This window comes from Tetrao urogallus (assembly GCF_951394365.1).
Source record: "Tetrao urogallus genome assembly, chromosome: 18".
In the NCBI taxonomy this organism is placed as follows: domain Eukaryota; kingdom Metazoa; phylum Chordata; class Aves; order Galliformes; family Phasianidae; genus Tetrao; species Tetrao urogallus.
In genome coordinates this window covers 9,267,783-9,522,726 of record NC_136831.1, presented here as the reverse complement: position 1 = coordinate 9,522,726, position 254,944 = coordinate 9,267,783, and the positions used below count along the sequence as shown (strand labels likewise).

The 254,944-nt window shown below is 46.3% G+C and overlaps 1 protein-coding gene across 1 annotated transcript; it reads right to left on the bottom strand.

Annotated features, from left to right (window-relative positions):
- Window positions 1–21,606: 21,606 nt before the first annotated feature.
- Window positions 21,607–235,981, bottom strand: SHISA6 (shisa family member 6; the record flags this gene model as incomplete). Its single annotated transcript, XM_079544487.1, has 5 exons — window positions 21,607–22,157; window positions 29,845–29,997; window positions 188,437–188,532; window positions 222,848–223,008; window positions 235,305–235,981. The coding sequence occupies 5 exons, from the start codon at window positions 235,979–235,981 to the stop codon at window positions 21,607–21,609; spliced, it is 1,638 nt and encodes a 545-aa protein (XP_079400613.1).
- Between the last annotated feature and the right edge of the window lie 18,963 nt (window positions 235,982–254,944).

Sequence of the window (254,944 nt, the reverse complement as noted above, 5' to 3'; positions counted from 1 at the left end):
TTAGAGGTTTTGCAGCCCACTTACCTATATACAGATTTTATAAGGTTTTCTTTTAGGATACTTGTACGTGATTCATTGTGACTGGAGTCAAAAGCCATATGGAGAAAGCCCACATCTGCCTTCAGTATCTTGGCCCCAAGAGTTTGGCAGGAGCTGGGAAATGGGGAACTGGGTGCTTTTGTATCTCCAGTGACTGCAACATCTCCAGTTTCTGGGAAGAGCTATTTCAGAGTCCGTAGAAATAATAATCTTAGTAGTATTGTGTAAGCTTTGATGAAGTAAAAGTAACTCCACGATGGCAGTTTGGTCCTGGCCAGCACATACGCCCCATAGCCCTGTAAACCCTGGCCCTTAGAGTGATTCACATGGGAGTCTGTCCTGAGACATTGCACTGGGCTGAAATGTGAATTTGAGATTTGGTCTCCAAGCTCATAGACACTTAGGAGAGGAAGGTGTATGTGGGGACATCTCCGTGAGAGCAGTCCAAGCAGTGGACTTGCCAGGAACACACTTGAACGATGCTCCATCCTGCAAAACTCTTGCTCCCATTTCTCATACAAATTGGATAATCCAGATTTAGACTGGGAATAAATTCCAGGATCCATCTGACTCACTGTTCACTGTCACCTGATGAATCTGCAGGAAGTTCTTGCAGCCCAGAAACCACCCGGCCCAGCATGATGCAGGAGAGCACTGCCATGAGCCCTCCAAGAAGAAAGCTCCTTCTTTGGCTGCATCTGCTGCCATGTTTACATGGGTGCAGGCCAAAGATTTCTTCAACATGGCCCTTCCCACAAGCAAACTCAGACTCTTGGAGCTGATTAGGACTGCAAAGAGAGCAGAAAGCCCCAGAAAGTCAGAATGGACCTTCCTTGTCCCATCAGAAGCCAAGAGATGAACATTGCGTAAAAGGGGAGAATTGGTATCGCCTTCTGCTCCGCTCAGACCTCCAGGTATGGCCTCGGGCAAAGGGCTGGGGAAGACTGGGGCATGCAGGATCTCAGTAGAGCACTCTCTTTCCAGCCCAGGACATAGGTGAGAGCAATGATCCAAACCGATGAACTCACAGCACCACCTGCCCTGGGCTCCGTGAGAGAGACAGATCCCTTATTCCTGATAATTGCACATCAACACTCACAGTTCCTGAACTCAGTGGCCCTAAACCTGTGTGAGTTCTGCACCCACCTTTGTTGGCACCTGGAGCACACCCCAGAATGGAACCTGTGGGGCATCCGGCTCTGCTGCTGGAGACAAAGCCGAGCCGTGAGGCACGGTATCAGCTTTGCTGAACAGAGATTTCCGCTGCAGTCTCATGCTGGAGAGTCATCAAAACACCTGGTATGTGTGGGACTGGAGAAATGGGGAAATGATGATAAGAGACAGGCAGAGTTCAAAGCGCCTTAGCAAATTACACAACGAATGCATAATTGTTGAAGTGAAATAAGAGTTCAGTTAGCTGCTGCCTGGCGGATGAGTTGGCTGGATGTGTGTGCTCTGTCTCTCACAATGGAGACAGGATAAATCTGAACAAAACAATCTTTGGAAACCCTGCCCTGGTTTCCCATCTGCCATTGCCGTGTGCTATTTGCGGAACTGGATTGTTATGACACTGCCTACACGTTGACTGTGCTGTCTATTTAATAAGCATTTCAATTAATTACTGTACTGTTATTATTGGGAAGAAGCAGCAGATAAGAGGAAAAGGATTAGATAATGAGAAATACATGGCTATCAGAGGTGTCTCACTGAACACAGCCTGGCTTACCTTCCTCCAGAAAGAGTTTGAAACATGGTTGCAGGGCTGGGGGTGCCAGGGAAATCACCCCCTATGCCAATGGGGTCAGAGGTACTTCTGGGCAGCAATGGCTGTGTGATGCTTTCAGGCTAGGACCAGTGCACATACCCTAAAGTAAAGACTGGAGCCACCAGCTGAGCTCTCATTAATTTTCTGCGATGCTTGGAGAGGCAGCTATGCTTTCCTCAGCCAGCTGTACAGCTCTATCACCACCTCTCTGCTGGGAAATCAGGGACAGATCACACAGTCCACATCTGCTCTCCAGCATTGCTGGTCTCTCCCTTCCCACACCAGGTCCTGAAAACAAAACAAGACAATCTTTAAGCAATGGTGTTTGGAAACAAAAACCTACAAGCAGAAAGGTGGTTGTAAAAGCTTGGTGGATGGATGGCATTTGCAACTAATTTTGCAAATAAATCTGAATGCAAAAGAAGTGAAACAGAGAAAAAAGATCTTCATAAACCAGACTGTGGGATGTGGAAATTGGTAAGGGAAAATGAAGACACTGGGAGAAAGTGTGTAGCTAGCAAAATAACAGTCACAAATGGGATCCTTTCCCAGCAGGTCAGATCCCACATCTAGCAGAAGTGAACACTTCTAATGGAAACGCAGGAAGGGCAGAAGTCAGGAAGATGAAGCCTGCAGTCCTTGGTGTCTGGACTGTGCAGACATGAGCCCCCTTTGGGCATAGTTTGTCCTTTGGCTCTACCCAAACAACGACACTTGGGATGCTTTGCAGGCCCAGGTCTGGATATGCACCCTGGCCATCTCTTGAGGGAAGACCAAGTTAGACACACATCATCTCCTTCTACCTGTTCCCATTTCTCCCATGCTGTGATTTCCTTTGGAAGAAGCCTACAGAGAGCCATAATGTGTGGTCACATCCATTCTTTGGATGGATGGGAGCCAAAGTCTTGTTGTTCTGATGCAATTTTGAGACTGGGAGGTGAATCCCTCCATGTTAAAACCCAGATGCTAGTACTGGGCTCAACACATTCCACTGCCCTTCCCATGGTCCTCTGTAGAGCTGAGGATGTTGCTCACCCAGGCAGTGCTCACATTCAAGCTCTTCTGAAATACTGGGGAATTTTCAAGGGTCCTAAGGCATGTGAATGTCATAAAAAAGCCACCTGGGGTGACCCAGCTAGATAAGGTGCTTAGAAAGAGAATATGAATACAGTGCATGTAATGCTGAATGAAATGCTAGCAATATAATTACTGTGAGTCATCAAAGCTTTTTAGGACATAGGTCTTGTCAAACAAATAAATGATGCAATTACTGGTTGGGCTGACAAAGGTAACTGCACAGATATAACAGTTAGTCCACAGGAGGCATTTAATTTCATAATGCATCATATGGTAATAAAATTTCGTTCAGAAAATGCAGAACAAGGGGGTGGGGATGGCGACTTGGCAGGTTTGGGAGGAAGGACTCCACGAGGAGTTGTTCTCTCAGCATGCCCTGGCAGTGGAAGGAGAGCTGATCAATGCTGGCAACACATCTAAATGGCAGGATGGGAAAAGAAGACATTTGGAGCACAGCAGTTAACTGAGAGCATGTTTGGTTCGGACAAAAATCCCTGAGTGCTGACCCATTTATATTAAATGTGCTTGGATGAGAGTTAAGCAATAATCCCAGGCAAAGAGATAAGGAGATCCTGTCCCTGTAGGGTTAAGAAGAGCACAGACTCCTGTGTGCAGTTTAACCTTAATCCTAACCCTAAAACTAAGTCTAAAACTAACCATCAGCCTCAGTCCTAACCCCAGCCCTAACCCTAAACATAATTCTAATCCTCAGCCTAAGCCTCAAAACTAAAAACAAGCCTAACCACAAACTTAAAGCATAACCCTAACTGTAAATAAGATTAATCCCTAACTTCTAACACCTAACCCCTAAAAGCTAACCCTAACACTAACCCTAACGCTGATCCTGATGCTAACCCTAATGCTAACCCTCAAGCTATTCCTAACTCTAACACTACTAACACTACTCTGAATGTAACTGTGTCATAATGCTAAACCTAATCCTAAAGCCAACACAAACCCTATCCTGAAAGTTACCCTAACTGTAACACTAAACTTAAGCCTAAACCTAAACCTAGCCCTACCCCTATCCAACCTTTATCCCTACTCCTACCCTTAGCCCCCTGCCCCCTACTCCATCCCTATCCCCATCCCTATCCCTATTCCTATCCCTCAAACAAATCCTATCTCTAAGTCTAGCCCTATCCTAACCATATCCTAACACTAAACTCCAACTGCAATACAAATCCTATCCTAACCTTAACAAGGATAACCCTAATCTTAACCCTTAACACTAAACATAAATCTAGCCCTAACCCTTAACTCTATCTGTAATCCTATGCCTAATCCCTAAACCTAACTCCAACTGTAACCCTAACTGTTAACCCTAACCCTGAGAACTAAGCCCTTATCCTAACCCCTAACCCTAGCTTAATCTTAATCCTAACCCTGAGCCTACAATAGCCCTCGCAGGGCTGTTTCCAGAGATGAAACCACCATGCTCTGCACTGTGTGCATACGGACAGTCCTCTGTCTCCTTGTGCATTAGCCTTGAGGGTAATTGGCTTCTTGCAGATGTTTCAACATTCTGCAGAAGTACTGGTCCTGGCTCTGCTTGGAATCACGCTGGAGCTTTTGACCTTGTGGCCAGCAGCTTGCTTTGCCTACCTGCACATCTGATCCGACCCCTCTCTTTCCATACTAGTCAGGCTCTCTTCCCTATCAGTTTGTTCTTTGGAATCATTTGGTCCCAGCTTGTTTGGTTTAGGAACATCTGGTCTGGTCAATGATAGCACCTGGTGTCAACCCAGGCTGGGCCAGTGGGACAGGAGGAACAGGGTAAGGAACAAGAGAGGGAACAAGAGGTATCTCCACAAATTAATGAGACGTTTGATTGCCAGCTGGGATATACTTGACTTCAGAGGACCTCTGCATCTGGGAGCAATGCCAGTAGGGTGAAGAACAGAATAATTGGCATGGATTAGTGTGGGTAAGCAAAAAAAAGAAAAATAAAAAGCTCTTTTAACACTGACAGGGAGTGGAAGTAGAGAAGAGCTTTGTTGAAGGCAATCTCTTGCCCTTCAGTCTCTGTGTGCACAGTGGATTATCTGATTTAAGGTTAAATCTGCATGTAAAGAATAGGCCAGGGCTGCTGTTATGTGGGAGGCATCGAGACAGCTGCCTCCCTGCCCTGGTCATCACACATCACCCAACTGCACTTATTCATTCACGGGCTTACGACGAGCTCATCCTAATGTCAAGTAGCAGGAGTTTCTCCAAATAGTCTTTGCAGCCCCATCCTCACGTGCCTGCTAACCCCTTCTGTCATTGTGTTCATGCACATGTTATATGTACACAAATCCTTTTTTTTGATAGATGATTTCATGACATAAGGGTTGTGTTGAGAAAGCATCCTGTCCATCTTGAAAGAAGACAACAAGCAAATGCTCTCAGTCTTCCAGGAAGATTGTTTTGTCAGTGTAACATGGACAACTGAAGAATCACGGAAGATGAACTCATCTTTTAACTTTCCCTTGTGGAGACTGGACTGGAAAATGTGTGCGTGTATGGATGGACCCCTGGTGGTGAGTTAGTTAGAGGTGGAAGAGCAAACAGCTCTCTCTCTCTGCAAAGGCCATTTGGGAGCTGGAGGTGCTTTCACAATGCCACAGGGGCTGGTTACCATAGGGGTGGTAGCTGGGATCACTCTGGAGAGCAGTGTGATGGATGAAATCACACCAGGCTAAGTTTTTCTAAAAGTGGCAGCTTGAAAAAGCTGAGAGGTAGTTCACTAGTTCTGTACTTCATTGGTCCTCCCCAGTAGATCTGCACGTTTTTCCCAGTCTGACAGCAACTTGCTTCAGCTTCCAGACATCTGTCAGATTGTTGTCTTTCCCAGTACATTGCAGAGCCTTTCAGAACTCGGAGCTTTTCCCCATTAAGTTACCTGTGTCTTGCGAGCACGTTGCCTTTCAAGTCTCTTTAATTAACTAAACAGATTAAGCTTTTAAATCCTTTGCTTCAAAGTGTCCTATGCTGTCCTCAGCACAGTCATCCCAAGGTTAAAGTCACTTCCCTGCCTCTGTCCCTCTCCTCTGTTCCTACGTCTAAGAACAGTATCAGCTTTCTTGTTGCTGAGTCATATGGAGCTGCAGTGCTCCCTAAACCCAGGTCAGTGTTGGGGCTTTTGGGGTCAGCTGCAGTCATGGCTGCATCAGCTGCAAAGCCATGTCAGAACTCTCTGAAACGACACCAGGTAGCTTCACTTAATAACAAATAAAAGAATAGATGTGTATATATATGTATAGTATGAAATGTAGTTTGCATCTTGCCTGTTCATCAGCTTTAAAACCAGTGTGTTTGAGTCCGATCCAGCCTGCTGTTACCCCTCTGTCTTGTGGGGCAGAGGAGCTGGCAGCTCGCCTGTAGCCATGACTGAGGAGCAGCCCTTGCTGTGTCATGCAGGATGTCCAGCTCCCAGTGCCCCATCCTGTGGTTCTCTCTCTGATGCCAAGTCACCCTCACTTCACAGCACACAAAAGGCCTCCTCATCCCAACCCAAACTGGCTGGTGTGCTGCGGTGGAAGATGCTGGGAGGAAAGGATGAGAAGCAGGGTGCATGGTCCTCCCCAGGCACTTTCTTTAGCTCTATTGATCTATACATTCCTGAGCTGATTTTGCTAGAAGACCAGAGCAGGATGTAGACTTGAGAGAAGGTGGCTTCCCCAAAGCTTTGTCCCACTTGTTCATCACCTCAGCCTGCAATGCACACAGGTGATCATAGAATCATAGAATTACTAAGGCTGGAAAAACATCCAACATCATTCAATCCAACTATCCACATACCACCACTATTGCCCACTAAATCATGTCCCTACGTACTACACCTACCCTTTCCTTAGCCTCTGGGGGCAGTGATTCCTCCACTTCCATGAACAGCAGAAATGCATTAACACTCTTTCCGAGAAGAAATTCTTCGAAACATTCAGCCTGAATCTCTCCCAGAACAACTCAAGGCCATTCCCTCTTCTCCTATCACTGTTACCTTGGAACAGAGGCTGACCCCCACCTCACCACAGTCTCCTGTCAGAGAGTTTGAGAGAGCTGTGAGCTCTGCCCTGAGCCTCCTCTTCTGCAGGCTGCCCATCACACCTGTGCTCCAGCCCCACTGCCCTTCTCTGGACACACTCCAGGCCTCCATGTCTTTCTTGCAGAGAGGGGCTCAGAACTGAACACAGCACTCCAGGTGCAGCCTCACCAGTGCTGAGCACAGGGGACGATCACCTCCTGCTCTGCTGGCTGCTCTGTTGCTAACACAAGGCAGGATGCCATTGGGCTTCTTGGCCACCTGGCACACTGTGGGCTCCCATAGCACATCCTCCTTCCTGCTGTCCTGCAGACTTTGTGCACATCGAGTTGAGCATCTTTCCTCAGACCCTTCCCCACCTTCACAGCCCACCTTTGGACAGTCTCTAGCTGTTTATGTCCTTATACTGTGGTGCCCAATACTCAAGGCAAGGCTGCACTAGCACAGGGCAGCGTGGATGTCCGTGCCTGAATCTGGAAAAATTGTGTGCTGTGGTTGTATAGGGGTTTTGTTAATTAACAACAAACAAGATGGCTGCTGGCTCCTTAGACAATGAGAAATTGCCTCCCGCTAAATGGAAAGCCTTTGAATTCCAATGCACTAGAGCCCAGACATTGACTAATAGGCTTTCCAACAGGTGCTAATTTGAATTTACCTTGGGGAAAATACGTGATGTGGAAGGCAGATGAATCACATAATCCAACATTTGACTAAATCCATTTCTTGAGCTCTTTGATCTGTCCAATTATCTGCTACCAAGCTGCCTTGGGAAAATATATTCAAAACTTAACAGGAATGGGTGAAAATCATGAATTGTCACCCTCGGTGCTCATGGTTAGGGCAATAAAGAGGGCAGCAGGCCCAACACAGCCTGACATGTCTTGGAGATGAATGATTGCCGTTGCTGACCATATTCCATCAATGCCATGTCCTAACCAGCATGCTGCAGGCTGCAGCAGCCCCCAGATCTCGCTGTTCTTCAAATACTCCTGAGATTACTCACAGCTTGGGATGACCTGTTGGGAAGGCAAAAATGAGCCCTTAACTGGTGCTGGAGCCAGTGCAAAGCCGTGCCTTCTGCAGGCAGGGCCATCTCTGAGTGCACACACTTTGCTGGAGACAAATGGCTGTAGCAAGTTATTAGGGTTAGGGTTAACTTTTTGGGTAGGTTTATGGTGTTAGGATTAGGATGAGAGGTTAGAATTAGAACAGAGGCCCTGCAGCAACAGCCATGTGTGACCAGTATGCTGCAGGGCTCCTGAACAAGCTGTCCAGCCTCCCTGCAGCCAAATCTCCAGCAAGTGTCCTCTGCCAGCAGACACCTAGTCTCCTTCCTCCATTTCAGTATGCGCTGTCATGTGATTGACAGTCAAATGCCTCCAGCAGTTTCTCCTGGGTGAAAAGTTGTTCTGTGCTGCTGTGGGAGAGAAGGTGCAGTAGAGAAACACTCCATAGGATGTGTTGAAATCTGGGCAGCAAAGTCATCTGAGTGCCAAGAATAATCTGGAGATCTCCAGGGAATTGTGCTGGAATGAGACTGACTTCCCAGCATGCAGGAGGGACAGGACCTCTACTGGTGTGTGGGGCAGCAATCAGCAAACCAGGACTCCAGCTTTGTCCAGCGTCTGCCTTGCAAAGTCGGCAGCAGCAAGCTGCCCAAGGAGCAGATAGGAAATGTATTCTGCCAAGCAGCTGAACTCAGCCTCGTCCTGAGATAGTTGTTGGTTCTTTGTTGGTTCCTCTTCTCCATCCAAATCAGAGCTGTAATGTTTTCCCATCCACTCACCTGCACATAAAGGCAGCAGTGAGACGGCTGTGCTTTGTGGATGGGGAAACAGCCCAGCCCAGAGAGGCAGACACGACCTACCTGCAGTAACCTGGTTCCAGCCAATAGCAGCCTGGCAGGGCTGAGCCAGTGAAGGACATTACACCAAAGTCTGAGCTGCCTGCCAGATTCCCCTGTTGGTAAAGATTTTCTGGCATGGCTGGCTAATTGTTGAAGCTAGCTATCCAGGTCTCCAGGCTCTGCTTCCTGAAATGTGCTCCACCCATATTCCACCTCCCCATACAGTCCTGGTTTCCCACCTGGTCCTCACAGATTAGAATATGAGCATCTCTTCAGATCCTACAGGCAGGGGATGTTTCTGTGTAAACACAGGCACTAAGAAAGCCTGCGTAAATGCATCTATTTTGCTCACAGCAGGCAGCTCAATTTGTCTTTAATGAGCACTAGCATGCTCTCCTGCTATCAGTCATAGCAATTACTCTGGACTCACCAGTTACATACAGAAAGCTTGGATAACCAGCTAATAGCCACACAGCAAAGCACATGGTGGCAACAAATGACACTGTGCCAAGGCCCTCATGCACACAGGAAGAGGTCGGTCAATGACTTCATCTGAACACTTAGGGCAAGGCGTGGGGACCCTGGGTTTCCTGCTGCAGGTGAAGGGCACTTTGCAGCTGGCTGCCCACCTGCAATAGTGGGTTAGAACAGGCTGCTGCCACTCAGTGAAAGGGCAAGTGGGGTCCCTGCCATGCCGGCAGCTTTGAGGTGCATTCTACTGATGCACAGCAGGCTTTGCGGAGCTGCTGCCATCCCTGGGCTTGCACGCAGAGGCATGGTTTTGTGGCAAGAGAAATCAATGGCCCTGCATGCACAGGAACAGGAGAATTTGTCCTTGTCTGTTTTGAAACTTCCTCCCTTGAGAACTTCTCTGCATCTTTGTGCTTCTTAGCACTACATAATAGACTTTCTGTGGATCGCCTGGATCTGCAGAGGAGTGGTGAGGGCAGACTCTCACAGAGCACCTGGGGCAAGAAATTTGCTGCCAGTGGTCTGCTGACAACAGGAGAGCTGTGGCTGCTTTAGATCAAATGGGCAGAGCTGAGAGCAAATCTCTGGCATAGGTCTGCATTGTGTGGTCTCATGGGGCCTGTCTGTCTGAAAACACAGCAAATCCTCACTGAGCTGCTGCCGAGAGGTCTCTGGGGAACTGCTAATGAACATTTTCAGTCTTACACTGGTCTCTCTGCAAGTCCTGTATGGTACCTCTCAATTCTCCCACAGACACTGGGGGATTGCAGCACCATCAGCCTCCCAGGGAGTACAGGGATGAGCTGAGCAGGGGTTTGAGCCATTGCGGATATCAGAAAAATCCTCAGGAGTGAACACTGGGTTTATTTCAGAAGTGTTCCTATTCTGATCATCAGCAGGTCTAAAGGGCAGCCTCACCAAAACCAAAATAATATTCTACTCAAAATATTAAGAAAAAATGTGAATAGTATGTGTGAAGCCAGCAGGGAACATGCCTTCAGCCCTGACCAAAGACACGTGAGCACACACAGCATGTTAAGCACCAGCCCACCTGCTTCAGCTTGTCCCTATTAGAGTGTTACAGCCAACGAGCCAAAGAATCCTGAATAAATCTTAATAATGGGATTCAAAGGAGATGGAGAAGAGCAGCCACATATCAAAGATGGAGGTTATAACAGGAAGGCTTCTTGCAGAAGATATCATAATTGACAGCACAGTAATTGGAACAGAGCAATGGCTTATTGATAGGATAGCTGCTGGGTAAGTGATGTGGATTTTTTGTTATAATTAGATTGTGTTTTGCAGCAGAGATAGCCCAGGTTTTAAAACTACCTCAGTGCCTTTGGGGTAGTGCTTTTTGGCTTCGTGCTCTGCATCAGCATGGCAGACAGAGCAGGTAGGAGATACGATGCTGGTGCTCAGCGTTTCCTACAAGCTCCACTCAGGGTGGCATTTTTCAGGAAAGATTCAACATCAGACTGAACAAATCCTGGACAAAATTTGGCTGAAAGCTATTCAAAAAAGTTTAAGTGAACACTGAGTGTGGGAGCTAATGGGGACAGGGAAGGAGCTCTGTCCAAATGACAGCTCCAGAGCCAAAGATTCTCTGATCTTACACAGAAAACACCTACATTCAGATGACTTTATATGCCTGCATAAAGGAAGTATGGCTTCCTGTTTCTCAGGATGCTCTGGCTGCCTCCCAGCACCTGTTCCAGCCCAGCACCTGCTCCAGAAACAAGCAGGGGTTTCCTATCAATCCCGTGCCTTCATAGAACCACTGCTGAGCCTATGGAACACAGTGGGAGGAAAACTTTGCACCTGCAGCTTCTGAACTTGCTTGGCTTGCAGGGAACAGTGAGAAGCATGTTCAGACTGGGACAGGAGAGGGACTGGGAGGAGCTGGTAGGTATCTATGCTGGGAAATGACATGTGAAAGATAGAGGAGGAGTAAAAGATGAAGCTGGGATGGTATTTCAGTAAGTATTTATTGAGCAAAACTGAGGTGATTCAAGATTGCATGAGATGTCCTCACACCAAATGCAAAGTCAAACTCTAAATCAATTAGTAAACATCAACACAGAAGCAGCTGTGCAGTCCATTGCATACTGTGCCCTGACAGAACAGAACTTCTCTGTAGGGGGGTGCTAAAGGGACACTGCTGCCTGCAGAGTGCATCAACACAGTACTACAACCTTTCCTGGAGTCTTTCCTTTTTCAGTGGAGGATGTGAAATGTGGGCAGTGAAGAAAGCAACAAGAGATGAAATTTGCTCCACTGTTCAGGACAGCAGTGAAATCAAGAGGCCCAGGATCTGGGCATTAGGATCAGAAAATCACCAAGGTAGGAAAAGACCTCCAAGATCATCTACTCCAACCATCTACCCACCACCTACCGCCAATATTTCCCACTAAACCCCAGTACAGCATCTAAATGTTTCCTGAACACCTTCAGGGACAGTTATTCCACCACTTCCCTGGTGGTGCCATTCCATTTCCTGACCACTCTTTTGAAGAAGAAATTCTTCCTCATCTCCAACCTGAACCTCCTGGCACAACTTAAGGTTTTTTTTCTTTCATCAGTGAGCTTCTTTCCTTCTCAGACATTCCATAACTAGCAGTGGAAGTGCCACTCCAGTCAGCACACAGGTGAAGTCGCTGAGAAGGGCTGGGTAACTGAAGTCCCAGTGGTTTGAAGGAAGTTTGATGGAGCAGGTGTGGCAGGTGAAGTAGCAGAAAGATTTCCTTGATAGGAAATCCTTTGGGATCTACAGAGGGCCTGAGTAAACAATTTGCTGCCTGGAGAACTTTGCCAGAGGGAGCATGAACAGTGCAGTTGGTGTCCACTTTTTGAATAGATCAGAATTTGATGCCTCAATCTAAAATAATCCTTGTGTGAGCAGCCTCAGAAGGCAGCTGGGTTAGACATCTATTTTATCTTGCACTAAGAGATGAAACTTTCAGCTGTTCAGTTACTTTCAGTAGGGACAGATGAATGTTGGTCTGAAAGGACTGAGATGGCTCCTGCACTTTCCTGCAGCCAAACAGTTTTGATCACTGCAGGCACCTCTGTCCAACATAAAACTCTACAAAATCTCTGAGCAGATCCAGCTCCAAAGGAGTTCTGAGACAGCAGTTTGGCAGTAAATCTTCTGAAAGACAACGAAGTCATCACTGAGGTTATTCCTACCTTGATGCAGTCTTGTGCCAAGCAAGGGGAGACACTGAGAAGGTGAGAGAAAAAGATTTCTTCCTCTCCTACAGCAAACGTGAGTATTTACTGCAGGGCTCAGGTGTGCTGCTGCTTTGGCAGATGCTGAGCTTGGTCAGCAGCCTGAAATCTAAGTTAAACTCAGAGTGCATCCCAAAGCTTGAGGCAGAAGGGAAGAGCTGGCATTTTGACGAGGAGGGAGAAGGGGAACCAGGTCGTATTCCCAGTCTGCTCCTGACTCACTGCGTGACTGGGGTGAGCCACTTCCAAAAGTCTCTCCTTCCGATGTCCTCTCTGCTCTGCAGGGAATGACAGTGCTCCTGGAGGCTCCTGCAAAGCTCCATTCATTATTAAATGCCTTTAAGTGTGCCATTAAATGCCTTGCAGGAAGGGCCCTGCGGAAGCAAAGCCCTCCTTCAAGGGCAGAAAACACATCCGTGTTTGAAGTGAGCTTCTGCTCACAGAAGAGCTCAACAAATTGTGGGTTTTGCCTATGAAAATAGCTGAGAGAAAGGTGATATTTTCTTCAAAGGCTTACTGAAGCAATAAGGCTTGGCAATAGCAACCACATCACATTTATTACAACAAGAGACATCTCCGATCTAGTCTGAATGTAATATAATCCACAACTGTACCTGGTTCCCAACCAAAGAAATGGGGTTTGCTGAAGCAGACTCGCTTTTCAGAAGAGAAACCACTCAGCTGTTGAAATTGTCTGTACTCCAAAGCTTCACTTTTCGTTGATAATTTGTTTCAGCACCAGCACCTCTAGCTTTAGGTTTCACCAGCTGGTTCTTCTGATGCTGGATTAAAGAGCTCTTTAATACCCTTCATTTCCGCTTTCTGCAGGTGCTTGCACCTCTTAGCCTCTTGCTATGAATTAAAATACCCAGCTTTGTAAAAACCTCACTGAAGAGCATTTCTACTACTCAGCTGTGGGTTGGACTGCTTCTCCATCTCTGTCTGCCCTAGAAGCCCTGCTCCAGTTCCTGGAGGTCTGGTTTCCTTTATTGCATTATGGCATTTTTTTGTTCGAAGGGACCCGAGTGCCCTTGGCTCACAACTTCCCTCTTTTGTTGCTCTTTGCTTGCAAAACCCTCTCTGTCTCCTGTAACTTCTAGGAGCAACAATTTCACTTCCGGATTGCCAAGCTTTGTGTTGAAAAGCGTGTTGTCTTTACCACTGGCAATAGCACTTCAGAGGCAAAACCCACGGAAGCTCCCACTTTGAGATCTGCTGCTGCACCCCTTTAACATCAGCTTTCTCAATAACGTGCAGTGATAAAAGCTTAATTGGGTATCAAGCAGCACATGATCCAATACTGTAGAAAAGGCTAAATTTACTGTGTCTCTGACAGCTCAAATTTTAGTAATATTAAAGAATGAATTCAAGTTTGTTTGACAAGATCTGTTTTCCCTAAATGAATGTTGTCAGGTGTTAATTATCCTGAACTCCTTTAATTCTTCATTTTTCAACATCTTTCCAAAGCAACTGAGACCAGGGCTAATGCTTAGGTTTGGCAGTCACATTTGTGGGGCTGGAGCTAGGGACAGTGGGACAGCCGCTGGGCTGGGTGATGACACCTGTGGGCTGGCCACCTCTCTCACTTGGACTCGTCCTCCTTTAGATTTCAGCAGCATTTCTGGATTTTCCCTTTCAAGAAGTGGACGGAGCCCTGACCCTTTTGCCTTGTGGATCTTACCTTTCCATAGGGAAGGTCGCTGCTTCGCTTTGGAGAGTTTTACCTCCCTGCATCTCTGTGCCAGCAGCCATGTGAGGAGGAAGCAGCAGAACCTTGCTGTGGGAGTGACTCATGACCAAGCTGTTTCCATGAAAGAAAAGAGACAGTTGGAAAATCCAGCCCTATTGATCCCCAGGTGACTCCACACCCATGCCATCATATCCATCCTCAAGTCCTACCAGACAAAGACCTTTGTTCGGTGGTTCCCCTGCCAATCGCTGGCCTTTCTCTTCCCATGTTCTGCTGCCTCAGAGCGTGGATCTCTACTGTGTGATGGGGACCATTTTGTCCTGCCCTTGGGACAGATCCTATCTATCTGTCCCTGTGGGACAGATCTGCCATAACAGCTCTCTGTGCTGTTCCCTGGAGGGAAGACGGGTCTTCACTGCCTAACTTTACCCAGGCAACATGGGAACGGAATGGGCCTGAGCTCTTCACCACAGTACTGAACTCAGTTGTTACTGGAACTGGAAGCAGCAGGATTTATTGCTTTTTTGAGGTAAGAATTGGCTCTGGCTTCATCTCAGTCATCATTGGCTCTCAGCACAATAAATCCTGCTGTTCTCCTCAATGCCTTTTATGGGAAGTGGAAAAATTAGCTAATTCCCCATTGCGTCCTCCCCACTTATTTGTGCTACAAAGGATTGGGTAATTATGAATGGAACCGCCAGGCAAAATGAAGCTTTGCCATTAAAAATGCTTTTTAATTAACTCTGCTGGGTTCATGTGTTTCTTAGGAACTGCTGATCATTCCTTGTTGATTTTGAGCTCTGCTCTTAGAGCAATAGAAGACCCCAAGCACCAACCCAGCCAGAGGCAAAGGAAAAGACACATCTTCCCCCTGGACCTGCCCTGGAAAATGATTATCTTCTCTTAGTGGGGTATTGCATCTCAGAACTTCGTTAATCTATTTAAGCTGAGCAGCAAAGGAAACAGAAAGCGATGAGGAGAGACAGAAGATCTAGGTGGGTGAGGGAAGGTGATGTGGTCATCTCTGCACCAAGGAGGTGGAGGGGAAGGATCTCCAGAACAAAGAACTCCTCTAGAGCTTCATGCCTCAGCCTGTCTGAGCTGTGAGTTCGCAGAGGAGGGACAAGGGCAGAGAGGGACAAGGGACAGAGGTGTGACATCAGCATGAGGAGAGTTTCTCCCAGAGCCCAGCACCATGGGGACTGGCTGCCAGCAGCTCCGTGCTGGGAGGGGAGCACCTGCCTTCCATCATCCTGTCCCCACAGCGTACTCTGAAAGCCTTCTGATGCCTCAACAGTGTTCATTTCCAGAAATCCTTCCCAATTACCAATGATCCTATTTTTGTAATGCAAGAAAATTTGCATAATGCTGAAAGCAAATTAATACGAACATCGAAATACAAATTCCTACGTTTCCTGCACTAAAAAAAAAAGAAATACTCTTCCACTTTCATCCTTGGTGGTAGTGGTGAGGGATGCTTAGTGAGGAACATGCTCTGGCTTCATTGGCTAGCATCTCAGAGGAGTGATGAGGAAATTCCTGCATCAGTCCTGCCAACGGCAGAAGCCAAGCCCCAGCTGAAGCCTCCAGCACCATGGGGCATTTCATGAGTTACGGTTTTGCAGAACGAGGCTTTCTAGATGGAGAGTGAATCATGGCTTGCCAATGTAAAGTTAAAGGAGGCCGATTTGAAAATAAAAACTTACAGGCTGGCATGACAAAATTTTACAGCATATAATAACATCTTGCTCCTTCCCCCTGCTATTTTCTGGCATGATGATGAAATGCAATAAATACATACATAAAAATAATGACTCTTCCAGACCTTGTAGCTTTCATTTTAATAGATGCTATTTAAGTACACACAGAAATATAGGTATCTATCTACCTTTCAAACGCTGGTTACAAAGGTTGGGAAGGCTGCCAGGAAAATGGCCTTTTATTTTTCCCCAATAGATATCAAAAGGAAACAATTTGTATGTTGAAATTGCCTTTATTTTTGAATCCATAAATATTTGTTACTGACAAAAGTGGAAAAATCCTTAAGACTAAATTTTACTAAACTGATAATATTTTTGTTTACAGTACATACAGAATGTGCTTTTACGGGTAAGTATAACAACAAGAATAATACAGAGAAAAACAGTCAAATACTGCTCATCTTGAAGCCTCTTTAATGGTTAACCAAGAGTCTGTGCAAAGTTATAGATACAAATGTACTTCCTCTTCAGTACTACCGTATAATAAACATGGAATCCATAAACTGGGCTAAAGCACAAAAATATCCACTTAACCCCTCTTAGGAAATATTGTCCCCCAAACTAAAAATATTACAGTAAGAAGTGTCATTTCTCAGAGCCAAGAAATTCTTGCTACAAAAATGCCTAACAGGTTTACAGACAGAAGGTTGGGAGTGGATACGAAGCACAGGGCAGAGGGTGGGGATGGGGCAACGCACGTCTCCTCCGGCCGAGACCTCCTGGACATCACAGGTCACGGTGGAGACATGAGACGTTGCCTTGCTCGCTGCTGAGATTTCATTTCCAGATTTATTCCGTGCTCGTGTCGTTGGCCTGACTCTCCCCTCGTTCCCGAAAGGTGAAGTGTAGGTTGGTGTCCCCACGTGGGATCTGGGCTCGTTGAGGGCATCTCTTTGGCAGCCTTCAGCTGGTCAGGAGAGGCCGTGAGCAGCACCTTCCACCATCCGCTCACAGGCACACAACACACGAGCGGCCGTTCCCTAAGAAGCAGCCCCAGCACTGGCTTATTGCTAGCAGCACTTTTTAGGAAAAATATTTCAGCCTCCTTCTCACATATTCCCCCTACAAACTTCTTACTTGACTGAAATATACTTGAATGTGAAATCTGTGTGGGTTAAATATATTTCAGCTGAGTTCGAAACAAAACTAAGCTACTTCTCCATCAGGTGAACTGCAGATGGCAAACTGTTAACAAACCAGAACGCTTACTTCAAACACAATTAAAGTCACCCTGTTTCATGGTGATTTTGTTTGATGTGGAGGAAGAAGATGAAGAAATCTTCCCAGCTATTAGGACCTACGCCTCTCTTAGAAAAATGACGCCAGGCTCTCACAGACTCCTGGTGAGAAAGCTTCTGATAGACAAAAGCACAGAAATATGCATGCTTGAAGCCCAGATTTATGGGATTAGCATTGCAGCCAGCTAGGTTAGCAGAACGTAAATCTAGGCCAGGAAAGGAGGGCTTAATTCCGCATAACTTTTCCTCCCACCCACCCTATCCCCAAGAAAGAGAAAGAGAATATCATTTATAAAAGGAACATTAAGACACTGAAAAATATTTTGTTTTTCCTTAAAATGCAATTCACTGTCATTAGAAGTCTTCTTTGACAAAATTTCTGTTCCATACGGTGATCTGCACGGTTCATTAAAAACAGTTTTCCACATTTCAAAGAGTGGGTCAATACATTTTGGAAGCTTAGATTGATACAGGGTCAATTAGCACTTTACGACTGCGTTTTACAGCATACACATATATATGTGTGTTTATGTGTATACTCATAAACATACACGTATCTGTATCAATGAGATATTTGTATGTAATCATATAAAACCCAGCGCAGCTCACTATTAAGTGTTGCTGCTTGGGGAATGCAAATAATTATCAGTTTGTAGGAAAGAATATAAACCTTTCTACATCACTCTCCCCCAGTCCCTGCACATGCACACTTGGAACTGGATGCTCCACAGATGTGTTTCCACCTGTGAGTTGGAGAAAAAGACAGAATCAATTCTTCAGAGTACACTAGATTAATCAAGGCAGATCATATTTTACTGTACAGAGGAATGTGACTGCTTCCTGCTTTTGTCCTGAGTGCAGAATGAAATGGGGACTCAGACAAGAGGAGAAAGCAGAAAAATCACAGTGCAGGTAACAGTGTTCCTCAGAGCTGCTGCCTGCTAGCGGGACCACGACCAGAAGGAAAGCAGTGTGAAGTCTGGGGGCTGCATCCCCCACCCCAGCACTCTCATTCTGGACGGACTGGATTGCAACACATCAGACACGATGTGGCAGGAGAATGGCGACAAAAGACAGTAATAAAAATGTTTCTCTCTTCTACAGTGCCTGTTGTGAGAGAGACTCAAAGCACTTCAAAGACGTTATGGTACGAACACTCACAATGCCTCTGTGGAATAGGAAAGTGCTGCTGTTATTGACCACAGAAAACAGAAATGCTGGGGACCAGACCGTGTACCACGACTCCCAGTCTTGGACCAAGTGCCATTTTGGTGACACACTCAGAAAAAGGAATAAAATCATGTAAGAACACCTGTACATGCTGAAATGCCACTACTCTAGCCACCAACCCATTCCAACACACAGCACAAGCCAGGGGAACACACAGTGCCCAGAAGAAGTTGCAGCCATTTGGCCTTGGTGCCTTTGAAAGAAATTTGCTGAAAATTTTCTGTGGTAGTGGCAGAGTCCCAGGAGAAATTTGGCCTAGAAAGGCTGTTCAATGGTTCTAATGGGACACATGTGCTTGAAACTGTTGTGTGGGTGGAAGAGGCGAGGAGATGGGGACAAGATTTCTTTGGAGGATTATTGACAAGTTAGCAGAAGGCCTGTGATGTTGGTCAGTCAGAATAAGAGACGGCTCTGAGGTCAAAAGGCCTGGGGCACAGCATCTGCGTGGGCTACTTGGATCGAGAACTTCCATGTTTGCATCTGGTCCAGCAGCTTCTTACTTGATGAACTGAACACTTAGACAAAGATGAGAGCTTGGGACAAACAGCTAAGGAAATGGAAAGAGTGCTGACCTACCCACAGCCTCACACGGTCCCCTCTGCTCCTCCAGCTCTGCCACCTCAGCTCCTGCAGACTTTAGGGTGGGCTCTCCTCACCCACAGCATTCATCTCTCTGCTTGCAGAGGGGAAGATCCTGGCTTTGTCTGGGATAAAAATGAATGGAAGAGCCCCAGAAAATTAGCATGGACTGCCTCCCTGCCAGTTGTGTACATTCCTCTTCTCTCCAAATCAGTCACAAACTTCTGGCTGCAAGGAATTAAGTCACCAGGGCGATGTTTGCACAGAGATGTGCACTCTGTGAAGAAATATCCCGTGACTGAACTGAGGAGCTTGGAGGTAGTCAGGGAGAGGAGTGTCCATCAAAGCAAAGGGTCAGAAGATGAGGCCTTTTCTCACTTGTCCCTCCCACACCACTGAACTTCCACCCTGATCCATGCACAATTCTGTTTTTTGCCCAGAACGGCTTTGCCCAAGGCTGCGTGGTAACGGCCACTTAGATCACATAGGCTCTTATTTGTTCCTTTTCAGCTCAGTTTCCGTCAAACAAAGCCCCAGTACTTCTCTCAGATGGAGTCTATTCTAAACGCAGTCTCCATCAGCTGAGGAAGAAAGCCCATGAACCAGGAGCAGCAAACCCAGCATGGTCTGGGAAAGTGAAGGCCTTGGTTCTCTTTTGAAAACTATCACAGTGAAAGCCAGCACGGCCACCCCATTGAAGCCTGTTTCTGAAATCACCTGAAATAGACAGCATGCTCCTCCTGCCTGTCCTGCACCAGAAGAACTCGGTGCTGCATCATGAGCCCCTGCATGAACTCAAGCTCACAACCTACAATCAGTGTATGCAGTATTGAGCTGGGAACATCACTAAGGCCAAGAGGCAGGAGGTATTTGTGGGGAAGAGGAGAACAGAGCTAATTTAGAGTTTGCTGAGGAGAAAGTAGAAAATGACTCAGGGTGAGGATGTGAGAGATGCGCCATGTGGAAACTTGTTTACAATGACAAAAGTCAGTCATCTTTTTACCCCAAGGAGGGGTCATGCCTGTCTTTTGGATTGGTGCATGGGTGCGTGCATGTGCTGGGGCTTTGCGTTCACACCATGGACAGGAATTGCTGGACTGTAGTGCCCAGCACCACTGCAGTTACAGCACTGGGGCTGCGTGGCCTTCAGAACCACAGACCCTTTCCTGGCCAAAGAAAGTTCTAGTGTGAGTTGGTTCTGCAGGATTTGAAAGGAGAACAAATAAAAGGAAAACAATAATAACAAAAAGGAACAACAAAGAAATCCAGAGCAGATCCTAATCTGTGTAGAAAGCCAGAGATAAAACCCTCGCAAATTCTGGGCCCACGAGTCTATCCTTAAAAGATTTTACAAATATACATTATCTAATTACCATTATATCAGATATACAACATGCCCGTTTACTATAATTATGCTGGATATATAATTTATATGCATGAAATGGAACTGTCTGCATGGTTAGAACTGGGACTTGGTGGAATTGGAATTTTGAAGGTTTCTTTTTGGGCCATTATATGGTAAGACAACCGTGGAAAATTACCAGCTTGCTTTTCTGTAGACAGACACTCTCAGCTTTGAGCTTCTGCTAAGTCTGGAAAGAGATTTGCTGCATACAGAGTTCTAGGTCGCAACTGAAAGAAAGAAACATGTTGGGAAATGCGAATTGGAGTGGTGGAAAATGCTATCAGGAAAAGAAACTCATGGGGAGAAATTCAAATGAAACCCACGGTAGACTTTCCTGGCAGGGGTGTTGGTGGAGTCAGCACTTCCCCCAGCACAGGTCAGCAGAGCGAAGCTGAACAAATTCTGGCACTAGAGCCTCAGCAGTGGCAAGAAGCTGGAGGAGAGATAAGCTGTTCCTCCTTCCTATTTACATGTTGGAGACAGTAAGATACTAGAATGAGTGGAGAAGGGGTCTAACAAGCATTTCAGTATATTTGTGCTTATTGAACACATCAACCCCACTACTTCCTACACTGAGAGAGCAGGCGATTTGTAGGCACTAGTATATTTTTATCTTATGAGTATATTTAATATAAACTAAATCTTTATTTCTCAGCCAGGCTATTCTTGTCCCTAGATCTGCCAGTCCCTTAGGAAAGCCTGCCCTTGAATTTGTTCCAAGGGTGAGGAAGAACAGATGGATGGGTGCTGGCTGGTACTGAGTGGTCTGGAGGTGATCCCCAGCCAGAAGCTGACCTACTTGCTACCAAAGGTCAACCATGAGGACTGGCATGAGGGATGAGAACAGGGCCCCTTCCTGCCAGGATGGAGCGCTGCATTTTCTCCTCCCTGTCACGGGCTGCATGAGACTGGTTCTGCTTGTAGCAACTGAAAAGTCTAAAATTGATGAAAATAATCAGATAATGTAGGTGAGCCCTTGGAAGGAGCCATCTACTTACTATGGCTTTCTTTGACAGAAACTGATGCATGTCAGGAAGTTTCCTTCATTATCCCTCACTGTTTTCAGTTTGGTTGGGTTCTTCTTATGTAATCGATGTAGAGGTGGCTTTAAAAACAATGGGATGGGACTGTCAGAGAAATCTTTTCAGACACTGAGTTATTAGAGGTTATCTTGGCCTATAAGGCCACTGCAGTACGGGGTGCCGTGGCCACCCCAGTCCTTAATGAATATCTACAATGCTCGAGGTCATATCAAACAGTCACCTCTGTTTTGCTCGCTGTGCGGTAGTGGTGGTGGTGTCCTGGAATATAATGCAGTTGTTCTACCGTGTTGTGCCGTCGGGAGGCGAACGCTTGGCGCTTGGCAGATGTTGGGTTCATCCCTAAGGTATTGTACAAGTTATTTGAGGCACTAGGATGGGAGTGCATTTTTGTCATCCTGTAGCGATCCAAGACAGGTGTTGAAACAAAGACGTCTGTGTGTGACAGTGCCCGTGACATGGACTGCTCGGGGTATCCCGACCGCTCCGGGGAGAGCAGAGGGTCCTGCGAGTGGAGACGCTCCGCAGACAGAAGCTGTTCATCTGAGAGGATCCGTTCATAGGACATGCTGAACTCCTCAGGCATGATCCTCTCAGGAGACAGCACCCTGTCCTGGGACATGGCCCTGATGGGGCGGCGGGGCCTGTCCCTCTGGTTGGTCTGTTGAGACATTTTGATGACGTTGATGGGGAGCGTGCCCCGGGCTGCCAGGTCAGGCAGGTGTCTCCTCCTCATGTAGTACTCATCAGCCTCTTTGTCAGCTGTGGGAAAAGAAAGGGAACGGTTAGAAATGTCAGAGTGCTCTCCCACAGGGTGAGAACGGGCGGCGTATCACACAGCCGTGTAGAAGCCTCCCAGTAAGACCTAAGGGCTGTCTGCTAGCAGCTGGCCCTGGGCATGGACGTCCATGTCCGGATGCTGCCTGTTGGAGGGACACCAGCCCCACATGGGTTGTGTGGCCATGGGTTTATCAGCAATAGTTGTGTGCAGACAGGTGTAATTCCTTTCATGATACATCACACCTTCTTGCACAACAGACACAACAGACTCTGTGTGCTGCTGGGTCCAGACCATGGTATCACACAATTCGCAGAAACAGCAAGTTATGGAGAAATGATCCAACATCACCTTCACAATGCACTTACAAAGAAAACACAGAGGAAGCAGGGTGAGGAAGGCAACTTCCCCATTCGGGGGAACTCATACCTCTGGCCTCAAATATGGATGTGCCGTGAAACCCCTAAGCTACCTCAAAACACTGTTAATTACTATTCTTGAATATTTGTAAATGTGCTTACAAGGTATCTCTGGTGAATATGGGATGTTCTCTCTGAGATGTTGAATCATATGCCTGAGGTTTTATTTACCAGTGTTTCTATACACTGCTTGATATTGTGGAGTTTATCTCATGGAAAGTTGCTTGCTCAGTTTGCTTCTTCTCTGCCTTAAATGATCTCTTTGTTGCAGAGTTCTTTTTGGATTTCAAACAAATGCTTCAGCCTCAGGGAGGATTTTACCTGCTGCAGATACGTCCCAGCATACTACTTAAATCCCAGAGCAGATGGAATGACCTGATTCAAACAACCTGTGGGTTGAAGATGAAGGAAAAACCCAGTTTTCCGGTAAAAAACTTTGATGTTCATATGCCTTATGCTGGGGGAGTAGGACTGCCTAGCTGGAAGGAGGATCATAAGCCTTTGGTTTCAAGACAGCACAGCTTGTGGACCATCATGATGTGCCTGTGACTGCAGGCGTAAAGCATGGAGCACCAACCCCTTATCAGAAATACGCTATCATTAAATGGAAGTTCCCAACAGTGTCTCCATGGGGTGGGTGGAGGGGGTGGAGGTGTGTCTAGAGCTCAGCACTAAGAATCTGTATGTGTCTTTCTCCTCCATTTCCTTTTCTGAGATGTCTTCTTGATGCGCCCCGTCTTTTCTGGCTCATCAGTGGCTCCAGAAGACCCCAGAGAAAGACTCATCCCAGACACGTGGCAAACAGCCTTCATCTCCATGGAGAAGACAACAGAACATCCTCTGGTGTGCAAGAAGTGTCTTCCTCATTCAAAAACGAAGTGAAATTCTCCACCTTACAGAGAGAACGAGGTTTCTTGCAACTAATCTGATGGGAGCAGGCTGGTGCAGGGACCACAGAGTTGGGAACACACGCATAACCCAGCATGCACTTATCATCTCAAGCCAAGTGCTGGTGGTGCCACTCCTACGGCCTGCCATACAAATTCCTTTGCAAAATCTTTTGCCTGTAAGACACCTACGATAAAGATCGTAAGAAAAGGAAGGCCTCTCATTTTCTCAGCTGCAGTATTTCACTCTACTGATACAGATGATGTTAGATGGGAAAGATGGAAGAGCAACAATGCACATGTAGTTTCTGAGGATGTTCAAGTGATAAAAATCACAAAGATCTGATTCAGAACTGTTAGGCAATCATGAAGTGGGTGAAGTAGATGGTCCTCTTATGGGACAGCATCCTGTTCTGGGACATGGCCCTGATGATATGGTGGGGTCTATACCCTTGTTCTACAATGCTTGGATTCTATGTAGACATTAAATATATATAGCAGTTAAGCAGAAACTTGGTGAGATGTACTTAAGCAGAAACTGTTTATTCTGACACAGACATAAATCTGTAGTTTTTACACAACACATCAGGGGAGGAATTGGCTGGCTGTCCCATGAGGCGTAGTGTTAGCTGAGGAAATGTCAGCACTTTATGATACTTAATTGGGTGCTGACAGCACCCAAATCCCAGAAGTTTGTTCACAAGAGAGCATTTAAAATTAGTGCCTTGGGCTCTTCAGAAAGAACTCATGGTGCTGCAAGCAGCCTGTGCTGGGTGACCTCACTCGCTGATTTCCTCCTCTCCCGCGCGTTCAGTGCTCTTTGATTCCCCCTGGGTGTTGTTTCTCATGTTCCTGCAAACAGTCCACACAACCCAGTGGGTCCATGAGGAAGATGGCTGGTCCTTCTGCATCCAAAAATCCAAGCTGGGAATGCATGTTCTGAAATGCACGCTCTGATGGCACCATCTCTGGTGCTGAGCTCTTCTTGACAGCCCACACTCTGCCAGGACGTGAGGATTACCCAGAGCTCTCCTCTGTTGGCGTGCTCACTGTGGACAGGATTTGCTCAGCAGAGTATTTATTGTAGGAATGGGTCCTTTTTTTGGTAATAAAAAACTTCTAGGAAGAATCTTGTTGCAAATGTCAGAGAGCAACTCTCTTGTCATCCAACCCTCGTGCCTTTAAAACCACCTTTTAGGAAGCCTTGGAAGAACTAGGGAATTTTGATATGGCCACAGCAATGTTAGATATTTGTATTCTATCCTGTGGCCACAGATAGACTTGCACACACTTAGTGTGCATGGACTTGATAATGATGTGTGAGGCTGGTTGCAGAATAGGAGCTGAGCAATTAGCACTCTGGCACTTGGCCTCTGCTCTCTGGATGAGAGAATTGCTGCTGGATTTGCCCAAGTGACTCTAAATAGATGTAATTAAAGCAGAGAACATCCCAAATGGAGATGTGCTTGGATGCTCACACCTGGCCATGGTAATTGCCAGAGGAGCTAAACCAGCTTAAGTGAGGTTTGCAGTGGTTTGAGCCTCCTACTGAGGCAGAAGAATCAGCTGATTAAAAGTGGTTCAAAGTTGCTCCTTGCTAATTTAGGTGAACAATGCAGCAAGGCCTACACCCCAAAAAGTTTTACTAATTAGAAACATTAAAAATATCCTTTCATTAAAAATATCCCTTCTGCACTGTTTTAAGAGATGGAAGTCTGCATGGCCTTCTGCTGGCAGTTGCTAACCCATTCAGGTCCTGATTGCACTTTAAAGGTGTTCCTAATCTCACGTTGTCTGTCTCCTCTGCTGCTAAGAGACACAGGTAGATGTTGGCACAGCTATTCCAGGAATATTTTCAGGTGTGGACAAACTTCATATCTTCTCAAAGGAATCAAAATTGTAAAATGTCAACAATGTGCTGGTTTAATTAGGCAGCAGGCTGCTGACTCTGGAAGGTGATGTCGGTTGAGTGTTACTGGAGCAGCAATGGAGGACATGGCTCCACGAGAGGCCAAGTATCACAGCAGTGCCTTTGTGTGTGAAGGGAAAGCTCTACAGCAGCATTTCCATACCAAAGAAGAACAGTGAAACATACATGGCTTCAGGCTTCAGAGCTTCGAGGCTTCAAGTGCATCACCAAGCGCTGGTGGTGCTGGAACTGCTGATGTCTGGTCACCTTAGTTTGCTAAAACCAAAATCATAGAATGGTTTGAGTAGGAAGGGACCCTTCAAGGCCACCTGGTTCAACTCCCTGCAATGAGCAGGGACAGCTACAGCTCGATCAGATCTCAGAGCCCTGTCCATCCTAACCTTGGATGTCTCCAGGGATGGGTCGCCCACCGCCTCCCTGGGCATATCCACGTGCCCAGGACCTGAAACCTTCCAGTCTGTTTCATCCCATCCTCGCTGCATCAGCAAGTTCACAGGGATGACGAGACACTGATACTGCTACTCCTTATTGTTTTATTGATGCTCACATGATAACTGGCATTTTTTAATTTAGCCAAAATAAATGTTTCTCTCTTATAGATTTTATATATAAAATTCAAAAAGCTGTCCTGAGTGGATTTCTAAGGGCCAGAAATGATGAGCAGATAGGAGGATATCACTGGTCTGTTGATTAATGGAGATTTCTCTTTTTTAAAAAAAAAGCCACCCTCATATTTATGGGGCTTTGCTCATGTTTTTCAAATGCTTAGCGGTGGAATTAAGGGAAATCACACTTTTCTGGATAATTTCTTTTTCTTTTCTTCCCATTCTTTCCCCTCACGTTAGTTCCTGGGACATTGCCAGGGCTTGTCTCCCCAAACATCCAGACTGCTGATTGCTTTAGGACAAGCTGACCTGCACAGGAGATTTTTGTTTCTCTCATTTGCAGGGAAAGCCCAAATGAGTATTTCCTCACATCTCACCTCAGCCTGCCTAAGATGAGTGAGACAAAGCCACTGCAGGAAGGCAGAGCACAGCTCCTCCAATGTGTGATTAGAGAAATGAGGTACATGGGTGGGTTTCTGAGAAAAGAGAGTGGAAAAGACAAGGATGATTTGTCTCCCTGTGGTTAGTATGATTAAAACATATGCACGTTCATCTGTATGTAAGGTCATCAGAGCAATTTATTTGCTTTTCTTTCTCAGCAGTTCCAGTGTATTCCCTCGTTGGCCTTGTCTTTCCTCTTTAACATTTTCAAGCTGCCAAGTCATTTGTGATGATCCAATACCAAGTGGTTTAATATGCCTGAAAATATTAGCTTTCTTTCTGACTGACCTTTCTCACTCAGCTGGGACAGCAGTTCCCTGGGGTGCTGGGCAGGGCAGAATTAACACAGATGCTTTTGCTCAGCTGCATGTTCCCACACTCCACACACTGCTGCTCTTCCCATGCACAAGCCCAGCATCAAAGGTGGCTTGTTATCCAGCAATGGGTTTGATAGTTTGCCAAAGCAATTCGGGGGTCAGTGAGAGACTGGCACCTTGATGTGACAGAGATGGCTGCCCTTTGTTGCTGATTAAGAAGATGCCTGGATGAAATGGAGGCCAGAGGAACTGCTGAGGAGAATTTAGAAGTCCTGGTTGACAGAGAACTTAACAAGAGCCAGCAGTGTGCGCTTGGAGCCTGGAAGGTCAACAGTATCCTGGGTTCCAGCAGAAGAGGGCGGCCAGCAGGGCAAGGGAGGGGATTGCCCCTTTCTGTTCTGCCCTTATGAGGCCTCATCTGGAGTACTGCATCCAACTCTGGGGACCTCAACACAGAAAAGATGTTGAGCTTTTGGAGAGGGTCCAGAGGAGGACCACAGAGATGCTCAGAGGGCTGGAGCACCTCTTCTATGAAGATTGGCTGAAGGAACTGGGCTTGTTCAGTCTGGAGAAGAGCAGGCTGTGGGGAGACATCATTGGGCCTTCCATTATTTAAAGAGAGTTTAGAAACATGAGGGAAATCAACATTTTACTTGGGTAGATAGTGATAGGGCAAGGGGGAACGGTTTTAAACTAAAGGAAGGGGGATTTAGATTAGACATCAGGGGAAGTTTTTAACAAAGAGAGTGATGAGATGCTGGAACAGCCTGCCCAGAGAGGCTGTGGATGCCCCATCCCTGGAGGTGTTCAAGGCCAGGCCGGATGGGGCCCTGGGCAATGTAATGTAGTACATGAGATAGCAGTTGGCAATCCTGCCTGTGGGGAGGAAATGGGGGCTGGAACTTAACGATCCCTGAAGTCTCTTCCAACCCAAGTCATTCTATGATTCTATGAAGAGGAAGGTTGACTCTGCTCAGCACGTTCTTGAGGCATTTGAGCTTGACCCCTTAACACAAATCTATTTTTGCCTCTTTAAACAAATATCTAGGAAACAATGCAGGAAGTCAACCATACTCCCTCCTGTGACCTGCTGAGGGGCACGTTGGACACGTAAGGAGATGTCTTTTCTTCAGCTGCAAAACAAGTTTTTTGAGACCCCATGGATCAGACACCTGGTAAGGTAATGACCAGTGCATGGATGGAGTTGCTTGGTCAGAGAGTTCATATTCAGTGTGAGCTGGGTAAGGATTGCAGGAGTAGATACAGAAGAGTTCAGATCTGATGTACATTTCCAGATGTTGGCTGTGGAAGATGTGGGAGGTTCAGTTAGCATTCGTTTGTTGTTTTTTAATGTTCCAGTGAGATACATCAATATCCTTAGCAGGAAGCTCAAGGCATTTTCAGTGAGCATCTATGCACAATATATAAAACAATAGATGAATCTCAGGCTGGAAGAGGTCTGGACCATCTCCTTCACACAGTAAGAGCCACAGTAAGAGTCCTTGGTGCAATTCCTGGTGGATGCTTCCCTAACGTGTTCCCAATAATGTCAAGACAGACATCCCCCAGCCTCTGAGCTGGAAGTACTTATCCCAGGTAATCCTGAGCATTGGAAATCAATTAGAAATGAAAGAGCAATCTGGGGGCTATCCAGTTGATCCATTTTTACACTATTTAATCTGAAAAAAATGAAAATAAATCATCACCTTGAAATGAGGACATTTTAAAGCAGTTATGTTTCAGTGTCATGATTTCAAGGGTTTCCCAGTATTGAACAACATCATCAAAGCTACTCAAGAACATGGACAGCTAGTCACAGGGATGCAGGGAAAGGGAAATGCTTCTGGTTAGGAGAGTGACTCCAAATGTTATCAGGAGGCAAAAGTCACATACATGGCAGTATCCAGTCCCTAAATACCTTATCTCTGCTCTGCAACATGGTTAAGCACATGCTTACTTTTCAGCATGTCAAATATACTTGCCTAAATGTTAAACACATTTAAATTCCACAGTGAAGTGCCAAGGAGTGGGCAGAGATTTTTATGTGCTACATTTCTGTTGCATTTTCTCTTCTGGAAAATCCTCTGCATGAGGATGTGCTATGGACAGTCCAAGGGCTCCTCTGCCACTTCGTTTTGTACGTCTCTCTTAGCAGGCTAACTTGGGAATGCAGCTTTTAGACAGAGCAAGGATGTAGCATCTGCTCTTTGTCCCGATCTGCTTTCAGTGAAGCTATTGCAAATATAGACACTGAAGTTATTTTTCCAACTGAGGCAGCATGTATACCTGGCTGCACCCAGAAAATGCCCATGTTAACACACTGCAGACTTGACATCTCAGTCTAGAGAGAGCACTTTTCATCACAAATCTCACTTATTTCTAAATCTCATTGAAGCTGAAGATATTTCCATGTGAATATTCGCCATCAGGAGCAGCAGTGAGTTGGAGCATTGCAGAAAAGTTGACAGAACAATGCAATATGTAAAACAGCAAGAAAGAATAGATACTAACTGGCATGAACAGGTCAGAGAGCAACACATAAAGACATCAGCAATGCACCAAAGACCAGGGTAAGGTGCTGTTCAGGACCATGAAACATGGTGGACTGCAGCACTGCTGGGGACAGGCAGATGTGCTCCTACTGAAATGGAGGTTCCCAGCCAATTCAGCACCTTTTTATCAGCCTGGGTTTGTCATCTGGTTCCAGCTGCTCCTGCAGATGGTGAGATATCTGCTCTGGGTGCATCGGGCTGAGCTCGGCTGATGTGAACAGCCAGAAAGCAAAAAAGGATTCTCAGATGACTCTATCAGGAGCAGAGAGAGGCGGAGCCGGGGGAGGCAGCACAGGATGGAGGTCAGTAAGCAAATAACCACATGTGCTCTCACAGTAATGAAGTGACTCTTTCTCTCTGCTCTTCCTTGATGGGAAGCGACATCCAGGAGAATCATTACCGGAGATGCCAACTTGGGCAGTACAACAACAGAGGGAAGAAGATTATTGCCTTAACGTTGTGCCCGCTGTGGCTTACAAGCAAATGAGATACAAAGGAAATGAAATGAGCTGACACCTACTTAGTCTCTTCAGAGAAGAATATTTACTTGGGTTTGTCTTGACGGCAGACTCGTAGGATGGTGGGAGGTGAGAGAGGTTCTGGAAGGACCGGGAGAAGGACAGATCGTAAGGTTCGGTGGCAGAAGTAAGGATGTTGTTCATCCGTGGCGTGTCTGCAAAAAAGAAAAAAGAAAAATAAGACATGTCCAGAGCGTGCATGAAAACCAGCTGAGAGGGGTGAGCTGTTCCCACAGCTCTGGACAGGGAGAAGTGCTGTAACTGAGCCAGCCTCAGCGACAGTTCCTGGACAGGATTTGAAGTGGCTCCAACAGGTTGATATAAAATGGATGTGGCTTTGCTTCCTTGTCCCCAGTGATCATGGAGAGAGGCAAACTGGTGCCTTGGAAGCCTCCAGACAGACCAGCCTTCATTTCATGGTTCTGGTGGAAAGAGTCAGCTCACTTACCATGGAGGTCTCCATCATGATGTGGTGAACTGACCCTACTGCATCCCGCACAAGCTCATGCACCATCACCTACCTTTGCCTTGCAAGCTACACTTTTCCATTCGCCATAGCCATTGAAAAGTGTCTGTGAGTTCATTTTAATAATCAGATTGCTCTTTCATCATGCCAGAATTCGGGTCACTGCTCCAAACCTGGAAGCTCCATACAAAACCCAGTCCATGGCCCCAGTGTTCTAGTGGGCGCTGGGGGTGGCCATACATCCCTTGTTTGCGGTGAAGCATGAAGTGCAGCTGTGCAGTTTGCATCTGGCTGCAGTCAGAAGATGAGGCAAGGCTTGGAGGGGTTCCTGAAGCACAGAAGCAGGGCTGGAGGATACTGCCCTCTGCTTGTCTTCACTTTGCTGGTCACTTAAGGAGCCCCTGGTCAGCTTAAAACTCCCTCTGCTGGGATGCTAATGCTGAGGGTGCTGTCAGTAAAGATTAGCACTGAGCTGGGATGTTAGAAGTCAAGTCCAAGCAATCTGCAGAGTTTGCTGTGTAACTGAAATCACATCCTTTTGCCACAAACTGGATGGAAAATGGTCTTTCATCAGTTCAGCTGAGGGACAGAGGCCTGCTGAATTACAGCATTTTTGACTCCTGGTGTTCAAGTATTAACATAGGGATAAGAGTATTGAAAATAGCAAGGACTGCAATTGTTGGGAGCAAAGCTATAACAGGCTACAAGGTCATGGAAAGGGGCTCTGTGGGGGATTGAATCAATGTTGGAATGCATTAGCTGGGTCAGTAGGCCAAGGAGCTGGCCACTTGTGATATGATCTGACAGGGAAATGAGAGGGCAAAATGTTCTGATGTAGCTGAGGAGCAGCAGAATGCCTAGGTTCACCCTTCCCTGTCATGCAGTCCTCCAGAGGGTACTCATGAAGAGCAAGGCAATATAAGCTCAGCTCTTATTCATGTGCCTTTAGACTCTCATAGACCCCCCCTGGTCTATGGGCTGCTGTGAGTTAAGTCACAGCTTCTGCCCAAAACTGGAGCAAGTGTGCTAGCCTTGCACAACATTTTCCAGCTTCTCTCATCTCCCAGAGAAAAATTAAATGAGAACTACCCGAGTGCAGATATTTCAGCAGATATTTTCTAGACTTGATTCTGAAATTCAGCAGTTTCAGTGTGTGGGTTTTGCATGGAGTCCTGTTTGCACTGGAGAACAGGATATCTTCTGAGAGCACCCACATTTAGCAAACTTCCTTGGTGTTCCCTGTTGCCTAAGGATGGTGTTGCAGTTCCCATGTGTGTGGGGAAGCAGAGCTGCTTCCACAACCTTCCTCCCACTGAGACTCCTGATAGATATTTTAGAACTTCTATCCCCTATCCTTTGCATGCTTCTCAGCCAAGGAGAGGCCAACAGTCCTGTCTTCCTGAAGAAGGCTACTCAGGGCTTCCTAAAGCCAGCTTCCTCAGAGTGCTCCTCTGCAGCTCCCACAGGGCTCAGTCCAGAGGCCATGTGGGTCTCAGTCCACTGAACCATGTGGGCGATGCCAGAGCATCTGTGATGTACACAGAGTTGGAAGAACTATCAGGCACTTGAATAACAACCACCATGTCAAACAAACCCCAAGTCATTCCTTCCTGCCCCTCTTGTCACTGACACCGTGCACTCTTCCACATGAGGAAGCCTCCTGCAGAGCATCATATCAGGGCCTTCTTCCTCAATATCTATCTGTGAGGTTTGACAGCAAATAAAGGAGCAACTTTTTCCCCCCTGACCCAGCATGGGGCACCACATCCTGTGCGGGGAGCACCAAAAGATGAGGGTTAAGGAGATGTCTCTGCTGTGGCACTTATCAAACACATGCATGCTCTCTTCTGGGCTCGACAGCCGGCAGCCAGTGACAGGCACCTGAACGAAAAGGAAAAGCCCAGTTCTCTGCCAGAGCATCATTTTGATCCTCGCTCTGAGAAAATATGAGGCACTTTCCGGCAGAATTTAGCAAAGGCGAAAATTTCCTCTTTAAAATGCAATAACCATCTTGGTTAATAAAAGCTTCCTCCCTATTGGTTACGTATGTCTCTACACTCCTGGAATTGTTATTGCTTGGCAAAAGGAACATAACCCTAAGTGAGTATATAGCTAATGTATCATTTCTCTGAGAGCATTATTTTCCTGCTGATGACTTCAACCCATGTCTAATAGACTGACTGCAGGATTAGGAAGTGCATCACATCATCAGAGAGGTGGAAACAATTGATTAGATATTATCCAGTAAACAGAGACTCTATCAGCATTGAAACAATATGCCCACTCCTACTTGTGCTTGTAGGGCAAGGACCCTGGGGTAACATCTCTTTGCAAATTTCTCAGCTAGAACCTGTATCTAATCTTCATTCTGCATGGAGGTTTGGATGAGCTGAAATAAGCCCAGTTATATGCATGGAGCCGTGTTCAGAGCTGAAGGAGCATGAACTGACTACTTGCACGGAGAGTGTGAAATAAACTGCCACACGTTTATCCAACGGGCTTCTGCAGAATCACTGCATCTTCATATTGCTTTTTCCATCCAGCCAGTCAGGAACAGACCATCAGTATTTTGGCAAACGAGAAGTCACCTTGAAATTCACTCCCTACTGTTCAGCAAAATAAGGGATACCTGAAATGACCAAGATGGCTTCAGCTGTCTTGTGTGTAATGTCATCTGAGGGCAACGCTGGAGAACTGAGAGGTGCTGGGAAGGAGAAACCTCTTTTGCAATTTAAATTCTGAGACTAATTCAGCAGGAACTCTTTGCTTCTACACCAAATTTGAATCACACCTTTCCCTGGTCTCCCTTTTTCCTTTGTGGTGTTCACAGGCTTCTACGGAAGGTGCTAGACCTAATTAATTAACAAGATATAAATAAAAAGATCCCTCCATTTCCTGCATGGCAGCTGAGGTTGCTCCGTTCCCCAGCACTGCCACTCATTCCAGTTCAATTCAACATTATGGGCAATGGCAAATGTTCACTGGAAAACAGAGGATGTCCTATGCTTACTGGAATTGCCTTTGAAAGTCAGTATTTGATCATGTTTGCCTCACCTCCATCCTGCAGCCACGTGCCAGTTTGTGCCCTCTGACACACCATGCTTTCTGAGCACAATTTGCAAAGCTATCTGCAGAGAAGCACGGAGGAAATTAAGCTATCCCAGTGCATAGCATACACTACAGAGATGGGAACATCACCCAGCAGTTCTTTTCTTCTGGTTTCCAAATTCTCCTTGCTATAGCATTGAATATCAATAATACCTCTTTACAACCAATGCAACATCTTAAGATTCTGAAAGCATCTCTCTGACTAATTCAGCAGGAGAGGGCTCAGCCCTGCAGCACTTCCTCTTTGCTAAGCATGGATCCACCTGTGAGGATTTAGGGGCTGCAGAACCTCCCTCTGCAATTATAGGTTCGTTCCTCTGTGTTATGCACACACCCAATGGCTTTATGATCTACAAAGGAGGGAAAAGCACTCTCTGTTGAGTGAGAGCCTTGTTCCACTTCCAGCACTCAGGGCTGAGAAGCAGACTCAGGGTTTTTAAAGCTGGAAGCTTGTGTTGTGGAAAGCAGACCTGAAGTCCCTGCAAATCAGCTTGTTCTTTAGCAGCAGTTTCTGTCTCTAAGTGTGTTTACACAAGGCGCAGAGCCTTCTGACAACAAGGAGAGGAGCAAATGATAACCAGGAGGAAGAAAACCCAAAACAAAACAACACAAAAAGTGAATTTATGGCAAAGTTTTAAACAAAGCTCAAGTGGCAAAAAGGATGTGCTCCATATTTGCATATGAGCCTGCACATATGTTGTGCGAATTTTGCAGCATATTTCAACAGATGCCTTTTAAAACATTCACCCGGGGAAAGCAAACAATGTCACCTAGAAGAAGCTGATACAACCAAAGCCTTCTGCTGCTCAGCTTCAGCTCGTCACAGCCTCAGCCCTCTGTCACAGCACGCAATTCTCCCCCAGCACCGCCTTCTGCTCAGCCACTTGAAGGCTGAGACAAAAAGTCTTCTCCAATTCTGATGCAAGCTCATACAGAAGGGCACATTCCCTAGGAAAATCTGCCTGTATCAGTTGGTGTTTGGTACCTCCTGTGCCATCCTGAGCCATCCTGGGAATGCCATGCTGCTACAGCAGGCACAGAACTGGTGTGCACTATGGAAGGGGTGGGTGGGAGGGGTGGAACTATCTGTGTTTTCAAACATCTTTCTTTTTTTTTCTTGTTAAAAACACCGTTATTAATCATGTTTTACATCTCTCACAAAGAATCTCACAGAGGTTCATACATTTCCAGCTCAGCTGCTGTGGTGTAAATCAGCAGCTCCCCAGAGGGTAGCTGCCCTCCTTTGTAGGAGTTGGAGATGTGGTGTTTCAAATTCAATTAGTGGAGAATGAAATACATCTGCATATCAGGATGGCTTTTGGAGGTGGTCTTTTAGGCCTCATTGCAGAGTAACGAGGTGTTAAAGAAACCAAGTGAACTACACCAGCACATTGCAAGATGATGCCCCTACAATAAATGCACAAATGGCATAGCTGAATCCTGTCAGTAATGGCATGAAGATGCTTCTGAGCACACGTAGCCCTGTGCTTACAATGGTGTTGACAAAGAGAGGAGCTTCCCAGGTTCTTCCCATAGGGAAGAGTGGAGACACGGTGCTTATCTGGGTGCTGGGCCATGGTGGGCCATGGAATTGGTGTCCTAACAGCTTTCACCTGCAAGCTGAGGCCTCCATGCTCAGCCCCTCCATGCCAAGGCCATGAAAACAGTGGTTCTTTGGAGCACTGAGTATTTAGACTAGACTAAATAGAAAGACCAGTTGCTTCAATGCTAAATACAAAGACAGTTGCCATTGGAGCCCCTGCAGCTCAGCACACACTAACAGAGGCTGCTTGCACCCCTTACGTGCACTCATGGCCCCAGCAAACCAGTGTGTTCCCTATGGAGGGCGTAGGACATCCCTGTAGGATATGATTATTAGCAACATTTTGGGTAAAGATAAGTAGATGACATTCCAAATTCACTAAAGGGCTTCAATCTGCCCTTGTATTTGTGTAGTGCACCAATCTCTGTGCAATTTGATTAGCAGGATTTGTGCATAAGGTGGTTGAATCACAGATTGCCTCTGACATCTCCATTACATGTGGTGACTGGAATGCATCAGAAAGTTGGCACTGTGCTGTCTGGTCCTCCCAGATCACCTGGCTCATCTCTACTCCCACTTTCATTAAAGATCTGCTGCTCTGCAGAAGGAACGTTGTAACATAATGTGTCTACTTGTTCTGCAGGTTATATTCCAGAGATCTGATTATCTTCTAATTTCCTCACATATATTACCATTGGGGATAAATCTAATTTAAACAGTCCTTAATTGTTATGATTTTGTAAACAGTGTCTTAAACACAATAGATACAGAACTCTCAACAAATTGTTGGAGGAGATGTGACAGTACAGGGAATCATTTTCATATCCTCTGGGATTGTCCCACATTGAAGCTTTGGGTCTGATGTTAGAAAATGAATTATTTTAGCAATATATCCCCCAAAGTCTTGTTACTGTGTGGGAAGGAATGCCCTGAATATCTAAATGAAGAAAAGGAAGGGAGGAAGGAAGGAAGAGAGGAGGGAAGGAGGGAAGGAGGGAAGGAGGGAAGGAGGGAAGGAAGGGAGGGAGGAAGGAAGGGAGGGAGGAAGGAAGGAAGGAAGGGAGGGAGGAAGGAAGGAAGGAAGGAAGGAAGGAAGGAAGGGAGGGAGGAAGGAAGGAAGGAAGGAAGGAAGGAAGGAAGGAAGGAAGGAAGGAAGGAAGGAAGGAAGGAAGGAAGGAAGGAAGGAAGGAAGGAAGGAAGGAAGGAAGGAAGGAAGGAAGGAAGGAAGGAAGGAAGGAAGGAAGGAAGGAAGGAAGGAAGGAAGGAAGGAAGGAAGGAAGGAAGGAAGGAAGGAAGGAAGGAAGGAAGGAAGGAAGGAAGGAAGGAAGGAAGGAAGGAAGGAAGGAAGGAAGGAAGGAAGGAAGGAAGGAAGGAAGGAAGGAAGGAAGGAAGGAAGGAAGGAAGGAAGGAAGGAAGGAAGGAAGGAAGGGATATAAAAAAAAGATGCTCACATACATTTAAACTCGTTTGAAATTCGCTTGGGTATGGCTACAACTGAATTTACCTCCCCAAGAGCAAACTCAGACATTATCTGGAAAAACACTTGACCAACTTCAAAATTTGAAGTGAAACCATTTGTTCCTTATGTTTTACCAAGTATTTTTTGAGATGATCATCAAAGGCAATGAACTAACATAAAAATTATGATATGAACTTCCTACTAACTATATTATTTAGCAATTTCCTTGTTATTTATGTGGAAATAAAAAAATGTTTATACAAGGCTCTTAGTGGTTTAGCATAATTAAATATGCAGTAAATATAATGAAATTAAACTTAAGTAGCAGCAAAAAATAAAGTAATAAGCTTTACAGAAACTGAGCCTGAGCAGTCAGCACGTATTTGTTATTGCTTCAGTTCTGTACTTTAGCTTCTATTTTTTTCATATTTTAAGATTTTTTCAGAAGAATCTTTTTTGTCTGCTTATTTTGTATAAAAACTGAGTAGCTAAATGAGATATATGAGTGCATCAAAAGGTGTTTTTGCATTTCACATGGAGAACTTAGTTGCACATTGTAGAAAGAAGTACTTGAGCACTCACATTCAGCTTTTACATACAAAATCTTTACATTTCCACAAACGTGTTGTTGTTTTCTTTGTTGTAGAATTCTTCATCTGGAGCTAAAATCTGTAAAATCAGAGCTAAGGAAACCACGATCAAACTTCTGATTTCAGAGGAACTGAGGTCTGAAGGTTACTGAAAGCAGAATGTGGGACTGTAGGTCCTGTCCTGTAATGGGGCGTTCAGTGCCCTAGGAGTGAATTAGGTACACAGACAGGCCCTCATCATAAGAAAATCAACAGCCTTCTTACAGAGGCAGGACACTGGAAGACATGCTGCTGAACCCTGGGCCCTCAACAGCCCTGCGGTCATTTCTCTTGATCTTCCCTTGAAATTGCCATGTCCTGTTATCCACAACAGGATAAATATGTGCCACCTCTCTGTACACCCTCCATTCCAGCCAGGCAGCAGGAAAAGGAAGACGTTCTTCTCACCCAGTGTTGGCTGTGCTACCAGCACTAGGCTAATTAAATGATAGCAGCCTGACAGAGCAGATTATACACAATCTCATCATTAATCAGTAGTTATTCTTTCCTGCATCGGAAGTATTCAGTGTAATCTCATGGCCACACAGCCCACTGCGATGGGCACTGAGGAAATGTGTGCTGTAACCCAAGGCAAGTTAAACCAGAGACTCCTGGTTTTTCAGCTCTGGGAACCTGATGAATGAACCTGAGCATCTCACAAAACCCAAGTCCAGTCTGTTTTGTTGTCATCTTTTTTCTTCTTGATCCCTGTGGCCATGGGTTGACTTTATCGTCTTTCAATTTGTTTCTTTACAGGAAAAAAATCTGCCATAGTAATAAAACAGAGTGATTGGATATGGAACTGACAGACATTACCTGTAATCACAGAGGGCTCATCACAGTGGCATCTGCAGGCAGCAGGACATAGGCCACCAGGTAATATCAGCTCATGGAAATGGATGTTGGCCATCTTCTTACCGTGCCAGCTGAACAAAAGTGTGTTGCTAATGGAGGTACTGTGGGTTGCTTCCAAAATGCTGATTGGCAGAACGGCTGCTCCGGTGCAACAGCACATCTGGGTCACTCCTGCATGCTGAGAACTTGTTATGATTCCCAAAACTTTTGGGGATACTGATGATCTGGTGCTGTTTGCTTTGCATTTACTAAGGACTAGCTGTACAATGCAGGGAAAGCATTGGCTTGGCTGTCATCCCTCCTCAGTGAGGAGGACCCCTGCAGAGCCCTGGGCCCCATATCTACCACAGCTGGGTTGTGGAGAACCTCCTCTGCATACTCCCACAGTTACATGACTTTGGACACTTGCTAAAATAGGAATAGGAGGAGAAAGTAAAGAATGATAACATTGCTAGGAAGATGGGAGATGGGAAGATCATCAGCCTCTGAGCTTTAGTCCTTACAGGCATCTCCACTTTGCAACAACTCCCCTCCCCTTCACATAAACCAGATGAAGTGCATCCTTGCTGGGTGAGGCAGCCCCTGGGGGGCTGTGAGGATTTCCTCCACACAGGAGGGATTTTCTGACTGCTCAGGTTGAAATGTCTTCCTGTGTTAACAGCACTGATTGTTAAGTGGCATGTTGCCTACATCCTCTGCCCTGCTTGCAGTCTGCTGGTAGCATGAGAACTGTTCTCTGTCTTTTTGCTTCAGCAGAGAGTGAACTTGCTCCATGTGTGATGCAGGGCACGTCCTGAACCTTGCACTGGTTTCCTTCCCTTCTTCTGCTTGTTGCAGGTGTCCCTTTGTGGTAGGTGTGAGGCAGGCTGAGGGGCAGAGCTCACAAACAGTGCTCAAAGAGACAGCTCATGTCCAGCTACAGATCTGCACAATCACACAGAAAAATGTATGCCATGTCTTACCCGGGAAGAGAATTAAATTAGATCTGTGGCTTTGCTGAACTATCTCAGAATTTCAGCAATAAATTATGAATACTGAATGCTCTTTTGATCCCTTATTTGAAAAGTCCGAATACCTCTTTAAAGTCACCGAGCAATGGCTCAGCAGAGCAGCACTCCTGTATCTCAAACGGAAGTGGCCGTGACCACACAGATAACTCAGGAACAAAAGAGAACTCCAAATCATGCTGTTATTTGTAGCCAGATCATCCGAGTTGCTTTGTACAACCAAAATCCTCAGATAACAGTAGTGGAGAACAAAAGCAAAAGTTTCTACGCCAAGAGCACAAATATGTCTGTTCTGATTTTCTCTCTCAAGCCGATAAAAAACAAAGGCATCTGTCAGGCCCAGAGCAAAGTTTAACTGTTTGAGCACATGCTGTTAGTTTGAATTACTGACTGCAGTAGGGTTCTAGAGATGGAACTACATTAACACTCCTGCACACATATGCAGGCAATCTGGGCTCACCTGGGTCAGGAGGGGCAGCTCTGGGAACCTGGCATGTTGGGGATGTGGGGAGCAAGTAGCAGGAGGCAGAGAGGCAGACAGAAGGAAATACAATTCCAATCCTATTAGGATTCTTATGAAAGTAGTACATTATTGAAAGAAAAAACAGCGTTTTGGACAGTGTTTGAGGCTGGCAATTCACATTCAATCAACACTCCTATGTGGCCACTGAGTTCTTCGGGAGATGGAAAAAAAAAATGCATCCTTACAGCAGAAAGTAAGTTGCAGGCTGAGCAGCAGCATGACCCAGCCCGTAGGAAGGGGAAACAGCAAAGCTTGGAGACTTCTTCAAGGGCAAATTGCTCTCCCACCATTTTTTATAACAAAATTTGGAAGTTCTTATAGGAGTACACACACCTTTCCCAATAAATCAGTTCCAGAATATTTGTCAAAGTGAAGTTACAGAGTTAAAAACAAACACCAGAACAAAAAGAGTAACAAACACATCAGTTTAGAGCTACAAGAAGAGAGAACCGATATGTGTTAGGATGAGATGTCATCACTTATTGGTTCCTCAGCAAGGGGGGGTTCCCACCATGAGTGCTGGAGAAATAGCTCACATTCAAAGGTAAAGGGAGGAACAAGGAGGAGATTGAGACAAGGCACCAGATGAAGAGGGAAGAAAGCACAGCAAATAGGGGTACATTCGGAGGTTGGGCTGATTGCACAGAGGCAGAGGGTCAGTGACTGGTTTGGGTCTGGTTGGAGCCAGGAAGATGCAGGGGGTTCTGCTGGTGGTCTGTGATTGCTGCAGTGCAGGGAGGGACATGCTGCCAAGGGGACTGCTCATCTTGGGCTGAGGTCAAAGCAAGGAAGGAGCTCAGGCAGAGGAGGAAGAAGGGCAGGGCTTCTGGCCACAGGGGAAGCAAAGGCACAGCTCCAGGTTAAAATATTTCCAGTGGAAAGTAGGAGGACAGTGAAGGAATATCTCTGAGGTGCAGCAGAACTCTTGAAAGTGGCTGAAGGTTGATGAAGGGCGTTCGTAAGTTTACTTGGTCAAGAGGACAGGGGCTGGAGAGAAAGGTGTCACTAAATATGTTAAACCATGTACAGAGGTAATACATGAAAATCGTCGTTTTATGGAGCTCAGCAAGAGCAGTGTTGGAAGGAGACTTAACACATTTGAAGCTGTTGGTGCTGAGAACCAAAGCAAGGGGAGCTTTGGAGGATGGACAGGATATATGGCGGAGATAGGCTGCCCCAGACAACTCCTGAGGTGTCACTTCTGAGGCCATGAGGATAGCTCAGTGACAGTCCCCCTTGCTGTGGGTGTAGTGACATGACAAATGGGTATCATAAGTTCCTAGGGGTGGGGAAACGTCTACATTCCCACAGTAAAATAAAGGGGTGGAAAGCAAACATCAGAAATTGTTCAGTAAGGGGTATTTCTGGTTATGAAAAGTGAGCAGGGGGAGTCCCAGGTCTCTTCACAGTCCTTATCTACCTTGCATACAAGAAACTCAAACTCTGAGTGTATTGTGCCACCGCACATCAGGGCCTTCAGTACATTATCCCAGCCAGACCCATGCAAGTGTGGGTTGGATAGCTTGGAGGATCCCAAACACTGGTCACATACTGGCCATTAATGCCAAAATCACGTCAGCTTAAGGGCCCTTACTCCATGTTCAGTGTCCTTCTAACCTATCTGAAAAAAATTTACAGTCAGCACTATGAGTTGAGTGGCTCGGTCAACAAGATGGACTTTTCTTTGGGTGTCATTTTGTGTGTTTAAATCTGACAGCACTTTGCTGATGTGGAAGTGAGAAGGGAGCAACCAGACAGGGGGAAACACAAAGATGATGATTAAAGTTATACAAGATTGGGCCATATTTAATTGTGTGCACTAATGAAAAATATGGTCCTATGTTTAATGCTAATGGAATCCATCATTCATGCATCACTGCCATGGGAACCATTCAATTAACATTAAACATACTTTGATACCAGTAAATGTTACTGGCTGGCAGAGGAAAGTTACAACATGTGTAATTTTGCTCTGTTTTCTCTTACCATGTGTAGGTGTCTGGGTGGCACTGTTTAGTATCAGGTGATTATAATTTTGTTCTTGGTCATCTGAAATTCACAGAGAAAAAAAAAAAAGATCCCTTTAAGAAACAGCTTAGCAAACCCACTGATCTGCAGATGATAATTACAGCTCACAGCATTCACAGGAAATCTCAGCATGATTAAAGAAAGGAGAAGAAAATGCTTAAGAAAGCAGAAGAGTCTGTTACACAGTTCACTTAAAATTCCAGAAGCAAGAAGAACATGATAATAAGAAACTGCTCCCCTTCTGCTGAGCCTGCAAATTAAAGTAATCTGCAAAGGTAAGAAGCATGTCCAGACAGGGACTAGCAGGCATCAGTGATACCTTCCTGGGAGGGATGGAACCTCAGAGCCCAGCTCCATGCCTTCTCCATCCAACATGAAGCTTTCAGGACATCAGCCCCCACTACGTGGAAAACAGATTCTCCCATTGTGACCACAGCCATCCACAGCAACATCACATGAGTACAGGGAAGGATCAAATTAATAGCTTCATAAATGCAGGCAGAAGGGCTCAACAGCTGCACCTGGGTGGAGCTCTGCCTCTCTGAGAGGATCCCACAGGACCTGATGCATTCTCAGATAAACGCACTGAGCTGAAAAGGAGGAGGGACGGTCGATGGCAGCAGTGCTGGCATGGTCAGTGGTCAATGGCAGCAGTAATTTGCTGCCATCCTTTGGGGTGGAAAACACTGTTCTCTTTTCTTACTGTAACAAAAAACCATTAAGCAAGTGACTGCTGATTAACTTTGGTCATCCTTAGCTTCCAGAAAGCCTTTGATAAGGAATGAAATGTCTTTGTCCAGATCTGTTGGCCTGGTTAGGGTATGTATTAAAGTGTGGTGAGGTGATTTCAAGAAACTTACACCTCATGCTTGATGTTAAGTCTGCTATTCTGAAAAACCTCTCGTTGATATTTCGTTTCTTCCCCAGGAGGTCTGTTCCGTAAGACCTTGCTTTTAAGGACAATTCCTTCTTCCTGTCTGCCAGGGACACGGAAAAAAACCCTGTTCTTTCTGCAATGGTACTTTGTGACAAAGTTGTTACTGTATGTTCCCTTATTTCTCAAGCTGAATGATGTAATTTCCTTCATGTTTCTCTGTAATGGTGTAATGTTTGCTTTATCTTTGACTGCTTTCAGTCCAGTGTCCTTCTTGCTCCACTGTTGACCTCGGTCCCTCTCAAGTACACAACCTGGGCCATATTTCTGGGTTCAGAGCAAGCTTATGATCCTTCATGATTCCTCACTGCTTTTCAAACGGACTGCTTCTTGTTCACATGCTTAGTGTACAAAAGGCATTTTAGTATTTGTTTCAGTCCAATACCTAGCATTTTTCTCCATTTAATCAATTTATTTTCAGTCTATTTCTGCAATTTGTAAAGAATATTTTAAATTCTAATACCATTCTCTAATAGACTCACAGCCATCCAAGCTTCACACCATCTGCAAATTTAATAAGGAAATCTCTTTTCCACCACGAACAAAAAGACAAAATGCAGAACCACATCCGTTCATCTCTCAGCTGATATTTACTCACCTTCTGTGGTTAGGCAGCCAGGATGACATCTACCTTATAGAAGTTCAGTAGGACCATATTTTTCCCATTTGTCTCACATTACTTTTCCTGAAAGTACTGAAAACCTAGCAAAAGCCATCATCCCTGATACAACCTATTTCTCCCTTACCGCAGAACATGGTAAATAATAACAGTAATTAAAAGAATATCCTGACATGATGTGTTTCTGAGAAATCCACACTGGCTGCTACTTTATTCCTGTTGGAAACTCATTTCTCTGCACAATATGTTCAGCTCTGTGCACCCTTAAGACTAAAATCAGAGGTTATTTATTCAGATTTCAACCAACTGGGAAGCTTAACTTACATCTCCATCTAGAATACAGGCACTCACTGAATACACCACCAAAGAAGGTCAGAAAAGTTATTAGCCTGGCTACCAATATACAAAGAACAAATCTTGATATGAAGCCAGGGTCACATAGGCACCGAAGTGCCCTCCACTAAGTGGCATGCAGCTCTACCAGGGCGGAATTTCCCTTTTGATCTTCCACTGCTCACTGCTTTTAGCAAGCAAAAAATCCTGCAAGCAAAAAATCCTGCTTTTATTCCAGTTTCTGTTCTCTCAGTTGCCTCATTGCCCTCTAATGTGAAAAATCTTGAATTTTTCTGGAATCCTAACAATCGGACCGTCAGAGGTTTAGGATCACCTTGGATTCTTCTTGCCCAGTATTCAGCGAGCACAGCACAGAATTCCATTCGTAATTTCTGCAGTAGGTTTTAATGTGTTCTGGAGTTCAGACATTTTTAATAACATAATTTTGAAAGACTTTATGTGATGGTGATTCTGACAAATACTTAAAAGAAATAACTGCAGTATATACTTTAGTTCTCAACTGAATCATTTCTCTGTTTTCAACAACTATTAGGTCTTTCAAACTTCTTGGCCAGCGTAAGAAAACAATTTATTATTAGAAAACTCCTCCAAAGGAAGATATTTCTAGCTCATGAGGCTTGTCAATCAGCAACCTGACTATTGTCTTAAAAAATCTAAACAGTTTGTGCTTCTGAAAAAGCTATGGAGAAAGGTCTGGGCCATTATCCGTAGACTTCAGTCATAATCATAGAATGGCCTGGGTTGAAAAGGACCACAGTGATCATCAGTTCCAACCCCCTGCTATGTGCAGGGTTGCCAACCAGCAGACCAGGCTGTCCAGAGCCACATCCAGCCTGGCCTTGAATGCCTGCAGGCATCCACAGCCTCCTTGGGCAGATAATCGGTTCATGATGCTCTCAGGCAGAAACGTATTTTGGGTATTAACCATCTGAGTGGTGTGCAGTCATTACAGCCAGCAGCTGGGGTGCTGAGACAGTCAGATACACAACTTTGGGGCAGTCTCCTCTATGCAGAATTTGTAAGGTCACAAAGGCAGCTGTTTTACACAGTGTAAATCAGGGCTGTCTGTGCCCTGAGAACCACTGCTTTTCTCTTACAGCTTGTTTTCTGCCACTGTGTTCACAGAATCACAGGACTGCAAAGCTGGAGGCACCCCTGGAGGTCATCCAGCCCAACTCCCTTCTCAAAGCTGGATCAAGTTGCCCAACATCTGGACTCTGAGGATCTCCAAGGATGGAGACTTCTTCCAGTGTTCAACCACCCTCACATTAAGAAAGCTTTTTCTTAAGTTTAATCAACACTTTCTGTTTTTCAGTTCGTTATTATTGCCTCTTGTACTATCACCAGGCAACCCTGAAAAATATCTGACTGTTTTTATTTCCCCCATCAGCTATTATACATTGATCAGATCTCTCTGAGCCCTATCTTCTGCAGGCTGAGCAGTTGAGTCTCTCAGTCTCTTTCCATATAACAGATGTTTCAGTCTCTCCAACAACTTTGTGATCCTTCTCTGGGGCCTCCCAAGGATATCCCTCCCTCTTGTACTGGAGAACCCAGCATCCCAGATGTGTCTCACCACACATCTAGCTAGAGGGGCAGGGTCTCCCACCTCAACCTACTGTCAGTGCTTCTTCTAATGCAGCCCAGGGTGCTGGTGGACTTCTATGCCACAAGAGCTGGATCACATTGCTGGATCATGTTCAGCTTTGTGTCTATTCTGTATTTTATCCATTATGTTATCCATTGTTTATATATTATTTTAATTATATATTTTTTTAATTTTTATAGATATAATTTTTATATATATAATGTTTTTAATTATATATATAACTTTATTTATAAGATACTTACTCTATTTCTGAGAGGTGCAAACTAGGTAGTGAGTAACGAGCCTGCTCTATTTTTGCTGCCCTCTCATGATGTTTGCAGGTGGTAACTTCCTTGAGCATGGCTGAATATCTACACAGCCATTTCCCTTCCAAAAGCCTTTCAAAGGGAGATGTTTCCCCAGGAGGTCTCCACACTTCCATCTGCTTTGTACAGTAGCCAGTGGTATGTATGCTGGTTCCTGTGGGTTTCAGCCAGGTGTGGTAGGGTTGCAGTCATGCAGGGCAGCTAAGCACAGCAAGGACTTCCAGCTTGGCTATAGCAGAGACAATTTTCAAATCAAGTTGCTGAAAACCCAAAGATACAGATTCTTTGTTCTCTTTGCAGCTCTCACACTGCAGGAGCCGACAGATGAAAGGTTACACGGTGCTGATGGAGATGCTTGTGGGTGTGAAATGTAAGCACGTAAAGCAGTAGCTGACAAAACCTTAGCAAGTAACTGTTCCAGAAGGGAAACAACATTTTTTTTCTTCTCTAGGCACAGGGTGCTCAAGCAGTGACTTGGTCTGGCAACTCCCAGAGCAAGTTGTGTCTTCACTGAGGGCAGTGATTAGAATAGTGAATAGTGATTAGAAATGTGAATAGGAATGACAGCCTTGTGATACAGCTTTCCATCTCACCCCAAATCTCATCCTACTTCTTATTTTTTGCCTTCCCTCCATTTTTTTTTCTTCAAAAATCCCAGGTGCTTTCAGGTTACAGCTTAAGAAATGATGTCCAAAATAGAACCCTGAATTATTGGCATTTTCACATGGCTGAGCTAATCAGGCATCTGAATGCAGTGCTGGTCCACATTTACAACTTCTGTAGCCTATTGTAAACAGTTTCTAAGCAATAAAATGCTTTAAAATGATGGGTGAGCCTTCCTACACCTCTCCAGGTTTAACAAGATAATGCTGTTAATTGTGAAGTGCCAGCTAGGCAGAAGCATAGCTATTGTAGAGACAAGGATCTGAGTTCAAAGCTATTTACTAGGAAACTGCATTAGAGAAATAAAGAATTCATAGAGCTCTGAATTGCCAGACCACAATGCAAAATTTCTGAGCACAGCTGGAGTAGTTATCAGATACAATAACCAGCGGAAAGAAAGCTGCATTCTACGGGGAGAAAGAAACCTGTGCTCCCACGCGGGGATGTTAAGGGCTTCATGTCTCTTTGTAAAGGAAATGGATTTGAGTAGTTAGGACAGAGTGAAATGCTGCATCCCGTCAGGTTGTGCCCGTAGTCTACATGTGAATCCCCCAACTGCTGCTCTGGGAAGTGCAACCCACGTGGGGCTGAGGGTTAACTTATGGCAGGAGAAGGGAACGTGGGGTTGGAGGGGTGGGATGCTGGGTCTGTATGGGGGTGGTGAATGTGTGAGGGGTGGCACAGGCCAAAGGGGGGGCTGGAAGGGCTGAGTCCCTCTGAGAGGGGAAGGAGATGGAGCATTTAGGGGGAAGAAGAAATCTGCTGGTACTGGCAAGTGCTAGGGGACAAGGACCTTTCTAGGTAGCTGTGCTGCCTTTCTCAAGTGATCCTTGTGCTGCAGTTGTAGACTCATAGAATGGTTTGGGTTGGAAGGGACCTGTAAGCTATAAGCTCCCCCAGTCCACCCCTTGCCTTGGGCTGGTTGCCCCCCAGCAGGTCAGGCTGCCCAGGGCTCCATCCAGCCTGGCCTCAGGCACCTCCATGGACGGGCCATCCACCAGATAGGCTGTCAGTCTGTCTGAGAACCCCAAAAGCTCTAATGCTTCTGTATAGGATTTACCTCTAAGAAACTGCATTAACAGACCTCCCCAAAATCCTTTTCTTCAGTGTCTCCAGCCAGTGTTTGCAGATGGAGAGGAGGGATCACTCATTTAATAATCCCTCAGATTTCACTGAAAGTGCAAGTGCATTTTTGAAAAGACAGTCTGGTGTCAGCTGTGGCATCCAGTGATTGATTTGAAGAAACACAAACAACTTTTCTGCTGTGGATAATAAAACACGAGGCCAGTTTTCCCACCGAATGTGCATAGGGCTTCATGGTCCTGATATTGCAGCTGAGCAACCCTGGCATCTGGACATGGATCTGGACATGGACTGTCTCTGATGCTTCTGGGCAACGTGCTTGGAGCTAATCAGGTGGGCAGTGAGATCAGAGCACCTGGGCCAGTTCTGGGGTGGATGGATGGATGGAAACCATTCTTCTCTTCTCTGAGCTGGCTCTCTCCATCTGCTGAGGTATCACTGAAGGGATCTCCCTGTGGTCAGGGGACACAAAACAAACTGTGCTTCAAGGCACAAAACTCTGAGTCAGTGATGAAAAAAACTTTAAATATCCACTAGAGAGTTCCCTTTGCTCTTCTTATCCAGGAGATCTTCTGAAGTAAGGATCTTCTTTGTGCCAGGACTTAACCTTTCCTTTTATACTTTGTTTTAGCTTACTCTAGGGTATATTTTTTCAGTCTCAGGGATTTTGTATGTGTTTATTATTAATAAAAACTAGATTTATTGTGATCTATAATGGAAAAAATAGCAAGTGTCAGAATATGGAAAGAAAACGCTGTATTTTCCAGCCTGTCTTCCCTAATAAAAACTGCAAAGGAAGGATATTTTTAATATATGCCAGCTATAGTGCAGATATACGATGGTTCTGAAAGTCATGCAATATTTTGTGTTAGTTTTGCAGTACTTATTAAGGCATTGGGAACTGCTCTACCACCTTTATTTTACAGGACAAAAGGAATGGGCTCAACAGGAGCTATTCCCTCAGGAAATACACTTTGCCTTCTGCCCCTCTGGTCTTTTCAGCAACTTCAGCATTTGCCTACCTTCAACCCTTTTTTTCCAGCTGAGATTTTCAGCAAAAGAAAGACTAGCAAGCAGTTTATTTTTCAGATGACAAGATAACTGCTCCACGTCTGCATTAATGAAATGAAAATCCCCTTCAAGCCTAATCTTCCAGAGTACTTAAATACTACAAAAGACTTCAGGCTTCAGGAACTGAACGAGATGCAGGCCTCCAAGGCAAGGAAAGAAGCAGACCAAGAGGTGATGATATGAATGTAAATACCTGTGGCACAAAGCTACCAGTTTTTCACCTGCCTGTCCCCACTGGGCACAGTCTGTTCACAATTTGGTGTCTGGAGGAGAACCTTTGAGCCAACGTCCTTTAACTGCTGCCATGCTGGTCAGGCAAATCCGAGCTGGTCGCCTGTGAGAGGAGAGGAGGCATTGACCCTTTAGTCCAGATCAGACAGGGATGCAGGAGGAAGGCATCTCCCAGCACTGGGGACCAACACATTGAACTGGGGAGGCTGAGCCCTTGGTGAGGTTCCAGCCAGCCAGAACTCTGTGGTGCCTTAGCAAGGTGCTGAGCATATGAATGCTAAGCCTAATGATCATTAAATCCCAGTGTCTTTCACATACCTTAGCCAATAACTAATTACTTGATACCTTTATGCTATGGTTATCCAGCAGGCAGTGTTCTGCACCTGGCTGACAATCCCCAAACAAACTGACACCCAAAAAAGGGACTGTAACAAGGAACACACAAGTCAAAAACCAAAAACAAGCTATGAATAAAGTCAGAATGTCAGTCTGTAAAGGGGGTGGAGGTGCCAGATTAAAGGCTGCCCCCAAATCCTTAATTTGATATTCATTATGTCAGGTCTTTGTTCCACCGTTCCAGCCTATTTTTCAACTGTAATCCTGTGACTCATTCATTGAACAGGATGCTCGGGGAATAAGGCAGCTATTCAAGAGTTATTTTAATCCTCATTAAGCAGTGAATGGCCCTGTTCTTTAATATCCCACACCATCCATATACTGCACTGATTACGGAACTGTTATTTTCCGTGCAGGCTTTCCTTTAGAGCTCATCTGAATCTCACAAACAGTTTCCAGGCTCCCACTGAAGGTAGGGTGGGCTCTGTTTAAGCTGAGCAAGACAGCAATTGTACCTGTGTCTGCAAGGTTTTATTACTTGGAGGAACTGGCAGGTCAGATTTTGCAGATTACGCTGGGGATTTTGTAATAGGATTTAGCAAGCATATATCAGATGCTAATTAATCATACCACTTTTGTGGGGCAGGTGCAATCATTTCTGATTTACAGGTGAGGAGAGCAGGGAAGGCAGGTGGAAGCACTTCCATGCGACCATGCAGCAGCACAGGGAGGATGGGAATGCTGGGAATGCCCCCTGCCCCCCAGCACAGCACTAGGCTGGAAGCACATCCTGCAAGTTGTAGCTGGAGCAGCTTGCAGGTGCTCAGCACTACTGAATATCACGTTGCAGGTGCTGGAGCCTTAAGCAGCAAAAAACCAAGGTAGTGTTGTAAGGCTGTGATTAACTGACTCAGCTTCCTCCAGGCCACAGGGCAGAGTCACACCGGCAGAACCCAGCATCCCCTCCTGCCACCCTTCTTGCCTCAGGCAGCATCAGGGCACCAGCTGCCTTAGCAAGGTGAGCACTACATGGCAGAGGCTAACGCCCAGAGCTACCCTGTCCTAGCAGTGCTCAATACAGATATTGCATTTGGGAAAATGAAGACTGTATGAGCTAAGGAATACAGGAAACCTCAACTCCGACATTAGCTACTCGCTGACTTCTTGGTTTTCCACCTTCAGTGGAAGTCTTTCTAAACTTCTCTTTACTGCCCACATGCACATAGAAGGAATGCATACAAGCGCTGGTCCTCCCAGATGGATCTTATTTTGGCATGATGATGGCACTGTAGTTTCAATTCTTTCTGTCTGAATTTCTGCAGACACTTATAGAATCATAGTATCATAGAATGGTTTGGCTTGGAAGGGATCTTTAGGATCACCCAGTTCCAACACCCTACTATAGGCAGGGACGCCTCCCTCTAGACCAGGCTGCTCACAGCCTCGTCCAGCCTGGTCTTGAATGTTTCCAGGAAGGGGGCATCCACAACCTCGCTGGGCAACCTGTTCCAATGTCTCACCAACCTCACAGTAAATCATTTCTTCCTAATATCTAATCTACACCAACCCTCTTCCAGTTTAAAGCCATTTCCCTTTGTCCTGTCACTACGTGCCCCTCACTATTTGGGTTGTATGAGGGATATTGTGGGGAGGATGTGTTGGAAGTGGGTAATTCAAAGGCTGGATGTGGCTGTCCAGTCTGGAGGCTGAAGTGCTTGGACTACCACAGTGAGAAGTGATCCTCATGCAGAAAAACAAAGCACATATGGTGATGGTGGCCATCTCAGTTCCTTCAAAGTGAAACGTTCCCCATCACTCAGCTTTGCAACAGGTTGGTTTGTGCATGGCAGCCATAACTGCTTCACTGCAATGGGTTTTGGTCATTCATTATTTTAATGCTCCTGGAAGTGGAGACTGAAATGAACAGGAATGAAATCAAGGCAGAGGCAAGCGTGCAGCTGCAGATGGAAAACACTCAGCTGCAATAGGCTTTGAAGTTGACCAGCCCAACTGCTTCAGGAAATGTACGTGACTTACTGGGCTGCCCAAGAACACAACAACAACACAACACAACAAAAGCTCGAACAAAAACAAGGCCTCGAGAAGGATATTTCCCAATCTTGGCTAAAATGATATTTAAAAAGAACAATGCTATGGTGAAGATAAAGGTTATTCCAAGATCCTAATTTAGAAAACAATAGAGACAATGATACCCCAAAATGGGGAAGTCTGAACTTACTGTTGACCCAGAGTTTCAAATTTCCCTATAGCATTTCACACTTTATTTGCACCGATTTTCTTTGATTTTTGTATATTTGGGGCTGCCTTTTCTTGCATGTTCCAGCATAGATCAGGAGAACAAAGTGAAATGAAAGTGAAGAAACTCAGAGAAAAAGAAAGAGAGCAGGGAGCATCTTTCTGGGACAGAAAACTGCACAGCTGGAGGCAAATCCTCTTGGACTAACTTAGCTGGTGTTGGCAATCAGTGCCTGGGATCTCCTCTGTGTTTGAGAACTTCCCACCAACCCTCTGAACGCAAAGTAATTAGATAAATATGGAGTGGGATTCTCAGAAATCAAGCAGCTGAGCAGGCTGCATGACTAACGTACGGCAGCGATGCACAAACAGCATCTGGGGGAGCAGTCCTGGATGCCAACCTTTGGAAGTATGCAGATCACAGTGAAAACATATGGTCAGAACAGAACAAAATGTGTCCTTTAAAGGGCATTTCTGAAGATGAAGTTGATTTTAGAAGGTATAAATAGTGTGAGTCTCTAAAGCAGGATTAGTTAAATGCAGTCTTATGTGGAATACAGCCAGCTATTACACATTCAGAGTGGAGAGATAATTATGCTAATGCCTTGGGAAGAAACACGTGGTTGTTTTTAACCCCATGGTATTGGCAGGAAGGAGAAGGAATGGGAACACAAAGTCTTCCCCCTGTTTATCCCTCGTTCATGAAGTATCAAGAGAAACAAAAAGTAAGGATGAAATCCCTGCAGGAAGGGGTGTCCACGTGTCAGTGTTTCTGCTGTGTGAGCAGGGAGCTGAGCCTCAGGAAACAGCCCAAAAGAGCCTGGCTGTCCCATCCTCCTCTCTTTACACAGAAAATACAGAGGATTGAGCAGAAAGCTAAACTCGAGGCCACCTTACTTCTTACACTCCAGGCACAAAAAGAACCGTATATGATTTCCCCTGCAACCAAATGGGGTTTCCTGAGAATGTGTATAGAATCAGGATGGCCTGGGTTGAAATGATCAGTGATCAGTGATCATCTGATTTCAACTGCTATGTGCAGGGTCGCCAACCAGCAGACCAGGCTGCCCAGAGCCACATCCAGCCTGGCCTTGAATGCCTCCAGGGATGGGGCATCCAATGTATGACGTGGTCCACTGACACTGTGTCCAGTGGTTTGGGGTCTTCTGTGACTGGGTGGAAAAACAGAAAACCCAAGAGATGGTCTGATACATCCTAGTGCTCTAACTCCCTTGGTTAGGCAGAAGAACAAAGAGCAGTTTGGGGTTATCTCACAGGAGAAGGAAGGTGAGGAGCAGGGGAGTGCAGGTCTGCAGCACCAGGAGGCTGCTGGAGCTCAGCTGCAGCTCTGTGGGGCAGAGAAAGGAGCCTGTGTGGGGGCTGGAAATTCTCAGCACACCTAACTGATGTACGGTAACACTCATGGAATGCAAGGAAAAGGAACTTCCAGCCCCAGAAGCAAAAATCCACTGCATATGAGATTGTCTCCTGATTGTCCAGGCACAGCTGGGACACTAATTAATTCACTTCTGCTATACTTCTAACATATAGAAACCTTACATATAGAAGTTCTATCCATAAGTGAATATGATATTCATACTGCCGACGAGGGAGGAAAACATATCTCTACAGATTGCAAGCAGGGAGCTCCCACTATGCAACCACTTGTTTGTCCAGCCAGCCAGGTGGAAAAGCAGAAGAAAGCTCCTTGAGAAAGGTGCTCTTGCTCCAATTGCAGGTGTAAAGTAAGCTCCTTTCCAGCACCTATTACATATATTATATATAAATATATTTTATATGTATGTATGTGTAAAACAACCCACTGATTTTAAACACAGAAATTCCCTTGCTGCTCATCTGCCAGCACCTGGACAGCCTCAGGGGGATTCCTTGTGACATGGCACAGCTCTCTGCTATGGGCCAGGAGCAGCAACTGGTGGGTCAGGATTTCTTGAAGCCTCTTTCCTCCTTTTGCTGATTTCTGGCATTTTCTGTTCCATGCTGCGGGACTTGTTTGCATGCTTGTTAACTGCTGAGCATTGCTTGGGGCAGCACTGCACAGACAATTAAGATCCTGATGCAGTCTAACACTGATCATGTTCTTAACTTTAAGCACACAAGTGAAGTCACGAGCACTAATGAAGTGCTTAAAATGAACCATAGACAGAAGTGCTTCACTGGGGCAAAAAGAGAGTGGCACTGTGTTGAAGAAGAACTAAAAGCTCTCTTTAAATCCATCCCTAACCTAGCAGCAATTAAGCAGGTGATTAACTTTAAGCATCTGCTTAAGTCTAACTGAAGTCACATTAAACGGTGGCTTTCAAAACAGAACTCTGGTAGTACTATCTCTATATGCCAGCATCAAAATCTCATTTTTTGCTGTTAATCATCTGCTCTATTCTTGCAGTCTTTCCATTCCACCTGATCTGATGTGGGAGAAAGCAATGCGTGCTCTCTAAATAGCTGAGGACAGCTGCATTAGCTCTGACCAGCAGTGCTGTGCTCCCCCCATGAACGCAGACCTTTGGATACATTCTGCACGCCTCTTATTTTAACTTCTTAAAAATAACTGTTCAATTAAATAGCCCTTTTCCATATGTTCTAATTAGAAATTTTCTGCTTGGCCGACTCAAAACCAGCTGAAGTGATGATGAACTACTAATTTTTTTTATTTTTAATTATTATTTTTGGTGTACTTGTAAGTCGCAGGGCGGTTTAGATGTAGGGAAAACTGGAAGATTAATGTTAAAGGAAAAAGAAATTGTCATGAAAAATGAGAAGATCTGGATGTGCTTCGAGGAACTTGCCTTCCTCTTTGCAGGAAGGAGATGTAATAAAGCACGTTGTGGCTGACACTGATCTCAAAGAGTGTTGAGTCCACGCAGTGCAGAAAACCTGCCTGCGTTCCAGTGCACCAACGTGGCACCAGCTTGGCAACTCGAAAGCTCTTTAAACAATTAATTTGTCTCTATTGACAGTAAGTTACAATACAATCATGGAATCATAGAATTGGCTCAGGTAGGAAAAGACCTTAGGGATCATCAAGTCCAACTGCAACTTGACCATACTTCCCAAACTCGAGCAACCCTCCACACAGAATCATAGAATTGCTCAGGAATATTCACTGTGTATTTAGTTTTGCTCAAATAGGTTTCTTGTCTGGAAATCCTCTGCTGACCACTAAAGGAATACTTTAATACCATTGTTAATGTTACGATGAAATCATTAGTTTGTCTTTCCACAACGTTTCTGGGGCACCCCAGTATATCTTTGCATAGAAAATGAGCATTACCTGACACAAAAGCTTTTTTTTTTTTTTTTTTGGACTATCTCAATTTTAGCAAAAGTGTGGTGCTTTATCACAAGTCCTTAAAGATCCCCAGGTCCTTGAATCATTTCACTAGGTAGGAATGTCATCTGTCCTTTTCAGGGACAGGGAGCTTCCCACCTCCTCATTTGTTAGTGCAGAGGCAGCAGCAGCAAACTGCACCTCCAAGGCCCTGAAGGCAAAAAGATAAAGAAAATAACTCAACACTTATTTATTTTGAGCCTGTTGTTTTTTTGTGTTTTTTCTTTTTAATACAATCTCAGGTTTGTTTTCAGACCTCGTTTGTGGTTTCAGGAGGGGTCAGCTCTTGGAAAGGATAGATAACAGCAGGAGAAGGGGAAATGGTTTTAAGTTGAGGGAGGGAAGATTTAGGCTGGATGTCAGGGGGAAGTTCTTAACAGAGAGAGTGGTGAGGAGCTGGAACAGCTGCCCAGAGAGGCTGTGGATGCCCCATCCTTGGAGGTGTCCAAGGCCAGGCTGGATGGAGAACTGGGCAGCCTGGGCTGCTGGTATTAAATGGAGAGGTTGGTGGCCCTGCCTGTGGCAGGGGGTTGGAGATTCGTGATCCTTGAGGTCCCTTCCTACCCAAGCCATTCTACGATTCTATGATTCTATGTTTTCTTTAACACGTGTGGTTGTAATACTGAAGCTTCCTCAATAACTTGTGCAGTATTTCCTATACTGAATCCTGGCAATATGACCAAGCATAGTATTCATAGCTCTCTCCTGTAGGTAAAGCAATTTCTACCTCTTTACTCACTCGCTGCCTTCCATGGGAATACTTACATTAGCAAATTTGATGCTTAGCTATGTTTGTTGGAACGTAGTTTTATTGCTGTTTAATTTTATATCTGCACCATGCTCACCAAGGCCAAGCAAAGCAGTTCTGTAGCCTTATCAACTGGATGTGAGTACACTAACAAGATGGTCTTGCTCCTCCCTCAGCGCTCCCCAATGTACTTCTGCATCTCCTGTGCCTGTGTACAGATGTATCATGGCAGTGTCTAGATGATCTTGCAGGAAATCCTCTACGCTTTTTATGACCAGATCGTTTTCCTGATCTCCGTTTCCTCTCAAAGGATGGAGGTAGTGCTGAGCAGCTGGAGGTGGGAATGAGGGTGCAGCTGCCCCTCACAGAGACAAATGTTATTCGTGTCAGACTGAAGGCACTGGGGCATCACGCCAAGTGACTGGCTTGCTTCAGCAGTTCTGGATCAAATGTGAAGCTGCTACAGGAACCAAACTTGCATGAGCAAGTGGCCTGTGTGGTCAGAGTAAAGATCACAACCATATTTCAATAAGAAAAATGATGTTTGTCCAAGCTAGACTGTCTTTTCAAGCCTCCCAACCCCATTCTCTGCAAGAGCTGCAAAATCCTGTAGTTCCGAAGCTGCTCAAGGACTATGCTGTAGCTGGAGGAAATCTGGGCTCAGCTGGACCAAGGCATTTCAGATAAATTAGCACAGCCTGACTGCATCCTTCTGAATGTGGCAAGCTGTCCCGTCTGCAGCCCTTGGGTAAAACAACCCTGAGACGTGGGATGCCAAGTAATTAATTACATTGCTTGTTGTGAGGGCTGTCTTTGTAAAGGGTGGGCAGCAAAGGTGTGAGAAAGGAGTCAAAGAAAATGGGAGGAGAGCTGGAAATATAACTGAAGTCAAGCAAGGTGTGCTGGGATGGTAGGACAGGGAAAGCCCTGCTCTGTGGTTGCAAAAGCATGACGACCACATTGCCTTCATCCTACAGCACTCACCTAAGAAATGAGCATGCTGAAAGTTAAGGGCTGAATGTAAGTGAAAGCACACCAGGGCAGAGTGATGTGGGCAGACCGGAGTGATGTTTCTGTCCCAATGTCTGTCTCCCCTGTGCTGGTTTGGGATCCTTTCACAGTCTGTGGATGCTTCTCATCTGAGATCCAAAGCAGATTGCCAAGCTGTAGACATGCAGACATCTCTCTTTTCCCTTGTTAAATCCAAAAAGCCTCCAGCACTGTGGGGAAATCCCTTACCTGTTTTTCAGACTGAGAATCTGGGAGAAGGAAGAGGAGAAGACCCCAGATAGCACAATGCTTCTTGCAGGATGCTATTACAGTGTGCAGGACATTTCCCAATGCAGAACATCTCTTTTCTCTGTTTTACTCTCTATCTGCTTTCCCCCTATGATGCTGTGCTGCTGTCCAGATGGACAGCTAAGTTGGAGACAACTTTCCTGCTGGTGGTCTCCTTTCCCAGACCCTTTTCTGGAGCATTTTGGAAGAAGAGATACATTCTCCAAAATCTAACTGGGAAAATTCTACCAAATGCAAACTCAGCTTCATTTCACATGAGCATTTTGCTGTTTCAGATACGGGCTCTCCTCTCCTCACACAGTATTTTTACTTGGTGTTTTATTTACTCATTCTGCTTTCTTTCACCCAGGCCACCTCCACCTGTAGCTTCTAAATTCAGGAGAACCAGCTCCACTGGAGAAACGCCTCACTTTTGAAGAAGTACTGGAGATCCTTCAGCACATAAAGGAATGAGGGAGCAGAAGGCAAGGCTGAAGCTGCACATGTTGCAGTAAGCATTGTAAACCCATAGGCTTGGAAAAGCCAGGCTGAGTGGAAGCTGAAATCAGGCATTCCTCAACAACGTGCCTATTTGCAGTTGGCTGCCATAAAACTCACACCTCAGCTGTGATCAGGTGACACATCCTCCCAAGGATTACACAGCTGGAAATGTTTGGGCAGAAATGCAGGATCAGCATCTTTGCAGGGAAAGGGCTGCCCTAGGGATGAGCCAACATCTGCTCCAGGCCTTCCCAAGCTGTGAGTCTCCCTGAGACTCTGTAGGCTGAGCAGCCCCATATCTTCTCTGAGGCCCCCAGCAGCTGGGAAGGGGCTGGGCATCCTGCAAAAAAGCACAGGGGACTCTGCGGGCCACCTTCCCCCCGCAACCCTGCAGAAAGGCAGCTCTGCACCAGGCGTCTGCATCTAGAGGAGAGCAGCCTGTGCCCTGCTGGGCAGGACTGCAGTTTGCAAGGGCTGATGTCACTGCTTTGCCTTTTCCATGGGGACAGTTCGCTGAAAGTCTGATCTCATCTCTCACTGTCCTGCTCAGCCCAGGGACCCCTGTGCCCCCCATCCACTGCCTGTCTGCACTGAGGGGCACTGTGGATGATGGTGTCGGATCACACATCCCTCTATTTTATTAGCTATTTTATACCTCGTATCATTAATGACTATTAATTAACGGAAAGAGCCTGGATTCTTGTTGATAATATTAATCTCTTTCTAAGAAAAGCCTCAATTAACTTTTGGCTTCAAAACTTGGCTTGAGTAAATAGATTTATAGATAATACATAAATTTGTCTCTTCACATGCTAATGAGTGTCTCTTGTTTCCTGATGAGCAATAGGGGAGGAGCCGATACAAGATCAAGTGGATCTGATCTGATCCACAGCATGAGGCTCTGAAACTCAATGAGTGAGAGGAAAAAAAGGAGAAAAGTGTGGTGCCTTTAAAGTGAAAGATGGCAGAAAGGAAAGAGTCCAAGTGGCCCAGCACAGATAGGTGCCTCAGGGGTGGCATCCCCCTGGTGCACATGGTGAACGCCAGCACTTCTCTGTGCTGCTTGCAGAGGCAGGCTGAGAGGAATCCTGTGTGCTGGCCTTGGGATTTTTCCTATTTCTTCTTCCTTGGATATTTTGCATTCTGCAAGTGAAGCAATGTATCGTGATTCATTAGCTCCTGACCAGAATGCAAAGGCTGGCTCTGGCAGTAATAAAAGCAGGTGATGAAAACACTATGCTTTTGCTGAGATGCTCCCTCCCGTACCATAGCAGTGCAGTGCCAGGCTGCGATGCCGCACTGCCTCCCAGCACTGTGCAGCTCTGCATGGCCAGCCCCTCACAACGCATCAGCACGGCGATGGGCACTGCGTGAACATGGCATCTTACAAAGAATTTTAGCACACTTGAAAAAAAATTGCTTTAAATCTTTAACACCCACCACCAAACACAGCTGTGCTGGGGTAGAACACCGCAGCCATTCAACAATTCATGGCAATGCTAAAAATGGATGAATGGGATTGTAGTAAGCACGAGTACAATTTGCTCCAGGATGCAACTGCTGAGATGTCAATGCAGACAGCAGCTCTGCAGGCTCTTGGGGGCATGACAGGGACTACAAGAAGCACTTTCAAGTCATACTCTCTATGAATGATGCTCAGGACAAGAGTTTCTAATGCAGAAACACAACTTGGGTGCATAAAAAGGTCTGGATAATCTCATCTCTCCTCCCCCTGCTCTCATCTCTCTCTCACTTTGCAGAAATGCTCCTTTCTCCAGAAGCATGCAGACAGAAAAATGTGGACTGCAGGCAATAGAGAGAAGAGCATTAAAGGCGGGCATCAGGCTGTGCAATACAGGATGGGCTGAGATGGGATCTGGTCCATGGCAGCAGTTATCAGGACTTGTCATCTTCCTACCACCATACAGCACAGGAGGAGAGAATATGGCACAGAGTTGTAGAAATGGTTAGGGGCAAAATCATATCTCTCCAGAGACTGCTCCACTGTGCAGAGCTGGGCTGCAGGGTGGAGTGAGAGGTGATGTACCCTGGAGGGGGATGCAAAGGTGGGATAATACAAGCAACCCCCAGCACTCACCAGGCGCTGGAGAGGCTGTGGGTTTGGGCTGGGATGCCTTAATGAAAAGTGGAGTGCAGAGTTAACAACACCATGGCAGTTTTACTGACTGAAGGATTAATAGCTGCTTTTGAGATGGGATTTGGAACCAGAGCTCAGTATTCTTTCAGGACAGAGGTCTGTGGATTCGGATTCAGCATGCTGTGGAGGTTCAAGAAGCACTTGTGGGCAAGGCAAGGGAAGGTGCTCATCCTCGGAGAGCACCCTGTGGTGCTGAGCTCATCAGAGCCAGCCTGGGAAAGCACTGCAGCCACAACATCTGGCTTTGATGCTGCTGTAAATGGCACAAGTCCAGCCTGCTGCAATGTGAGCAACATGCAGCCTGTGAACACAGCATCAAGCCAGGTCAGGGGCTGTTTTTAATGGAAATAACTCAAAATAATAATAATAATTAAATAGTAATAACAAAACAAACAAACTTTTGAATGAGGCTCGGAGTGGTCTCTGTATCATGTGAGCTTTGTGTGCCCTCAGCCATCCATCCCAGCCCTCTGCCTGAAGTGCCAGCCAGATCAGCACAGCAGACATTTTGTGAGAATGACCTAGTGAGAATGCATCCCTTTCCCTGCAATTCCAGATCTCCCCTTCCCCACATCACTTGAGTCCATCCTTTCACCAGCTCCTAGTCCTCGTGCTCCATCTCTATGTATGGGGTTAGATGCTTGTCACGTGCTGCCTTCTCCATCCGGCTCAGCCACCTCCATCTAAAAGCAGGCACAAGGATGAGACGCTTCCTTGTGCACTCTGTGGTCTTACAGATAAGGCCACCATCCAGCGTCATCAGCTGTGTTTCCACTGGAGACTGAAACACTGCCTGCCCCTGGGGCCAGGGATGAGTTAACCCAGCTATTCTACCTGGATGTCCTTCAAAATGCTGTTATGGTGTGGCTGGATCTGAGGACTCTGCAGCTGCCGTGTCCCATCTGCCATTGCAGATGTGCCAGCAGGTAAAAAAATGGACCCTGGGGAGCAGAAAGGCTTTGGCAGTGCCTGCAGTGGGGGCAGATGAGACAATCTGGAACAGATGACATCCCACTGGGGAATCTGGAATAATCCTGGAGGCTCAGTGGAGATGCAACCACTGGCCCAGGAGGGCTCTGCCGTGGTCTCAGGTTTCCAGAGTTAAAGCATGAACTGTGATTTTCCCACTGAATGACAACATGGTGGCTGTGGCTGCACCCCTGCATCGTCAGCAGGATGAGAGAGAGCACTGAAGAGGGGAGGCAGCCCACAGAGACCACCAGTAGCACCCTGTGCCAACAAGAGTGGGGTGTAGGAGTGGTCTCTTCTTGACTGAAGGGAGCTGCTAAAGTCTTTTGGGCAACCCCTGTACTCCTCCCTACTCGACTGGTGGCTCTTCCTCCTGTTACAAGCTCAGGGCAGTTCCACCATTTTGCCGCATTTGGCACATGGGTGTACACAGGGGCAACCATGTTCAACCATTCCTCGCTCAGGGATGGCCTCAGGGTGCTGAGGGGAAGCATCAGGGGAGCCCTGGACCTGAACAATCAGGGAGTCTTGAATACCTCCCCATTCACTTTGTTTTCTTCCTGCAGCAACCACACCAGAGAGCTGTGCTTGAGCAAGAGCTCTGCTGTGCACGGAAGGTCTCTAGGGTTGGCTTCCTGGAGAGCAGTAAGTCTTCTCTGCAGCAAAGCCTGCTCTTGCTGAAACATGGCCCAAAGCCATGAGGACCCATTCCAGCAGATTCTGAGCAGTCACATCAGGTTCCTTGGGCCTGATCCAGAGTCTTTGATGCAGGAGAAAGGTCTCACCATTTCATAAAGGGAATCATAAGACTGCAGACCCACTAAACATTTGCTTTAAGTCTCTGAAGGTCTGAACTTCATCCTGTGAAAGGCTCCTGAGATAGCACGCTATTTCTAATAGAACTTGCTCTCCCTGTCTTTTCAGACTGGAGTTTGATGAGGGTTTGGAGAACTGGTTGGTGAAGCTTCTCGCTGAGTCAAGACACAGATAGCTGTGTCCCAGGAGTGTCAACCTGTCTCTGGGCTCAGTGCACGGGATGAAGGCAGTAAGGACCATTTCAGTGCTTGCCATACAGTCACAAGACAGTCCTGTGTGTGGCTCGTCTACCTTTGCACATCATTTCATGGGGTTCGGAGCAACCTTTTTGTACCAAGCCGAACTCCTAGCAGGCCCAGGGGGACTTTGCTGGTGGTGCTGGGGTTTCCACAGGTGTAGTTCGCACTGGGTTAGAACTCACATAACCATTGTGGCACAGACACACCTCCCTGCGCTGACAGCCTTTTCTGTGTCAAAGGCAGCTGCTTGCACAGAGAAGCCTCTTTGGGCACGTTTCATCTGTTTTCCCTCATCATTGCTAACATGAGCTCATTGCCACTGACATGAAGCAGCAGAGCCCTGCTGCATGTCCCCTCACTGTGGCGACAAAGCAGTGCTGGGAAAGCCCTGGTCAGCAGCCCTGCCTTGGAGAAGCAGGTGCCTGACAAGCATCATGCTTCAAAGTCCCGTGACATTTCCCATTTGTCATCCACAGATTTGCTCTGCTCCTGCCTGCCTCTCCAGAACTAAAAGCCCTTTCTGTGCTTTGAGCACTGCAACCCAGTGCACTGCATCTCCTGATTTCCAGCACTGAGAAGGCTTCTGCTCACGAACAACCCCCCACAGCCACATTTCCCCTCCTGGGGGTGGAGGAGGGTGGTTTACGCAGAGCATGGAGGCATCAATATTTCAAAGCTCTTAATGCAGTCTCTCCATGAAGCCTCTGTACCACTCCTCTATGCATCCCCCTTGCTAGATGAATTATTAGCAGGGAAAATAGACAGGGCTGTGCAGCACTCAGGCTGACAGCAGAGCCCAGCGGCATCGCTTGGTCTCCATCAGGAAGCCAGCATCATTGCAAACTGCTATTGCCTAACAAAATCTTTACCTGCTTTTTACTGTGGGCTTCCCAGAGCCATGAGACCAGCATCTTCCCTCTGTTTTCCTTATATATTTAGTACCAGATTATTTTTACTACTGCTATTTACTGTACTATTACTATGGTGCCCCATAGACACCCTTCATAGTCTATGCACGTCCTTTTCCACAATACTTACAACCCTTCCCACACAGTATATACAAGGCTCCTCTCCTTGATGCATGCACCCACCCTGCACACATTTTCTTATCTGTCACCCATGGCACACTGCTCTCACCACCATCCCCTGCATGTCTGTGGCCTTGGATGCCTCCTAGAATCACAGAATGACAGTAACAGAGAGAAGGGACCTCAGGAGATTATCTAGTCAGAAAGGAGAGAGGAACAAAATGTTCTTGCAGCTGGGTGGTTTGTAGCTCAATTACAAATGGCAGCAGGCAACTTTCCTGCAGGAGCATGGATGATGGACAACTTGTTCTGTGGATAATGGACACAGGGTAACTGGGCTCAGTGCGGCATGGCCAAAGTCTGCCTCCAGCACTTCAAAAGCAACCAAGGCATTGGGTCCTGCCTTGCACATGCAAAGGACTCTGCGCAGCATGGATGAGGAGGTCCAAGCTGGACCTAATCTGTTGGTATGGGTAAGGTATGTGCTAAACTTCTCCCTAGACTCAGTACTGCCCTGGTGGACAATGAAGGGAGGATCTTGCGAGGGCAACCCTAGCGCTCCTATCAACCCAATTAGCTTTGCAATCAGCTAGCCAGCAGGGCTGCTTTCCCTGTGGACAACAGACCTCAGAGACATAATTTCATGCTCTTGCTGTCAGCTGCCTTGCACAATTTATCTTCTCATTACCTCTTTAACAGCAGTGCTAATCACTGAACTGATCGAGGAAAATAACTCTTGTGATGGAGAAACTGGCTCTTGAAATAAAGCAGTAAGTAATGTTACTATGCTACAATATAAGCTGTTTCTGTAGCAAGCATGCGAAAGAGTTTGGGAAGGTGGATGACAATTGGTTCCAGTATCCAGTGGCTTCTCTAGTGCCATCATAAGTGGCTTATCATGGAAACAAATGCTGGTTGACTGAGACAATGGCTGATGGGAAACAACAGGCAAGCTGCATATTGAAGACTACCATGCTGCAGAAGACCTTTCTTAGATGATTCTGGTGTTTTTGAAACACTGTAGATGCCTTTGTCCCTCTAAGAGAATTGGAGGCCCCACTGTTACTCCAGGGAAGAAATCAGAAGAAAGAACCCTAAGAGAAGAACGTAAAGCAAAATGATGGCTGCCACTCATGACTTGGCAAAAGCAGCAAGCACTTAGCTCATGGTGCATGCACAAAGACAACTGTAGGTGTCTTCCCATGTTCATGTAGGTGACTTTCCCATGTTCATCAGTTTCTCCCTCTAACTGAGCAAGATTGCATATCATAGGGATCCATGACTATGTGACTTGGCAAGGAATCAGAAACGCTTTGATTCTGGAGGCATTCCTTTTTCAGGAAAAAAACACTCAACCCTGGGCAGCAGACGCTTTTTATGGTAAATTTCATTTTGCTATGAATTCAGTTTCCAAAAAAAGTTGTTCAAAAAATTTTTCAAACAGCTCAGTATACAGCCAAGCCACTGGAACTGTAAAAACATAAGAAGAATCCTGATTCCAGGCATGGCAGATGGGCCACCGGTTCCACTGCTAACTGCCCCACAAGGACACCGACATTCTCAGCACTGTCAACTCAAGCTACATGCAAGGAAAAATAAAAACGACTTATATCCTAGCTTCAAGCTTCCAACTAAGTAAAGTTCTTCACCTCATCTGTTTCCTGTCTTGAAGAGCAAGCAGACACATCCAAGAAATCCATCACACCCGGATCGCGGCCGTTGAGGTGTCATCTCATGATCAGCAGGCAATCTTTGTTGCAAGAGGAATGCCTCAGGGCTCACACAACCAGCAAAGTCCTTGTGAGGTGGAAGGTGGAGAGGAAGTCCTCCCAGGTTCTTGTAGGCAGGAGGCAGCTGCTGGTGGTCTCTGAAATTCTACTCAGTGGCATCATGAGACACCCAAGATGGCTTGCTTTGACAGTGATGTTTTCCATCAGCAGTACCAGCAGCAAAATAATCAGCTCTCTAGCTGCTTCTTTTTCAGATGAGTGGTCATCTGTGGGATATACAACTGGTTTCTTTGTGCAGTGAAATAACTATTTGTCAGTATGTTTGCATGGCATTTGTACCATTTGGAAACAAGCACCGGAGGGCGTCCTAAGCAAGCAGTGTGCAATAGCAAACTTCCAGTCTAATTAGGTGAGATAGAAGATGGACAGGTCAGTGATGAACACATAAACATCCCAGAAACTGAGTCCAGAAGGTGCTTTGTTTGATCAACGTCCTTTGCTTGATGAATTCATCAACAGAATCATAAACAGAGGAGAGGTTGACTTTTGACACAGGGAATGGTTTTAAACTAAAAGAGGGGAGATTTATATTAGACACAACGAGGAAATTCTTTACTCAAAGGACAGTGAGGCCCTGGCACTGCTGCCCAAAGAGCTGTGGGTGCTCCATCCCTGGGAGGTGCTCAAGGCCATGGATGAGCCCTGGGCAGCCTGAGCTAGTGGGGGTCAACCCCAGATTCTGTGATTCTGTGATTCTATGATTCTATGATTCTATGATTCTATGATTCTATGATCAAGTCTGCAGCAGGGAGAGTTTGAATGGCACTCATGCTAGCAAGGATCAGCCCTGCAGTTATATTGTCCTGTCTCTGAACATAGCTTTGTCTCTGTCCCTCCAGCTTCTTTCTCTTTTTTTTTTTTTTTTTTTTTTTCTTGAGAAAAAAGCATACTAAATAAAATATAGACAAATCAGCCAGGAAAAATGCTGTTGGCACAGGAGTTCCCCTAGCTCCCTTTGGTCCCAACTCTCTGAGCTTGTTTTGCTGTATTTGCTTCCACATGGTCCCCACACGCTGGTGTGTTCCATTCCCTTAAGTAAGAAGGGAGATGTCACAAATCATTACAGCATGAATATCTCCATATCTCCCTGCATCCCTCGCAGGGCTCTTGGCGTTGCTTGTCACTGTGCAGGAGTTTACCCAGGCAGACCCTGTGGATTACCCTGCCCTGCGCCGCTGTGCAGCTGCTGAAGGCAGTAGGTGGTGCAGGGAGCTTGGGAGTGTTCACTGGAGTGGAAAAGGCTGGTGCAGTGAAAATGTCTCTCCTTCCCCAGACGGCTGTAACAACAGCAAAGGTCTGATCTGAACACATTCACTGGCCCTACCAGCTTCATGCTCCGTTTCTAGCTGTTACGCAGCAGCCTGCAAGAGCAGATTCTGAGTGAGTTGCACATGGACAGGCCAAAGGTCTCTTCTAACCTGCAGTTGTTCTCGAAGTTGATTATTCTAAAGCACCCTGTGTCTGCTTTCACCCCATCTGAGCAGTGGGCTGCACCCAGTGAGATGGAAGGGCAATGTCCCCATGCACTGCTCGCTTCACAGCAATGCTGAGCTTCCAGGCATTCAAGCCTGGCTGGGGAGGCAACTTGAGCACCCTCCCCACATAGCACATCTGATCCTGAGATGGACTTATTGCTGCTCTACTCTTTGCCCAGCAGATCTTGAAAACAAGGTCTGCAGCTCGTGCTGGAGAGCCTGAAGTGTCCTCCTGTGCCTGGTGCTCCAGCTCAGCATGCTGCCGATGCAGACACAAGGCCTGAATCCTTGGCCAGCACCTCCAGAATGATCTTGCCCATTAACGGTGCATAAACAAACAATCACTTATAAACTCACGGAAAATAATCTCAGACATAATCACTGATTAGAAATGTTTGCTTATAGCTGGATATTTATAGCCTGTGAGAGGTGCAATGCCTGCATTGCATGGGAAATATTGTTTAATTAGCAATCACAGCCTCTGGGCTGCTGCTGTTTGGAACAGGAGATGAGTGCTGCTGTGCTTTATTTACCTTTCCCTCTTCTCCTGTTCCTGTTTAGGAGTGGGATGTGGCCAGATCTTCCTTACCTGCAGTTACTGTCAGACCCACAGAGCAAGCAGGACACTGAGGGATCTGCAAGCTTTGTACAGCACCACCACAACCAGTGGTGGTTCCTTAGTCTCCAGCTGTGTTCTATACAGCATTTCCTGGCCACTGTGCTGAAGCCCTCACATTCCTCAGCTATACCAGCAATGTTGTTCTCCCTTGAAGGGAGTACAGTTCAAATATTGGAGGTTCTTGAGGCCATTGCACATCCAAAGAGTTCGGCAGGACCTACAAGAGCAAAGCGCTGCTGAGACCTCAGAATTTCCTAAATTTGCTAGGAGATCAAACAGACACCTGCACTTTGCTCTTCAGCCTTGAGTGGGATCTGCAGTGAGGAATTGCCCGTGAGCCTCTTCCAGCATCCCAGCTCTGCTGTCCTTGCTGTTTGCTGAGCACACTCAGAGCTACTCGAACCCCCTGACAGGCTCTAAAGACACAGCCCCTGATTATCTTGTCTGTACAGACGGGAGGTTTGTACATGCTCTGACAAACCAAACTCTGAAGCAATAATTTGTCAGCAGGGGTTTGTTTCTCTCAATTCGATCATGGCAGGGACACACTTCTTGCTTCTATTGCTGGGGGAATTTATTGCAGAAAAGCAAAAAGACAAAGCCTGTAAAAAACTACTGTTTCTCATTTTTCTCAAGAGCATCCAAAAATGTTGTCTTCTCGTGATTTTTACACCCAGATGGGGTGCTAGTGACAGAAATATATTCACAGTATCCCTGTCTCTGGGGGAGTATCTCATATCAGATAGACCTAGAAAGACCACAGTATGTGGCAGTGAGATAGGGGAGTTCAGGCCATGGTTAGCCATCAGGACAAGAGTCATAGGCACCAAAAAGAGCATCTGTGCTCCTCCATTGTTGCAGCAGAACAATGAGCTGTTTTGCAGAGGTGCACAAGGATTTTCTGCTGTCAGACAGGATCTTAAGGGAGGAGCACAACGTTTGGTTCATCATTTGTGCAGCACAAGCAGCTCACCCTCCAACACACCCATACAGCTGAAGCCTACATCTGGGCAACATGGGACTCCCATCCAACAACCAGAGGCTCTGCTCCACCACATTTGCTAATGTGGACAGCACTCCCACAGCCCAAGGAGCACAGAGCTGTTTCATGATCTGGGCCAGAGATATAGAGGCAGGGTGCCAGCCATACTGACACCATTTCTGTGGGACATCTCCTGCCCGCACAGGCTGGGTGCAGAGACTTTCTATTTAGGTTCTGAGCTACAAGTGCAGCCCTTTTGTTGTGCATTATGTGCTGAGAGAAGCCTCTCTTGTATTCGATCAATGTGCAACCCTCCATAAGTAGCTGCTTTCAGTACAGCTTTGGCCACTGCCTCGTTCTCTTTACATTCCCAGATTATCCCAGGAGAATGAGAAGGATCTATTTGAAAGTTCTTACACTGGACAGAGTTTTACTAGGAACTCTTATGGAGCTGGAGCAAACCTCCCAGCCGCCCTCAGCTTACACACACTCTCCTATCAAAGCACACGGCTTTCCTCTGTTCGGATCAAGACCTAACACAGCTCCTCAAAAATAATCTGCCCTCAGGCTGATTTAACTCACCCAGACCAAAACATCTGGGGATAAGCAGAGTTTCCTTAAAAGCAGTCACACTCACAGCTGTAATGCACAGAGGTTATGTGATACAGAAGTCCCAGGACCTTTGTGGCAGAGATGTCTGCCATCAGTTCTTTTAGGAATGGCCTGTTGCACCTTTGCAGCTGTAAAACGTTATCTAAGGCCATGCAGGAGCATGTGACAAATCCTGGACAGGGATCTTTTTTTTACTTGAGTTAGCCCCACTGGCTGCCTGGCTCCTGCACAAACACTGCACACCCCAGACCGAGCGGGATGCAGACTGGATGCCCCAGGGAAAGATCTTACAGCAAAGAGAGAGCTTGAGAGAGAAGCATTACTGACTGCTTCGTGCTGCCAGGGTGGTGAGGCCAAGGACTGGAGGCGGGTGGGAGACGGTGTCGTCCTGGCCAAGCAGGCAGGCTGTCACTGCTTTGTGGGAGGGGAGAAGTATAACTTCCCCAGGCACTGGGATGGGCTGTGCAGGGAGGTGGTGGAGTCAACATCTCTGGAGGTGTTGAAAAAACATTTGGGTGTTGTACTGAGAGACAACATGGTTTAGTTGGGAAATGGTGGTAGTGGGTAGATGGTTGGACTGAGTGATCTTAGAGGTCTGTTCCAAACTTGGTGATTCACCAGTTCTATGGTTCTATGAACGATGAGCCCAGCTGCACACTGGGCTGATGAATGCACATCATTCCAGCTGTTTACAAATGGGGCAATTGCAAAGCTGAGCACAGGAGAATATAACTTTCTGCAGGTGGACTGAGGGCTTATCCTGCCAGTCTGTGCACTGGGGCAAGGCTCGCTTATTTTTCGTTAAGGCAATTAATTACAGCTGATCGGAATAGTACAGATCAACACACACACACCCTGCTCTAGTATGCATCACATATGCTTGACACAGTGTGAAGTGCTGGTGAGTTTGGGTGTAATTGGCAGCTCCATGTCTAGACGTGTCATTAGCAGGCTTCAGGGTGAGAAGCAGCATGGAAATGTGCAGCAGATGCCCTATGAGGTGGAGCACCAGAGAGGTTAGGGCTAAAAGCTGCTGAGAGGTTCTGAGTGAGCTAGCCCTGAGAATGGGAATGCCACTTCCCTCTATTTACTAATGCACGTGGGTGTCTCTGGGTAGAAAACAGTTGCCATGTGTCTCTTAAGTGTGTTCTATTAATTGCCATCACGTTTTATCACTTCTCTGGCAATAGCCAGCAATACCTCTATAATTTATTGTCATTAGTTTTATTCATGACCATCACAGAGGTCACAGCATGGGGGGAGAAGAGCACTTCATTGATTTCACCACTAAACATTCTGGAATAATGGCTTTTCAAGTAGCTGATGTTAAATAGATATGAAAAGATAATGAGTAATGAGGGATAAGGGAACTGACCTTTTTTCCAATGGGAGGCTCTTTCAGCATCACAACACTTGAAAGTTGGGTGAAATGAACCTTGATTTCCAGGTCTGTGCTTTCTGATACCTCTGATGCAGACATCTTCCCCTGAGCTGATCCACTCAGGCTCCCTTTGGAGGCAGGAGGAGAAATGGGAAGTGCTGCATTCAGATGTGAGATGAATTGTACCATAGAAATGCCTGTTTCTTTCCGACTACTCTGAAGAGAGTCTGTTGAGATTGACCTGCAGTGCCAGATGTTCCTATACAAACAACTTGTGCTTAGTGGCCTATGATCTCAGAGAAATGGAGATGGGCTTTGCCCACTTCCCAGTGGTTTGTTGTTGCAGATGACTATATGGAACCTGCAAAGGAGACCTGCAGAACTGCCTCCAAACACAGGGGCTGGGGGTTTGCTGTAAGCATCCTTCCAGATCAAAGACTTTGCTTCCAAATAGAAAACAGCACAAACAGGGAGATATGTGCCAAAGTGGCTCTGCAAAACGTAGTCAGGATGAAGTTGGATTCACACTCAGACTTAACATCCAGGACCCAGTGCTGAAATGATTCTCCTGAATGTGAAGGGAACAGAAATGAAGCTCTACTGGCGATTCCCAGTATGGCCGAGGCTCCCACACCAAACCTAGCATGCTTGCAGGGTAAAAAAAGACTGACATAAAGTGAAGAATTCACTCAATATAATTATGATTTTCCCCTGCTGGAAGTCCGTTTGTGTCTCTCTGTAAGTGAGAAGCAGAAGGGGCTAAAGATGTATAAACTTAAAGTGCTTTAACCTTGGTCAGTCCCCAGAACTACAGAAATTCAGATCAGCAGGAAGATTTTCTAAAGAACAAAAGAAAAAGAGAAGGAATTGCCCTAGGTACTGCATACTTTTGATCATGCAGTGGATTTCTGAGGTTTGTACAGCCTCACACTATCTCCCTTGCCCTGCTGGCCCCGCTGCTTTTGATGCAGCCCAGGATACAGCTGGCTCTCTGGCCATACAGTTGGCCTCCAGCAAACCAGGCTAGGTGCTGCAGTGGAAAATTGAGAAGTAGGAGTAAGCAGCTAAGGAAGGGCTTAGGCACAGACAGCTGGGTCACCAAGGCTCCTTCATTTCTGCTACAAGCAGTGCATACCACCATTCCTTTCATTGGCTTGGAAAGATGCAGCACAGTAGTGACTTTCCCATTTACTGTTCCTATGCAAATATTTTTCACTGCTTCAGTGGCTAGGAACAGCTTATTCTCACCTTAGATATAGCCACAACCAGGTTCTGTTCCAATTATATATTTTTGTAATGTTTCTTCCAATTTTGATTTCCCTCATCCTGTGGCTCTTCCTACAGTGTCCAGATGGTGGCTGGACTGACAGAACTCCTCAGCCATTTGCAATTAGCACTTTGCATATTTGCAGTGAGCTCTTCAATGAATATATAAAATAGGATTGGCCTTCCACCTAGCCCTTGATGAGCTCTGCAACCTCCTTCCAGCCTCACTCCTCCCTTTCAATGCAACCTCTTGCTCTTGTCTGTGCAGCTCCTCCCTTCCCCTATAATTCTTCTGTAATCCTCATTATCTCCAGCATCACTAATCAGCTCCTCATGTGACACCATATCAAATGCCTTCTTAGAGTCCACAAAGACGGTATCTAATAAGTTTCTTTGTCTGAAAACTCCATTACTTTATCAGAGACAGATATCGGATTAGTCTGCCACAATCTCCTTCCGATAAACCCATGCTTCATGCTAGCCTGCTTCCCACTTACATCCATGCCTTTAATTACTTCTGCCCTTAAAATGTTTCAAATCTTGCATTTTTCAGGCTCCAGATCAGGTTCTTCACTGTTTTGCATTGTGACCTTCTGTTTGGGCTTTGTCCCCAGAGGAGTCAGGCTGCAGCTGTGGGGCTCCCAGTAGAAGAGGGACCAGAGCTCCCTGAGGACAGCTGTGAGGCACAGCCTGGAGGGACTCTGGGTGGCAGAAGCTGCTCAGAAAGCTGGAAATGGGCTCCCAGAAAGACCGCAGAGGTGGCACCAAGGTACATGCCCAGGAGGGACTGTGTTAAGTTTGATATTTCTTTCAGGCAGTGGGACTTCACTGGGTCTGCCAGAAGGGACCCAGCTGTCCCAGTTGCTGTTCAGATAAAACCCAGCTGGTTTTGTCTGTTTTGGACAGGTTCTTTTAAGGAAAACGTATAGGGAGATTTCACCTTGGAGCAGGGGATGGGTAGGGACCCAGTAACAAATTCCTATTTTCCAGATGTAGTATTTAACCTAGTGTGGAAGATTAACAAACCTTGAAGCCTTCTATGCTTCAAACGTGAGTTTGTTTCAGAACCTATGGAGAAACCTCTGGTGCCTCTTGGAGGTGTGCACTGACTGCTGGAGTATGACCTTGGCTTGGTCACACTGCTATAGCTCTGTCCTCATGTTCTCTCTGTCCATCCTGCCTCTGATGCCCTTGTCAACATCCACATCATTAAAAAAGGAAGATAGGTCCTCCTTTTGTTTTGGAGCCATACTGAGGATGGCTTTAATTTGGCCTCCCCTTCATTTCATGATGGCCTCACTTATTACTTCCTCATCCTTATTTCATTCACATAACCAAAGAGCTTTTTTTCTCTGGCCTAATATGTAGCTCACTTTGACACTTGACAGTTCAGCCTTCATCACTATGCTTCTGGACCTCTAAGATGTTTTTGCTGAGAAATCTTTTTTTTTAGCTTAGTTTCCTAAGTTTGAACTCAACGGCCAATTTCATCCCTACCTGAAAGGACAGCAGAAGCACCTATGCAATCATTAAGACCCTGAAAGCTTTACCAAAAAAAAAAAAAAAAAAAGTGGAATAGATGAGAGATATTCAAATTAGCATCTCCATCTAGGGAAAAGGAAGCATCTATCAGCTATTATATATTCCATTTGGCAGCTGCCTTCTTGCCAGTTTGCGCAAGCTGCTTTGCCATGCTCTGCAGGCACGTACCCTCAGGTGATTTGCAGCCAGTGCAGAGCTTCACCCAGTGGGGAAAAGTGGCACGGGAGAATACACTTAAAGTTTCAAGGTTGGGGTGTCTGTTGTATCAGCTGTTTTCTGGTCTTCTTCAGTACATGGAATACAGGGAACAGAGCACATATCTGTAAGCATTCACGCTTTCCGCAGTGGCTCTGCTTGCAGAATGTTACTCTCTTCCCTTGCAGGTTCTGCTTACTTCCCATCTGCCCTTTTAAAATCCAGTTTATCGTGGATCCCCATTCCCTGCAAACTCTACTGGGTACAGTCTCCTAATTGTTTTACACCTGCAATTTGATTTGCTGCTTTCAAACTCCTCAAGCTCTTAAGGCCTTGCTCAGCACTTCCCTGGGTTTATGAGAAGTTTCCCCTTTGAAAGGAACACTTTACCCCCAGGTTCATCCTTTTTGCTGTGATTTAATTTCAGCTGAAACCTTTTGTGATCATTTTGCCTATGGTTATTTTGTTCAACCACCCACCTGTAAAGGCTCACAACCCCAAGCATACTACAAGTGTAGGCACTGCCTCCTGCTTGGTATAGAAACGTGTTGGCTGCCTTGTCCCAGACACCAGACCTTTACCTCTGTGAGTTCTGATTCTGCAAATCTGTGAAATTAAAACCACCCCATTTTACCACCACACTTTATTTGCTGAGATTCCTGGTGTCTTTGGTTGCCCAAATTTCCTTCTCCTGTGTGCTCCTGCTACCTGTGGAAAACGCATGAGCCTCTCCCAGCTTTCTCCCTCCCGCTTTCTCTCAGTCATACCAACTTTCTCCTCAGGTGGAGCCCATCCTGAGTTCCTTCCAGAGAATGAACACCTCAGAACCTTCCTCTTGGCATTGATATCGAAGCTGTCTTTTACTAATTACTTTGTCTTCCGCTCCTCTCCCCTCCAGCCCCATCCTGTAAATCCCACAGAACCCATCATGTATACATCATATGCCCTCTGTTCTAATTCCTTCTGGTCAAAGTCCTACAAGAAGCTTTTCTTTTTGTTTTTCTCCTCAACCACACAGATCTTTCTGCTATTCTTTGTGTCTTTCAAGTCCTCTTCCCTCGTCTTCTTTCTGAGAACATTCTCTTTCCTGCTTTCCTATTTCATTCTCCATACACTGTTCTGTTTTGCTTGGATTCCAATCCGTGCCATTTCTGCTCTCCCCTTTTACTTTTCTAGGATGGGATGCTTCTTCCCTCTATACAGGGACCTCATCTGCATTTGTCCTGATTTTTTTCTTTTTGCATACTAATTGCTGCAGCTAATCTATTCCTCAGAGCTGTTTCTTTACCCGCATCTGTCTTCTTCTTATGCTTTGTGGCCGTCAAGTTCTCCTGATCAGCTGAAAAGTTTCAGTCTATGTCTTCCTCCAGCTCAGAACATATTTAGCCTTTCAGGGCAATCATGAAGAAGGATTGTGTGCCCAGTCCTTCCCTCCAGTTTTTAGCATTCCTTTGAACACTAATATTACTTCAGATCATTACCACCTCCCCAGGTCTACAAATTGTAAGCAACACGTAGAAGGATGTGAGAACACAAACCGTAGTTCAGCCTTCGATCTCCTGCACTCTGAAGGTTATGGAGAAAAGCTGAAAGCTCAGCTTCTAGCAAAAGACAACACATCATGGCAATTCTGGCATCTGGGAACTTCATGTAACTGGATTAGCCTCACTCTGAGAAACTGACTGGACTTGATGCTGGCAATTAAACTGGAATAGACTTCCACACTGTACAGAAAATTCCATAGGCCTTTAAGGCCTTCCCTCTTCAGTCACCAAATAAAGATACTCTTCCACAGTCCTACTGAGGACAACTCTGTGCAAACTGTAAGTCTCAAAAGAAATGCTTTTAAGACTTTAGCAGTGTAACTTGCATATCAAAGAGGAAAGAAATCTGCTGTGCAAAGGTCCTCATTTCTGCAGCTGCTCCCTGCAAAGGACTTTTCCAGCCTCCCTGGCAGTCTGGGCTTGTTAACACAGGGACACGTACAAGAAAAGCCCAGTGCTCTCAGGAGGGTTAAAAGCCCCAAGATACAAGCAACTGCCAGATATTTACACCCTTAACTGTGGGGCTAATGAAGTCCTCAGCTTGGGAACAGAGCACTGATCTGAGTAAGGCCTTGCTAATCATTCCATTATCAGAGCACAGATCAGAAGCTGCTCTCTCCACCTCCCTTTTGATATACAGCCAGCTATTAGAGAGGCTTCAACACAATGAAATCAGCTCTGTTGTACTGCTGTGGGATGAGCTGAACACCCCTCAAGAGATGCTTTGGGTGTGATTCTGCAGAGCTGAATGCCTGATGCTCACAGCGGTGCTGGTAGGGAGGGAGCACAGTTGGCAGCATTTGCTGCCAGGCTGAAAGAAAGGTAAGGCAAAGACAAAGCAACGGAGCCCATTTTTTAATCAGTATTCACGTAAATTAAACCCAGGCTTTTCAGCCTATGGGCAGATGTGAACGGGTCTTTTGCGCAGAGGACGTGGAGCTGCAAACTGTGGGGTGAAACTCATGTCCCAGTGGGTCCTGCTGCAGCCAACAAGCTTCCCTTCTTCGTTTCAGATTTTGAAGTAGGTGCTAAAATTCCTGGGAACAGCGAACAGGAGCTGGGCGTGCAACGCCTTGCCTTCTCTCAGCTTCAAACGCTCACTCAAGCGGTAAGTAGCAACAAATGCTGGTGAAATGCCTCTGGCTAATACAAGAGAAGCCCTCCAGAATAAATCTCCCTATTTACTCTTTCAACAAATGTTTTCTTGATCTTTGGTGCATTTCAGCAACTGAAGAAGGTAACAGATTCATCAGCACCTGCTGCAGTGCTGCAGTTAGTGACAAATTGGGAAGTTATGCAGATTCGAGAGGGAAGCTGAGGCCCTTGTGATGGGGACTTGTGGGCTGTAATTATTTCCCAATTGGTAATTTCGATGTGTTGCCTTGGAAAGCAGCAGATGGTAATTACTTTCCATTAGATGTTTGTATTTACTGTGGAACTGTTTCAGTCCTTTCAGCACCGGGTGTAGCTGGGGCCTTGCTGAATGTCCTGACTGACATGCTTACCAGCTCCAGAACTGCCACAGTGGCTGGTGTTTGTTGGGGAAGTGCATGGATGCTTCCACAAAGCATGACAGGCAGGGACAGGAGGTACCCTTGTGGCTGGGGATCAGTCCCTGGGAGCAAAAGCAGCACAGTGGAGCAAAGCATGGGAAGGCTGAAGCAGGAGGAGCCATTCCCTCTGGATGGGGTCTCACTGTCTCCAAGAGTTTGTTCATGTTGGCCCCCATATTAGCATGCACTTCTCATTCTTCATCACTACAAACATTTGCATTCTCACCAACTTGGTTACATGAACCAGTGCAAGATAAAATCTTATTGTATTTTTTCTATCTCCATGGTGTCAACATGAGGTTCCTGGCACTTTCCTGGCCGCTCTCGGTCCTTTCCTGGCCGCTCTCGGTCCTTTCCTGTGCTCTACAAGCGGACCATCTTGCTATCGTGGCAGAAGTTTTGCAGAGTTTCTGTTATGAATATATAAACAATATATAAACTATTTTAGAGGATTTCTCACTGCTGGAAGCCTAATGCAGTAAAGTAGCTTTCCAGATACCTTCTCAAAGACCAGGGACTCTCCAAAGGAGCTCTTCTCAATGTGGAAGGCTCTGCTTCAGCCAGATTTGTTAAAGTCTACATTTAAGGACCTGTAATTTCCTTTTCAACAAGACTTCCTTAACTTTCACATTCTTTCTTTTCCATCTTAGCCAGAAAATTTCAACCAAGATGAATTAGATAACCGCTTATCTTTTTTCTGTAAGATGCTTCACTTCCCATTTATCAGCAGAATGGCCAGAAGGGGTACGTCTAGACTGACGGCAGCTTTGTCCAAAAGGTTCATTGCAAAAGGCTTAGGTTTTTATAAGCTACATTTTTGTAACTGAATGAGGCTGTTGCTCACCCCTTATACAAAGGGTGAACAAAATACAAAGGAGCAAGGGCAGCTTGTAAGAGAGAGTAAGCTTGGAAAAATATCTCAAGAACTTCGGAAGAAATGGAATAAAATCCTTGCTATGAAGCAAAAAACATGCAGTAATTATGGGTAAGAAGATCTTGGAGTAGAAGAGATAACAAACTTGGCACAAATCTGCATAGAGGCCACATGAAAGAGCAATGCTATACTGACAGCAGGAGAGCTGGGTGTGTTGGCAGCACAAGGTCACAGCCAACGCAGAGGGCATTCTGAACAGCCGCAAAATGATTGAGTGACAAGCTAAATAGGAAAGATTAAAGGAACTAAATTATGCATGGCTTGGCCAAACAGTGATTAAATAGCCAGGCGAGGAGCAAAATTGTTTAGTGAAGTCTGATGAGGGACAGCCTTAAGTTAAAAGGTGAGATTGACAGTGAAACATGGAAACTGCTCAACAGGAAAAGATTTCTAAGGAAAGCTCTTTGGCTAGGCAAATCAATAACACACTCAATCTTCACCAAAGTTGTTTCTTTTTGCTACAGTGTCAGTAATAATAAAATGCCTTGGCACAAGTCGGAACTGCATGTTGAAGACCTCTCCTCTCTTGATTTGCCTAGCCAAGCCTTGAACACCTCCAAGGAAGATGGTGGAGCACCTCCACCGGGGAGGTGGTGGATGTGCCTTCCCTGGAGACATTCAAGGTCAGACTGGACCAAGCTCTGAGCACTTGATGGAGCTGTAGGTGTCCTTGCTCACTGCAGGAGAGTTGGACCAGGTGACGTGCAAACATCCAAACACCCCACAGATACGCTCAGACTGCAGGGAGAATGTGAGACGGACACACCATTTTATGATGATTTCCAATGATCACTGCTTTCTTAAAAAGCAACAACAACAGAACAAAATAACAACAGAAGGTCTTTTCCATATGGAGGCCTTTAAAGGGTTGCTGGACAACTGCAGTATCCTGAGGTCCATGAGCTCTAGCAGCATGCAGCAGGCAGCCTGCATGGCTGAATCATTGAGCTTTTTAGGTTGTACTGCAGAAATGAAGAGGATTGGGATGCTTAGGAGGATCCTTTAAGAATAACTTTTCTGTCTGAAGGTAAAATATTACTCATGTCCATGATAATTATTAGAATAATAAAGATCTCATTACTGAACCAGCATGACTATTCTCAGGTATTCATAGAGCCTTCTTTGGGAAATGCATCAGTATAAGATATGCTGATATTGCCTTTTAGCAGATACATTTGAACAACTTGTGCTAATTAACATTAATAAATATATGCTAAAAGCATAACTAGAAATTGGGCTACAGCACACAGTTTGGCTACTGATTAAAAATTACACCACTAGGTAAAATTTTCTGCTCACTATCATTGTAGATCTTCATTATTTATGTCTGTAATCAATACAACATTCGGCTTCTGCTGTGGGCCATATCTTCTCAGCTCACACAGTTGTTGGTATCCATTAAGGCAGCATCCAGATATCTCACAGCCTGTTGTGTATTTAACAACACAACTGACCTATGGGATGTTTTCCTCATAGAAACAGAGCCCTAAATTTTCCAGTGCATTCAGGTATTCCTTCCTCAGTGGAAATTAAGGCCATATAGCAGAGGACCACTGTTCACACAGAGATAATCCTGAGGGTTGCCTGGTTTCCACTGTGATCCCATTGCACATCACAGATAATGAACAACTCAGACCTCATTTGTGCCAAAGCTATCAGCATCTCCCTCCAGGAGAGCGCTCATGGCAGAGGACCAAAGCACAAATGTGGCCAGGGACAGGCACGTTTCTAACCATACAGAATGTTGATAGGATGATTGCACACCTTCTCATCCCTCTCCCTCTGTATTTCAACCCAAGCAGCCTACTCAGTCTGTAAGAGTTCCCTTTGAGGTGCTAATGGGTCCCCTCTCCTGGGCTTTAGATACCATCGGCGATCTGGAATTGCTCAGTCTGGAGAGGAGGAGACTCAGGTGAGACCTTATCACTCTCTACCTGCCTGAGAGCAGGTTGTGATGAGGTGGGGGTTGGCCTTTGCTCACATGTAACTAAAGGGAATGCTTCAAGTTACACCAGGGGGGATTTAGGTTGAACATAAGGAAAAAATCATTCTCTGAAAGAGTGGTCAGGCACTGGAACAGCTGCCCAGCAAGGTGGTGGAGTCACTGTTGCTGGAGGTGTTCAAGAAACATTCAGATGTACTGAAGGACATGGTTTAGTGGGGAAATATTGGTGGTAGATGGACAGTTGGATTGGATGGTCTTTAAGGTCTTTTCCAACCTTGGTGATTCTATGATTCTATGGTTCTGTGTTCAACCCTGCAGCATCCAAACCTGAGTCAACCATGGCACCTCCCACCTACTTGATGGGATGGTTGCTTTTATACAAATAAAGTAGAGGCATTCTTCTTTATTAAATAAGCTAAGAGTTGGAAAAAAAAACGTGCCCCACTGCCACACAAATGAGGACAATGAAATTGCACTGGTATAAGTCAGTAAATCCAAAAAAGAGACTTAATTTCAGAGGTAGGATACATCTGAAAGCACCAGCGCTCCTCCTGAGAGTGACTATCCCCAGTAAGAACAACTACATTTAGTAGGCTGAGAGTGAAGGTCACCTTCAGCCCAGATGGTGTGCTGCTGCCAAGTGTCAGAGCAGAGCTGGCCATCCTGCATCAGCACACAAAGCAGCTGCTCTGCACCAAGGGTGCTCCCGGCCACGTGGTGCCGGGCTGACACACATCCCCATCACGTCGTGATCACAAGAACATATTTCCTATCCAAGCCAAACAACCCCATCAGGCCTTTGGGCAGTTTCAAGGCTTCAAGTAAGCATCAGGATCCCTCCACAAAGCAATCTGCAAAATTATCCTGGGAAATGATATTTCAGTAGTGCATAAAACGATCTGGCTATTCCTACCTGTAGTCCTGTAAATTCCCAATTAAAATATATTCTTTTTCCTTCCCAGCTACTTCTAGTTGTGCTTAGCAGCGGTATCCCCAAAATACCAACCTAAGTGGCCCTTTGTACCTTTGGATTTCTGCTTGGGCCGAGATTGACAGAAACCTGCCGATGCAATTCATCATTCTCCTGGAAGTGCCAATTTCTTGTCACTGACTAAAGAGGGAGCTTATGGACCTCACATCACACAACGCAATCCTAAGCGAGGCACTTCAAGTAAATGCTCAGAATTAGCCTAGACGGAACTTCCCCCTCTCTGTGTGACGGATCTGTTGGACTTAGACCAAAGAAGTGAAGGAGCAGAGGAAAGCATCGGGGCAGCAATGAGTATCTGTGAGGCACTGAGCACCCAGAGAAGGGCCTCCAATAAGCCAGCTGAGAAGACCAGCCAAGCAATGACCAGGCGACACTTCCTCCAGCTGTCCTATGTTGCCTTTTGTTACAGACATGGGTGATGTAATGATGGGGAAGGAGACTATTCAAATTGCACAGTCCTCTGAATAGGTTTCAGAGGTGACTTTAAGTAAGCAGGAGGTTACACCAACCCTCCTTTCATGAGAGCACAACTGGGCGCTCGCTGCAGTGCAGGAAATCCTGTAAGCACGCTCTGCCTCGTGTCTGCTGCTGAGCAAGGCAAACATTTCAGTGCCAGGGAGCACTCAGAGCTATTTTACATCACAAATATCAAAAGAGAAATGCATTTTTCCTGTTAGAATAAAATATTTTTGACATATTCACACTTTCTGACACCGATATTAAATGAGATATGCATGCCTAATAACACAAAGAGCAATATTTTTTCTCTGAAACTGTTCTCTCTGACGTACTTTGGTTAAGAAATTAGAGGCAGCCCTGTTTGGGGAACAGTATGTCTCCTCTCTGATACAGTATCTCACTAGGAAAGCTGCTTTGAAGCGCTTTGGTATCAAACACAGAGAAAGGAAGATGGAAACTTCGCTGTGGAAACTAATGATGAACTAATTTATCCAAGTTAGAGGAGAAGACTGGAAACAACTCTAAGTAGTTTAATGACAAAATGCTCTAATCCAATCCTGGTGTTAAGAGTTTCATTTGTGGCATCTTTTATTACAGAAACAGTTCCCATGGGAGCATGGATGTGAATAAAACATTTCATTTTATGGCTGCAGAAAGAAAAAAAAGAAAAAAAAACAACACAGAGGGGTTTAAAAGCTCTTTCTCATTATGCAATTGTTCTGCAGAGCTCGGGAAACCCTCTCCATTTAGAACAGTACTCCAGTTGTGTGTCATACATCTGCTGTTCTCTTTGGAAATGTGTGCCAGTGGAGTTTGACACAGGGCCCACGTTCAGTGCCCTGGAAAACAACCCGAGGGGGGCATTCAGAGTCCCAAGAAACCCATCTCTGCAGTTAATTTTCTAATGACTGCGTGAAATTAATGTTTATTGGCATCTGGAATGGAATCAGCACCTGCAGTGGTGTCCTTGTCTTTACAAGTACCTGCAGTGGCATTCCTGTGTGCAGTGGTTGACAAGGCTGGCCCTTACAGCCCCCAAACCTCTCCTGGTTGTGTCCTGGCAGCTGACAGCACATGAATGGGGCAGGCAGATTAATCCCTCCATGGATTCAGCATCTGCTTTGGTAAATCTGCAAGGTGTGGATTCAAGGAACCAGCAAAGCCCGTTGGCATGTGTGTGATAGCTGACACATGATACTGAATCCAGAGGATTTCAGAGGTAAGCAGATATGGCTACCTGTCAATTGCCTTCCCAGGGAAAAGAACAGAACAGAAGCAGCGAGTCAACATTTCTCAAAGTCTTTTTGAACATCAGAGGGGAGTTGTTTCAGAGGAGCTTAAGGATGCTTAGTCTGCGCTCAGACACTGAGAGTTCACAACCAGCTGAAGCCCAGCCAGATTCCCTCAAAGAGGAGAGATGGGTGGGGAGAGGCAGCTCTTCCAACATGTTTTCAGACTTCGTTTTCATGCAACAGCAGGAAATGCAACAGTAAGGAAAATATGAGTATAACTGGTCAGGGAAGGGAAAGGCCTTCTCTCACTCTGATTTGATCTTTAGAAACCCAGGAAGAGTAGGGAAAGTGGTTTGAGTAGAGAGGGAGCTCTAAGAATGCACTTTTTTTCCTAATTATTCTGCTCTTTTACAACCGTATTTTCAATTCTGCAAGCAGGAACTAAATCTTTGTAATATAGGTAATCATGCAGATTTCATGTTAAACTTGCTTGCTGTTATGAGCAACTACAGCTGGAAATTGCATACTTGTCTGAAAGCTACTAACACCCACTTACAGGTAAATTCTTGGGTTGTTAGAATCCAAAAGAAGTTAGAAAATTAACTACATTGGCATATATCTTTTCCTTCTGGTAAAAGTGATGGAGAACTGGAACAGGTTGCCCAGAGAGGGGGTGGAGTCTCCTATGGAGATATTCAAGGCCCATCTGGATGCCTACCTGTGCATCCTATTGTAGGGAACTGCTCTAGCAGAGGGGTTGGACTCAATGATCTCTTGAGGTCCCAGCTGCTGTTGTGCAGCAGCTTTCGCTTTCTTCAGTCTGCTCATCCAGAGCACAACCAGCATCCTTCATGGATCAGCTCTGGTCCCTTTTGGGGCACTTGGAGCAGCTCTGATCTGACATGGGACAGTGCTGGACTCTGCTCACAGAGCTCCCCTGCAGTCCCTTGCTACTAAATTCAGTCATCTTATCCTTCGTGAGAAACTGAAACAGACCGAGGCCAGAGGAGGCATGAAGTGAGGAAGAAGAGAAGCTCTCTTCTCTGTAAATATCTATTGAGAAGACTTAAGCCCTTCTCAAACCATCTCTAAAGATTTCTGAGATGAGAAAGGCTGGGCTGAGTCCCTGAGGCTCCAGACTGAGGGCATTTCTAAGATGGTATTAATACTTTCCCCATAACCTCTGTTTAATGAGCAATGACTGAACTCCCACACTGTAAAATAAGTTTGTTTGCCCCATGCTTTTAACTGCCATACTTCTCCTTCAGCAGTGCTTTGCATGATCTCTTATGGAGGATTCAGACTGTAATGCTGACCTGACATTGCTCTCACAACTCTGTGCAGTGGCAATGGCAGTGGCCATTTTCCACTCAGTGGGATGAAGGCTAATACCTGCCTAACATCTGTTCCATAGCACAGCACCCACAGCAGACAGCAATGGTCTGCTCACCACAACCCTGCTGGCCTCAAGCAGCAAGCCTTCAGCCCTCAGAAGCCTTGCTCCCAAAGGGAAGCAGTAGGTGAAGTCGTGCAGCTGGAGATGCCACATGCAGAGTTATCACGGCATAGATTTTGTTCCACCTGTTTAAAACAGAACCAGGTCTGCAAGATATTTTGCATGACATTGCCCAGCTGTGCAGTGGCTGTTGACGTGTCCACACTGATTTGGTCAAAGCAGATGTGTTTAATGGGGGAAAAAATTCCATTGCTTCCCTCTGTGCCTCACTGCCATTTCCCCAAGGGACACAGCAACAGCCTTCCATCTTCTGCTGAGTGTCCCAGACAAGCAACCTTGGGAAGCTTTCTCTTGCAGGTTATCCCTTTCCTCTCTCTGCCTATTCTCACTGCTAACTCAAAATGAAGGTGAAAGATTAAGTCAGCCTCTACCTCCTTCTCCATGCGACTGGTTTAGCACAAGGGCAATACCTGTGACAATCCCTAGTGCAGATGTTGCAAGCCCTGGATGCTCTGGTGCCCTCATAGGTTTACTCCACCTTTCACCCCTGGGAACTCAGAATGCAGCTGATTGCTCAACAGCCTGAAATCATCTACTTTTACATCAGGCATTCAGGCATACATTTCAGCTGGTACAAGTCAGCTGAGATCAGGAAGCACCCCCGAATCAGTCCCCTCAATGCTGAGCCATTTATTTCACTCTGCAGAAGGCAACAGAAGAGCTGTCTGGAGGTGGGTGGGGTTTCTTTGAAGTTATTCCCTGCTGTAGGCAAGATAAACTCTGAGTAAGTGGAGTTAGCAAGCAGGGACCTTGCTGTAGCCCCAGAGGGAGGAACAGGTTGATGACAACTCACTCTGTTTGGGAGGAGATGCCAGGCTGCAGGCTGGGATGAGGGATCTGAGCCCTTCTCCTTCCAGCCAGATGAGGGAACCAGCCCCTGGGTCAGGATCCTTCCCTCCCTCCCCACGTAGTGTGACACCTCCTGCTGTTTGGAGGAAGCATTTGTAAGCTTCATGCTGTCTTCAGAAAGGTTTGGTTGGTCCACTTCCATATTGGTACCCAACAGGTTCCAAGTAATTGCGATTTCCTTAAGGCTTGAGACAGCAGCTTCTCATTTGTGAGTGAAAAGACAGCATTTGAATTTGACAGAGACTAACAGATGCACAGTGAGACAGAAAACAAAACACAGAGCTGAGGTCCAGAAATTCTTGATCACAACAAAATGATCTGGTATGTGAGGCTTCAGGAAGAGCAGCCACGAGGCCATGACTTGCACTTCACAGGAAGTGCTGTTTCTCTGAAATTTGGTTTCTGATTGAACTAACATCTTGAAAATGAGGAATACACAGAAAAAAAATCATTTTGGCAACAATAATATGCAGTGTTAACAAAACAATATCTGTTCCTGGTAGCTGCTCAGTGTGATTGCTATGAGTTGCAGTGAAGCAGACAGAGATGCCTATTCCTCGCTTGGGGTTTGTGCTCAGCACTTCATTAGACTCAGGCTCCTGGAATTTCATGTCCTTATTTGCAGACACTCTTGGAGCTCCCTTATCACTGCTTATTCTGGAGAAAAAGATTCAGAGATACAGTCCTGAGGGCTTTGAGACTCCAGAGACAGACACTGAAATACAGTCTTCCAACACAAGACTGGTTTCCTCATGGATTCATTCAGAATTATAACTGGGATGACTACTGCAGAGAGAAGTATTTTCTGAATTCTTCCTATGAAATATTTTCCCTTCCTTTCCCTTCACTTCTCTTTCCATTTCAGTGGACAGCTATACTGTACTGGACAGTCAAATTTCCCAAGTTCCCCACTCAACTTCCAACTTCCTGCAGAAGTTTATGCAGAACTTAAGTGTCAAATAAAATCTTGTTGGATCAGCTCTTTGCATTCTTCTGCAAGGCTTTATTTTAGGGAGATATTTGCAACAGAGCCTGAGTTACCCAGATCCAATTTGGATTGACTGGCTTGGCTTCCAAGTTTCTTCCTTGGACTCCTTTAGTCAGACTCAGAAACAATTATTACCATTGCCTTTCTATTTCTTTTTGATGTGTATGAATATCTGCTGTAAGATGGACCCTATGAACTAGAGACTGGGGGTAAGCACTGTAAACTCATCAATACTTTGCTATTCCTGCTGTTACATGTGTCTTCTGACTTCTACTGCCTTCTCTATGACCTTTGCCTGTCTACTCACCAACCTGTCACTGAATGGAAGGTGCTGGACATAGCTCAACCCAATTAAAATCTTCTGACTTCTGGTCAACAAGCAACATGTGCAATACAGTGCTTCAGTGGGAATCTGTTACTTTCCATTATCTTTGACATCTAGTCCAACTGAAGCCTGGACTGATGGCTCTGGGTTGGGTCTCCAGGTTTTCACTTTCTCACAGTTCTATAGACCTTTTCTGTTTTTTGTTTTGTTTTGTTTTTCTTTAATATCCTTCTTTAATCTAAGAGATTGGTCTTAGATAAGGAATGATATTGTCCAGGTCAGATCAGTTTGGCTAGAGAGAGATGTTCCAGGTGCTTGGCTTTTGCAGCATACAGTTATGACTTCTCATGGCCATCTACAAAGCAGATGATTTAGGAATTCCAAGTAGTGCCATTTTGAGTCATTGGTTCTACATTGTCCATGTCCTTAAGATGCCTTTCCCTCCTGTTTGTTTCCTTCACTGCTTAAAAATTGCTGTCCATGAGCAAAGGATATATCAGGACTTCCTGAGTCTTTTCTCTCTCTAGCAATATCATTCAAAAGAGTTTATGCCAAATTAACAGGTAACCCTTACTCAGAGAGTGACTGGAAGGGTGTGCTGTCCTAGGATGCTCTCTGGGGGTATTCATTTGACTTCAGCTTGATAATTATTAATCAGTGCTCAGTGGCAAATCCTCCATATATCCTTTATGCTCGCTGGCTATCAGTGCACATCATATACAGCACCATCATTTCTGTGGATGCATCACAGCTTGTTAAAGCAGCTGAATAAGAAATAGTGTGAGAAAGGGAAAACATGCTGGGATGATCAATAGAATCCAATCAACCCTTGTCAAATGGTCGTGCTCAAAAGCAGGACTGAGGAGGGACCCGATGTACAGCAGGTGGATCAGTTATTTGCACTACCATTATCTACATGGCACTCTGAAGTTTGATACTGCTCTGTTGGAGCCATCTAAGCTTGCACTATTAATTGATGCATTTTTGCACCCAGTTTCCAGCGATTTTTCCCACCCACAGTCCACACGGATAATTGCAAATATAGATATTCACTCACAGCAGTCTGTTTGGTTGAAATTGCCGGCTTGTGAGCTTGGCATTCTCCCACAGCCTAGAACTAGCAGCTCTATTTATTCAAAGATATTTTTCTGTCAATCTCTATTTATACTACTTCAGTATTTTTCAAAACACTTGATTAAGTTTGCAATAAAGTTTTGACCATGAAAGAGGTCCAAAAGAGGCCAATATTGTTTTCTGCAAAACAGCCATAATCTGTTATTGGTACTCTTCACATAGCTTCTCGTGAGAATCATAGCCACCTGAAATACTGTATTTATTTGGACATGAGGTTACAGTGGAAACAGTTAAGAAAACAGAAATAAATTTGATGGAGTAGGAGATGGGAGATGAAGAAAGTGATGAGAAAAGTAAGCAGTGTGTCCCACAGCTCACGTGCATCTTGCAGCCTGACTGATAAGAACAACAAATAGCCTGCAGGTGTTTTTATGAGCACTTGACAAAGGGTGAAAGCATATGCAGTTAGCATAAAGATCACCTTATCTCACAATGGATTTATATCACAAAGAATCCAATCAAAGAAATAAGAAAATAGCAAGCAGCAGCTTAAATATAAGTACATCCAAACTCATTGAAAAGTGGAAATGAATAATTAGTGCATGGTGTGGCAATGATGTTAGTATAGCTGCAGGACACATTTCTCTGAAAACAACACTGTAATGCTGTCCATTTCCTAAAATCCCCATTTCATAATGACTTAGGAAGAAGGACAACAGGTCAGTGCTTGAAGTTACTCTCCTGAAAGACACCATTCAGGATTTCACCTAATTCTTGGTGTGCTCACAGCTCAGTGCTTGTAATTTCTGTGCAAATTCATCTGAGAGCTGGCACCTTCTACCTGGGCTCAAGATAAGCATCTCATATCTCATATCACATCTCGTGCCTAAAAATGCATATAAACAGAGCTGGGTCAAGCCCATGCCCAAGCCCTGTAAAAACTCCATGCAACAAGTATTTCAGAACAAGAGGCCGATGTCTCCTCCTGCTTGGTCACCTGGATCCACCATAACCATCAGATCACACACAACATCCAGTTGCCTACAGTCTACACGCCTCTTGCAAACGCTGCTGCATAAAAATTCAAGTTGTGCTGTGGAAGTGGAAGAAGGTAAGAAATACTATGGATCCTAGTGGGAATAGCCCAGTCCTAGGAAAGAGAAGCCTTGACTTCAGTCTCTTTTTCCAAGAGACATTTTTCTCTTATCAGCAGCTCAGCAGTGCGAAGCATATTCCAACTAAGGCATTGATTTTCTGTGGCATTAGACAATAGCTTCCCTAGGTGTTATTGTAAATTATATTTTGCTTCTCTATGCACTTTACCACTCTAAGTGCCCTTGAAAATCCAGATTAGTTCTTGCTGTGACTCTCCAATCTGTTTAGCCCCCAAACTTACTTTCCTCCTCAGCAAAGCCGATTTCCAGAGTTTCCCAAAAAGAAGTAAAAGTAGAAAAAGTCACCCAGCTGTAGTAAGCAGGAATAAACCCCTGCCAAATTATAGACTATGGGAAGAGTTGGCTCCAGGGTGAGATTGGGTTTTGCAGGATCACCATGCAAAGTGATGCATCTGCATCAGAGACTCTTGGGCCATGCAGTAAATCTACCAGGCTACTCAGCACTTTCTGTGACCGAATGACTGTGAAAAAGTGACTTCACGTGTCTTAAATCCCCCCAGCACTATTTACTAATGAAATTTTTTTATCAGAATACTGTGATAGCGGGTAGGGGAGCTTTATATTATCTAAGTGGCTTCAAATACACTCTCACCATCAACTGTTCCTTTGACATGAGTCATGCAGGAAACACCATGAGATGAGTGCACAGCCTGTTGAAGCAGGTGGCCTTGGGTAAAAATATGGTTTGGTCCCTATCCTGCCAAGAAACATTCATCACCAGTTAGTATATGTAAGGCAAACTTCCTGGAAGAAGTGGGCAAGAAGAGTTATGAAATTGAAAATGCCCACAGAGCCACATGGTAATGTGTTGTAAGCATAGAAATCTACAGCAGATCTTTTTCTCCTGCAAAATGGTTTGAGGTGAGGAAGTACAGAAAGACAGTGAGAGTTTTGTGGTGTTGGTGAAGTAGGTCTACTTTGTGCAGACCTATATAGTAACAGTGGCTACAGTGAGTGTCTCTTATGTGAAAAGCTGTCATGAATGAAGTGGAAAAAAATACAGTTCTAGAGAAAAGATTGTTAGTATTGAGGAGGAATGGAATAACTCCAGGAAATCCCCATGTGGATTTGTATAGAACGGTGAAGACCAGCCATGTTGGTGGTGCCTAGGAGGACTGCTCTGCAGAGAATGGCCAGAAAAGATGGTTTTGTTTAATGAGACTCCTTGGTGAGGACAGGAGGCAGAACTGTGAGTAGGGAAGGCTAAGTAAATTAATCAACAGATAAATAAATAAGTAAGAAAATAAAACCCCACTGCCATTTGGTGAGGCACATGTTGTGGAAGCAATGAAATGCAGCAAGACAAGAATGTGCACAATGTCTAAAGAGAAGCATCTAGGTAGAACTGTAGAGGAAGAGGAGATTATGAATGAAGGGACTATAAGGCACAGCACTGCTCACACTAGGTATGACCTGGACAGACGGACTTCTGCTGTAGCAGGGCACGTAAAAATATCTGGTCTGCTGAAAGTAATCCCCAGAGACCAAAAGCACGACAAACTACGGGTAGTACGGGCATCTTCAGTGTTTACCATGCATACATGCTGAGGAGTTATTGACCATCCAGACCTCTCTATTAATAGATTTCTTTTGTTCAGTGTTAATGGCATCTTGATGCACCATGCTGTTACACAAATTGAAAGCACTGCAAGGCAACTTATCCATCAGAGCACTACTTGGATGCAAGCAGATAAACAAACAATATTGCAACAGCAAACAGCAGTCATCTTCAATGACAGCCATTCCAGGAGACTGATCCTCAGCAGACCATAGATGATAAACTGGGTAAATACAGCCTCTCAATACCAAGAAAAAAAAAAAAGAAAAAAAAAAAAAAGTAATCCATTTTGATTCACAATAAGGGATTTTCCTTAATTCTTGGTAACCGCTAAATAATTTCCAACCATTTTTGTCTTGATTTCCGTTCCTGTTGTATTTAAAAAAAAAAAGAAAAAATCAATTCTAGCTTAAGGCTTATTAAAGTATTATTCCATCTGAAGATGTGATTAGACTGAAGCACACAAGGCTGGGTTTAATGGTCTTGCTCTAGTAATGACACTGGCTAATTAGAATCCCTTTTGATACCATGGCTGTGCTATCCTTCTCTCCCACCAGGAGATGCCCCTATAGCAGGCTCCAACAGGCAACTCGCCTATCAGCAATGTGTCCTCCACACTTTAAACTGCCACCTGACTCTGTTCACTCTGGCACGATGTCCCAGAAACCTTTATTTCTTCAAAATGATGTGCTTCAGACTTTACAATAAAATAGTTGACACCTTAGAAGCAGAAGGTCAGAAATCGATCTGAGTTTTTAGCAGGTTCTTGCTCTTCATGGGGCACAGAATAAAGAAATATGGTGAGGTGTCACAAAAAGGGAAAATGGAGACTTAGAAGTACTGAGGAGCTCATCTTTGAGTTGGTTTGTGGTTTTTTTTTTCCTTTTTTTTTTTTTTTTTTCACTAAGATCCACTCAGCTTGAAGCAATGTTCTTGCTTTCCAGGTGAGTTAGGCTCACAGAAGATACCTGCAAACATCAGCAAAATGCCAGACTTCCTATACAACACAAAGAGAAAGCTGAGGGTTTCAGGATGGGATGCACTGAACCCAGAGCACAGAGCAGATTCTCACCTAGGACAGGTAAGAAGAGATGAAATGTGAGACCTAAGCCTTGGTCCTCCTGTGTTATTTCCAGCTTTGCTCCTTGATGGCAGAAAGCTTCCCATTCCCATTTCTCTTGTAACTCCCTGAGTTGTGCCTGTGTGTTTAGCACCCTTGCCATGAACTTCAGGCTCCTCCTTGGGTACTGTCCCTTGTCTGAGTTCAGAAAGAACTTGCTCTAATAGTGACATTTAAGCAGAGAGGCCCAGCTCTGCTCACACCCAGGTTTCCTGTTGTTTTGGTGGAATTACCCACTATCTAGTCCAAAGGACTGAGATACGAATCAGTCATATTTTTTGGGACCAAACTAGAAAGTTTTAATCAAGTCCTCTTCCTCCCGTTAAACACCAGGTCGAGTTCATCTCAACTTCCAATGAGTTGCTCGTAAGAAATGTTAAGCTGGTTAAACTTTGATAAAATCTACGTCTAAATAACAGTCCTCTCTGAAGTAAGACTTATGCTGATGCGTGAACTGAAACAAGATTGACATTTGGAGGACATTAAGTCTTTTGGGAAGCCCTAAAATATCCCTAAGTAGGTCAGCTCGGTGACCTGGATCTGTACTTTTAATACAGGAGTAGCCTATATTTTCTCAAACTGTTTGCTGAACAACGAATGTTTTTCAGGCTGTGGATTTATTTTTGGTAATTAAATGTGACCTTTGTAGGAGATGCTATAAATGAGAACAGCAACGAAGCTGGCCAAGGGTGAGCCACACCACGTGCTTTGATTTAAAGGTGATAAACACATATTTAACCCCTGGCCGTTTCTGAAATAAACTATCTTACACACAGTTTTCATTTTGGGAATAGTACTTTCAAAAAATAATTTCTTGATTGGACTCAGTACTCTTGACGTTCAGGGTAACTAATAAGCATTACCAGGGAACAGATTTCTTTAGGAATTCAAAATAAAAGTAAAAGCCTGGGAAAAGCTAGAGGTTCCTGGATGCCTTGACAAATCGAGCTCCCATTTCAGCAGCCACCGTCCAGGAGTTCTTCAGCTCAGTCCCCAGATAAGGTCTCTTATTTCTCAGCCTTCTCTTTTCTGAAATGGGACATAGCCATCTAAGTGCACTGAGCCCCGAGTCTGGGTTATTTCTTATCCCTCACTAAAAAAAATGGTATGCAAATACCCATTCACACAGCCCAGCTATGGGAAAAGCTCAACCCACACCGGAAAGAGAAAGCAGTTGCCTCTGTCTTACCCCATCAGTAATATATTCACACAGCCTTCTCTAGGAGTAAATCTCAGTTTCCATATGCATCCATTTGGTGATCTAAACTCATAATGGATTGATGGAAACTGAACATTAGTTTGCACATTCTTCAGGCAAGGGATGAAAATAGTCAGAAGACAGTAAGTGAAGGGTATGTCCAATGAAAAAAGGAATAGCTTCCCACAGGACTCTGGAGTTTTTTTTTTCCCTTCAGGCCTTTGATAAGGAGTTATCTTTCTCTTACAAAGACAACTGTTCTAGCTCAGCTAGCAGAAGTATGAAAGAGGAGTGGATCACAGGCTGACGACCGCATGGCCTGGGCATGTGGGAAGTCAGCCTGGGTGTTCCTGCAGAACCCCAATGGCTCTAGGCTAGGAAACTCTTCTGTTTCACTGAAGGCTCTGAGAACATCTTCGCCATCACTGATTATGACTATCTTGGAAGACACAGCTAACACCATTCTTCTCTCCAGTATAACAAAGGTTATCCCTTTGTTAAGACACAGTTAAACATGGTGAAAAATTAGATAAAATTCATCAGAAATAAGTGGGGCTGTTGGTTTTTCTCGTTGTTTTTATTACTATTATTAGGGTACTCTGAAAATAATGCCTTCTGTTATTAGGGCTGCTCTGAAAGTAATGCCTCCTATATTATTATTTTGGCCCACGACATCAGAGGCAGGTGTTGGTTGTATGGCAATAGATGGTGAACCTTTCCACCAATATCCTGTTACGTGTTGTTGCTGTGTGATTAGAGCAGCATTCAGAGAGAATGGCACCTGACATGGAAGTATGCATGAAGCAAAAGGGTGTCATTAAATTCCTCAATGTGGAAAAAATCACACCCATTGAAATTCATCAATGCTTGCTGAATGTTTATGGAGACCAACCAGTGGGAATGAGCACAGCGAGGAGGTAGGTGATGCATTCCAGCAGTGGTGATAGTGATGTGAAAGAGAAGCCACATTCTGGGTGGCCACAGAGATTTTTACAAGCATGGCGTGCAGGCCCTTGTTCATTGCTGTTGAAAATGGATAGCTAATGGTGGTGACTATGATGAACAGCTGTGTTTTGTAGAGAATTTGCTCTATTAGATAGTCTCATTGTGCTCTTTGTATTTATTGTAGATTCCATGGAAATAAATAGGATGAAGTGACCTATGTACATTTGAATATTCATCAGCTCTAGTAAATCTTGTGAAAGACCGCATTCCAAGCCCCAACCCTAAATGTAGTAGCTGTGCCTTCAGAGCTGTTCAGTTACCTGGTCATTCTCCCTCAATTTTTTATCTTTTCTGCCAATTCCAAGAATTTACTCCTTTTCCTGCCTTTTCTTCAATAGCTGGCCACTGGCTGCTAGAGGAATGGTGAGAACATAAAAAGAATAGTTTCTTCAATGTGTTCCTTTAGTACAAGCTTGATTTGGACTCAGAGATCAAGGTGATGAAATGGTTGGTCTGGGAAATAAAGCCCTGGAGTCTGTTGACATTGCTTAGGATCAGCTGAGGATCCGAGCAACCCAAGAAGCAGCCCTTCTTGCAGTGGGATCACCAGTTCCTTACACAGACACTGAAGGATGACAGTTGTCTCATTTTTTGATCACGTGAGTCTCACCAAAGTCAGAGGATATGAGGGCTTGTTGGGGAAATATCAGATGGATTGAGCTTTCCAGCGCTTCTGGCTGTATCTTCAGAATGGCTCCAGAATACCTTTACTCTGTTCCAACACGATTACACTTTGTCCTCTTCTCTATAATAACTTCTAATGGTCCATCAATTATCTGGAAAACATCACCCTTCCAAACTTTGACTAGAAGGAAAAATGCTGATGTACTGATGTTTGCTAATAGAATGCATTAGAAAAGTAAATCAGTCTGTTAAAGGGATATTAAATGGGAGAATGGTTTCCTTAATACTTTTAATGAACAGAAAATTCCGAGCCTCTTTAAAAGTCAATAACATTATGCAAATACCTGCATAGTTGACTTAAAAAAATCAATTCATTTGTGTATTTGGTATAAATCCATCTTAACATAGTGCAATCAAGAGATGTGCTGGCATCTTGGTTCTCTTTTTTGATATATCTATAGAAGACTGACAAAACGGGACCTGAAAGGGCTGATAAAGTGTTTGTGATACATTTCTTTCCCCTCCCTGTCATCTTTTTTTAAGATTTGCCCTCAGACTACTTTTATCTTCAAAGTGTTCTAGAAATCCAGTGCAGTGTCAGAGAACAGACTAGGTCCCAAGTAAACAAATGCAGCCAAAAGCTTGACTTTCACTTGTTTATGGCTAGAATGTGCAATTCTTGTACTCGTGTTGGCAAGTCTCAATTAGAACACCCTTGCTGACTCCAACAGCAGTAAGAGCTCAGTGCACCCTCAGCACTTTGTTGATGACACCAAGCTGAGTGGTGCAGCTGATAGGACAGAAGGAAGGGATGCCACCCAGGGGGACCTACAGGCTTGAGAAATGGGCCCACATGAACATAACGAGGTTCAACAAGGCCAAGTGTAGGATGCAGTAGTTGGGTTGTGGCAATCCCAGATGTGAGTCTTGGAGCAGCCCTGCAGTGAAGATTTTGGTGGATGAAAAGATGTACCTGAGCCAGGAGTGTGTGCTTGCGTCCCAGAAGGCCAACAGCACCCTGGGCTGCATCAGCAGAGGGCCAGCAGTGGGCAGGAAGGGACTGTCCCCCTCTGCTCTGCCCTCATGAGGCCCCATCTGGAGCACTGTGTCCAGACCTGGGGCCTCCAGCACAAGAAAGATGAGGAGCTGTTGGAGGGTCCAGAGGAGGGCCATGAAGGTGCTTAGAAGACTGGAGCACCTCTCTTATTAAGAAAGGCTGAGGGAGCTGAGGATGTTCAGCCTGGAGAAGGCAAGGGTCCAGGGAGACCTCACTGACATCTCCAGTACCTGAAGGGTGCTTACAAGCAGGAGGGGGGCTGACTTTTTACACAGGAATATATTGATAGGGCAAGGGGGAATGGCTTTGAACTTAATGAGAGGAGACTGAGATTAGATATCAGGAAGAAATTCTTTACTCAGAGGGCAGTGAGGCCAGTGGGCACTGCGGCCCAGAGAAGTGTGAGTGCTCCATCCCTGGAGGTGCCCTAGGCAGTGGATGGACCCTGAGCAGCCTGAGCTGGTGGGGGGCAGTCAGTCCATGTAGAGGATTGGAACTGGATAATCTTTAAGCTCCCTTCCAACCCAAGCCATGCTATGATTTTGATTCTGTGAATCTCATTATGAAGTGTACAACTGGAACCTTATCAGTAGCATCTGTGAGCAGGGTATAGAATCATAGAATGGCGTGGGCTGCAAGGGACCTTTAAGATTACCCAGTTCCAACCCTACTGCTGTAGGCAGGGATACCTCCCTCTAGACCAGGTTGCTCACAGGCCCATCAGCCTGGCCTGGAATGCTTCCAGGGAGGGGGCATCCACAGCCTCTCTGGGCAACTGCTTGCCCACTATCTCTGTTATTAGGGAAGCACATGTGTGCAATTACGTTGTATTATTGTATCTCTATGTCAGAATGTGATGTAATTTGCTCCAACAAGCACTTTTTAAAGGTTGACATTAATTGGTACCAGAATCTGAAGATGTAGCTTAGTTTCAAATCCTCCCCTAATGGGAAGATTTTATTTTTAGGTGTATTTTCATTATAATTAGGAAGGATTAGGAAAAAATGGAGTAACGCTTATTTTGAACATTTGAATTTTGAGTTCAATGTGAGGCATGATCTAAACGATCAGAAGTTGCCTTTCCCATGCCATGCTTCTTGTTCTTCAGTCTTCATAAACCACTCCTACTGTGAGAGAAGGGCACGAGCATTGACATATCTGTTAGACACATTGCGGGGTTCATCCCAGTATCTTACAGTCACCTTAAAGTTTGACATCTTCAGGTAGTTTTCTGTGCTCATCCTACAGGAAAAGGAAAAAGGTATTTCCAGAGAATGGTCAAGGTATGTTGTCCTCCAGAGCTGCTCACCTCCTGAAGTCTTGGATCCTATCTTTTGAGTAGATACTCAGCTTGTGTAGGTGGCCAGAGCTCTCTGAGTTGAAGCCAGTACTTCTTTTCATAAGTGGGAACAGCTCATTTGTTAGTGAAATTAATTCTGTGATATCTGGGTAGGTGACACGAGCTCAATATGGGCGTTCATTCCATATAGCGAAAGAGACGTAAAAGAAGCCGTGATCGTTTATAAAGATCTGATCGCAGTAGACAGCAGTGTGTCTGGGACTTGTAGCACAAAACCCCACGTGGAAATTAAGAGACAAATTATGTCTCTTCTCCGAGTCTCCACAAGAAACAGATTTTATGTACTGATTGCACTTGGAATTACTTTGAATTCAGGAGTTTCAGGTAAATGAGATCCGTTTATTTAAGTACATTACAAATTTGGGGGCATGAGACTCACTTTAAGAGGTATCTGCATTTGGTCATAGTAGTAAATAGTTGTAATAATCTCTCCATAGCAATAACTTTCTTATATATTTCACAAACTCAAGGTTAACTGCTTCAGAAGATCTCTGGACAGACAGCTTCCCCTGGAGTAACAATTGTGGCTGCCTCATAACTGTATTGATAGCCATCACTATTACTTATTAGTCTTGAAAATGGTGAGGAATTCTAGCAGTAAACAGCACATCTCTCACAATAATCTGCTGATTATTATCCTACTGAAATAGGTGGGAAAGTTCTCCGAAACCACACCATTCACTATGGCAAATATGTCTTTCAGATGGGTAGACTCAGCCACTGGAGCTACTGATAGAAATCTAATTAATGGGAAGTTGAAAGAGAATGATAACAGCTGAGGCAGGATTACTGGTGTGAGTTGTACTCATTTTTTTCTGTGGTCATTCTAGAGAAACAATCTGTTATTGGAGCAAAAGAGACAATATGGGTATTGCAAATATTTCATTTAAATGATATGATTTGGAGTCTGCTACAAAGAAAACAGCTGACAGCACAGCTGCCAAAATCACTGGGGAAATGACTGCCTGTACATGAACCATCCCAAGATTTCTAAATGTCCAAGTCTTTCTCAGCTTCCAGCTGACAAGGTGTTTTCTTCCACATAGGTGGCTGAGACTCATTTAATTAAAATGAGAAGAGGAAACACATAAACCTTGTGCAGAGATAAACCTTGCTGCTGCAGATCTAACTGGCACTCTAGGGAGGGAGAAAGCACGCACCCAATTTTACACCGCTGGTGTCCTGTGGTGTTCTGAATCAGATCAGACTAACTGGGGACAGGAACCATCATCTGCCATTTGAAGTCCTTGAAAGAGGCCTGTAGTTACTTGCTGCACTATAACTCCCTCTCCATCCAGGACAGACTGACTGGTCTCTGTACCACCTCCTGCCATGTCTTTGTTACAGGTCCTACCTTTGCAGAAGGACCTTAAAAACACACCAGTCCTTCAAAACCAGTATCCTGCAGGGCACCCTGACACTAGAATTTCCCTGCAGAAAGATGGTTGCTCATCTTCCATTCTCCTATCAAGCATCTACAATGTCAGTGGCAGTCTGTCAAGTTGCAGTCCCAACTGACAGTGTGTCAGTCATCTCCAGAGCACCATGTGCGGGATGTTGCCATCCTGTACGGGATGTGCTGGTCAAAGTGCTGGAGGGGTTCCTTCTGCAAAAGGCAGGGAAACGAGCTGCCCTTCAGTGACAGGATACTTCCTAGAGCAAGCTCTGACTTTGAATCTGTGCCTACTAGGAAAAACTCTTTCCTAGTTGGTTCCACTGAAGCAGGTTGCTCAGGGAGGTGATGGAATCACTGTCCCCGGAGGTGTTCAAAAAACGTGTTGATGTGGTATGAAGTGACGTGGTTTAGTGGGCAGTATTGGTGGCAGGTGAATGGTTGGACTAGGTGATCGTAGAGGTCTTTTCCAACCTTAATGATTCCGTGATTATCTATGAAGACACATGACCTTTCGCTGTTTTCCTGTCCAGATTTTGTTAGGGAAAGGTTAATGGCAAAAAAGGAGGAGAAGGATGGTTGTGGTCCTGCCATGACACGCTTCACCCAGAGCTTTCTGCTGCTTGGAGAAATGTTCTTCCCCACTTCCCTGAATGCATTTGTGTTTCCAGTGATCAGCACTACCAGGACACCCCTTCCAGCACGCACAGCCAGGGCTAAGCTGGGTGACCAAAGTCTCCTCAGTATCTCCTTTCTCATCCAGAAACACTGCCACTATTTCAAGGAGCATTCCCCATGTGCCATTTCTGTGAATAAGGTTCAGGCTTGGGTTCTGACACATAGGTTGGAGTAATTCACCCAGGTCAGGCTGGATGGGAGCCTGGGCAACCTGATCTAGTAGATGTCCTTGCCCGTGGCAGGGGTTTGGAACTGGGTAATCCTTAAGGTCCCTTCCACACCAAGCCATTCTACAATTTTCAGCTGCAACATCAATATGTGAAGCTTTGGGCACACTTAGAAATCAATGGTCTGAAGCCATAGACTTCACGATGTTGTTTCGTAGCATTCTTTAAGATTTTGAGTATAATGAGACCCGTGCAGTGCAAGGCACTTTTGCCAAATGCCTATGAGATAATTTTTCTTACAGATTCGGCTCTACAATCTCTCCTGTCCAGCCATAGTAACTACTGGCAGTGGAGCAGATTTCCCTTTCAGCTGGTGCAGCTCTTGTGAAAATGCAATGGAAACAAAAAAAAGAAAAGGAATTACTACAGCATTAGACCCACTTGCTAGAAAGCAAATATTTACCCAGTAGGACATACAAACCACACTGAACAGTAAGTGTCTGAGGGAGCGCATGCACAGTTTGTATAGCACCACATAAACGTACAGCACTTATAAAAACAATAATGGCATTCCTCTCCTTGTATTATTTCTTAGCTATTATGTACATTAATGAGGATTTCCAGTCATAGAAATGTAACTTGTTCTCTACTAAGTGCATTTTTTTGTTGGTTCTCTAATAAATCAATATGTTATGCAAGTAAAAACCTTAAAGTTAATGTTAGAAAAAAGTGCCTTATCATCCCCAGCAGCTCCTGAAACCCTGCAATGCAGGCTTTTATTATTTCTGTAAAAGAAAAAGGGAAATCAATAGAGATTCCGTGTGTGTAATCCTCAGCAAGATTAGCACTCTGTCAACTTCTGTTATAATCTCCTGGAAAGCAAAAAGAAGGGGAAGGCGGAAAAAGAAAGAAAAAAAAGAAGTCATGGGAAAAGGTGGAAAGAAAAAGTGGGAATTTGTTGGGGGTGGTCACTGTACTTCTGCTAAAAGTGAATATTTGAAAGGAAAGTGGTGTTCACAGCTTGGCACTCAGAAATTGTGGAGGTGCTGTTCCCAGCTGTTGCAACCTTGACACTTGCAGCTGGAAGAGAAACTTTCCCAAATGATATCAGTTAAGCATCCTGCTCTACAGCTGATGGAGGGACTCTATCCAAAACCCAATGTAGGCCCAGCAATGAGCTCGGTTTTTGGTGTCTTGCCCCATGGATGCCATTTCTGGGGTGTGGGGGCCCCAGGCAGTGGGGCTGGAGCAGCCCCATTGCACTCAGAGACCCCAAAGCTGCGTGGGGTCTGCCTGCAGCTCCTGGGTGAGGGCGTTTGAGGTCACAGCTCACAATTCTGCAACAGAAAAATCCATGGGCAGTGCTGCAAGCTCTGAATAATGGATCAAGGGCTGCAAGGGAAGGATGGGGAGGGACAGGAACAGATAAGGCCGTGTGTATGCAGGACAGAATATGTTATGTCACGTTGTATCTATTATTTTCCATACCACTGCAACCACCCATTAATTAAATTCACAGATGAGCTGAGCACAGAGTTAATCCAAACATGAGAGAGAAAGGATGAGAAATAATACTGAAGGATGAAGTGAGGCCAACAACATAGGCAGAAAATCAGTGAAGATGGCTGGAAATACAACAAACAGTTCATTGGGAATAATCATGTTGCAGTTTGGGACAAAATACAAGTATGCTGCAAAATCACATCAGGACAGAAGGGTGGGTGGCATCACTCCACGTAAGGGCTGGGATCACTGAACAGGGAGGCAGTGGAGTGCTGTAAAGGACATGACTTGTACGAGCACATCGCTCCTAGCTCCTCGTTTGCAAGGGCCCAGAAAACCAGCTCTGCTGCCAGGGAAATTCCCTTTTCCAGACAGCCATTCCTAGAAAGTATAGGAAGTGCAACAGCAGATTTCCAAGTCAGGGTTTAAACAAACAGTTCAGCAGCTGCTTTCTGTTTAGCCAACTGGGATCCTATAGGCTTGCAAAGTGTCACCGTCTTCCTAGCAAAACCATCCTTGGCTTTTACTGATCTCCACCTGACAGCAACTATTCAGGAGTTTTAATGCAGTGACTGATTTCAATGCATAATTTATTGTGAAAAATGGAAACGAACCCTCATTTTTCCTCTCAGTCCATCATGCCTGCATTTCCTTACTGATACAGAAATGGCCCTCTAATAAAAACAAGAAACATGTGCCTTGCCAGCAACTTTCAAATCTCTGCAGCTGGAGAAGGAATATGCTTCTCAAGCAATTCCCAATTCACCTGAAAAATGTAAGGCTCAATGAAAAACAACAAGAGAAAAGTGAGGATAATTCATGGAGAATTTGCCTTCTTGAAACCCTCCCAGTTGCCCACCAGGTACAGTCAGCAGATAATGAATTTTTCCAGTTAATCTTATATCAAAGTGGAAAACTTCCTTCTGCGTGAAGCAGTAAGACACCGTGGGGCTTACAGCTGATTAATAACATTTAATAAGCATGATTTTATTGTTCCATGGAACTCATTTCCATGTTCAGTATAATAGTAGTGTAAAGGAAAGACGTATGTATTGGTTTTGCTCCCAATGTCTCTGCTATGGAGCTCAAGGCCATATATATACTATACTATAGGACTATACTATAGGACTATAACATACTATAGGAACTGCTGAAGCAACAGAAAACAGGCTCCATTTGAGATCTGAATTGCCAAATAGAGGAGCTTCTTTCTCTTCACTGACTGCACAGAAGAATAAGCTCCTGACTATTAGACAGCCTAACGTATGAGTAAATTCTCTTGTAATTTTTGCTCCAGATCCGTGGAATTCCCCAGACCAACAAACCTTATTTATTAAGCTCCTGACACTGGGATTCTGGATTCCTTACACACAACTAGCAAGAAAGTCTTCTAAAATCTCATTAAAAGATTAACTTCCTATCACAAACAGCTGGGACACCGCAGAGGAGCCTGCTGAGCTCCCAATAAGAGAAGGTAGAGTAAAACCCAGGCACAATTCTTCTCTCAGAACACTCCTTCAGTAAACCCTGCACAGCTAGGAAAAGACTCAGATGGGTTACGTACCACTTAACGCTACCCAAATAAAACCCAGGATTCTACATTCTCTCTGCAGCCCTCTCCAGGCAGTAATTCATATATTAGGTAAATGAATTTTGTTAGCAGGTCTCATTTTGATCCATTGGCAGAAGGCACGTTGGCTCCCAATTTAGACCAGAGTGGAAACCTGGGCACGTGGAGCCAATTCCTTCAGTTCTGTGGTGATCATTCGGATCCCAATTGCTGCATGGCTGCAGTTACATCAGGTGAACTCTGTCTTTCTCCTCGCCTCGCCTTGAAAACCTCCAGGGATGGAGGATCTTGAGACTTTATTGCCCTTATTGCTTTCCTGAGATGAGCTGTTTTTTTCTCTCTGCCTGGGCTGAGTTATTAGAGAAACAATTTATTAGATCTGTCATCTCATCGCAGCTTGCCTGATATGTGTGTGCCAGCTTTATATTCAGTAAATGCACTGCTGTCTGAATCTCTGATTTCATTGTGGAACAAAGCCCAATTTTCTCAAATCAAGAAATTATTCAGCTCTAATATTCACAATTCTCACTCACTTCGTGGCTGATTGGTTTAAATTCAGAGGAAGAGCTGTGTTATTTCATTGTGGATGTTGGCATACATCTCCTGATGCCTCCGTTCAAAACTGCACGCCAACCAAGTGTTTCCGAGCCTGTGGTACCTCATAAGCACAGGTGACAAGAACACTTGAGAACTGAAGGGAAGATGTTATCGTAAGTACAACAAAAGAAATCCAGCAGTTCAGCTAAAGGTCTGCAGGCACTTTCTTGTCTTCTGTCATTACCCTCTGAACTAAGTGGCTGCAACTCCGTTATCTGTTGACCTGAAAAGGACTGGGCTTTCTCTTGGGAGCTGTGCATACACCTTCCACACATACTAAGTTTTCCATCAAGTTAAAGTTAGTATGAACAGCCTCAGAGGTTTATGTCAGAAAATAAACCTGTTGCATTTTTCTTACTCTATTGTCGCATCTCAGATATTTCAGTATTTAACCTGTATTAGCAGCAGAATCACAGAAGCATATGCATTGTTAAATCTTGTTAGGAAAACAAAATTATGTTGTTGTTAAGGAATATTAAACGCTTTCCACAACCCCTTCAGATACAAGGTTCATCCAGGCCAAGCTATGCAATCAAACAAACATTTCCCGGAATTATCCATTGCAGTATGCCTCGTTTTTTAACTGGATCATGAGAGAGTTGCTGTGAGTCTGCTAAAAGTGAACACAGAGCACCAGCAGATAGGAGGATCTCACTACAAAGAGATTTGAAAGGACCTCTTGTACCAGGGAGCTAGTTCAAGTGGAGAGGGGACCAGAAGTCTTAAACCACAAAACTGCAAGGATGTCCTCAAGCTATTTCTTCTTTATGAATCAACGACAAGATCATAGAATGGCCTAGGTTGGAAGGGACCTTAAATATCAGCTAGTTCCAATCCCATGCCATGCTCTGGTTGCCCCCCATGAGGTCAGACTGCCCAGGGCCCTTCCAGCCTGGCCTTGGGTACCTTCAGAGCTATCTGGGGAGCCTGTTAAAGATACCCAAGTTTAATACATCTCCAACACGTGTACATCAGTTGTTCTCTGGAGGAACTAAAACCTTGAAGGTTCTCAAAATAGTTAATGGGAAGATAGCTTGGGTAACTGTCTACCAGTAATGTTACCTGCTAATTAGCACAAGCTGATGAGCCAGGGCTCCACACCTAGCCACTATGTGCCCTACAAAGCAAGGTGCTCCTGTTTTGCCCTACTACACCTCTGTCTCTTCAAATTAATGAGTTAAAGTAAAAGTCAATCTTATTTCCTACATACTCAGCAGTAGACTGATGCCTGACCAAGCACTGCCATGGTTCTGCAGACCACCCAACAGAAAATGTCTTGGGAAATAAAGGGCCTGCCAGTCCTTGGGAAATCAGAGCTTCTTCTATGTTCACTTTGTTAGAAATGCAAATATGAGAGAGAGAGAAAAGATAGAAGTGAATGAATCTAGGATGGGAAATATTTTTATACATTTTGTTGCCTTTGTCCTTGCTCTGCACCCCCAGTAACAACCCTCTCTGGGCTTTCCTTCTGCCTCACCCTCTCCACTCCTTCAACCATCTTCCTTCACTATCTTAAATTTGCCCAGATAGGTTGTGGATGTCCCTTCCTTGGAAGCATTCAAGGCCAGGCTGGATGGGGCTGTGAGCAACCTGATCTAGTGGGAGGTGTCCCTGCCTATAGCACTGGGTCGGAACTGAGTGATCTTAAAGATCCCTTCCAACCCAAACCATTCTGTGATTCTAAATGATGGCACTGAACTCTGCAGAGGGAGACAAGAGAGTGCAGCACAGCACTGTCCCAGGAGCTGCTCAGGATGTCACGTGGAGGTTGGTGTTGGCCATTCTGGGACATGATGCACTTGAGGTGCAGTCACTGTGATCCTGCAGTTCCCAGAGTCCATGAGGGAGAGATTCTTACACGGCATAGAGAGTTGTGCAGTGGCTGTTCTTCGCCATTCTCCAGTGTTTAGTGGGTCATGATACCTTTTCTCATTCGTTGTCATCTTATGGTCTAATACTACCTCGCACTGTTCTTGCTGCTTCCCAAATCCTTCCAAAGAGACCCCGTAGGGTATTTGGCTTCCTTCCACACTTCCCAGTTTATAACCAGTACTGAAAGCTGTTCTGGTAAGTTCCCTCCTGGTTTGCACACGTGGTTCAATAAACCAGAAGCAGTAACAGGACAGTCTGAGTTGGCTGAACATTTCAGTATGAACTATTATTTTCAGTGGAAAACAATATCACAGAATTCTTCATTTAAAAAAAATGACTAAGGCTAAACATTCCTATTCACGTTCATTCATATGTGGATTGGAGGGCCATTTTGGAGTGTCGACAATACTGAGGAAAAGAAAATGTGCTGCCCAAAAATCCAGTGAGTGAATGAAGATGAGGGAAATGAAGAAGAGGAGAATGAACCCCAAGCAGTGGAAGGGGAAGGCTGAATGCAGGATTCTGTGGTTAACAACTTAGGAATCTTTGTGAAAACAGAGGGTTGATCACCAGTAGTGCCCATATAGTTGTGAAAGACAAGCACAGGGCTTCAGGAAATAGCAGAACTCTGCATTTAACTTTGGGGCCTTGCTAACTGATGTGCGAAATAAGATCAAGGCCATTACTAATACCTAGAGAAAACAACTTGATGAACAGTATTGTAGGTGACAATTCTGTCAAACACGAATCAATGCCGATCAAAAACAATTTCTTGAGGCGGATAATAAGACAGCAGTACTGTGTGGGCTTAGCAGTGAGAAATACACTGAATCACTGATTCAAATGAAGATAGGGGAAAAAAATGAAAAAAAACCTGCCAGCATCTTTTTAGAGATGTCAGGGCCAGTCAGCACAGTCCTTAGAGTCCTCTCTATCCTTAGGTGCAGTTTTATGGCACTAAGATCTGTTCTTACCACTCCTTGCAAGTAGAGGCAGAACCAGTGTACTGACACAGACCAGACAACACTACATGCACAATCCTGCAGAAAAGAGCCCTGTTGTGCCTCTCCATCCATCAAGGCTTGGGTACTCAATCAAATCAGCCAGCCCAAAAGCAGTCCTACAAAAAGAAGAGATTTGATCAAGTACCCCAGCCTTGTGTCACCCGCTGCAGGAGGTCTGAGCAGTCATGGTATACAGTTGGCACAGCAGTGAATTTTTCCTTGCAACCTTTATGCCTCAGTACAAAGGCGTGCTTTTCTTGAACCCAAAGGACGAGGCATAACCCTCTGAGTCTTGTTGCTAGTATTTCATTCCCTGTCTCCTGGCTACATTAATTGCACTGGAAGGGACTCAATGACCTCAGAACCAAAACCCAACAGACTGTTGTCTTCTGATGCTCCCTAAGGGAGACTGATAGATCCTCTGAGCTGCAACAGCTGTTGCCTCCTTCTTTTCTGCCTCAAGTTATCATGACCTCATGTGTTTGGACAGAACATCTGGTAGAACTTTGCTCGGTTCTTGTTAACCTGCCTCTGCATCACCAAAAAAGTGATGAGGGAAAGGATATGATTCACTCAGACACCAGTTATCTGAAAACTATTGTGTGACATTTAAATAGCAGGGAATATATATCCTTAAAAGCACAGCATTGGCTTAAAAATTGTGCCTATCAAATTCCCTGAGAGGGTTAGTGTATACCTGGTGAGGTGAGGCTGGGTGAATGGCCATCTGGCCATGCCTCTGTCTCCATGAAGTATTCACAAAGCGAGGGGAGCCCAGGATCTTTGCTGGGTGCTGAAAAGAAGGGTGTGAAAACACTTTGATGAAGCATGCAGAGATTGCAGTCACAGATAAACCTGAACGACCTTGAGTGCTGCACTACATTGAGAGATCTGATCACGATGCATCTTCCCCAGTCCTGAAGATAGTCCTCCAGATCAGCCTGGACAAATTAGGCTCAAATCAGCCCTAATATATTTGAGCACGTCAAACATACCTGCTTGAATCAACAGCACCACAGCACAATGTAGTTGAATTTCACCCACTGTGCAGAGTGTGCTCAAAGCAGAACTGTGAATTCTGCCTTTCGTCAGGTTTAGGTATTAAGTTCAGCAATTACCTTAATATATCTCTGTCCCTCTGAAGCCAGACCAGCTCCTCTTCTCATTATTTTTTTTTCTTTTCTGCTGGTGGAATTGAAGTGGGATTTTGCTTCAGTGACTGCCTCATTGAGGAGTGTGGTCTGGTGCAAACAGATCACAGGGTCAAGGAAATTGTCGAACTCTTGCTGGCAGGATCCCTCAAGACTCAATCACACTGCAGCCTCTCAGTGGGCTATTTGGACACTGCAAGGGATGTTTTGATTTCCTGTTCTGTTTCTCAGATTTGACTGTTTTTAATGGCTTTCTGTCCTCTCACCAGGGACAAAAGGTGATCTCCTCAGCTACTCTTTTCCCGTTCAGACAGTTCTGCTGGGGTGTCTAATAGTTTGCTCTGGGAAGCTCTGAGTTCACAAAGTCACCCCTGTAGAAAAGAAAAGCCAATGCATTTGCTTTTCTGCAGATCCACACATGTCCTCAGTAGGAATGTGAATTAGAAGTAAAATGATCTCGCAGCCTATGCAAATGTAACCAACACTGCTCTCATTTTCCTTAATGTGGGCAAATCGTGTGTTGCCCTATTAATGAATCTTTGTATGCAGATCATTATCAGCGAGGTCTGTGGAAGACAAATTAAATCTGTGTGCTGCTGCGTGCTCTGACAAGGGAGCACGGTCACTTGCAGGACTGCACGAAGCACCTTCTGCCCAGAGACAGAGGGATGATGCTGGCCCAGCACATGGGAGGAAATGTCACCCAGATGGCTCACAGCAGGGTGCAGGGTCACAGCAGAGCACTGAGCCTTTCCCGAAACAGCTTTCCCTCAAAAACTGTAGGTGTCTTTAAACTAATGCTGCTTGTGGGAAGGTACCAGTGTCAACACTTTCTTAACTGGAAAACACGTCTTGGCACCTAGATGGAATTTCTAGACAAAAATCAGGGGAAAAGAGAGAGCTGAAGCTTGAGCAGAGACAGTATTTCAAGTCTCGTGGTGAGGTTATTCACCTTCCGTAAGGAGCATGGAGGTTGGCTCCTGTGTGTTCAAGCACAGCTGCTCTAAGAGCAGAGGAAGGGTTCTGGTTGGGCTGGAAGACCCAGCATGCTGTGGCTGTCCCAGAGCTTACTGCAGTGCAGCCACATCTCCTCAAAGCAATGGGAGACCTGGCTGATCCCACCCTGTCTCTTAAAATCATAGTCATAGAATCATTAAGGTTGGAAAAGGCCTCTAAGATCAAATCCAACCGCCCACCTACCACCACTATTGCTCACTATCAAATATCCCTCAGTACCACATCTCTATGTTTCTTGAACACCTCCAAGGATACTGATTCCACCACTTCCCTGGGCAGCCTGTGCCAGTGCTCAACCACTATTTGGGGAAGAAGCTTTTCCCAATATCCAAACTGTTCCTCTGTGTTCTTTATTCTGAAAGCTCTCGGTTTTGTCCTGCTATAGAAGAATAATTTCATGGAGGGACAGAGTCTGACTGGGCTCTGGTAGAAATGTGCAGAGCAGCTATGACTTTAGAGGGAATTTGGAGTTAACCGGTTTTACACAGATGTTCAGCCAAGAAGCCCACAGAAAGAGTAGGTAATATGGAAAATTTAGGCTCTATGGCTTCAGCTGATACCTACACACTGATGTCTGCATGCCTAGGATAACTCTTTTGGTCTCTTTATGAACAGACCTGATAATTATTAAGACAGCCTCAGTTCTTGAGATCACTGATTTTTCCAAAACATGTTTCATTACTGTGTACAATTTATTGGCTGAGGTTTGCCTGGAGCATTTTTAGCTTTCAGGAGGTAGTCAGAATAGTAATACAAAGTGATTGGACAGGTAAAACACTGATACTACATCTGGGATTAATAATACTGCATTTTTGCTTGTAATCTCCTGCTCAGCTCTATGACCTATTATCTACTTGAAGTACCAACCTAAGAGAGCTTTCAAGTTAATTATTTGCTTTAATCCTGTAGAAGTGACACTATTATTGTCTGCTACGGTCAGAAATGGATGCAGAGCACCATTAGGCCATACCAGTAAATTCATATCATTTCTGAAGAACTAAGCGCTGCGCTGAAAATCTGGTGAGAAATTGTTTTCCATTGGGCATTCAGTCATCTCCCCTGCTCTTTTCTGGACTCATCTTCATCTTCCTTATGTCCCTTCTCCTATGGAGCTCATCACCGGACCCAGATGCGTCTCACCAGTGCTGGGAGGTGGGAGGGATCACCACCTTGGTAAAGGTTCAGCATGTTAAATAGACATCAAGTCAATCCCGTGGGCTCAATGCAGCAGGGTCACCTTTTCCATAAGAGCATCCAGCATGCTAATGCATAGCTCTGTTTTAGCATGGGCTAAACAGCAGCCTGCAAGGCCACCTGCAGGCACAGTGAGCAGGATTCCCTCTCAGCCCAGCTATAGCACTGCACCCTCACTGCTGCTCATCTGTGAGCACAGCCTTGGCCATGTGGTGGCTGAGGTTGGTGAGAGTAAGATGAGCCCATTAGGGGAAATTGTTCAACTTTCCTCCTTTACATTTCTGCCCATTTACAATGCTGCCTTCGTTCTTCTGCAGTTTAGTATTCCAGAAATATTATGATTTATGCAACCAAATTTCTTTGATCTTAACCAGCTTTCACAAAAGCTTTCAAGATGCTTTGCAGACTGTGAGTGGGAGTTGCAGCAGACAAGTTCAAGGGTTGGACGTGCATCTTTTGGCAAGCTCTGACAGCAGGGTCTTTTGCTGCAGCCATTGCTGGGAAGATTACCAGTTTGTCTGATTGGGAACACTTAAATGTAGGGCTCTGCACCACTGGAACTAGATGGCTCACGGGGAGGACCACAGACCAGTTAACGCAGAGCTACACCATTTGTGTGTTGCTCACCACAGGAATAGCAGTTTTTCAAGTGGAGGCTGCCTGTGTTTAATGAAAACCCTCAAACAGGGTTGAAGTCAATTCAACAGAATGAGGAAGACCAAACTTGAGAATAGAAGGACTGTCAGAGGCTTTCACTGCAAGAGAGGGACCCTGCGTCACTCCCAGAGTGCCAGCTAACCCATCGTAACCCAGCTGTCATAACATGGGTGTAGGCAGATCTTCAAACTCAAGAATGGGCAAAGGTTACGCATCCCAACCCAGGCACTGCCTCTGTTGTGCTGGGATTTGGCCCTGTACTGGTGCTACCACACATGCTGTGAGGCTGAGCTGGGCTGATGGAAGTAAATGTGATTTCAGTATGAAGTCATCTCATTAATTCCGTACCTGAGATGTAGTTTGGCAGCATTTGAGAAAAGGAGACACACGCAAAGAGGTTCTCCTGATTAATTCTGCTTTTGTTCCATGGCAGGTTCAACACCCATCTCTCCTCAAGGCTTGTCAGCCTGCACCAAAGCAGGGTCAGGGGCCAATCAGGTGAAATCCTTCCGAGATTGCAATGGATGAAAATGACATCTGATGTCCGCACGCCTTCCAGACGCCCTATTCAGCACAAGCCTTAATCCTGTGTCTCAGTTATGCTGTGCTGCTTGGTCTGTGGGAGCAAGGAATGCTCTGGGCCTTGCCTAGCTAACAACAGTTAAAGACTGGTATCCAATGAACTACCTAAAGGTGCTTCACACGAAGCCTTTCAGTTGAAGGACGTATCCTGCTTGGTCCTTGCAGTGCACTGGGAGCTATGCTCCATGCTGGCTGCAGGGCAAATGTGAACGCCCCCAAAAAATTACAGCAAAAGCAAAGAAACACTGAATATTTTATAACTTTCTGCAGGCTAAACAACCTGAATGGCAAGCTGGACCTCCAGATTTCTGGGCTGACTCAAGGACAAATCATTGCAACTAGGAAAGGCATGTTCTGCTGTGGTGCAGAATTCCTACTTTCTGCAGATTTACAAATGGTTGAGAAAGAGATTTCAGTGAAAGAAGTTTGAATCTGTCCTCACTGAAGGATCCATCCCAGACACTATGTAATAACTGGTGGCAGATTACATACTACACATAATAAATAATGTGGGGAACAACAGTAACAATTCTTGTGTAGAAGCTGTAAGAAAACAACTAAATAAGTAAAAATAACAATATTAGCAATGACATAATAATGAAAACAAAACTAGCAGGAAAGCATTCTAAAAACCAACAGAAAAATCTGGGACCTTTTATTTTTTTCTGCAGAAAGCAGAATGTATTAACCATATGTATTAGCCATAATAGGACTGTTTCTGCCACTTCTTGCATGATTCTCATAATATATTTTAAATTCAAACTACTGCTCTGGACAGTCAGAGTCAAATATTACACAGCTCAGTGAGTATTTGAATCCTACGAATAAGAGATGCTAAATATTCATTCAGTTCCATCTACAATCTCTGTTCCAATCCTTGGAGTCTAATTTTAATTAATAGGAATTATTGCTTAATATTCAACCTGAAATTTCATAGTGCTTCCATCTCTCCTGTTTGGGGGTTGTTGAATATTCATGGCCCTTACTGAATCTACATTAAGTCAGAAGGGTTTTTTCTCTTGCAGGGAGGATGGACATGTGCTGTGGGTAGCAGGGAGGGAAGCAGGCATGTAAGCATCCTCTCTTTTCCTCCTTCAGCAGCCCCAGACCTCCCAGGCCAACTTCTTGAACATCTCTGCGTAGGATCTCTGCCCCTGGAGGCAAACAGATAGTGACAATCTGTAATGGAAGGTGAGGGAAGGAGGCTGGGAGAGTTTCCATAGTGACCAGTCCGTCATCAGAGGCTGTGCATAGAAATGAAATACCTGACACTGAGAGCTGCCACCACTTATACAGTTATGTATGTGTTTGGGCAGCTGCAGGATTCGGTCTGCAAAGTGACAGAGATCCTCTCGTTGTGTTCTGTCTCCTCAGACTTGAAAAAGTACCAGGAAAAACTCTGCAGAGTGATATTTAGACATTCAGGAAATGCACGTGAGCATCTGGATGGAGGAGGGGTGTGGGAGGCTTTGAGGCATCCTCATATCCCACTCCTACATGGAACAAAAGGAGTGTGAGTGGTGAGTGCCTGGGAAGAGCTGTGACAAGCAGGAATGTCTGCTCAGAGCAGGAAAGACTCCAGAAAAGGTAATCATGCTGGAACCCTGCTAACTGAAAGCACCAGACCTGATCACAGCGGGACCCTCCCCAGCTTGGCTCCTGGTCCAGACAGGGCCCAATAGCAGATGAGGAACCCCATAGTGGACAATTATCAAACAAAGTGCCTGGGGAAAATGTTCCCTTGGAACTGTCTCAGTCATGGTGGTTGGCTTGGGCTCTGAGAGATAACAGATTATGACCCAGAACTATTTCCTATGTGTACACACAAGCGAAGTGTGCAGTGGAGCTTATCTAAGCTTCCCAAAACAGCATGTAAATAGGTAAGTGAATATGCACACAGGGTGTTTGAAAAGCATACAGCTGTGATGGCATGTGGCCATGGGGCAGCAAGGGGGAGTGGGCTCAGCCACAGCCAGAGCAGCTCCAGCAGTGGCTTAAGTGCTCTGGGAGAGGGGATGTGACTGAAAAACGTCCATGTGCCTGAAAGCTCGAGGCAGGCAGTGCCAGATCAGGTGGGTGATAAAAGTCTGCGCTGACAGCTTGTCTCATGAAACATGATTTGCTGTGCCCTCTGGTTCTGTAAACCTAGATGATTTCTGCACCTTGGTCCATAAACCTTGTTGTTTACCTCAATGATTGCCAATATGTATGCCATTATAGCATGATTCAGGGGGTCAATATTCTTGGGTTCTTATGCAGCAGGAAGCTTTAGGTATAAAAGCAAGAGGCCTTTCATGATGTGTCTGTTCAGCACCAAACTCAGCAGGAGAGCAGGAGTCTTTGCAGTGGGATATAAATAACAGCTAACTCTGTTTTGTGCCTTCTCTTATTGCCTTTAATTCTAAGTTCACCTCTTTTCTCAGCTTAGCGTTTGTCTTGTTTCAGGGAGAGGGAAGCTCATCTCTGTGATAGAATCAAAGAATCACAGAGTGGCTTGTGTTGGAGGGCACCTCAAAAATCACCTAGTTCCAATTCTCCTGCCATAGACAGAGTTGCCAACCACTAATCAGGATGCCCAGGGCCCATCCCACCTGGCCTTGAGCACCTCCAGGGATGGGGCACCCACAACCTCCCTGAACGCCCTGTTCCTTACAGCCCTTCTTTGCAGAAGCAAAGAGTTTTGCTTTGAAGGAAACTGCATGCATGTGCCCTTTCCACCCATCTTTTCTACATCCTTTTTGTCAGGCTCCTCTCACAAGGCTTTAAATCGGTGTGAAAGATGCTGTGGAGCTCAGCTGTGCCTTGCAGTTTTCTAGGAAACCACACTGCTGATAAGGTCACATCGCATAAGCCCAGGCTGTGGGTGGCCAAGCACGGAGCCTCAGGTTCCAGGGACATAACCTGGTCATTTCCTGTCTCTCCTTATTCTCCCCTTGTTCCTCTTCAGCCTCTTTTAACCAAAGAGGACACAGGAAAGTGTTTTAACTGAACTTCAAAAACAAAATGCTCGATTTACTCTTATATATGTTCATCTGTGGGCTTCTTTTTCAGAACTTGGTTCAAGGGAGATTAAAAAAAAAAAAAAGAAAGAAAGAAAAGAGAATTTCATTTTGGATTGACCCAAAAAAGCAATTTTTCAGTTCAGTCAGCAAACTGGACCATCAATTATTCAGAGAATCACATCAGCACAAGGGAGTTAGTTCTATGCGGGTCTGGGGAGGGGTGCAGGGGTCCAACGAGGCGATGGGGTGGGATGGCGACACGGAGCACGTGTGATCCTGCCCTGAGCTGATGCCGGGTGATCTGCACAGCTCCTGCAATGGGGCTGCTCTTAGCAGCTCCCTTTCCCAGGGCAGGCAGTGCAGCAGGCAGGAGAGATGAGTTGGGTGTGAGGCTGGCAGCATGTCTGCTTGCATCATTATATTGGCTTGCTGCTGGAGGGGAAACTCATCCTGCAGGCAGACCTGGTACTGCAGCAGGTGAAATCTCCACCTTCTAAACTGACCTTAGTGATATACAAGGGCTGTTCCAAAAGTAATGCCTCCAACTTTATGATGTTGTCCCACGGCATCAGAAGTGGATGTTGGTGGGATGGCAGTAAAGGTTGAACCTTCCCACCGACATCCCACTAGGTGTTGTTGCCATGTGGCAACAGGGGGGCACTCTGACAAAATGCCATGAGACACGGCAGTGCAGATGAACCTAAGGAGTGGAACTGAATTCCTCCCTGCAGAAACGATTGCATCCACCGACATTCATTGATACTTGCTGAAAGGATGGCATGGATGTCAGCACAGTGAAGTGGTGGGTGGTACATTTCAGTGGTGACAATGACATTGGGTCACTTCCACTGGTAAAGACATCTACAAGCACAGTATGCAGGCTCTTTACTCATGGCTGGCAAAAATGCATAGCTAATGGTTAATAGCTACTGAAAATTAGTGCTTTGTAGCTGAGAATTTGCTCTATCCATCAGTGCTATTGTGCTCTTTGTATCTGTTGTAGATTCTGTGGAAATAAATAGGAAGCATTACTTTTTGAGTGATCTACGTACAAGGAAGCACTCCCTATGCTTGCTGAGCTCTAAAAACCAGACCCCAAATCTCTAGACCTCCTTGAGAACTATCTCTAGACCTCCAGGGACCACGAGCTCTGATTCCTGAGGGACTGCAGGGCCCAGAGGAGCAGCCCTGCAGGTCTGTCCGTCTGTCCCTGCATCCCAGAGACAGGCAGTGTGTAAGAGGTGTTTTGACACACTGCCTCTGTTAATAATTTCTCATTGGTGCTCAGTGACCTCGCAGATGGAAAAAGTTGTGATGAGTGGAAGATACTGAAGGTACTGTTTTTGCACCCTGAGCGCCTGCGAGACTGTTACCAAAATATTCCAATGGCCAGCACAGCACTGGGAGGGCACATATAAAGTCATAGAGTCACCAAGGTTGGAAAAGATCTCCAAGATCATCCATTTCAAACATCCACCTACCTACACGTACCTACAAAGCCACACAGCCTTTGGATCTGTCCTTCTGCTGGGGAGCAATTACAGCCACGCTGATTTCATCTCATTTTCAGCAGATGCAGCTTTGGGTGAAGCAGCAAACTCATCTCAGCTGACTGTCCCACCCATCAATGGCCATTATGGACTCTGCTTGGTTTTGGTGATATTTTTTAGGAGCCAAACCCATCTGTCATTTTTATTATTATTTTTAAGGCCCCTTAGACGTTTTCTTGCCATTTTGAAGTTGGATGTGGGGAATTTGGGGTCACTTGTTTCCTTGATGGAACTATCTGAGGCTTTTTGGCAAAGGTCTCTAATCTAGAATACAACATCATGGGGACAGCAGGTAGGAAAGAAATATTTTTTTTTCATACAGTAACTGAGTTTTTGTTCAGAGGATATCAGATAAAGGAAAAGAAATTTGAAATCAAAGCAATTTCCAATAGCACTTTTTTTTTTTTTTTTTCCACCAGCTTGTGAAAATTTTTATTGTTTAAAAAGTCAATTTTCCCTCTACATAAACTTATCCTGGAAATGTATTGACCATTTCCCACACTGACACCTTTATTCTTTGCCATCTATCATTTACATTTCAGCACAGAATCTGGAAATTTAATCAGAGACTCTCTGAGCACAGCACCATATCCCTAAATCAATATTTGCTTTGGGGGACCATACCCTAAACTGAGGATGATTCATGTGTTTTATCAGATGTTTTCAAGTATTCTAAGGGGGAAAAAAAATGGAATTATTGGTAAAAATTTAATATCCTAGACTGAAATAAATTACAGTTCTCATCACTGCTTGTTGGGAGTTTTACTATGAAGGACAGATTGGAAAGCCAAGGCATGGTGGATGCTCCTCTGGATCGTGTTTGGCGTTTCATAACCTCATGGCCAGAGTTCCAATAGCAGGAACTGCTTTGCTGGGTACTTTTAGAAGGGTCTGCCATAGGAAAAAAAAAAAAACTAGTTTGTGTGGGCCTGAGATGTGTGTTCACACTCAGCTTCACTAGTAGAAGAAGAGTTGTTGTTAGTTAGCAGAACACACAGCATGAATGGCTAAAAAATCCCTCAGTTGCCAAGAACCCACACATCTCCAACAAGGCAGTTCCTCTTTCTATCAGTTCACTCTCCTGAAAAGCCAAGAGGATTTTATGCTTCTATGGTTTCCCCTCCAGTTCAACAAAACAAAAGAAAACACAACGCACTTTTTCCTTCATTAAAGCCTCTAGAAGGACAAATGAGTGCACACAGATACGTGGAGCAGACCCAGGAAGGGGCAATCTGCAATCCAACAGAACTGACATTTCTCAGGCGTTTCATGGAAAACTCTACTACAGAAACGTGTTCACAACATCTCTTCCCCAGGAAGACTGCCTGTGGCCACAGAACTGACAGATGAAAACGAACGGTGTGGTGAGCACCTCATCACTTATCCTAAGCCAGACCATCGTGGAGCTGCAGAGATTCCTCTGGAGGGAGAGGACTGAAGAGCGGCGCTGAGCTCTCCCAGGTGGAGGTGCCTAAAGACATGATGGGTTCCAGGACAGTAAATACACCCCTGGTTTCCACATCTCTGAGATGTCTCCTTCTAGGGTAGTTTTCTGCTATCACCACTAATCCTGTTAATAGAAATTGCATCAATAAACCCAGCTCCTTTTGATGTCTTCCTCCCTAATCTTCATGGTGGATTACTGCAGTAGGTCACCTTGTATCCTCCCTTATCCCTGTTAGAGCATCCTCCTTTGAAATCTGTAATTATCTCTCTGAGATAATTGCCAAAATCGTTTGCAGTCCTGGAGAGATCTTCAAAACCTACTTGTTTATGAAAGCAAATAATTCAGGTTAATCAAATATTGCGAGATTTTCACTTTGCCTGTCTAGGTATTTGTACATTTAAATCTGCACCTTGCCTGTTATGCAACTGGCCTGAAAGGCAACTCTCACTGCAAGAGGGGCAGACAGAGTGTTTAGAGGAGAAAGCACTCCAGCACACTCTCTACATTCAGGAAAAGGCTCTGCTCATTACTGGATACTTGCCAGTGCATGGAGAGCTGCTGCCAGAAGAGGCACCGGAATGGGCTAGGCAAAGATTTGAGCATTTCCAGCACCCACAAAACACGATAGAACTGCAGGTGTTGGAGCAGCTCTGTGAGGTTGGTGGACAGTGCAGCTCCTGCCCCCAGTGCGTGAGCTGGCCCTCAGTGTCAGCCAAGGAAACTTCCCAAGTGTAGGGAGCCTCAATTGCACATCACAGTAGGCTGATCTGAGTGAGTCTGATTGTTTTCCAGCTCAAAATCCCAGGAAAGACATACTGACATTTCCAGGGCTATGTAGAATTGTAGAACCATGACAATTGGAAAGAACCACTAAGATCACCATGGCCAACCTCACCCCAGCATGCCCATCAACCACATCCACAATTCTTGAACACCTCCAGGGGCAGTGACTGCCCCACCTCCCTGGGCAGCTGTGCCAGTGCATCACCACTCTTTCTGAGAAGAAAAAGATGTGTTGGCGGCTATTGTGTTTGTTTTTAGGGGGCAAGGGTTTGTTAAATGACGTCTTATGCCCAAAACATCTCAGAGAAGATACGTTTCCAAAGAGGTTCTATACTTTATCGGCTATTTTTCTTGACCTGCAACCATCAGGATTCTCTTCAACACGAGACTTCTGTCCAGTCCCATCTTTGCCCCATCCTGGATCCCTCCACCTGTTTGTGGAAAAAATTCCAGTCTGCCCTCTGCAAGCCAGGAGCAGCAGGTACAGTCAGCTCTGCAGGTACCTGACTCTTCAGGGCAAGGGAAATAGCAAATGCCCACGGGAATATCTATTTTCCCGAGTCCTGTTGTAGTCTCTTTTTCTCTACAAACCCAGTGAAAAATCTTAGATTGATGCCTGCAGTTAAAATGTTTAATTCAGGCCAAAACACATCCAACAACCTGGATTCACTGGGTTTGCCAAAAAGAGTCTTCTCTCTTGTTGGGTGCCTGGCTGTTCTGCACAACATTGTGGCTGAGGGTCAGGCAGGATGGGGCTCTGAGCACTGATGGAGCTGTGGGTGTCCCTGTTCAGTGCAGGGAGTTGGATCAGGTGGCCTTTGAGGGTCCCTTCCAACTCAAATCATGCTATGAGTCTATGAAACGCTTGTCTGTTAATGTGGTGCAAATGCATCTTTTCACTCAACCTTGCACACTACTACTTTCTACTATAACAAAATAATCTCCAGGTGCATCTGTAGGACTAGAACTGGAAATATTATTTTCTTAGCAAACAGGAATCAATTCCCAATAGAGCTGAGGAGACCTTTTCAAAGATCTGGACTCCTTTACCTAGGATAAAGTTTTGGTTCAAATTCTGGATAAAGCACACCAAATGCAATGCTGTTATATATTTTATATATAATATATATATATATATATATATATATATATCTTTTTATATATATCTTTAACCAGGGCTCAAAGTGCTCAAAACAAGTTGCACAGAGTTGAATGGAGACATTCAAGCCAGGCTGGACCAGATCTTGGTCAACCTGGTCTAGCTGTGCACGTCCCTGTTCGCTGGGATGGATGGCCTTCGAATTTCCCTTCCAACTCTAAGGATTGATTCTATGAGTTTATGATTCCAAGTTCTCCCATCATTTACTACAGGTGACAAATGATGGCTTCTTGAAACACGAGGATTTCTGAGAAAAGATAATTCTGACAAACTTGAATCACACCTTTAATGTCAAACAGACATAAACTCTTTAAAATCTCATCAGATTTTGAAAAAGACCTGGTTGGGTGTTTTTTTTTTCATTCTAAATGACATTTATTCCAAACTTTTGTATATAATGAAAAGTGAAATAAAAGTGAAACACTGCAAGTGAAATAAATATCTTCAAAGATTGGAAGAGGAGTGTTACGAGATCCGTCCCAAATTTCTGTTGTCAGTCACAATGAATATTTTTAAATATCTTTTATTTCTTCTGTTTTCGGAGAGGAAAAGAAAAACATCTAAATCTCAGTATTTCTCACCCAATCTTCACTCCCAGCTCCATTTTCCTGTCTCATCTTTTCTCGAAGAAGCCCAAATTGTGAGAAAGCAGCTCTCTTACAGCTACAGAAAGTGCCAGCAGGAGCAGCAATTCCAGCCTGGCTGTCCCGTCTACAGAGACCAACAATTCACATAAATACACAGCGGCATTGGAAGTGCTGCTCTAATTAAAATGCCATCATATAAACTTGGTTTTTATAAGACCTATAAAACTTCATTCTGGGAGTGGACTTGGCATCAGCATGAGCACAATCTACTGCTGTTTGTTTATTCATTTTTTATTGATTTGCCAAGAAAGTAATATACATTGTGTTCTAATTCTGTAGTACCGTCACTGTATAATTGAAGGAGGCACTTCTGGTCTAAGTCCCTATTTGCAAGCAATTATATGTTGCTTTAAAAAATATGTCTTGCAGAATTGATTTTTCATGTCTCTTGTGAGTGATGAAATATAAGTTTCAATTAAAAAAAAAAAAAAAGTGCAATGGCCAATTCTGAGCCTGTCTGGTTAAAATGGTTTTGCAGCTCTTTAGGAAGCCTGGCTTGGCATTGCCTGGCACAAGGGCTGTGGCACTGCCTACTGCATCACAATAGCTCTGTGATTTGATTACAGACAATAAAATGGTACTGAATTCCACGATTCTGCCCAAGAAAATGCAGTATTTTCTGCAGCTGGTTTTTAAAACCCCGTCTTCTTGACTCCATCTACTCTACGAGTAATCCAGCCTTATTAACAAATGTCAGCATTCGGTACTGCTAGCTGGAGAGAGATTACTGCACAGTATGCACAAACTCAGCAGCTTTACACAGTAAAAAAAGAAGTGTCTTTTAAAATATCATGTGTTTTGGGGAACAACTTTTTGATGTTTTAATGCTGGGGTAAGCAATCTGAAAAAGATGCACATATTTCTTTTCTGCTCCTCACGTTTCTCCTGACCTGCTCCCCAGCAGTGGCCCTGCAGCCAGAGCTGCCCATCACTGCCCTCACTGCAGTCCAACACATCGCCCAGGACCTCACAGCCATCTCTGTTAGGAGAGGAAGGATGGAAATGATGTGATGTTGCCTGCACTGCTCACTTGGTGAGCAGCAGAGCTGAGCCAAGCCAGGATCACCTCCATCCCATGCCACGCTGCTTGGTATTGGCACATGCCCTAACTGCAACATGTAAAGCATCCCAACAACACAGGCATAGGCTGTAACGAAAGCTTTCCATAGTCCAAAAGGGTGAAGATGGGATATGAGCCGGACAGTGCTCACACAGCAGTCAGACATGGCAGGGCTCGTTTCCATCTGCAGACTGAGGCGCTTCCAGCCTCCCATCACTAAATGCTTTGGGGACACTGTGTATGTAGTTGTACGCTCAGACCGCCAGACTCCACATCAGAATCTGTGCAGTACATACAGTTTTTACCCACAGCAAAATACCTTTATAAAATTAATGTGCATTATTGGCCCCAGCACCCTATACACAAGTGCAGACTCCTCTGCTGTGGAATGATTACAAGCAGATCACAGAATCATAGAATCACAGAATGAGTGGCCTGGGTTGAAAAGGACCACAACGATCATCAGTTCCAACCCCCTGCTGTGTGCAGGTCACCAACCAGCAGCCCCGGCTGCCCAGAGCCACATCCAGCCTGGCCTTGAATGCCGCCAGGGATGGGGCATCCACAGCCTCCTTGGGCAACCTGTTCCAGTGCCTCACCACCCTCTGGCTGAAAACTTCCTCCTCATATCCAACCTAAACCTCCCCTGTCTCACTTTAAAACCATTCCCCTTGTCCCATCACCATCCACCCTTGTAAACAGCCGTTCCCCCTCCTGTTTCTACGCTCCCTTCAAGCACTGGAAGGCCACAGTGAGGTCTCCCCACAGCCTTCTCTTCCCCAAGCTCAACAGGCCCAGTTCCCTCAGCCTTTCCTCACACAGAGCTGCTCCAGCCCTCTGCTCATCTCAGTGCCTCCTCTGGACCCGCTGCCAGAGCTCCACGTCCTTCCTGTGCTGGGGGCCCCAGGCCTGGACGCAGCGCTGCAGATGGGGCCTCGCAGGAGCCGAGCAGAGGGGGACGATCACCTCCCTCTCCTGCTGGCCGCCCCTTTTTCATGCAGCCCACAACACAGCTGGCCTTCCGGGCTGCAGGCGCTCACTGCTGCCTCATGGCCAGCTTCTCGCCCACCAGGACCCCAAGTCCTTCTGCGCAGGGCTGCTCTCAAGCACATCTTCCCCCAGCCTGTATCAATACCTGGCATTGCCCCCACCCAATGGCAGCACCCTGCGCTTGCCCTTACGGAGCCCCTGACACTGGCTTCAGCACCCTGACACAGAGCCATGGATCACAGCCCTTGGCTGCCACCAAGACAACTCCCAGTCCATCCAACAGCCCAGCCTTCAAATCCACTCCTCTCCACGTTAGAGAGCACGATGTGGCGAGGGACCACCTGCCTGATCAGTGAGTGCTATGAACATCCCTGAAGAAGGTTGTTCCTACTGCTCCTATTCTTATCTCCAGGGGTACCAGCATTGTGCAACACAATAAACAACAGGGAGCCACCTCCGTGGTATTTGGTGCAACTACTCCACTCCTGTCTGTGTAATCTGGTTCTTAAAGACAGCACAGCACACGGTCTATAAACCCAGAGTCAGTGTGACTGATGTGTGGCATTCCTGGGAGGAACATTATTTGTAAAGCACATTTGCTGTGCTGCTGTATTTTCTCAACATGAATATCTGCTCCGCCGTGCCTCAGCTCCACGACGTGCCTCGTCCTCAACCAAGCACATAAAGCCTTGGCTTTTTTTCATCGCTGCACACACTGCCTCTGGAAGTCTGAGTACTTATTTCCCAATCTAAAAACCTCTCCTAAGGCACTGTGCTTTGAACAGGCTACATGAAAAAAACTTGAATGAAGCCATTGTTAATTCCATTAAGGGAACAGCCAGGCACTTCTGTCCCGCTCAGCCCAGGAGGGGTTTGCTTCCAGGTAAAGGAGCCAAATGCATCACAGACAATTTTAAAATGATATGGTCTAGGTCCATTTCTGCATCTCTACAGCCTCTGCCAGGATTCTGCCTGTTGGGTCAGTGGCGCAAAAGGGGGCGAAAAGGAAGGGTTGTTTTCTGTAATGTGGGTTAGCACTATGTGTTCAAGGAATGCCAAGTGACCTGTTCTGCCAAAACATGGAATGCCTGAGGTCCCACCAGGGTTCTGACCAAACCTTACAAAACACTTTATAAAACTGATCTTGAGGAGAACTGCTGCTCCAGCAGCCTTTGAAGAAGTGTCGTTGTTGCCCCTTATTCAGAGTAGAGCTGAGAAGTACCCACCAGTGGGAACCCAGCTGGGACTGCTGACTTCGCTGTGCAGGGTCCGTCTGCTTCATGGAATCATACAACTACAGGATGGCTTAGGTTGGAGGGGACCTTAAAGATCACCCAGTTCCAATCCCCTGCCATGGGCAGGGTTGCCACCCACCAGATCAGGCTGCCCAGGGTCCCATCCAACCTGGCCTTGAGTGCCTCCATGGAGGGGGTACCCAATTTCTGGCAGCCCTTTCCCCTGCCCTGGCAGCATTTGCCCCCGGTGCTTCGTCAGTGCTTCAGTAAGAAAAGCCAGGAAGAAGGCTTCCTGTGAACCCTCTCTGACTACAGCTGCCTATGAAAGGCACTCTTCCACCATATGCTCCCAGTGGGTTCTCAGCCAGTGCCCACCTGGAGAGGTCAAGTCACACATCTCATCCCTCAGAGGCAGCTCTCTCCAAACAGTTTTCTAGTTCTTTGTCTGTATTTTTAGCATTATCTCAGCAATTTTGCCCATTGCTAGGGCCTCCCTTACAGCAGCTCACTTTGACCCAAAGGATTTATTTCAGTTCCTCTGCACAGTTACAGTTCTTCTCTTCTTCCCTCTACAGTGCCCTTTACCACTGCAGCTTTTCTGCCTTGTCCCAGGGCTCTCAGAACCACAGATGCCTCCAACTGCCAGGGGACTGCAAATTAGAATCTGTCCTGTCTCATATGTCAGCGATAACCATCAGGGGAGTCCTCATCCCCATTGTAGGAAAGGCCATATGTTTGGCTCCCAAGCCAAAGCAGCAGCAAAATGCAGGCAGCAAAAATATTCTTTGACTAAATGTGTTGAATTCCTTAATCTCGTGAATAGGTGTCCCTGGAAGATCCTTTGTGCTTGGGTTCTGCGTACCCAGGATTGCTCATATAATAAAAAATCTGCAGATCGAAAAGAGCACAGACTGAGCGTTAGAGGAACCACAGATCCCTCGGCACAGCTTTGCACCCACCCCTGCTTTCAGCCCAGCACTGCACCTGCAGGACTGCCTTGCTTGGGATGCACACAGTGCCACGCACCTCATTTGTTTGCCTTTCTCAATCTTCCTTCCTTTATCGTTCCCCTGCTCCCCATCACCAATCCACATCTGGGAGCCTTTGCCACTCCCAGAAGCTCTCCTTGACGCACATCGCCACGACTCGAACAGCACAAATCGAAGAGATGATGGGTGTGCGATTTAAAGGCACAGCGCTGCCAAACTGCACTGATACAGCTGCTGAGCAGCTTTCTCAATTTGTAGCCACAGCTACAGGCAACATGGTGGCCGAATGATTTGTAATTACATTTGAGTAAACCGATCCCAGGGAAGCAAAGGTGGTTAAAACTAGCAAAGGTCATGACACAAAGAAGAATGGCTGAAAGGGAAACAGATCCTACAGCTGGAAGGGAAAATTTGTATACTAGGATTTGGATTTAATTTCTGCTCTATACAACTTTTTTTACTTATGCTAAATTGAATTAGCAGGATAGCATGCATAATATGATACAGCATGCAAAATCAGTGTGGCTCACAGTGACTGTGTATAAGGCAGCATGTTCTGTTCCCTGCCTCTAATGAAGCATTCGTCTTGGCATGGCAGTGAGTTGTAAATGGATTAGCAATGCTACAATCGTTTGTGAGCATGCCTATCAAACTCAGCAAATTGCCTGGCGTTCAGAGCAGTAAATAGATGGGGCTGTTCCACATTGTGGTACGAAGACTTGGAGACTCTGGGATGCGATCATGGCACAGTGGTCCCTGTATTAGGGCACAACCCAGCCCAGTCCTTCCTGAGAAGGGTGAGCTTAGCAGGCAACATTCCCAGCTTGTGAGCCACTCAGTGCTAATGGCATGCACTGCTTCATCAGCAGGAGCAGGATTAGGCCCTTCTGTGTGGAAACAGCTTCAGCAGTCATCCAAGGGCATGAAAGAAGCTGGGGCTGAGACCACGTGCTCCATCATCATAGAACCACAGTCATTAAGGTTGGAAAGGTCCTCTACGGTCACCTGATGCAGTTGTCCATCTACCACCACTACTGCCCACTGACCATGTCCCTAGGTACTACAAACACTCTTTCCAGGGGCTATGACTCCACCACCTCCCTACCCATATATACTTACATATGTTTATCTTTTTTCTCATTTCAGACAACAGAAGCAGTTTCCCTTGACATCTTCAGAATGCAGCGCTTTACGTTTTCCAGTTTGCTTAATTTGGTTTTGTCAAAGAAAGTGAAAGGAAAAACAGCCTCCAAATCTACTGCAATTCAATTAGGAGTGATTTGACATCACATCCCAAATTGTCCAGTGAACTGAAATGGCAGAGCTGTGTTTCCTGCCTCCATGTGCTGGTAGGACCGTGGCTAAATGCAGGCAGTGCATCGTGCCTTACAACTGCTGCTGGCCATCCCAGCCTTTGCAGGGACCTACAGCTGTTCCATAGCTTGGAGGCAGTTTGTGAGTTTCTATCCTTCCATACAAAATGCAATGGAAAAAGTTTCAGCTCATGACCGTCTGGTTGTGAAATACTCCAAGTTCCTTGTGGAATGGCCTACGACTACATAAGCTCATTTCTCTGTGATTTAACCCCAAACTGACTTTCCCATGGTCATGCACGAAGCCTTCTGATGCTTTCACGGCTCATTTTTCACTAACCATGAGCTCTAAAAATTAAATTTGTCGTTCTTTTTTAAGTGAAAGACAAGATCAGAGATAAAAGCTGTAATCACTGCCTTCTAAGAATCGAGCCTAAAAGCACACCAGATGTAGCCCAGCTCTCCATCAGATCCCCAGACGACACACACAGCAGTACAGAGATAGCAGCCAAGGAGGAGCTGGAGGATTCCCTGTGCTTTTCTTGCCTGCGGACTCCAGCAGCATTTTCCCCTCCCTATGGGATGTGTGCTGAGTGAGTGCTGCTGTTTGGGAAGGAGCTCTGCCTCTGCCACGACTGCTGGAAGCTACAGCCATTGTCTCAGGGAACAGCAGGAAAATGCTTCAGTAGAAGAGACATTTGCAGCAGAGATTTGCAGGTTGCCACACCACAGTGCCCGCATGGTGACCGTGCAGATCCCAGTACAAGTACGTTAGCCTTGTGGAGAAGGACACACTGTCTTTTTTCTTTTCTTTGTAAATATGACCTAATTTACTAAAGCATTTCCCTGAACTCTTCTAAACTGGAGTAACTTCCCCTGGCAGATGGGACCTCCATGTGTAGTGAAAGTGGATATAACTCACTCCACTGCCCAGAAAAGGGAGAAAGAGGTTCAGTGCAGCATGACAGAGGCATTGTGGACTTTGTAGTGAACAGAACTTCACATAAAATACTATCTGTTCTTCTTCACGAATAAGCGGAGTGCTTAAAAATGCAGAAAACCACTAAGCCCTGAGAGAGAAACCCAAAGTCAGCATTTCTTAACTTTGTCTCTGGTGGCACAGGACCCAGTTAAAGGCTTTGCTGTGGTTCTAAGACATCGATGTATCTAACAGCACTGCAGACTCCCCCAAACTGCCCAGTCTATAGGAACATGTCTTGTTTTTCATGTCTAACAAAATGAGGGATGGGATACATCCTTACAGGGACCAGCGTGGTGGAAATCCATGCTGGGAATGCAACAGTTCAGAGCAGGACCAGCCTGTGCCACCACTGCCAGACCAGAACAAACACTGCTGCTTTGTTCCTGTGGTTTGGAAAGGAGTTCCCCACAGAACACAGCTGCTGTGTGCTCCTGTACTGATGGGGTTGACGGGCTCAGCTTCCCAGTTAGTGTGAATGCATTGCATATCTGCTTTCTTTGTGCATGACTCAGAACTGAGCACCCCATGCTGCAACGGGCAGCAGCACTACAGCTGCTCAGGGAGCAGCAATAACCCTACAGCCACTGTCAGCAGCTTTCAGGCCCCTAATGCTTCTGAGGGAGAGGTACCCCTGCTACAGCACAGCATCTTTCCTCATACAGCTACACTCCATCAAACTGCACAGAACAAGGCATCCTGGAGACTCTGCCCTACTTTTAGGACAGGGAGGATGGGATATACAGAGCAGAAATGACAGAGGTCCAAGAAGGGCAGGACAGGGCTGGTGGCCATCCAGGCATGCTGGCAGAAGGGCAGCAGCAGCTGTAAAGCAGCTGTGTGCCCATGCACAGTGCATGATAACCAAAAGGAGTGCATCTCTGAATGCTGACCTGCTGAGGGGTAACGTGGACATTGCAGTGGGAGGGAAATGAGCAGAACAGGGCTGGACTACAGCCCAGCTGTGATGTTACACTCACAAAATGTGTCCTGAGGTGGAGCTCATCACTGACAGCATGAAGCAATTTTCTCTTTCAGGAATCTCAGCTCAGACACCAGACTTTAATTTCTGACGAGACCGTAGTGTTGTCCCAACCCTCACACAGCCCCTTTCCCAGAGCTACAGTTCTCTGTAATAAATCCTTTACACTACACAGTGTGTCTTCCCAAGGCTGAGCATTTCCTTAATTATTAATAAAATGAGCTTGGAGAGCTATGGACCTCCTGCTGGGACCTTTCACTGTGATGACCTCATTACCATGCAGGTCTGCAGCAAACTGAAGTGACAGGATGGTTTCCCCAGCTCAATGGACCCTGGGCCTTTTATTGACCAAATGAAATAAATATTCCCCTTCTCCAAATTGCACTTTTAAAAATTATCACCTTCCTAATGTTAGATTGTGAAGCTCAGGCACCAATTTATGGCTGGGATTCTTCCTATATCTAATCATACTTCATTGTTTTCTAATGAAATGTGCAATCTAGTTAAATGAACATGAATGGAAGCAACAGTGCTGCAGACAAGAAAGCAGGAGGGATATATAATTAATGTGATCATTGGAAAAAAGCCATGTGATATCATTCCATCAATTATCAGCCTCTAATAATTCTGTCACCAAGTAAATGAAAGCATTTTATCAATTAGTGCCGATGGTTTTCCCATAGCAAGCACTGAAAACTGCTGAAAACCAAATTGTAACTGCAGCAATACAGGAAGAAAGGGAGAGGAACATAGGATGAGTCTGAAGACAGCTACCTCCTGTACTGCAGAGACAGTCCTTAAGTAGGCTTTGCTGAAGGCAGTGAAGAGATTTGTGGCGTGAAGTCTAGCAATAAGGAGTATTGCAGGGAGTACTCTAGTGATTTGGTTTCAGAGGACAAAATTTCATCCCCTACAGTCAGAGATGCCCTTTGGGACTGATTCAGCATACCTATAGATTGGTCCTACCAAGCTTGGCCTCAACATCCAGCTCAGTTAAGCTTCAGTCCCGGTTGGAGGGGAACACGTGGTGTGGGCAATGGCAATGTCCTTTGTCAAGTGACAGTGGCACAGATTTCTGCATCTGACTCATCCATCTGGGCTTCTGTACTCACAGGCACAAACATCTCCCTTATCTGCCATCTAAGAAACACTCCTTGCTCCCTCTGTTGACCACCATTAGCTTGATGCAACTTCTGAACAGCAGTGTCTCAGTTGGAAAAGTTGCTCATCATGATGAAGTTCACATCTGCAGAGGAAAGACGTCTTTGGGACCTTTGCTCTGACTGCTCCAGCCTTGGAGGAGGGCTGGGCATGTCTCAGGAGAAGACGTGCTACCTGAGAGTCAGATTTTGGGGATCCATAACAGTGTATCTCATGGACTTCACCTCCCATAGCAGGTTTGGAGGGTCTACAGCTGCTGCTCACCGATAAAGCCTGCAGTTGTACATAAGGAAGGGCTGGAGTGATGTTTTAACCAGCTGGTATGACTGCTGCCCCTGCTGAGGCTTTATGCCCTGCACGAAGATGTTTGTGAGCACTCAGCAAGACGCCATCTATTCCGAGGGATTTTCTTTCCTCCTCTCAGGATGAGAGGCTGGTATTTGACTTCATTATCTCCTAACTTAAAGTTCAGGCCATCTGGCATCCCAGTGTGCAAACAATCTTGTAAATTAAAGGGAAAAATATGGTCATCATTCCCTTATGGCTACAAACATGCAAGCTATTAAATAACTGGTGATGTGCAGAATTCACTTGGAAAGAAACAAAGTCAGTTCCCAAAATCCCACCCTAGCAGGCAAAGCAGCATTTTATGAAGGAAGGTGACCTGAAATATAGCCGGCCTTCCTCCTTTATGGCATGTTTTCCTTCACCAATTCACTGCACAAATTGCTGGTCCTCCTGGAACAGGATAAAGTCCTGCTGACTTTGTGTCAAGGAGTCATCATTCTATTAAATAGCCCCTTGAGGTCATTTCCAAGTTCACTCCTTACCTTCGCCACAAGTTACTTTTGCTCTCGGTTGAACCCACAGAATTTGTTTCACTTCATTTTCTTTAACTAAAGAAAAACTTTATTCTTCAAACCTTTTAGTTGGCCACCCTCTACACTCCTTTCTTGGAAGACCTACCTGGTATATCCGGTACTGTGCTTCATTTTTCTCAAGAGTCCTATTTCTAAGAGCAATTTCAAAATGTATATAAAGGTGAAAGATCCTTGCGTGTCTTAACAGATCTCAAAATGAGCTTTGGAACAATTTGATTAGAAAGCTCTCAAAACCTTAACTTCTCCCTCAGGACTGATCCATAATGAAGGTAATAATTAGCGAGATCGAATTTGAAAATGACATTCCATAAATACATGTTTTACTGCTGGTATACGGAGCCAGAGCCAAATAGGTAAAGGACTGGAGAAGTGGAACAAGGCTAAGAACACAGAGACAGATGAAAGCACAGAAGCCTTCCTCCACAGGCAAAAATAAAATGCTGTTGTGAGAAAGAAGGGATCCCAATGAAGACTTTGTAGGACATCTTCCCAAGTCCTGGGAGGGTTTTACTCGCTCTGACAGGAGGTTGGAGAGAGGTGGGGGTTGGCTTCTTCTTCCTGGTAACAGTGCTAAGAAAAGAGGTAGTGGACTCAAGTTGTGCCAGGGGGAGTTTGGGTTGGATGTTAGGAAAACTCTCTTCTCTGAAAGAGTGGTGATGCATTGGCACAGGCTGCTCTGGGAGGTGGTGGAGCCACCATCCCTGGAGGTGATAAGGAACTGAGGGACGTGGTTTGGTGGGCATGATGGGGATGGGTTGATGGTTGGACTTGGTGATGTTAGGGGTCTTTTCCAACCATAGTGGTTCTATGATTCTAAAGAAAAGAACAACTTTGGGCCTATGAGTGAAACAGAAGCTGAGAATGAGAGGAGTGAAGATTCCCACCTTCACCATGCATTGTGGATACAAACATTCTCCTGAAAGTCCACGTGCTGAGGAGCTCATCCTCCCTCAGCTCATCACTGGGTTCTGCTGACCTCCTAGAGTGTGTGGGTTTGCAGAGGAAATGGGGCAGAGCTGTGGGCATTTCAGCAAAACCAAGTTCTCTCTGTACCTCAGGCATTTCCCATTGCCACTATGTGTAATTCCAAAAAGTTACTGCATGAGCTTCTCTCTTGTACTTTCTTCTCCATCTCTTTCACAGGCTGGCAGGATCTCTCCTCTTTTCTTGGTCAGGCAATTTTACAGCAGAGTACAGAGGGTTTCCCCGTCTTCTTCTTGTATATGGGAAACAAGCCTCAACACAAGCAGGAAAATTTCAGTTTCTAGCAAATCTTAATCCTTCGTGCATGTACAAAAGATCATCTCCAAGAAGACATATTTCAGCTGGCACTCGTCTCAGACTCATCTGCCAGACATGGACCTGTCATCTCAATTGATGATGATACCAAAGTTCTCACCCACTTGTTAGATTGGGCCACCAGAGATTAAACCTTACTGCAATGCTAGAACTGAGACCCAGCTCTGACTCCTGGCTGTCCAGCAGTCCTGAGCAGATCAGACAAGGAATTTACTTCCAGCTCAGCTCTACTTAAGACAACCACAGTGTTGTCTGGAGCGAAAGCAGTTCATGCACAAAGATGCTATCTGAACTCTACAAAGTTAACAATAGTGAACTGTTTCACAGATCCTTGCCATGCTCTGGGTGAAACTCCTGAGAAGGCAGGACATCGCTGTGAGTCTGTCTGGATTTTGCTTGATTATAGGAAGTAACGTGGCATCCCTGTGGCCTGGGAGAAGCAGAGGGGTTGCTGTGCTTTCCCTCTCTGTTCTGACTCATCAGGAAGAACAGATACAGCACTCATTACAGTGCAATATTGCATGGATTTGTGCCCTCCCATCATCAGCTTCTTACTCACTGAACATTTACATTACTGTGATCAGTCTCACCATGTGATCAGAAGACTTAAGTAATTACAATGAAATTCCACTGTAATTCAGCACTAGTTTTTCAATACACACTATTCTGATGGGAAAAAATTACCTGGTGAGTTCTCAGAGTATGAATTCTCTCAAAGGAGAAGCCAGTACTTCCACTCTGTGCAACTGTGCCTCTCAGCTCTGCTCTACAGCAGGGCAGACTACAAGACTCACGTCTTTTGCACTGTTCCTGGTACTATGCTGGATCATTACAGCTCCTCCTACCAACATGCTGGAGAGGAGCATCCTTTGTCACCCTCTGTGACTGGCTGGAAATAATGACATGCCACTGAGAGGATAACCCAAGTAGAGATTTTAATTAGAGGCTGTGTAGGACAATGTAGGCTCTCTTCAGTGCCTATAAGCTCTCAAACCCTTCTTCCTGCAATATTTCTACATTTAGCATGCAGATCCAGAACATTCCTCCAAACGTTTGCTCTGTATCAGCCTCAGTAATGCTTCCAGGATGTCTTCTCACCAACCTGATGCATTAAGTATCTAGAGTGCTGGTACTGTTGTTGCTCTGCTGAGAACAAGTGCACTCAGGTTGGAGGAGCTCTAGAGGAGGGGGTCCAGTGGGGACCCACTGGAACACTCTAGAAACTTCCAGCACATGCTCTGGTCTTCACTGTGCCTGGAAGTTCTCCCTGCACAGCCAAAGTGTGGAGGGGCCATGTAGCACAAGAAGCAGGTTGCAAGTGAAAATTCCCTTTGCTCTCCATGAGATTAGCTGTTCCTCTAAGTATTAAAATGTCTCTTTCTACTCAGCTATTGAATGTGTCACCAAGTGACAGCAGGTACCAAGATTCTAATAAAGAGCTGCCCTAGGGGAATTGCAGTTTCCCCTTTGCTTCCATTGAAACCTCTGGTGCTTTAGGAATTTAGATCTGCAGGCTTTAGGAATTCAGATCTGCAGTTGCCTTGCTAAGATGCAGCAGCTCCAGAGCTGCCTGAGCTGAGGAGCTCCATCCTCTGGGCCTAACACTGTGTCTCCATCACCAGTCTGCAGTATTGGACACATATCTCAGGGAGCGTTCTGCATGGATTGCTAACTGTGCCGCTACCCTGGCTGCATACAAACCACCTTCCTGATAAACAGCAAATGAACCTGACATTTCTGCTGGTTGTGTGGGAGATAAAGCCCACCAGAGTGTGTGCTTGTTTCATAGTTTCTTGATGCTCTGATAGAGATTAATCAATCATGTTGACTCTGCGGCTTGCTCTGTAATTTAACCACTTGCAGTGTTTTGTGCTACTGCTATTTTCTGTCTGGTTAAAAGATCTTCTGCAGTGCAGGACACCCATAGCTTAATGCATTGTCTGGGCTTTGAGGCATGAATTAATAATAATTTTAATACCCTTTTACTGGATATCTGCCTTGCTGTCCAGCTGACGGTGCCTTTCAACACGTTAATGACTTTCATGCCATTACAGCAGCGTGATCAGCCTGTTCCCAGCTGCTCAGCAATGCAACTGATGTCATCTACCTGGACTTGTGCAAGCTTTTCAACATGGTCCTGCATCACACCCTTATCTCTACATTGCATAAGGATTTGAAGACTCGATTATTCTGTGGATAAAGAGTTGATTGGATGATAATAGCCAGAGAGTTGTTGTCAACAGCATTATGTCCAGGTGGAGGATGGTGACAAGTGCTGTCCCACAGGAGTCCATGTTGGGTCTGGTGCTCTTCAATATCTTTGTCAATGACACAGGCAGTGGGATTGAGTGCACCCTCAGCAGTTTGCTGATGACACTAAGCTGAGTGGTGCAGTTGATACAACAGAAAGAAGGGAAGCCACCCAGAGAGACCTCGACAACATTCAGAAGTAGATCCACATGAACCTGATGAGGTTTAACAACGCCAAGTGCAGGCCATTGCAGTTGGGTCAGGGCAATCCCAGACATGAGTACAAACTGGGAAAAGAACCCTTAGAGAGCAGCCCTGCGGAGAAGGACTTGGAGATTCCGGTGGATGACATGAGCCAGCAGTGTGTGCTTGGAGCTTGGAAGGCCAACCGTGTTCTGGGCTGCATCAACAGAGGGGTGGCAGCAGGGCAAGGAAAGGGATGGTCCCTCTGTACTCTGCCCTCGTGAAGCCCCATCTGAGCATTGTGACCAGACCTGGGACCCTCAGCACAAGAAAGGTGCAGAGCTGTTGGGTCTACAGGAGGACACAAAGATACTCAGAGGGCTGGAGGAACTGAACTTCTGGGCTTTGTAAAGCCAGCAAGAGAAAAGACGGTGACAGAAGGAATGGCAATGAGGAGCTGGGCAAGCAGATCTGGGAAAGAAATACTGAGCTAATCTGCACAGGCAAGAGCTGAGGTGAGTGAGAAAGGGCATTTCCTAGGAAATAGAGTGTGGTTTGTGCAGTCCTGAGACTGAAGGAAAATATAGCTCTGGCCTTTGTTCCTAGCACATCACAAATGACCTTCATGAAGACTTCCAGCTGAGGCTATGACATTTACCTCCTCTCAGTGATTGAATTCCACAAAGAAATGACTCCTGTTTCCTGCGCCATAAGGGGATTTCTTCTTAGTCATGCTGGTTTGTGCTTCCAGCACCAAATTCTCAGTTTCTTTCCAGATCGACTGCACTGGCACCTACACTCATAGCACAGATTTGTGAGAAACATGCAAGAGAACAGTGCAGCCACAGTCCTCCCTCGCTGGGACTCCATGGTGTAGATAAAAAGGAGGCACCGCTTCAAAAATAGGATGATCAGTTCTTGACATAAAAAGGCACCCAGCTCTATCTCAGGTTGTGCATTAAAATTATCCTTCTTTTTTCACATTCCCTCCTCCTCATCAGAAAGATCTCACCCAGGCTATTTTCAAGCTTCGACGTGTCGCTTTTCATTCATATTTTTCCACGAACTACTAAAGTATGTGTACTTCTGAAGTTTCCTGTCTGAAATGTGCGAACTGCTGCCTGAATTTCAGAGGGCTGCTTCCATTTGCCCTGTTTTGAGGTTAAGTAGTACGGAGAATGCCTGAGGCATTCACGAAACTGGAAATTTCACAGAACGAAGCAATGTGCGTGAACATGTGGCGGCGAGCTCTCTGAACTGCTTTGCAAACAGTTATGATGTCCCCTGAGAGGGTTGGGAGTGAAATCATTTATCTGCTTCTAACGTGGGAAGAAAATGCAGATGGGAACAACTTCCTTCTTTGGGGTGTTACTGTGGATGGGACTGAGCAGTGCCTGCAGGCCAGGAAGTGGACAGGCTTGGGATGTATGGCTTAGAAGACAACCATGGGATCAATAGACCGTGCTTCCAGAGAGCATCAAGGACTCAGGTGGGCAGTCACATCAAAGCAAGCTCCATGATGTGGACTTGGGTCTCCAGTGCCCAAAAGGTGCTCCGTGACTTGGAGATCCCTAGGGCCCCTGAGGATGAGGTTAGCAGCCTAAATGAGGATTTGAATAAAGGAAAGATGGAGAGCCCTCCTGCTCCTAATCCCTGGCTAAAACTTTATTAAGAGCAGTCTGGAAGAAAACTGAAAACTTGAGTGAGGAAGAGAAATAAAATGGAGGAGGAAACTCGGGAAGGCTTTGATGGGGAAAATGAGAGGAAAGGAGGAGCTGTGAGATGCCAGGCTCAAAGATCCCAGTGACCAGTCTTATTGGAAAGTCTTCTTCCCAGTGACCAAAATCTTCACTGAAAAGACTAGACAGCCTCTCCAGCTCTCTCTGTGCCTCATGATATTTTGCTTAGCAAGGCTCGAAATTTCAGTTCTCAAATACATTTGGGGGACATTTCTACACAGCATGGAAAAAAGCGAGGTGCCATTCCCTGGCACCAATCAGTTTCCTTAAATATCATCATTCTCCACCTAATGCAGAAAAACTCTTTTTAGTGATTTAAAAGGGATGGCTGAAATATGGGGCTATTTACGTTATAGTAGACACGTTCTAGAATGAGAAGTGTTGCAGAGAGACTGCATAGATGACAAGGCATGTAATCATCTTTAACCTTTCTTGCCTGTTAAACTGATTCATTTCCTTTCATTCATGTATCTGAATTACTTTCATGTAAATATATGCTTTTCTTGTCTTACTTTCATGTTTATTCCTTTTGTTTAAAAACAAAAGCAGCAATTAAAGAATGATAAAGATATTTCTAAGTAGATCAGACGCTGGCTTCCCTTTCAAAAGGAAAGTGTTATCCCTCTGTGTGATTTGAGTGACTTCAGCTACAATATCTCAGGGAGCGAAATATGTGTTTTGCTAGCTACTCCTATTAAATTTGCTGGATCTCCTATTAAATTCCCAGCACTGCAGCTTCAGGGAGCCAGGACAGCAATAGGAGGAGTGTGAATTTTGCACAAGACAAGAGAAAATTAATTTAGCCCAGTGCTTTTCCCCACCATGTCTTCTGTACCTATGGGGCCAGGGAAATTCCCACTGCTGTGAAGAAGTGGAGGCCTTGGCTAACGTGACAGCTACGGGTCCTCTAGCAGTCAGCAGGAGGATCAGAACCAGGTGGTCCTGGGGGCTTCCACCAGCAGTGGTCATCAATGCAGGCTGAACTACCTGGGGTCTTGATTAAAGATTCTGTTGATCACCGATGGTCACTTGGAAACTTTACTGAGCAAATGCATCCATCAGAAATTCTAAGCTTGCATCCTGAAAGGAGGTTCTGTGTGAATTCTCAGTAGGTGCCAGCAAGGCTTTGGTCAATGTAACTCACTGAGGGCTGAGCAGATTCCCAGGCCAGCAGGACCAACCCTGATCACATGCTGTTACCATAAGGAGAACTTGCACTAAGTCACTGAAGTTGCAGATGTGAAGCAGCCTATCAGTAGTGGCTCGTTAAATGAGCAGAATACACCTATGTACAGTAGAGTGCACAGCTCAGAGTTGGAGCTACATAGCAAGGCTCTAGGCTGGATTGCCACCAAATGTTTCTGATATGTTTCAGTTCCCCTTATTCTAAATTTCAGCTCCTTTCTCTCTATAGTCCACCTACCTCCATTATATTCTCCCTGTTGGCATTGGCAGATAACAGATGTTCCTCAGCTCCAATATTATGCCAATTTTGCTTCATGGGTTTGACTGGGAAGCTACAATGCAAGAAGTTCTGTACATGGGCTCACCCTGGGAAAGCAGGCACGTAGGGTCTCTGAAATTGTGAATGAGGAAGGAGGAAGTGAAGACAGATTATTCACATTTAGTCAAGAAGCGGGCGTGAGGGGCCACCCAAGGAAACTATCATTTCAGCAAGTTTACAGAAAACAGAAGGAAGTACTTACTCATGCAGCGCCTTGTTAAACTGTGAATTTCATTAACACAGGCAGGAAAAAAAAAAAAAAGACAAAAAAAAACCCCAAACAGCACAAATTAGTCAGGCAAAGAGCCGCATGGCAGTCCAGCTACACTGTCAGGTATGGAAATCCCTGAACATCTCGTTACTGGGAATGGTAGGAGGAGTGTGGAGACAAAGGAAATATTGTTCTGTGCTTTCAAGAGTTTTACACTTTTTTTTTCTGAGCTTCTTCTGTCCAAGAGGAGATATGGCATGGATGGCACTGGATAGGACTACAGTAGGTATCTGGCCAAGGAGGGTAGTGCTGGTGCTACAGGAAATTAGGGTGAGCTTACTACAAGGAAAAGGCTTTATGTAATACTTCAGAAAGACTTCTTCAGGTTTCTGGGTGGGTGGTTTGTGCTGACAGCAACAGATCTAAATTTGGTAGTAATTTTTATATAGAAATCACAGACCTGAAATTAGCTTATGCTCACCTTCTGGCCTGTATGTGATCCACACTGCAGTTTCCTAGAGCAAGCTTGTAGAAATAGTAATGTGTTGAGTACGTCTTGACATCCAGTTATGGGTTGGAGTGGAGACTTTTAGAGCTGAAGGAGGATCTGAAGTGCCAGGTCTGTGCAAGCAGGCTGATGAAGCCATAACCATGCACAGTGTATGCAGGGCAAGTGAGCCTATAGCAGCAGGGCCTCCTTCACCCCCAGCCATCAGCAGGGACAGTGCTGAAAGCGGGCGAACAAAGTGCCGCCAACACAGTGCTTCCTGCTGTTTCGTCCCGATCACTAAATCATCTCCTCCAATCACTACTGAAACTGTAGAGTCCTTCTGGGTGTCCAAGTCACCCAATAGGCAGCATCTTGGAAAGACAAAATCTAACCATCTATAGTCTAGGAAAGTTTGGTATTATTCCATAAAACGTAGTGTGGAAATGCATGATGGTGGCAGGTGAATAGAGGTACTCCTATTCTGCATGAGTCCTTCCTCAACCTCAACTCAACCATTCCCAGAGGACCTCCAGGTGTGGAACCCCCCTGCAGCTCCGCAGGCTCCCATGGTTCTCATGCGCTTGGGGTAGAGGGAGATTAGAGAGGACTCTGCTTTTTCACATAATGGCTTGCTGTATGATACCAATGGTTGCTGTTGCCGCATAGGGTATTTGCAATAAGCAATTTTTGTTGCTCTTCAATAATTAAGCCAAAGCCACCTAATCAACACCCCTGCCTGGGCCTCGTTCAGGAGCTCATCAAGCCATGTGTCATTACTGTTGCACAAGCCAATGTGGACACTGTCATTTTGGCAACATAGTCATAGAATATGTACAAAGCACCCCTCTAATGGATGGCTCCAGGATGCGAAGTAAATCACAAAGCAGTGGTACAGACAAGTGAAGGTCTAAAATTGTGTCAAAAGTGTTTAACAGACTCTGAGCACTGAGAAAGTATGACAGCATAAAAAAAAAATATTAATTAGGGACTGTCATGATGGGCTGAACAAACAAGGGCAGGTTCCAGTGGCTGGCCTGCAATGGAGCCATGCAGATTTTAATTGATTTTACATAACTTGGTACAGATTGACTTTCCTGATCACTGAGAGGCTTCCACTAACAGTCCGTTTGGGACTCGAGCCTATCAACACCCGCACAGATCGTGCTTTGGCTGTGTGCTCTGGATCCTGTTATCCTTTGAGGCGGGGTTCATTTTCCCGAATGCCAAGCTGCTGCCAGCAGCATGCACAGTGAAATAGAGCTGCTTCTGTTCCATTTGTCATTGCCCATCTGTGTTTCTAATGGCTAGCATTGGAAGGACAGGCAATGCGTGGAAAGCCAAACTCTGAGCAGCAGACCCAAGTCCATTGCTGCCTGCATTGGAGGAAAGTGGCAGGGGAAGACCTGGGCAGAGGGAAGGGAGGGCTGATGAAGGGAGGGCTGATTGCCTGCGCTGTTGTGACTCAGCAGTGATGGGGGAAGTGAAGACGGTGGAGCCAGGCTCCCTGAAAGGTCAAGAGAAAATGAGTATAAATCAAAATACAGGAAATTTCACTTATACAGAAGAAAAGTAGCTGCTTTTATGGTTGCTCTTTTTTTTCCCCTTTCTTGCATCCAGCTGGATGCATACCTGGACAGCCTGGACTAGGTGACCTGCACTGAACCAAGGGTGGGACCAGGTGGTTGCAGAGGTACCTCCAGCCCTAGCAATGTTATGGTGCTGTGTCTGGCTGCAGGGAGAAAGCTGCTAATAAGTACTGGTTGTCCTGAGCAAATGCTGAGTTTATCCTGAGTTTCTACAAGAAAAGCCATGTTCTCCTCTCTCATGACACTAACAGAAGACAGAAACCTGCAGTAGCCTCTGGGACGAGACTAGGATCAAACTCTCCCTTCCTCATTCCCTCTGATCTACCAGTTCCTAAAGATCAGTTACTACATTTATCATCTGACATCTGAGTTTCAGGATTTCCGTATGCAGTAACTTACAGCAGTGATGCTAGATAACAGTGTTGTGGAATTTTCCTAGTGGACTGAAGCCCTACTTGGCAACCTGGACAAGTGCCTGGAATGCTCTGTGTCCAAGTCCTGTGCTGGCTGCATGAAAAAAAGGGAGAGAAGGAAGGAAGGAAGGAAGGAAGGAAGGAAGGAAGGAAGGAAGGAAGGAAGGAAGGAAGGAAGGAAGGAAGGAAGGAAGGAAGGAAGGAAGGAAGGAAGGAAGGAAGGAAGGAAGGAAGGAAGGAAGGAAGGAAGGAAGGAAGGAAGGAAGGAAGGAAGGAAGGAAGGAAGGAAGGAAGGAAGGAAGGAAGGAAGGAAGGAAGGAAGGAAGGAAGGAAGGAAGGAAGGAAGGAAGGAAGGAAGGAAGGAAGGAAGGAAGGAAGGAAGGAAGGAAGGAAAGAAAAAAGAAAAAAGAAAAAAGAAAAAAGAAAAAAGAAAAAAGAAAAAAGAAAAAAGAAAAAAGAAAAAAGAAAAAAGAAAAAAGAAAAAAGAAAAAAGAAAAAAGAAAAAAGAAAAAAGAAAAAAGAAAAAAGAAAAAAGAAAAAAGAAAAAAAGAAAAAGCTCAGGAGGAGATGGAGGTGGGGCTATGGAAAGCTTCTCATGCTTACCAAGCTCAGCCCCTGCTTAGATGCAGAGCCTCTAACCTAAATTAATAGATCCTCTGGGGTCTGCAAAACTGGGCTAATATTTTGCAAGAATAGCTCTCCCCTGCTTCTTGCCCTCCACTATGATGAAGACAAAATGCCTTCATTATTGCAGCATTTAACAGCGTGCAGTGTTTATGAAGAGGCTGGAGGATGTGAAGGAATCCAAGCCAATTACATTAATCTCATAGCAAATAAAGCTGCAAATATTTACCTTCACTATAATGCTTTATCTTATTGGACAAGCTCTCCAATTAATCTAAATCCAGTCCTTTAACCTTGCTAGATGGATTGTTCCCTGACATTAGGAGGTCACCTAGACTTCACAGCTGGTCTCCACGAGCAGACATCAGCTCATCTGTGAATTGCACGCTGGGTATACAGCCCTTATTTAAATCTCTTTCATCTACTGTAGTCCTAAGAGAAGTTTTCCTGTCTCCATCTGGTTGCTCAGTTTTGCAGTGTGATACTGCAGTGCAAGAGGAATGCAGAATAACCCAATTAAATGAGTAATGAACAATAGAGAAATGCTCAGATTTCTTGCAAGCTGTATCTCTTGACCACCATGAATATTTTTTCTCACTACAACCCACCAACATACAGTAGAGACAAAATTCTCTTCAGGACAACATGCCTCAGGACCCTCCCTATGCTACTGCATACAAGCCTGGCCTGGGAAACTCCAGCTTTTGTATTTTTATTTTGTCTTATGTGGCACCAAATGCAGTGCTTTTGGGTGGGACTTCAGCAATTATAAAATACTTAGGGTGTGAGCAACAGATTTCTTTGTAGTGCACACTGGACAGAAGCACTCAGGTCATGACAGGGACACGCTGCGTTGGTCCACGGCATGGAATTACCAACTTATTTACTGTTCTCCCTACATTTTTCAGTCCTCTTTTCAACCTCTCTTTCTTTCCTGTTACCACTAGCTATAAACTCAATTATTTGAGCTTATTTTCTCCTACCTGCCTACAATGGCCTTTGCACCCAGTCTGCATCAGTGGCGGTGGCTGTGCTCAGCCCTAGCAGTGCTTGGTAGGGCACTCAGACAGAAGCTATGCAGGTTTGTAGAGCACCTACAAACAACATTAAGTAAACTAACCAATTATTATTATGATCAATTTGTCAGGTTTTCCTAACTGGTAGCAATCCATAACAGGTATCTCCAAAGGACAGTTCTCAGCACACTTTTGCCTGAAGCCTATTAACACAGTTGTTCTGGAAGATGTTGCTTGAGAGTTGGGAATAACATTTTGCTTACAGAAGTCCCACACCAGCTTATTCCCCTCATAAACTCAACTTACATACCAGAAATTATACAAATTCTCCGAGCATCCTGGGAGCTTCACTGAAGTCTCATATAAGAGCCACAGAAAAGCTTGTTGGTACTACCAAGATCCAGATGCAAATCAAGTTGGAAGAAAGCAATCTCCTGCTCAGTAATCATCTCGATCTGCTCTTGGCAGAGGGTGCACATCCCAGTGCCCACCAGCCTCTGCGTATGGGGGACACACAGTGGTGCCACCTGCTCTGAGAGCACACCGTGGGCTGGGAGCTGGCACAGGCTGTCCAGAGAAGCTGTGGATGCTTCATCCCTGGAGATGTTCAAGGCCTGGTTGGATGGGGCCCTGAGCAGCTTGATCTGGTGTCTGATTTAGTGATTGGCAACCCTGCCCACAGCAAGGGAGTTGGAAGTAGATGATCTTTGAGGTCCCTTCCAACCCAAGGCATTCTATGATTCTGTGATTGATTCTATGGCTCTAACTTATGGCATTTATCAAACTAAAGGAATTACTGTGATTCACAGGTTTCTACGCAGGTAAAAGACTTGTAGTGAGGAGATACTTTTACTGAGTAGGAAAAGTTGGAACCTGAAATCACTCACTTCTACAAGTAGGGTATAAATGAATACAGTTGAATGGGGTGCAACTACGTACAAGTGAAGGAGAGTCATAACCAGAAAAAATCATCTGAGAATGCTGTTGGGGTCTCCATCAGATGAAGCCTTTAAATCTAATCAGATATTCATACAACATCATGATTCCAGCAAGCTATCGCCTTGTAGACATTACAAGCAGAGATCCTCTGGCTGGTCTGCGGGGGCTCAGACTGGATGGTGGGAGCTGCCCCTTTTGGAACGTGTTTGGAAATGCTGATCGAGCAGATCTCCAGCTGAAGCCAAAGAGGTTCAGACAGAGCCAGTTGTGGCGCAGCTCCCCCAGCCCTGGTGGCTCACGTTCAGCCTGACAGCACACTGCTTTCTGGAAAGAGTACAGGGAGCTTTGAAGTATTTGATTTCTCTTTTATTTACCTCCCTAGGGCACTGGGTGTGGACTTTGAACTAAATTGCAGTCATTGCTCCCAGCTCCCCTCAGAGGTTTCAGTGCAAGGTATTCTCTCTGACTTCATTTAGAGATTTAAAAACAGCTCTTCCACCATCCCGAGGTGACTGTGTCCTATTACTTTGCCTGAAGATCCAGGGGTCCCAGAGGCCCCAGGTCCCAGCATGTCTCACAAGGTCTTGCAGCACGTCCAGTTTAGAAGGAGGTTCTCCCCGTTTTATCATTAGCTATTTAATGCTGTTGTCTGAGTATCACCACTAACACAGAGAGACGCTGAAATGCTGCTGTTGGAACTGCTGAGTTTATTTCTTCACATGCTGCTCACGAGCATCTGCCAGGAAGGCTTTGCCTCTTGGGTGGTTGCCTGGATGGCTGGGCATCCATCACACCGCACAAGGAGAAACCAGGGCTGCCAGCCCAATGATCAGGGCTGTGGCTATGCTAACTGAAGAGGATTTGGAAAACTGCTCGAGAACACGTGGGAATTGTCAAGATGTGGCATATAACAGTGTGAGAAGTGACAAAACTGACAGATAGTCCCGTGAAGGTCAAGGGGAGACGATGTGAGAAACAGCTCAACTTCTCAGGTCGCTGGGGGGCCTTGGGGGCTTTTGGGCAGCACAACCATGCAAGGTCAACAGCATCAGCATAACCATGTTGCCAAGAATTCCTTTGTAACTCTAGCAGAAATACCAAACTTTGATGTGATATTGCAAAACTGGTACTAATGGTGGGGAACTATGGTTCCCCACTAATGGGTACTATTAAGTGGGGAAAAGCTCTTTATATGGGAGAAGGCCAGGGTGAGTGCGCAAAGGCACAAAAACAGCAAAAAGGAGGCTGTGAAAAATTCAGAGAAAAAAAAAATAAGAGTGCAAAAGATGTGATTGACTCTGCCCAGGGGTGCCTTGTTTAGCCATTCCAGATCCACCAAGACTGTTCCTGTGATCAGCAGGGCGGGAAAGGGGTGGGATGCTTCACCCAGCTGGCAGGAAAATACCTGGATGGATGGGCTGAGCATCTCAGTAGTGCTGTGCTGCTGCCTATTCCCAGCCTGATGGCACAGGGAGGTGCCTGCCATATCCTTGCAGAGTTGCAGTGACAGATTGCATGAGCAGATTTCTCTGAATATACCGGATACTTCATCACTGTTTTAGAACAGCTCTTGCACTTCATTTCCCTCCTCTTGCAGGTGATCAAACAATACAAAGAAGGAGAAACGGGTTTTCAAAAACCACTCCCTGAATTTGTTTCCAGTCTCACTGATTCTAAGGATTGCACAAGTGTAAAATCACTGCCTGCTCAGAAGTCTGTGATTGATACTACAGCGAGAATGATCTCCTCCCCCTGCCAGGATTGCACAGCCACAGCCACACTGCCTCTCTCAACTGCTGTACCTCATCGTTCTCTGCTGAGCTACTATATGAATGCAACTAGAAGCAAAAGGCAACCCATGAAACTGACATATTTATTTCTCTGCAGCTCTGAACACTCACCCCTGTGGCTCCAAGAAGTCAGCAGGAAGGAGCTCTGAGAGGCAGCGTAGGAACGGGGGGTCCAGAGCTGAGGAGCAGAAAACCTGCTCAGGATTGTAAAGCAGCTCTGCTAAGGTCAGTGTGGCTGGCAGGGTCCTGGATAGCTGCAGAACTTTGCAAGTGCTTGATTCTTTTTGCCAAAAAAGTGTCAGAACCTGAAATATTTAATTAATTCATCTCAGTTTTGCTGAACTATCTGTTTAAGGAAAAGAGAAGCAAACAAGCAATTCCAGATGAAATCTTTCATTTTGACATACTTCAAGGGAAATCATTTAGATTTTCATTCAGAGCTAGCTCATTAGGAAACATCCTTCAATTGTCATTTAAAGTAAAATCTTGAATTGGAAACAACACATATCATTAAACACACAACAAAAGGCCCCATCTGAAAGTGAGCAGCTGATTGCCTGCCAGCAAACAGGAACCCCATCCCACTGCATCATCCAGCTGTGCAGGAGTCCCGTTCTGCAACCCCACCTGGGACCACGATCCACAAGCAGCACTCACACTCCAGTAAGAACCCCTCCGTGCAACAGTGCAGGCTTTAAGGATGTATCAGCATCGGAGAAGAGATTAAACACAACAGGGAAAATGCACAGAGCAATAACCAAGGCGGGACACTGTAATAAGCCTGGGTTCTGGGTCATTAATTCCTTGTTATCCGCCTTCATTCAAATGCAGTGCAGGTACATGCTGCTGCCCTGTATTTTACTGAATCCAAACCTTACCCTGAGGTTCCCACTTGCTGTTCACTTCAAGAGGATTTTTGGTGCAGCACCTCCAATGAGTTGTATGCTTTGTGGAGCTCCTTGTATACGACTTGTTTTGTGGGGGGGTGCAGCTACATGCCCTGGGCTGTCTGCAATGGGCTGTGCCCAGATACTGCAGCCTGAAAGAGGGACAAATGCTGTCAGAATCATAGATAAGAGGGAATGGCCAAGTTGAGCCAGAAGAGATTCAGACTGGCTGTTAGGAAAAATCTCTTCACCAAAAGAGTGGTCAGGTGCTGGCACAGGCTGCCCAGGGAAGTGGTGGAGTGTCCATCCCTGGAGGTGTTGAAACGTTCAGATGTTGTAGTGAAAGACGTGGTTTAGTGCGTAAGTATTGGTGGTAGGTGGATGGTTGAACTTGAGGATCTTTTCCAACCTTGGTGATTCTATGATTCTATGTTCAGACTTCCACACTGCAGGACAGGCGAGGATGCTGCTCTGCACCCAACCACAGAAACCTCTGGGGTAATTACACTGAGCTGTCCCCAGCAAATGTGTTCATGGACATCAGTGAGGCATTTGCTGTGCAGGTGGGATTTAGGGTGCATATATGGGTGTGAACTCTACTGATGGTAACATGCCTGGCTTACCAATAAGCAGATGCTTTCATAGGAACAGGGGAGGAGAAATGGAATCACAACCCTTCTGCCACCGAGGCTTAGACAGAAGCTAATGAGTTAATGAGACCACAGTGATCACTGACAGCAGCTGCTGTACCCACCTAGATCAGAAAGGATGCACCTTTAAAAACTGTAATTGCTACACAAAAAGCTGACTGAAATTCCACCTCCTTTACAGACACTGCAGTCCATGTCTGTGTGCTGTTTGCAGCATGTAGTTTGACCAGCTCTGCAATCCCCTCGTGCACGCATAAAAACGTGCTCAATTTTAGAATGGCTTTTGCTTCTCAACTGCCCAATATCTGTGCTTTATGTACCACAAAACACAATTCATTGAACCACAATAAACATCCACGAATCCTACGAGACCACAGACATTTGGATTTGACCAGATCTAGACAATGAATTTCAGTTCAGTATTGCAGTTCTATTTGTTTTGCTATTAATTCCAGTGAGGACAATTGATCAATTGTTTTAATTTTAAATCAGAGAGCTAATATCCCACTTTGGCTTCCCTTGTGGTCTTCCAGTTAGTGCCTCTGAGCAGTGAAAATCACTTTTGTTTCTTTTTCTTTTCTGTAGTTAATTCAGCAACCCCATATGAAGAATCACAGATGCCCTTTCCCCATTAGATTGGAGATAATGCTGTTTCTTTACTTTTAATTATGTTTGTTCAAAAAAAAAAAAAAAAAAAAAAAAACCTTAAACAATAATGTGTAACTCTATGACCACTGCAAAGTCCAGGGTATGCAGACTCATGGATGAGCACGAGGTTGGGCAGAGCCACAGTGGAAGGTATGGAGAGGCTTTGAGTTCTTTACATAGCCAAAGACCTGCCTTCCCATTGCTGTAGTACATCTATTGGGAATAAAGGTGTCTGAACACACTGTGTCTGGCTTCTGGCACCGTCTGCTACTCTGCCTCTCTCCTACTTGCATGTACCCAGGGTTTCTCTGGCTGTACTGTGCTCACTTCTCCATCTTGGGGTTGCCAGAGGTCTTCTGCCCTTCCTTTTCCTCCCTCCTTCTCTTTTTGTTTTTGCATCTTAACCTTGCAGCAACCTTCTCTGTATTTAGGCGCAGGTTCTGCCCCAGACCTCACCTGCATTCTGCTAACTCCTCCACAGATATGAGATCAGGGTCTTGATTGAAGGTGACCTCTCCTTGTCCCTGTTTCTCATGAGCCTCCAAAAGGTCTGATTTTGGAAGTGAGGATTTTGAGCAGAAATAAATGTGTTGAGCTTTGTTTGCTGTGTTCCTCTTTCAGAATCAATTACTCCTGCAACTCTCATTTGTTAGCAGATTTATTGCTTTGATTTCTTACTGCATAACGATATCCCCAGCTCTGGCCTCTCCAGGCATTCAGAGTGGTGGCAAATTGCATTTGTAGTTTGTGGGTCAGAGGCTCCAGCTCAGATCCTTGTGGCAGTTCAGGAAAGAGGTAAGTAGTGATTTCATTTTAAGTTCTGCAAATTAGCTGTGGTTCAGCCTGCTTCTTCCCTTGACGCTTTGGTCTACTCTAATTCCAGTCTCTGCAGATCAGCTCTGTTCCCACCGAAAAGCTTATTTTGTGAACTTAATTTAACTTCAGTTGATGCTCCATAGATCATTCTGCAGCCAGAGCACACTGTGCTCTGTGATCCTCCTGATCTGTACACGATAAACCAAGCCAGGCTATGTCATGGCATGTGAGACCATCGGGAAGGTGATGCTGCTGCACTCAGTGATCTTAACTTGCTGGTCTGTGCTGTAATAGGTGAAGTCATTGACAATTACTCATAGGGAAATGGCTGGGATGGCTCTCACCAGGACATCTATTTCACCATCCTGCTCTGAGGCACTGATCCTACCTGTGTTAATCCTGACACATCAGCTTAGCTCAGACACTCAGAGGGCTGCATCCCTGACTGTCTGAAGAGGTTGTGAGGACTTGTTTGGCTTTGTAAATTCTTCAGTGAAGAATTGAGTGCATCTGGCAAATGTGCTTCTTGCTCCCTCATCTGTTCCACCCAGTGTTCCAGCTCACAGCAAACACTGTCATCAGATTTGGAAAGCTGACACAGGATCTGAAGTCTTGAAAGGGTGGACAAAGGAAAAACCTGGTAATCTAATGGATTGTAGGATAAGTACAAGCTAATCACATCCATCTTCCTCCCTGACAACCCAATGAATACTTGGTGCAAATGGGAGGTGATGAGAACAGAAAGCAATGACGGATGCCCTGAACACAACGGAGATGCTGCTGAGGATGACAGTTGCTTTCCTCTGTCCCCAGAACTGAAAGCTTTCTACAGTAGCATGTATTTATCATAACCCATAACACAGAGAGATGGGAAAGGGGCTCAGGGAGGGAGAGGAGCCCTCAGTTTGTCTGCACTGCATGGTCCTGCAGGAGGGAAGGTGGAAGAGAGGAGATAGAGAGGAGATATAGTCTGCTAGGCTCTCTCTTTCTATGTCATTAATCAGCTTCTCTTTACAGGTCATTTGTATACAGTAGAACTTAAAGCTAAACAAAGCCTGTGGAATGATTTGTGCCCTTATGAATTCTTAATTCAAGCAAGACAGCAGATAATGTCCCTCAAAATGTTTCTGCTGTGCTTTACAGCATTCGCCAATTAATTACCACAGGGATGGTGCTTCAGGACCACCTCCTCCCCTAGATAAGTAAGTCCAGTGACAGAGAAAGTTCTTATTCCATAAACAGCACACAGCTCTGCAATGGAAAGACAACTTTGTCTACTGTAGGAGAGGGATTCTGACACAGGAATGGTGTAGACACTGTGCAGTACTTTCTGCTCAGGAAAGCTGTGTATCTTGCCCTGCAGGCTGGGATCTGTGCTGGTGGGGAGCAGTGGTGATGTTGTGTCTAAAGGCAGGTTCCCAGTGGAGCAAACCAAGCACATCTGTAATTAGCAGAGCTTTAGGAGAACTCAGTTCCAACCGTGGCATCCAAATATCAGGTAGGTTTCCCCATGTCCTACAAAAGGCCTTGTTACAGCTCTTGATGTGTAGCAGTACTTCCATCCGTGTTACCCTTGGAGTTGATACACGTTTGTCATTACCTCAAAGCTCAACAGAAACGAAAGTCTCTGGTCAGTTTTACATCTGTTTCTTTAATATCAACACATTAAGGGTGCCCAGCTCCTGGCAATCAATGAAACAATGCAAGCAGTGGGCTTCAGGCTGACTGCTTTCAACCTTTCAAGTTAAGATAGGTAGGGAAATCTATCTGCAATTTCCCCTGTAACTATTTGCTCCAAAACAAAACAAAGGAAAGAAAAAGAAAAAGAAAAAAAAAAAAGGAGGTTCTACACCGATCCTAACACTCTCTAAACCAATTTCAGACTGAAAAACTTGCTACTAGGGGATTGTATAGGTACTTCTTTAAGGTACAAATGGAGATTAATGAGTAACCCCTCCCTGCCCTGCGTGGCAGCTGGGTGCCCACATTCTCAGTGCCTTTGAGATTTTTCAGGTGAATCAAGGCAACTGCAGGCAGTGGGAGTCGTTACACTAAATGCAGAGGATTTGGGATCAGAACTGCAAGGAGAAAGATGACCATGAACAACACAAACCCACTGCCTCCCCTGGCCTGCCTCCTCCCTGGTGCTCAGTGCTCACGGATGAATTACATAAGGCTCACAAAACTCTTCAGTGGTTTATCTGTGCACCCGCTTTGCAACACAGTAAATTGCAAAACGGAGAGGTCAAACCCATATGTTTTCTCCAGAGCAACATGCAGATTACTGGGAGATGGAAGAGAAGTGCCCAGGGGTCCTGACTCACTTCCAAACGAGAAGAACGAAATAATGAATGGAAAGAATCAAGATCATAATAAATCTTGTTCTGAAGTCTTTAATAATGAAGTTTTATTGTAAATCCATCACAAAGAAACATTACATGGAGCCACCAAATAGGTCAGGTTAATTACATCATCTGAAAATGGTGTGATACCTCGAGCCTTCATAAAAAAAAGTAATCAAATCCCCTAGGAGTGAGAGATGACTTTTTTAATTAGTTGAGCACTAAAATCTTTGTGCTAACATCTCACAGCGTTCTTCTAGCTTAGCTAGACAAAATATGACATTTACAAGGTAAGTAGCAATTAGGGCTGCTTATCTGTGTGCCAGTTCACATTCTCCACGTTTAGCCCCTCATAACGTGACAAAAATCCTCTTTGCCAGCCCTACAGGCTTGGTTCGAAAAGACATTTGCATTGAGTACCTTCCCTCATTCTGCTCTGTATGTGCAGCCTGTGACCTCCATTCCACATTTCCTACTAAAGCTGGCATGCTGAATAGAATCAGAAAACCTGGTTTTGGCTGGAACAGATCTCAAAGGCCATCCAGGTCCAACTCCCTGCCATGATGGGGACACCCCCACCAGGTCAGGCTGCCCAGGACCCCATCCAGGAAGAAATAAAGCATCCACAGCTTCTCCAGACAAACTGTTCCTGTGCCTTATCACCCTCACAGGAATTTCTGTATCTAATTTAAATCTAACATCCTTTTGTTAAAAATGTCCCCTTGTCCGACCACTAAACACTTCAGGGAAGAGTCTCTGCCCACCTTTTCCATAGGCCTCCTATAAGTATTGTAAGGCAGCAGTAAGGTCTAGACTTCTGTTCTCTAGGTTGAATAACCCCAAGCAACATAATCATCTTTAATAGCAGCCAGTGTTGGTTCAGGAGTTGGGAAAGGGACCTGGGAGGTATCCTCAGCCCTTCCTGTGTCTCTCTGGGTGACAGTGGGGAAGACTCTGAGCTATTCCTCACCTCATTCTGCAGCTCCAGTGCTGACAGCCCCCATGTTGCAGCTCACATTCCCTCTGGCTCCCAAACTCTCCCCAGCCCTCCATTTTCAGCAAAATCTCAAAGCTCACAAGTTCCTTGCACTTACCAAACCAAGGAGGATCTGCTCCGTGCCCCAGCGATGCCAAGCTGAGGGGACACAGTCCACAGCTACGGATGCATCAAAGATGCAGCTTCGTTTATCTGTCCAGCTGATGCAGTTATAACATTAAATACCAGTGGGAACGTATCCAAAGCTCGTTTTAAACAGAAACACTCCTATAGATCGTGCTGTGCTTGGGATCAGTCACAGTTTCCCTTTCCAAGTCCCCTTTGGCATTTTTTTTTTTCAAATGGAGCCATCTGTACAGGGTTTGCCAAAAATAGTTTTTGAAGGGAAATCATCTTTCCAAAAGGAACAAATATTTCCCTTGAAGAACTGAATTCTTTTCGAAACATTCTCCTAGTAGGTTTCGTGTTTTGAAAACCTGAAGCATTTTTCAATTCTCAAAACAGGATTTTTCCCACTTTTCATCCCAAAATACCCTTTTCACAGGAACTGTTATCGTATTATTACAATATCTTATCTTCCTCGTCTGTAAGGCATCAGTAAAGATCTGTATTACCGAGTTATATTAAAACATCTATTTATATTTCCCCACTTGAAGCACATGGTATTTTTGCCAGCCCCACTGCGCATCCCCTAGCAGCAATCCCAGCACACTCGCACTCTCGATGACACTGGCAAGATGCTAATAGTGTCACCAAGGTTTTTGTACCCAGAGAAGGTCTGTTTAAAGCTTTGGTAATTGCTCTGAGCTCCACAGACTAATAATTGCCAGGCAGGAGAGCTGTGAGTCACCAAGGCACCTAATTCTGTGACCCGTACAAGCACCTGGAGGAGGCAAAGGTTATTTAAGAAAGCAACATTTCTCCTTTCTGGTTAAATTTGGTATCTTTGTGTTGCTTTGCCAGTCAATGTGTAGTTGTCTAAAGAGTGCAGAGTATGACATACGAAAGTGGTAGGTGTTATTACTAAGCATATTAAACTGACAAGAAAAACACAGGGCTCAGAGACGGCTGAAAGGCACTTTGAAGTCTCACCAAGAAAAACAAGCCTGAGATGTAATCCTTGACCCAGGCTTGTGCAAATGAATCCCAAAAGTCCAAGGAGCGATGAGGTTCACTCTGTAAAAGACAGCCAAGAGGAGGACTGGGTGGTTATACACAAGTAGAGTTTTGAAAAAAATAAGTTGAAACTTAAGAGGGCTCTGAGAAAAAATGAAATAAAGAAAATCACTTTCTATATATAAACCTGGAGAGGGAAAATGCTGGGGAGGGAGAAGATCCAACAGACAAACTTGGCACGCGAACAAAAAGTGTGTGCTAGCTGTGAATAAATTCAGGCTGGGAAATTGAAGGAAGTTTTCAGCCATCAAAGGAACAAAATCCCAGACCAGGCTTTGATGAGGAGGAGGAAGAGAAGTAGCTGAGTATAAGATGAAGGGCAAGGGAAAGGCATTGAGACAGCAAGTTGCTTCCTGGGCACACACAGAATCTGTGCCCCTGGTCCTGCAGGGTGCTGCAGTGGCAACATCTGCAATCCTGGGGCACCCTGCTATTGCAGGACATGAAGGGAGCCTGCAGGAAAGCTGGGGAGAGATTTTTCCTAAGGGCATGCAGTGACAGGACGAGGGAAATGGCTTTAAACTGGAAGAGGGTTGATTTAGATTAGATATTAGGAAGAAATTCTTTACTGTGGGAGCGGTGAGACATTGGAACAGATTGCCCAGAGAGGTTGTGGATGCCCCCTCCCTGGAAGCACTGAAGGCCAGGCTGGATGAGGCTGTGAGCATCCTGGTCTAGAGGGAGATGCCCTGTCTACAGCAGGGGGTTGGAACTTCATGATCTTAAAGGTCCCTTCCAACCCAATCCATTCTATGATTCTATGACATGGATGTGGACTCAGAGTGAAATGCCCACAGCAGCCCACCCATCCATCCCCCATCATCTCCCTCAAAGGCTGACGTGACATTTCCTCCCTGCCATTTCCTTTACCCACTGGGTCAAGGGGCACTTTGGTAAGGTCACAGCAGTTCTGGTCGCTGCCATTTTGAGCTCATTCTGATGACATCAGTGTCATCTGCAATGAGTTTGATCACTGAATTCCAAGCTTAGAGATCAAGAGGTTTCTCCAAAAATGAGGACTCCCACAGAAAGCCGGGTCTATAGATTTATAGCCTGAGCTCTGCCTTCAGGAGTGCTGCCTCAGTTTCATATTCACACTCATCACATGGCTGAAGGCAACTCTCCCTACCAATATAATGGGTCTAATGAAGAGGGGTTTTGGAACAGTGAGTTTTTTAGTTACTAATTTTTGTTGTTGTTGTTGTTCCAAAATGTTAGGAAAAAAAAGTTAACATGAAAATCATTTTGCTGTGATCTGAAACTTTCTTTGTTTTAATCAGGGACTAATGAAAAAGCAAAAGGTATCCATGGTCAAATGAAACATGTATGGATTTTTCTCTTTAGGTGTTTTAAACTAACTTAGGATTGAAATATTTCAAATGAAAAATTGGACTGTTTTTCAAAACAGACAAAAGGAAACAATTTTCTTAGTGCTCCTCTATGCCAGTCCTGGTCTATCAGCCTGCTTTGCCTGACCACTGCCATTTTTCTCCACTAAAATACATTTGCACAAAGTTGTTTTCCTAGCTTTCCAAAATCATTCTGTACAACTTCAACGCAACTGTTCCATTCTATGGGATAGTCATGAGCAGAGAGTGACCCGATGTTCCTTTCCAATCCTTTCTGCCTTTCTGCCTCCATATGACTGGGGAGAATTCTCCAAGCAAGTGGGAAACCTGCCTCCAACATCTGCCAATGCCAACAGAGATAGCGACACGAGAGGCACATCAGAAGATCCAGAATGTAACACTGGAGATGTGAAACCAAGCTGTTCTACCTGGGGAATCCACTTGGGGCAACAGGTGGAAGAATGCAGCAGAACGGATCTCCAGAGATGGTTGGCGAAGCTGTGTTAGAGGATAAGATGGCCCTGATGGACACCACAGTTTTGGAGATAGGACAGTTAGTTTCCAACCTTTGGAAAGAGATTTACTGACTCCCTATATAAGTCAGGTAGCTCACCTGTCTTGCTCTCCCTTGTGTTCCTTTGATCAATACCACTAGAGAAATGATTATTGCTATTTCTGTGTGGTTTTGTGTTCTTTGTTTGCTTTTCATACAGCTGATTTTCTGATGTTTGCAACAACAATAAACACACAAATCTGGTAGAGGAAATATTTCTATGACATCCCCTCGTTTTGGTTGCACAGAGAGATGCTGTGAGCTATTTTATTTTTTTATTTTATTTGTTAAGATGTAGCTTATAATTCATCAGAAGAACATTGATACAACCAAAAACACCTATTCAGAGCTTGCAGAGACACAGAACGTTACCGGGTTGATCCTTTGCAGATGAAGATCGGGCTTCATCATGGCAATTATGGACATGATGGGATGGTCCTCTTAGATATACAACAGAACAGAACCAAATTCCAAGCCCGAAAATCATGTCCACAGATCACAGAGAAAACCAAGCCTATCACCAAGTGAGTCTGGAAGTGACTAATTCATTTAATTTTTGATGATATGGAATTCATGCCTTGCATCTGAAAACTCTTTTATTTTAAGAAGCTTTTACTTTGAGACTGAAGACGAAATTGAAAGTAAAAGACTGAAAATAAGAAGTGAGCATTTAAAAAAGAGACTGAAAGAAATGTCTGTGTAACAGTCAGCAAGAGACAACGCTGGGCTTTTTGCTCAACCACACTGCTAAGACTCATGCAGAGCCTGATACTAGACTAGGTTAAATAAACCCCAGAAATAATGCTGGATTGTTCACCAAGGAACTGGTAAAACATGTTGCATTTCTGCATAAGAAAAGACTCCTATTTAAATGTGCAGGCAGCCTTCAGCTCAATTTACTGGTACAAATTGGGCAGCTCAGAGTCAGAGTGAACACAGAAAATGTTTTCTTACATGCAAGTGGAAGATCACGTGTTTTTTATGGAAGCATCTATAAGGGTTGGAAATTAGCAAATGTTCCTAGATCCTTGTTAAAAGCAAAAAAGGCAAAAAAAAGAAAAAAAAAAAAGAAAAAAAAAGAAAAAAAAACCACCTTAATCTAATCTTCCCAGATGAAAATGACATTGAAAGTTTGATTCCATTCTCTAATGAGTTTTACTGTTGCATTGTAATTAATAACTACTTACACCTAAGAGAAGTTGGCACCCTTTCAAACTAGGACATTACTTACAAATACATTCACGTCTCTAACAAGTTCTCAAGGATGCCATGCACTGTCCTCCCAGTGACTGTCAAAGTCACCCTAGCAGACCCTTGCTGGATGCTGTAGCAGCTGGTGGGCAGGATACTGTTGCATGCCCACCCTCTAAGAGCCCTCTGAAAGCCAAGACCCTATGGCACATCTTGATGTTGACTCAAACACAGCAAATCTTACAGTCCTTCTACAATGGGGCGTATCTCACAACCCCCCTTAGCCTCAGTATTTGCCCAATATCTGCCACATGTGTTCAATGCCAGGCAGGACGGATGGAGGCAGACGTGCCAATCACTGGACACTCAGGCCCATCCATCTGCTGTTTCTCCTCTGGGCTCTTTCCAAGTCATCCCAAAGGCAGCAGAGCGGACAGTCTTGAGCCACACTTGACCTCTTAACTTGGCTGGAGGCTGCTCTGAGCACCCAGCACACTCCACGCTTGGATGATTCCTCCTGAGACTCTCTAAGAAAGGCTTCAAGGATATTTTTTCTCCTTGCTCCTGGTAAAGACAGAAAGGCAAGGGAACACAAACACTGCAAGAAGCAAGCTGACGTGTGGATGCCCCTTCCTGCACAGGCCTCTATCACCATTCCCACTAATACAACACACACCCACGGCCAGGGATGGTGCTTACAGCATCGAGCCTTGACACGTGCTGCAGGATTCAGGCCAGTTCCCATCAAAGTCAAGCTGATTATTTTAATTAGCTTTGTTTCCTTCCAGCCCCCTGACTCTTTACTCCGCTTATTATGGTAACTGATTTAATGTTGTTAACCTCAATCACAACCCAATTAAAAAGTCCACCATAAAATACAGTGGTTTTGCCATCTTGACTCAAAATAATTAATGCGAGTGTTAGAAAAATGACTCCCACTCATCACGCCTGTCTGGGGAATGTGGCACAGAAGTGGGGACCATTTGCCAATTGGAATTGTCACCTACTAATGGCTCCGACCCTTTTTGCATCCCCACAGGCAGCACAGACACTGGGGAACCCGGAGACCAGAGGACAGGGAGCTGGAGAGGTCACTGTGAAGTTTCATTATGCCTCTAATGATACCAAGAGGAAAGCAGGCTTCTGCACTGCAGGAAAAATCCTGGGGACTAAAACTTCGACAGGGTCATGGTAGAAAGTCTGGAAGCCTCATCCAGCAGCTGAATGGAGGCTGCTCTTCCAGCTCTGGGAGAAGGTTGGCATAAGCCCTTGGTGAAAAATGACTTCAAATTCACAAGTGTTTTCCTTTTCTTTTTGTTCTCATTGCTCCTAAAGCCTTACTAAAATTGCATTCTGGTGTTACAAAGCATTAGGATCACATTTTCCTTTCTGTCACAGCGAGAAGAGAGTTAAAGAAAAACTATTTGCAATTGGCCAACCCCTCATCCCAGGGACTGAAGGCTTTTCCTAAAATGCAACTTGCTGTGGCCTTGGGATACACCTGGGAAGACCTCCTGTCTGCCACTACCCCCAGATCAGCCTTTCCCCCCTTCCAATATTCAGAAACCTCCTCAAATTTCCCTGATCAGAAACATCCCTCTGCCATCAGTTTTCCTCCCCACGAAAACTCATCACAAAACTTTTTGCGATGCAGCTTGTATCAAAATCCCTTATTCCCACCACCACGCATGCACGCACGCTCACAGTCCTCTATTTACAGATTGCAAATTGCCTTTGCAGCATGCACACACACACAGATCTCAGCACAGCAGGGACCTGGGTGCGCTGTCGGAGGATCAGCAAGGAATGCTGCTGGTCGCCATCGGTGTGTTGACAGTTAGGGCAATGCTGCGGCTTGTTCTCCAGGCTGCAAAGCTGGGAAAGTGCTATATAAAACGCCGGGCATGGATGTGTGCCAGGAGGTAGTAAACAAACTGGGAGCTCTGTTTTTCCTCTGGCTTTCACTCCAGAGCCTTGTCTGTCTGTGGAGGAGCGTGCCCGACTGCACTGGGCAGATTTTTCAGATTCTAAAACCGGCACTTTTATTTGTTTTTTTCGTGATGGAGAGGAGGAGGAATAATTAACCCTGCTTTGCAGAGAGCCAGGTGAGCAGCAGGGAGCTGCACGGACTCTGGATTCAGGCCAAAGGCAGTAAATGGCATGAGAGCAAAGTTCAGAGCCGCCTTCAAACCTCTTTCACATAATGAAAGCATGAAAGCAGATTCACACGATGGATGAACATGAAAAGCCAAACATATCGATCACTCCGTACATCGCTGGCAACCAGCTGTTCTGGCAGCAGTCTTACAAGGGCTTTGCTGCAGTCAGACACAAGATAATGAGGAGCAAGCAGAGGAGCCTGGACCGGGTGGGTTTTATTCCCAGGGAGAAGCCCTGCTTGTCCCAGCGTCACCTGAGCTGCTCTGATGCTGCTCACAGTGACCGTGTTTTCTAGATGGTGGACTCTGTCCAGCAAACGCGCTTGCTGTGTGCCTGCAACCTGCTGCACAGAGGCAGAGAAGCAGTGGCAGTGCTGCAGGGAGCACCGGGACGGCAGAGCTGCCTGAAGGGCCCAACCATCCCAACCCTCTGCCTCCCTCGGGCTCTGCTCCACGACTCCCGAGGCAAGTGGTGCTCAAGGTAAGACAGCGTTTCACATTCGTTCTTCTCCGTGCAATTAGGCAGAACGAGGCCTCTGCACAGGCAGGGCTGGCAGGCAGGGGAGGCAGCAGCACGGGGCTGCCTGCAGTGCACAGGCACACAGCGGTGCTGAGGCTGCTGTGGGCAGGGATGCTGGGTGGAGAGCTGGGGACGACAGGAGATTTGACCTCCACCATTTTCTCTGCCTCCTCATGCCTTTCCCTGTCTCAGCCCAAATACTCTCGCTTTGAACATCGGATGCTTACCAGCTTCCTTCCCAAAACCAGCAGCCCTTGGGGATGCTTCAGGCCTATGCCCCGTCCGCCTCCCCAAACCTGGAAATCTGGAAGCCATGAGGAGCTGGTGACCTCCAACTGTCCCTGAGCACCGACTGTGTGCTTGCAGCCTGGAAAGCCAACAGTACCCTGGGCTGCATCAACAGAGGGCCGGCAGTAGGCAGGGAGGGGACTGTCCCACTCTGCTGTGCCCTCGTGAGGCCCCATCGAGCACCGTGCCGAGACCTGGGGCCCCCAACACCAGAAAGATTTGGAGCTGTTGGAGGGGGTCCAGAGGAGGGTCACAAAGATGCTCAGAGGGCTGGAGCACCTCCCTCATTAAAACAGATTGAGGGAGCTGAGCTTGTTTAACTCTGGGGACACCTCACCGCAGTCTTCCAGAACTTGAAGGGGGCTTATAAGCAGGAGGGGACCAAATTTTTATGTGGTCTGATGGTAAGAGGACAAGGAGGAATGGTTTTAAACTAAAAGAGGGGAGATAAAGGTTACATATTAGGCAGAAATTCTTTACTCAGAGGGCAGTGAGGCCCTGGCACTGCTGCCCAGAGGAGTGTGGGTGGCCCATCCATGGAGGTGCCCAAGGACATGGATGGGCCGTGGGCAGCCTGAGCTGGGGGAGCAACCAGCACACAGCAGGGTGGTTGGAGTAATCAATAATCTTTGAGATCCCTTCCGACCTAAGCTATTCTATGATCCTCTGATTCTGATTGTCTTCTGGGAGCCGATTCAAGAGTCCGAGAGACACCAGAACGAGGGAGGGACACAGCAAGTTATGGCCACATGGAGGCCCCTGCAGGAAGGAGGCCTTGGTCTAATGGCGGCCAAAAGCACCATGCCCTGCACTCAGAGCCACAGCCCATGGAGGAAGGGCTGTGCACTGAGAGCCCCAGAGAAGGCCCAGCATCTTTCCCCATGGGAACCATCTTCCCAAGATACCTTTTGGCCCATTCAACTGAGAAAATGCCGAGATAGAGAAGGAAAAGCATGGCTCCCATGACAGCACTGCTCCTGCCTGGGTGCCCAAGCCTTTCTTTAGAAACATCAAAATAGAGATAAAAATAAAACAATGCAGTATATCTCATACTCCATGCCAAGGGCTGTGGCTAAGCCCTTGTCCCATGAACTGCTTTTTGTAGAGCTTCCATCTCCTCCTTTGACCTTCCACTGCAGATGCAGGTCTTCTTCGGGACCCAACCTTGATCATTTGAAATCACTCCCAACCTGAAGGGATGCCTCAGAGCTGACTATCCATTCCCTCCTTGTACCCTTCACCAAAGCTTCTATTCCTTTCTATTGCTAAAGTAAGGGTTAACAGAGCCTCTGCATCAGCCTGATCCCATTCTCATATGGGTTCATATGGTTTCTGATGGGGAAAACATGTGACCTGCATGTCCAGGTCCTCAGAACTCCAGGCAGCTGCAATGAAAAGCATGGTTTGATTCCGTGGGCACAAAATACCCTTTTCTTGAATGCACTTCTCTGTCCTCACAGTGCCTGGGGTTTGAGATGTCTTTTTCTTTTGTGGAAAAAAATAAAAAATAAAAATTGAAGGAGAATAATGACAGGGATCGCAGGCAAAGAAAGATGGCTTTGTGTTTAAAGAACTGGATGCTGTTTTGAAGACCAAGGTTCTTTTTCAGCATTTCTATGTGGTGTCAGGTGAAACCACATCCTGTTCTGGTCACTTGTTTCCCTTTTTTTTTTTGCTTTTGGATTTATTTGCCAGTTCCTTACTGCTTGCAGCCCTGCCTCCATTGAGACTGTGTCTTCACCCCAGCAACTCCAGATTCTCTTTTCCTTGTAGATGCTCATTTTCCTCCTATTAATTATACCAACTGTCTAACCCACTCAAGCAACTACCTGACAGTAAAGGCAGCAAGACATATTTTACCTGGTCTGTCAATTTGGGAATATTTTTGTGTTGTGTTTCGTTTGTGTTTTTTTAACTTCCACACTCAGCAGCCTTCTTGTCCTTCCCTGTCACTAAATCATTATCCCTTCTGCACCAGGGTTTTCCGACTCACAGGGTATATAGTTCACTGAATACCACAAAGCTCAAAAAAAAAACCAACAATGCAGCCCCAAGCCTGAATAAAAAGGATGTTCAGAATTCAGGTCCAGAGCTGGAAGATTTTAAATTCAGCAGAACTGCAGCTCATGTGAACTGAACATTCTGTGAGCAGAACTCGTGTTTGATTTGTTATTTATCAGCGGACAGCCTCAGTGCTACAGATACATTCAGCAGCAACCATGGGGGATTTTAGGATAGCAGGGAAGTGTCAGCAGAGGCAGCAGACAGCAAGGGCAGTTCTGCCGTTTGCTAATGCCTTCCTCTCTTCTGCATCCCTTCATAGCACAAACATCTCTGTTCTTTGCAACTGCTCAAACCCTCTGCCATTGTCATGTGTAGGGTTAGGTCCAAAGGGAATTATCATTTTTATGATCCCCTTCTCTTCCTTCTCTTTTTTAAATGTTACATCTGTAGAACCTATGGACAATAATTGGTCATGATTACTTTGTCACAACGTTGTGCACCTCTAAATGTGCCCAGATGCATTTCGTTGATAGATGCTCAGAAAGAAAGGCGCAGAGACATAACAGGTAAAGAGATAAAATGACTCCTGGGAGAAATGCCTTATGAAGTTTTGGAAATTGTGCTTTCCGAAATAAGAAACCAAGGATTAAGATTGAGGCCGTGCCTTAGCTCTGTCTCCTGATGTCTCAAAGGATGGTGCCTCGTTGTTTTGATACATCTGTGTGTCAGTTCAATGTGTGTGCAGCGCGACTTCCATTATTCCATCTAATGTGAGGTACATTACAGCATCCTGTTTTGGATTTGCTTGAACTTCCACTAGTGAAGGAACTCAAGAGAACAGGCCATGCTAGAAGAAAATCAATTCCTATAGACTTTTCTAAACCCTCTAATGAGACTGATAGTAAATCAAGAACTAGTTTTGCTGTGAAGAAACCACATGCATTTGGTAACCTTTGCTAGTTTCACTTATCTACGTAAATGTGGAAAGCAACAAAAACTGAACTGTCTCTTTATAAAATCTCAAGAGCTAAAGTTTCAACAGCAAAATACTTTACTTTTGTATCAGGATTAAGAACTATTCTATATTCGGGAATATACAAATTACGAAATTCTGAAATGTATGCATTACAATAGAAACCAAGTGGATTTGCATAATTAAAGGAAAACTGTGCACTCTATTCCACTAACATGTTTTAAAAATGCCTGGCTGGGAAGTAATCTGGATTTACATCTAGGAGGTGATGGGATGTCTGAACACATGACAGATACGTCTGGAAGAAACTTCCCCTGTACATGACTGTGTCTCTGTGTCTGAATTAGATGGAAGCACAAAGCCAGGAGCAAGGATCAGTGGCTCAGGAGGAAACATCTCAGTGGTCTACTTTCAACCTTGCAAGTGACGTCGCTAAATGGTTAAAATGGTTGTTGTGTGAGATGGAAAGAGCAGAGATGAGGATCACAAAGGTATGTGATAAACGTACCACCACAAGGTCACACATCACACAGCTGCACTTTGTGCAGATGCCACATGGATCACTGCAGGGATGAACAGAAGAAGACATAAGCTTCATTCTTTTTCTTGCCTGTCCCTGGTAGAAAAGGCTCTGTAAATTTGTTAGTAATTGGTCATTTTCTCTCTCCAGAGAAGTCTGCATAAGAGAAAGAGTTAACAGACTTAACACATAATTATGCCACATGAACTAACAGAATATGTCTGTTCCAGCAGAGGCTTATGAGCAGCTTCTGATTCCACATGGGAACCTCACTGGCTTTTCATACTCAAAGGGACTTTGCTTAAGTTCCATTCCAAAGGAAACGGCTTCAGCTCATTATTTGCAGACAGCATCTGTCACTTTTCTATGCCAGTGGATGCTGATCGTCCTCAAAGAACATTGTACAAATGTGCAGACTGCTGTGTGTTGAGAAAGGACTGCTATTATATCAATTTTCCACTTGAAAGCAGCAATAACAGCAAATAAAGCTGGAGCCACATGACTCTGTTGGATCTGGGGCACTTTCACTGAGGCATTCACCCTAAGTGAAAGACAAGAAACTAAACAGGAAGGTGTGGACTGCTGCAGTGCTGCCAGTGCATTACTGAGTACTCCCTGACAGCCCTGTGAAATGCAGAAAATGGGTGCTCGTGGCACTGCCACAAAGCAGAACTGAGGAGCTCTCATGTGTGTTCTCCTTTGGACCTGCTGAAAGAGCTTCTTCACACTGCAGCATTGGAGAATCCCATGCCATTGGGTTCCATTCAAGTCTCCTGGAGCAAAAGCTGCTATGAAGTGCAGATTCTGTGATCTTTGGAGCATTTTAGGTGCTTGTGAGGTCAGTAAGAGCTCCTTTCCCACGTCTGTTCAAGGGATATTTGCTGCTTCTTGTGTTCCCATCAGCAAGCAGATACAGCTGCAGGGAGATGGAGTGCTGGTTCATCCCTCCATCCCTCCATCCATCTCGTTATGCAGGCAAGTAGCACTTTGTTATCTGGGTTCTGCTGCTGCACACATCCACTTGCCACCTCAAACGCTGACTGTAACATGGGAAGCTCCAGGTTTCTTCTTGGCAGGGGCTGAATCCCAACCAGACAAACTCATTCTCTCCCCTGCCTTGCACAACTGACAATGCACAGGTTTCTAGAGAGACTGACAGTGTTCTTTTGTCAACCAGAATGTCTGGCATGAGCTGACTTTTTCTGGAGACATACAGGCAACATTTGTCTATACCAAGTAAGGAGCAGTGGATGAAACAGCAACCAGTTGCTGCCCTCTGTCTCTGAGCGGCTGCACTTGGCCATATGCTGTGTCAGTGTTGGATGACAAGCATTTGCCATCAGCCCCTTTATCAGGACAGGGCATTTAAGGACAGTTACTGTCCCTCTTTCAAGTTTCATGGCAGGTAGGTGACTTTGGGACACAAAGACACACTTATTGCATGGCTGCCGCCCACATTCATACCCTGAGATTCCTGCAAACAGTTCCATCGGAGTATTTTGGGCAGCTATTTGAGGTGGTTTCCTTGTGGATAGCAGTGAGGAAACCAGGCGCCTCCTGGATGTCACAGGTGAATTGAGGTGACCTCCCTTGAGAGCTGAAGTGAATGGAGAAACAAGTGGAAGATGTCAAGCAGCAGGCATTCCTTGGCATTTCTTGACTTCCCTTTCTATGACCACTGCACCACGTGAGCCATATTCTCTAAAACCCCCAGGAGAATCTGGAACGCTACCTGGAAGACTTGGGGTTCAGCTGGAGTTAATGGACAAATATGCCCCGAATTTCAGGAGAAGATTTTTTCTGTCAGTAACTTGTTAACTTGATCTGTTACAGATGCTACAGATCAAGTGTGTAGCACTTGAACCCTTGAACTTCCATAAGACAAACTTCTGAGCACCTGTAGAACAGGTAAATATCATGATTTTAGCTGCTGCTTCTCCTCTTGGGCAAGAATTTTGAAGAGAAAGAAATTACAAAAGAATAACACAAGATGCCCTGTTTGCAAGAAGCAGCTTGTAGAAGAGCAAGATGTAATATCAAATTAAAATGGGTAATCTCCATTGTGCCGTGTGAAGGAAAGGAAGCTGGACTGAAGGGATGTGCTCAAACTCTTCCCAGGGTTTTACCAATGATGTCAAAAAGCTAATGTTATGAAACGTGTCATCTCACTTGGACGACCCAGATAAAAAACCTGGCAGCTGCTCTCAGGATATCTGTTGGCTACCAGAGCTACAGCAAACAAATATTTCCAATTTTCATTTTAAAGGACAATGTTTCAGACCCAGTGGACTTAGGTTTTAAAGCAGCTGTGGAGTATTTTGAGGAGGTGACTTTGGTCAAAATTTGAATATTATATTGCAGCATTCATGCCCAAAACACATTTCATAAAACATCTCACGTGCATTCGCTCTTTCAGAAAAGCACCTTCAGATACCTGAACGTTTTCCGAGTCTTCAGAATTTCTGCTTCCATTTTACCATGGCTAATTTTTTCCATTTATTATTTCTTGCTTAACCTTTTGGGTAAAAAAGTCATCATTCTCCATGAGCTTCTGCAGCATTCTAATAGGAAGTGGTGGATTTTGAGAATACATATGGATTTCAGGGAACAATAATTCCCTCTATGTTTTATTAGAATGCAAACAGCTACTCCATACATTGTCTGTCCTCCAAAAGGGTTGGGATTTAGAACTGGATGGAATATTTGAAAAATACAGCCTGATTCTTATCTCACTGGAACTGGTAGGACTTGCATTGCCAACTTGAGTGGGAAAAAATCAGGACTGGTGTTAAGAGGATCTCACAGCAGAGCGATGAGCTAGAACACCAGCAGTGCCGGATCAGCATCTTTTGTCCCAACAGGTAAGCTGGCATCACACCCCAAGGACACCTTTTTGCAGGTCCTTGCATTGCAAAGCCACGCAGCAAGTAGTTACATGTGATGCTTTCAGCAGGTAATCCCAGATTTCTCTGAGACAGTTTTAGCAGTATTATTGCGTGCCGCAATTTGATATTGAGGTGAAACAAATCCTTTCTGGATCTTTGCTTCTTGGAGCAGGGTGTCAGTGGCAGCAGACTGAGCAGTCACCACTTGCAGCCAATTTACTTGAGCAAGGTTTTGAAATAACTTTGTGACAACCTCCTAATGAAAGCGAGGACAGAGCTGTTCTAAGAAGTCTAATTGATTGCAAATGTCCAGCGCTTCCCAGTCCCAGGGAAAGCATTGCAAGAGCCATAAATAAGCACTATAGCTCAGGGCTCATACATCATTTCAAACATTCACCTTTTGGAAAAGCGGTGAAATAAACAGAGGCTCTAATTCTGGTGGTTTAGCCAAGTCAGATTTATTAAATAGAGATGTGGAGAAAAGCCCACATCTCTTGCAAAGTCATTGCGTCTGGCATAAAAGAATGAGTGAGGCAGGGTGTATATATGTGGGTCTGCATGCACGTGGTTCAGGAGGAATGAGGAAAACAAGGTGGAAATAATGGAGCTGTGTAGGAGCTGGCATTGGCACAGGCATTAAGAACATTGGGAGTCCTACCAACAGTTCAGCAAGTCTACTGAAATGACCTTGAACATCCCAAGGAGTGCAGATTTGCTACTGAAGCTTCTTGAAGACAAAGATAATGCTGCTACGTCTTTTCTAATTAGATTTTTAAGTGCTTTGGGGTGAGGACTGACTTTTCACCGGGGATACAACAGCATCCAGCAGAATGAAGCATGACAGAGCATCTGACTTTATTATTTGAATAATGACCAAATCATAAATAGCATAATAATAAGATGAAAATGATAGGATGGAACAAGAAGTAACAGCAGTAATATGATAATAGCAGTAATTACAGCCATGTTATTAGTTATAATTATCTGACTGCATTCAGGTCTGATCAGAGGGTTGAGTTCAAGTCCAAATGTACCAGGCCATGGCACCCACAGGTGGGGAGTCCCAGACAGGAGCTGTGGGCTGGGGAGATTCCATCTCTGTGCAACTTGTCCCCAAATGGCTGGGTGCATTTGAATGTCTCTGTCACAACTCTGGATAGGAAGCCAGCAGCTGGGAGATAGGGTCAGATTGTGGTGTCTGAATCAGAGGTGTGGGCGACTCAAATGGGCCACCTGGGGATCCTCTGCTAAGCCACGTCTCCAAGGAGACCAATCTAAAGAAGTAATTTAAGGTTCTTTGGTTGTAGTGAACAGAAATGGGCACTTTCAAGGCTAATTCATCAGATACAAGCACGTCTGAACTTAGCCCATGTGTCTAACATGCCTCCTCTGCAAGCTGGAGCAATGGTAATCAGTTTTTTTTGTTCCTGCACTGCCACGCCATGGTATCACCCAACTCCTTCTTTGCCTGCAGCTGCACAACACCTATACAACAAAATTCTGACTTTTCCTGGATTCATTAAGTCCTGCAGATGTACCATTAATCTCTAATAACAATTAACACAAACAAAGCCCTCCTTAGATAAGTACAGAGCACTCCTCCCTCCGGTTTCATTTGAAGAATGTCTTTTAAGCTTTATGTTGGCAGTAGATAAAATAATCTGCTACTGATCTGTGAGCACTGGCTGCAATTTATATATATCTACTAGTGCAGAGGTTGGTTGATCACCAAAACAGGCAGAAACCTGGCACAGCTGGAAAGTGTAGAATAATATCAGGTCGGATATTAGGAAGAAATTCTTCTTAGAGAGGCTGGTGATGCATTGGAACAGGCAGCCCAGGGAGGTGGAGGAGTCCCCACCCCTGCAGGTGTTCAAGAAAAGAGTAGATGTACTGAGGGACATGGGTTAGTGGCAGGGTTGGGATGGACTGATGGTTGAATTTGGTGATCTTAGTGTTCTTTTCCAATCTTAATGATTCTACGATTCTATGAACTGAGAGCAGCTTCCTGAAATGCCTCCTGCAACCTAGAGCAATGGCAATCTTTTTTTTTTGCTCCTGAGCTGGCATGTCATGGTTTCACCCAACGCAGGGAGCAGTGATGGGAATTCTCCTGAGATATTTCCCCTTCTGGAGAGGCTGGGAGCTGCAAAAGCAAATTCATGTTGAACTAATGGAAACAAAGAAGCATCAGCTAGGAACATCCCTCTATGAAAGTCACAGCCAGCCGCAGCTTCATTCCTATTATTATTTTATTTTGGATTTTTAGCTGAAAAGTGATTATCTTAAAAAACTTGGAGACAATCAGAAGCTTTCAGAAGTGTCCAGCTGGCTTGGCACCTCTTACTGTCCTTGTAAGAGATGGCAGGAAGGTGTATTCTGTTAACTATGAGTAGGAACATGGCCCTTGCTTCTTCAGTACACTTTCCAAAATCTTCCAGCGCTTACACTTTGCTGGACAAAATGGGAACAGCTGGAGGTGGAATTGTCTCCTCACCAAGAGCCTGAAGGTGCTTCAATGCCAAGTGCCACTGTCAAGGAGGGAATGTGATTGATGCAGCAGCATCAGAGATGTTGCACTTGCACGGATGCTTCTCAGACTTGCTGTGGAGTGTCTGCCACCAGTAGTTTTCCCCATACCAACCTCACGAGAAATCAAGGATAAGGCTAGCAAAAACATGACCTGTAGATTCCTTCAAAAGCAATATTTTCAGGGGCCACAAAGTAGGCAGGAATCTTCATTTATACGCGACTCCTCCATTAAGAAGCCCATTTCCCAGCTCTTGCTGCAAAGTAGATGTACACGTGGATGCACATTTACTTAGCCTTTTCCTCTCTGTTCCTTCACTGAACAAACACTGACTTCAGACCAATCTGTCAAAGATTCATAGTTTCTACTTGGAGATCACTGACAGTAAAACGTACTGTGCTATGCTGGTACCCTTTGATAGGCTGATAGACCTTTTCTTCCCCTGCTGCACAAGAAGAGAGGAACTGGGGCAAATGAATAGCCTGTGGTGGAGTTCTGTAGGCTTTACTGGAAGCCTTGGAAGTTGGGAAGTAAAACTATGTATGATACAGAAGATATTATGAGCAGGCATCTTTTCTCATCCAATGATAAAACGAGACCTTGATGAAAGAAATATATATATATATATACTATTTTTTTTCAAAAGTGTATTTTAAATGAAAATTTGGAACTTCTACATTCAAAACGTTCTGTTTTCAGTGACTTTATTCCCCATGTTTTGCAGTTTTGTAATTTTGTTCAGAAAGCTGCATTTGTTTTGTGCTTGTGGGCACACGTATTTGTGAATAACTGACGTTGTCTAACTGGGATTATTCACTGTTAACCTCCTCCACAAAACTACAAGATTGACATAAATACGTTTTTTTTTTCTCAATTTTAAATTGGGTTGACCCCAAATTACAGTGGAGCAAAGATAGCTTTGGGACTAAATAGAATGATGTCTTTGGAAATGGAGGACATGTTAGTTATGTTGGTAGATGGATTCCCTGACAGGAGCTTAAACAGAGCACTTAAGAACTGTCTTCAGCATCTTATTGTCTCTGATGAGATCATGATTCAGACTACCAGAGCAGTATCTTAAGTACGTGAACCCTCGGGGAGAAGAACTGGCTCCAAGGACAGCATTGTGATGCGTAAGTTAGCAGTGAATTCGGGTTTAATTAGCTTGTCTCTGCCAACTTAAAACATATCATCAAATAAGGTTACAAGTAGGAGGCAAAGACAGCCATGCTCAGGTTTACAACTCGAGCTGCAGATGAGAGTGACCACACAAAAATAAATGCTGCAGTCAGATGTGGCCAGGGCAGGGATTAGCTCCCCACCAATAATGTATACCCGCTAAGACATGTCCCTCAGTACAACATCTAGCCAGGCACTACGACAGCTCAGTCTTTCTCTCTTTTTTTTTTTGGGGGGGGGGACACTTCATATTGTTTCATACAGCTCTGCTGTGATCTCAGCTCCTGGCAGGTGCTGTTTCATCAGCGCTACCAAGTACTTGCTGCAAGGTGCTTCACAAATCCCTGCTACTGCAAGAAATCCACGCAGCTAATAAATGTCTACATATATATTAGCTAGGTGTGAAAAAACACAATTCCAATGACATTTAGAGCAATTAACATAAGGGACTGAGCAATACTGCAGCACAAAATTCAACCCATGGTACAAAACAGCTATGAGAAACCACTGTGTGTAGCTGCATGCTTCCCTGAGTGCTGGATGGGAATACTTGAAGAGCAGATTTCCCCAGTTACAATAGCCAAGGCCTAAATCTAAGTTTCCCTATACTTCTTGTATTGTTGTGACTTGTTTCAATATGGCAATGACTGAAAATTTGAATTCCTTGGGCAAGCTATTCCAAAGAGTTTATTATTATTGTTACTATTATTGTTGCTGTTGTTATCATTGTTGTCATTATTATTATCATTTCTGCACAGAAATGTTTCATCCTTTCCCAAGTGAAAATCAGCAAGGAAAGGGTTTGCTTGCATTTTAATAACTTCACCTGTCTGTTTTGAAGCAGGGGGTTGATGCCCTGCAGGACACTTGGTAGAAGTTTCTCTTTTACTACTTTTTTGTGTTACGTGAAACTGCAAAGCAGGTCTGGGATTCCAGGAGCAGAGCCACAAAAGCATTCTGCTCTCATACCCACAGCGGAAGGCAATGAGAACTCAGTTGTGAATGCAAGTGCCGGAAATGCAAGCAGAAGTATTTTGTGCAGGAGCTGCAATAGTTGACATAGAGAAAGGAGTTGGTGGAGCAAACTTGGCTGATGAAACAGGCAGGAGTATGTGAGAATGTTAAGAATGGAAATCTCTAATTTGGCATTAGTAAATTGTCTGCGGTGACAACACTGGCTTTAACCTGAGCAGACCTATCTGGCTGTAATAAAAATACCACTTCTTCCCTTAAAAATGGTGTGAAAGAAAGTGAAAAATACCATGGGAGAATTAATATGCTCTGATCATCCCAGAAAGGATGATGAGGAAATTGATATTTCTGTATTCAGTGCAGAGCATGCAATATATGCAGTAAAGCATGCCTGGCACCGCAAATACATGGAGAGATACTGAGCAGGTACCGAATCAGAAATAGCATCAGTCTTGTGCCCAGGATGAGACCAGAGCTGTGTGAAACCATGTAAAACCCCAATCAAAATATTACATATAAATGAGCCCAGTTACCTCAGCTCTGTCACACACACTTGGAATTATGACCTTGATTTTTTTTTTTTTAATGCAGTGACTGAGGGTGAAAAAAAAATGCCACGGTCAAGCTTCTGTGTGCCTTTACTGGGTTTCACAACAGAGACTGAAAGTGTCTGCTTTTAAAAGATGAGATGTTACGCCTTGACTACAAAGAGCACCTTGCTGTTGACAAGTAGCACATCCAGCTGGCTTTATGGAAACTCCAGGTTCAGATTGCTTTTAGCAACACCTGAGTTCCAGACTGCATATTGGCAGCCTGCTGTTCAATCTGATCCCTGACGGCCCTGCTTCCACACTGGGTGTTAGGGGAGGGGGAAAAAAAGAGCTCAAATCCAAAAACTTCTGGGGATGACTTTTGTTGCACCAGGAAAGCGATAAGAAAGCTTCTTCCTCTTCAAAGGATTGAAAGGAAATGTGAAATTAAACTGAGCCTTGGTCACACTGTGAGATAAGTCAAACAGGTAGGACCATCAGGGAAGTCTAGAGATGAAGACACCACCTCCCATGCTCCTATGACCCTGACTTCTTTAGAACATTTTTAGTAAGTAATTGTATTTGTTAGCAGTAAGATTTTGGTTTGCTAATTCTTTTCATTTTAAGGAAAGATAGCAGCAATTACAAGTTTCCAGGCTGGTCATTTCATGAAAACAAAACAAAACAAAACAGAAAACAACTTCAATAAAAAGAGAAGTCACTCAGGCTGCTGCTCATTCTCACAACCTTTGCTTGAACTGTCAGTCAAGACTGGTCACTGGCATCGAAAAGGATGCTTGACCATATGGACCAATTTCAGTGTCTTCTCCAAGTGGGAGTGGAAGGCAGTGTATGCATGTGGCCAGGCTGCTTGCCATGACCCAGCAGCGCCCTTTAAGTATCCTGGCTCTCAAACTACCCTGTCATCTTATTGCTCATTTTGAATGATGATATTAATAGAAATTATGTTAATTTCACCATCGAATGCAATTAAAGTCGGACTAAAAAGCACCTAGTGAAATTTGCAATAGTCCTCTGAAAATGCAGCCAGATGCTCTTTGCACTTTAAGCTACTTAATGTCTTAGAAATTTCACTACTTTGACCCACCTGTATTTATTGCCATTAAGCCCAGGTATTCGATGCTTCTGAAGATGAGATAAAGGAGAAGAGCCCCCTGCACTACCTATAAGGCCATGGCCAACTCCATGGACATGCTGATTTCCTTAACAGAGCTGTGAGTCTGTGTTTGTACGCTAAGTTGTGCCTGTCAATCCAACACAAAGGTCAGTGTACCAGAGGTACATACATGGACTTCCACATTGCCATCTTCAAGAGATGTTCTAGGTGAGCTGAAGTCCTGCTGTGCTCTGCTGTTGGGCTTGTGAGACTCAGACACCAAGACATGCTGTCTGATGGGTAAGGGCTCTGTGTAAGGGTTTTCTTTGTTCTTCAGTATTTTGATACAAGGTGTATAGAAGCAGTCTTCTTGCCCCAAGGCACTGCTCTCACAAAGGGGTAGAAGGCCTCTGGATGCCTGTCTCACCCCAAAGACACCACTCTGTATGTAGCTGCCCATCATCACTACTCATGAGGTCCTGCTGCTTCTTGTGGACCAGATGGCACATAACTACCAATTATTTTTTTACACCAAACACATGGCTACTGCCAGGTAATGCAGGTTCTGCTGAAAACCTAATGCAGAGCATTACAAGTCCTGTATGACTTGAGCTAGATTTTCATCTGTACGCTTTGGAGGTAGTCACGTAGCTAAGTGACATTGAACTGAGAAATCTATGGAGTGTCTTTGTTATCCATCTCGTGCAAGTAGTAATGTCATCTGTAGCTCTTATTCGTGCCAATTAGCTAAAACCCCGTGGAGGAGGACTAGATACATAATTCCAGCTGGAGCTGATGCGTCATGTGTGGCTGCTGCCACAGGTCCTCAGCTCAGACTCATCATTCATCTAACTGGTCTCCGAGGTGCTCTGGCAGACCCATCCGGATGATGCTGATTTAGTCCCTTTGGTCGGCTGAAGCTGGTAATAAATCAAGTCCATAATGAGGAGAAGTTGCTGCTGGAACATGCTATAACTACATCATCACTCCAAAAGGAATTATTAGGTAAAATAGCTGCTTCATATCTGGTAATTTTGCTGAGAGCCTTTCTAATTGGTTTACTTATTGGATGACCTTGCATGATTTATATATACAGAAGGTTTGTTGATCTGAGGTAATACGGAGTGAATTTTTCCAAGTCATTTATAAAAGCAATGGGATAACAGCCCATAGCAGCACTCAGCACTCAGACAGATCTTTGTTCTCCTGGAATAAGGGGTACTGCATAGGAATTTTGCACTCATGCACCATATTTTTTTCTTGAAAATAAATCCCAAAGGTGGTTACAATATCAATACTACACAATTTCTTTCCCCTTCACTAAAATAGAGCAGCCCCAATAACATACTTCAAATCACAGTGGATTAAAGGCCAGAAATTCCATTGCTGTCTAGGGGATTTAAACACCTTGATTGCCAGTGATAGCACTAGAATCCAAATGCCGGAAATTTTTCTAAATGCTTCCACACTGCTTTTGCCTACAGCATCCACCAGTAAACCTTCATTTTCCTGCTCTTCAGCCCACATGTTTCTTTCCTAATTTATTTTAGTTCCTGATTACATCTGCCTGTATCATTCTATATGTTATTTAAGTATGACATTTATTGTTGAATAAGCCCTGCTCGTACATGCAGTCATCACTCAACCATACTAATGAGAGGCTAACTACAATTTGTAAGCTGCTGCTGCTCTTTCAGCTCCGTAATTACATCACTGATATTCAACCTTTTTTTGCCCTGTGAGCCACAGGGCCTATTATGTGGTCACTAAAGAGCTGAATGCCTTCTCCACAAAATGGGAGTACTTCTGAGCAGGCGCCAAACAGCTGGAGGAGATATGGCCTCAGCCCTATTGACATTTCCTTGGCTCTGAAATAGCACTGATCGTCCCTCCAAGTGTCCTGCAGGCTGTGCTTTTCCCAGAAGCTCTTCTAAGTGCTGCTAGGGCTCCTCAGGTCTGCAGTAAAGATGAGGAGGCCCCACGGCCAGGCCTTGCCCAAGGAGGGGCAAAGGTCCTCATCCAGCTGCTCAGGGATCCTACAAAGGAGAGGATGCTGACAAAGGAGATTTCTTGTGTCCTTATCCCTGGTGTGAGCCCTCAGTCACATTTTTGCTCCCAGCTTTTGGTGTGGATGCAATTAACACATGGCCTGCTCTCCATGGGATGCTTACCAGGAGACTGAGAAGAGATGGAGCAAATGCTGGCCTTTTTTAGCGCTCTTTACAGCTCTGGTTTTACAGCTCTTTCTGCACCATATCATTATCTTTTGATTGCAGTCTTCTGCCCAGTTTTTGCTCTTGCCCAGTCAGCACCCATCTCCAAGACAATCTGAATTAATTGTGTGAAGGATTTCAGAAACATTCAACTGAAATTAAGACAGAGCAGGGCTGATTCTGATCCCAGGCAGTCTGAGGTGGCAAAGCTTTCAAGGCTTGATGGATTTTACAGCTCTTTACTCCAAGGAAGGGGAAAGCCTGCGTCTACCTTACTGTACCACAGACCTAGCATTTCACCAACACAAAACACATCCGGAGGGTGCTGTTAATTCTCTCAAGCAATTCTTATTTTGACCTCTGAGGTATTCCTTACCTTCTTTATGCACCTAAGACTTCCACCATTTCTGTTGCAATACCCCATTTTGTGCCCACTGCTGTCGATATTTCCTGCCTGCTATATTGAAGCACGTGCTGAGGAGTATATCAGACTTACCAGGTGACTGGTGGCAGGACAACTGTTCATCACTTTTCCAAGCACTGTCACTACACGTGACTGCTTCCTCTACCTTGCTGCTCTCTGTGGCTTTTCAGCAGAGTGGTGGAGGTGTGGAATGCTTATCAGTTAACTCTACTGACGCATTAAGTGGAGGTTATCCAGATCCACGGACTAAATACAAGTGTGACTATTAATTGTTTCTTTCTCTCAAGGAAGAGAGGCCTCTGACTTTGCCAGCTAACGCCTTGCCACCTGCCCAACAAGCAGCATCCTTATCTTTGTGATAACAGCAGTAGTAGTGGACATAACAACAACAGCAGAAACGACAACAATGAATAATATCTCCCTAATATCTCTCTTTGAATATAGTGTTAGGCTCATAAGTAAAAATATGCTTGCTGGATTTCTTGATTTGACAAACCAAATCACCAGATCAAAGGGAAGGCTGTTGCACACATGCCTCATACCGACAGCGTGATATCTCCATTGGTGTTCGCCTCCTCTCCACAGTACCTGTGGTGTTTGGCTTCATCCAGCATCATGAAAGCCAAGCAGGTTTCCAGCCCCCAGCCACACAACCATGGGTAGGTATCCTTACTTTTCCATGTCTGCCCCCTGCTTACAAAGGAGGTGGTCAAAAGGGCTTTTGCACAGCTACAGGAAATTTTCAGGCATGGAAGTGCAGGGAAGGCAGATTTCAGCACTGTGCATAAATTGCTGGTAGTATCATCTTGCCTTCTCCTCCTTTTTTCCTCCCACCTCTCAGCGAGGCAGAATTCCACTGTTTTCAAGGTTCACATGCTTGAGGAAAAACAAAAAATCTGATTTTTCCACTGAGTGTCAACATAGATTAGAGGCTACAGTAACATCTTCAGCATGGGCTGATAACAAATGAACTCAGAAGGTTCAAGTGATTCATATTTGTCATTTGAAAATGTACCAGACCAAATCTTAAATTTGAAGGAAAAGGTCAGAGAAAAAATTCAATCTACTAAAGCAAAGCAAATTGTTAGCAACAGCCATATTGGAGCTTTTGTTTTTAATTAAAAATCATTTTATTTGTGTATCATTTGTTTCTATTGCCCAGCAGATTTCATTTGTCGTTTTAAGAAGTAAAACGAACATTTTCTAAATGTTCTCCTTGCCTGGGACTCCCATTTCTGCCCATGTAGTGCACAGTGGAGCCTGTTTGCATTTGATTTAAAATCCTCAGGCTCAGCCACTCTTTGGGGATTGCACTGCTTTTATTCATGCGCTCCCAGACAAGAGGCTGGATGGAGTTTCCTGTGCTGCTCCCTCTCCAGCCGCTGTGCTGGCAAGCAGCTTAAACCGAAGCAATGGTGCAGGGAGATCTTTAAGCAGGTGTTCATAAATTGTTGTAGTTCTGCTTCCACTGCGGGGGCTAATGAAGCCCTCTGGGTTGGCGTATAATGAAATGCAGACTCCCTGTACTCCCCACGTGCGGAAGTGAACAAATTCAGATTCCCTTTTTAATTTCCCAGATAATAACTCTTTTGTTTTAACTAATCTTTCACTTTCAGGGGTGATTAGGTGGTTGAGCTGAATGAATCTTATTACTTAAAGCCTTTCCTGCAAGTTTCTCAATGTGTGTTCTGACTCATGTACCTATTTTGATGTAGAGATTATTTAGTAAAGGTATTTTTCCTCTACCTTTAAAAATAGCAGCAAGCAGGTTTTTGGACTGAGCCTTATCTGTGTGCATGGCCAGTCACTGGTACCAAGCTGAGCAAAAGGCAGGGATGCTAAAACACCCTTGCAGATGGTATTTGACCACTGAATAAGAGACTGCGATGGAAATATGGATCTTTAAAGTATCAGAAAATGGATACGAAACCCAAAAGTACAGCCCTAATGCAGCAGAGCGTTCCCTCACGTCCTCATGCTTGCACTAGCTGGATTCAATGGGACCCGTCCCCAAAGGAGCCCAGTGTGGTGCAGCTGTGGGGCACGTGATGTGGGAGCACCACGTCCCAGAGCAGAGGATGAAGGAACACTCTTCCTCCTTCAGCTCCCAGGAAATAGCTGCTGGGATTCAGTTCATCAGATCACGGCAAAGGAGAGGCTGCAGTCACAGCTGAGCCAGGAGCAGAGTGTGCCACGTTCTTTAATATAAATACCACTAACGTATGTGCATAGGATTTTCATTGAGTTCCCCGTGTACGATACACCCACATACTCCATGTGAAGCCATTACCTCTGCCTCGTTCTCCCAGTCCAGCCTACGCTTCTATTTAACTTATTGCTCCCTGGCCAAGATGCTTCTTGAATTCCTCATTCTCCCCGCCAGCTAATGATCTCCTGGAGCACGATCCAGCATCTTCCTGACATATCTTTCTCCATGCCAGAATGTCTGAGATTCAGCTGCACAAGTATCCACGTGAACCTGGAGTCTACTTCCAAAAAGATCTTTCATAAAAGAAAGCAGATAAAGAGGAGAGTGGGGAGGGAGCAGGAGCGGCAGCCAGCAATTTTCCTGCGCCCGATGCAGGGGATTTATCTGCATTTCTAGTTAATAAAAGACATTAATTGATTCACGTGCTTTACGGCTGCACACAGAGCTATTTCTAGCTGGGAGGAGACACTCTTAAATGGAATGAGTCAGACCAGACCTGCTATGTCACCCTGGGACCCTGGGAAGATTCGTTAATAGCTCTGAACAAATCAAGTTGCTTCACAGGGCTATTTTCTTCTCAGACATCAAAAGGAGAGGGAAAGTATAGCAATTCTGAAGGCTGAAAGTAATTTTTTTACATGGTCCTTTGCATTTGGCAAATAGCAACAGGATAATCAAAGAGCTTTGCTCTCCACAAGGCGCTTGCATAGAAATCTCAGCAGGATTTATCAGCCCAGCCAAACCTAATCTCCAGAGACATGGCTCTGAGCTGAGCAAAGTCCAGGCAGGTCACAGCTCCTCAATTCACTTCCGAGGATTTCTTCCAGATTAACTTCGCAAATCAAATGATTGTGCTGAGAGAGTTTTACAGGAAAGGAAGCCTGTAGTTTTGCCTCTTAAAACACGCAGAAAACACATTCTCTGTCAAACCCACCTCTCCGCAATTTCCTATTTTTCCAGACAGCAGTAAGGCTTGTTCAAAATTCAAAATGGTGCCGGAAATGAAACCATTTTAAATCAGAATTTGTCTACAGTGAAGAACTGAGCTGCAGCTGAGCTGCTTCGTGTTCCTGTTCTCCCTTCTGGGTCACAGTGCCCTAACAGATGACAGCTCCAGGATGTGACACACAAGGCAGCTGAGATGTTCCCTGTGGGAAGGAGTCCAGCCAAGGACTCCACAGATACAGTGGTCCCAAGTGGTGAAGTGGATGTAAGGAAGCCCAGCTGGATCTTCAGCCCATCAACTACATTTCCACCTTCAGTTTGGAAAGTGAATCAGATAGTTTTAAACTGGGAAATATCTACGCTTTGTTTTTCACTAGAAAACCAAAAATACCCATGGAAAATGTTGACAAATGGAAAGCATTTGTCATTTCTGCTTCTGTTTCCCTGGTGACAAAAAAAAAAAGAAAGGAATTTCCAACAAAGACAAAGCCTGCAGCTCACAGTCTTGGCCAGTTCATCTCCTATTTGCTCTTGCCCTTACCTCAATAGTCCAAAATAGCACAATGGTGGCAAAAGCCTAAAAAATGGCTCTTGCTTGTCTACTAAGCTGGAGCTTGTTGGCCCTTGTTACTGCTTGCCCATGGCTGTTCTCAATAGGATAAATGCCTATACTGGCCTCATCCTATTTAGAAAGTGGTAGCTGTGCTTTGTTGTCATGTCAGCCCTTGCTAGGGAGACAGCACTGCTCTTTGTGGTTGACAGGACATGTTTTCTGTTGTTTTTATCAGACTTTTTTTTGGCATTGATGTCTTGAATATTCACAGCTCTTGGACATCTGAGGCGTCCATCAAAGGGCTCTTTTCTTTGTTGCAGATATGCAAAGCAGAAGCAGCCTGTTCTGAACTTTCCTCACACTGGGTGGTGAGAGTAATTTAGTAGCCTAGGGTTTGTAAATTTGCATGCAGCCTTGATGAGACAGCATTAGCAGATTTAGAGGGGTGGGGGGAAGTACGGGCACGTTCACAGCCTTACAGTTCAGACCAATCTGCCCCCAGCCACGCTAGCGTTGTCCTCTTTCTTATGGAAAAAGCATGCTAAAGAATCTCCTAAGTGATTTCCTTCAAAGTCACCATTGCCTGGGAGCCTGATGGAGAATGGCTTTGTGCACCATTTGCACAACTGCTGGAGTGCAGCTTTTTTAGCTCTCTATATTAGAAACAGAGCGAGGATGTATATGGAGAAAGTTGCCCTTCTGTGAGAGCGGCTTGTGTTGACTTATGCAGATAAAGAAATTCAGTCTCTGTGCACTCCAGCACCCCAACACCTTGCAAACCCCCATTCTCCGGGTGGCTTCAGCCTGCTGACTCCACCAGCCCAAATTTCCTGTTTTCACACAAGGGATTTTGCTATTCTCCCAGCTATCAGTGAAGACTTAAATTAAAACACCCTGCAATCCTTAAAGACAAGAAATTACTGTGGCACAGCAAGGATCAATACAAGCAAGATAAATACAGCTTCTGTTAGCCAGAGCTTGTACTTCATAACACGAATCTCAAAATGTGATGCAAGCTACAAATCCAGGCTGGTTGTTCTATAGGGCCATGCTCTTTTCATAATGCAATGTGTTGTGACTAAAGAATGGGCTTCAACTCATGCTGAAGTTTCATACTCGTTTTAAGGAGTGATGCTACTGACATGGTCTCATCTCTCCTCTCCTTCCCTGGAATCCAGACAGTGCAGCATCCAGGGAGACACAGCAGGAACTGATTCAGTTTCAAACCAGTCTGGGTTTGGTTCCGTCCCACTTGAAGTCTCCAGCCTGACCCACTGTGTGGTGACACCTGTGTTTGTGGTGGCACAAAAGAAGATGCACTGGAGAGGAAGAGGATGAGCAAAATATCTATCCTAGCTGCCCTGCTGGGGGATGCAACTTTAAACTACATCCAAATCCCCTGGTTTTAGCTGTGAAATTTGACACGTTGTCTCGTTAATCATCCATGCTGTGCGTGCAGAGATACACATCTATCCCACTGAAGAGATGCCCACCTCTCACATGGGCTTTTTGAGAGCCTGCATGATTTGCTTAGGCTGAGAGCCCAATTTTTAACTGCTGCTGTAAACAAGACGATATAAATCCCATGTCCTTCAGCAGTATGGAGGACTTCAACATTATTGCGAAACGTGGGGCACCTGAGAAAGGAGGCTGCACTGGAGTGTTTCCTTTTTAGAGAGCCTTGGGGCCTAATGTTGGGGGCAAGGGTCCTATCTTGGCTAGAAACCAGTGGGCAGACAAGAAATGCAACAGCCTACTCTGCTTTACTTCTGATGCATTCAGTTCCAGCAGAATAAGCCTGCAAGTAGACACAGCTCTCATGAAAAATCTGAGCAGTTGGAAGCTGATGTACTCAGAAGGACAGCAGCTCTTTCTTTGGGGATATTATTTGTCCTTTCAGAACAAAGTTATAGAGACTCAAATAATCCACCCTTCTCACAGAAATTGTCCTTTATTCTACTCTCATCAGGCATTCTGGTTGCCAGCACAGGGTTATTACAGAAACATTGTCCCTGCTGGGCTCCAAGCTTCCTCTCAGTGTTCCTAGGTTAGAAAAAGGTAACCAGAACTGTAAGGCTGCCATCCTCTGAGCCTTGTTTCATGAATGCTGGGATATAAGGCTCCTTCACGCACCGACCAAGCTCCGTGCTGCAGAGCCAACACGCTCGTCTCAGCGCATAGCAATACTGGCTGACTGTCAGAGAACTTCACTGCTCTGACCTTCAAACCTCTTGGACTAATCTTGTCCATAACCAGTCCTCACCTACTTGTCTTTGTGCTGGTATTGTCCTCTGGTTTACACACAATTTTCCCTCACAGCTATTAAGTCACTGCTGTGTTTGTGTAGGATGTCGCCCTGCCTCCTACCTTTCCTTTCCTGGGCTATGCAAGCTGCACTCCTGCAGTCTCTCTTTGCTTGACATGACTAAATCCTCTTTGTGCCATGGTTTTGTGTGTGCTTGAGATTGAACTAATCTTCCTTTAACACAGCAGACAAAAAGAAGCTGCTCAGTGACTCCTGTAAATTCTGTGGGTCATTTCTTACCTGGAGAAGACTAAATAATAGCTCAAAGGCACCAGATTGTTTGGTTTTTTCCCCTCTTTTCTTCTTCCCCCATAATACAAGACAGCGGATGGCCTATATCATTCTGAGGGCTGGAGGTTTCTGTCTCAGGGTATCTGATCAATGCCAAGACTACGCATTTATCAGAATCAGTAGAGAGCCTCAGAGTGGATCTATTAGAGAGGTATCTTCTTAAGTCTGGGGAACTACAGGGGGCCCCAGCTCTGTGACTGAGAATATCATGGAGCAGTTCCTCCTGCAAGAGGTGCTGAGGATCCGAAACCACCAGCACGGCTTCACCAGGAACAGTTCGTGCCTGACCCGTCGGGAATGGAACTAGGTGATCTTTAAGGTCCCTTCCAATCTAAGCCATTCTATGATGATATGATTCTACGTCCTACACAGCAGGGTCTCCTTCTCCCTAGGCCATACTGAGGGAGACTGAGCAGCAAAGTCAGATGGAGAGGCCACATTGACTCTATTTTGCCTTTGCTGCTTGTTTCAGAAAGGAAAGAGGAATATCTGCTGTGACTCACATATGCCTGGGAAATCTGCATGAGCAAATGTGCAGCCACAAACATGGGCTTCTCTCCTAGCCAGCAACTTAACCTGGCAGGGGTCCTAGTCCCACTCCAGCAATTTTTCTGCTCATAAATATGTCTGAATTGACATCTGTGCAGACATGGGGCTTCTGCTGGGAATTGTCCCCATGGTGCAGGACGATGAGAGGAAACCTGAAAAGTGAACCCTGCTTATGCTCTCTCACTTCCCCTCAAATGCTGCTGAAGACTTGCTTCAAAATCCACAGGAAAAAGAAAAGTCACTATTTCAGCTTCATCAGTACTGTTACCAGAGCACAGAGATCTGTGTCTGAATGCTTTCTGGATGAGACTGTCCTAAAGCCTGGATGGCAACGGGTACCTCAGCATCCTCCTGAAGAAAAAATGTTCACTCATGTTGGCATAAGCAAGTGACCAATGGAGAAACTGGATGCCATCAAGTCATGAGGATAGTGCAAACCCTGCTGTTTTGGTGCAAGGACAGCCTGAATAGGTCCATGACTGTACCACCCATGCTGACTGCGTCAGCCTCAGGATGTTGCAGATCAGCACCTTTCTGATATGATCTGAAAGTCACCTCAGTCATGTGCTGATCATTACTAATGATCATGTAGATTCAGTCACTGTGTCTCCTATCACTGACACTTCTCCCCCTCTGGTCACCAAACTTAGTTCCTGATCTCTGCATCATTTCAGATACATTTTCTTGTCCTGTCTCTGTTTCCCCAGTTTCAAAATTAAGTTAGTAATCCCAAATTATATGTTGGGTTTCTCGGGAAAAATTGTGCAGGAAAATGCTTTGCAAATGGTTAAAATTATTTCTACTTTCGCCATCCATCCCCCCTGTTCAGTGCCTCTTCTGAGTTCAGCCTAAATATTTCAAGGTACTTCCTTCTTATCTGCATATGAAAAGAAGCCAGCAGCTCTGAAGGGCTTGTTTAGAAATTCCAACAGCAGCTATCTATTAGGTTTTCACTCGCTCTATTCAAATCTTTGTTCGCATCTAAGGAATGAAAGCTCCATAATGAGAATGATCATGGGAATGCATGATACTCTTGAGAGCAGGAAGAAAAGCTTTTCTTGGTGGCAGGTTGGAGGGAGGTGAGTGATGAAGGCCATGATGGGACCTGGACAGGCTGCCCCAGTGGCTGTCTGTTAGCTATGGCTGTCTGCATCCTTCACATACTGTCAGGGTCTGTTCCCCCTCTACTTCCACATGAAAAACTTCAGAAGAACCACCCGTCACCTCAGGAATCCTAAGAAATAAGACCAGAGACTCAAGATTTTCCAGACAGCTTCTTTGAGGAACGGCAGGAACTCCCATCACTCACCAAAGGAAAAGTTGGAACTGACCACATCCTGTCATCAGGAGCTGCCCTGGTGAGTCATGGAAGGATGCTTCAGGAGTGAGATATGGAGGTGTTGGGCCAAGTGTTTGTTTTTCATGGCAGAATTGGTGTCAGGATGTTCCACCAGACATTGATGGTGCTGAAGGATGCTGAGCTGCTCGAGGACCTGACTTGTTCTCTGCTTTATGTTTGGAGGGCACAAGTGGGAAGGGGACAGCTTGGCTGTGGCTACCATGCCCTCATCTGCAGCCAGCCTGGAGGCAGGGAGCAGAGCTTTGGCAGTGCTTGAGGTACAAGGTAAAGTGCTGGCGGTTTGTGGGTTCAAATACATGTGTCTCTTTGGGCTGCAGTCTTACTGCACTCCCAACAGCATCCTATGTCTGTGAGATTCACAGGCAATGATTACACTGTGTGGAAAGGCATTTCTTGCTGTAGTGCTCAATAGAGCACTTTTAAATCAATGCCTTTCAGGTGCTATGCAGAGAGGATGCACAGTATCCAAAACTACTTTCTCTGTCCCAGAGCTGTTTTATAGACTTCTATCTGCTGAAGCACACACACTTTATCAGGCACTTTTAAGGTCTTCATTCACATTTTGCTTCCTAACATGAGTCTCAGGTTATTCTCATCACCTATATTTGAACTGGCTCTATTTTTAGTTTCCTAATTCAAAATGAATATGAGGACGTGCCTTTTATAGACAGCACGCTCTTAGTATCTGAGCATGTCTTGAATTAATGACAGTAACGTGTTCTTTAGAATAAAATGTGTTACATTTAAACAACAGAGGCAGGGTGATGACATAAGAAGAACAGATAAGAGTACAGCACCTTAATAAAATGTTGAAGGTTTGCATTACCAGAGACAAATCTGTGAGCTGTGTGCTCAGATATGGGCACACATACAGAACAGATCTGCTCAGAACCATGACTGTGCAGGACGAGGATTTCTACACTGCAGATCCACATCTTGCTGTCTGCACTGGCATTTTTCTTACTCCCACTGGGAGGGCAGGCCCTTAAGCTCGCTCCATCTCTATGCCTTATCCACAGAATTTGATAGCAAAATCCAGTTTGACCCCTAGAGCCGGAGATAAATTTTCAGTCTGATCAGTAAACTCTTTTTTGTTCATATTAGAAGCACGTTTTGCCCAAGCATATTTAAAGAAAAAGACTCTAACGTGCCATCTTTGCTCAGAGGGGAAAACGTACCTTGGGAAAACAAATGCAAGATGGAGAACAGGGCAAGTGTACAACAGCAGTGTGGTACAGTCTGCATTGGCATACACGAGTGTATCTTCTGCCACAGATCCAAGCCAATGCCATTGAAATCGATTCCAAAACACCAGTCATTAGCAGAGAGTGGGCTTGGAATCGGCTCTTTAGTTGAGGAACTAGGCTGTGGTCCAGAAACTGTATGTCAGCTATATGAACTCCTGGCAAAACCCCAGCCTCTCTATTCATTCACTTAATGCTACGACTATCCAGGAGTCAGAAAAAATGCCATGAATAGATCTATTCCTGCTTGAAGGCTTCCTGCTCCATGCACCTTGTTTCTACAGGGACTGCCTCATCGTTTGCCACCAGCTGAAACACAGCTGTTAATCTAGAAAGAAAATCAGTGAAAAAGAGATGCTTCTTGCTTTTCACCTGTCAGATAAAAAATTATAGGTTCAATCTAACCACAAGTCTTAGAAATTGTTGCAGTCCCAGGTTCTGGGAGAGCACCAGCAGCAGCCTCAAGGCACTGAATGGAAATGATGCCCTCATCTCGAAAATTCTTTAGAGAAATCATCATGACTTGCTTTATATGAGAAAATGAGAGCACACCACTATGGTAAGTGAGTCTGGTCATCTATTTTCAGGAGCATGATGGACATGGCATGAGGGATTTCAGGACCCTGGGGAATTTTATAACCAATACCTCGAAGAGTATGCAAGACAGAATGGGATTCCTCAAGTTCTGAGAAGAAATGGGGATGCTTTCAGAAAGGAAACGTCTATCCTAGCAAGAAGCAGTAGTCTAGCAGTGGGAACGGTCTCAGCCCTCCAAAAGAGATGCTTTTTGGCAGAGCTGTGAGGGACTCAGTACAAACTCTCCTCTCCTTTCCAGTGTCTCTGGTCAGCCCTACACCTGTCCTTCTTGACAGACCATAACTTTTATGGCTCTTGCTGGTCTATGAAAAGAGGCAGGGGGGTTGTTCTGGAAAGTTTGTGCAAAAAGAAAAAATATATGTTCCCACAGCCCTCCCCAGTGCCCCAGTAAGATCCATCCTTAGAATCACAGAATTCTAGAATGGCTTGGGTTAGAAGGGACCTCAAGGACAATCAAGTTCCAACCTCCTGACACAGGCAGGACTGCCCACCAGTGGATCATGCACTAGATCAGGTTGCACAGGGCCCCAGCCAACCTGACCTTGAGCACCTCCAAGGACAGGGCATCCACAGCCTCTCTGGGCAGCCTGTTCCAGCTCCTCACCACTCTCTCAGTAAAAAACTTCCCCTGACACCTAACCTAATCTTCCTTCCTTTAGTATAAAACCATTCCCACTTGTCCTATCACTTCCTACCCATTTCTTTTTGAGATTCCTGCTCCTTGGTTCCCCTGCAATTTTTGTTCATGGAGAACAATAGCAAACTTTGGACTCCACAAACTTCCCCAGCCTACAGAAGAGGTATGCCACAACCTGGTTCCATAACCTAAACTGCCTTACAGCAAGGCCACTCTGGCACGTGGGAAATTGCTAAGCCCTATGTCTCCTTGAATGCCCAAAAAGTAGCTCAGCAAATAGAAATGTCTTCCAGCTGAAGCAGTACCCTTCATGTACGTGTCAGAGATAAACCACTCCTTCTCTGGAATGGCTCCAATTTCTCAGACTTCACAATGAAAACTTCTTAGCACTTCCTTCAATACCTGCTGTGCCAACCTATGAAAGCACAGGCCATCCACACGGGAGCACTCTCTCTTTCTCTAGCTCAAGGCTTCCAGCAGCCCACACTGATTACTGGCACACTGCAAAGAAAAGAAGCAAAGTGGAAGCCACATCTGTTGGTGATCTCAGCTCTGAAAAAGTCTGGGGCAACAAAGTGATGCTGTAAGCTGTGAAACTTAACGTTCCTGCTGTCCTGTGCCAAGAACTGGCCTCCAGGTTATTGTCAGCTCAGAAGGAAGAAAACATTTGGTGTATGACTCTTCCTGGTTTATCCCCACTTAGGAATTGTGGTTCCCATCCTCATGCTGTGACTTCTAGACAGTACCACAATGTGAAATGATCGCAGCCATGGGCCTGTGCACAGACAGATGGAGATTAATCTGCTTCAAAGAGCACAAAAAGTCAATAAATGAGCTTAAGTCTGTCTCTCAAAGACTGTCTGCAATTACATTTATGGCATTTGTCGTCTGAAGCCCCTACAACTGTCCACCATTTTGTACTGACTACTGAAAAGTAAACTGAAACTCCTGGGATCAATTTTTCCTATGAGTGAGTATTAAACCTGGAAAGCAAATCTGGAAAACAAATCTAGGGCTTGTGTCTCCAAAGACACTTCTTAGATGATGAGCCAATGCTCCTTCCACAGGCATTAAGAAGATAAACTGTATATAATATACTGGCTTTGCTGTAACAGTACATATCTGGCACACTCAAGCTCTTCCCTTGCTGAACTCTGACTATGGGACTTGATTGTTCTGAGGAAACAGGAGAGATCAGAACTACAGATTCCGCTGCTGAGTTCTCCATATGCCCCCAGGAATCACAGGTTTTCTTTCATAGCACTTCAATTCCTTATTTACAATCTGCAAACACATTACAATTGATTGGTGGCCTGCTAAAGAAACAGTATTGCAAATCCAAAGGGGATTCCTAATTTCACTTAAAAGCCCTCTGTGAGGAGATAACCAGCCTGAGGTGCTCAGTAACATTGTAGTAGAAAATCATACAGTTATTTTATACACCAATTCTTGATAATAAATACAGAAAAACACATTCTTCAAAGAGAAGTTTGCAGCATGCAGCTGAAGCTCCCTGTTTTACAGGTAGCTGGTCTGTGATTGCCAGTTTTTCACCAGCCTTCAGCTCAGCTTTCAAAGGTACCTGCCAAAATGTTGCAGAAAGTTGACAGACTCCCTGTGAAAGGGCATCCGATAGGCAGGGCTTTTTTCTTCTCCTCTCAGCTATTGCTGTTTATTTTGATATAATGCTGGCACACAGCAGAAAGTAGAGAAATCCATTCCAGAGCACCACATTACTGAAAACGATTCCCAGGCACTGAGCAGAATGCTGGCTGTGTGGTTGGGTCTGCAGGACAAGTGGGCAGCAAAATAGTTTGCAAACCACAGAAGAATGAGTGGAGCTTCTGTGCTTTATATTGCCATGGAAACATAAGGTATCAGCAGTGGAAGGGTGGTCTTTTCTTGTCGAAACATAACATGTTGTTTTAACGCTCTCTCAGTAAGAAAGAAGAAGCCGCCCAACCTGATCCATCCTCCCTTCCTGATCCAGTCCCACCCGTGTCCTCCAGGAAGCACGCTTCATGAGGCCAAGTTCAAAACACCATCAACAGGTGATGCGAAATGATCTCTGAATGACAAGTGCCTCTTCACACACACCGCAGAGGCTGCCTGCAGGAGGAGGTTTGGCTGTTGCTGCAGGAAATGGGCTCTGATCAATAGCCGGCTGTGGGCTTCTTGCCCCAGAAAGCTGCACCTCCTGGCTTGGCAGTGATGTATGTGCCCCATGCCCTCCTTGTGGTCATTTTTCTGCTGCTTAATAAGCTCTCAGATTAGCTACCAATCCTCCTTCTCATCGCTCACTGAGATCCCTGTTCTAAAAGTTTCTCTGTGTTGTGCTTAATGCCCCGTTTGCTGCCAGTTGATGAGAAGGCAGAAGGGTTCCAGCCCCTCACCTTGCTTATTTCAAGGCATTCAAGGCCAGAAGGTGACCTCAGGGGCTGCTCTGGGTTTGCCTAAGCCCATGGAGGTGGCATGCTGCACAGCTGCTGCAGGCACTGCTATGGTTTCAGCGACCTCCTGCTCTCCTCCCCGCCAGATATTCGGAGGGCTATAAAAAAGAGCTGTCCAGACTGCTGAGAAATGGACGGTCGCGCCTGGAGTCGGCTAAATAATTCAGAGCGGATTGAAATGCCCTATTGCGTAATGGAATCTTTTGGCAAAGCCGTGCAGCAGTTTCCACATCCCAATGATCTTATTTTCAAGTCAATACAATTAGGTGTCAGAATATGCAATCGTTGAAATTAATCTGGAATCAGAATGCAAGGGATCTTTAGCGCACACACACTGCAAGACGCCATCGAAGTCATTAGACATCATCCAGGATGAACATAAAATGATTCATTGGGATGCTGCAGGCTCTGGCTTTGACATCTCCCCATTGATATGATATGTGTAACAAGTGTTTAATGAGAAAAAGGACTCAACGCACCTAACCCTCAATTTTCACATAATCTATTCATGGCGTGTTACAGATGCAGGCACAAAAAAATGACCCTTAAACTTCTTTTTTTCCTGATTTTAATGAGTCTGCTGCACATGAGGATTACTAATGACAGGGGAGGCAGTAAATTCCACCTTGTAGATGCTTCATTGCATGTTTTGCAGGGGATCAGTGCTGGGTTATAACAGATACAAACAAAGACCCCCAAAGAACAGATTGAGGGTAAGAACCTGGGCTATGGGAAAGAAACACAAGGCTGCCAGGATGGCAACAGGGAAACAGCTACAACAGCAGGGAACCAGGACAGTGCTGGAGAGAGAGGAGACAGATCCTTCAAACTGCTAATGACAAATTAGTTAATAAATCTCTTCCCCCAGCACACTCATCTCTGATTCATATTTACACGCCAATGGACCAGTAGAACTATTGGTTTCTGAGCTGATGCTTGCAAAAGGAGCTCAGCCTTCTGTATGTTGGGTTCTCCAAAAGGAACAAAAGTGGGTGGAAAAGGGGAATGCACGCAAGCATGTGTACAAGGGGAGGATATGGTGCCAGCAAATATAAAAACCTGATCCCATTTTGCCCCACATTGTATCACATCTGGCGCCTAAGCAAAGCTGGCGTCATGCTGAACGCTATAAATCCACGGAGGTGTCTGCATAAAGATTAGTTTGCATACAGATATGTCATTTACAAAACACAGAGCCTGTTGCGGATATTCTTCAGCTTGCAGAAAAACCAAGGAAGGTGGAAAGGATGTGCAGATGAGGGAATACAGCAGATGGGTAGGTCAAGACATCTCAGGAAGGAAATGATCTGATCCTCATGTTGGCATGGGACGCCCCACGGCCCTGTCACTATCAGCACACTCTTCTAAGTGTCACACTAACACCAACTTGCTGTGTTTTGGGGAAACTGACACAGCCATGAGTCACCTCCTGGTGCTTCCCATGCCCATCCAGCAGGAGGGCGGCACCTCGCCTGGGAAGCAGCCCAGACACAGTGCTGGGAAAGCTCTGCAGCTGCGAGAGCAGAAAGAGATGAGAAAGTGGAGCTGCCATCCACCTCCGCTGGCTGAGACAGCAGAGCAGCTTGGGAAGATCTTGGTTGCTAAGTATGATCTAGAGCTGCATTGTCCTCTTTTGTGTTTGTAGGAGGTTCCCTTGTAACAAACATGAATGCTGCTCTGTCAGAAAGAGCGAGCTGCTGCTTTATTCTTGAGACTTGTCTTGCAATAAACCTGTGTGCTGACCCTGATGACATCGGGCCCTTCACCTCCAGGTGCTGGCACACTGGGTTACTGTGGGAGCACAGTGGAATCCCTGCAGGAGGCTGCAGGGTGAAGGTCTGGCCATGGACTGGCAGCAGATGGTGGCACGACACCTCCCTCAGCTCACGCTAAACTGAGCCCAAGGAGGAGCAGCCACGAGGCTCAGATCAGCTCTGCCCCCATCTCTGTCTCCTCTCGCTTTCACAAACGCCACCATTTCCAAACCCCAAACTCACACAGCAGCTATCTTCCACTGCTCTGACACCACGGGATGCACGGGCTGTCTGTGTTTACAGCAGCTCATTCACCTGCATGTGGCCTGGGAGGAAAAGGTGATCATTTTCCAAGGTAAGTCTACCTCAAGGACCATTTTCTCCTTTTAAATATGTGACTGCATGAGGTACCAAATGTGCTTCAGGAAAGCGAGAACAGAAGCCCCATCAGGAAATACCACATTCAGGCTGTAAATCTTGCCACATCTACACCAAATGTCACAAGATAAAACCTAACTGTGGGTAGCTCTTATTGCTCAGTCACCAGACCCTACACCAACATCTTTTTCACGTTGCCCACACTGCAGGATGCTCCAAGGCGATGCCAGCAGCATAGTCATGCTTCAACAGCCACATCATGCTGTCTCGTGTACACGGTTTGATTTTCTTTCCTGCCTACTGGCACCACTGGAGAACAACTTTGGTGCAAATTTTAGAGTGATGCTTCAAGAAAAAAAAAAATTCCTACAGGCAAGAGCTTACATGGAGGTAGCAAATTCTAGGAAAAGTCTTTTTTTGTCCCTGAGAGATGACTCTGCAGTAGAGGAGTCTGAAATCCCACATTCTTCCTGCTTCACTATTCCCTCACCCCAGTGCTGAGTTCAACTTTTCCTGCAAAAGCCTCACTACATTTAACATTGTTGTAGCGCTACCAGGAAAACAAAAAGAAGTGTTTTAGTTATAAAGCAAGCTCATCATCTGCTCTACAGAAGCTCTGCTGCTGGCACAGATTGGTGAAATACAGAAAGGACTGGTGAAATACAGAAAGCCCAATTCAATTCTGAAACAATTTTTAGGGTGTGAGGCTGGCAGTGAGAAAATGAAATGAAATGAAATGAAATGAAATGAAATGGAATAAAGACTACATTTTTTTTTACCTGAAAACTCAACAATCTTGATCTGAATTGAGTTTACTGTTCTTTAAGACATATGGACTCACTACAGTTCAGAATCCCCATGGCTGCTTGCCCCATGCTGTGCTGCGGCCAGGTGAGTATCTGTACCAGCCTGTGTGACCAAGCAGAGCCCTGGCAGGACTGTGAGCATGGTCCTTGTTGGGACTGCCTCAACCAGAGACACCTGACATTAGCAGGATGGTCTGACAGAGACTCATTGAAGAAGCTGCTTCTTTAATTAGGTCCGTGCACACAGAGGAATGGGATTTCTCCTGTCTTCAGTGCTCCTGCTCATGTCACTGGAGCACTGAACTCTCCTAGTGAATCCCATGGCAATTAGAGCAATAGTAACTACTTCCCATGCTAGCAACTACAGGTGAGATTCAGCTGCCATTGATGCTACAAGACCCAACCCCTTACAGCTCCACCTCTTGCTAGACTGGGAAAAGAAGCACCTCTTACCATCCAGGAGACACTGGCACTCATTTAGAGGTACACGCTTTGCAATGGAATTGAAGGCTACCGTTTCAGAAGAAAATGTCTAATTTTTGGCTATCCAAAGCTAGATTAAATTATCTGCATTGTGTGTCTCTCCTGGGAGAGCTTCTACAGCCTTTGGATTCATTCTGAGATCACCCTGACAGGCTGACACTGAAGCCCTTACCATGGTTTGAAGAACAAACTGTGCAGTGATTTGATATATTTAAATGTCAGACGGTGGTACAGTGCCCAGTGGAGTGTCACATAAGATGCATAAATCACAGTCTAGAAGTAGCTTGTGGATGTCAGACGTGAATATGCTGATTTGGTAGCCATGGTAGTTCGGCATGTCTAAAATCTTTGTCTTCTGCCCAAAACAGACTAGCTACTAGCTTTTAAATATCACTCAGCACTTGTGAGTCCTGCTACAGCACAGAAGACGGTTGAGAAAACACCAAAAATGTGAAATACTGAGATAAACTTCACTGGCTTTGTTCAGTCTAAGAGCAAGGACCCCCTTCCATGGTAGGGTAATGATGACACAGGACATGGTTATGTTAACAGTAGCTGAGGTGGAGATCTTCATTCATTCACTGGAATTGAAGTAAGATGAAATCTGAGCACAAAGTAGTTCAGCTAAAGCTCAGGAGTGCATCCCTTGCTGGTGCACTCATCCTTTCTGTCTACGTGTCCAACTGTGCTGCCAGCTCAAACACTATACAGGGAGTCTATCATGTAATATTTCCATAAATAATCCAGTCACACAGGGCACAATCATAATGACAGAGACCCTACATCACTTGCTACACACAAAGCCCCTTCCTTCCCAGCACAAATAGGCAATTAAATCAGATCACAAACAAAGACAAACCTACACATTTACTCAAGCAAACAAGACAGTTTGCCTGCAGAATGTGTGCACACGTTAATCACTTGCACCAGTCAAACGTGGGCATGTGAATTTACCATTAGGAAGTCAGAAATTAACACTATGGTACAGTTCAAATAAAATGTGAATTTACAGGTAGCTTAGAAGTAAATTGGAAAGACAATCCATTACTTTTGGTACATAAAAAGCTGAGTTAGTTGAATTTCTTCAACTAAAAGCCTGTTATTCACTTCTATCAGATAGGGTGGAAAGCACCACTCTATCTGATGGCTGTTTGGCACTGTGATACATACGTAATTTGGCTCCTACTGCCCACTCTACCATCTTGTCAGGGATGGGAAAGGTGCTCTGCGGGGCTTCCAGCAAAGCCAGTGGAGAAGGTGTGACAACCACTGGCCCACCTATGGAAGAACAAACCCCCCAAGCCTCCTCAGTTGAAGAAGGAAAGCAGGTTTTATTTTTATCTGAGAAGGAAATGGAAAAGGCATGTGGTACAGAAAACTGCTCAAAGGTAAGTGAAGTGTCAGAGAGAAAGAGGCAGGTCGTAAGCCTCTGCCCAGGGTTACCATGCTCTTGACGAGGGCCATCAGGACACACCACTCAGTAGGACGTGCCTCTTGCTGCCTTACCCTACACCCGAAGTTAGGCCTAATGTGATGGGACATGACTGTAAAACCTCCTTCGGGTGGAGAGGAGAAAGGGAAATGTTGTGTGAAACGCCATCCATGAGTCCTTCCTTGAACCACTTTAGTTCCCAGCCCACCTGAAGGTTCATGGTGGTTTCCTCTGCTTTCCTTCCACCGGTGCAGTGCCAGGCTGGAATTGCAGGGTATTGTATTACAAGTCCCACGGGTGCTGCCTCAGCCTCAGTAAACTTTATTTAAGCACACACAGACATACACAGACAATATACATATATTTGTTTCTTCTCTGACAGTTCTACAGGACCAACACTGCTTTGGATGACACTCGTGGAGAATTTGAAAAAGTGCAGGAAATGTAAGGAAAAATAAAGGTATTTTAATAATTTGTGACTCGTGGTCATCCACAGAAACAACACAGGTGCATTCAACCAGGCGAGCACATGGACACATCTCCACATACAGTACATTGTGTCTATATAGGTAATCTCCACATACATTGTGTCTATAGAGATGTACAGCAGTCTCAGTAGTCAGCAGGACACAGATCCGAGGCGCACTGGCATGGCACATGCTGGCACACCCAGTGCCACAACCCGCTGCCAGCGCACCCGTGTGACACAGCCGGGCTGTGGGCGCAAACACAAAGGTGCTCCCAACACGGTCTCACCGTACACCATAAAAACTCACCAAACAGGCAACAAGGTCATAAAACAAACGTTCCCCCGGGGTTCTGGTGACCAGCCAGGTTTGAGTCAAATCACACAGCTTTTTCGTCACCACAACTCCTGGGATATGTGGTTACGTATCTAATATAGCTACAACTGTCTCTCAACATATATCATATATACAGTACATATACACAGAACATACACAGAGCAGTATATGTATATTTTTGTGTTTTCACGTTTGTACATTATATCACAGATTATATGAGCACATAAAATATACGTTTTGGACCTAAAAAGAAATAATTTTATAAAATATTCATAATATCCCCCTCCCTCCCCCACCAAGAAAAAAGAAAAGCAGCCCAGAAACTACAAGAAATCCATAAACGCCCTCTGGAACTGTTACTGCCTGCCCTGGGACAGCATGACACTCCTTCCCTTTCCCTTTGTAAGTACAGCAGCACAATGGTGGTTTGCATCCATGCACCCAGGAAAACACACAAAGAAGTATAAATGTTGGACTGCACAGTCAGAGCGGAGCCTGGAGGCTGGCTGTTCCACTCAACACTCTCCCACTGTCTCCCCTGCTACGATTTAAAAGGTTCTGCCAGGAGCACAGTATTTTACCTGCAGCAATATTTGCTAGACTAAAGCGACTGACTGCAGTCCAATACTGCTCTAGCACTTAGAAGCCAGCTTTTGAGTTATATCTTTATTATTATTATTATTATTTATTTAAAAGAATCTTTTCTATTTAGCAAAAAATTGTTTCCACTGTACCCTTTGTGTGTCCTCGTCCTAATGTGACAAACCCGGAGGAGATGAAATTATGGAGATCTGGCCCTCCACTTCGATAAATATCCTTCCCATAGTGACCTGGCAAGGAAAAGAAAAGAAAACAACTTTATGCAGGTTTATACAGGTGCAGGTATGTGCCATGCAGCCCCACTGCTACCCCCGTACACGAGCACCAAGGCCCCACCACATGGTTACCTTACGAACGATAAGCAGGGGGTACAGCAGAACTAACTGCAGCAATACTGAATTTCCACGTGAGCAAAGGCTTAGGAAGAACAACTGAGTATTTTGATACTTCCATGGCATGAATGGAGTCTGACAGCAGAGCCAAACAGCCCAAACTTGGAGTCTGACAGCTAAGCAAACACCCCAGAGCAAATTCCACAGGTATCACACAAGCCCTTGGCAACATTTGCACCATAATTGCTGAAGTTTTTTTGCAGCCCAAAAGTGAAGTTGCCAGTATTTCTCTTGTCCCAAGTGCCCATTAGCAGCACAACAGCAGACTTCGCCTTTTAGCTTTGATTTATTTGCTCTGGTCCTTGAACAACATCCCCAGATAATTTCTCAAGCGTGATAGTCTTTTGCAGAACACTTCCTGAGAGCTCTCTTAGTCCATCACAACAAAGTGGTACCAACTGCTCACCAGTCATCCAGCTTTTCAAGGTTTTCATACATTAATAAGGAAAAAGGGCTTCTGCTTACCATGCAAAGCTCCAAAATGAGGACACAGGTAATTTTCCAGATACTCTTTATCATCTCCTCCCCTTTTCACGTTGTTAATTTTGCTATCCCTTTTATTTCGCAAAGATAAGGTGGGTGCAGGGGGAGGGAAGCAGGGCAGCATTGGGGGCTGGGAATGCAGCTCCTGCCCTACTAGACTCCAGCTTCCCATCCTCTCTGCACAAGCCTGGGGTGCACATGCTTGGGATGCATCTCTGTTCCTCCAACCCCCGGTGGCTGTGAGCTGGGCTCAGCAGATGGTGCAATGCATGGCACCCGAACGGAGAGCTGAGTCAGGAGGCAACAGGGAAGGCAACATGGGATCCCGGATCCAGGTGGAAATGCAGCCTAAGGCTGTGTTCTGGCTGGCTGACGGTGCCTCTGACAGATGCTACAGCCCTTTCCTGTTTTTCAAACGGAGACAAAATGCTGTGTGTTCTCACACATATTCAGGCTTTTTGGGAACATTGTGAAGACTAAAACACATTCTGAAATCTCATTAGTCTGCAAAGTCTTTTTCTTTCCCTTTTTGCCAGTGACTCCCACCACACTGCCTTGACAAATCCTAGTGATCACAGAATCACAGAATCACAGAACCATTAAGGATGGAAAAGTCTACTTAAAGATCACCAAATCCAACCCATCCCCATCATGGTCACAGACCATGTCCTCCAGTGCCACATCTCTACAGTTCTTGAGCAGCTCCAGGGATGGTGCCCCCACCTCCCCGTGTCAGTGCCTTACTTCTCTTTCTGAGAAATAATTTTTCTTAATATCCAACCTGAACGTCCCCTTGCACAACTCAAGGCCATTAGCTCTCAATGCTGCAAGCCATTTTTCCCATCACCAAAGTGCACCTTTCATACGGCTGAGTTGAAGGTGAGCACCCTTTCCAGGTCTAACCTGCCCTACAATATGCCCCGCTGTGGAGCTGAGCAGGCTGCAAACCCCACCCCCTACCTGTGGGTCTCTGCCACCCCAGGAGCATGCTGAAGATCCCTGGAGAAGGCTCACATATGGAGGTGGCAGGAGATGCTGAGAGTTCTGAAAAACTGTTTATTCCAATCTGCTAGAAAAAGCATCCCACTCCTTTTCCTCACGCAGCACTGCTGGTCAAGGTCAGCCAAAAGCTCCCTGTAAACTTCTCAAAACACACAAAGTGTTTCTATAGGTTCAGGAGAATTAGCAGCAAGAGTTTCCTTCTTACGCTTATAGCAATGCAAAGTGATAGCAGAAACCTTGAAACGTGGATGCTTCCAGCCATAAATCCACCAAGAAGTTCCCAGGATAAAAAGAATTTTCTCTTTGCAGAGGAGAGGAGCTGGGCTGCTCTCTTGCTCTTCCCACCTTGCTCCTCATGCCCTGCGTGCCGTGTTGCAGGGTGAGGATGGCACAATTTGCCTCTGAGTGCCTGCAAGCTCCTCCTGCTTCATGTGAGATCTAACCTGAAAAGGTGTGTGGTCACAGTGCCCAATTCTTCTCTTTTTCTCTACTGCATTTCAAAAATGGGCCTTAAGCCGATTTCTGCTCAGACATCATCAACTCCTATGCTCTCAGAGTCAGCTATGCAGGTGACTGGCACTTCAGCACTGCCATCACTTAGCGGTTTTAAATGAGAATAAAAGAAACACACAAATATGTGCCATTACCCCCAGCTGAAGCCATGGCTGTCTTTTATATATCCCTTTGGAGGATCTGCTTAAGTCAGAGATCAAGGAGGGGAAGTATATTTAAAAAAAAAGCAAACACTGCCTGGCAGATTGAAGATCATTCATCACCCATTTGCTCTCTGAACCTTGCTCTGCCCCTTCTTGCACTACATAACAGTTAAATTAAAAGATTCCTGTGATAACATCCTATTAGCATTTGAACAGGAGTCATGTTTTCCCATGGGAAACCTGAATCTGTAGACTACAAGCAGCACGGAGTTTTTCCTTTTACGGGCACATTACAGGACACTCCATTTGCTTTACAAGGTTCTTTCTTCCTTCTTTTGATCATTCCTCCTGCCCCCGCCATGGCCAAGTCTGGCACCAAGTTTGGTAGGAGTGCCTTGGGAGCTGCTGGGGCTGTGCAGCTCCCACAGAACAGCAGAAAGCATCCCTGCCCCATTCCTTATTGGGGCTGTGTGTTTCCCCTCTACTCTGTGTGCTCCCACCTCAGGGTCAGGACTGACCTGGGGGCTCAGCATGAGCTGAGCTGGGCTGATGGAGATGAGTGTCCCACGGGCCAAAAAGGTCATACCCTCTGCTCCATGGTACAGAGCTGATGGACCAATTTCTTGAAAAACAGGTGCAAACTCATCTATTTTCAATCCATTTTAGACACCTGAGATATTTTTATTGCTGATTGTTGACACCCAACCGAGCAAATTCTGCCTTTCCAAGACACAAAGGATCTCACTTTGAAGCCTCACGAGGCTCCTTCCCACTGCTTTTCTCTCCCCCTGGTGTGACAGTGCATCACAGCACAGTTCCCCTTTGGAGGCAATGTCCCTGGGACAAGATGTGCCATGGGCTGCAGCTATCTGGGAGCTGAAACGCTGGCAGCCACTGAAGGTCACAGGCAGCACTGCCCAAGCAGCCACAGAGATGGGCAGTGGGGCTCCTCTCCTCATTGCTCAGTTCAATGCACTGAAGGGAGCCTTGAACAGGCAAATTGAGCCCTCTAGCACACCCTATTTCCAAAGCCACACAACCACCCATCTCATGGCATGGAGCACGTTAATACAGTATTTCTCTAGCAATTTTGCATCTGCAGTGTCTATGGTTGAGATGGAATTTAAAATGCTGCTTCAGAGCACAGTATCTGAGTGCCTGGAAGAGGCTTTTCTTGCTCTCTCACTCCCCACTCTTTCTCACACTGACATCCCTGTGCTCTAATGCATGTAAACTCTCAGACACACAGGGGCTCGCAGGCTTTTCCATTAAAAGAAATGACCTGGAGTCCAGCAAGGCAAAATGTTACTAAAGCAAATGAGGACCTACACAACTTAAAATTTCCAAAAGAAATTGAAACAAGGAGAGAACATGACTTTTTTTTCCCCCCTTTCCTTTGCTTATAGCACATAGCAGAGGCAGAGAGCAGGTGAGCGTTGTGCCTTCCGCACAACAAAGACATTCTTTAGGGCATACAGCTGAAAGAGGGAACGTTTCATTACGACTGCACGCTGCATAACACACATATGGAACAGACTCAGCCACAACAGCAATTACAGGCCCTCTGATTTAACAGAGTTATTAGAGCTGAACTAAAATGCTGCTATCCACCTTTCAGAAATGGTATTACTGAGCACAGATTACATCACCCGCGGAAGGGCAGGCAGGAACCACTGAGGACGGCCGTTGGGGTGACACACACCGTGATGCTGAGCTCATCCCCGTCCCAAGGTTTCCTTGGAAATAAACTACACCCAGAGAGCAGCCCCAGCACATCAGCACAAAGGATGTGAACGGACAAAAAGACCACAAGGTGTCTGCTGAGGACACAGCATAGGCTGGATGGGTCCTTAAAGATCATGTAGTGCCTAGTCCTGGCCACGGGCTGCCTGTCCCCAACAGCTCAGCCTGCCATGGCCTTGGGCAGCTCCAGAGTTCCTAAGCCCCTGCCCCTGTCCCACTCTCTGGCTCTTCTCCACACGTGGCTGCTGAGCACAGCAAGCTGTATAAGGTCTTAAGGACAGCCTAGGAGCACTGCCAAGCCAGGGGAGAACTTCAGGTTCAGAAGAAGAAGATCCTTATTCTTCCTTTTCATTTTTATTCAGGGCAACTTCTGGCTTATCAGGGTAAAGGTAGATAACAGCTGGACAAGGGGAAATGGTTTTAAGTTGAGGGAGGTAAGATTGAGATTGGATGTCGGGGGAAAGTTTTTCACAGAGGGTGAGGAGCTGGAACAGCTGCCCAGAGAGGCTGTGGATGCCCCGTCCTTGGAGGTGTCCAAGGCCAGGCTGGATGGGGAGCTGGGCAGCCTGGTCTGGTGTTAAATGTGGAGGTTGGTGGCCCTGCCTGTGGCAGGGGTTGGAGATTCATGACCCTTGAGGTCCTGTCCAACCCAATTCTATGATTCTGTGCTTATCAGTTTTCGGAGTGCATTTGCATCACATCATCCAGTCCGCTTTGCAACCACAGAGGGTGAAAGCTTCCTATCCACAAGAGTGCTGGAGCTCTCAAGTGCAACTATTAGCCAAAACCAGGGATTTTTGGAAAATGACGCAGACTGAAATGACTGAAGGACTTCCCCCAATGTTGCAGGAATGGGAAACAGCTCCTGGCACAGGGTTTGTGTTAGTCCCAACCGAAAGACATGCCCTAAATTACGCCCATTTACTACACAATAAGCCATGCCAAATCCAGTGCAGTGAGCTGCACAAGTGCTGGTCGTGCTCATATATTTTTCTGGCAATGTAAAAGATGAAGAAAGCAAAGTTAATAGCTGTACCAGATTTCCTGATTAGAGATCAAGGTAATATCTCCTTTTCATAATTGTTTTTTCTACTAACTACAGCAGTTGTCCTTGGTTTTGCAGCCTCCCTAGAAGCCACAACAAGCCACACAAGATTTCAGAAAATATCAATTTCTGCTATTCTGTTAACTTAAAAAATGAGTATCTGTGAAAAGAGTACAGTGCTGGAGGGTCTCACCAGCAATATCTGCTGGAGGTGACACAAATACAGCAGTGAGCTCACATTCAGCTGAAACATCCAAATAAAAACACCTTCAAAGGGAGAGGATTGCACTGACAAAATGCAGCACCTCACCAAGGCCACACACATGCATGCTGGCTTGTGGAATAACTGAGTGCAGCTCCTGGTTTGTGCAGGAAGCAGCGATGCTCCCTGTGGTCTGCTTCCCATCAGCATGCCATGGGATGTGCCCTGCAGCTCCACAAAGAGCAAGCATCCAACCCCTAGCACCCAGCAGGGACCACCCTTCCATCAGCAAAGAGATGGGATCCAACAGATGGGATGGGACCACCAGGGACTCACCCAAACCACGAGCAAAACCCAACAGGCTGATACCTCCATAGGAAACAACTCTGGGAGCAGTCCTTTCCCAGTGAGTGCAAAAAACGCCCCTACCAAAGGCATAAGCAACCCAACGTGATGGGAGCAGCAGGGCAGCCACGTGTTGAGGGATCCTGTCACAAATTAGTGACAAAGCAGCCCTTCATCTTCCTCTGCGTCCTTCACCACACCCTATAATTGCACAGGACGCAGAGGTAGCTCACATCTTGCATGACTCAGGAGGGGAAGAAAACATTATTTTCTCCTGTTTTTTGTTTTGTTTTATTTTTTTGTATTTTGCTTTTTAAATGAGGCCATGAATCAGTTCACATCTCCCCAGCACACACACAGTCATGCTTAGCACATAACACCCTCTGAGGGAAGCAGAGCCCAAGGGCTGCTTTATCAACCTGCTGCACTCCCCAGCAAGGAAACAATTACTGCAGGTTGATCTCAACTGTTCTACACTGAGACTATCAGTTCTGATTAAATGCTGCAGGTTGGCACATCAATGTGTGCATGGCTTTATCTAGTTAAGTGGCCATCCTGTTCCCCCAGCTCTCAGAAGCATTATCTTTATTTTCCCTCCTGCAACACAGCACCAAAGGCTTTGCCTCATCACTGAGGGTGAATGCCTATGGCTCTTCTGAACCCAGCACGGTCCACACAGTCCAGGCTTCTTCTCCTGATCCCTGCATGCTGGCTGGTCTGTGAGCCCAGGAATCTCGTGATGTCCAGAAGTACCCATAGCTCCAAACCCCGGACCCATCTGAGAATCACAGAATCATTAAGGTTGGAAGATCACCAAGCCCAACCCAGCCCATGCTCATCATGTTCACCATGTCCTCAAGTGCCACATCTCCAGGTGTCTTGAACACCTCCAGGAACAGTGACTCCACCGCCTCCCTGGGCAGCCTATTCTAATGGCTGATCACTCTTCTGGAGAAGACATTATTCCAAATTATTCCCAACCTGAACCTATCCCAGCACAATTTGAGGCCATCACCTCTCATCCTATCACTGCTACCTGGAAGCAGAGGCTGACCCCCACCTCACCACAACCTCCTGTCAGGAAGCTGTAGGGAGCCATAACATCTCCCCTGAGCCTCCTCTTCTCCAGACTGACCCATCCCAGTTCTCTCAGCTGCTTCTCATCAGACCTGTGCTCCAGACCCATCACAGCCCCACTGCCCTTCTCTGGACATGCTCCAGGGCCCCCATGTCTTTCTTGTAGTGAGGGGCCCAACACTGAACACAGCACTCATCTGTTGGGAGATTTCTGGTTTCAATAATTCTCTATTTCCATCTACTTCACAGCATTAAAAAAGAAAACAAACAACCCAAACCACACAAATAAAAGAAAAATACAGAACATCTCTTGATGAAAATCTCCAGGGCACGGTTGGCAGGTGTGACAGAACAGAAGGTGATCAATACATCACCCAAGGAGCCATCAGCCCCATGGCTTCACCCCGTGAGCCCATGGTGGCTGCAGCAGTGCCATGTGTCACAGGGGTCTGCCCCTCTGTGCCCAAGAGGATGGGCCCTGGGCAGCCTGATACGGTGGGAGGCAACCAGCCCACGGCAGGGATTGTACTGGATCCCTTCCAACACAAACTATTCAGTGGTTCTATGAGTATGAAGTTTTATATATCCATTTTGAGGGCATTATAAATGAGCCTTTCTGTATTAATTTGAGCAAGTATTGTTGCAACTGCTGTGCTTTGATTAGAGTGCTAAGACACTAATTAACTAACCATACAAATTCAGCTCCACACACAAGGTGATCTCCTGTGGGCTGTGCAGGATTTTGTGTGTAACACTGCATCCATGCAGCTGGGGCATAAATCTGTTTTCTTTCTCCCAGCACTAATTCCCAGTTGAATGTGGAAGAAATTCAGAAGTTTCCAGCCAGAGAAAATGCCAGCTTAGACGCACATAAAGCCTTTTGGATGACACATTTACAGAAACCACCTTAATTAATTATCTCATAAATATCTCAGCTGCTTTCCCTATTGCAGAGTTAAATTCCACGTCTCATGAGCTCTCCCCAGCCGTGCTCAGCAGGAGGAACTGCCCCGTGGCTCTGGCCCCACTCAGTCCTGATGGTGTCACACCACCATGCTCTGATGTTTGCTCAAACCTTCCTGTTTGCTTCCACTGCCTCTCAGTACCAGACCACTTGCAGGCAACACAGTCCAGGGTTCAAACCATCCTTCTTATGTGCAGCTGCGCTTCTCACTTGCAGTCAGATCCACAAGCTTCCCCTGCTGAGCCAAGTCTCACCCTTCTGGGGTTGGGTTTGCCTTGCCCTGTTCTTGGACAAAGCTAGGGGCACCTCGGGTGAGCTGGATGCTGGGGTTACTCACGACTCAGCTGTTTCTGCTGTGTTATGAGAAAGGAGCAAACCTCTGCTTCATAAAGACAACTCACACACACAGAGATTCACACGGGGATGAGAACTAAGGGAAGGCTGATTGCAGCACCTGTACTGGGCTTAAAGAGGTGATGCATGAGAGCAAGCTGTTCAGAGCTCTAGTCCAACCTGTAGCCACTGCTCCTGTGTTATTAGGATACAGTCTATATAACATGCTTTTCACGTTCCTTCTCTAAAGGGTCTGCATGTTGTGGGCAGTGTACAAACACAGCAGAACTCCATTCACCCTACAGAGAGGGAGGTTATACCCATTTCCACTCAAAGATAGCAGCGGACCCCTCCACTCCCACAGGCACACAGGCACAGCCCGCTCAGCCTGCTGCCTGCCTTACAGCCCCTCACCCCCAACCACGCTCCCACTGCCTTCCTAGGGAAACAGCAGCAATTACTGACACAGAAGAGTAACCTGGGGGAAGTGCTGAGTGCTCTTCCAATTCTCTCTAATCTGCCTTCTGAAGGGGAAGCAGCAGGGAAGAGTTACTGCTCTGCTACAACAGGTGCTCAGAAATAATGTCAAGAATCTATGAGCTATTGAGATGCACTTCTGTAAAGGAAAAGAACAAATTACCAAATTATGCTGGAAATGGGAAGTCTCCAGAGGGTAAAAGAGATGATGTGATCTCTGAATCAAACTACAACATTTCCCAGCCTTGCTCCGGGATTGTGTTTTGTAAGGACTTCTGCAGCTGTGGCCCTTAATTTCCAAGCAATGCTATCTCCTGAGATAGCTGGTGAAACTGATGTGCCCACATTATCCTAAACCAGCCATTTTGATAAGAAGATAATCATTTCAGAAATGCCTGAAATGACAGCATTTACAATAATTACTTTGAATAGGAAAGCTACAAAACTCCAGAAACAATCCTCACAGGCATTGGGCCAGCAAGGCTGTTTGTGAGCAAACAGAACTTTTACAAAAACACAGTGCACGTATGCTGACCCTTCAGCCTGATGTTTCTGCAGTGACTTTCATGGGAAAGCAGCAATAACGCCAGTTGGGTAAAGCAGTTAATGGCAGTGCAGCTGCTGTTGTCTCGGTGAGCTCTGAGAAGCTGAGTCCTTAAACCACACCAACTCAGGAAACCTACAGGAGATGTCATGGGATGAATGGACGTACATCACGTACATCACAGTATGTACGTACAGCCTCAGTCAGTGGCCTTCTGAGGGGCCTGATCCTGTCGGCAGGAACAGAGAGGGCAGAAGGTGGAAAGACAGGGGTTTGTTATTGAAGAATGAGAGTCTGGTAGTAACGAAAAGACTTTTTCTGGCTGGAGGAAAAGAGCTGGGGTAAAAGCACAGCGTGAAATGATAGAGAGCATGGTAATAGAGCAGCCAGCAGAGCAGGAGGTGATCATCCCCTGTACTCAGCTCTGGTGAGGCTGCACCTGGAGTGCTGTGTTCAGTTGGCCCCTCACTACAAGAAAGACATGGAGGCCCTGGAGTGTGTCCAGAGAAGGGCAGTGGGGCTGTGAGGGGTCTGGAGCACAGGTCTGATGAGAAGCAGCTGAGAGAACTGGGATGGGTCAGTCTGGAGAAGAGGAGGCTCAGGGGAGATGTTATGGCTCCCTACAGCTTCCTGACAGGAGGTTGTGGTGAGGTGGGGGTCAGCCTCTGCTTCCAGGTAGCAGTGATAGGATGAGAGGTGATGGCCTCAAATTGTGCTGGGATAGGTTCAGGTTGGGAATAATTTGGAATAATTTCTTCTCCAGAAGAGTGATCAGCCATTAGAATAGGCTGCCCAGGGAGGCGGTGGAGTCACTGTTCCTGGAGGTGTTCAAGACACCTGGAGATGTGGCACTTGGGGACACAGTTTGTGGGCATGGTGGGGGTGGGCTGAAAGCTGGATTTGATTATATCTTGTCTTTTTCCAACTTGGAAAAGGAGAGCTGGATCTCTCCTCACTGCATCAGGAGCACAGGACACAAGCACAACCTGTGCCGAGCACAATCCCTGAGCTCCGAGCGCAATCTGCATCCCCCACTCTAACAGGGGACTGTGCAGTCATCCCCCAGGATTGCAGATTCCTAGAGGTAGAAGTAAGTTGTGCTGGTGCCATCTGTTTACTTGTTTAAATGCTTATGAAGAGTCGCTTCTGGGTATTTGATCTGGTTTTATATGATAATTCCAGTGCTTTCTCATAACGATCTCCATAGCTGGGAGGAATGCTGGTAAACAGCACTGTGCAGGGCTCCGCAATCAAGTAACATCCTCCTTTATTGGGGTTACATATGCAGAGATATGACAGGGAGACATTCCCCGAGTACAGCGAGGCAATCTAACAGCACAACACTAATGAGAGGCACAAGGCCACCAACTCCCTGCGTTGCACTCTGAAATTGTGCCCTGGAGTGCCTTTCAGCATGGGTTGCTCCAAGCCTAATTCAGGGACACGGAATGCTGTATGCAATCCGTGGAGCTGAGCAGCTGCTTGGGAAGTGAGCAACATCAGAGCCAGTCAAGCTACGCTTCTTCTGCTGGAGATTTGCTGATCTAATTTAGAGAGGGCCTAATATTCCCCTTCTAATTAATTTGTTCTGTTCGCCTGCAACTGAACTGGCTTTTGTTCTTTGGGAGCTCCTCAAAAATTAGATGCAATACCTGATGGAATTTAATTATATAGGCTGGGAGAAAGCGATTAAGGGCAAAGGCAGGGCTGATGGCACCGCACACAGCTTCAAGGCTGTTAGCAGAGGGGAAGGTGGAGGCTGCTTTGTCACAGATGGAGGGAGAACACCAAGGAGCAATTGCCTCCAGCCAGAACTTTAAGGGTAGAGATAAACTTCCTGTGACAGCCGGATGCCTTTGCGAGGGTCCGATGAGAATTACTCTGTGGTGGCTGCATCTCTCTCAGACACTGCTTCGATGAAAACAGGTCTGAACCTCACTCTTGGCCCTGTGCAGCAGATTGTGTTCCTGATGCTCTCTTATCCCCTTGGAGCTCTGTGCTCCCACAGCATGGAGAGCAGCAAGCTAGGGAAGGGTCCCCATGGAGCTCAGCACTGAGACCTTTGCTCCTGGCCTCTGCCAGGGCCAGCTTGTCCTGGAGCTTGGGAAGCCCTGGATCTTATATCCCAGTTCTCAGTGGGAGAACAGAGTTACCTGAGGTGCTAAAAGTGAAGGGAATTCAGCAGCGGGGCTCCTAGGTTAAACTTCAAGGCATATTCTGCAAAACTGCACACAATGCGCCAGTGCTGGTCACCGCAGCCATGACCTTCTCTGCAATTATTCAGAGAAAAGGAGTGAAATGGCACGAAAGGGAAAAATAGCAAAGGAAGGAGTGGAGACTGAGAACTGGGACAAATGAGAACGTTTTATCACAATAAATTGTTCTGTTAGACTCTTGGAAACTGCTGAAAGTCACACAGCTGAAGATATTTGTGGATAGGAGCACCCCTCAGGCTGTATAAAGCACCGAGTACACAAACTTCCACACTCATATTGCCCTTCAAGGTACTCGAGCAGCAGCGATGCTCAGGCAGCCTGTGCCAGCAGATCCCTTATGGATTTGGCTTCCAAAGCAGTGAGAGAGGGATGGTTTCAAGGCCCAGATATCTGTAATGCCAGAGATACCCAATGCTGCATCAGTTTCCTATGGTAAGGGTGGCTGCAATCTCCCGGCCACAGCACTAACCCAGGGACAGGCAAAGGTGTCACTGTAAAGGAAAGTCACTGGACAGAAAGGTGGCAGAGGATTTGTCTCTGCTCTCAGAGCAGTGAGATCCTCCTGTGAAGATGTACCAGAGATTCAGGATGGGCTGCATGGACCCAGATCTGCTGGAGATGGTCTTCTGGGCTGCACGTTCCTACCCATACAGCATCATCAGGGTAAGCAATGGGAAATGGAAGAAAAACATCTTAAAGCCTTTTGCCTTAAACAAGCTGCTTAAAGCACTGGCACTCAGAGCCTGCCACATTCCTGGAAAGATCTTTTAAGGCTCAGAATGCTAAGCCTTGCTCTCCTTAGGAAACACTAACACATCCAACTGCATGTGAACATGACAGTAAGAGACCAGAAATAAAAGAAGTTTTGTGACATTTTCTGACGTGTTTGGATCTCAGTCAACTGCAGCTGGGGCACGGGCTATGGGATTGCACGTTGAATTGTGATTCACCATTACAGAGTAAGAGCAACAGTGCTGGGCACCGATTTCATGACAGCACAACATATCCTACACTGTCTTTCGATCTACAGCCAAGGCTGCGTTAATTGGCATTTAAATTCTTTAGGTAGAATTGAAATGGTCTTTGATTTTGCCCCTCAGCATGCACCAGTCTCACCTTTTCCAGTACTTATGAGGGCTCTTGTCACTTGTATGAGATTCAATGCAATAAACTTGCTTTCCAGAGAGAGAGGTGTAAACTGGGGAGAATGTGGCAAACTGGGAAGCCTGGAAAGAATGATTTGACACTGACTGCTAACAGTATATTAAACTGTCCAGTGTGAGTTGTATATCTGTTCTGCTGTTTCCAAAGGTTATTGGCTGGTTTTGTTTGTTTATTTACCAGTTCTACAATTTATGGCTGTTGACATCACGAGCAGAGCAAATCTGACTCAGCCCTGACAGTGGTGATGATAATGACCAACAATGATCTCTTGGGATTAATGTCTACCCCTACTCTCGTGCCTGTGCTGCCCAATACAGCAAGTTGCAGTGACTGTTGAAACAGAAGAACAGGCTATGGGAGGAAGAGCAATACAGATTTCAGTTCAGTCTGAGAAATTTTTCAGTAGCGTTATGGTGTTTTTTAGGAGGAGAACAAAGGTTTCTCATGTGGCCTGTGGTACTTTGTGTCCCAACACCAGTTCTCACTGCTTTTTTTTCTGAATGAGCAGTACTATAACTTCTCTATGCTCCTCCAGCCCACCATGCATGAGCTCTCCAGCCTCAAATGCAGTTCCTCCCATTTTACATCCGTCTACAGCTGGAATTTGGGCTCCAAAGCAGGAGAGGAGCAGTACGAGCAAGGCAGCCTGCTGGGAGGAGCCACAGCCATGCCTGGTGACCATTCTCCACGATGGGATGAAGGACAGTGACAAACCCCAGCACATGGCGCTGTGCAGCTGCACCCAGACTGTGTCATCCCAGGTCAGCATCCCTCTGTGCTCAGAGAACTGGTGCTCAGAGATATCTGGAGACCAATGTTTCTACATCTACACTGGGTTTATGTGACACCCAGCTGCTGAACATGGGGCTGACTGACTTCATGGCATCTGGCCCACAAGAAAGAAGGGACCAGAAGACATCAAGAAGGCTTTCTGCTTTGGAGATAGCAGACAAAACTGGATGGAAATTAGGGCTGAAATGGCGCAAAACTGCACAGCCTCATCATCACAAAGAAAATAAGGCATTCTATAACTTTAATCAAGCATTTCATTTTAGACTTCCATTATTTTTATACTGTTTTTAAGATGAGAAGCTGTTGATGTTGCAACTTATTTTGTGCACGAAACCTTATGTTTTTCTTTTGGAGAATGTCCATGTTAAATGCATCAGCCTGGTAGAAAAGGAAATCCAAGAAAGAATGCACATTGAGAATTATAATAAGTTCCTATCTGATGGTCACCCTCTGGCCTACCCCTACAGGCAGGAGCCAGAAAAGACACATTGTGGTGCTTTGAAGATGAGATCTGGAGAGTGCAATAAGCCTAAAATACTAAGGAAAATTGATCTAGGAGTCCCAGGGTATCCTGAAAATAGTTGAAACTAACCAAAGGCTTTAGAAGAATACAGTAACTTGTACTTTGTAAACTCTATGGCACAGCGGGATGATGCTTCCAGGAAGGCATATTGTCTTCCATCTGCCATGGGGTGGCTTTGCACCTTGCTGTAAGGGAGAAGCTGGCTACTGTCAGAGCCGAGCACAAGTCAGTGTTGGTGTCCCTTGATTTTAGCATGCTACTTGAAGGAGAGAAAAGACAAGGAGATGGGTGATACAGAACATCATGTCTGAGTGCTGCTGAGCTGTGAATGAAAGAGAGCCCAGGGATGGAGCCTGCCTTGCACATACCAGAAAGCACTTGGTGCTGTGTAGGATCACCCCACAACACCGATGTGTACTTGGTGCAGACCACTGATAAGCTCCCAAAGCATGAAATAACCAGAGCTCTAAATGTGGCATCAGTGTCACAACAACTGCATCTTAAAAGCAACGAAACCACAGGGAACTATGGGCAGCTTTCTCTTGCACCACTGCAGCTGCTGCATCGTGCTGTGCAGCCACTGCTTCACCACAGCGTGCTCCCAGCCCTGCTGCTGGAGGAGGAAGGAAACGAGTCCTCGGGGAACCTCAGCCGTTTAATGAGAATCTGCCAGTAGCAACGTGTGCTGTTCAGATGCACTAAGTGAAAAAAGTGTTCCCAGTGACAAAGCTTCCTGCTCTCCCTGGGCACGCCGCTTCCAGGAGCCAGGGAATTTTGGGACAGGCAACGAAGCCTGAGCAACATGGAACCCAACGAGGCACGCTGGGTGCTGGAGCAGTGGGGTTACCTGTCACTGTCCCTGTGTGCAAACAGTGGGGACCTCCCTTCCCCCTTTCCTCAGTTTCAGACTCAGATCACCAGAAATGTCAGGAAGTCCCACTGACTTCCCAGACTTGATCCCAACAGATCCAACAGCGTATCTGCATGGTTCCTCCCTCCTTTTTCTAATACATGGCCAGGGAGTAGTAGGAAAGACAGAATGGGAGACACTGAGAGATACAGGGATGAAAAGGAATGTGGGAAAGCAGAAATGTAGAGAAGAAATGAAGACTGAAAAGGGATGGATGCAATTCAGCCAAAAACTCTTTAGCAGGAGCAGCCCTGTGCATTCAGGTTAAAGATTGTCACGAGCAGCTCCTGAAGGGAAAGGGTATTCTACAGCTTAGAGGAGGGGAAGGGGCATAATTAGAGGACTATGCAAAGGCAAGCAACCAGGGGAAGTGTCCCACACAGAACCAGGAGCCTTCCCATCCCTATCCCAGTCACTGTGAAAGGGGGGGGCAGAAAATGAGGCTGCTGGAGATTTCCATGTTCACGCAGGCAGGAGCAGGCTGAGAGAAATGTTTTCCCAGAGTCAAGCAATTCAATGACCACATCTAAAACAATGGGATTTTTCAAGCTCACTGCAGATTTACATCACTTTGCATTTGGGATGGGGTTTGGACTATTACACCTCGCACAGAGAAATGACATTTTCTTCTGTCTTCAGGAAACACAAGACTTTTTTTTTTTTTTTCCTCAAAACTCTGCCTGCTTTCGGGAACCCAATCCAGCACTGCATTTCCCTCAGTTTTACAAGCAGGATCAGCGTTGAGCACTGCTTACCTTCCTATTTCTACCAGCCCTATTGGAGCTGTCACAACGAGCATGAACCCCAACTGAATCACTTTCTGTGCCTCTGCATCTTTTGTGCTATTTGTGCCAAAATCCAACACGACCCACTTCTGAAATCCAGAAGGATCCTTGACAATTTCCAAAGGATCCCCAAATGTCAGTACGAAGGGAGACTGCAGTTTGAATTGCATTTTCTCACACTCCAATCCAAGTATCAAGGTCTTGCCTCGGCAGTGTAATACAACCTGCTGTGGCAGGTCATCTAACCCAGCTCTGAAGGCAATGCACAGAAAAACAAAAGTTCAGCCTCCTGCAGGTTCATTTGCCCTAACTCAGCTCTCAAGACATCCAGTTGTTCCCCGTCCTCTCCCTTCTACATTCAGTGGAAAGAAATGAACACCTGCATTGCAAGGTCACTTGATAAAGCCATCTCCAAGGTTGCTATTGCCTCCACTTCAGCAGGAGCACTGGTGACCCATTCAGCCTCAGAGGTCTGAATGCAGCTGCCAGAGAGGTGGCTCTTGAATGTTTGAGGCTCTGGACATGAGAGGCTCTAAAGACCCAAGCATCACAGGGACATGATGGATGTCAGCCACTCTGAGAAATTATTAGGAAAACAATGTCATTTAACTTCACTGGATTGGTTACTATAGCATGACTGAAACGCCAGCATACTATAGCATGACTGAAACGCCCCGCATCCTGACTTGCCACCAAACCCAAGATAACTCAGATTTTTCCTACAAGAGTTGTGGTGATTAAAACCAGTGCTACAGAGGAAGTGTTTGAACGTTCAGCCACACGAGCACAGCGGTTGGTGGCACTGCGGAGCGCGGGAGCGGTGATGGAAGGGGACACAGCAGCGGTGGCTCTGATGGATGGGAAGCTGACAGTTGTGATGTCAGCCTGCCTGGTCCCTCTGGACAAGTCACATCTCCTCCTGTGCTTCAGTCTGACAACTGGTAAACGGTGATAATACTTATTTTCTCAGCTGGGCTTTGGAATGTTCCTTATTAATATTTATGAACAGCTCTGTTTATAATTGTGAGTAAATAAATGGAAATTGACAGTCTAAGGATACGAGTTGTCCTATTTCACACACTAAATGCAGCCACTTCTTTCTGCTTTCATTTCAAGCAAGGAAGTCAGCATCAACCTCTTCAAAAACTCTCACACCTCAAATTGAGCCCCAATTAAGAAAGGAGACAAATCCCATTGTCTTCAGGAAAGACTTTGGAAACTTCTTGCAGGTACTTCAAATGCCAAAAGATGCGGACAGGTGCCTGCTGAAGTTTATGAAATGCTAAAGTATCCTGTTCTTTTCTTTTATCACTTTGAGAGGGAACATGGTGCACAAGTATTCAACAGGATTGGGGTCCTCTCACCCACTCATCTTCCAGTGACATCTGTAGTAGTTTCCCTCTTGCGTCTTCCCATCCTCCTCTGTCCTCAGCTTTGACCCTGTCCTCGTCCTTGTTTCCAACTCAGCAGACAGCTGCTAGCTCACTTTTCTAAACTCATCCCTTCTGAAATTCACCGCTCATGTAACGGTAGAGCTCCTCGAGCCTCAGGTGCCTTCTGCTACCACTGCCTAAATGCAGTTCTTTCATGTAGTGGTCCTTTCACAGCACTTTTCACTCCTTCCTCTATGCAAGCTACTCCACAAGGACCAGAAAACAAAATTTCTTTTTCTGAAGGGAGCTGTCCTGAACAGTGCTTTCATCATCCGGGTCACCCATCAAACACTCACCCACCTGCAATATTCCCTACGTAACTCAAGCACTTATTTAAAGACACTGCTTCTGAATGCAGCGTATTTCACATTACAGGCATCGACACCAGGGCTCAGAAGACCTGTCTGCTGGTTCTGCTTTGGCTTCATGATGGCTCACTGAGTTTGGGGAACTGGTTCATATTGCCCCCCAACTCAGTTTCCCCATCTGTAAAAAAACCATGGCTGTTGAATCTAAATGCTTAAAAGTAACTTTCTGGAAAGAAAGCACTGCTTAGAAAATGGCTTTTGAATAACAAGGATGTCAGTGCTGCATAACTATCAGACATGCTGATAGCATGTACTTCTGATATCAGCTGATGTATTTTCACCTTTCCCTGAATTACTGGGCTAACTGGCCCTTGAGGATGGCTCCGTCCTCTAACACAAGAGGTTGTGCTGACAAGCAATGGATGATCTGTGCAGCTGCTGAGATGCTGCCTGCCAAGAGGCCGTGATTCAAGGGTCCAACCAAAGGGAGGTAGCTTCACAAAGTGACTTGCTTCCAGACCCACCATGTATTTTAACTGCCCACGATAATGTGCTGTGCACATCACAACAGAGAGCTGGTAACATGCTTGTGATCACAAGTTAAATAGGCTAAATGCATCACTGACAACTCAAACTCATTTCAGCCTTGACACTCGTTGCTCCAAGAGGTTTTAGAGGTGTTTGTAGTGCAGTTCAGAGTGGGTTGGAAATGGATGAACAGAAACAAAGGCAACAAATATCTACAGCCAAGCCTTAAAAGAGCGATAATACAAATAAATAAAAAAAAATAAAATAGGAAAGCCAAGAGTAAGTTAAAAGAGAAAAAGAAAACAGACTGGAGAAGCGAACTGGAGATGCTTGATAGGATGCTTGTGCTGATGGAAGAGGCTGTAAGAACTAATGGGTGAGAGGCTGACATGACACAGCTCTTCTACTTTTGCCTCTCTTTTCCTTCCTGAGCTGCAGCCCAAGGATGTGGACACCAAAGGGCTCACACCCATTATGCCAGGTGCCAGAGCAAGGGATTTCAGCACACTTGAGATCTCTGCAGATCTTACAGGGTTCTGGTTATTGTTCTTCACCCATGCTGTCAAAAGCCCGAGTTGATGAATTGCTGTGAGCACAGCACAGCATTGACTTCGCCTCAGATCCACCTCCGAGCTTTCTCCATGCTATGCACTCCTTTCCTCTCTCCCTGATGGGATCTTCTCTCCTTTCTCCACACACCAGCACCATTCCACCACCCATGGATCCTTCTGTTCAGCACAACGGGCAGCTGGAAAAAGCACCTGGCACCTGTCTGCCCTACATTAGCATAGGAGTGCTTTAGTGCCCATGCTGTCAGGAGATGTCAGGGAGTTAAATTGCACAAGACAGCCACTGATGGATTATGGCACCCAAAATTAACAAGAGGGATATTTATATTTTCGCTGCCGAAGCTCTGGAATGAGTCCCTTCTTGTTTGGCAGCACTCCCCCAGAATTGCATTAGAAAGCTGCTGAAGGCTAAGGCAGATGCTTGCAGAAAGCAAGTGCTGGCTCTGTTTACTAGGTAGTTACTCTCACTCGGAGGAATTCAGCCAGCCGCTTTGATCTTAAAGGTGACACCATTATTTTTCTGCTCTCCTGAAAGTGAGCTCAACATTGGCCCCTTTGTCAAATAGTTTTATTTGAGAACAACAGTTTTCTTGGGCTGAGTCACTCTGAGCCTGTTCTTCTCTAGTCCTGGGCCACATTTGCACATGATTTTGGTCATTTCCTATCTGGAAAAACCCTGGCAGAGCTCTCTGGTGGCAAAGTCTTAACAAGAAAGTATGTGGTGGCTCAGTAAAATCACTGCGGTGCCATATGTGGAAGGATGCTGAGAGCAGCTTGCAGAGTGGGGGCTGCATTAGCAGCTCGAGTCTGATCAGCAGCCTGGTCTGTGCAGAGCCATGGGCAGTGACACTGAGCTTGTTCCTTGTGACCAGAGCTGGGAGATGTGACGGCCACCATCAAGCCAGCTCCTCGCATCCAGCCCTGTATTATCTTCCTCTCCTGCTGCTCAAAGCACGAGCTCAGCAGGCATTTTAATTTTAACAAGCAACTGTAAGCAAGAGTAGTTTTAACCCATGAATTTCCAGCTCGAGGCAGAAACTCTCCTTGGCTGCAGGGAGCTGCAATGCAAAGCTGCAGAACTGCTCGTAGACCTGGTGGCCTGGAGGACCTCATGTCCCCATGGACAGAACACCACGTCCCCATGGGCAGAACATTGTGTCCCCTTGGGCAGGACAAACCTTCACCACTTCCCTCACCTGGGGCACTTCTCCCACCCACGGGGCTGGTGCTGGCTCCATTCCTGACTGCCCCTTGGCAGTCAGCAAACAGCCCTGGGGGGCAGACACCATGCAACCTTGCTTGTGGGACTATTTTCTGTTTGGCTGAATTGCTAATGCCACCCTAATTACTTAGGAAAAATCCTTAATCAAAATCACATTTATGGAGGTAATGAGCAAATAGGTCAAGGAGAGCAATGTCTGCTTTACAAACAGGAGCCATTTCTTTGAGCATCTGCAAAGCTGGCTGCCTTGAAGGACCATTGGAGAAGGATGGGACTGTGGTCCAAGCCAAATCAGAAGTGCAAACTTCCCGAGCAAGAGAGCCCTCCTGGGAGCTGCATGCACTGGGGATGCTGCAGCACACACCTCAGAGCACTGATTCACACAGCACACGGTGCTGCTCAGCCATCCAGGAGCTCACTGCTTGCAAGGAGAGGCCACAAGTCCCTGAACAGATCTGGCCCAGAGGTCCTGATGGAAAGGCAGCTGATGAAGCTATCCTGATTCTCAGAGAGGTGTGATTAGTTGGAGACTTGGACAGCTTGAGCTACTGCAAATACAGAGCACATGTTCTGCAAGACGTCTCATTTTGAACAACTGAATACAAAGATGAAGTCAGAACTACTGCAGCATAAATCTCTATTGAGGTGCTCAGCATTCCTGTGCTGTGGACCAACAGGACGGCCTCCCTTGGAAATCTTTTTGTTAGGTGATTGATTGTCTCCATCCAGTAAAGTCCAAGCTGTCACATGTGAGAGTTCAGAATAAACCCACATCACACACAACCCTTTGTCACCACACCACACATTTTTTTCTAGATCACTCAAAAGCGCACTGAGCAGCACATATCTCTGAACAGATCTAGCACTCCAATAAGGCTCACCCCATGTAAAACCTGACTGGTTATCCTCATTCATTGCCTTCTATCCTTTCATCTCCTCTTAATTCTTGAGAAGCCCTTTCCTCCTACCCCATGGTATTTGCCAGCACTGCTGATGAAAGACCTCGCTGACAATTTCTGAAGGAAAATGTCTGCGCTGCATTGACAGAACCACTTCCATCACCTGTCAGTCACACCTTCGCAGTGTGCCGGCAGACTCACAATGCACACCTTCCTTTCACAAAAGCCATCTCAACTCTTTTGCCTCATTTTATTGTAATCCCTCGCAGTGCACCTGCTCTGCCAGCTCGTCTTTCACCTTCCCAGCATCATCTCTGAAGACTTTCTATAGACGAGCATTGCATTCACCTCCTTCCTCTCATCCAGCACAAAGGCTGATTAAATGGTTACAGCGAACTCCTTAAAAATTGCTTCTCTTTCTGTACAGAACATCAGTGGCCCTTTAGTGTCATGGAGCCTTCAGAAGCAGCCCCTGCACCATCAGTACGTGGGAATCTCCCGTCCCTCCGCTGCACGGAACATCAATTCAGATTTCATCAAGCCAACAGTTTTGTCTTCCTTGAAAATCCTCCTGTTTTGAAGACGCACACTGCCTTAGTTCTTCAGCAATACTGCATGCCCCAAACATGTTACTTGCTATAAAATGACTCTGTTTTGCTTTTGGGGACAGTTCTCCAAGCATGGCATCACCAACACTAATCATGAATTCTGAGAAAAATTGGAAAAGATCCTTGGTGTCCTGCTTCTTTGGAAAAACTTCTTTGGGAACCCCCTTGGTCTCCATTCCATATCTCACTCCAGCAAAGGTAACCAAAGACATCGGACAAAAGAAAAAAATCACACATATTTCTGGTATGAAACCCCCTTTTGTTTGGCAGAGGGAAAGTCCCTGCATCATCGGAGCTCCCTGGGAACAGAGCTCCCTGCAGCAGAGCTGGAGGTACTGTCCTGATCCTAACACTAAGAGCAATCCCGGATTGGAACCTCTCCCACTCTGATGGTAAGAAGCATTCTGAGATGGGAGGCCACGGATTGGGCCAGCCTCCATCTCCTGGTTGCTTGCCATGGATGTCCTCAGCAGTAGGGTGGAGGGTTTTTTGCTAATTAAAAGTGCCCCAGGAAAGCCTGAGTGCCTGATTTATGGAGGGCAGTGCAATTAGCCTCATACACAATTCAAGACTGTAAATCATGAAGGGCTGGCTGGCAGCAGACAGTGAAACATTAATGATCTTACAGCTGTTCAAAGGTAAATATTTCATTAGCTCCACCAAGTACGATTGTGACAATTATGTTAAGCCCATGTTCACAGGTGTCATCCTGCAACTTAACGCAATGCTGGGACCACATCTGCGTGAGCAGAGCTAAATCCCTGTGGCATGACTGGACAGTTGGGTTCTGTCAGCTCCTAAGAAAGCACATATGCCTTTGAATTTGGACACACACACACATGTGGTGACAGCAGAAAGGTGAGGATGAGAGTGAAAGAGCAACATTTGTACTTCTGTGCAGAAAGCAGCACAGGATGTCCCTCAGTGCCAAAGGCAGGGAAGCAGCTCTTTGCCTCGAGGTTATGAACACTGAAGAAGTCCAATCATGGGAGAACCAAATGCATCAAAATCATGGGGTTCTCCTACAGAAAAGAACCAGACCTTTGCTGCTGGCCCCTTGCTCCTCTGGCCACTAAGCTGCACAAATTGATAGCAGCAGGACCCGCTCGTTGTGCCATCTGCTCACTTCTGATGGAACATACTGTCTGGGTAAGTTTGCTATCACTGGTGCTGGTGCTCCTCACCTGCCCTGCCTCGGGCACTTGTACTCCTTGTTCATACTGATGCTGAACCTGTTCACACTGTGCTGAGTGTGGTGCTCACCCCCTGAGATCCTGGCTGAAAATCTCAGCAATCCTATGCAAAATGTTGATTTTTCACATTGCATCCATACAAAGCATGCTCAGAGAAACAGAAACAGACAGAGGAGGTGAGAAACAGCATGGAGGGAAGGAGTAATGAAATGTGGAGTGCACAAAGTGGAGATGAGGAGGCATCTGGGAGAAACTCAATCAGATGAAATAGCAGTGTGCTGGGGCTGGAAAGCTGTGGGGTGTAGTCAGGAGTGAGTGACACAAATGGCTTTGTTTGGAACCCAGAACAAAAGGAAGCAGAACTGGAATTCAGGATGCGCACAGGAATTCAGGAATTCAGGACACAGCACAGGTAGCAGAGTCTGCAGCAGCAACACAAAGGGGAAATTGGGCACAATGAGCTGCGTGCTCCTTGGGAGAGGTGCAAAGAAATGTGTCCATGGCACTGAGCACTAGGAGAGGAGGGAGAATTCAGTAAATATCATGGGTGAAATAATTTTGGAGAAGATGTTGAAAAGGAGGTTACTGTAGGACCTGAAGCCTGCTGTGAGCCTGCACAGTGGGACACAAGTTTCAACAGAAACCTTTGTGATGTTCTCAGTCATACACCACTGAGAAGTGCATCAGTGTGGGAGAGTTTAACTCCCACCTCCAGACCAGAGAAATAATACCACAGATAACAGGAAAGCTTTTTTCTGGATGCAGCAACTGACACATTTCTCCATAAGGCAGGAGGACCACCAGAGGCCATGCTGTGGGACTGGGGTTTGGCTGCGTCACGTAGATGGTCTAAACAGACTCCAACTGAAGTACAGGTGTAACATGATTGTCTGGAACACCAATGGACTAAATGGGGGTTCTGATGGAGGATAAACTGGAGATGAGCCAGCAGTGTGCTCCTGCAGCCCAGAAAGCCAATGGTATCCTGGGGTGCATCAGCAGAGGGCTGGCAGTGGGCAGGGAGGGGACTGTCCCTCTCTGCTCTGCCTTCATGAGGCCCCATCTGGAGCACTGTGTCCAGACCTGGAGCTTCCAGCACAAGAAAGATGAGGAGCTGTTGGAGGGGATGCAGAGGAGGGCCATGAAGGTGTTCAGATGATGCTCCTCTTCTATTAATAAAGAGAGCTGGGACGCTCAGCTGGAGAAGAAAAGGCTCCAGGAGAGCCTTACTGTGGCCTTCAGTGCCTCAAGGAGCCTACGGGACAGCTGGAGAGGGACTCTGTAAGGAAGTGTGGTGACAGGACAAAGGATATTGGCTTTAAACTTACAGAAGGAAGATTTAGGTTAGATGTTAGGTGAAAATTCTTTACTCAGAGCGTGGTGAGACCCTGGCACTGCTGCCCAGATCTATGGGTGTCCCACTCCTGGAGGTGCCCAAGGCATGGGTAGGTCCTGGACAGCCTGAACTGGGGGGCAGCCAGTCCACAGCAGGGGTGGTAATTAGATATCTTTAAGGTCTTTTCCAAGGTCTGTAATTCTACAATTCTGTGATTAACCCAGATTTTAGTTCTGCCCTCTGCCACAGCAGAGAGACTGAGGGCAAAAAGGAAAGGACATGAAGGTAGGTATGTTTAACAGGGAGGCTCGTCTTCCACCTTAGCATCTTCAGTCAAGTAGCACCTGCACTCCTCTCAGGTCATCCCTGTACTTCACAGATGCTTATGAGTAGCATGACCCACACAGCAAGCAGCCTCAGAATGAAGAGGACATCAGCTAAACCAGCACACTGCAGCACTGCTAGCACCAGGCACTGATGTGATGCAGTGAGGGCACTCAGAAGCCTGAGAAGTGGGGTGAAAAGCTCTGAGATCCACAGTGCTCAGCCCCAGGGCAGCTGAGGGATTCCTCGGAGCTGACAGCAGCTGGAGCCACCTGAGTGCATCCTGCACACAAAGAGCCCTTTCAACTTCCCTTCCCCTGCCTGCTTCCTGATCACTGAATACATTAATATTTAAGTGGGATTTAGTAGAAACACTTGTTCTGCTGAGCTGGGCAACGTGGATGTACACTCTTTGTCTATGATTTCCAGTAGCCTGAGAACTTCCGTGTGCCTAATACTGCATTTAGTCTACAGCATGGACACCTCATCACCCTTCTTGCATCCTTTAGCTAACACGAGGGTTAATTCCTCTCAAACTTCCCTGAAGACAGCTATAAAGGCCATAGCACTGCTTGCTACAAGGGGGGTAGGTAGGTGTCTGAATTCTGAGTGCAGGCTGCATGCATGAGGAGTAAAGAGATTTGTTGTATGGTTCCAGGACTGATTTGGATTTCACATTCCTCTGGCAAACAAGATGTAGCCAGTATAGCTGCACCCAGCCTGTGGAGCTTGCTGAGAAATGATTTCTTGGTAGGAAAAACTGTGGATCCAGGGAAAAGAGATGTGAGATGAAAGGCAGTGCCACAGAGGCTGCATTCCTGCAGTTTGGAGATATTGGGTAGGAAGACACATGCCTGGGAACGAATATTTATCTTACTGCCTTTTCAGCATGCTTATTCCAGGCACTGGTGCACTGGTCTGTGACTGGCAGTAAATGAACATCATCTGTGGGGTTTGTTTTGCAGAGCAACAGTTATCCATAGGAGTGATTTAGCGCAGGAAGATAGAGGTGCTGGCACAGCTGACAAGCCAGGGACAGATTTGGGAAGGAAGATGGCAAAAGGCCATCCCCATGCATTGGAATTATTTTCCTGGGAAGGGTTTGATGAGATGTGAGCTACACTATTTGCTAATGTTGCAGCATAAGCCTTGTCCAAAACCCAGGAGTCAGAAGGGATCTTTCCATTAGCTTCCCTGATTGTAAGTAGGATTGTGACAGATGTATTCCCATTTCCTTTCTACTCAAATATTTTAAATCAATCAGAAAGAGCAGTTACATTTGTCCTTTTATGGAGAAGGGGATCATTCCTTCTTAAGTATGCCCATATAAATAGCCACAGGGGAGTCCTTCCAGCTACCTGAAACAAGTAGGATGGTCTGAGGGTAATAAAGCTTCCAAGCAGAGGAAGGGAGGCAAGATGCACAAAGTCCCTGAGCTGCACACACACGGCTGGTTTGCCAGAAGGAACAGGGATTTGCACGACGATAAAAGCTGTTTGCAGCCAACAATAAAAGCTGCCTCCAGATCCTCAATGTGAGCCAAACCTCCCTGCTGTCATTCAATCCAGAAATGCTTTCCCGCTGAAAGCCTTCAGAAAACAGCCCTGGAGTATCACAGAAGGTGGGAATACCCACTGCCTTGTGTACATTCCAGCTGAAAGGAATGGGGGGCAGCCCTGCAGACGTTCCTCATTCATTGCTTTGGCTGAGCAGAGCTTGAGACAGGGCAGTAAGGGAGAACAGGCAAAACTTCTAAGGATTCAGATGACCAAAACCACAAATCAGCTAGGTTTTCAGTGTGGTGAGCAGTATCTTCTGCTGCAGATGCTTCCACTTCCCTTAATAAAAGATTCTGAAACTTATTTTTACACCTCTGTATGCTGAGCTGGAAGACTTCCATGGCCACAATGGTCCTGAACTGCTGGGAGGGAACTGGGATGGACACTATGGAACTGAGATGTTAACTGGGATGGGCACTATAGAACTGGGCTGGATGACATGGAACTGGGATGGACAGCACAGAACTGGGGTGGGAACTGGGAATGACACTCTGCAACTGGGCTGGGAACTGGGATGGACACCATGGAACTGCTCTTCATGGAGGTGGTGGCCAGTGGTCATCTGTGAGATCATCGCCTCTGGTGTAACGCTAGGGATAAAGGAGAAAGGGGCGAAGCTTTGCTTCAGAACATTTCTGCATCATTTTAAGGCAGCAAAGCCAGCCGGACAGTAAAAAAAAAAATAAATGGAAGCTGAGAGCGATGAAAGCAGAGCAGAGATTGAGTCAAAATATTTGGGCTGGGGTCCAATAAGAGGGAAAGAAGAGCTTAGTGATGAAGATATGTTCTTAATTGGAGGATTGTTTCCAGCTCCTCACCTTTGTTTATAATAGCGTGATCGGATCAGCAATCATGAAATGGGAGAAAGTCAACAAGTAAAAAGTCCTTATAAAGATTTCATTCCTCACGGTGTCAAAATCAAGCACTTGCATTACTTTCTGGAGGCCAATTTAATTGTTGTCAATACAAGTTGCAAATTGGCTTTAACATTTTAAATTGATGTTTTCTCTAAACTGCTCTGATTAATGGAAGAAAACATTGTGTTTCTGCCTTTCATCTGAAGATCTAATGCATTTTACAAACAATAATTGATCCAGCTCTACGTGTGGGGGCAGACAGGGACAAGCCAACCTGCTGCAGGAATGATTTTACCCTTTCCCAGTGCCCAGCAGCACTGCGGGATGCACAGGGCACAGCAGCAGGCTTACTTCTCTTTTTTTCCCTATGGAAAGTATTGAGAAGCTGAAAACTAGAACACTTAACTGCAAGGCACCAGTGGGGTCAAAAATGAACACTGGAAAATTCTGGATGTGACAGCATGGAGTCGGCATGCAGGGAGGGAGGACATGGACACCTCTGCCCAGCAGCAGAGGAGCCATAGAGCTGCTTGTGAACCTGGGGCTCGGAATAGGCAAGCATGCAGGTTCAAACCAAGAGGCTGGGCCTGGAGAAAAGAAAGCCGAGAGGGGATCATATCAGTGCTTATCAATATCTCGTGGGCAGCAATCAGAAGGATAGGGCCAGGCTCTTTTCAGCAGGGCCCAGAGACAGGACGAGGGGCAATGGGCACAAACTGGAACCCAGGGACCATCTGACCATGAGGAAAAGCTTCTGTGGGTGACAGAACACCAGAACAGAGGTAGTGGAATCCTTCTCTGGGGATATTCAAACCCATCTGGGCACCTTCCTGTATGACCTGCAGTAAGGAACCTGCTTTGGGGGATCTCTAGAGGCCGCTTGCCACCCCTACAGTGCTGTTACTCTGTGACTCTGCGATCAGCCATCCAGATGCTCTTCCCACATTAACGCTAGAAAAGTCTGATTCAGTCAGTTTCCCCCTTCCCCATGCGTTCTGCTGTCTTGTTTTCAGCAAGCTGAGTTCCCCTGTGAGGCTTTGTTTCAAAGTAAATCTATGTGCTTAATCCTCCCTCCTGCTCACAACTTGTATTAGTCTCTCTTAAAAAAGGATGCTGTTCCCATAGTAACCTTGCATTTCTGGATATCGCTGTGGATGATAAGCACTGCCGTGCCTGGCCTTGTGGCTCTGGGACTGCACTCTGCCCAACGAATGCTAAATTCCACCAAAACACTTTTACCAGGGGCCTAATATTTATCCTGCAGCTCTAGATGTTGCTGCTGTCAGGGCTATGTGGCTCACATGAGTATCAAGACTACCCAGATCCTATATTTATTTGTGTGTATACACACACACGCACTCCACCTACCCATGTTTTTCTCTGCAGTGAAGACTTCTTTAAAAATTTCTTAAAACATTGTCACTCGTTAGCTGCTTTCATGCATGAAAGCCTGACATCAGTCAGCACAAATATTTGGAAGTGAGACACGAGATGCTGCAAACGTTGTCGCTTTTCGTTCTCCAATACACTCACCTCAACGTACATTTGCAGAGGGGATATTCTGCTGTCTCATGGGGCTTGTTAGTGGGGCAGAGTTTTCCCAAAGGTTCCTTTTCACCGATTACCCTAAAACTTCACAGCTTGGTGGAAGGCTCGGGAGAGCAGAATAAATCAATGGCTGGAGGCAGGGGTGGGTGCAGACCCAGCCTGGTGGGGGGAGGATGGAGGCAGCTGCACGGTGCAGGGATTTGTTGCTGTTGGTGGGCAATGTGTGCTAAGTCCCTATGCTATCCGCAGCTGAACAGCCCCATGGTAGCATTTCTCAACCTCTGGCTGCAGCTGGAGGAAGAGAAGATGTCCAGAAAATGAGATAAGCAAAGAAAGAGTGCCCAATTTAACAGGACTGCTTGAAATCAGGTGGATCTCCCACGTATGAAGCTCATGAGAGGTAGCTTTGTGGCTCACTTACCTGACTCTCTGAGCCACTCCTCTCAGATTCCAAATACTTATGGACAAGGTGCTTGCTTTCCAGCACCAGGTATCAGAGCTCTCACTGACCACCAAGATGCAAGGCCAAAGGAGCCAGGTTTGTGCTGGGGAGCTGCATGCAAAAGAAACTTCTCCAGGCACTGAGAGCAGGGTGGTGGGATCCGTGCACCCAGCAGCACATGGCCAGCAGCAGGACCATGTGGTGGGGAGGCAGTGGTCCTGAGGTACAAATGACCCAGGGATAAGATTTTGGGCATTTCTTTTGAAGCCAAGGTAGTAACACTGCCTGCCTCTCTGTGATCCCTTTTCCCACCTTTTGAGATTGGCACTGCCACAAAAGGCAGGAGGGGCTCAGCTGCCCAGCACAACTGAGTGAACATCTGAGTTGTGTGACACAGTCTAACACAGCTCCTATACAGGTGAACAGCCCAGCATCCCACAGTAAAGGGGATAGCAGCCAGTGCCCAAGCTCAGCTGCCCTGCCCCACTTCTGGCAGCACCCCCTCACCCCCACTCTGTGCTGGTCTGATCCTCCCTTTGGCAATGACATCCCAAATGCCAGGATGCTGAGTAACTCAGAATGCTCTGAGACAGAAAAAGCTGACATTTCCTGGCTGTTCAGAAAGAGCATTAACCCATTTGGGATTTTCCTGGGTGGGAAAGCTGTGGGAAGGGCTGGGGATAACCGCAACAGAGGTGTGCCTGGAGGTGGAGCAGATGGAGGAGCCTCGAGTTGCCCCATCTTCTGCAGATCCTAGAGGTTCTGGAGCTGTTTGCTTCTCTCTAGGAGTACAGTGAAAAGAAAAACCCTGTGCCTGGAACTCTCTGAGTATTTTCCAAGCAGTTTCCCTAATTCTTCTTCCCTCCTGCACCTTAACTAGCTTCTTACAATGGAGCACAGGGGCTGTAAAATGCTTCTGCAGGGACTGGGGGATCATTTTACACCTGCTTTGTATTCCCCTGAACAGCTGTAAATGACAACACAAACTGTGAAGCAGCAGGGAATTTGAACGCCTTCGACATACATTTCGACACTGATCTTTGGTAAATTAATTCAAATACTTGCTGGGGATTTGGGGGAGAAGCTGGAGGATTCGCTGAATGAATAAAGGAAGCAATCTGAAGCAGAGAGCAGCTGGAGCCCTGGGGAAGAGGAGGGATGGGGAAGGAGGAGGGGTGGACGGAATGAGACCTGGGTAACGTGGAGGAGACCTGAGCCTCGGCTCACATTGCCCTTATGGGGGTGTGCATGCTGGCCACACAGCTCCTGTCCTGTGCTATGGTTGGGATGGATGCACTCCTTGTGCTGCTCTGCCTAAATTTGGTTAGAGATGTTAGCTACAATTTCCATAAAGATTAAAGGTCTCTCCTGCGCTCGTTCACATGCAGAACAAGTTCAGAGGATGCCTCTGGGTGGAAGGTGCCTCTGGGTGGAAGGCACCGCTGAAAACAGCACTCTGAATATGTACATCTCTGGAACATCCTGACTCAAACGGCTTATTAAAAGCCTTCCCAGATATATCAGGCTAATCAGAGCATTAGGCTGTGTTGTTTGCTGCATTCAAAGCTGTAATCCTGTCTGTAGGCTGCATTTCACACCTGCAGGCACCCCCAGCCCTATGGCAGGTGAATTTTCTGCACTGGCAAATGATCTCAGCCTAGCCCCGAGGTCAGCTCTTCACCTGCACGTCTGGGGCTGGTTTCAGACCTAACTCAGCATATTCTGTTGGTGAGGTCATGTGGTATTCAGAGAATTAATAGAACAAAAGAATATAAAATTAGGCCAGACTCCCTTCTCCAAGCTCAAAAAAAAAAAAAAAAAAAGTTTTGCATTTGCAGCCTCCTGATCCTGCAGGTAGTGAGCAGCAGCATCAGTCCGGGCACAGGTTTCACCCAGCTGCCCTGTGCTTGAGTAGATGACATCTCCATCACTGAAAGCACTGCACGGTGGCAGCAAGCACATCCTTGTCCTGAACTTATTTGGAGAGATTCTTCTCCCCCAGAGCTTCCCATGTCAGCCTAATGGTCCTGAGTATCCCCCTTCTCAAGTGCATTGTATGAAGAAGTGCTGGTACCGAAGAACCAGAATGAGAGCAAGAGAAGAAAGGGCCCATGCCTGCCTGCATGGCGGTCAGTCCGACGCTGGCTGCTCACTCACCAAAGCAGTCAGAAATCTCCAATCTGACATCTCCTGAAGTTCCTTTGCTCAAGTGCATTTTGGGATGAAAGCCAACCAATTCCTTGCATCCAACTTTCAGAAGGCTTTCCAGTACCCACTGGCACTGGAAATAATGGTCTAAGCTGAAATGCTACGGCAACCACAAATGCTATGGGCCATCAGCATCACTGTCACAGTGCTGCCCACACCTTTTCTGACACATCAGAGGACTGTGAACAATGCAGAAGCAATGCCACCCATTTCAGCCATCTGCTGAACAAAGGAATGGCACCAACCTTCACAGCAGATGTCAAGAGAGGTAACGAGGCCAAGGAGACAGCATTGGGGAAACGTGATCAGAGCTTTCCTTCCAAAAGCCCTAAAGGTGCGACTGTGATGGCGACACTAAAAATGCCAATAGATAGCTATAGATAGATCTTCTGTAATCTCAGCCTCATCATACTTTACCTGTTACTCACAATATAGCAAACAGGGAACTAACAGGAGGTCTGTGTGGGCTGCAGGAACGTTCCTGTCTACAGACAGCACTGTAGCTCATACTAATTAGGCGGTGCACAGCTGGAGAAGTGTGCTCTGACCCAAGCAATCTGTAGGCACAGCTTTCAGCTTCCCTTATCTGCACAACACTCCCACCACTAAAACAGCAGCACCGTGTAAAAGCCAGGAAGAGAAATGTCAGCAGCAGCGAAGGTGGAGGGAAGAAGAGATGAACCATTCCTTGCTATCCCAAAAGGACTTCAGCTGGATTCTCAGAGGAAAGAATCTTTGGCAGGAAGCCCTACAGGCACATGGGACCAGCAAGAAAAAATGCATTTTTCTTCTGATTAACACCTGGGGAAAGTGGCAGCTGTAAGGCAGCAGGATGAAGCCTCGAAAGCCAGCATTCTTACCAGAAGAGAATGGTCCCCATGGCAATAGTTCCCATGTTCAGGACAAAGAGCCCTACTTACTCTCTTTCCCTTCCAAAAAGCATCACTTAGATCTGAGTTCTTCTATCTCAAATTTCAGCAAAGCAGTGCAGACCACACCTAACATCAGCCCTCCCGCCCCACTGCAGAGCTCTGATTGCTCTAAAACCACCTAAGTGAGGAGTGAGGACTCATCTCCATATCTGCCTCCCACTTTGGGCACCTGTGATGGATGGAGGCAGTGGGAGGTGGACACTGCTCCAAAACTGCCCCAGGAAGGAACAGGCAGTGCCAGCACATCATGCACCATGGCCATGCCCTCACAGCACTGCTCACACTGCTTTGCTTGGACTCTGTTGCCTTGAGCACGGGCCACCTCAATTTGTCACTGTCACCCACCACCATTCTGCTCAATGACACCAAACAAGGCTTATGGCAAAATGAAGCCACGGTTTATTTAGCAGGACTTAAGGATGCTCTTTCAGTTATAGGTTTGGAAACACCAGTTCCAAGCAAAACAAACACAGAGCTCAGTCTCAGCTTATGTATAAGAGCTATGGCCCTTTCTGGTCACTTAACCTCCCTTACTCTGGAGACCTGAGACAAAGTAAAGCCAGCAGAGCTGATGCTTCAGACCCCACTACAGTTGTGGTCTTCTTAAGTCAATTTATAGCACCAGTGAGCACTGCTTTACTTGGGTCCTACTACTGTGTGCTACTGTCTCACTCTCCACTCTCAGCTTTTTCTCATTCTCTCTTAAAAAAAAATAAATCTTATTTTCAAAAAGCAAGGATGGATAGTGAGCCCTCTTTTACTGCCATGTTGCAGCTTAACAGCTCTCTTCTAGTTTAGCGTGATCTAACCCGATCTTGTTCTCCAACTTTTCCTTCTCCCCCAACCTTAAAGATTTCAGAATTCACTCATACAATTTTCTGATTCATGCAATAATCTAAGTAATCAAGCACAGTTGTGATGGAGCATTGCCCTATTCTGCAAATGAAACAGTATAAAAAAGCATTAACTGTATAGCTGTTTTATGAGCTCACAATCTTTTGTAAGTGATTAGCTCTCTGTCTCCTCTGATATATGAGAACATGTTAATAGCGGACAAAGCTGAGCCAGGAACAAGTTCTTTTTGAGCAAACTACAAGAGCAAGATTTCCCTTCCCAGCTTGGCCAGGGCTCAAAGGGACAGTGAGTCCAAGTGGCTGTCCCAGGCAGATGAGATCGATGGCCCCTCCAGCTGCCAGTGGCTGTGGCAGGCTGGGCTGGAAGCAAAGTCCCTGTCCTCCCTACCTGGATTTGTGAATATTTGTGCCAGCATCCCACTGATGCACCCATTCTCTGGTCCTTGCATCCTTGGGTGCCTCTTAAGCCCTAAGAGCATCCATTGAAGCCGTCGACACCAGAGAAGACACCATTGCAGTACTGCAATAAGCCATTCCCCCTTTCAAACCTTCCCATTTCCCTTTTATCAGCCTTGGCAGCGCACAAATGTGACATGATTCAGGCTTCCAGTATCTAGCTGGAAGCAAGGAATTCCATCTGCATCTCCACCTTCCCTGACCAATGCCTGCTCCACAACTGGAGCCAATGGAAAGAAACAAGGTGTTTGCCTCCTTGCAAGCAGTGTGTCAGAGCTGCTCTCCAGGAGAGCCTGTACCTGTTCCCTGGCCATAAATCCTCGCTTCTTGTGTTTCTCCCTAGGGCAGAAGCACACAGCCTCTCACGAGCCAGCAGACTTGCAAAAGCACCTTCCTATTGCAGACAATTCAGCTCAAGTACCATTCTCCAGTCCAACATCTCATTTCACATGTATAATTCCCTGGCATAAAAAAAAATTGTAGAGTTCACTGGCCTCTAAGCAAAAACTGGAAAGAAAAGAAATCCTTCTGTCTTCTCAGGGAAATTATTTTGTTCCCAGTAGCAAAGGAGCCTTCCAGAGAACACAGTCACCTGGTTCTGTCTCTGTAGGGTGAGGCACAGTGCAGCCCAAGCCTTCCAACAGCCACTGTAACAAGGCCATGGGAGCAGTCGGTGCCCCCAGCCACGGCCCCTCCTGCACAGAGGGGAGCACACCAAGTCCTGCAGGTCACAGAGCAGCCCTGCTTCCCCAGAAGGGACCATCAGCAAAAGCCCTCTGATCTCTGGGTGACACGGGCCAGGAGATGCCATCCAGAAACTTCTGTGGAAAGCCGAATAGCTTGTGACTGAATGAGGGCATATCTTTGAGGCACACATCCAGTTGCAGCTGAGAGATGGGAAGTGATGGGAAGCCTACCACATCCCACTTAACGAAGACGGTCAGCAACCACCGAGGCATTGTTCTGACAATTATCAATACATAAAGCATTAAACAAATCAGAGCCATTTCTTTACCTAAGAGGCAAGCATCCTGCTCCACCGGGGAAATCAAGGCAATGAACAGAGTGGTTTGCCTGAGTTTACCAAGCAGCAGAACCCAGAAAAACATCTGTGTATCTTAACCCCCAGGCCAGCGCTACTGGAACACCTCGAGCCACTGTCCTGGACACCACCAGGGTCACCTCCCACACTGTGCTGTTGGCACACGCCTGTGGTTCACCCAAATGGAAGAGATGGGCCCCATTGTGTGGATGCCTTCCTTTTCAGCTGCTGCGTGTGGAGAGGCCAATTATGCTTTACAGCATGTGTGTTTGGCTGGAAATACACAGTGTTCTGAGCTTATTACAAGCATTTTGGTACGAGCTGAATTCATACCTCGCTGATTCAGAATTTTTAAGACGCCCAGAGAGAATAGCTACTCTGCTCAGCAAAAACCTCAAAGAATCATCACCAAGAACCCTTGCACTGCTCCGCTCTATCTGATCGCCTTGGAAAACCATTTATAATCCTAATTTTAGGTTTCAAACTCTGCTGTAGCCAAGTGTGATGTCCTGCTGACTTCTAACAAAGCATTGGCACAAGCAGCTCGGAAGGGAAAGCAGAACACAGCACTCACCTGCATTGCTTTTGGAGGTGCGCACAGGGGTGTAATGGTTTTTGGAAGATGTCCGGACTGGAGTGTTTTCTTTGGGGGAGGTATCTATGGCCGAGATAGTTTCTCTTTCACAGTGTGCTATTGGGATTGGTCCCTGCTGCCTTAAGATGTCAGCCAGAGCCCTGAGGAGAGAGAGAGAGAGGGAAAAAAAACATATTTTCACAAAACGGATGGAATGGCATTCAGCATCTCCACCTGCAGAGCCGCTGTATGAAACCTGCAGTGCTTGGATTCCTACCATAAGCAGAAAAAAAAAACAACAACAAAACAACAACAAAATCTGTCTTCAAACCTCAGATTCTTTGTGTGTGTGAATGTCTGCTGCACGAAGTTACAGGGGGAATGGTTTTAAAGTGAGACAGGGGAGGTTTAGGTTGGATATGAGGAGGAAGTTTTCAGCCAGAGGGTGGTGAGGCACTGGAACAGGTTGCCCAAGGAGGCTGTGGATGCCCCATCCCTGGCAGCATTCAAGGCCAGGCTGGATGTGGCTCTGGGCAGCCTGGGCTGCTGGTTGGCGACCTGCACACAGCAGGGGGTTGGAACCAGATGATGTTTGTGGTCCTTTTCAACCCAGGCCATTCTGTGATTCTATGATTTACTTGGCTATTGTTGGTCTAAGACTGAATCACACAACAAGTCCAGTCCCCACTCTCCATACTTGCAGTCCCCACTCTCCATAAATCCATAAATAGCTTTTCCTGCTCGTACCTCAATACATAGCACTGATGGAAGTGGGTTTCTCAGAGCAGAAAAAGCAGTCCATAAGAAAAGAACTAAAAACATTTTCATGGGTTAATGTCTCCCATTGTTAGCTATTTGTCCATTAGAGACTCCTTTAATGGTTCTAAGGTCTCACTGCTATTCCCCAAGAAAAGAAATGTCACAGAATTCAGCAGCATCCAACATTTTCCCCTTGGATGAGTGGAGACTCAAAGATTTTTTTCTCTGTGAATATCACAGACACAGTGGAACAATTATAGTGTGAAATGCACTGATTTTCCCAGTGTAACCACAAGCTATCTCTTGAGCCAGGAAAAGGGGAAGGGGGTGGCTTGTGTGGATTGTAAGGGACAGGGGCATTTTAAAATGATGGAGTTTGAAAGGTTCCTTTCTCCTGGCAGAGGGAATCTGCCTAATGTCACCTCAAGGAACCAAGAAAGGAGAAATTCCTTCACTGCACATTGATGAGAATGATTATGGTGTTGCTCATACCTTCTAGCATTCCTTAAACGATGTATTTCTGGTCTTTTATGTAAGAAATAGTGTAGGACCCGAGACTGTTCCATTTTCCAAATCATTTCCCTTACAGGCTGCCATCCTTGTACATAATGAATTGCAACACTAATGTGCACTACCAAAGGAACTCCTGGAAGACCTCAGAGGCTTCACGGGGGGAGTGCATTAGTGCACAACCACCCTCTGCATAATAAGAATACTTTCGATCCTTATCTGATTATTGCCTGTTTATAGAGAGAGCAGACACAGAGGCTGCAACCAACTGCATGATGTGTATATGTGCATACCTACTTACACGTAGGGATTAAAGGGGAGCATCAGAGCACAGAGCTCAGCACCCAGTATGCCCCTATGGAGACAACGCTTTCCCTAAAGAAGGCAGGCTGGCAGAACTGAGCCCTCAGTACACACCTGCAAGAAATACTAAGCATCAGGCGCCCATCTGATGGTATCAGCAGGACAGAAAAGCAAAGTATAATTTTTCAATCCTATGGATGGTATTAGGACCATTATTTACTGGCCCATAGCAGCTTGGGCTCATTCTGAGCACTTGTGAAAGACTCTTAGTGTCAAGAGTGCAATCACTCAAAGGACAGAGAAAGATGAGAGCACGGATAACACTAAAATACCACTTAACTTCATATAACACAGCCTGGGCAAAAGGGTCAGGTCACTCAGATGGGGCTATGCAAGGTGAAGATAAGGCAGAGATAGGGTAGAAAACTCAGAGATGTGGGAATGGAGTAGGAGATACCAGTGGGATGGAGATGGCAGAGTACAAAACAGTTCTTCCTGGAGCTGAGCTTGTTCATAATCTGATGAGGACGAGCTGATGAGGATCCACAGCCCACTAATGGGTGCAGCAGAGCAAACAGAACCAGACTGCTCTTGGAGGTGCACAGCGGAAGGACGAGGGGAACAGAACAAGTTGTAGGAAGGGCTGAGGGACCTCCAGAAACCTGTTCTGACCTACATTCTGTGATGAGTTCACACCGCACGCTGCTGGTCACCACACCTCTCCTGATACAGCTGTCCTTTTTCATAGTGTTACACCTCCCTGAAAGGGGGCTGATATAGTCCTGAGAACAGAGCTTCCCTGCCTCCTGTAAGCACAGCTTGCTTCCCTTTGTGAAAATAACTGAAGCAATCATTGGGAATACATTCTGGTCAGACTGGAGCCAACCATCCTCTTGGTCACTGTCTACCTCAAAGCTGTACCCAGAGGATGCTGCCCTCCACACGTCTGGGTAATACCTCAGCTTGTGAACATGAGCCATGCTGGATTACAGGCAAGATTACAAGGCTGGATTGTGAACATCCAGAGCCATGCTGGATTATAGGCAAGGTCTGAACCCACTGTTCACCACCACCACCAGCACCAGTAATGGTCCTATACCCCAGGCACACTGATCAGGACACAGCAGGGTGTCCTCAGTGCTCACTTTGTCCTCTTCTTTAACGTCTGTGGAGAAAAAAATGTCCTGCTCAGAAGCAGCAGAACAGGTGGAGGAAAAGTTAAACTTGGATCAAGCTGGTCAGTTCCTTGGCAACTCGGTCACACCGCTGCGTGTGATCCAGTTTATTTCCATTCAGCACAGAGGGCTGATCCCCACGCCGGTGGAAGGTCCATCACACCTCACTGAGGAAAGCTGTGGTCAAGTTAAGCCTTCCAGATGCAGCTACTCTAATCACCCACTGAAAAAGCTTCAAGCAGGGTTAACACTCCCTTGAAATATTTGGGTCTTGCATGTGCAGCCATTCAGGTGCAATTAGTCTCACTGATGTCACAGCATCCTACACACCTGCACCCAGCCGAAGCAATCCAGACATTGCTCTGTGATGACACAGTTCTTATCTCAGGAAAACAAACCTCACTCACCAGGACGTGCTACCTGTGGCAGCAGAGGGAGCAGCCAGAGCTGCGTAGCTGCACCATCACATCCCCAGATAAGCATTTCTGACAGCATTTCCATTCACGTCATTTAAGTGAGAGCAGCAACGCTTCTTTCCAGGTAAAGCCAAAACAGGCGTACTGACATCGGAGTGGATTGGCAGTGTGGGAGCAGAGCTATGATGATGACAGGGTGTCCCAGGTAGTGGGTATGGTGGCAGGGAAGGTGTCACCTAGCTCCAAGGAGTAGCCGAAGCAAGCTCCTTGGAAAGGATCGCAGTGGGACGAAAACGGGGTGAAGAAGTAGTTGTGACCATTTTAGAAGAGGAAAAGAAAAAGGCTTGTTGTAAATACAATGGGACAAATGAGATGGAAGCAGGAGAGTGGCAAGGCTGGGTGTTAGATGGGACTCTGGTGCCAAAAGATGCAACCAACAGAATTTGGTAAGGAGATGACTTAAGGGTGATGCAAGGTGGGAGAGAGGAAACAGCAAGGGGCGATGGAAAACCAGAACAGAACAACGAGAAAGTGAGCAGAGGATGATAAAATGGGGAAACACAGAGGAACAAACCACAATGAAGGACAGGTAAGGGCATGATCAGCTGGGCTTCAATCTTGGTCTCAGCATGGGGGAGGGGTTGGAGGAGCCTCTTTATTCAGTAAGGCAGTAAATAACCAGTAAGGGTTCTGCAGGATAAGGGATGTGAGCCTGCCTCTGCTCAGTGCTCATCAGAGCTCCCTGTAGGCTGTGTGCAGTGCTGGGCTCCCTGTGAGTGAAGGGTCACAGCAGTGATTTGGGGCTTAAAGCACTGTGTATGGAGGAGAGGCTGAGCGAGCTGGGGCTCAGCTGGGAGAAAGCTCTGCAGGATTTCCTCGGTGAGCACCGATGCCTGAAGGGAGCACAGTGGTGACCAGCGACAGGACAAGAGGTAATGGGCACAAATTTCAACACAGGACGTTCTATTTATGCACAGAAAAACAATGTTTTGCACTTAGGGTGACAGAAGACTGAGACAGGTTTCCTACTTGTTGGTCTCCATCCACAGTGATATTCAAAACCCAATGGGCCACCACTGCAGGCAGCCCGCATGGCTATGGACTTGACTACAGATCCCCAGAACTGCCTCTGTCTTCAGCTATTCTGAGAAGGCTGTGCAGCCAAACCAAGCTCTCCCATAGGGCACAGCCCCATGATACCACAAAGATATGGGCTCAAAACACAGCAGAGAGAATTCTCATCAGGAAGCTGATCCTTCAGGACCCTATAGCACTGATCCCATCATGGTCTCTCAGCTTGAGATGTGGCTGGGATCACCACAAACCACAGCACCAGCCCAGTGCCCCCTCCACCAGCCAAGGATGCTGCACTCAGATAAGCATATCCCTGCTATCCCTGTGTGCCTGACAGCTTTCCATAGGATATATCTATAGTAATACAGAACATCAGCATCCCAGGGCTGGCAAAGACCATACGGGCAAAGGGGAAGGACTGTTTTTAATGGGATGTCTCCAGTCCATGTATAACCCTCTCCTTTCAGGGTAGAGATAAAAAAAATAAAAAAATAAAAAATAAAAATAAACGGATCCTGGGTAGTCAGGGAGAAGTAAAAAGCTGAAATAGCGGGAATGTGTATTTTAAGAAGTGAGTTTGCCACACACACTGGCATTTGCCACTGCAATGAGCTCTGGCAGGCACCAGACAGAGCTGGCACTCCAAAAGGCAGGATGTCTGAACGAAATCAAACAGGGACAGAGAACACACAAATTCATTGCAGTAGTACCTTCTGAGAGTCCCAACTCGTGGGGATCTGACTTCCTCGTGTGTGGGGTAAGGAGGGGAGTGCTAGAAAACAGAAAGGCCTGTTCCAAAGTCCCTGTGAGTTTGGGGAAGAATAGAAAAAGAATGACCAAATGGATCTGGCAGAGCACAATCAAAAGAGCAGCGTCTGCCTGAGCTAAAAGCCTGCTAATAGCATAGCATTGATGGAGCCTGTGGCACAATTCCAACTGACTTCAGCACGGCCAGGATTTCACTACAAGTCCTTAAAAAAAAAGAGTGAGGTTAAAGACTCCCCTATGCCCTCTTACTAACCAGGCAGAAAGGCAGTTCGGCCGTGAGAGGTGATTTATCCAGCAGTGAACCAGCTCACCCCAAGGGACAGGAGAGCTCTGCTCTCAGCACCAGAAGCATGGGGCTGGATGTGATTCTCCCACAGCAGACGCTGTTCTGAAGGTGCAGGGGCTGGGCAGCAGCTGGAGGCACCCAACACCAAAAGAGGTAACGATCCTGCAGCGAGAAATGGAAACGTCTGCAACTTCAGAGCTGGGTTTCTGGGGAGGAGCAGCTCTGGAAATGGTGGCTGCAGTAACCTGAGGGACACACGGGGTGCCTGAGGATGCACGTGTGTGTGTGCGTGCATGGGAATGGGTGACTGCACACGTGGAGCTGAAAAGGAAAAGGGACTAAGCGTGAGGACACCCTTCTAAGCATGAAGCAATTGTGTTCCCACAGCCAGCAAAACTGAGGAAATTTTCTTTCTTGAAAATAAACGCTACAAGGAAAGGTCAGATGTCATCAAAGAAAGAATTACCTATGAAGCTCCTGGAATTTAGTGCAGCTTTAAGAACAGATTTCACTGAAAACTATGGGCATACTGAGGAATCCTTAGCCAAGACTGCTACAGAATGAGGCTGGAAATGTTTCTAAACCACCTTTCCTAGTGAAGATAAATAAAACAAGCACACAGGTGGCATAACTATCCTATAGGTATGGATGTATGTATGTGGAACTCACATTTCAGCTGAAGCAGACGTGGCATTATAGGAGTTGTACCAAAACAAGAAAACAAATTGCACTGTGAGCTCATCACATTAAGGTGCAGTGGAATCAACCTCAGGAAAGCCAAGTTCTCATCTTTGGGACGGGTTCTTTATATCAAAGACAATAGAGGACAGTCTTCTTTTAGGAATAAATGTTTTACTCAGAGGGTGCTGAGGCACTGGAATTGGATGCCCAGAGAGGTTATGGGTGCCCCATTGCTGGAGGCATTCAAGGCCAGGTTGGATGGGCAGTATGGTCCAGTGAGTGGCAACCCTGCCCATGGCAAGAACTACATGATCTCAAAGGTCTCCTCCAACCTGAGCTCCATTCTGAGCTTCTATGGTTCTACAAATTGCCAGCAGTGCTCAGGCTGAGACTCAAGCAGTTTACATATCTCATATACACACTGATTAAGTCTCTAATTCTTGCTGTGATGTGGGAAAGGAACTTGCTAAAATCACTGAACAGTGGGAAACATGAATATCTTTGGAAAGCAGCACATCGCATCCGAAGAGAAGGAGATTTCCACGCAAAGATTTCCTCCTTAAAAAGTAAAAGCTAAAGCTTCTCAAGTGATGCTTGCCAGCAAAATTACCCTGAGCAGAACCACAGCGTGGTTGGCTTGGAAGGGACCTTAAAGCCTTCCACCCCCTGTGCTGTGTGCTGGCTGCCAGCTCAGGCTGCCCGCGGCCCATCCATGGCCTCGGGCACCTCCAGGGATGGGGCACCAGAAGGGTAACAAGGCGACAGGCCAGCAGGGACGGGCTCAGCCCAGGGCAGCAGCCCATCGGAGCCCCCAGCACCGCACCCAGCGCGCCGGCAGCGCTCCGGCTGCCACCTGCTGTACGCCGGAGCCCTGGCAGCGCGCACGGGGAGCGGGGCAGGGAGTACGGAGGGCACGGGAGTACCGGGGAGGCAACGAGACTTCGTCCTGGTTGGGAAAAGAGGAAGAATTAGGAAAAGCAGGTCCTTCAGAAGCGTGAAAAGCCGCAGGGGTTGCGCTCGGAGCTCGGCTGGTGCAGCTTTCTAGCGTGCTGTGCATGGCTTTGTGCTCGTGTGCCTCAGTGCACAAAGCCAGCGAGAGCAGTTGGTGGATACGAATTACTTTGTAAAGCACGTGGGTGAGCTGCACACAGAAGCAGACTCACGCACAAGGTATCTTTTGCACCGAAGCCTATGCTGCAGGTATAATTACAGTGCTTTACACTAACTGATGCAAAATCTACTTTCTCCAAAGAGCCCTACTGTTGCAACAAAGGAGATCGGGCAAGGGCTAAACTACAACAAATTATTTGTTGTGAAAGAGTTCTAGGCTTATCTGCCTGGGTAATGAGACGTTTGAGACCTCTGCACAATACAGAGCACCCAGATCTAAGGAAACACAGATTGCCCATGTGAGTAGGGGCAAAGGCAGGCATAAAAACATCACGATCTTGTTTTCCTGATAAGGTTCAGATCTTCTTATGTGAAACAGAAGTTTTAAAAAGCTTCTGATCTCCAAAGGCACAGAGATCAACTGGTAGTTAAGGATATGAGGCGAAAAGAAAACAGAAGTTCAGAGCTGGGCTGGAATCCCTTGACACCTTTGTGATGGAGGGTTGCTAACAGAGCAAGTTAATTAGAAAGCAGAAAAATATCAAATGTGTGCAAGCAGAGACACTGAAAGGATTTAGTGGAGGGAGAGCAGTTTGTGTGTGCTGCCTTTTACTGGGAGAAGTTCAAAAAGAAAGGAGAAGACTGAGGAGCAGCCAGAATCTGTGCTGTTACCAAAGGCAGAGGTTGCACAAAACAGATTGAGTGGGAAGCACAGCAAAAACCCCAAAAACCAAACTGGGATCAGAGCTTCAGACTGAGCCCAGGATGTGGAATTGAAGCAGATTTGTCCTGGTGTATGCACACAGACACACACCCTGCTATAGCTGGGCCAGCTGGGAGTGGGAGATTCATCAAGCAAAGCAGGACAGGGCTCAGGGCTCTCCTGGACTGGGAGTCTGGAGCTGTGTTGGTGGGAGGCAGAAGAACCAACTCATGGGCAAATGATATGAGGCAACACAACACTCAGAAGCCACCAGGGATCGTGATAGGAAGCAGGGCAAGGAGCAGCTGAAAGGCATGCGAGTGTTGGGTGAATGAGACAGAGTAGAGTAAAAATAAGCAGAGCATAAAAAAAAAACAGCAGAAAGAGAAAGAAAACGATTGTGAAACCTGAGAAAGAAAATTTTCTGCACGGATCCCATGGCCAGGTGTGTGCTGGAGAGTTATAAAGTTGGACTGTTTGGCCCAAGCAATGCACAGCAGCAGAGAGAAGAGCTGAATGAGCCGGCTGTGATCAGGGCTCACATAACCACATCAGGGGGTGGGTGGTGGTGACCCACGCCTCGGTACAGAGAGCTGAAACCAGCTGCCCTCCTGTGAGCCCCCCAGCAGCCACGGGGTGCAGGAGATGTGCTGAGTGCAGCCTGAAGGAAGGGGAAACCTCCTGCGCTTTAAGCCAGCACGGTGCAGAGCAGTGCACGCAGCTGTGGGCAAACAGCTCCGCTGCCTCCAGTTCCTGTGGAAATTCAGAGAATGGTAAGGAACGGATCAGTTTCACCGGGGCCCTACTTGGGAAAAGGATGTTCATTAATAAAGACATCCCTGTTGTTATTCACAGAGCAGAGGATGCGCGGGCAGGGACTGAAGAGGAGCACAAACACCATCCCTCTTCACAGCACAAAGCCGCCCCGGCAGCGGGGCACCCGAGCAGAAGGCACCTGTGTCCCTCCTCCCTCCCAACAGCCAAAACATTCATCGGCACACACGCCGTGCTTGGACGGAGCCTTTTAGCAGAGCACACGGCTCATCTGCTGGGAAAAATCCCGGCGCTGCTTCTCACAGCTTGGCGAGAACAGCTGGGCTCCCACCGCTGCCCCGGGGCCGCCCATGCCACCACCTCTCCATGGTGATGAGCAAAGGCTCCGGCTGCCCGTGCAGCAAGCGAGAGGCAGCATTTCCAACCCGAGCTGCAAACTATAAGCAGCTTTCTAATTTGTGCATCCCTAACTGAGCAGTGAGTGCGACGGTTCCCGCTGCTGAGAGCTAAATAGGGGTCACGGAGTGATACTACAAGCAGTGAATTATTTATGGACTGTGGCACGGGGATTTAGGGTCGTGAGCACCGGCGGAAAATATTCCGGGTCACCCCTCCTCGCTGCTGAAGAACATAACCAGCTTTGAAAACAAATAGCTGTTATCCCTCCTTTGCTGCCAAAGATTCTCTAACTCCTTTTTGTGCTGAGAATAAAGCAAACACTCAGCTCACTTAAGAAACGCTTGAGCAAACTGATGAAAACAAACCGAAATGAAATCACAAAAGCAATCAGATGAAAGCACGGGCGAAACGCTCCTAGGTGTGACTCTCAGAAATCAGCCCATCTCTACCTGGAGCCCAGCATGCATCAGTTCTGCCTGTGTAACTCCAGACCAAGATCCAAGCAAGAAGCATCCACGTTCAGCCGGGCTGAAAGATCTTCTAATCATTACAAAATCAGCTGGGTATAAAATATTACAAGTGCTTTTTGTAGAATATGAATATTTGAGCTCCTGTTTTTCAAAGCACTTCCACTTACTGCTCTCGTAAACGAACCCAAGCACCAGCTACTGGCTCTGCTCAGCCCAGCATCACAGCAGTGCTTCTGCTTGAAAGGTGTGTGGTGATGCTTGAAAACAAGCCCCCATTTTCAGCTCTGAAATGCACACGCATATCGCAGAGCACAGTCAGCCTTTCATTTCACATAAGAGTGACAGCTCTCCTGTGAATTTGTAAACCCTCCTTTCTATGAAAAGGCAGAAAACGAGCCCGCCCTCCATCAAAACGTTGCTTCTAACCGAGTTAATAAGGATTTTCTGTAAGAGCTGGATGAGAAGGTAGCAGAGCAACAGCATCTACACGCAGTGCTGCTAACAGACCACTGATGAGGGCATACATTCTAAAGCAGGATCTTGCTCACACTGACGTGCAGGGAGATGGCTCGGTGCTCCCCGGGTGCAGGATACCACTCACGATGGGTTGTTTCGAGGACAGCAGTGTTGGAACTGGTGCTCTTTCTCTGCAGCTTTTGGCGAGGTGCACGCGGAGATTTAGCACACGTGCCATTACTACAGTGAATTTTTCTGATGTTACACTTAACTCCCATTGACACCGCTTCAAATAGATATAAATATCTGACTACATCCTGCTCCCTCCCTGTTACTCAGCAGCAGTTCTCTGAGGCAAACAAAGACAAACCACCCCACTCCACATATTTACATTCTGCTTAGAGCGCAGATAGCACAATTCCTCAGACAGATGCAGATCCTGTCTGCTGGAGATGCACTTCATAATATTTAAACCATCGTGCAGTGTTGATCAAGTTCAGGTAACAGAGCTCTGAAAGGTATAATCTTTTACCAGCTACCATATTATAGAAGTCAATCAATCCCTTAAAATGCACCGAAAGTCAAGCTTTCCAAGCACTCAATCTGCCATTCATACTTCTACACACAGGTGAATCATTTCACCAGAACTTATCTAAATAAAGAAAAGCAAGCATCAAAGAAATGAAAACATCAGGAATAATTCAGACAAGTCTGGCAACACTGTCTCTGATTTCAAAGGGCGTAGGATCCAGCACTGTAACGCTCCGGAGCTACAGCAAAAGTAACACATGGACAGCCAAGTCAGCTTTCCAAGTTCAGCTGCCTTGAAGCCAAACGAGCTGGGCTGCTGGGAACTAGCCCTTAGTTTGGGAAATGTTACAAAGAGCCTATTTCCTGACTAAGCTGCTTCCAGGACTCTCCACTGGACAGACACAAGTGACCTAAAAGATACCACAATATTGCTAACACCTCAAAGTTATTTTCTTGCAGAGATGGGCTTTGCAATGGAATGCGTGGGACCGACCCTCAGCAACCGTAAAGCAGCATTACTTCTTGGCCTCATTGAAGAAATGGCAGTTTACACCAGCCAGCACTTCTGTGCGTGTAGTCTTATGTAGGAAGGAGTCTAAATAAAGCACATCATCCCAAATAAATAAAAACTGCGTCATTCACCTTTTTTCCTGTGTAAAAAGATAAAACTCTTCCCCCCCAGACTCGGTCGACCGCATTTGAAGTTCAACTTCAAAAATGCCGTCTAGGGTTTTACTGGTATTGATTAAAATTTCTTCATTAAAATAACTTCTGTGAAGTATCTGGAAGATGTAAGAGCTTCTCCCACTCATGTGCTCACAGCTGTTCTTATAAAGAAGCTCCTCGCTAATTTCTATGTTCAGAATGGGAACCTCTTCCATTCCCAGCACACATAATTTGAAGGGACTTTTCCATCAAATATAAACATGATCTGAGAGTGTACAGGCATTTATCCAAAAGGAGGAGCATTATGGAAGCCTGAGCTTTTGCTTTTAAACAGCATTCCCTTTGACACATCAGAAGTGCTTTCTCGTTAAAACAGCAATGTGTAAAACCACTGAGACAAGGATTTCAAACTGCCTCCCCAGCATGCAGCCAGCAAGGACTACGAGCTTCAGTTATCTGGATTTAGAAGGGAAAAGAGAGAGAAAAAAAAAAAAAAAAAAGGAAAGGAAAGGAAAGGAAACCAACATTGCTTTCTCTAATACCCCTCAGGATTATAAGGCAAGGACACCTGCCTGCAGGACACAAAGCACTTTTTAAACTTCTGGCTGCTCCTGCGGTCGCCCCAGGCCGGCTGAGATTCCTGGGGGTCCGCGCTGCGCAGAGCCCGGAGCTGTCCGCCACCGTGGTGCTGAAAGCACGGCCTCACCTGCCCCATGCGCGGGGTGCAGCGCAGGGAAGGGGAAGGGCTGAGCTGGGCACCGGGCCGGGGAGCAGAAAGGGGGTGTTACAAGGGGCAGTGTCGTCCCTGGAGAAACAGTGCAAGGGGGGAACCTTTGGATGGGTGGTGAAATTTAAAATCGTTTGATGGGTGCTGCAAGAATGGAATTCTTGGATGCAAAGGTGAAAACCTTTGGGTGAGTGGTTCAAGGGGAGGATCTCTCAAAGTGGTTGTGCGGTGGGAGATCATTTGGACTCTTGGTGCAAAAGAGAAGCTCGTAGCCAGTGTAAAGAAGAAATGCCTGGAAGGGTGCTGCAAAGAGGAAACTCATCCAGACACTTAAAGCAAAACCTTAGATGGGTAGTTCACACGGCAGCCCCCTGAACAGGAGTGCAGCGGGGGAACCCCTGGACAGATGGTGCAAAAAGGGGAACATCTGGGCAGCCAGTTGAAAAGGGAAATGTTTGGACAGGTTGTGCAAAGAGGAAACTCTTTGACGGGCCCTTGGATGGCTGGCTGAAAGGAGGACTCTTGGGATGGGAAGTGCGCTGGGGGAACCCTTGGACAGAAACGCAAAGGGAAAGCTCATCAGGCGATCAGAGCAACGGGGGAACTTCAGACAGCAGGGTGTCCCTAGACCAAAGGGGGAGGATCGCACCTGTGTATGTTCATCTCCCGCGGCGGGCGCCGCGCCTTGTCGTAGGCCACCTTAGCAAAGACACCGGCGATGAGCACAAAGGCGATGGCCCCGCACGAGATGTAGACGGTGGCGTTGGTGCTGTCCTTGTCTGGGTCGTACTTGTTGGCGTCCCCGTCGGCGCCGTTGCTGCCGTCGGCGGGCAGCGCGCCGCTGGCTGTGGTGGGGTGGGCCCACTCGGGGCTCTTGTAGTTGCGGCACAGGCTCTGGTTGAGCTTCTCGGCGCGCTTGTTGCAGCAGAAGCGGTAGAAGCAGGTGCCGCAGCAGTAGCGGAAGCCCGTAAGGCTGTTGTTGCACTCGAACTCCTTGTCCCACTGCCCGCTCACGTCGTAGTACCCCCAGCACGTCTCGTGCGCCGGTGCCGAGCTCCCGCCGCCGCCTCCGCCTCCGGAGGGCGTCTTGCCGCCCCCCGCGCCCTTCCCTCGCCCGGGCAGCGCCGTGGGGGCGGCCGCCCCCGGGCCCGCCAGCGTCTGGTTCAGGAGCTCCTTGCCCGGCTTGGGGGTCCGCCGCGGAGCCGCCGCCACCTGGGTCCGGTTGCCCTTGGCGCGGGGGGGCCCGGCCGCCTGCGCGGCCGGCAGCAGGGCCAGGAGCTGCAAGGAGAGCAGGAGCAGCGGCAGCAGCAGGTGCCGCGGCCCCATAGCGGGGCGAGGCGGGGGCCGCGGGGCGGCCGGCGCGGGGTGGGGGGCGGCGGGCGGCGGCGCGGAGCTCAGCGGCCGCGGTGCTGCCCCATGGGGCGCGGGTCCCGTGCCGCGGGGATCCTCAACGGCGGCCGCCCGGCGCCGGGCGCTTCATGCCGGCGAGCGGCGGAGCCCGGCGGAGCGCGGGTCGAGGCGGCGGAGTCCCGTGCCGGCCGGCGCTCCTCCGGCGAGGGGCTGCGAGAGACGGGGAGAGGGTCAGAGCGCGGCGCCCCGGGCACCCCGGCCCGCCCCCGCCTCCCGTCCCCCGCCCACGGCCTTACCATGCCGGAGCGGGACTGCAGCGCGGCCGCGGAGCAGGCGGGCTGCCCGCGCTCCTCGCGGAGGCGGGGGCGGAGCGGCGCGGAGCCGGGCGCGGAGCAGGGGCGGGCGCCGAGCAGAGCCGCGCCGCGCCGGGCGCTCCGGTAAGGCCCGCCCCCCGTCGCCGACCCGCTCCTTACATCACTCGGGGCCGGCGTCACCGCACGCGGGGCGCCGCTCCGCCGCCGGGTCGGCCCGGGCCGTGGTACCCCGGAGCCCCCCGGCCCATCTGAGGCAGCGAGCCCCGCCCGCCGCCGCCTCCCCGTCCCGCCTGTCCGGCCGGCCCCGAAGGGCTGCGCGGGCTGGAGCCCGTAGGGCCCTATAGCGGAGCGCGGGAGGCGTGGTCCCCGCCGGTGCGTGCGGGATGTGGAGCGTGGGGCCGCTGTCCCTATCGAGCTGTGCGAGGGTTTGGTCCCTACAGTGATGTGTGGTGCCCGTAGGCGTGGGGTGTGATCCTTACGGGGGATGCGGTCCCATTGGGAGAGCTGGCTGTACAGACCAGGAGTCGGGGGACAGTGGGGAGGGGGGTATGGTGGCTGTAGCTGTGCGGGCTGTGCAGTCACTGTGTGTATGCACTGCACGTGGGGTCGTGTGTGAAGTTACAGCCTGTAAGTGTGTGCGGGGATTATGGTGGTCCCTGAGGATTTGGGGGGCTATGAAGACCTTGTAGGTGTGTATCGGTTTTAAGGACCCTGTGGATGTATGCTGGTTATGTTCCCTGACAGTGGGATGTATGGTCCGTGTGGATGGTGTGAGTGACCTATAAATGCAGGCAGGTTTGGTGTGAGACTGTGCAATCAGGTGTGAGATGCCAGTGTTTATAAGCTGGGCAACCAAGGAGCAGCGCTCCATTACTGCCTCCAGAAGTTCTGTCCCAGGACAGTGGTCCCAATACAACGCAGTGCTGGGCAGGTGTCCAAAGTCCCGGTGCTTCCCCCATGTCCCACTGCAAACTGAAGGAAAGCCTTTATAAACATTTCCCGAAGACATAAAAGGCACTGCCAGCTGTAAGGACACACAGAGGACAGAGAGGAATCGCAGCGAGGAGCAGCACGCAGGCAGAGAAAAACAGTGAAGTTAGTCTAAGTTTGGGACAGCCGAGCACAGAAAGAGATGATTTATCATGGACATACAGAGAGGTTTCGGAGAAGCCAGGCAGAGAAAATACTGAGTTTAGATGAAGTCCCGGGATGCTCAAAGTGAGCTTTGCCACTAAAGATAATCTTGAAACCTGGAGCTGAAGCAGCAAGGCAGAAGCAACATACCATCAAACTAGAGGATAGGCAGACTCTCTAAGAAAATTTGGCTTGTTAGTAAACTAAAAATAATACTGCTATGTTGCCAGTCAAGAAACCAAATGGGAAGGGTTACAGGTTAGAAAAGTATCTAAAAGCAATGAATCAGATCCCACAGGAAATACAGCTGGTAGTAACAAATCCTTGTACTTGCTAACAGCTCTAGAGGAGCAGCATAGGTAGTAAATGGTACTAGGTCTGAAGGATGCTTTCTTCTGAATATTTCTGCAGGTGGCAAGTCAGGTGATGTTCACCTCTGGGGGGGAGAATGCAGAAGATTGGATGGGAAGAAGCCAATTAACTAAGAAATTGTAGATATGAAAGAAGGAGACTTCACAGGGAGCCTCAATGTTATTGCAGTACGTGGATGTCATTCTCCTGGTGTAAAAACTAAAGAAGAACATGCATATATGACTGTCAGTTTACCGAGCTTCCTAGGCAGAGGAGGATGATGTGTATCAAAAAGGAAACACACAGGTGAATAAAGATACGGTTATGTATCTAGGATTTGAGATTTTACTGGAGCAACTTTCTGTGCTATAAATACTTGTAAAGGGCAGCTAAGTCATCAGGCAGCCCCAGTTGTTGGTGCCATGGGGAGGAAGGAGAACAGGCCATTTTTTCTCTCTCTGCGTCTTCAGCTCTTGTATACACCAGAAAGCTCTGTGCTGCTTTTAGGCAGAGATGTATCGAACAAGTTATAAAGCTGTGGAGGCCCAGGTTTTTGTCTTACAGGAATCATCTCTCGAATCTGAAATACTGGAGGGGTAGAGAAGATGGTAAAGCCAGCTGTGGGCTGCAGAAACCCCAGGATGATCAAGGTAAGCTGAACCAGTAACTATTTTTGCAGCCACATGCTGAGCCAGGTTGGATGGGCCCTGGAAAGCCTGATCTGGTGGGTGGCAGCCCTGCCCACAGCATGGAGGCTGGACCTGGGTGGTCTTTAAGATCCCCTCCAACCTAAGCTGTGCTGTGATTCCATGATAACACCCTGTGGCTGTAGGCAAGCAGTTGTCATGGACATGGGGAGTGGAAGGTGGAACAGGGAGAGGGGGAGCAGTGCAGTGGGAAGGGATACCACCCCCAAAATCTTCTCCCCTGGACCTCTCAACAGTGAATCATTGCCTGAGACTACATAGGTTTAAGTGCCCACAGCTCACGGTTGAACACGCTTTGTGTCACTCTAAGGAGAGCCCATGGGTGATGAGGTTGGCAAGGCAAACTTCAGCTCTGCCATCTACATCTACTCCGGTGCTGAGGATGATTGGGGAAGCATAGAATGGTGTGGGTTGGAAGGGACCTCAAAGATCATCAAGTTCCCAACCCCCTGCCACCTCCTCGATCCACTCCAACAGCTCCAGGAGTGCAGGGACATGCCCAGGTCTCAGTGGTGAGCTGGCAGCTGGTTGAGCTGGTTTAACACATCCACCCTCCTGAGCTCTGCCTCCCGTGAGCCCAGCTTACATCCCTCCCTCTGGAGATGATGCTTTAGTTGTCTCACAAAACCTTATTGGAAAGACTGCAAAGCATATTCCTTCCTCCTCATCCTCCATGGAGGAAGCAAGGCCAGGATGCTCAAATCTTCCCCACATCTGATATCTTTCTGCTCTCTTGGGCAGGAACTGAAGTCTGCAGAGAGGCATTGCTTTAGAATCATAGAATCACAGAATGGCCTGGGTTGAAAAGGACCACAATGATCATCCAGCTCCAACCCCCTGCTATGTGCAGGTCGCCAACCAGCAGCCCAGGCTGCCCAGAGCCACATCCAGCCTGGCCTTGAATGCCTCCAGGAATGGGGCATCCACAGCCTCCTTGGGCAACTCCTCTAGGGAGGAGACTTACTGCTGCAGGGGAAACCCAGCATCCTCACACTCTTGGGCAAAGCTCCCTGCCTGAGGCAGTCAGGAACTTGTTGAGATCTTATCTTCTCGAGACATAAACTCTATTGACACTCCTCTGTCCTTATGCCAAGTGTTACAGTGACATAGAAATTGTCTTGTGAAACAACATCCCCTGGAGAAGAGCACTGAGCAGTAAGTATTCTGCCCTACAGAATATTTTGGGTCAGAAAATTACCTTTTTAGTGCACCTGGACAGAACTCCAGCACTGGCTTAGATTTGGGCTCCACTTGCTGGGGTGGTACTGCTTAGACTGTATGGAGGCAATGAGATACCCAGACACCTCTCCCTCCTCCTGCTCCGTTTATCCATGAGCATGCTAAAGAAGAACAAAGCCTCCACAGATCTCTTTTATAACCCCGTTGCCTCTCCCTTAGCCAAAATATTGGGATGGAAAGAGCTAAAGGTGTTGCAGAAGGAAGGAAACAGTCCATGAGGAGCTATATCTGATTTCTGGAACTTTTCTGGGCTTGCAGCTGCATTGCTGCTGCAGAAACGGGGGACAGCAGCTGAGATGCTCGCAGCAGAGCAGGACTGCCTTCCCACCTAGAAGTCACTACGAGATCTCCAGCGCTTTTATCTCACGTCCCATCCTCCCGGGTTGTTTTGATCGCCGTGCACGGTTCAGAGCTGCTGCCTTGTTTATCTGCTGTGCTGGGTGCTTTCATCTCTCTGCTGGAAATCCGGAGGCTGCTGGCAGTGAGGGGAAGTGCAGTTTCAGTGCCTTCTGTTAAACTGTACCCAGATCTGCTCACCTTTCACCTCTTTTCTCTGCCACCGCTTGTTGGACTCTGGTGACTTTGTGAGGAGTTTGTAATGAGTCTGATGTGCTCAAAAGCTGATTCTTCCCCACCAGGGGATTCAGTTGTGACCGTGAATCTTTATTAAAATGGGCTCGGCACTTTGAACCTAATTTTTTCTTCTAAAATTAATGTAGCTACAAAAAGCCAGTAACAGGAGTTTGGGGGATTATTTCTATGAAGCTTTTTTTTTTCCTTGCTTAACTCAATATAGGCTTGCTTTATGACTGTAGTGAGATAGGGAGTGGATCTTAGGTCTGTTTTAATTGGAGAGCTGCTCAGTTTCAGCTGCAGAACAGATAGTGAATGGAAACCAGTCAGGGAAAAGCGTGGGGAACAAAAGCAGATGTTGGCTCACAGGCACAACATGGGCAGTGCCAGGTGGGATGCATTCCTTCTGCAGCATCCTGAAGCAGGGACAAACTAGCTCAGAAAGGGGGCAATCCATCAACCTGTAGGGGTTGTTTTATTCCCTGGAGCCTGAGAGAAATCTGTGCTTTATATGGTTTTCTGCAGTTTGAGGAACGTTGGCTGCCTTTGCCCATGGGAGCATCTTGCTTCTCTCGCCTTCTTGCCGTCCATCCACCCAACCGCTGTGGCAGCGAGCGCCACAGGCTGTGATGCCACACACAGTGCTGTCTGTGTCTGTCTGCAGAGCATTCCCAGCACTCACACTGAGTTTTCTGTCTCAGTGAGGGGTGAAGGAGCAGTGACTGCCAGAGCCATTGGCAGATGTGCACGCAGTTCTCCAGACCCTGTGCATCCTGAGGTCATAGCACCAGAGCTTTGGCTCAGCAGTTTGTCACTGCACTCACTTGGAATGTCCACATGGGCTGCCTGTAAGCAGAGGTAAAACCTCTCTGCAAATGATTGATTCATCATTAATCATCCAAGTTTGCTTACAGGGAAGGCTTCAGAAAATGCTCCTAGGGCTGCACTTCTGCAAACCCCAAGGTCCTGACGTGAACAGAAGCCAGCTGGGTGCATTCCCATGGAAGAAGCTCTGGCACAGAGCTGACCAACCAGACCCCTAGATTGCTCCAGAAATGCTCTGTGTCCTGTATGGAACAGTGATAATGCCTGCACAGCTCACTAACACAAGGGCAGATTCCTCCTGCTCCTCCCAGCAGCTCTGTGAACATCCAAGAGATCAGATTGTCCCATTGGAGCTGGCAGCTGTTCTTCCACTCATGCTCAGTAACCTTCATCACCAACCAGTCCAAGCCAGGAGAAACTGTCAGAAACTGTCCAAGTCTGCAGAGAAGCAGATGGAAGGAACCAGACTCAACACATGGCAGACCTTACACGGTCATTTCCCAGCCATGGGTCAGATGCAGATGATAACTCAAAATGAGAATTATTAACCCCGGTGTTGGTGATCATAGATCTCAGGCAGCTTCCTCTCCTGGATGCTGTTCTGGCTTTAGAACTCTGAAAGCCCTGTCTCCATACCTCCCAGGATACTGAATGACAGTACAGGGTCAGAAGAGCCTCAAGGTGATGTGAACAGGCATCTTTCTTTTCTCCAAGCATCACCTCTAAGGGTGGATCTTCAGCTATGAGAGTTTTATCTGGATGTATTCATTTAATAGTAAAATCCAGAGGCTGAAGTGCTGCAGAAAGGTGCACTTCCAGGTGGAGGGTTTGTCTGTGTTCTCTCAGACCTCGTGTCCTCATAGAGCACCAGTTCCTTGCCACCTATCCCACCTGTCTGGTCTCAGATTTGCAGGAAGCCTTCAGCTCCATCCTTAAACCTGAGAACAACCCAGACAGATGCTGCCTTGGGCTTCTCAGGAGAGCTGTGGGCAGGGTACTCCCAGCTGCTGTCAGAAGAAAAATCCATTATTTAGTTGTAATCCTGAAGGCCTTCCACTCCCAACAAATTACACATGAGGTTCACAGAGGGTTCAGCCTGATCAGAAGGAAGGCCGCATGCACAACTAGTGTGCACCTCCTCTAGGGTAGGATTGCCATTGCTTTCTCTGCTCATTTTGGTTTCTCAGTTGCAGAGATCACGGTTCAGACTTTCTATCACTTCTGGTGAGTAAGGAATCCTGTTTGACAGATGATAGAGGATGCACAGAAGCTACAGTGGTGGGTGTAGCATAAGATGGTACAGATAAGAAATGGGATGGGATGGTATAAGATAGGTTAAAAAACAGAGCAGTTGTTCAGAAGAAGTAGACCAGGCCATGGGTATTTTGGGACTAGGTGCTAAAATGGAGTCTGCAGCTTGCCAAAACAATGGGATTCCTGTAATTGATGCCTAGCCTATCAGGATTGCTTTGCAGTCAGAACACAGAGATGGGGAGGCTGTGCAGCAGATCTGCAGTAGCTCTTTAAGGAGAAACTCAGGTGCTGGGAAAAATAAAGCCTGAGGTCATTTCAGTGGGTGTAACACGGATGGTGACTGCTGGGGATTGTTCCCATCCTGCTGAGCCCTGTGGCTGAGTCAGAGACCACAGGAAGAGACGGGGCAGGAATACTGGCCCCAAATCTGACCAGTGCACAGCTGCAGCACAGGCCTTGTGCTGGAAGCTTGCCTGTCCCTTTGCTGTGACCAGAAGCCATTCCTGCTGCCTGATTCACAGCACAGAGCAGAGCTTTGGTGAGCCTCTGAGTCCTCCCCAGAGCTTCCTCCAGGTGTGCTGGGGAGGATGGGGGGCATAAAACTGTCCTGGAGGGGTTTCCTCTGCTCCCACACTGCTGGTGGTGTGATGTGACCCAGCTTTCATATGGAGATCATTTCATATGAAATAATATACCTTCCTTGGCAGGGCTTCTCCTGAAGTCTTCTCATTGCTGTCTTTAAAGAAGGTAGCTGTAGCTCAGGAGAACAGCCCGTTGGGTGCTCAATCCCCCTCTTTGCAGCCAGGCTGTCTGTAGGGGAGATCTGTGCATCAGGCATCAGGCATGGCAGTGCCTTCAGGCAGTGTGATACATCCTATCCTTGTCTCTGTAAGTCCCTCTGTTTCTCTACACGGATGAATTTTATGCCTTTTCTGAAATCCTCAGACATGAGTCCGTTCTCCCTGGTTATCCATAGGCCAAGCAAGTGGCTGATAATGAAGAGAGCCTGAAGCACTCTGAGTTCAGGATGTTTTCTAAGGCTGTGAGCAAGACCAAAGAAAGCCAAGCCCCAGGCTTGCAAAATTCAGAAAAGACAGAGGGATGGGAACGCTGCTTGCATGGCAGGGCTGGATAACCATCACCCTGCAGGTGAGCAATGTCAAGTCACAGAGCACAGCTGCTCAGGCAGTGCCTCTACCACTACATCCCCGGGGCTAGATGGGAACCTCTGCCTTAAATCTTTATGCTGCTGCCAGTTCTGTTGGTTGTGCAGCCACAAGCTGATGCCAGGAGTGCCCTGCTGCTGTGGAATGAAAGGAAAGCTGCATTTGTGTTGTTGTGTGTGGGTGAGTGCAGCATGGGCTTTTTATTGGAAATTCCCTTTCTCTCCCTGCATGTTTTGCAGGGTGTGTGCCTGTGGAAATGGGCACAAATCATGGCTGGGTGGTGGCAGGATGCTGTGGAGGTATTCCTGGGAACACCCACATGCTTCAAGGGCATTTTTTGCCAAACTGTGTCTGACTCGAAAGCGGCTGCACAGCAATGATGTGCTGAACAAACGTAAAGAGCATCGGGCATGGATGCCCTGCTGCCAACAGCATAATCTGCACTGTCCTCAGCAGCCACCCAGCCAGTATGGCATGAGAAGAGAGGGACTGGAGAGATAAACCTGATGGCAAGTGATGGAAACTGGAAGCCGTGTGGAAAGGTGAAGGATTCATGAACTGCATGGCCAAGAGCACAGCAGAGTCCTGGACATGAAGGGGGGGAATTTGGAGTCATAGCTGTGCTGTCGGACTGCAGATGGGTAGAACTGGTCATGCCTCTCCAATGACAGGAGCTTCCATGCCCTGCCTGGCTTCATGCTCAGTATTCATTGCAGAGGGTCTTACATTGCTCTCCCCTGCCCAGCCCCCAGCTGCAGCAGGTTGGGGTCAACCTGCACTCACTCTGCATGACTGCAGGCAGGCATTACATACAATGGAGACATTTCCAGGGCTAGAGGGCCGAAAGCCCCAGGCTTTGGATCAGTCACTCCAGCAGCTGCGTGTTTGGAGTGCAGAGCCCACAGTTTGTATCCTCCCGCTGCCTCTCCCCCTTTCCCAGTGGAAGCAGACTCGAAGCAGGCTGCTCCCCCCATGCAGCGCGCCTGTGCGTGGGGAGCTGTGAGCAAACCTGCTTGGACTTTGGAACTTCCCCACTCAGTTTTTATTAATTCTTCCTTTGCAATAATCCTCAATATGTTTCGCTTACATTCAACGAGCAAGAGGGGAGCACTGCCTCAGTTAATTTAACTCCCACAAATTCCCATCGCGGCTGCGGAAAGATTGCGCTGCCTCGAAGATAAAGCAGCCTCTTTATATTTCAAAAGGTTAGAGATTAGATCTGGTTACCGTTACACTTTTATTAAAATTCTTATTTACTTTTTTTTTTTTTTTTTTCCCCTTCTCATTGATGCAATTACAGAAAAGACAGAACTTTTTCAATTCAGTTTTTCAGCACTGAAATATCCCCAGTCAGGAGCCTGCATGCATGTGGAAAGGCAAGGCCTGGTTCCCTTCCCTGCAGATGGGCAGGGAGGAGCTGGTGCAGGTACTGCCTGTCTTCCTCTGTGCTCCACGCTGAGAAGTAGCACAGGGCTTGACCGAATTTCTGAGGCTTGCAGCAAAAGGTGGGGGAGTTGCATCCGAACAGAAGGTCCCTGTGGTATTTTTTCTCCTGGAAAATAGCTTTTGGTTATATCCCAGATGTGAAGCTCAGGGGAATCTGCAGTCTGGCATCTGGTGCTTCAAGCCCCCAGTGGTTCTGCTAAGGATGCAGAGCAGAACTCCTGTGTTTACACCGGGTGAATCTTCGTGGAACAAAGTTAGGTATTACAGCAAGAGTGCAGGACTCAGGGCTGCCACACATACAGCATGGGGTGAGCTACTGCCTAAAGGTAATGGCAAGGGCAAGGAGACCCAAACCTATGGGCAACAGCATAGAGGCAAATGCAGAGTCATACCAGATTGAAGGAAGAATTGTACTCCCTAGGAGGAGCGCCAGGCCCCAGAGCTCACCCACAGGAGCAGGAGGAGATGCAGGGCGATGCTCAGCAGTGCTGCTCCTGATCTTGGCAAGGGAAGAAAGAGGAGATGCCATCTGAACGCCACTGACCCCTGCGCTGACACAAATCATGTGCAAATCTGCAAACCTGTGACCTGCCTGCTCCTGGCTCACACACACCATAAAGCAAGGAGACAAACAGACAAGAGCAGCTGTCTCCATCAAACAGCATCGCCCCGCTCAGGAGCAGGGGGCATCCAGGGAGGCAAAAGGAGAATCAACAGAGCAACAGAGGAAGCAGGAAGGGCGGCCCTTGCAAACACATATAGGACATTGCAAGTAGAGATCAAGAAGATCTTGAATTTACTACAGCAGATGCAAGTCAGCAAAGCACTTCATATAAAGCAGCACTGATGGGGTACAATAGCAAAACAGCTTTTCCTAAAAGGCTGCTTAAAAAAATGGGTCTTTTTATCCTGTCGTGGGCATGGGACACTCCTCAACACAATGCCCAGCCTAAGGAGGCCCCTGCCATCCTCTGAGTGTGCAGGCAAGATGGAGGATAGCAGGGAGGGGAGCAGAGTGGGAGCTGAAAAGCAGAGGGGAGACTCAGTGGGCCTCTGTGCAGGAACTTCATAAGGCACAGGCAACAAGGCAGAGATGTTTTTGCTCCCGTGTTCTTCCTGTGTGCTGACCATGCTTGATCCCCACCTTGCTTTTACCCCTGGGAAACCATGGGCCACCCAGCGCATGGCCCCACGAGAACAGCATCTCAGAGACAGGAGGGGGCAGTTACTGGAGGAGAGACTGAGAAGAAGCAGCTTCAGGTCCCTACCCTTATGATGCTCAGCAGGTCCCAGGACATCCTCACAGAGGGAATGAAGATCCAGCCTGGGGTCCGCATGCCTGCAGCAGCCCAGTGTACTTTCTCAGCAGCTGCATGCAAGGAGAGAGCCCACAGGCCTTGCTGCTGGTGGTGCCTCTCCCCGACAGCATGGAGATGCTGCTTTCAGGTCCCTGTGTGACATATGGCAGAGTGGGAGTGGAGTGGCTGGAAGCCACATGGTAGCCGGTAGCTTGCCTGTCTCTTCAAGGCTGTTTATTTTTATAAGTTATCAACACCCTCAGTCAGAGACTCTGAGACTACAGAAAAGCACTGGGGAGAAAAGGCTCCTTCCCACAGTGCACCACTGGCCTGCTGTGATGTACAGGCAGTGTAATGGGGAGACTCCATCGGGGGTTCAGTTGATCATGTTCTGGATCTCCTCTCATCATCACAGAATGTGAAAACAAAATCCACACCAAGGATTTTTGCCCTGCTTACAGAGAACATGCCCTGTGCATCGGGGGAAAAGGGGCTGGATTTTCTCTTGGTGAAAACGTGGGTGGGTTACAGCTCTACAGCGTTCATCTCATCGTGATCCATTGCGCTTCTGCAGCAGCTTTCTATCCAAGGACCTCCAGGTGTAGCATCGCATGGGATCAGTAGAGATCATTTCTTTGCCCAGCTCGGAAGGAGAGCAAAATGATGAAGAGTCCACACTGCTTGGGAGACTTTTGATTCAGTGAGCATAGGTAGCAAAAGACAAAAACAAAAAACATTTAAGTGACACTGGGGTAGAATTTTAGGTTGGTTGAATTGTAATCCCCTGGTCTGAAGTCTGGCTAGGCTCTAACACCCCTTTTTTGATGGAACTGATGAAACTGGAGTATGAAATCACAAAAATAAAACTCTGCTCTCCTTTGTAGGGTTTCAGAAGCATTTTCTGAGACTTGGTTTCTCAGAAAAAGGGTCAAAATGTCCTCCCAGACCTCCTGTTTTTTAGCAACAACAAAGAAAGAACCACCCCCCTCCAACACCCCCCCCTTTTTTTTTTTTTTTTTTTTTTGTCTGAGGGGAAGATCTGAGTGCCTGGCAGCCTCAGAAGCTTCCCAAGGTTTTTTTGATGTTTCCTAAACAAAGTGGGAGGAGGTGGGAGTTGGGGATCGATTGGAGCTTTGTTTATCCCCATCTGGCATTGCAGTCCCAGAGATACCCACCTGTCAGAGGAGGTGAGGAGGGCCAGAAATGCAAAGGGTGGCAGCTGGGGTGGAAGGTGGTGGAGCTTTGTTGACTCTTTTCAGCTGCAAAACTGTGCTGGTTGTCAAAATTAATGGAAAATGGTAGTCAAGGGTAGTCAAAGGGACAGACTAAATGTCAGTCTGTGCAGAGCTTGGCACAGAGCCTGTGGGAAGTGTCAGCCTAAAGCCACCCCAAGAGACAGGCCCTTGCCCAGCAGGGATGGAGAGTTAGTTTTCTCATGAGCAAGCTGCAAACAGCAGCACGTAGAAGTCTTCACACCTTTGTGGTGATTCAGCCAACCAGCAACAACCATTTTATCTGTTAGGGGAAAAAAGGGTGCTTTGTGCTGAAATTTCTATAGGTTTGCTCTGCATTGAAAAGCTGGCAGGGGAAAAAATGACCTAAGTATGTCAGAATCCAAATAGGAACGTGTCTTGGACATGGTGTTGGTGGAGAACCACTGCTACGAGGAATGCAGATGGAGTTAAGAGGCTGTCAGACAAAGCCATGGCAGAATGGAGAGCCCCAGCTTGGCTCAGGTTCACCCAAAAGCTCTGGGAGCTTCCTGCATCTGTGCTCTCATTCTTCGTTAATTGAAAGCCAGACCTGCAGACAGCAAATAATTTCTAGGTGCTCACAACCCTAACACCACCTTAATCAAGTTCTTTGGATGAAAATTCCCCTTGGCTGTTAGTTCTTTTTAATGAGATCCAACAAGGGGCTGCGGAGGACAACCCATTAGACACGATGTTCCGAGACGAATCATTGCCAGTGCTGCTCGGGATTTGGTGCTCTTTCTGCCAGGCCTGACAAGCCCCGTGTCACAGGTAAGTCATCTGGATGCTTGACCTTTTCTTTCCAGTCCATCAGTTGCAGGAATAAAGCTGCAACCTCTTCTGACAAATCCTTTTTCTGGAAAAATAGCAAAACTTTACTCAGGGTGAGGGGGGCCAGAGAGGTGCTGATAGGCACTGCCCACTCCTTGCACTTACAAGCAGAACAGGACTAGCAGTAAATATTATTCAGCCCCACAGCTATTGGAGTAATCTTTTGATGGAGTGATCAGTTGAGGGCTGACTTGCAGAGACAAAATGCTGGCAATGTGATTCTTTCCTTGTCAGAAAAGCGAGCAGGAATCTCCCTCCCCACACAGAAGTTAACCAGCCAGATTTCACATGGTGCACAACAACAGGTAGTTCTGTTCTGTTGACTCCAGGACAATGATGGTCTCTTTATCCTATTCCCCCCCCCCAGCAAAACAGAGAAACAAACAACAATCTCAAAACATTTAAAGTTCTGCTTCCAAGTCCCAAGATATCTTTTCTCCTCCATCCTTCTCCCTGAGGCTCAGCCTCACACCAGGCTGCCTTCATTTATTTATTTCTTTACATTTTAAGGAGGTACATTCATTTTGCAGGGTGTTCTCCGGGGAACAGGAGAGGCAGCAAATTGATTTATGAAGTTCATTTGCTCGCAGCAGCTTGCCAGCAGCTGTCCCAGCTCTGCTGCTGCCATGTGGGGCTGGAGGAGGGAGGCGAGGGATGCATGGAGGGGGTGTTTGGGGATGCACACACACATGCACATATGTTCCTGCCCATTTTCCCCTTTGTATTTAGAGTTTCTAGTCCCAGAGTTTCCCCTTTGGTCCAGAGAGGATCAGAGACAAGCTTGGGTGAGTGGGCAAGAGAACCAAGTATGAAAGAGGTGCCCCATGACCCCAGGTCCTTGGGCAGGCAATGAGTGACAGAGCCCTCTTCCCCTCCCCCCGATAGATGTCTCTCACTCTCCTTGCAGCAAGACCTTACTGGATTGGTCTCACTGGAGGCTGCAGAGATCTGGTGAGCACATGTTGCTGCTGGTCAAGTCCAAGGCTGTGATGATTCACCTCTACTGGAGCTGCACCACCTCGTGACCAGGTGATGTTATGCTGAGGATGAACCACCCAGAAGCCATTCTGAGATGGGCGTGGGGACTTTGACCATCACATCCAGCCCAGGTGGATTTGGGACTGTAAGGAAAGTGAGGACAAGGCAGCTGCTGGGTGCTGCAGGGAGGCTTCCATCCATCCCAGTGCCCACATGTGGCTCTTTGGGTTCTGTCCCCAGCAGCTCCCTATGCTCTCTCTGCTCACAACATCAGTGGAAACCCCGTGCAGTTTCAAGGCCTTGACATTTATGAATTAGTCCTTCCTATTATTATTTACTTATCAGCTATTTATTAGAGAGCTTCCTCGGCTGCGCGCAGGGATCTGTCCCCTTGACATTTGCTTTGTTCTGGTATGAGATTATATCAGTGTGTTTGTTCCCCTGTTTACAGATGTGTTGTAATCCTAACTGCTTCACTTAAAGTGTTTAATGACGGTATTTACTCTAAATTGTTTGCTGGGATTTTCTTCTACTGTTGAGGGATAAGAAGAGGCTGCAGCATGCTATTTCATTCCAACGATTTATAGCAATTGACATTTTCTATCAAATGGAGGAGGCTTAGCTGGTCTGAATGGTTGTCCCAGCTGAGGCAGTGCCTCTGCTTGCAGGACTGAAGCTGCTGAATTTGGTTCAAGACCCTGACAGCTTTTGGTCCAAACAAGGCTAAACACATCCTCTAGGCCACAGCACCCCATAACGGGGCTGTTACCTCCTGCATGGCACAGGAGAGCTGTGCTTTTCCTTGCATCCCCCTCAGAGCACCCCAGGACCTTCCCAGTCTCTGTCTGTGTTCCCCTCCCAGTGTCTCCACCAGTCCTGGAGCAGAGTAGACCCAGCCCAATGGCAAACTGCACAGAGGCCACCCACAAGCCAGAAAGAGGATTGCATTTGTTGATGGGTAAATGCATGTACTAAGAATAGCTCCTTCCAGCTTTGCTGCTCACCTACCTTATCCTGCTCCAATTACCTAACTTAATGTACTCCAGCTGTTCCTCCATATCCCTACGATCTATTTTGTACCTCCTTCTGGCTCCCCTTTGATTTCACTGTATATTTTAACATACCAGAATAATTTCTCTCTGAAAGTGCCTCTCCTTACAGGAAGACTGCATACAGCTCCGATACATTTCGTGTTACTTTCATTTCCAGCCCGCTTCCAGCCGGGCTTTGTGGCACACACAGATGCCGGCAGCACAGCAGTTATCTGCAGAACATATTCAGCTCAGGAAACACTTGTTCCTGAATGAAACTCATTGTCCTGCCCCATTCCCATCTCATTCAGCAAACAGATTTGAGGGGAGAAACTGCGACCTGAATTGCTGAGATATGCTCTCGTTGAAAACAGGGCTCAGCCATTATCTCCCCGAGCTCCTCTTCCAGTCCTGTCTGTCAGGGGCATACCTGGCCTAAGGCTTTTGCTGTCATTCTCAGCAGCAGCACCCATCCATTGCTGCTGTCCATTTGTCCAATTTCCTGTTTTGATATGAAAAAAAAAAAAAAAAAAATGATGATGTGGCCACAAATCTCAGAGCAGCTGGAGTCAGGTAGCAGCTCTGCTCCGTGCGTGATACCGGCAGTGGATCCTCTCTTCTCCTCTGTGCGTTTTGTCCACCGTAAAGCCCGGGGGAACCGGACAACCCAAGATATCACCGTAAGGCACGACCCACGGATGGGTCCACGGGTTGAAACCCTCTGGCGGAATGGCAGCGCCCGGAGCAGCGGGAGGAGGAACCGCTAGAGGGCAGGGATGGACCGCCGGGCGGCGCGGAGCCGGCACGGCGCGGCACGGCGTGGTTCTGCATTACACGGCGTGCTAACGCATGGCACAGCGCGGCACTGCTCGGCACGGCACGGTGCTGCACGGCACAGCATGGTGCCTTTTGACATGGCACAGTATGGCACAGCGTGGGACCACATGGTGCTGCATGGCACAGCGTGGTACAGCACTGCTCAGCATGGTGCTGCATGGCTCAGCATGGTGCCACGTGGTTCAGGATGCACACATGTCTTGGTGCTAGATATGGCCAGCCACTACTGTTGCCCACGCCGGGAGCTGGAGCATTCCCATGTGCAGCCACTGTCATGATTTCCACCCTTGCTCTTGATCAGACTGCATCCCACAGCACCGGGGTCACAGCCCTCCAGAAACAAGCAGGGAAACTGAGCCACACTCAAATATGCCCTTAAAGCTCCTGAAACAAAAGCTGTGATGAAAGCTGTGTGTATACAAACACTTGGGAGCAGGATGCCCTTGAATATCTGGGAGGCCGCTGCTGCTATGATACCAACTTTTCCCATGGTGCTGGCACACCTCAGTGCCCAGCTCCCGTGGTGCTTGCAGTGATGAAGCTGAGCAGAGAATGTTGTCCCTCATGCAAACAGCTTTGATGTCTTAAGGACTTTCCTTTCCTGCACTGGGAAGAATCTGATGCTAACAAGTCCCATCAGTCTCCAAAGCAGGCATAGGTGGCTGGATCTACTTCCCAGAATGTTTTTTTTTAAGTCATTTTGAGGGTGTTCAACCCCAGTTCCAGTGTCTTCCTGTACCCTACAGCATGCTATGCTGCAGTGCACTCATGAGGCTCCTCTCTGGATACACAGATGTCTTCTCCACCACCCAGCTCTGCTCTCTGGGTAGTGCTGGTGAAGGCAAAAGCTTGTCCTCAGCACGGGGTGTGATGGGCTGCTGTGTGTTGTAGCCAAAAGGCAGAGAAATGGGAATTTTCTGTTGGAAACCTGATTCTCCAGGACAATCCTATCCGGTGCTGCAGGCTGGAAACGTTGCTTGCTGCAAGACTGACACATCCCTGTCAAGCAGCCAAGGGATTACTGCTTCTCTTCCTGCTGGAGCTCCCTGGTGTTTGGTCTCTCTCCATCACTCCTATCTTGGAGCTTCACACACTCCCTGCTTTCATCTCCTGATGCCAGTGAGGTCCGGGTGCCTTGGACTCGCACCAGACTCAGCAGGGTACCAGGGAGAGAGTGGCTGCCACTGGGCACTGGTCCCACACAGTGAGGGTTTCCTTGTCTGCTTTGGACAGCCCTGCCTGCCCACTGCACCCTCATAGGCAAACACCTCCCCAGTCTGGAAAGTGGCTGCTGGCCTTGAGAAATGCCCCCATGAAGAGCCACATAACATGCCTTTTCACACTGTTCTTTTGCCCATAGTTGCTGCTGTGGGTTTGTCCCATCAGTGAGCTATGGAAGATGCTCACAGAGAAATGCAGAATGCTGACATTACAGCGGCTGGAGGCAGCTTTGCACTGCATGTTGTAGGAAGGTGCATCCAAATCCTCGATCTCAAAGCACTGCAGATAGAGCACTCCTTGGGAGATGAGGACGTTGAGCCACTGGGATAAAGGTGGGCTTCTTGGGGCTGTGCCCACAGTCTGCTGCTCAGGGACACTGACTGAGACAAGATAGCTTCAGCCTGAGGTTATTGACCAACCTGAACTGTGACACATCTTCTGTATGTACGTATGTATGTATATGAAGCATGAGTACATCGTATGGCTATGGATGTGACATCCCACCATCCTGAGAATCCATACAACTGTGCAGTCATGTAAATACTGACCATTATAACATAATCACGTCTCTGAAACATGCAGGAGGGAACACAAGTGGCTTGAAAGACCAAGGTTGAGGTGTCAGCTATTGAGAGACCCAACGCTGAGCTCTCAGCACCACTCAGTGTGGGTCCTGGGGCAGCTTTGGGAAGAATCCAGCTGCTTTTACCCCAGGCAGGAGCCCACAGAACTGACTGACCTGTTCCCACGTGGTGCTGTGGGTTGGCATCAATTTGATAAAAGTTTGTAGAGACAATGCAGCATGCAGGGTCTGGGGACAGTGAATTCTCATCAGATCCTCTTCAAAAAATGCCCTGATTGCCTCTCATGAGTCTTTGCAACCTCTCTGCATCTGAGCACTGCTGCCATCTGCTCCCTTACATCGGTGATGTTTGCACAGTCTTTGGGGCACGCAGAGGAATCTCAGCCCTGGTAATCCACCCTCCAGTCAATATTGGATTTCTGCTTGCTGGAACATTTTAAAACCTCATACTCCAAATACTCCCAAAACATAAAAAATGAGAAAACTATATGAAAACACATTAACATGTACCTAGGGGGAAAAAAAAAACTTGATTAAAGGCACTTTTATTTAAAAGACAGTAGTCACTGTTTTGGTTAACTCTTAAAGGATCACATCAAATTCACAGATGGAATCTGGGTTTCAAAGAGCTTCTGCCGGTAACAGCAAGGTTTTAGTGCAAATTCCTGCAGCTGCACTGTTCCTGGCAGTGGCTGCTCACACACAACGTATCCTAACAGGGGCTCACCCCATGTTCCCAGCTTTTCTTGTGTGTATGTGTCATATTTTAACCAAACAGAAGTGCCTATTGTCATTGCATGCAAGAATAGCAACAATCCTCCCATCACCCTTTAAGAAAGACATTCACAGAATCACAGAATCACAGAATTGCAGAATGGCCAGGGTTGGAAGAGACCTTAAGGATCATGATCTCCAACCCCCACAGGCAGGGCCACCAACCTCCACATTTAACACCAGACCAGGCTGCCCAGCTCCTCATCCAGCCTGGCCTTGAACACCTCCAAGGACGGGGCATCCACAGCCTCTCTGGGCAGCTGTTCCAGCTCCTCACCACTCTCTCTGTGAAGAACTTCCCCCTGACATCCAACCTAAATCTTCCCTCCCTCAACTTCAAACCATTTCCCCTTGTCCTGCTGTTATCTACTTCTTCAAAGAGTTGACTCCCCTCCTGTTTGTAGGCTCCCTTTAGGTACTGAAGGCTGCAATGAGCTCACCCCGCAGCCTTCTCTTCTCCAGGCTGAACAAGCCCAGCTCCCTCAGCCTGTCCTCGTAGGGGAGGTGCTCCAGCACCCTCTTCATCTTCGTGGCTCTCCTCTGGACCCTCTCCAACAGCTCCCTGTCTTTCTTGTACTGGGGACTCCAGGCCTGGACTCCAGCTGGGGCCTCACAAGGCACAGTAGAGAGGGACAATCACCTCCTTGTCCCTGCTGCCACCCCTCTTCTGATGCAGCCTGGGACACCATGTGCTTAACACGTGGCTCACGTTAAGTTTCTCCTCCACCAGACCCCCAGGTCTTTCTCTGCAGGGCTGCTCCCAAGGACTGTTCCTTTCCATCTGGAAATACGCTTAGTGCAAAAGCTGGCACTTTGCTGCGTTGAACCTCATTAGATTCTCCCGGGCTCGCCTTTCAAGTCTGTTGAGGTCCCTCTGAATGGCATCCCTTCGTTCCACAGGTTTACACTTTCTGATACTTGGATTCTTTTTGAGCCAGCCTTCTGGTTCACAAGCAGCACCAAGTGGGGGCGGTACCTCCGCCTGGGTTCCTTTCTGCAGCACTGCACACTGCACGGCAGGCTGCTTGCTCGTGCTTTCCTGCATACCGCGTTTCACGAGGTGGCCTAAGCAGGGGTCTGGACGGGGGGGATTTCCTCAGGTCCCTTCCTGCCCCTACGTTTCT